The 288358-nt window shown below is 43.9% G+C and overlaps 3 protein-coding genes and 1 long non-coding RNA gene across 9 annotated transcripts; 2 read left to right on the top strand and 2 right to left on the bottom strand.

Annotated features, from left to right (window-relative positions):
• Nucleotides 1-74938: 74938 nt before the first annotated feature.
• Nucleotides 74939-128329, top strand: ADRA1A (adrenoceptor alpha 1A). 2 transcript variants are annotated; one of them, XM_081891035.1, is made up of 3 exons: nt 74939-75095; nt 79784-81498; nt 125691-128329. In XM_081891035.1, the coding sequence occupies exons 2-3, from the start codon at nt 80610-80612 to the stop codon at nt 126212-126214; spliced, it is 1413 nt and encodes a 470-aa protein (XP_081747161.1). In that variant the 5' UTR covers nt 74939-75095; nt 79784-80609; the 3' UTR covers nt 126215-128329. The 2 variants fall into 2 exon arrangements, with proteins under 2 accessions (XP_081747161.1, XP_081747160.1); XM_081891034.1 differs by lacking the exon at nt 74939-75095 and having other exon boundaries at nt 79777-81498.
• A 17748-nt stretch (nt 128330-146077) lies between these two features.
• LOC309358295 lies at nt 146078-164039 on the bottom strand. Its single transcript, XR_014163423.1, has 3 exons — nt 163955-164039; nt 156365-156434; nt 146078-146573 (listed from the first exon to the last, which is right to left on the bottom strand). It is a non-coding gene; the product is annotated as an uncharacterized lncRNA (long non-coding RNA).
• Nucleotides 164040-164138: 99 nt separating this feature from the next.
• On the top strand, nt 164139-264930 carry LOC309358198 (claudin-34-like). 2 transcript variants are annotated; one of them, XM_081891133.1, is made up of 4 exons: nt 164139-164253; nt 174193-174378; nt 186669-186724; nt 188468-189782. In XM_081891133.1, exons 2-4 carry the CDS (start codon nt 174373-174375, stop codon nt 189399-189401), a joined length of 996 nt encoding a protein of 331 aa, XP_081747259.1. In that variant the 5' UTR covers nt 164139-164253; nt 174193-174372; the 3' UTR covers nt 189402-189782. The 2 variants fall into 2 exon arrangements, with proteins under 2 accessions (XP_081747259.1, XP_081747260.1); XM_081891134.1 differs by lacking the exons at nt 164139-164253; nt 188468-189782 and adding exons at nt 263943-264031; nt 264597-264930 and having other exon boundaries at nt 174206-174378.
• DPYSL2 (dihydropyrimidinase like 2) lies at nt 200380-286154 on the bottom strand. 4 transcript variants are annotated; one of them, XM_081890949.1, is made up of 14 exons: nt 285486-286154; nt 247326-247414; nt 244121-244305; nt 223110-223274; nt 222004-222065; nt 221109-221189; nt 220621-220689; nt 217344-217464; nt 214717-214873; nt 210574-210715; nt 209126-209296; nt 208543-208722; nt 206322-206499; nt 200380-205174 (listed from the first exon to the last, which is right to left on the bottom strand). In XM_081890949.1, exons 1-14 carry the CDS (start codon nt 285855-285857, stop codon nt 205083-205085), a joined length of 2064 nt encoding a protein of 687 aa, XP_081747075.1. In that variant the 5' UTR covers nt 285858-286154; the 3' UTR covers nt 200380-205082. The 4 variants fall into 4 exon arrangements, with proteins under 4 accessions (XP_081747075.1, XP_081747076.1, XP_081747078.1 ...); XM_081890950.1 differs by having other exon boundaries at nt 206334-206499; nt 285486-286153; XM_081890952.1 differs by lacking the exon at nt 285486-286154 and adding an exon at nt 257648-258078.
• Between the last annotated feature and the right edge of the window lie 2204 nt (nt 286155-288358).

Raw genomic sequence — 288358 nt, 5'->3', positions numbered from 1 at the left:
AAGTTGTTTTTCCATGTGTACAAAATTTGGCTTTGTTCAGTAAGAACCCCAGTAGGCCAGGAGCCAGTTCATAAGGTTTTCCAAGAAGTAGATAATTCTATGAGGATTTGAAACATAAATATAGTTTGTAACTTCCTTAAAAAGTAAGAGGCGTCTTCCTGGGTTGGAGTCTGGGCAACATTATGCAGATTTTTTTGTACACAGCAGGGAAATAAATAATCAGCAGCCAGTAGAGTTTCATTTTGATTGCAATTTACCAAGGTAGGGAGGCCACTGCTGCCCCCTGGAGCCTCCACTTCCAGCTTCTCCTCCTCTTTGCTCCAATATCTCTACCTGCTGTCTCTGAGCAAGGAAGCAATAGCAAGAGTTAGGAGATGGAGCAGTAACCTTATGATCTTCCCCAGATGGTTGATTGCTGATCCTAGAGGGAGCAAGTGAGGTGTGTGCAGTGGTTAGGAGTGGAAAGGAGACAGTGGGTGAACTCAGAAAGGGAAGAACTCTGTAGGTATCTTGCCCCAAGCAAACAAAACATGGAGCCAGCACTGCTCTCTATGCAGGTACCGATCTCCCAACTTGCAATTTCATGATTATTATTTCTGTCTGAAAGTTAGGAACGTAGGAAGCTGCCTTATTCCAAGTCCATAGCCTCCAACATCTTGGTGTAACATCAGTTCCTTTACTGACACTACATGCAGCTCCACAGCTTAGCAGTTACATACAGTTGTAGTTTAGAGTCATTCCAGCAACATAGTCTGTTTGCAGCGTTCCGACACAGATTAGGCTCTAGCCAAGGGCGGAGATTCCAGGTATCAGATATGGGGCCTTCTACGTGCAAAGCATGTGCTCTACCACTGAGCTATAGCCTCCCCCCCCCCAAAAGTTTTGTGGGTTCATTTTTCAACAAATAGGAGGTATTTGAAATAAAATTTCAACAAAAGTGTTGAACTGGCAACAGCTGACTGGCAACACAACTGCTCCAGCAAGGGAAGCAATATAATCCCAGAGGCAATGGTCCCCAGATCGTCCTTTGACAGGAAATACATAAAACAGTGGAAATATCTGCTTGAAATGCTACAAGAATAGTAATCCTTCCCACACAATTCCTTCACAAAGGGAGCCGTTGCCAAGGCATAAATTTCTGAAATGAATGCTGTCAGGTTTCAAGCCTGATTACCTTCAGTTGGAGAGTCTTCCCTATAATTCTGTATTTTTATGATCCTCTTGTGATTATCCAGTGATGGCAGGAAGAGCATTCTGCACATGCTCTTTGGCAAAGCAAGCTAAGGACAATGATGCTTTCATCAAGACACAGTATTTAAAGCAAGGCATTTTTCATAAAAGAAGTTCCTAGGACATTTTCTTTGAACACTTTCTTTTTCATGCTTTCCCTGAAATGTAAGAGGATTTCAGTCCACTCCCTTCAAGTGTATAATTGGCAAAATATTCCCCCCCACTCACAAATAGGGTAGAGTATTTAAAGGACAACTATGGATCTTGTTTTAATTATGCATGGAAAAGAAAGTTTTTTCAGTGTGCATCGTAAAGCAAACTGCATTATTCACACTTCCCAGACTAATACATGGATTAGAAAACAGTTGTTCAGGTTGTGTAATTCTCTGTGTTGTGCACTGTTCTCTTGGCTGAAAGAATAAATAGAAAAATATTTATTTTAGGAGGAAAGGGAATATTATTATTTTGTGGGAAATATGTTCCTGTTATTTCTCCTTGATCTCTCAGTGGCTTTCAGTATCATCAAACATGGTATCCTTCTGGAGTAGCTCTCTGAGTCAGCCACTTTGCGGTGGTTCTGGTCCTATGTGAATGGTTGTTTCAAGAGGGTAATGTTTGGGAAGTGCTCATTGGCCCCATGGAGCCTTCTTAAAAAAAAAAAATTATTTTGACAAAGTAATTATCATAAATAAATAGGAATAAAAATGTGCACCCCACCACCCAGACCATTCCTATCCAACCTCCCAAAATTTCAACCATGGAGCTTTCAATGTCGGGGTTCAGCAAGGTTTAATTTTGTCCCTTGTGCTGTTTAACACCTACAGTACATGATACTGCCAAGTGGAGTTATCCAGAGGTTTGGAGTACGTTATCAGCAATATGCTGATGACACACAGGTCTACTTTTCATTTGCACCTGCAGGTGAGGCCGTGGATATGCTGGACCAGTGTCTTGCCTCAGTTATGGACTGGATGAGAGCCAACAGACTGAAGCTCAATCCAGATAAGAAATATTGCTAGAAGCATGCCTCTACATCAGCTGTCCTGGAGCACAGGAATGATCTTATTTCAAAGGTGTGTAATCCTCCCCCTACTGGATTTTAGAAAGGGCTGCAAGGCATAGACCCCCCATCTCTTGACCTCCATCCAGCAGTTTGTCTTGCTGGCTAGTAAGTTTTTTCCCCTCTGGAGGACGCTATGTTATCTTTCTCTTCTTTTACATTTTTTTAAGGTTTATTTTCTGATGTTGCCCTGAGTCTTGAAAATCTGCCAGATAAATGTTTTAATTTTAAATAAATGCAGGTGGAGACATATTTTAGTGGCCTCAATAGCTTTACACAAGATGGAGGGAATTTGTTTGCCTACTTTGCAGACCAATCTGCAGATTAAAATATTTTAGGGAAATTCATAGTTAGAAATGTGTCTTTCCTTTGCAAAGAAGGGTTATGTTCCTCAGCAAGAACTCTGGAGTCAGCATTGTACAGATTATATCTAAGATCGCTAATAGCATTCTTCAAATAGATAAGTGCCAATACCTTTCAAAGGCTTTCAAAAAGGATTTGGTAACAAACATCAGTAGAAAGCAGTATTCTGAACAACACTGACATTGTAATTGCTCAGTTTTAAGGGTTCAATGAAAATAGGCAATACACTTTTCCTGATAGAGATGGTTTGGCATCAGTCTTGTTGGGCCAGCTGCTTCAAGGCTTATCCACACCTTGTTTCATGCCTAGGGTCCAAGAGTTCTCCTGTGCTTTATAGGCATGGCTCCAAATGGTTTTCCATTTGCCCTGTCATTTTCCCACTGATTTGGAGTAAATATTAATCTGTGGGAAATCCAATTGACATCTGCTCTGATTCAGTGGTAAAGAGCATGTTTCCTCAGGGGAAAGCAGCAGGACAAGCAGAAGTGTGCATGAACCTTGAGTTGTGTTTTGCTTCTAGCAGGAGCATGTATATTGTTGCAGATCTTGGGTAACAGAGTTTGGGGGTGCAAGGGCATCCACAACTTCTAGAGTTAGTGAATGTTAGAAATTAAAAAATGGTAGAATTTAGATAATATTTGGAGCATTGAAGGAAAGATGACTGGCCAGTGGAAAAATACAGGCTACGCTCCCTTTCCAGGGATAGAAGCCATGAAGCAGGACAAAAGGTGTTGACGGCCCATCACAGGGAAATCCTTGGGTCTGTGCCAACAAAGACTGCCAAGGTGACATTGAGCAATGATGTAGGTTACAGGGAAATTACCACCTTTTTAAACTAGGCTTGGGATAACAGAGAAGTGGGGCGAGCAGACAGAAGGGGAACAGTTGCTTGGCAAGAGGTTTTTTGGAAAGGAGAAGCAGGAAGAGGGGAGAATGCCACGGAGAGTTCCCTAACTTTTGCAATTCAGAATTAAAAACTGGCAGTGATCCACCCCTGGGGGGTTCAGCTCAAAGTTGTTGAGCTTTTTTTAGTAAGAAGAAAAGCCCCAGTTTTTTAGGGAGGGGCAGAGGGGCAAAGTCACTCACAAAAAGATCACTATGGATCAAAACAGCAGTACAGAGAAAACTCTGTCTTCCCTTCCAGAGATCGTACAACAATGGAGGGTGGGGCGAGGGGGCAGGGCAGGAGTAAGTTTTAGCAACGCTAAAGAAAGGGAGCCAGAGAGAGACACACCGTGATCTACCAAAACCTCATGGGGATCTACCAGTAGATCAGAATCGACCTGTTGGACATCCCTGCAATAGGCCTTACATGAGGCTGCCTACTGGGAGTGGGTGGCGCTGTGCTCTAAACCACTGCTCTGTTGCTCTGCCCCGCTCCTGCCAATCTAGCAGTTCGAAAGCATACCAATGTGAGTAGATAGATAGGTATCACTGCGGTGGGAAAGTAAATGGCATTTCCATGCACTCTGGCACTCATCACATTGTCTCATTGCACCAGAAGTGGTTTAGTCATGCTGGCCACATGACCTGGAAAGCTGTGGACAAACGCTGGCTCCCTCAGCCTGAAATGAGTGCCACACCCCACAGTCAAGTTTGACTGGAGTTAACAATCCAAGGGTCCTTTCCCTTTCCCTTACATGACCCTGCCTAGACCTCTGTGTGTGGAGTTCAGAAGAGCTCTAGGTTTGTTTGGTTGTTGTCAAAGCAAAGCAATGTAAGATTATTATTTTTAAAAACACCTAAATGAAGGTTTCAACTAAAAAAAACCAAACTTTGTTGCTGTGCTTTAACAAAATAAAAATTTTAGAGCTCCTCAGTGTTTTGCAGAGTGAACAACTTGTTGCAACAAAGGTTTAGAGCAGGTCTTTTAAAGCCTACTCCCCCAACTATGTCTCCCACGCTCTGTCCCCTTGTCGATAACTTCAGTTCTTAAAGGGCCAACTATCTGCTCTGAAGATAGGCACTGTTCCTCTGTTTCATGGCTTCCCACCTGATGCACTTCCTTTGAGAGATTTATGTTTCCTCAGGCTCAAGGGAAGACAATCCTGAGGGTCCCTACAGGCCCTTGTGGTATGGGAGGTTCTTCTTGAGGCTATTCTCTGCCAGACTCAGGCTCAGACTCTGCCAGACTCAGACCACTGTCTCCCAAATCCCAGAAGCAGGTTCAGAGCCTTCAGCCTGGACCGACTTCTTGTCTGACTCCTTAGCTGGAGACTGCAGCCCCCAATAGCTCTTGGACTCCAGGGAGGGGTCATGTTACCTCCAGTCCACTCTCAGCTTTACATGAGCTGAATTTGAGGTGAGGGGGAGGGCTAAGACCATTCTCAGCCTCTAAGCAAAATGGCAGAGGTCACCTGGTGCCAGGCAAGATCCCTACATTTGAACTTACACTCTGTGCAGAAAGAGCAGCAGCACATAGGATCAGGCTGCTAAGAGGGGTGTGTATTCCCCCCCCCCTTTAGAAGTGTCATCATTGGTGCTTTTCATCTGTGAACAGCTGAAGAGGCTATTGGATGTCACAACCGCCTGAAAAGTGAGATGCGTAAGTGCCTGAGTTACCCTTTGAAGTATTCAGCCAACACATCACAGATAGAAAAAAAACAGCACCAGTCTTGAGGAGGGAGCCTTTTGCCCACTGTGCTAACAGACAGCAAGGGATTAAAAGGCAGGAGGGATAAAGTTACACTCCTCATATGTGCTCCTTGCTTAACTGATAAATTGTTCATCAGTAAGCTCCTTTTAGGATGGACGGATGAGCCTTGGCAACACCTTTGCATTCCTTTTACATGAACTCTGCTTGTTTACACTGTTGCTCTGCCATGCATTGCCTAATGAATCAAAGCCAGTGTGTGTTTAATTTTAGCTCTACTCACTTGTTATGATTAACGATCTTTTTCTTTCTTTTTTATCATCCCCTCTCAAAGCCAAAATTCTGGGAGGATAACCTCAAATTAAGTGCATTTCTAATTGAACCTCCTCCTCCTTCCAAATTAGAGCACACACCAAACAACAAATCATATATCTATGCAATATGACCCACATCTTCAGCTGTGGTTGAGGCACAGGCTTTGCATGCAGAAGGGTCCAAGGTTCAGTCCTTGGCAACCTCAGGTTGGACTGGGAGAAGCCCCTGCCTAAAACCTACTGCCCCAGAATGACTTGACTTCAAGGTTATTTGGAGCAAATCCAGTGAAGTGGCCAGAGGTTCCCTGGTGCCAGAGAACCAGATTTATTTATTTTTTTAATCTTAAAAATGGGACCCAAGGTACATAGCTGTTAACTTTTCCCTTTTCTTGCAAGGAATCCTATTTGGAATAAGGGAATTTCCCTTAAAAAAGGGAAACGTCGACAGCTATGCCAAGCCAGCATAGGAGCCAACTCCAGACCCAACCATGTCATTTTCACCAGGAAATCCCAGATCACAGTAGCAAAAGCCAGGCTCTTGTTTTGACCTCAGAATGTCCCATTTTGGGGGGTTTGGTGCTCTTTCAAGAACACCCATAGGCCTTAGAAGAGCTATGAAAGCATTAGCAGTATATTGCAAGGAGGGCAAATTAGAATTTAACCATCAGAAAACTAACACCATGGCATTTTCCAAAAGGCCCAAACCCCTCCTATGGCACACTGGTGGCCACAAGACTGAGCAGGTTACTTGCTTTCAATATCTGGGGGTAGTCCCATAGCTGTCAACATTTCCCTTTTCTTGTGAGGAATCCTATTTGGAATAAGGGAATTTCCCTTAATAAAAGGGAAACGTTGACAGCTATGGGTAGTCCTTTTGGAAGGGAAAAAAGCCCATGGGGACTGTGCTGCTGAGAATGCACAGAGAAGTGCTGCTGCCATACTTAAATATATTAGAACCAAAGCTGGACATTATGTACCCATAACCTTTAAACTGTTTGAACAGGGGTCCTTTATCTTTACTCAGGGGTGTAGCTGGCAGCTCCAGCACCCAGAGCAATGGGGACGGGGCGAGCCACCCATGGGGGCGGCACAGCGATCCTTGCACAGGGGCGGGGTGGCGAGCTGCTGATGGAGTCCACCAGGCGGATGCAAGCCCCACGCTGCCAAGAGAGACGCATGGCTCGGGCATGCTGCAGGCCAGGCCCCATGGTACGTGCTGCCCCTCGTGGTGTGCCATTTTGTCACCCCCCTCAAGGATGACATCTAGGGTGGACCGCACTGCCGCACCCCATTCCTACGCCCCTGCCTTTACTACCTCACCCCCCCCCAAAAAAACCTAGTCTTGAAATACCAAAACAGAAATACCCCTCAGCCATCCAGGAAGGTCATTTCAGAAAGACACCTTATGAGGAGAGAAAATGCCCTTGCGGCTCTAGACACATGGAAACAATCGAACACATTCTCTTCCATTGCCAGTATTACACAAACATATGTGTTATGTTTATTCTGCCAATAGCACACAAATTTCCAGGACACGCAGGGCAGTTCTATATCTCCCTACTGCTCCAATTCTGTTATAACATATTCAGTTGCCAAGTATTGTGCTGCCATGATTGGCATACGCCAGAGGATGGTATGTGCCACACAGCAGGTCTAAAATCGAAGGATTGATTTACCTGTTTTACGTGTTTTTATCTTAAGTTTTCAACACTTTTCTACTCTTGCTCTGGTCTGGTGGAACGCTCTGCCTCATGAGACCAGGGCCCTGAGGGATCTGATTTCTTTCCGCAGGGCCTGTAAGACAGAGTTGTTCCGCCTGGCCTTTGGCTTGGAATCAACTTGACTCCCTCCCCCTCTTTCCTTTTTCCTTTCTCCTTCTGTGATGGAACCCCTATTTGGGGACTTCCCTGGCTTTTCTGGCCCACGTAGGACCAGTCTGGATAGTTGGCCTTGGTGAAGATTTGCCGTTTTCTCCCCCCAAACAGTTTTTGATCTGGGCTTCCACTGAAATGAGGCTGCATTTTAAGTAGTATTTTAATTTTTAAGTTGCTTTTTAATCATTTTTTTTAAATAGATGCCCTGAGCCCGGTCTTGGGCGGGGAGGGCGGGGTATAAATAAAATTAAATAAATAAATAATGTTGGTCTACTGCATCTGAGAGTACGAGTAGACATACCCTCTACTTCTGCAGTTACCTTGCTGCCTGTCTAGTATGTTTTATTTATGATTGGAGGTGCTTTTATCTTATGCTGGTCTATGACTGTAATAAAGATATGGATTGGTTTGGTGCTCTGCCGCAAGCGCTGGACCAAAAGACGCTCACTCTGGTGATCGCGCAGGTGGCAAATGTGGGGAGGGCAAGGGTGAGCAGCTGGAGTGGGCAGGGGGTAGCAAGGGGGGTGTCCAAAATTTAATTAGGAAAAAGTTAGAGCATATGCAGCTCCTAGGATCCAAGGTCCCTCCACCCCCCCAATAAAATATTTGAGGGGGCCTGCCCCCCCAAGTTGATATGCCTTGCCATTCAAATGGTGTGAATGTGCTGCATCTTGTGATTGATTATGCAGCGTAGGGCTTACCCCTGCAAGGGAAATAATAATAATAATAATAATAAGAAGAAGAAGAAGAAGAAGAAGAAGAAGAATTTATACCCCGCCCATCTGGCTGGGTTTCCCCAGCCACTCTGGGTGACTTCCAAAAAAACACTAAAATACAATAACCTATTAAATATTAAAAGCTTCCTTAAACATGTTCTGTCAGGGCACCTGAGCCCGTCAGTTCCCTGAGTGTGATTTGTGCAATCACAATACCCGAACTGAGTCTTTAAAAGGTATGTCAAAAATTCACTTATTCCTTCTATTTATGCCACCAAGGTCCCAGAGAGTTTTCACAGCAGAACAAAAAAGTATTCAGCATTAACAGCCATTATATGGTAATGCTAGATGAAGGGCATCGAATGACTTTTTAGCTTCCTAATATGTCGATGCAGCCAGCTTCACAAGCTCATGAAAATGTGAATTCCAGAAACACAATTAGGTACAGATGAATATTGTTGACTATCATCATCAGCCCACCATTATTTTCAATTCTTGGTTTGCAAAGGCTGAGTCATTATAATTGTTATAGCTGGGAAGGTTTATTCATGGAATTCATTGTACAGTTCAAAAAGTCCCTCATTTTCAACAAAAAACACTGTACTCTTCTGGAATATTTATTGAAGTAATCATGGAGAAGATGGAGTGATGTGCAAGGAGAGTACAATTGGATATGGTGACATTGTTCATTTGCTGTTTTGTATATGACTATTTTATTCTACTTTACCGCTTATGTATATCATTTAGAGAAATTTGTTGCTTAATTGTGTTATTTAAAATGTGAAATTATTATTTTTTTGCAGTTATATCAAAGTTTGTGTCTCTGTGTGTGATCCTCCTGGAGACTGCAGCTAAGGGTGGAAGGTTAAACTATCATTACTGCAGGAAGATCATTCCCTTTTAGCAATTAGACTTGAAAATCACTAAGGATCAGAAGAAGAAAAACTTCAAGCATAATTGCTGGGGTCAAGGCATGCATGTGATGCTTCCTGTGTGTGAATATGTGCAGGGATGGCCACACCTACTTTTGTCTATGCCACTCCCACTATTGGCATGTGGCCCTCAAAGGGCTGATTAAGAGAGAATGCAGCCCCCCCCCAACCTCAGTATGCAAAACACCCCCCTCTCCCTGTTATATGGGATTGAATAACTGAGGTTACCCGCTTGGTGATTTGATAGAAACCAGGTCTCTGAGAAGTGGAACTAATGGGATAGTGATTCATAACTGACCCTTTAATTAATTTATCTCTAAGCATCTATCTGTAACAGCTGCCACTGACATTGTTCTTAATCACTTCCAACCATTCACAGGCATTACGGTAAATGGAGAGAAGTTTCTGTGCTGTTATTTTTAAATTGTTTATTCTCAGTGAAACAACTGCCAAAGATGATTTGTACATATCTCTTAGACTGGATGGAATGGCTTATGGCACCATAATGTGGTACAAAAGGGGGAGGAGAGGTTAATTTGCCCCACCAGAAAAACATTTCTGGCTGTTTAACTAAGACCTATTTGAGGAAGCCCAAATGCTTAGGGATGCCTTGGTTTCTGCAGCATCTTGCGGGGTTCACACACAGACACAGACACACACACACACACACACACACCAGGTGTTGAAAGAACATAGGAGGGAAATTGCACAACCATGAGGGCTAGTTCCACTCTTTGGGATGGACAAATCTGTTCATTTCCAACCCATTCCTCTCATTTTCTTGTTCCAATACTGTATTGAAATCAGCTCTCCACAGTTTTATTTGTTTATTTATGTTAAAGTCGACATAAAAAATAATCCGCATCTTAGTGCAATAATAAATACATCATTGAATGCAATTTTGTGTGAGAGACAATTTTTTGCAAGAAATGTACTGTAACATTTATATGTTATTTTCATTAATATATATGTTGTTATATGTGGTTTTACACAACAGGCACATTTTAGTACAAATTGTTTTGTTGGAGGACAGCATCACCAAATTCAAAGAAGAACAGATTTTCACGCATAGCACTTTTGTGTGTGTGTGTTCATGTATTGTTTTGGGAAGTGCATTAAAAACCAAACTGAACCAAATATCTCCCCCATCCCTATCCACTGCTGCTACTGAAGCATGCAGTAGTCAAGCACACAGTTGCTGGCCGCACAGTCACCATCCCATCACCACTAATACCGACTCTGCAGTTGACCCATGTATGCAGGAGCTAATGGGCGCACACAGAGTTCCTCTAAGCAAGAGGGGTTTGGACCAGGGAGGAAAAAACAGAAGCTTATATTGAGGCATAAATTGGCATACTATATAAGACTTTGGGTTGATAGAATTAACTTAGGTTGTGTACCACAGAGAACAAGGGGTCCACTTTACTTTACTGGAACCACATGAAACTGTCTGACAGTGTTGATATGATTTTATAATATATTTTGATTTATTTTATATTGCATTTTGGTCTATACCAAATGCCACAGTTTGCATCAGGATCCCCCCACTTGGTACTCTCCAGATGTTTTGGACTTCATCAGCTCCATCAGCTTGACAAGGCCAGTTGTCTGGGATGATGGGACCTAGAGCCCAACAACATCTGGAGGCCCCAGGTTGGAGAAGGCTGGTTTTGGATGATATATTGTTATGTTTGCTGTGTGTGTGTATATTTCTTCCTTTTTCAAATAAAATATATTTAAAAATTAAAGAAGAGAACTGGGCTCCAAGTTCCTCTGTTTCAAGACCTGAATGTAAAACATAGAATCATAGAGTTAGAAGGGACCTCAAGGGTCATCTAGTCCAACCCCCTGCAATGCAGGAATCTCAGCTAAAGCATCCATGATAGATGGCCATCCAACCTCTGCTTGAAAACTTCCAAGGAAGGAGAGTTCACCACCTCCAGAAGGAGGCTGTTTAAAACATGAAATACTTTAAAGTATATACTTTAAAGTATATGTCTGTGTATCTGAAGAAGTGTGCATGCACACGAAAGCTCATACCAAGAACTAACTTAGTTGGTCTTTAAGGTGCTACTAAGGTGCTACTGGAAGGAATTTTTTTTGCTTTGACTATGGCAGACCAACACGGCTACCTATCTGTTACTTTAAAGTAGTGCTTAAGTGCATATAGAAACTAGCCTACTGTATAAAAATAAATTTCACATTTATTGTTCTGACCTCTTTGCCTCTGCTCCTGCTCACTGTTGTCATGTGGCCATGGAATGTGTCCAACATGGGAGCTGGAATTCAACATCAACTGGAGGGTCCCAGCTTGTAAGGTGATATAATGATGGGAATCACTTGTTGATATTTGCTTATTTTTCTGCTATTGAAAGGGAAATGAATCTGTTGGTGGGGGCCTGGCCTCCCTCTCATACAGGGGATTCTCAACTGCAACTGGTAAGATGCATGCCTACCTCTTCAGGAAAGCTATCGGGTCCTTTAAGTTCAACATCTAATTGAAAATCCAAGGGCATCTGAATGGCAGCTCAAGGTGTTATTTGCCTCCTGCCGTTAGTCACAAAATCAGTGCTCATGAATAATGCATCAAGGGGGCGGCTGACAACCTGGCTTCCTTTACTGCATAAATGATAAATGCCTTGACTTTACAAAGTGGTGGTACTTAGTGCAAAATTAAGTCAGTGGGAGCCATTGTAATGCAAATGACTGAAGTGATTCTGATTTGCATAGGCTCTGAGATGCAACATGCCTAATATGTCTGTCCCCCCCCCCCCACCACCACATTGATTAAATCGTATTAGTCTTAAGTGGAGGGACATTTTTATGACTACTTGGAGTTTTGCATCCCCCCCTTTTATTTTTTCACCACAGCATAATCCAGATGTTAAGCACATTTCAGACCAGTTGGAATGAATGAGACGGAGACAAGAGACCCTAGACATTACACAATTGCACTGTGCTCATGCCCTCTTTTCTTTAGCCCCTTATAAAAACTCAGGTCTAGCTTCCCACCCTTTAGAATTCCCTTCCATTAAATATTAGACAGGCGCCATCTCTGTCATCTTTTTGACACATACTGGAGACTTTCCTCTTTCGTTTATGTAGAGATCTTTGTCCCAGCCCATATCTGCATTGGGATTGTGTTTCAGATGTTCTAATTGTTTTAGGCAGGCCTGATCAGGCCCATGGGTCAACAGTTTCCCATTCCTGCCCTACATAAATAAACAGCAAATTGATTAAACATGTTAACAATAAAAATAGATGACATTCAAACATTGCCACAAAACCTGAGATTCACTCCCAGTGTCTCATTCTATCCATCTTATTCAAAATGTCTTCATGTACAGTAAATCTAATCTTACATGTCAATATTTTTGTGTCTCGCACAAAAAAGACACACACCAAAATACCATGAAAAAAGATAGTGATGGGTAAATTTATATAATTTGTAATCTGCTAACCAAATTATGAATCCAATAGAATCAACACAGATGAAAGTTAGCCCTTGTCATGAGATCTTGCAGTATCTTTGATTTTTTGCAAATGTGTGTCAGCTCAGCAAAATGCATTTTTAGAAACTAGTGTGTATAATGTGGTGTTCTTTATCACAGTTCTCTGACTGGGTGTTATTACATGAATTTTGTCTGTTGTTGCATGAATCTTGCTTACAATAATAGCCTGAGCTGGAGTGGGAGACACAGGCAAAGGCATTTGCTATGAATGCAGACCAAACACCAGCAATGAAATTGCTTATCACTGGACTCATTATGTTGCTGGTGCTGTCAAGGTGAAGACTGAAGAGTTAAACAAAATTCATTTTGTGCCTATATGCACAGAGTTAGAGCGGCAGTCCCCAACCTGGTGTCCTCCAGGTATTTTGGACTACTGTACAACTCCCATCAGCCTCAGCTAGCATGATCAGGGAAGACAGGAACAGAAATGTGCAAATCTGTAAATTTTAGTTTTTCCATATTTAAGTTCACTTCTCCATATTCCTACATCAGTCTGCATTTCAGTGAAGATTTATTCTGTAATACTAATAATGTCTTATTTATACCCCATCCATCTGATTGGGTTGCTCCAGCCACTCTGGGTGACATCCAACATAATAAAAACACAGCAAAATATCACTGCAGGGCTGCCTTCAGATGTCTTTGGAAAGTTGTGCAGTTGTTTATCTGTTTGATATCTGATGGGAGGGTGTTCCACAGGGCGGGCACCACTGCCAAGAAGGCCCTGTAACTTCACTTCTTGCAGTGGGGGAACTGTCAGAAGGCCCTTGGAAAGGTATGCCCTGTCTCACCAGTCAGAGAGAGAGAGAGAGAGAGAGAGAGAGAGAGAGGTAATTCAGTCAGCGTTTTGTACTTAGACTTTCAAAAACCTTCTGCAAAAGTATTTTGCCATAGACTCCAAAGTAAGCTTAGCTTTCATAACATAAAAGAAGATATCCTCTTATGGATCCATAAATGACCAATGAGCAGGAAACAGTATGAATAAATGTTCCGCTATCCCACTGGAGGGACATAGAAAGTAGAGCCCCCCCCCAATATTGTTATTGGAACCTGTATTTTTAAACTTTTACATCATATGAAAATTTCTCCCAATATACAGTTCTGTAATTTTTCAATATGTATGCTTTGCTGCTGGGCAAGTTCAAGGTGTTACTATTAGTATATAAAGCCCTTAAGAATTTGGGACCAATTTACCTACAAAATAGCTTTACCCCCGCTTGACTGCTTCAATCGGTGAAATTGGCACAACTTCAGGTGCCACATAATACCTGCTCCACACTTGTAAGAAGTCATAATGGAAACCCCATCTGGAAGCAATTAAGCTAATATCTGGCCGTTCTACTGAGCAGCTATATAGGTTCGTCCATTCAAAGGGTGGGGAGTTAATCAACCCAGCTATTAAGATCTTTGTCTCTAAAACCATTGCCCAAATGCTCTACAGGGCTGAGATTTGGGGAATTGGTGTCAAATCTGAAATAGAGGTCCTACAAAATAAATTTATGAGTCAGATTTTGGGGCTTCCCAGTGGGACACCAGCAGCCTACCTCAGAGCTGAGTCGGGCCTCCCCTTGCTAGCAGCCAGAATTGATGCCTGTCTGAGATGCTGGCACAGGCTAAATGCCTTCGAGGATCATACCGTTACTAGGCTCAGCTGATTAGAGCAACTAAGTGCAGGGGGCTGGGCACAATATAAGTTTAGGGTTTATACTATTCAAATGGAGAACTACTTAGCCCTTAGGCCACATGACCTTAGAAATGGGATTTTTGATCAGGATGCCATCCAAGACAGAGTATCCATCATTGTTGCCCGTTACTCTACTTGGTACCCCCAAATTAAGACCAATCACTCAAGGTCCCATTACCTTGAGCCTCTGACCTTCCCACAACTATGCAGGGTCTTTGCAGAACCAAGATTCCAACGGATGCCCTCAGCATATTTAGAGGGGAGATATCCGGGAATTCCTCATATGGATAGCAAATGTATATATGGATGCAATCACACTCTCTCTCTGCTGATTTGCCCCCTGCAGACAACACCCAAAGGAAAATTTATATTGCCAATTCTTAATTGGCTTCCAGGTCGATCTGCACAAGAAGTGACAGTTGAAGTCCTAGCAGATAAACATCCCATGGATGTTCCCCAGCCTCCCACCACTCCTCTACATCCAGCCAATCCATGACTTCCAGGTTGGTGAAGGTTGAGTTACAGCAACAAAAAAGTGGCTGCTACATAGCTTATTTTATTTTAATTATGATCCATTAATTATTATTTTAATTATGATCCATTACAAAAGTATTAAAGCTCTTGATTCAAAGTCAGGACGTGTAACACATTTGAGAATTGCATACCTACAGGATTCAACTTCCAATCAATTCAGCCACAGTTTCATCAACATCACTGCAGAAAACTACCGGTATTTCATAATTCACAAAGAACAACAGAGTAATTCTGTTTACTCAGAAGTAAGTCCTGCTGGGATGTATGGGGTGTTAGAGAAGGGGAGCACTTCTGGTGGGGGACACATTGTGCTCCTGCTGGGGAAGTTTGTCCACCTTTGGTCTCCATCCTGCACTTAACTCTTGCCTGTCAGCATGTGACAGCAGCCACTACCCAGGAAGAGCTTTGACTGGATGGCTAAACCAGGTGAGGGTAGTCAATAGGTCTAAAACCCTTGGTGAGTTAGGGACTTCCCCTGCATGTTCCAGCAGGTTCCAGCAGATTGAGTAGATGGGACCAATAGCAGGTCTAATGGTCAAGAAGGTGGTTTCTGCTGTAGAGGGAAATGAGGGGTAGATGGGACTCATCAACATGGGAAGGGAGCCCATCTAGGAGCAGGAAAACACTTATCCCAAACCTTTGCTGCTTTGTGGGATATCTTCAGGAGACGAAAAAGCTAAGGAGCAAACCGTACACAAATCTGGAATGGAGATGGTTTGATAGTGCCGGCAACTCCTGTAGCCAACCTGGTGCCAAACATATCTCAAGACACATGGATGGCAACAAGTCCTGCTGTGTCTAATGGAGCTTACTCCCAGAGAAGTATGCACAGAACTGCAGCCTTAAGGAGGTAGGATTTATAGTTGCTAAAGGGAAGAAAGCTTTGAGAAAAATGGCAGCATTTGATTTCATGCTACAGTATATATTTTCCCCAGAAGGAAGTTTTTTTACATATAATAATAAAACTTACAAAAGCTGATATCAACTAGCTGCAATAAAAATGCCCCACTTTGGCATTTAGGAGATGGCTGTCAAAGCTTTTAGCGACACCTTTGAGGTAAAATTGAGGTGCTTCAGTTGGAGAAATATGCAAAAGGATTAACTCTGAACATCAACACACAAGCAAAGAAACATATCAAAATCAAGATTAGATCAAATATTTGCATAGTGGTGTTGGGCCTGTTGGTTAATATTTACTCCAACTTTGCAAATGTCACCTAGACACGCTGTGTGTACAAAGATGTGTCAGGTTATGTGTGAGAGAAAGCGAGAGATTTCCCATAAAGTTTAATTATTCATTTTGATTATAAAACTTTTGTTGTCTTGTATAGATGATTCATGATCCAGCACAACTCCTTCTGAATACTTGGGTTTCCATGTGTCCTTATCTACACATGCAAACGCTTGCACACATCCATTGTGTACTGAGCTTAATATGCATATGCTTGGGTCTTCAGTTCAGAGTCAAGGCATGCCACAGGGAAAAAGAAAACAATCAGAAGTAAGAAGAGTCCCACTGGAACAGGTCAAAGGCCCATCTAGTCCAGCATCCTCTTCTCACAGTGGCCAACTAGATGCCTATGGGAAGCCTGCAAGCAGGACGTGAGCACAACAGCACTCTCCCCTCTTGTAGTTTCCAGCAAGTGGCATTCAGAAGCATCACCGCCTCTGACAGTAGAGGCAGAAAATAAACTTCCAAGATTAGTAGCCACTGAAAGCCTTTAATCCTCCATGAATCTTCCATTGCACTGCCACCAGTAGTGTGGGAGCCTTCAGTTCTGAAAATGACATATTTTTGCAACCCAAATTATTTTAAATGCCTCTCTCCATTATTCACCTTTTAACCACTATCTCAATGTAATTTATGTGTAATATCATTAAAAGCAGTTAGAAACACAAAGGCAAGTGTTGGATTTGTGTATTGTCTAAGCCGTCACTAACATATTTTTGAAACTTCTCTGACTTTTTGTTGTTGTTGTTTCTTTTTCATTCCATTGTTTAAATTGTATTTTTAATATCTATTGTTAGCCAGTCGGAGAGCTTCTGGGCTGAACAGCAGGGTAGAAATTTTCAAAATAAAATAAATACAATCTGCCTGTTTCTCATGCAAGATAACAATCTTTCCTGTTCACTGTTGGAGACAGTAAGCAAGAACAACGATGGGCTGTTTCCAGTGTGACTTTTGGTGCACTATGTAATAATAATAATAATAATAATAATAATAATAATAATAATAATAATAATAATAATACCAACTGACCAAGAGGTAGGCAAGATACAAATGTGTAAGGGAGCTTGATTTTGGGATTTGATGGGGCAGGAACTCAGTTCTGGCACCTCTCAGGTGGGTGCCATTGCCATTCTCAGAGAATGAGCGAGGTGTTCATGGTGAGTTCTGACACCTCTTTTTCTAGCAAAATAGAACTGGGCATACTCATGAGTAAGGAACTTTATTACTAGCAGTTGGGGTTAGGGGGTGGGCAAAGAGACTTGAGTATGAGAGCTTGGTCTAGAATCTAGGACTTCCTCCTTGCTGAACTGCCTGGGATACTAACCTTCGATTGTCTCCTGACCTGGATCGGATCAAATCTGCTTCTGGATCAGTTTTGGGACCTAAACTGATTCTCTGAACTAGGCTTGTTGAGACTATGTCGCATCTTGAAACTGCCTCTCTTGGTTAAGTGTTTTGATAATTGGTTTTATCTCTTGAGACCTAATCCCTGGAGCATGGCAGTGGAGTTACAGTGAAATGATAGTCACCAAGAGGAAACTTCTGACTGTAGTATTGCCATTTGTTGCTGAAGCAATCTAAATGGAGGAGGAAGAGGGAAAATCCACTAACAAGTAGTCTACAACCCCAGAATATAACACAGAATCCACCACCAGCCAAAAATGGCAATGAATTATTGGGGCACCTTTCATCAATAGGCTGAATGCTCTCCCAGCTCTGTTTCCATGCTTTATGTTCCTGAAGTTGATCTCTTTTTCCCTCCTGGTTTTTCTTTTCTTTTTTTCAGGCAGATAGCTATTTGTAATGAAGGAGATTAATGATTTGCCCTTTAGGCAAGAAAATAAGGGGAAAACAACAGGGCACCTGACTTGCATTTATTTATTAAATATATATATACAACAGAGTAGTGGGAGGGAGGGAGCAGAGAGCACTAGTTGCCTGCAATTGTTTGCCTGGCAGGGAAAAAAGAGAACTTGACAGCTGATACCCTTTGTGTTTTCACATTTGCAGACAGACATAAAGGGAAACACGTGCTCTGGATTTCTAATCCACAACAATCTCTAAAATCACAGCTTCTTTTATTCTGACATGGTGTGTCAACACAGAGCAAGTACACGATTATATGCAAACATTTGGAAACATTTGCTCTAGGTAATTTTGCTTTTGTTCTTGTTTGCTAGTTTTGATGGACCATTTTGTTTTCCGCCTTCCACTCTCCCCCATCGTGATTTTCTTTTCTTTTTTATAGAAAAGATGAAACACTTTGCCAAAGGAAGTAGAATGTGTGTCTACTTAATCAAAGTTTATGCATTTTTCAAAAGCGCCATAAGCAAGCTCATTGAAGGATGAATTTTAGAGACCAGGATTTATTTACAACACTTAGAAAGGAGTAGTATTTTATGTCCAATATTGATTTTATCTGTTTGGGTTGTAATCTTATGCACACTGACTTTGCAGAAAGCCTAGCTAGAGTCAGGGGGATTTATTTCCAAGTAAACATGAGTACGAACAGGCTTGTAATCTATCCATGGAAGGGGCAAACCATCCGCTTTGTATGCAGAAGGTGCCAGATTCAGCCCCTGGTTTATCCAGTGTTGACAAAAAAGAGCCCACCCCCACCTTGTGCTGAGTTTAACAACGAACAATTTCCCAAAATATATAGCAGGTATTATATATTATATAGTAGATATAATTGTTTGGTTCATCTTTGTTTGCTTTGCTTTTCTTCTACATCTCTTTGGTCTGCTTGCATTTCCCTTTCTTCTTCTCCTCTTCATTTGGACAAAACTTCAGTTTTCAGAAGGAAGCCTTCTTGTAATAATTTCCTTCATTCTGCTCATTAGTTATGATGGCATCCTCTTCGGTCTGGTGGTACCTTTCCTCATCTGTGGTATACATTATAAAGTGGATGCTCAGGTTGCGAACATGATCCGTGCGGGATGCACGTTCGCAACCCACAGCGTTTGCAACCCACAGCACGTGCAAATTGCGATTTGGCACTTCTGTGCATGTGCAAAGCACGATTTAGCATTTCTGTGCATGCGCAACCACCAAAACCCGGAAGTAACCTGTCCTGGTACTTCCGGGTTTCGGTGGTCCATAACCTGAAAAAACGCAACCTGAAGCGTCTGTAACCCAAGGTATGACTGTATTACTATGGGTTTTTTTAACAACTGACAAGCATTCTGGCACCTGGTTGGTCACACGATTCTGGACCAGATTGGCTTTGGTCTGATGTAACTGGGCTTCTCCTATGTGATTCCAGGTTGTTTTCCCATTTCAAAAGAAATCAGGCCCAAGAATCGTGGAATGCTTATGACATGTAATTTGGCCTTTAGCTTCATTCTAAACAAAATTGTCCTTGATCACTTGAATAAATACTCTAGGAGAAGCACTGAATTTTTTAATGCATCACATTTGTGATCATCCCAGAGATAAGCACCGTTAGAAATTGATTGCTAGATGTAATGCCTCAACTTTTCTCACAACAAAAATATAGGTTGAACAAGAAAAGCAATCACATGTGGGAATAATCTGTAATGTTTGTTTGTACATTGAAAATAGATTTAGTAGACATGACCTGATTTTAACTCGCTAGGAAGATTTGTTCAGGCTTTATTAAACTCTTGAGTTTGTTCATTTATTTATTTATTATACTTCTAGCCCAGTCTTCCTTTTAGAAAGCTCACAGCGGATTATACAAAGCTCCTACTGGTCTCTCTACCTTAGTACCAGTCCACCCTAGAAATGAGTTAACTCCATTCAGATTGGTTCCGGATAAGCTTAATATTTTTCTGGAAATACTTCTGAAAAGAAGTCATGGTGCCTCAACAGAAATGCTAACACATTTGCAAAGCTAAGCAGAGTCTGGTCTGCTTTTAAATTGGATGGGGGACTGCAGGCTGATATCCCTGCATTGCAAGGGGTTGGAATAGATGACCCTTTGGGTCCCTTCCAACTCTACAATTCTTTGTCCCCATCTCAAAAAAATGTCCTTTTCCTACTCATAATGTTAGTACATATGCCACCATGATATTGCATGTTTATTATATTCCAATGAATAGTAGCATTCTACAGAAGTGTACATTGAAGGTAGACCAGTGAAAGGCTGGGGGGGGGGCTTGGCATAACGCCAGTGATGGACCTCCACCACACACCCCCCCAACCAGCACTGTGGGCAAGAGGAATTTAGATGGGAAAATAACCTAGCACCACAGCCCTGATCTGAAGTGATTCCAGGCAGTGGCAGAGCATCCCCTGCCTGCGTCCGGGGTGAGCAGGGCATGCACACGAGCAACCCTTGGCCACTGCTGCAAAGTGGGTGTGAGCACAACGTCATTTTGCAAGACTCACAAAAATGACATGGGATGCCCTGAGCAGGCATTGCCCTGGCCCTGCAAGCCCAGCGCTGCTTTTGTGAGCTTGCAGGGAGGGTGCTATGAGAAGGACACAACAGTGCCGTAGGGCCAGGCTCACAGAGGCCAGGGCGCACACCTGCTGTGTCCTTCTCAGTTGTCCTCCAGCTGGAGGTCGCAACTGCTCATGACAGGGCAGGGCATCATGAGTGGTGGGGAGTTGGCTAATTGGTCTATAGCCAGTTAGAATAAAGAGCAGTGCTATTTTTCTTGAAAAAGATACTGGAACTCACCATGAACCCCTTATACCTCGGTTACATACGCTTCAGGTTACAGACTCCACTAACCCAGAAATAGTGCTTCAGGTTAAGAACTTTGCTTCAGGATAAGAACAGAAATCGTGCTCCGGCGGCGCGGCGGCAGTGGGAGGCCCCATTAGCTAAAGTGGTGCTTCAGGTTAAGAACAGTTTCAGGTTAAATACGGAACTCCAGTACTTAACCCGAGGTACCACTGTAATGGCAATGGCGCCTATCTGAGAGGTGCTGGGACTGAGTTCCGGTGAGTTCCAATTACAATACATATTATGTGTGATTGAGGTTTGTGGTGCATGCAGGCTCCCTTGGCCAATAAAGTGAGATGAGTGCCACAACCCCAGAGTCGGTCACGACTGGACCTAATGGTCAGGGGTCCCTTTACCTTTACCTTGGACTGTGTACAAAGTACCAATATCCATAAGACTTACACCCACACCACTAGTGCTAAAGAGTTAAAGAATGACAGGCACAGAAAATATGTTTTCTTAAAAATCCACAACAAGCTAGACTGGAAGGGACCTTTCCCTGAACATGGATACCAGAGCTTGAAGAATTCAGTCAAAACATTTTGGAGAGTGAGGGGGCAAGTCTTGAGCTATATTCACTGGGTGATGGAGGTTGTGAAATCCTGAAGGAAGTGAGGCCAAAATAGCTCCCATGATTAGCTTCCATCAATGCTTTGCAAGTACTTTTGCATAAACATGGACAACCCAAAAAAAAAAAAAAAGTAAAAATATGCTTTTTAAAAAGAACGAGGGAGGGGGAAGGAATCCTCCCACTTCATGTTTTGCAGTTGAAAAAGTCTGGAAACATCTAGTCTGTCTATGTCTGAAGCCAAATGGTCCAAGTTTCAAGTAGGTTGCATTCTCGGCACCCATTGTAATATATCGTAACTGAAGAAAAATGCAGTTCAAGATCCCAAAGCTTGAGAAATGTAAAAAGGGCTCTAAAAAGGACTGCTTTATCCCTTGTTTCATTTTCTGATTAATTTCCTGGGATTATTCACTTGTAGTTATTGGTTACCTTCTTTGGCAATCACTCGTAGCCAAGTGAGATTGTCTTCTATGAACACAGTCTTAACAGTGAGTCCGTAAATGACTTGTGGAGACCAATTCTGGATTCACACATCCTTCCACAGTGGGGAAATAGGTTTCCAGGTGGGAACCGATCATGGTGAGGGTTTGCCAAATGTACCTTCCTCTTAGCTCATTCGTCCTGAGTTCAAGTGTCTTCAAAGTCCATGACACCTTTGGTAAAGGCTGTTCTCCAGTTGGAGTGCTTGGAGGCCAGTGCTTCCCAGTTGTTGGTGTTTATACTACTGTACATTTTTTTGATTTGCCTTGAGGGAGTCTTTAGACCTCTTTTGTTGACCACCAGCTTTACGCTTTCCATTTTTAAGTTCGGAATAGAGTAATTGCTTTGGAAGACAATAATCAGGTATCTGAACAATATGACCAGTTCAACAAAGTTGATGTTGTAGAATCATTTCTTTGACACTGGTGATCTTTGCTTCTTCCAATACACTGGCATTAGTTCGCCTGTCTTCCCAAGTGATGTGTAACATTTTTCAGAGACACCGTTGATGGAATCATACTGATTGCACAACTTTTAGCAAAAGTAATATTCTTGGCAGTGTGTATCAATAGCCAACACACACACAAGAGCTACTTCAGTCTTAGTGTCTTCCCCTTTTTTTCTTTCTTCGCTACCTTCCTGCTTTCCTTTCCCCGCTTTCTATCTTCTCTTCAAAACCTACAATCCTAGATTGACTCTGACTTACTTGGCAATGAGTCCCACTGAAGTGAGTGGGATATACTGTACATACTTCTGAGTAGAGATAGTGAGAATTGCAGTGTCCCGTCATAAGCTTCCACCCCTTCCCATCCATGCCACCCCACGTTTTGCCTCAAGACTTGGCAGAGCTCTCTCCCATTTTTTAGTTACAGATGTTTCAGTGTATCTGAAGAAGTGTGCATGCACACGAAAGCTCATACCAAGAACTAACTTAGTTGGTCTTTAAGGTGCTACTGGAAAGAATTTTTTTTTGTTTTTTCCCATTTTTTAGGCAACGCTAACTTTTGAATGTGTTTAGTTTTCTGCCCAGGAAGCTACTTTAAAGTGGAAGCGAAGGAATTTGGAAGTGTCCTTGCAGTGCAGAAAAGCTGTTTTGCTGTCTTGAAAAGTCTGGAGGAGGAGAGAAAGCTGGGGGTGGAGTTGGAAGTGGAGTCTGAGAATATGACTGTGGGACTCAACTCAAGTAGCCTCAACTTAAGAGAACATAAGGCTTCCCCCCTCCATTTACCCCTATTGTGACACAGAAGATACCCCCCCCAAGCCCCACCCCACCAATCTCTCCCTTTTTATCAAAGGAAAGGGGAGGTAATCAAGCAGAGCTAGCCTCCTTTAATTTTCTAAAGGTTCTTTTTAATTTTGTTACAAGGTTCGTTTTTTATATGGAGGGAACAGGAAAGCTGTTTAGGGGAAACCAACATAAACACCTAGACACTTAGACACAAACCTAGACAGCATCTTAAAAAACAGAGGTATCGCCTTGCCAACAAAGGTTCATATAGTTAAAGCCATGGTTTTCCCAGTAGTGATGTATGGAAGTGAGAGCTGGACCATAAAGAAGGCTGATCGCCGAAGAATGGATGCTTTTGAATTATGGTGTTGGAGGAGACTCTTGAGAGTCCCATGGACTGCAAGAAGATCCAACCTCTCCATTCTGAAGGAAATCAGCCCGGAGTGCTCACTGGAAGGACAGATCCTGGAGCTGAGGCTCCAATACTTTGGCCACCTCATGAGAAGAGAAGACTCCCTGGAAAAGACCCTGATGTTGGGAGATGGAGGGCACAAGGAGAAGGGGACGACAGAGGATGAGATGGTTGGATAGTGTTCTTGAAGCTACCAGCATGAGTTTGACTAAACTGCGGGAGGCAGTGGAAGACAGGAGTGCCTGGTGTGCTCTGGTCCATGGGGTCGCGAAGAGTCGGACACGACTAAACGACTAAACAACAACATAAACACACACACACCCCAAATAAACATAAAACATTCCTCCCCTTTTCTCTTTTGCTAGTGGGGGGTGGATGCAAGGGAAGAAAAATGAGGAAGCAGCACAAACTGTACATGAAGCACATAAAGATGTCTAGGGTTGGGGAAACAAATGTGTGAAAAGACAAAAGGAGAATTGGGAAGCGTTTATGGGAAAGGAGGAAAAAATGGAGAGACAGACAATAACGCACACAGAAAGGAAGGAAGTCCAGTGTAGCTCACAAACACGCAGAATGGAGCAAAAGAGGTTTTAAAGCCAAGACAATTTCCCCCACCACCGCCCTTAACTTTTAAGCAACAGCCTCTGTCTGGGAGAGCGAAGGGAAGGCTCAAGGCAGCATCCTGCTTTCTGCCGGCTGGGTAGCTCAGCTCACAAGCAGGCAGAATGCAGCAAAGGGGGCTTTAAAGGCATGAAAAAGTGCTCCTTCCTCCTCTGGAGCAAGCAGGAGAGACAGGGGGGCTTGCAGAGCTGTCGTGCAGAGGGTCTCCTTCCTTGCACCTCAGCTCTGCCGGTCCAAAGAGCAGCCCTGCCTCTCCGGCTCAAGCAAACAAGCAGGAGGCACAGGGCTCTTTGAAGAGCTGACGCAGAGGGAGGTTTCTTTTCACGCGTCAGCTGTTAGGCGGGAGAGTTGCAGCAAAGAGGAGACCCTCTCTGGAGCGGATGACTGCTTCTGGCTCTGGGGAGGGTCTCCTTGTGAGCCAGAGGTGCAGAGGGGTTTTGCTGAGGCTGCTCAGGTCTCTCCCCTGCTTCCCGGCCCCTTGAGAAGTTCTGGGGCGTTCAGGCTAAAAAAAAAGAAGAATCATGCACTGTGGGTGAAGCCATGCACTTTAACTGTATGGATATGACCCTCCAGCTTCTGTCTGAAGTGGTGCAGCCTGGACAGAGTTTTGCCAGCCCCTGATTTTCATCAATAACTATCTGTCACATGGGCGACAGACAATTCTTGTGTTTACAGAGAATGAGAGTATGCGGTTATTATTCTGCTGCTTTTGCAAGCCTTGGTACAGCGGAAGTGAAAAATAGATCTGGAGTAATTAACAGAAGAATCACAGGGTGCCTAGATTCAAAGCACGGGGCTTTGCACACTCTCCAGTGGAAGAGAGCCCCCAGCAGTGTTAAAAACGCTATCAGAGTCCACTAGCAGCATTGCATTGTTAACCCTTTTTGCATATCATGTTTACGCTGCCTTAAAGCTCTTGTCCCTTCTCTATCCCTTTTGCAATAAGCAGACCACACAGTGCTAAGTAAGTCTGAAAGGTCTGGATCATGCATTATTCCATGCAGCAGCAGGGAGAACATAGGTAGATAACCCTTGGGTGCAAAATACACAATATAGTTTAAAACATGTGGTCTGCACTTGCATCAAGAGAAGCGGTGCAGGCCTGGCACACCTTCTGGAAGGCTGGGGCAGCATTTTGCAGGCTGCAGGCAGCCTCCGCCGCCTCGGGGGAAGTTTGTTGCGGCTTACCGGAAGGCTGTCCCGGCCTGCACTGCATCTCTTGAGGCGGCATAGACCTGAGCAGCCTGGGGAAGGTTGCACTGGCCAGTGCTGGATCTCCTGAGGTAGCACAGAGTGGACCTCCCTCCTCCGGCACCACAGACAAACTTCTGGAAGAGGAGGTCAAGGTAAGTTTTTTTCCCATTTCTTAGACCTGCTTCTGGACTCATGCCACAGCAGAACAAAAAAACACTTGTCTTTTGCTCCCTTGCTCTGGCGTGACTGCACAGAGGAGCAAAATTGGGGCACTGGGGATTGGGAGGAGAAGCAGGGGCATCTTCTGTCAATTTGGGATGTCTCGAATAGTTTGGGACACTTGAGGGTTCTATGAGTTGCATTGGCAGAAGATTGTATGCAGCTTTTGTGGATTTTACTTCAGCTTTTGATTTAACAGATGCAGACTTCATTTGTGGAGAAAATTATCTCATGCTAAGTGCCTGCTGCCTCTGATTCCATACTGTTACTCACAAAGGACAGAAGAAGTGTTAGGCAAGGTTGCTTATTGACATTTTTAATGTTCAACTTTTATATAGCCTGGAATGTCTGCCACTTTCCCTCTCTTTCCATCCTAAGGCAGACACCAGATGCAGACTCGGTCAGAAAACACACACATTCGTTACTCTGTTTACCATGTAGCCTGATGATGAGTTCTGACACTTGCACCATAATGTAAGAGCGAGCCAGTGCTCCCTTTTTCCTAAGCTTCTCCTACATGAAAAAGAAAGTGTCAGCTATTTTGCATGCGCGCGCACACACACACACACACATCTATAGTCTTATCAGATGCTGCAGGCAATTCTATTAGGTGGCTTAATTAGTTTAGGAAAGCAAAATGAGCCTGGAATGAACGAAGTTCCCAGCAGCCAAAACTTGGTATGGATGATACAAGGTAGTCCAGAGGAGTTGATTAATGTTGGCTGTTATTGAGTGATCACTTTCAAGAGTGTTGTGTTTCTGCTACTGAGAGGCCATTTTGTGCTAGATCCAAGACAAGACTCAATCTGAAAAGGAATAAGAACAATATTAAAGCCTAGTTTTTTAATAGAATATATATGTGAGTATATAACTGACACTGAAATGTGAACGGAAGTTGAAATATGAGAAATTGAGAGAAACTGAAATTGACAGATTAGCCCTTCCCTAGTGCTAACAACATATGACTCCTGCATTGTGCTATCTGTATAAACCCAAATGTTACATCTTCACAGAGCTTGTGGAATTCTTTCCTCTGGAACTTTTTGCCATTTAAACTTTGTACAGTTTTTATGAAGCAAGGCAGATTTTTTTTAAAAAAACTGATTGATAAATCTTAGTTGCCCCCAGCAGGGGCGGAGGAAGGGGTGTGTGATGAGGCGGTTCGCCCTGGGTGTCACCACTGGGGGGGTGACAAAATGCCAAGCAGCACTCACTGCGGGGCCTGCAGCGCGCCCAAGCCACGCGTCTCTCCTGGGAGTGATGCTGTGGCTGGGGGGCCCGCAGGCTCCGCACTGCCCCAAATGGTCTGCCCGCCGCCTCCCCCTCAGCTGTAGGGTGGCTGAGTGGGAGGAGGCAGGCAGACTCCTCAGAGGCCCCACAGAGTAACCTGTCCCAGCTTGCCCCGCCCCGCGGGCAGGTGGCCCTGGCTCCACCCCTTTGGGTGGCTGGCCCCGCCCCTGGGCGCAGGGCACATGCACCGCCCCAGGCGCCCGATCAGTCTGAGTGATCCTGGCTATTAAAAGGCTAAACAAGAACAAAAATCCCTTACACCTCTTTGGATTAAGCGCTACTCGCTTCACTTCACTGGATCATCATTGCAACCGTCCTCCTTGTTTTAGCATACACCTTTATTTTATTGCTACATTACTCCTTTTAATATATTCCTAATGGTTTCAGGAGAGGATTTACACATGACAGGTCAAATTTGTTTTATTGAAATATTTATCTTTGCCTTTCCAAAGAAGATGACATTCAGAACTTTCTGAACAGTTAACCTTTTTTTGAACTTGATTAAGCACAGAGTGGATGATATAAGTAGACTGAGATTTAAATGTTGACATTGCTGGCTGAAGAGTGAAACAGGAGCCGAGGTAGAGCAAATGTCAAGCTGTATCCCTGGTAGCCCCAAGTTGCTCTGCTTGCGTAAATATTTATTTACTTGTGATCTTTCTTTATCAAAGACATGGAGAGACATTCCATAACCTACAATCAGCAGTTATGAATATGTGTATATATAAATTTAGGGTAAAGAATGTTCAGAAATGTTTTCCTTAGTGCTGTTACTATACAGCAGTACTTCGGGTTAAGTACTTAATTCGTTCCGGAGGTCCGTTCTTAACCTGAAACTGTTCTTAACCTGAAGCACCACTTTAGCTAATGGGGCCTCCCACTAGTGCCACTGTGCAATTTCTGTTCTCATCCTGAAGCAAAGTTCTTAACCCGAGGTACTATTTCTGGGTTAGCGGGGTCTGTAACCTGAAGAGTCTGTAACCTGAAGCGTATGTAACCTGAGGTAGCACTGTACTATGATTATAATCCAAATGTAATCTCAGACTAGGTATAAACGCTGGGACCCTCCAGATGACGTCTTTACTGACCTTTCATCCTGATTTCCTTGCACAAATCATGCATGGAGGTTAGACTATCACTGCCTTTAAGGAGCACTCACACTGATTTGCTAGGTAAAGGTAAAGGTACCCCTGCCCGTACGGGCCAGTCTTGCCAGACTCTGGGGTTGTGTGCCCATCTCACTTAAGAGGCCAGGGGCCAACGCTGTCCGGAGACACTTCCGGGTCACATGGCCAGTGTGACATCGCTGCTCTGGCGAGCCAGAGCCGCACACGGAAACGCCGTTTACCTTCCCGCTGGTAAGCGGTCCCTATTTATCTACTTGCACCCGGAGGTGCTTTCGAACTGCTAGGTTGGCAGGCGCTGGGACCGAACAGCGGGAGCGCACCCCGCAGCAGGGATTCGAACCGCCGACCTTTCGATCGGCAAGCCCTAGGCACTGAGGCTTTAACCCACAGCGCCACCTGCGTCCCACTGATTTGCTAGCATGGTGTTTATACATCTTCCAGTTAACCATTTGTTCACCCTTAGTGCATTTCCCCTTCACTTTTCTAATCACAAAAGATGTGTCATTTTTTTAAAAAAAGTGAATTTGTTGTGCTGGGGTGACAGACCTCTTTAATTCCCATTAATTGTGTACACCTACAGTTTTCATGATAGTTTGAGGGCAGTCTTTGCTTCCCCTGCAGTATCCCTTCATTTTGATAATTCCTTAAAAAAATTCCTCCTGTTTATTAAGAATTCATATGGGCAAAACCTCCCACATGGTAGTTTATATGTTTCAGTTCACATGTGCCGAAGCCCATCACTATCAAACATTTATTTAAGCAGAAGGGCATAGGAAGGAAGGTGTGTTATACAGCAGTTTCCTAGGGATTCAGTCCGAGAAAGGTCATTCCCACCACTGGCTCCCTGATCCTTTCAGCTGCAGATGTGTGTGACTTCTGCATGTGAAGCCTGTGCTGTAGTACATGTCTACCTTGACCGAGACACAATGGAACTTCTTAAAGCGCAATGCCTCCATTTTCAGGATCCCCCCCCCCCCTTTCAATGAATATGGTTATCTATAATGAATAAATATTGGCCCAGTTATCTATGTTGCAAAAAATATATATGCATTTCCAGAGTAACAGCTTAAATGTTCATGCACCATTTCCACAGTGCGTCATAAATTAATAAGGGACACTGTTCTTTTTTTCTTTTTGTTCATGGTTGCACTGAAACTTTAATACAAAAGTGCTCTAGCTCCAGCTAACTTTGATACTAATAGATTCAGCACAGATAAGACTGTGCTTGCAGCAGCTCAATTCTCACAGAAAAGATAATTGCCTGAGCCCCCTCCCAACGTTGAGCACTTGGTGCACTTGCCAGCAAATGTACTCAGTCATTCTGTAACACACTGTCCTGCAGTAGTTTCTGAAGTAGGTGCTACAAAGCAGTTTCTTTCCTTTCCGATAGATAGATAGATGATAGATAGATGATAGATAGATAGATAGATAGATAGATAGATAGATGATAGATAGATAGATAGATAGATAGATAGATAGATAGATAGATAGATAGATAGACAGACAGACAGATAAGTAGATGAGACCACCTGGGAGCATAACACTTTAAAAATGCAAAACAAATTGAATCTGGACTTAGTACAGAATAGCTGCAATTCAAACGCATTCCACAACATCTCAATAGGCAGTTCCAGTGTGTAGGGTGGGCTGGGAGACAAGGGAAGCCAGTGTGCTCCATAGTGCACATATTCCTAGTGGTAAGCACTGTTTGGCAGTGGAAAAGAGTGCCTCAGAAGGAGGTGGCCGTACCTTCATTGGAGGCATTTAGGTAAAAACCATCCTTCATAAAGGTTTATGGAGGAAAATGTATTCACTTTTCCTCCATAAACCCTCATGTGAATACATTTTCCTTCCTCCACAAAAATCCCCTAGACCCGTTTGTCTGCAATTTAGCAGGCTTAATCCGTTCTGTTAGAGCCCAGTAGGCCTGTAAATTTCATCCACTTTAGCCAAAAGGGGGAAAGGTTATATCTGTTTATAGATTTCCTCATGGTAGTGAATGGAGACCAAAGAGTTTTATACAGAGAACCTGAAATACAGATTGAGATGGAGAGATCACACAGCAACTCAGTCTGCATATACACTGAATGGTTTGTTTTCAAGTGTATATACTAGGGGGATAATGTGGAATCAATCTCAAATGAACTTTTATTTTAGGAATAAAACCAGTTTGCCAAGAAGCACTTTTCAGAAGCAAAAAGTGTGCTAGAGGTCTAAGAGTGGTGCCTATCAATGAGTTCTGATAACTGGCAAAGTACCTCCCTGGCTACATGACAAAACTCTTTGTACTTGCCCTTGGTAAAAATGCATGACGATATAACATGCCTTGCTTGTTAAAAATGGGTAGAATCCCCTTGCATGCTTTTATTGGGCTAGGTTTATCATCATTTCCGTGAAAGTCCTCTTGCTTGAGTGCATAGTCTTAATTTTAGACTAATAAAACTGACACTGCACACCAATAAAATCTACCGTGAAGAAGACACAGAAGGGGAGGCATCAAGCAAATACATCAAGACCTTGTTCAAATTAATTCCTGAAGCTGAAAAGCTCTTTAAAAAGATGTCCTGAGCAGTCCCTGAATTGATATCTTCCATTAATGAAAGAGGGGACACTTTTTTCACCCAATGCCCATTCTCCCTGCATCTCCCTCAGTGCCATCCACCATGCTGTCTAGAGGGTCCCTCAACCCTCAAAACTCATTTTTAGGGTACTAAGGGCTGCAGGGGCAGCAGCAATCAGTTCCACCTGAACAGCAGTTTGGAAAAACTCCAGAGAACCTAAGAAGAACCCTAATAGATCAGAGCAAAGTCCCATCTAGACCAGCATCCTGATCTCACAGTGGCTGATGGGATGCCTATGGACTGTCATGAGCAGGACCTGAGTGCGAAAGCAACCTCCCCTCTTTAGATTCCCAACAACTGGTATTCAGAGGCATGGTGCCTCCAGCACAGGAGGTAGAACATAGTCTTCATGACTTATAGCCATTGATAGCTGTATCATCCATGAATTTATCTTTGAAAGCCATCCAACCTGGTGGTCATCACCACCTGCCTTCTACAAACTGGAGGGAAGATAGTATCTCGGCTTGCCACCAGGGAACAGCTGCTTCCATCTCTTTGCCCCATGCTTCAGTCATAAGGGAACTCATGCAAGAACAACTGGAAGTGGGTCTTTGGGCCTAGGTATGAAAGTTGGAGGGTATTGCTAGGCACTATTGCCATGGGCTTTGGAGTGACACTGGGATGTGGAAGTCTTGGAGATGTCAGTCATACAGTATGTTTTTTAAAAACAAAAACATACCAAAAACTGTTGATTGTTGAACAGTTAATGTTGTGGAGATGTTGGGTTGTACCCAGTGCTTTTTTTTCTAGAAAAAGAGGTGCAGGAACTCTCACCTTTTTTTTTGACAGACAACCCTAAGTTGAGCTTCTTTTAGGAGGACGCCGAAGTGAAAATGAAATAATGGAGTCTGTTAAAATCAATGGATGTCTATACTCTTGCTTATGTAATTTGACCACCAGTGTGTAATTCTCTGCACATGCATAATCTTGAAAAGAATGAAGGAAAGCAACACGTTTTCCGATTGCTGCCTTGGCTTTAATCCACAGTCAGTTCCCAGGCACACAGATGCCTCTGGGAACATTGATGGAGGTGCACTGAATTCAGAGCTGAGAAACTGATTTATGCTGTCATCACATACAAGCTTTCTGGATATCGTTTCCAAAGTGAAAACCTGCATGGGGTGAGGGTGCACATGGAGGAACAAACAGCAAGGAATTAAAAGTGCAAAGCAGATTAACCCATCACCACCTCTGCATTTTCTCAATTACAGAGATAGAGAGGTGTGACAAGGGTGAGGGAGCGGATGACTCAAAGCAACAGTTCTCTGCTTAAATGCTTCTCCCCCTCTCCCCTTGGGGCATCATAGAATAGCACAGGCAGAGAAATCGCTGCAGAGAAATGTCATTCATTTTGCATTCAGATACAATACCTTCTCTCTCACAGCAATAGCACCATATTCATATGTGTCAGTTTCCTATTAGGACATCATCCTAATTTGCAAAAGACCACTTCCATCATCCAATTGATCCAAATTTCTTATAACTGTTGGAAGCTTCCCACTTTCAACTAAAATGGCAAGATTCTTTGCCATTGTAATGAAACCTTTATATGTCAGAATAATTAAACACTCATATGAATGTTTCTGGCATAACAAACACACACAAAAATGGTGCCACTACAGGGTCAGTCATAGCATCAAACAATTCATGTTTCCTCTTCATTGACATTATTTTGTAATTTGCTGCCTTTCTCAGAAGCAGGCACCAGCAATCTCTACTTTCCACAATGATGGTGTTTCAGTCTGATGATATGCTCAGCTTTTGTTCCATACACCACTTTCCTGAAAACAAAGAGACATTGTAGTATTAGAAATGTTAGAAATCTTGCATATTACAAGTAAAAATTAGAAAATTAGGTTGTGGCCTAACAGAGTCTCAGATCATTGCTTAAAGGTGGGGATGAAGGTTTTATGGTCATATTTGCAGGGGATGCAGAGTCCACATGCAAGATCAAGTCCAGTCCTAAGGTCAGGAATATCTCAGTTCATGTAGTCAGACGATCTGGGGGTTAAGAAAGCCAAAAGTCCAAGGTCGCAAGAAGCAGCAAGGTCTGGCCAGGAACAACAAATGTTGTTTCCAGCAGCTGGCTGAGTCTGGAAACCCTGCTTAAGAAAGCTGGAGCCAGCTGGTTCACATCAGGAGCAAGAAGGCTGATCAGCAACAGGTGGAGACACTCTGGCTTCTGCTCATTCAGGCTGCTGCTCAGCAGGTGAAGCTGATTCCTAGTCCATGACAGTCCAAGCAGCTTGCCCACACCCTTGGAGGTAACAGATTAGAATTGATCCCATGAAACTTGACAGATCTCTAGCACTCTCCTCTGGCCCTGCTACCACAGCGGAGTCTACCTCTTTCCAAATCTGAGCGACTCTATCTGTGAAAAACTTTCCAAAATCATTGCAGGAGATCTTGGGGGCCTCACCAGACCTCGATGGCAAAGGTGGTTCCGTTAGATTGTGAGCCACCTGAAAGAGTCTCCTGCTGCTGTTTTCTGCAGATGCAACAGAGGCGACGAAGAAGGTCCTCTTTGCCGTCACCATTGCCACTTGGTAGGCTCAACAGTGAGCTCTAACCCGTGTTCGGTCCAATTCAGAATGAGTTATCTTCCACCGGTGCTCTAGCCATCTCAGCAATTGTTTCATTGCCCTCAGCTCTGGGGAAAGCCACAGGGCCGTCCGGCTCCTTGCAATTGGAGAGGGCACTTTGGAGCCAGTCAATAGCCCTGGTTAATTTCGCATTCCAGTAGGCCACCAGGGAATCAGCTGAAAGGCCATCAGCATGGGATAACGTGCTTTGAGCCTTCAGAATCCTAGTTTTTGTTTTTCCTGAATCATAGACTCATAGAGTGGGAAGGGACCCCTGGATCATCTAGTCATCTAGTCCAATCACTTGCAATGCAGGAATCGCAGCTAAAGCCTCCATGACAGATGACCATCCAACCTCTGCTTAGGAACGAGTCTGTTCCACTGCTGAACAGCTCTTACTGTCAGAAAGTTCTTCCTGATGTTTAGTCAGAATCTCCTTTCTTGCAACTTGAAGCCATTGGTTCAAGTCCTACCCTCCAGAGCAGGAGAAAACGAGCTTGCTTCCTCTTCCATGTGACAGCCCTTAAGATATTTGAAGATGGTTATATTTCCTCTCAGTCTCCTCTTTTCCAGGCTAAACACACCCAGCTCCTTCAAGCGTTCCTGTAAGGTTAGTTTCCAGACCCTAGATCATCTTGGTTGCCCTCCTCTGCACACCTTCCAGCTTGTCAACATCCTTCTTAAATTGTGGTGCCCAGAATTGGACACAGGATTCCAGGTGTGGTCTGACTAAGGCAGAATAGAGTGGAACTATTAAATCCCTTCATCTGAACACTACAGGTGCAGTCTAGACTCGCATTAGCTTTTTTTACTGCTGCATCACCTTAGTGTTACTGCTCCAATAATTTAAAATTAAATAATGTAATTTAAAAAACAACGTATCATAAGAAAATATTCTCATTGGGGAACTTGTGTTTGTTTACATGTAGTTCCACCCACTAAATGCCACCACTCTTTCAGCTCCTTTAGGGATATCTCTCTCTTTTATGAAAAGTTCAAAGTCTTGATAACTGTGGCATGATTGCACAGCCTATATGAAGTATTATCAATGCAAGAGGAAAAGTGTGCTCAATGTAATATGCAATGCTACCCTATTCCACCACCCCCCTCCCAGACTATTGCTAAATCCTTAGGCTGGCTTTGTCTCCCACAGCCCTCCATTGAACAGACTTTCTGCAATAATTAACAAAGGTTCCTGGCAACCTAAAGTCCTATGTCAAAGAGGTACACATTGTAATTAGAGTAATTATAACTATTTAGGAACACTTATTCTAACTTTGAATCACAAAGCGCAAACAAGATCAGGAGGCATCAAGCAGTAATTATGGCCTTTGGATTGCCGTGCTGTGGGTGAGTGGAGGTGGAGAATAGCAAAGGATGGAAACCAAGTATTACTCTGTATGTGAAAAATAACCCTACAAAAATGGTAAGAAATCAGAATGCACAAGGATCCTGCGGTGGGACAGAAGAAGTATCCCTTACGCACAATAGTTTTGTTACCTACAACTCTTCCAACTCTACAGTTCTATGATTCTATAACTCAATCTACATAAACACATCCCTTGAGTGGGTGGGACATTTGTATTTATCCTGATGCAGCTGCTTTCATTGGTCCTTTATCCATTCTTGAATCACTTATCAGTCTGAAGCCACATGATAATAAAAAAAAAACCTTTCAAATTATCCAGGACTAATTACAGCATAAGCTTTCATAGACTAGACCAGGCATAGGCAAACCGTTTAGGCATGCTGACCACATGACCTTACCTTTACCTTTACCATAGTTCTTTTTATCTTTTTCTATTTTTGACTGCAAGCCACTTTGGATAGGCATTTGCCCAGAAAAGCAGCCTAAAAAAACCTTAAATAAATAAGTAAGTAGATAGGGTTGCAGCCTTCATATTAGTAGGAAAACACACCCCAAACATTTGGAAATGGATCTTCCTTCCTTCCTTCCTTCCTTCCTTCCTTCCTTCCTTCCTTCCTTCCTTCCTACCTACCTACCTACATACTTCTTGTCCTGTTTCTGCTTAGGGGGGAAAGAATTCAAACCAGAAATTCAGGCCTCCTTAGTTCCTCCCACACACCCTGAAAATAAAATTAAGGCTGCAAAGCTAACCCCATTTACATGGTAGCAAGCCCTACTGAAATCAATAGGACTTAATTCTGCTTAGACATGGTTAGGTTTACACTGTAAGCCAGAATCAAACATCTTGTTTCAGACCTTATAATTGCTTCCCTGGATCATGTAACCTTCTTGACTCTCATAATAATTTTGTTTTCTGGGATGATTGTTTCTGAGATCCTGATTTGTTCCAGATGCCTTTTTTCAGTCTCAGAAAGGAGAATGGCAGCCCAGGAAACCTGCAAAGGATACCAGGAAACAAGTTTGTGAGTGGCAGCTGACAGATGAGGATGGAACTGCCACAGAGTAAATTATCTGAAAGGATTTTTTCCCTCCGCTTGTGCATTTGCTGTACTGGGATGAGGTCATCATTCACAGAATGGGACGCATATTCTTGAGCTAAGATGCTCTTTACAATTGGAACAACATAGAACAAGTTAGGAAATGAAAGGCAATGAAAGCAGAAATTCAAAACAGATGTATATTCCCAGAACTCCCTGGGAACTCAAAGGAAACTGATCTATGTCAAGGAAGCAAAAAGAAGTTGAAAAACAAATTTTCTGTATGTGTGTGGAGGGAGAGGTAAGATGAATATGCTACATTTAAAAAGAATTTTCAGTGGAGCATGAAAGCATTAGCATTCTTATTTTCTAAAAGAAACACACAAAAGACTAATATCACTATAATAACCAGCACACTATCAAGGGACGAATTCACTTCTTGGTTGATCTGATTTTCAATTATTCACAGACTTTTTTTTAACTTACTCATTTTCCACTCAAGGAATTCTTCGCTTACAGCATCTTTCCTAATAGATTTATTCATGCCCTCTGTTTGGAGGGAAGAAACCAGAACCCTAATCTAAGATGAGTTTAATCTCGCCAATAGAAAGGAAAACAAAATCTGCAGGATCAGGCCAAAGTTCCAAAATTGCATCAAACCTAACTTTCTTCCTGTCATGGTGGCCAACAGAGAGGCTTCTGGGAAGTTCATAGAAGTAGCCCTCTCCCTCTGTTTCTTCCCAGCAACAGCTGTGGACTGGTATTCTTGTTTCTGAAGAGGGACATTCAGTAGCACTAGCATGGCTTACAGCAATGCATAGGCCAATCCACCATGAATTTATCAAATTATTTATCTGTTTAGTTAATGGGCTTCTAGGCTGCTTTTTCAGACACAAAGGCTATATACCAGGGTATAATAAAATTATGTTATACATATCAATAAAAATATAGTTTATTTATGGTCCAACGACCAAAAATAAAATGTTGCAGAATTTAAAATATGTAACGCCACAAACACACACACCAAAAACTATCAGAAAGCAAACATTAATCATCTAAGGGAAATTGCAACATTTACAAGTGCGTTTGATGCTAGTCAGAGTATCTACTTCAAGAAGGACTAGTAGTAGATATCACCCTTAGAAGCTTTGCAACTTGCTTAGTAACTAAATAATTAGAGCCATTCAATAAAAAGATCAATAAAAGCGATCAGGAGGCTTCAAAGAGACTCTGAAGAACTGTTTAATAGGATACATGATTGTTTCTCTAGCCCCCTGATGAAAACTTCATTTTAAAAGAGTACATGATGCTGACTTCACCTCTTGGTTATTACAAGGGCAGCATCTGTTGTTGATAGGAGCATTCTCATATATGTCCTCTAAAAGTTTGGAGGATAAAGCAATGTTTTGAAAGAAACTGAAGAGGCGAAACTGAGGTATGACTGTGCTTACTCCTCACTGGGCAGTTTGGAAGGTATCACTCACCTTTAAGATCCCCCTACCTTTTTGAGTGTGTACTGTTTTAACTTGGGGGAAGAGACTCCAAATACTTTCCTCTTATGCATGGGCAATGCTTTTTGGCTTAATAAGCAGCAGCACCCACATTTTGAATGTTATATATAAATTGAATTATTTCACCTGGTTTTTGTGCCATTGTTGGTTTATGGTTTTAGTTTTAGTTTCATTCTTTTGATATTTTTAAATAGCAGTTTATGTAAAGCAATTTGTGCTGAAGAAATGTCATGAACATGGTTCAAATACAGGGATGCCAACTTAGACATCCATATTTCCTCATTTATCAGTAGCATGGGATGGAGGGGAGACTGTTCTTATCTCAGTTCATTAAGCATCTTGTTCCTGGAATCTCCTTTAATTTAAGGTTACCAAAATAAATTCAGTGAATCCGGGGACACTGTATGGGGACTGATTTGTAAATCCAGGCACTGTCCCCAGGAAACGAGAACGTCTGGTAACCTTACTTAAGCTTGCCATGGGTTAGCTGAAGAGGTGCAATGCTGCATCATGCACATTGCTAAACAATACAGTGAAAATACAATTTCTGGTGTGCTATATGCTCCTAGTTACCCGTTTCAATCTGGAAAAAAACTGAATGTTATTCAGTGATTGTCCATAGATGTTCACTACACAATGGAGAGAAGGGGGAAACATAAGGTAAAGAAAGAGAAGTGTCGCATTTAGAATAAATAATGCAAAGTCTGCACATCTTTATAAAAGTCACATCATTTGGTCTGACTCTGGGCTGGTTTGCACACTTACTGCTACTGATTATGCAAATCACTTACCTTTCCCAGGAATATGTGTGAAAAAGCATCCAAACAGCCATGTACCCTACGCAATTATTTTTATAGGTGCAGCATCTCATAAATTCTGCTGCGATTGCTCCAATTCAGTTACCTTCAGCTTACACTATGGGGGAGGGATTTAATTCACTTCACATTTAAAAGTGAATTTATCAAATATGAGAACCAAAATGCAGTTATCCTTCAAAATTTGCACTTATCCAAATTTTGCATTGCAATGCTCTGTCCAAGCTATGTGTAGTAAAATGCAGGTATTAGGGAATAGTGTACATTAAAAAAGGATATATTCATGAAAATAACACGCAATAGTTTGTTTGCAAGTGGTTGCAAAAAAAAAAAAAAAGGACATTAGTGAGAACTGCATACAGAAATGTTCTTAAATGGGAGAAATTAAAAACAACCACCACAAATTGCTGCAGAAATGCAGAGAACTTAATTTAAGCTTGGGAAAAAGAGAAATCGAGAGAACCAAAATTGACTTAGCCTTTCATTCGTAGTTTACACAGCACTCCCCCCCACCAGCCCTCTGTCCCATAGAACAGTGTTTTTCAACCACTGTTCCGCGGCACACTAGTGTGCCACGAGATGTTGCCTGGTGTGCTGTGGGAAAAATTGAAAAATTCGAAAGATTTAAAAATAAAGTATTTTATAATTTTTCATATTTCTATTTACTTACTATTTCATAATAAAGTAATTATAAAATACTTTGTGTTTATTTGATTCCTATTCAAGAGAATTACTTTATATATAGTCAATATAGGCACAGAGTTAAATTTTTTAACATTTTCTAATGGTGGTGTGCCTCGTGATTTTTTCATGAAACAAGTGTGCCTTTGCCCAAAAAAGGTTGAAAAACACTGCCATAGAAAATGGCTCTTGCTCTTGCGAAGCAGTAGGAGGGACAGAAGGGAGCCCTTACAAGGAGCCCCTTCTGTCCCACATCCCGCTTCGCTGAGAAGCCAGCAGAGCAAGAGCGACAGACGGGAGCCATGGCTCTGGCTGCAGAGGCATCCCTCTGCTCACGGCTGCAGCGGTAACCGAGGGATCCCTCTGCCGCCTAGTGCATTTGCTCCATAAGACGCACAGACCTTTCCCCTTACTTTTTAGGAGGAAAAAAGTGTGTCTTATGGAGCAAAAAATACGGTATGTGCTGAAAGCTACCGTCTTCCCCAACTATCCCTTTTCTGCCCCATGAATCAAAGTGTCACACATCTGCTTCTTAGGTCCCTAGGATTCTCAGAGCCCCATCTGCCATGTTTATATGCAGGCAAATGGTGAACTCAGATGTGTTGTCTGCATGCTGAAAAACTCCACTAGAGACAGAACCAATCACTACTTTGGGGTTGTGGCATAGAGCTCTTGGGGGTGGGATTAAAAATTCAAAACTGTCATGAAGGCAGGAAGGCTGCCTTCTCCCTGCTTGTCTCTGAACTGAAGACTGGGGGGAAAGAAACTGAGAAAACCCGAAATTGACAGATTCTCCTACCTCTATCTCTGGCTGAGCTTTGTCCAAACAAATCAGGATGAATGCACATTAAACAGGTCATCTGGAAGTGCCCTTTGTCTGAATGGATGCACACTCGTGCTGAACTTGTGCATTTGTTAACATATGTTTACCCAGTGGGTGCTACCCTACCCATTCGATCATTGCCTATGACGCAGTGATCAGTGTTTAGCTGAAGCAGAGCTTCTAAACCAGGGAGCATAAAGGGTATGTGCCAAGTGTGAGTACTTTGGATTGCCTGCTTTTGATTTGATTTTTTTATTTGTAAAGAGATTGAGAGAGGATATTTTCCAATATGTCTGAATTTGTTAACTGCATGAAGCATGGAGGAGCTGGCAGAAACAGAGGGAGCAGGAAAGTAGGAGCATCTGCTTGGAATTAGCTTACAAATCTCTGAAGTCCACCAGATAGCACTTGGCTATTGGAAAAGCTGATTAGGGCAGACGGAAAATGAGACTGTGAGAATTGGCTCCCGAAAATATGATCATCTTAGCCAGAGGCATGACTAGGCTTTGTATTAACAAAAATTCTGCACCTAAGCAATCCAAATTCGAAGCCAATGAAAATAGCACACAAGGCAGCCATTGAGAAAATGTGCCAAGTTTCCCGCATCAGTGGCACATTTGACACCTCAATTGTCCAGATGATTCCAAGCCGACCTTTGAGCCAAACTAGTTGCCATGTTGATTATCTGGGTGTAATTGTGCACATTTTTGTAATGTAAACAGCAGCCTCAGAACCAGGAATGACTGTTTAAGGTCAGAAGAAAAGAAAACTGAGGCTCCTTGAGGAAACCTAAACAGTCAGCTATATCAAATTATAAATCCCTCTGAGATTAAGACAAATACTTGAACTACATCTTCAAGGTGCAAATGTAAAAATCTGTCTCATGGAGCCAGCTTCAAGTAAAGCAAGCCATCCAAAGCAGCGGTTGGAACAACCCGTAGATAGATGCATTTGTGAAAGATCTGGAATGGTTCCACAATATTTCCATGGTGCAGAACGTGTTTTGTGTGATTTTCTGCATTTAGAGATATGGTGACTTGTGACTATTTATTCAAACAATTGTCTCTAATGGTGTTCAAGAAATGCAATACAGAGAAGTAAAAAAATGAATGAAACTATAAAATCAGACTTCAATTAAAATGCTTGCTAGAATTTTAAAAAAAGGCTTCAGTAGGCACTGGGAATTCAAGAGGCTTGTCTAACCACCACTGGAAGGCCATTCCATAACATTGGGCCCACAGTACTGAACACGCAGTTCCTGATGAATAAGAGCTGTGCATGTGAGTCATGCGGTACCACAAACAGTGGGCTTATTATCCAAACTTACCTTTTACCCTGCACTTTCTAGGTGTAGGTCTGCGCTTTCCCGGTCCATGTCTGAGCAGTATGGGTGTTTATTTATTGCCTCACTGCTGAATTACAGCAAACAGCAATTTAGGTTTCCCACGGATTGCTGTTTGCTCTGATTCAGCAGTAAAGAGTAGGTTTTTCAGGGAAAGAGGCAGGACTAAAAGAAGAAGAAGAAGAAGCTCTCAGACATGGAAACCCCAGATCTATGCCTAAAGATGCAAAACAAAGGTCAGTGTGGACGAACCCTGTGACTCCTCCAAAGACTTTAGTGGTCAGGAACAAATATAAGGGATTAGGTGATCTTTGAGGTATATTACACCCAAGTTTTTAAGGGCCTTGTAAGTGTATGGGCCAGCAGTGTTAACTTTTGAGCTTTTCTGCAACGTTTAGTGTTGCTTTCACACTTTTATTGCATGATCTTTGAGGCAAGTTGCTGAGTTCGTGGCTGACAACCCATGTATTCTCATGAGCAATGACTTTTGCAGTCACTCATACTGAATACATACATACATACAAAACAAATGCCAGTGACATGACTTATGCATATGGGTTCTGGGGGTCATTATTATTTATTATTATTTTTTGCATTCAGTAACATTGATGTCAACGGAAAAGCCTTTATTTAGGAAAGGGGAGAGAGTTATATGCACAAATCATTGGACCAGAGACAGACAGAATAGTTGGAGACACAGAAAAATATAACATAGTGATGGAACGATATTTGTGCCAGGGGCCACCTGTGCAGCCTGGATTATGTGGTGGCAGGTAAGGGCAAGATGTCTACTTACCTTGACTAGTCAGGTAGTGTTGTGGTGTGGCCACAGCCACACCTGTGATCCAGCAGCCAGATAAGGAGCACTGCAGCCTGTCTGGGAACTGGCCAATTGCAGGCAGGCTTTGGTGCAAGAATTTCCTCAGGGGTGGGCCTAACCAGTCAATGGGCATCGCTTTGGTCCATTCCTGGAACAAATTGAGCCCCGCACAGCTTTCCTCCCCAGCTCATTGCTAGAACTCCCACCCTCCCTCTCTTTTTCATCTTTTACTTCCATACCTTGCTGTGACCCGTGCTGGCCACCATATTTGGGGCCGGACAGGAATTTTCCCACTTGGAACTCCAAGTGAACTCCACCAATTGCAGTTATATGGTGGACCCAAAGAGTTCTGAATTTGTGTTCAGCTTGAAATGAGGTTTGCCCCTCACAAATTAGTCTTTTCTGTCATTTCCAGAGCCTAAGGTCCAAATTAACCGCTTTTCTCTAACAATGAACCAAATGCAGTGAATGTATGGGGGGAAAGAGTTTGTTTTGAAATGCATGGAATAGTCCTAAAGGTTCTTAGACTAGATGTAATTGTTCTTAATGCTGTCAGTTCCAGGAAGAAGCTGGTTCAGTGTCTTTTTCTCTCCCTTTTAGTGCTCAAGTCTCTTTAAGTTTGGTTTCATAAGGCAGAACAGGCTAGGAAAGTCAAATTAGGCCATAGCTATTGGCTTGCTTGTCAGAAAATAAATTATTACAAAACTCTTCTCATTAAATTGTGATTCTTCCCCCTCCTTATAGTTAAAATGAGTTATTTCCCCCCTTTTAATATGACACATGGTGGGAGGGTAGGGGCGGAGGAATTAATAGACATTCCAATAAAATTCATTAAGAGAACAACAGTTTTTTAAGAGAACAAACAGCATTTGTTTTTCTCTCTGAGAAACTTATGGTAAGTACATGGGAAGAAAAAAACATTTTCATTTTCTCTCTCTCTCTCTCTCTCTCTCTCTCTCTCTCTCTCTCTCTCTCTCTCTCCCTCCCTCCCTCCCTCTCCCTCTCCCTCTCCCTCTCCCTCTCCCTCTCCCTCCCTCTCCCCAATCAGGCTGGAAGAAATATGAGCTCCTCAGTTACTGCAAATTTATAATCTTTGGGTTCCCCACCCCCCTCCATTTAAGGAATGTCTGCACTGTCAGAAGAAGGACAGCAGGGATTATTTAACTTGTAATTTAAGGGTTAATTCTGTGACTGTTAAACTCAACAATCAACAGGTGGATGAGTAGAGGTGTTGCTTAGCAACCAAGCAGAGCAGCATGTTCTTCACTGAGGTAGCACTTGCTATGATTGGCTGTGTAGTTGAGGGAGCTTTTCCTGCGTATGTATGTTTGATTGAATTTCTCCCTGTTATGTACAAGGCCTGAACTAAGAAAGACAATACCTCTCTGTTTCTTTTTCCTCAGATTTTACACTGCTTTATTCCTCAATAAAGCACCATCAATACTTTCCTCTTTCTGGACTCCATCTATGTTATTTAAGTGACTTTGCTAACATGCACTCTACATTCATAACTGTCACCAGCCAACATGTAGCAAGGCATTTTAAACAAAGAACACTACACGCTCTTGTTAACACCACAGTTCCCTGAGCAAGTTGTCTGTCTTCTTATAACCAATCACTGCAGTCTGCAGGAGACAGCCTTCTGTTGACACTGCTGTTTGTTCTGATTTGGCACTAAAGAGCAGGTTTTCTGGAGGAAAGTGGTGAGGCAAAGGAAGTGTTATGTACATGCAGAGTGTTATGTACTGAAGTTCTCACCCTGGGCCAGCAGGGGGATACTGTAGATAGTTTTCACTCAGGTCCACATATGCAAATAGGGGATTGAAAGTGACGTTCAGTGATTGGATAGTTACAGAAAATGGTTACAGTTGTGTTGTAGTGGAGCTCTATATAAGCAGGCTGTCTGAACCCTTCAGTTCAGTTCTGTTCTGGCCTGTGAATAAACAAGAGCTGTTTGAAGAATCGCTGTGTCGTCTGATATGTTCGCCCACAACTTAACACAGAGGAAGGCCATGGAAGTGGCCTCAGGCCTGGTTTATCCATGCAGAAGCAACGGTATACTGTTCTCTATCCCACTTTAACATTGCAACAAGGTCATTGTGAGGTCATTCAGGCTGAAAGAAAATGCGCCAAGTTGACCCAATAAACTAGAGTCTGACAGCACAATTCACTGTGCAGTGGTACCTCGGGTTACAGGCGCTTCAGGTTACAGATGCTTCACGTTACAGACTCCGCTAACCCAGAAATAGTATTGCAGGATGAGAATTTTGCTTCAGGATGAGAACAGAAATTGTGCGGTGGTGGCGCAGTGGTAGCGGGAGGCCCCATTAGCTAAAGTGGTGCCTCAGGTTATGAACAGTTTCAGGTTAAGAACGGACCTCCAGAATGAATTAAGTTCTTAATCCAAGGTACCACTGTAAATAAATCAACCACTTTCCTGACTGACAGAATAAGTGAATCCACACAGCTTTGTAAAGGCACTTTCTTTGACGCAAAACTGTCTGAAGTGATGAATAGCCGTTCCCAGTGCTTTTTTTCGGGGGGGGGATGCAGGGGTATGCATACCCCTAAACATTTTGTGAATCTTTGTACTTTTGTCCATTTACTGTATTTATTTTTCCCAATTTGAACTATAAAATGGTGATTTTCTTGAGTCAAAATGAAAGTACCCCTAAACATTTTTTTTAGAAAAAAGCACTTGCCCTTCTCCTTTTATGATATTCTCCAACAGTCATAAACAGCCGGTCACTTCAGCAGAGACATCACATGTTTTCTAAATTAAACTGCTGAATAATCTGTAGGACATGGAAGTTGTTGAGAGTCAGTTTTACTGCCCTGCATAGACTTCAGTTACCATGCAAGAAAATATGTTTCACTACATACCTTCCCCGAAATGTTGACTTGGGAGTCAAACAAAACGTTAGAAAGGTTTTGTTTTTAAATTTAAAATATCCTAAATATTTTATTTTTTCAATTCATCAGTCTTTTTGTTGTGGTCAGGGCACAGAGCGTCCACTCATATTGTCCTTTTGTAAGATTCCATGTGCTGGGCATATACGTCAAAAGGATATTTTGCTCTGTAAATGGAAGGTTTTTTGGTACAGTTCTGTTGATAGTTTCAGTAACCTTCTGCCAAAAACCTTTCAATATAGGACAACGAAAAATCATGTTTTAGAGAAGCATTATCCCTATTGTATCTCCAACAGTTAGATACCTTAGATAGTAGCCCTTTTCAAAACAAACATAATGGGGTCCAGTATATTTTAAATATCATTTTTTTGTTGTATGAGGCTCAATTTAAGATCCAGAGACACCCTTGTTATAGCACTTAAAAGTTTCCCACTGTGTGGTCGAAATTGAGCTCTCTAATTCTTTATTCCATTCCTCCCTCAATACCTGTATATCAAATTGGTTTGCTAGTAACAAAGATTTATATATGCTGATAGCCTTTTTTTTTTTTTGGTAGCGTAAGAATTAATCAACTGCTTCAATAGCTCTGGGGTCTCTGAGGCTGTGCAAGCTGCTGGTCCATAGATGGTGGTTAGCAAGTGTTTTATCTGGAGATATTGCCATTGAGCATTTGTCAGTAATCTGTATTTGTCTCTTAAAACAGAGTATGTATAAAATTCATCCCCTTTGTTTATCAGCTGATCTAATGTTAAAATACCCAAATTCATCCTCCTCTTCCATACAACCATTTCTTTCCTGATTTTTAAAAATAGATTTCCCCACAAAGGCATTTTGTTGTGGGAGAAAAGGTCAAATTTATATTTTTTGGCTATGTGGCGCCATATCGTTCGAACTAATGTTATTGTTTCAATAGCATCCTGAGTATTAATTTATTTAGACCCAGGTGCTGCCCATCTTTCTAAAGGTGCTACATAGGAATATTCCAAAGCAGTCCAATTTGGACAGTTGTTTTCTTTAATGGGTCTCCAGAATCGTGTACCTGACAAGAAATATGCTTGGTGATACAATTCTAAGTCTGGGATGGCTTTTGTAATTCTGGTACTGTTCCTGGAAAATCGGGACATTTGGAGGGTATCCTTTCTCTGCAGCCTTCTGAGGGCTGCAGGTGTAGTGAACAGGATCAGAGGCAAAAGTGGGCAGAGAGCAAGGAATGCAAAATTTCCCTTTGTACAGGAGGCTACACACACCCCTCTCTGTCATCCACCCTGGCAAGTAAGAGTCATCATCTCATTCCAGGCAGACAACAAATGAAGTGGGGCTGGTGAGGGCTGGGGCCTGGGGAGAGGGTGTGTGGCTGGGTTGGAAGGGGAGATCCCTGAGGGCCAGATAGAGAGGCCTGCCCCAAGAATGGGGAACCTGTTGTCCTCCAGGTGTTGTTAGACTCCAATTCCCATTAGCCCCAGCCAGCATGGCCAAAAGTGATGGATGATAGAAGTCAAAAACGTCTGGTGGGCCACAAGTTTCCTATCTCTGGTCTACACTGTTTCCCAACAGGTTTCACACTGGAGCTTTCCCAGCCCTGCCTGCCAATTCCAGGGGTTGAAGCTGGCACCTCTACTACCACTGAGTCTTCCCCAAGGAAGGATGTTTGATCCAAACCAAGATACTGTATTGTACTTCAAATCAGGTCCACTTAACAAACTTCCGGTGTACTGAAAGGTGTTTGTATTCATTGAAGTGTTTTATGTTGCTAAAAATATCTGTCACGAATGAATTTGGAACACAGCCCTGATCTGGCAGTTTTATAGCTAGTAACTGATTGCAGACCTCTTCTGGAAAATGTTCATTGCATTCTAAATCAAATTTGAAAAATGGATGACGGTTCTAGGAAGTGCATTGGTACTCCTTAGTCCTTGATAAGAGCAATAATACATAGTTGAATCAAATATTGTCTAAGAGACTACCCCTGATTGCCTAACTGCATTTCATTTGCTCTTGAAACTCTTTAACTCACTTTTACAAGGTTAATTCACATTGTTGTGCTGTTTTCTTCTCCTGCTATTCATAGATTCCGGTACTCATGTTGAATGTCAGTAAAATCATTTGGCATGAGTGTGAGTCACAATTCTACTCACAGTCATTAAATAATAACTTGGAAAGTTTGCAGTAGCAAGTAGGATGCAGCTACATGTATGGATGCATGAACAACCTAGACTGAATTTCTCCAAGAAGTCCACTTCCCTACCTCAGCTAGGAAATTTTGGTTTCTCTCAGTTTCTCCTTTTTTAAATTCTTAAGTTCAGTTCTCCACATTTCCACATCAGTTTGCTTTCTTTTTCTAAAGACCTTAAAAAAATTCAGCATTTTTGTGTGAATTTCTCCTAAAATGCACATTTTTTTTATCCAATTTCATCTAACATATATGTTTTTGCAAGCAATTTCACTTAATGTAATGCATTTTGGTATTTATTTTCACAATAGATGCATTTCTATGCACACCTTACCCTGGTACATGGGTTTTTTTTACACATTACTTGGCTGGAGGACTTCACTGCAGAATTTGGAGAAGTGCAAATTTAAAAGACTTTGTTTCACTTTGCATACATTTGCAAGAAGTGAAAAGTAGGTAGGTTCCCCTTTAAATGTGGACTGAACTGAATTTCTCCTCATTCTCTAACAACAGCACAATAGATTATTGCGTGTTGAGTCCCACAATGCCACCCCCCAAAAATTCACACTTTACACATCAATTTTTGTTTAAGGTTTTTGGCATAATTTTGGCCACAACTTTATTCAAAATACAAAAAATGTGAGTGGTTGCTTAGGCATTGGTTATGACTATCTTCCTTGCCCTCAGGGACAGAGCTGGCCTTCCGGACACCAACAGAAGCCAGCGTGGGAAACAAGTATTGGGTGAGAAAATGAAGCTGGGCAACAGTCCCTCACTTCTCACCCTCACGTTCCTGTGGGGCTTGCACGGCCCAAGTCCGACTCCGGGGACAAGGACGAAAAGAATGGCAAGCCCCTGGATTCCTTTAACGGAATTCCCTTTCCGCATCATTTGGAGGGATAGGCACTTACCCCTCCAAGCACCAATTTAACCAATGCCTAACCGCCATGGAGCCCTCAGCTCACCACCAAACCACTCACAGACCCAACCAAGCCCTCAGCTTGGCCACCACTGCACCCAGCCAAGCCTCATTCCCTGAGGCAGAAAGATGCACGCCATCAGCTCTGAAAAAGGATGCAGCCTGAAAAAGAGTCTCAGGATGGGAAATCACAGCTCAAAAATCTTTATAGACACAGCAGAATTGATGCGCTTCCTGGCCCTTTCAGTGGCAGCTTGGCAACGACTACCCTTCCAAACACGTCGTTGCAAAAGCTTTGACCAAAATATTTTTGCTGTTGGCACCACTGCCCGCAGCTCCTCCAGGTCACCCAAAATTGCAGCACATAGTGAAAAAACAGTCCATGGAAACCAGGTCGTTCTCACCCAGCTGCACCCCAACAGCAGTGGGCGGCCCTTCCAGCAGCACCTGCCTCCAAATCAGCGGCAGGAATTCTGTCCCCGTCTGGACAGCCAAGGCAACTGCACATGTGGAGGAAGGCCGAGACCCGGTCCCAATCCGGACTGCTGTGCACTGATGCCAGCCCAATGCATGATGCTGTGTCCCACCATCCAGATGTGGACAGCTGCTAAACCTAAGATAAAACAAGCAAAAATTGTAAGACACCAATAATGTTAATGAACATAACCTTTGAATGCATTCGATTTCCAACAACCTGTATTTATTTCCACTGCCTTATTAACACGCTTTCCAGCCTTCTCGGTGGTAGTTTGTCTAGGCATTGGTTCCCGACTAGCTGCACCTGACCTCAGCAGGGCAGCACTGACGACTGGGCCCCACCATATCGTCAGTACCAGCAAACATTGTGGGGGAGCAAAGAATCCCAAGGCAATCTCATCCCGCCAGGTGTCGTTCCCCTTAGGGGAAAGATGCACCCCATCTGCCCTGAAGAGGGCAACAGCCTTGAAGAAAATAGCAGGGTGCAATATTACAGAACCACCTAAAGCAAGGACCTATTTTATTTTATTTGTTATTTTATTTACTTTATTTATTTTATTCTATTGTCCACCGCCTTATTAACATGCTTTCTGGCCTGCTCAGTGGTAGTTTGTCTAGGCATTGGTTCCCGACTAGATGCACCTGACCTTAGCAGGGCAGCACTGACGACTGGGCCCCACCATATCGTCAGTACAAATAAACAGCGTGGGGGAGCAATGAAACAGGATCAGACTCAAGCTCACCCCCAAATGCTCCCAGGGACTCTTGCGTGGCCCTACCCCTCAAAAGGGGTCGACAAAAGCATAGCGAATCCTTGGATTCCCTTAATTGAATATCTTTGCGCATTGGAGGGGACAGGTGCTCCAACACCCCCCCCCTCCAGACCACCTTGAACCAATGCCTTAAATTATTTTGAGTCCAGGGAGAGCTGCCATCAACTCAATCCAAGTCCTCTTGCATGCAGGAATGCAAACGTATGCTGGAGGAAGACAGCAAACATTCTCGCTCAGCTGTACCACCAGCACTGCGGGAGGACCTGCACAGGTCACACTCGACCACACCAAAGGAAGGATCTCCTCCCAAAGCATTCCCCATCTGGACATCCAGTAAATGTTCACATGGGCAGGAAGACTGCGATGGCGCCCCAGTCCAAACTCGTCAACATGCTTGCCAGCCTAGTGTACGATGCTGTGACCCAAATGTGCACAGCTGCTCCTATGAAAAAAGGAAATAACAGACAAGCATCAGCACAGACATCATTTGACACTTCTTGATATAACCCTTGTCAGCGTCAGACTTCCAATGACCCATATTCACAATCCTGTCTACTGACAAGGCCCCCAGTGTGCAGCCTTTGCAGCAGTCCTATTCGGAAGGAATGATGCGTGTTCAGCGGTAAGCAAGCCGCAGGCCATAATAACTGGTGCACGATGTAAGCACATTGATGCCTGGCTAACGGGAACCCATTTTCATGCACTAGGAGCGGGCCAGCCCCCAGGGAATGAAAAGCCAAATATTCCGTTATCCATAACCGGGCAAGGGCCCTCCTCACCTGTGGCGGGAACCCCGATTGTGGCACTCCTGCCCACTAAGTCTGTTTTTGAGTTCCCGACTCTAATGACAAGCTCCAAAGGATAAGGAAAAGTCCTGAAGCAATAAGTCTTCAGACTCTCATCCCCGTGCTGGCACCAACAACCATTTTTCAAACCCTCAGTGCGAAAATGCAATGGGCTACTGAAAGGAATCTCGCCTTGATCTTTAACCAGCAGACAAGTTTTAACTTGTTGCAGATACTGCATAGGTAAAATTGACCAACTTCCTGCCCACTGTCCTATGAGGTTGGAGCCTATTCCAACCTTCCAAGGCCCTGTGCACTACAAACTTTATACAAGGGTCTCTGAAAATTAAAGCTTCAGTGTAACAGACATTGCAGCGGACTGAATTCTGATAGTTATAACAGCACGCCCAATCTGCAGCAGGTGGACCAAATACTGCAGGATCTGCTCAGAGGATGGGGGCCAATTCATCTGAATGGCCGAGGACTGCCAGCTTAAGGCTAAGAAATCCATCCAGGCCATCCCATAAGAGCTAAAAGCAGAAGAGGAAATGGAAGCTGCTGCTCTCTATAAATACTAATTGTTGTCACAATGCCACAGGTGGTCTGGAAAAGTCTGGCAACAGCTGAGTCTGGAGCCCAGGATCTGAAGCGCTTCATCTGAAAATGGGATAGTGTCTCAGCAACATCATTAGAGGATCCCATAATTTGGAGAGTAGAAAGCACAATATTAAACGGCGCAGCTCGAAAGCGTGAGCGGAGGGGCGGAGAATCTGCTGGAGCATGAGGACTGTTTTGCCAAGACGCTCACCACTACCGGGTTATCAGACCAAAAGCAGATCCGATGGTCACTGAACTCCTCGGGCCACATGTGAACTGCTACTACAATGGGGAAAAACTCAAGAAAAGTTATGTCACATGATTGCCTCACCACACCGGGCTTGAGGACATAGCTTTGCACACCAGCGGCCCTAGAAATAAAACCAAAGGGCAAAGATCCAGCAGCACCAGCATGAACCTGAAAATCCTTGTGCGGGTTCAAGGTATCCTGCCATGGCGAACTACTATTGCATACATTCAGGAATTGCTACCATCGCCTGATATCTGCCTTCACCACACTTGGTAGGCATACACAAAGGTAAGGGGACCTCAGGCCGCAGGCAGCCTGGCCTAGTGGGAAGATTAATTAAGTGACCCAGCAAGATCGGATCTGATGAAGCATCACTTGCTACAGAGGAAGTATTACAAAATAACTTCCTTCAAGGCAGACAGCTTCTCCATAGGCAAGTGGTTTGTTTGAGCAACGATATCCAACTGGATCCCTAAATAAAATGGGAATATGAACAAAAGGTATTGAGCTATTGCTTGCCAGCTTCCAGCCCCCGCTTAGGCAGGGGGCATCTTGTGCTGCCATCATGATATGTAAATTTACAGGGCCGATGCTGGCCAGAACCCCTAAAGAAGTCCTGACAAAGTTGCCGCCGAGCCAGCTTCCTTTTCCGACACACACTCTGTGCAATGCAACTACACACTCCGTGCAATGCAAAAAACACGCTCTGTGCAATGCAACTACACACTCCGTGCAATGCACACACAAACCCTCTGTGCAATGCAACTACATACTCCGTTCAATGCAACTACACACTCCCTGCAATGCAAAAAACACGCTCTGTGCAATGCAAATGCATACTCCGTGCAATGCACACACAAACCCTCCGTGCAATGCAACTACGCACTCCATGCAATGCAACTACACACTCTGTGCAATGCAACTACACACTCCGTGCAATGCACACACACTCCTTGCAATGCAAAAAACAGACCCTGTGCAATGCAACTACACCCTCCATGCAATGCACACACTCCGTGCAATGCAACTACACACTCCGTGCAATGCACACGCACACACACTCCGTGCAATGCAACCGCACCTTCCGTACAATGCAACAACACACTCCATGCAATGCAACAACACACTCCGTGCAATGCAAACACACCCTCCGTGCAATGCAACTGCAAATCTCTCATGCAATGCAATGCAATTGCAGCCCGTGCAGCGCCGTGTCCTGCAACGCACAGAGCAAACTGCAATGCGGGCACGCAAAGGTGCTTTCTCCCACTTGCATATTGCAAATGTGGCGCCCATTACATCCCTCGCAGTGAGGTAACCACCAAAAGGACCTAAGTGTCCAGGTAGACCAGTATGGGAGCATGCAGCTGTCCCATACAGGGACCAATCCTGCAACCTAGGCATTACCGGCACTATGCGCTGACCCAGTGAAACCAATGCTTATAGACCACATGGGGACACTATTCAGGCCGGAAACACTTCCAGGCCATTGAATTCTAGGGCAGTGTTTCCCAACCTTTTTTGGGCAAAGGCACACTTGTTTCATGAAAAAAATCTTGAGGCACACCACCATTAGAAAATGTTTAAAAAATGAACTGTGTGCCTATATTGACTATATATAAAGTAACTCTCTTTAAAAGGCATCAAATAAACACAAAGAAAGTATTTTATAATTACTTTATTATGAAATAGGACGCACCTACTTTTTTTGGGGGGGGAAATAAAGGAAAAATTTTTTTCCTTTATTTCCCCCCCCCCCAAACCAGGTCGGGGAACAGTGGGATGGTGGTGCTGCGCCTCCCCGCTGTCCCCCGAGCTTGTGGGGCTGGCCCATGTCTGCCTGGCGCGAGGGGCGCTCTGCTTCAGGGCGCCCCGCGCGTCGGGCGGCAGGCTACAGTCCGCAGCATGGGGAACCCTCTGTTTCAGGGTGCCCCACGCGCCCCCCGGGTGCGCAAGGCTTGCCAACACGAGTGCGGAGCACGGGGCGTCCTCCGAAGGGCGCCCCGTGCTCCGCGCTGCCAGCTGCCGCCCGCAAGCCTTGCGCTCTCGGGGGAGATCCCCCGGGTGCGCAAGGCTGGCCAACAGCAGCGCGGAGCACGGGGCGTCCTCCAAAGGGCGCCCCGTGCTCCCGTCCGCAAGCCTTGCGCTCTCGGGGGGAGATCCCCCGGGTGCGCAAGGCTTGCCGACACCAGCGCGGAGCACGGGGCATCCTCCGAAGGGCGCGCCGTGCTCCGCGCTGCCGGCTGCCGTCCGCAAGCCTTGCTCCCGCCGCCCGACTCGCCCGCCTCCCTCCCACGGCACACCAGGCAACATCTCGCGGCACACTAGTGTGCCGCGGAACACCGGTTGGGAAACACTGTTCTAGGGCAAAGCCCTAGGATCACCTCCTAGGCCAGGCATAAATGTTTCCAGTGAAATAGGAGAGCTGAGGTAGCCCACAGCTTGTCCAGGTACCCCTGCTTGCCCTTTTAGAGGGAAGCACCCCTTCAAGAAACCCAAAGTTCTTTTATCACAAAATGGGCAGAACTACCCAGCAACAGAATAGCCTAAAAGGAGCAGTTAGTTTTGTTTTGTTATAACAATGGCTAAGAGGGGGATATGAACCCTGTCTCCCAGGTCCTAGTCTTACACTTTAGCCACTAAGCCACAATGGCTCGTCTCTAAAATGGCAGTTGCTACTATCAGGGCAAAACAAAGTTAAAGAAAATAAACTTGTTCAGAAATGGCATAGTTCAAGAGCATATACAGAGTGCTCATAGTCCTTGGAGGCACAGAGAGCCTCTGGGGCCGTCTGCCTCAGATATACATTAGGAACAACTGGGCCTGCAAGCAGATACATTCCTATAGTGAGAATGAGTCTCGTGTCAGAGACTTAACAATTAACTGCTACTTGTAGCAGATTTAGGCTTGGAAGTTAATGTGCAGGCCGAATAGGCCTCCCTGTTTCTGCTCTTGAGAATCTTAGTCTCATAGCAATATTAAAGGAAGCCAAATTAGTGCTCCCACCCAAGGCTAGCTTAAAATTTGGCCAACAGCGCTGCACACACTCAAATTAGAGCCAACCTTCGGGGATACTATAAACGAAAGTGATTCCAGCTAAGCTGGGAACAGCCCTGACTAGCCCCACAATTTCAACGAGAGAAATGGGGGAAACCTTTTGCAAAAGAAAGCCCCTAACGGGGGCTCTTTCCCTATTGGGAAAGGCAAGCCACGGATACAGGGAGAATCTTCCCACAGGGCAGGGTAAGGGGTGGGGTGGGAAATCGAACAGGAAAAAGGGGAGGAATTAGATTATTTAAGGGACTAGAGAGGATTAAAAAGAAAGGGGAAATAAAGAAATAAAGAAATGTAACCAGACAATGAGAAGATTGTCCAAGTGCTCCATGTGATCCGGTGCAAAATGGCCAAGAGGACGTCCAACGTCTGGCCCCTGTATTTAAAGACTCTGACCCCTCCTCCAAATTGGCAACAATCAAAACTCCCCAGCAACCCAATGTTAACCACTTAAAGGCTTGGGTTCCTTACCAAATTTGCCTAGTCACTGCAGGGTGGCTTGTTCCCCCAACCGCAACACGTGCTCTCTGTTAGGGAGAACACGCTCTACCAAAACTCTAAGCATACTGAATTGCAACTGGTCTTAATAGCACTCTTACACTGAATTGTGTTGGACTTACTCTCAGGTGAGTGATCTTAGAGATTGTAGCACTGGGGGGGGAGTTTCACAAGTAGCTGAAGTCAAGTTGAGCAAGTACCATAATTGCCTCTTTACACTCCTACAGATCAGGGCCATTGCCTAAAATCTACAATTATTTGTGTGATGTAATAGAAATATTTTCACTTTATAAGTCTCTTGAGGAAAATTATCTGAAATGCAACTGGAAAAACACTTTACAATGTTAACACCAAAGCTCTTTACATATCAAAATATGTTGCCTTTGTGAATTTAATGAGCATTTCCTCTCCATGCTGGTATTTTAAGAGTAGCATTCAAATGCCGCTCAGTTGGAACACCATGTTTTGTTTTTTGTTTGTCATGAAATAATCATGTGTAATTATTAAAGTGTTCTCTTCATACAAGGTTTGGCACAGAGAAGGAAAAGGATAAGTCTGGGCAAGATTAGAAGAAGCAAGGAGCCAGATTTTCTCAAGCTTTATTGCGGCAAAAGCCAGTGACACTAAACACCACAAGATCAAACAAAAAGAAATCAACAACAGCATCAGGACAAAAAAAAGATTACACAAGGGAACTTCGTAGTGTGCCATTCAACAGAAGAAATTTACGCTTCCTGATTACTAAAGTGCAAAATTTGGCCACCGCATATGATATTGAGCTTGAGGAGTCTTCCAGAAGGTATTTTCGTAGAATTTCGGGGGAGGATTCCAAATAATGTTGCAGGGGTATAAATTTTGATAAAAGCGGCAAAATAAGTTGAACTCGTTCTTCACTATAAAATTCGCAAAATAGAAGGATGTGTGTGACAGATTCTACCTTATTAGACATACAGGGGCAGAGACACGCATGCATTGGTACCCGCGTGAATTTGTCGTACAGCACTGCTGAGGGCATTGCCTCAAAGCGGGCTCTAGAGAAAGCCCATCTATAAGCTTCGTTAGTGATGTTAGTTAAGTAAGGGGCAGCTGCAAAATTAGGCCAAGCTTTTAAACATCTATACGTCTCCGGGAGTAGGGCATCTTCTTGTTGTAATTCGACATCGTAAAGTCTCTGAGTGATAATTGCTTTTGCCTTATTCAGAGTTCCAATAAGAAGATTTTCAGGGTTTAGGCCAACTTGTTTGATCTTGTTAGTTATTTGCATAAGCCAAGGAGGATAGGGAACTGTGGCCAGGAAGCAAGGTAACAGTCCCTTAGGATTGTAATGGATTTTCAGCCAGAGGGATATTGCTTGCTCCCAGACTTTTAATTCCACTCTGGGCAGTCCTGCCTCTTGCCTTAGGACTGCATTAGGTGTACAGTTTGGGGTAGCAAATAATGATCTTAAGAATTTTGATTGTACTATTTCAAGGGTCTTAAGGTTGGCAGAGGGGCTAATTTGAGAGCCATACAGGAGTTGGGCTAAAGATTTTGCCTGGAAAACTTTTAGGGCCATCGGGAGGAAGCCAGCTTCTTTCCTTCTGAATAATCTAAGGATGGCATTTGCACTTCTTCCTGCTGATATAGCTGATGTGGTCAGGTGTGTTGACAATTTGGCATTATAAGAGAAAGTAATGCCTAAGTATTGGAAGGTCTTAGTCTGCTCAATGGTGTTTCCCTTTATGCTCCAATTATCTTTCCTGAAGGAGCGGTTAAAATGTACAATTTTGGTTTTGGCAAAGTTAATTGTTAACAGTTCAGTGTTATATTGGTCACTAAACTTTCCTAAGGCACGATTCAGACCCACTTTGGTTTGGGAGAGAAGAACAGCGTCATCCGCATACATTAAAACTGGTACTTTTCTGCCATTAGAGAACACGGGGGGGGGGGGTTCGATTTCATGGCAGCATGTGACCAGGGAGTTAACATAGATGTTAAATAAAAATGGGGCTAATAGGCATCCTTGTCTAACTCCTCTTTGGACTGGGATTTCTCTAGAGAGTCTGCCGTCCTGTGCGAGTCTTATCTGGAGGGTATTGTTCTCATGAAACTTAATCATCAGAAGTAATAACCTTCTGTTAATACCCATATTGGCCAATTTGGCCCAGAGCCTACCCCTGGATACAGAATCAAATGCTGCCTTTAGGTCCACAAAGGCCGCATACAATGACTTTTTCCAATGTTTCACATACTTATAGACAAAAGAATCTAACACCCAGATGTAAACCCTGCTTGTTCAATTTCTAGCAAATCATTATGATCTAACCATTCACATAATTTTAGGCATAGGTGTTTTGTATAAAGTTTGCAGATCACATTCAGAAGACTAATTGGTCTATAATTAGATGGATCAGAGGGGTTGCCCTTTTTAAATATAGGAACAATTATAGCCAGTCCCCAATCTTTAGGGATTTCGGTTGTCTTATCTATATATGAGAATAGATTTGCAAGAACTGGGGCTCACCAGTTTATTTGCGCTTTCAGAAGTTCAGCGACAATGAAATCACTTCCTGGGGCTTTGCCAGATTTCATTTGTAGAATTAACGAAGTGATTTCAGTTTCAGATGTTGGGGGCCATGATGTATCATTATCTAAGGGGATGTTAAGCAGCGCAGAAGGTCGATGTTCCCTAAACAGCACTTTATAGTGCTCTTCCCATGAGTTTGCAGGGATTATTGTGCCCTCGTTAGGAGCTTTGGTTTGACTGGAGATAATTTTCCAGAAGTTGGTATTGTCTTTTTCTATTGACGCTTTTATGAGGGCCTGCCAGATGAGAGAGTCTGCAGTTCTTTTTTTGGTTTTTAGTAACTCTTTGTAGTTCTTTTTTTTAAGTTGTAACTCTAATTTAGTGATAGGGTTAGGATTTTGCTGGAAGGCCTTAAAGCATTCCCTGAGTGTAAGTTTTGCCTGGATGCATTCGCGGTCAAACCATTTTTTGTTGGTAGGGGACTCATTGTGGCTAGATCTCCCGAGTCTTGACAATAACAGTTGGAGTTTTCGGATTAATGTGTTATAATGGTCAATTGGGGAGGTCTCTTCAGTATCGTTGGAGGTCAGATCAGCCCAGAGGAGTTGACCTTCTATTGATTGTGTCCAAATGCTAAAATTGTTATTAACACAAGGGGACCATTTAATTCTGGATCTGCCTATTTGTTGTAGAACATTAGGATCAGGTGTCTGTGGGGCGAGCCCACATCTAGAGGGTTCCCAGAATACAGTCCTTTTAAGATTTAGGGGTAGATGGTCACTTTCGGTTCTTATATCTACAGTAAATTAAATATGTTATTGGGAGACAAGGATGTAGTCAATAACAGAATGCCTTAAGCCTGACCAATAAGTAAATTGGCCAGGGCAGTCTCCCGAGGAGAGGCCGTTTAAAATAACAAGGTTTAATCTAAGTGCCATCAGAAGGAGACATGTACCAGCGAAATTGGTAACTGGGTCAAGTGAATGACGCCTGAATAGGGGCCAATGTTCATCATTACCATTTAGGGGACCCATTCCACTTTCGTTGATTAGCTGTTCGTCTGAATGGCCTAACCTTGCATTAAAGTCCCCACCAATAATTAAGGAGGCAGAGGGGAACTTATTTGAGACAAGGAGGATGCAGTCTTCCAGTTCGTTCCAGATGTTTTTAAGGTCAGTTTGTTTCATGAGTGGGTGAATATAAACATTGATGCATATGATCTTAAAGTGGGTAGAGAATATTTTAACAGCCAAAATCCATTTTTTATCGATTTTCAATTGGGTAGGGAAGGTTCCTAGATCTGTCGATACAAAGGTGCTCAGACCTCCCGCCGGTCTTCCGCCTTTTGGGCTGATTGAGGCACAGGAATGGAAAGCAAAATAATTGTGTAGTTCAAAAGGATTTTGCATCCAGGTTTCTTGGAGCAGGGTGATCTTGAACTGTGATACGTAGGTTAGAACGTCTTTGTCCATTGTTTTCGATTGCCATCCAGCAACGTTCCAGGATAGTAATAGGGGTGAGAGTCATTTTGGCTCTTCAATAGCATCTAGGGCTTTCCTGGGGTCGTGGAAGATGCATCCATTGGATGGTGAAGTCTCCGGTAATGTGATTAGGGGCGCCACAGAGATTTCGGCGTGGATTTCAGTTGGGCAGAGTAGGGGTGTGTGTTCTGACGTGACCTGAGGAGATTCATATCCCATTTTTCGCTCCAAGTTAGGTGGAGTATTTGCCTCTTTCGTGGGCGCTAGGTCTTCAGAGTTGCGGAGATAGAGTAATAACTCATCTAGTCTGTCCGTTATCTCTGTTTGTTCGGCTTTTGGGAGATGGGAGAAGGAAACAAGTAACTCCTGCTCCATCGAATTCTCTAGATGAGTAGCCTTTGATAGGAGGGGCATGGGGGTCTCTGTCCAACTAATTAAGTCTCAGGGCGGAGAGGTAGAGCTCGTAGTAGGTGGGGTGCCCTCATTTTTAATTGCTTTCCTTTTAGCTGGAGAGTAGGGTATAAGAGGGCAAATCTTAGTGTTGATAAAAACTCTTGTAATAAAAATTCCATAATTAGTCAGGGAGCTTCGTAGGGACATCATATAAGTTGGAAACTTTTTAGATTCGAAAGTGAGCAGGATCCTCTGCATGTGTGGCTTGCTGTAAATGTGGGCAGTGGATTTCAGATCGATGGAAAGGGGATTTACGCCCAAAAGCTCAGCTAGATGCCTTCTTGCGACATGTATAGACGACCAGTTAACAACCTGACCTTTGAAGGGGAGGATAATTAAACAAAGTCTAGTGGCTTGTAGTGGGAGATTGTAGGAAGATATGGTGTATAGATCTTCCATAGTTTGTTCATTTTCAGATTTGCAGCCAGTCTGTGAAGTTGAGCGCAGTAGGACAGGTACTCTGGGTGTTGGTTCGGCCCTATCCTCCGGTGAAACGTCTACGGGGCTGACATTAGCTTTTGGGGATACAAAGGATATAATCTTCTCTAAGGAACCTTTGATGTCTCTTATGTATTTAAAGATATAGTCCACGGTTTTAGCCACTAGGTCTAACGTGGTAGAATGTTCAAGTAGTAATTCAGAGAGATGGTTTTCTTGTTCTCTGATGCAGTCTTCCGCCTGGATGGGCATAGTTGGAACCTTCTTGGGACCTTTTGGTTTCGTGATGGTGTTGTTTTAAGGGGTTAGTGGGTTGTTTAGCGGATAGTTCCTTCGGTGTAGTTTCCTTATCTATTATCTCTGCTAATGGAGAGAAGCTATTCGAGGTCGGAATATTAAAAGTATCCTTTGTTTTTCCATAAAAGAATTCGCTGATTTTGGTTTGCTTGGTGAGGGGCAAACATGCCATTTCCTCTAAGTCCTCAGATTCTCTGCAGCGTTTTCCAACCCCCCTCCTCGCATCAGCAGGGCTGTCGAATTGCTGAGTCATCACTCCCTTTACCTCACTCTTCTATCTTCCCTAGGTTTTTCAAAGAGTCGAGGGAGTATTTTCCTTGAAAGTATCCTATTCAAGGGGGAGTAGTGTGCCAAAGGCTATTGGCATAACACTAAATTATGCTCCGTCTGTGCCTCCATGAATCTTCCTGTAAACTCTTCGCAATGTGATAAGATAGTCAATTCGGCTTTAAACTTCCAAGAAGAGTCAGGAATACAAAGCGTGGGATAGAATGCGGTGAGGTGCTTAAAATTATCTGAGCTCAATGTTCATTAAAATAGTCTTTAAAAGGAGTAAGGAGTAAAATAGTCTTTAAAAGGAGTAAGAGAGAATAAAAAGATAAAAACAACAGGCTCACATTAGTAGAGTGCTGGTCGCCATCATACCGGAATTCTTGAGTTCAGTTCTCCACATTTCCACATCAGTATGCTTTCTTTTTCTAAAGACCTTAAAAAAAAATTCAGCATTTTTGTGTGAATTTCTCCTAAAATGCACATTTTTTGTATGCAATTTCATCTAACATATATGTTTTTGCAAGCAATTTCACTTAATGTAATGCATTTTGGTATTTATTTTCACAATAGATGCATTTCTATGCACACCTTACCCTGGTACATGGTTTTTTTTTTACACATTACTTGGCTGGAGGACTTCACTGCAGAATTTGGAGAAGTGCAAATTTAAAAGACTTTGTTTCACTTTGCATACATTTGCAAGAAGTGAAAAGTAGGTAGGTTCCCCTTTAAATGTGGACTGAACTGAATTTCTCCTCATTCTCTAACAACAGCACAATAGATTACTACCAAAACTCTAAGCATACTGAATTGCAACTGGTCTTAATAGCACTCTTACACTGAATTGTGTTGGACTTACTCTCAGGTGAGTGATCTTAGAGATTGCAGCACTGGGGGGGAGTTTCACAAGTAGCTGAAGTCAAGTTGAGCAAGTACCATAATTGCCTCTTTACACTCCTACAGATCAGGGCCATTGCCTAAAATCTACAATTATTTGTGTGATGTAATAGAAATATTTTCACTTTGTAAGTCTCTTGAGGAAAATTATCTGAAATGCAACTGGAAAAACACTTTACAATGTTAACACCAAAGCTCTTTACATATCAAAATATGTTGCCTTTGTGAATTTAATGAGCATTTCCTCTCCATGCTGGTATTTTAAGAGCAGCATTCAAATGCCGCTCAGTTGGAATACCATGTTTTGTTTTGTTTTTGTCATGAAATAATCATGTGTAATTATTAAAGTGTTCTCTTCATACAAGGTTTGGCACAGAGAAGGAAAAGGATAAGTCTTGGCAAGATTAGAAGAAGCAAGGAGCCAGATTTTAAAATAAACAAAATGCAAAATGTAAGAGGAGCACGGTGAGAAAAATAAGAGAAATGGGTCACTAAAAATCCTGTAACATGAAGTGGAGGTTGCAATGATTTGCTTTTAAGGTTTAGCTAAAATTCATATCTGAGCCCCTGTAGTTTCAAAGTCTTCCATTCAGATATGAATAGAGTTCTCTTTCTATGCAAAGCAATTACAGAAAATCAGTGGAAGAGATTTGTTTTTTAAAATTTAAACAGAATTGAGTTGGGAGGGCAGCCTACAACTCTGAGAGTTTGGAATATGTTTTGTGTGGAATATGCAATATTGTGACCTGTGCTTTGAATTTGATCTAGAACAGCAAGGAACAAAGGCACAGTGCAGCCAAGATTACCAATGTTTAAGGGTACAGTCCTAAAGATGCTAAATTTGCAGCTCAGTGGAAGTAAGCCTCACTAAAATAATTGGGACTTAACTTCTGTGTACATGTGCTCAGAATTGTGTTGTGCTTCTCACTGATGCCCATAGGAGAGAATTAAGACTGGCTAGGCAGCAGCAAGTGCTTGTGGAAAAACAACTGGGATGGAGGAGAGGCTGGCTCAAGGTGGGCTGTGGGCTTCACCCAAATTGTGCTCACAGCAATCAAAAGAGCTGCTTGCTAATGCAAGCATACCTACTAAACTTCTCACAGCCCTGAAATCCCTCATTATCCAGTCTGAACTTTGTTTACAAGAGAAAGGTCATCCATAGAGCTCTGTTTGTAGACTGAACTGTGGATCCAGTGGTGCAGATAATGCTAGACCTTAAGGTTGAGCATTAATGTATAAGAGCTGCCCCGCAGTCCACTGGGCAGATCTTTTATATTGCAGAAAGCTCTGCTCTTCCATATGCTGTTTAAAACTCAGTAACATGTTTATGTTTTTTGTTGGTGCGGTGGGTTAAACCACAGAGCCTAGGACTTGCTGATCAGAAGGTCAGCGGTTCTAATCCCCGCGACGGGGTGAGCTCCCGTTGCTCGGTCCCTGCTCCTGCCAACCTAGCAGTTCAAAAGCACGTCAAAGTGCAAGTAGATAAATAGGTACCGCTCCAGCGGGAAGGTAAACGCCGTTTCCGTGTGCTGCTCTGGTTCGCCAAAAGCGGCTTAGTTCTGCTGGCCACATGACCTGGAAGCTGTACGCCGGCTCCCTTGGCCAATAAAGTGAAATGAGCGCCGCAACCCCAGAGTCGGCCACAACTGAACCTAGTGATCAGGGGTCCCTTTACCTTTACCTTTAACATGTTTTTTCTTTGGGATAAAGATATTCTTAAGCGGGGGGGGGGGGGGAACAGTACGATTATCAACCATTCAAAGCAGACCTCAGCTACTGTGTTCATGTGCATGCTTTGGCACTGGAGACAACAAATCCAATTTCAACTGAGAGATTTAACTTCTAGAAACACTGAGAAGGGAGTTGAAACTTTAGGACTGATAAGTCTAGTAAGTCACACACACAATTTAATATATATAATTGATTTTCCAATATAGGTGCAATAATAAGCTCATTATAACAATACCTTTTTATCCAATTAATCCAACTATTAATGCCAGTTATTCAAATGTCAAATTATTTAATTAAACTGGCCCCCTCGCATGCTAGACTTGTTGAGTTCATTCTTCTACATTTTTTCTGCATTCCAAAATTTTAATAATTTCCATTCTATTCCATTCAGATTTAATAATCCCTTATATAACAGCTACAATCTTGTGATTTCAATTTGTGTTGGTATAACAGGTAATATATAAAGTTTCAAGTGAGGAACTTTAGCTATAATCCTTATACTTTCCTGCGTGTGACCATTTTTTCCATGATGTTTTTCAGTCCATATATATATAGCGTTGTATCCTTTATTCCTGCAACTGTTGTTGGTTCCTGTCATGTCTTGGGAGAAACTGTTATCTCACAGTTTCCAAAAGCCACTGAATTGCTTTGTTTTGGGAATTGTGGTGGAAACTGTGCTACAGATTCCTACCCCCCTCACCATGCTACAGTTCCCAGGAGTTCATGGGTAAAGGGAACCCATAGGGCACCGGTGCCAAACACAAGGCCCGTGGGCCGAATCCGGCCCGCCAGACCTCGTCATGTGGCCCGTGTAGCCGTCGCCGGCCGCCAGTCTTCACCTTTTATTCTCGCTTTTTTTTTTTTACACAAGAAAGCCGCCTCTTCAGCGCATGCGTGGCAGCCTACAAGCCTGAGAACGTCTGCCCTTTAGCGGCGCCGGCCGTTCTACACAGGAAACCTCCACTTTACATGCATTCAGGAAACCTCCACTTGTTTTTATATTGAGCGCATGCCATCCTGTGATGTGACAGATCCAAGCTCAGATAACGCATCACTGATGATAACCTCCATGCTGTTTTGCAGATTGCTACAGCACAAGACCTAATGCCAGACATTGATGGACTGACCTCAGGAAAGTGATGTCAGCCATCTAGTCAGAAAAGTTTTAAAAAAGTTAATGCCTTGTGTTTGCCATATGTGTAATAAACAGTGTTTGGCAATATTTGTATGTTTTTTAAAAAAATACTGTCTGTTACCAAAAATCATTTTTCAATAAATTGTACAATAATTGTACATTTGAATATCTACTTGCCATTATTCTGACTATGTTTCTGCTTTCAGAGCTAGTTATTACTTAACATTTTTACAAAAAACAGTAATAATTGAATGCAGTGACAATAATTTATGATAATAAAGAGTGGACACATAGTCCTACAGATACAACCGGCCCTTTGAGGGTGACCAAACTGCTGATGCGGCCCCCGATGAATTTGAGTTTGACACCCCTGCCATAGGGCATATTGGTTCGCACTGAAGACAATTTTATTCCACCAGCCCCTCCCAGAAGGATAATCCTGGCCTGTTAATTTTGGAGCAGTATAATGCTATTTTAGCAGGATTTTATCTAATTATCAATATACCATATTGTATTGATTTCTGTTTTGTACATTAATTTGAGGTTCTTTTGAATACAAAGCAATTAAGAAATTTTCTAAATAAACATTATCAAGCCTGTTTAAGTCTGCAGTATCTACAGCAGCCGCAGTTGACATGGAGCCCAGCAGATCTGGTTGATTCCTGTCATCCTGGTCCATTAGTCATGCCAGCTGAGCCTGATAGGAGTTGTAGTCTAACATCTGGAAGACATCATGTTGGCTGTTGCTGATCTGCAGGCCAATGAATCCTGGCAGCCTTACAGAAACCAAAGGGAAAGGAAGTAGAATTTTGCACAATAGTTGATTTCATTGAATATCCCACAGTTAAGACAACTTGGTGGTGTTTGTTAAAATTCTGACAGTCAAACATTTCTTCCATTTCTGTTCCCTACTGTCATTCCAAATGCTGTCATTAAATCAAAAGGGGTTTTGCAAAGGATTATTTGTGGAAAGAGGCAATGAGTCATCCAGCCCCGAAAGGATTAATCAAATACCACATTAAACACACACACACACACACACACACACACAGAGAGAGAGAGAATTATACATAGCTGAAATGTCATAATGTCCTCCATTGCACCAATATCTTTAACTAAGGACTTCTTATATTAGAATGATAGATTAAATAGAGGTCAAAACTTAACTCACACACGGTTTGGCTTTTTAAAAAATTGTGACATTTGATTCTTCCGTTTGGGACCAGATTAATCATTGTCTCTTTCCAGAAAGTGTTTAAAGCACTTTGTATCAGCAATCCTTCCAGCAACCATTTCAAACATATGAAGGTGTCTTATACTGACTCTGACCATTGGTTTATCTAGCTCAGTATTGTTTGCATAGTCTTGTGTTAGCTCCCCCAGGTTTCAGATGGAGGACATTCCCAGTTATACCTGGAGATGAAAGGGCTTGGAACTGCAACCTTCTGCATACAAAGCTTATGCTTGACCACTGAGCTATGACCATTCATCTAAATAGGCCAATATTATTATTATTATTATCATCCTGATATTGAAGATGGAGAAACTAGTGAGCTTATGGTTCAAGTAAAATTTGAATCAGGGAGTCTGTTGCTATCAAATCCAGCTTGCAGGACGTGGCATTGGGAGAGAGCTATTGTGTTCGGTTCCCTCTTGTGGGTTTCCTAATGAGGCATCTGGTTGGCCACTGTGAGAACACAGTGTTGGCCTACATGGGCCACTGGTCTGGTCTAGCAGGTTCCTCTTTTGTTCTTATGCTTCTTGAGGTCCACAGGCAAGGTTCTTGGACATGTATAATCTACTTACTATAGGCTCAATTTTCTGGCCTATAGTATTAGCTGCCTTTGAAGGAGAGAGCTGTGTGACCAGTGCTGAACACACACTCTTCAGATCCAGATAATTTTAGGAAATTTCAATTGGTCACTAAGACTTCTTTCTTGGGCAAAAGAGTGGTTTGATTCAAGGGACTCTTGGGAGAGACTGATTATCTGGGTCTAATTCAATCAAGCTTCAGGCTTGGGTTTGTTTGTTTATTTATTTATAGTTTATTAGGGCTTTCGCCTTTCTTAGAATAAAATGATTCTGCCTCTTCTGACCCCTTTCCTCTCCCCACCCCACACATTCCCTTGTACAGTTCCCTCCCCCTTTCACAAGGATATTTTCATTTATGCCATGCAATCATTTGGCATGTTGTAGTGCTCAGATTGGCATATTCAAGTGAGGATAGGCAACAGCCAATTCTGTGTCCAGCGTCCAGCTTAGCAGATGGCTGGGTTGAGGGTGAACAGAAACACCTTTGGAGGATGGCTTGAAGTAAAATAAAGAGGGGAAATGCAGCAACTTGAAAGTTTCTCATTTTCCCAACACAATATATACTTCTCCACATTTCTGTATAGATTTGTGATTTCATAAAAAATCCCATTGAAAATTAACCAGTATTTTAGTGTGAATTTCTCTTACCAAACACAAATTTGTATGCAATTTTTCCTAATATACACCATGTTTGCAAAGCAGTTTTCACTACTTTATTGCATCTCTGTATGTTATTTTCATCTATATATACACTTTTATGGACACATTACCCAACCACGTGCATTTTTGTACACGTTACTTGACTGAAGAACAGCACTGAAAAACTTGGAGCAGTGCAAATTTCAATAGATGGCTTTGCTTTGGTTCTTGTTGTGGAAAGTGTGAATGAGGTAGGTTTACCTTTAAATGTGAACTGAATTTAATTTCTCTCACATCTGTATAAGAGCCACCTCATGCCTTTAAAGAAGCTGCTGTCAGAAGTACGACAATGGTAATTTTTCTTTTGATAAAGGTCAACCCTGAAACAGCCTTTCAAATTCTTTAGGGCACAGACCCAAAGTGCAAGCAGAAACTGTGCACCAAAGCTGGTTAGCAATTGGGCTTCTTATTGAAAAGTAGTGGCTCACACAGCTATTTCTTTGGGACTTTTCTGCTTTAAAGGAGTTTAAACAAGATATATAGTCAGCAACTAATGGGAAACCATATTTCTTGACAAACTTCGATAAATTGGCCATGCTGCACAACATTTCATGTCTCCTTTTTAAATACTATATAGCATAATGTTGCTGACACAGAGCTGTTCCCCTAAAGGTAGTGTTGGCAAAATTGAGTTTTGAGCTTGCATTTTTTTAAAAAAAGAATTTAAATGGTCAGTGCACCTCTTTGGATGAAAAGTGATCTGTCAATTTATTGACGTGCCTTCAACAGTTTAGAAAAATAGGCAGCCCAAAGTTGCTATTTAGACACAAGAGGGAGATGGAAGCTTTAAAGGGAAGACAAGACAATAGCTGTATATTGTCTGGTGATAGAAATATTGGGTGGAGCAAAGCTACAAAATTCTAGAATGATGAACCTTGAGGCCACAAGGATGGCAAAAGGTAAGTATTAACCTCAAATTGAAAGAATAGCCTTTTGCAAGAATGATCTGCAGCTTAAGTCAGGAGAAATCTTTCCCAGAAAAAGAAAGCTCTCCTCATGCATCTTCAATGCAATTTAACAAACTGGCTGTGTTGTTTCCATTGGGTTTTTTTTGGGGGGGGGTTAATTTAATTTTGAATTTTGCTTTACATATTGCATTACAATATTCTATGAAATTACAATTCATGAAACAGGCACAAAAATCATTATGAGGTCTACTAAGACCCTCAGAAATTTTCAAGTGGTCTGTAGCAAGTAACGTTTGAGAACCACTGGTCTAGGTGATGGAAAGAACATTGTTGCCATAGGTCTGAACCAATGTGTTGTTTCCATTGTGAGGACATAGCTTTAACACTCTGCTCTATCTTCTCTGACTGCCATCTTGCAACCTGACCTCTGCTTCCCACTCCGCCATTATGTGTTTGCCTCTGTGATCTCAGGGTCAACACACAAGCAAGTTTGCTACATGCTGATATAGCTACACATCCCTTCAGGGCCTAGTTGAGCTGAGTTGTCTGTGATTACTCAGCATAATTTTTACTGGAGGGATTGCACTAGTAATGCATTTTTTCCACTAAGGATAGCTGGATATGTTTGCTATTGTGAGCAGCAGAAAATCTGCCAACAACTCTTCAAATTAGGGATACTTCCAAAAATTGCAATGCTGAAGGCTCAGCTCTGCTGTAAGGTATATTTGTCTTTCTGTGGCCACTTCTCTACCAGTTTAAAATCAAGGAGGATCTTTGCTGTTCTGTGGTTTAAAGAAAAATCAGTGAGTTATCAATAGGTCAAAATAACAATTGAAATCACAGGCTATGTGGTGCTTTACATACCCTCATGTTCCTCCAGCCAATAAATGTTGCAATTATGAGCACGCACAACTATGAGCATGGGCAGAGCCCTTTCACACTGTTCTTTCTTTTGGGGATTTTTTAATATTTTTGTCTGCAGCTAATTATTGCTGTCATGGGCAGGACTGAGACTCAGTACCATCATTTCCATCTTCCATATCTCTCATCTGAACTAAGTTCACAAACTGACAGCTAGCACAAGTCAGACGGAAGTGGCACAAAACAGATGTCTCACAAACCATCCCCACGCAGAAACTGGGTTGATGTTTGTACACATCCCACACAATGAAAATATTGAGAATTCATTCTTATCTTTCATTAAAGTTATTATTTTTGCAGTGGAATAAAAAATGGGGTCCCTTAGTACATTATTCTGAAATATTAGCTAAATAATGATGTCATGGTGTAGTAGCATGCCAAGAAATCTGTGGTGGGAGAGAACAACAATTATACCACAATAAATGGAAAGTGTGTGAGGGGGGAAACCCCAGCTGCGATTGTAAATCAAGACAGAGAAGTATTTATGTCCAACCTCCAGAGACTAGAGAAAAGGTGTATAGAAAGTGGCCTGCTGTACAATGGCTAATATTTGTATTCATTGCTCTGCCCAGAGTTGCCTATGGTACCACCAACCATGAACATGTAGCTTCCAAAAAGGTACCGAGAAGTGAATGTGGCCCTCAGGCTAATAAAGGTTCCCTGCCCCTACTCTGCATTCTTTTGCTTTAATCTTGCTGTCCATAATTTATGTGAAGGCTTATCGCCGAAGAATTGATGCTTTTGAATTATGGTGCTGGAGGAGATTCTTGAGAGTCCCATGGACTGCAAGAAGATCAAACCTCTCCATTCTGAAGGAAATCAGCCCTGAGTGCTCACTGGAAGGACAGATCGTGAAGCTGAGGCTCCAATACTTTGGCCACCTCATGAGAAGAGAAGACTCCCTGGAAAAGACCCTGATGTTGGGAAAGATTGAGGGCACAAGGAGAAGGGGACGACAGAGGACGAGATGGTTGGATAGTGTTCTTGAAGCTACCAGCATGAGTTTCACCAAACTGCGGGAGGCAGTGGAAGACAGAAGTGCCTGGCGTGCTCTGGTCCATGGGGTCACGAAGAGGCGGACACAACTAAACGACGAAACAACAACACAAATCATGGCTGTGTAACTTCCTCCTGTTCCAAGCTCATTCAGGCACAGGGCTACTCCCAGCTGAACTAGCCCAAGCCAGACAAAGAGGAAACAAACCTTTAAAACAGCTTTACACCTGTTCAGGCTTCATCTGAGCTGGCTAATCACTGACTCAGCCAGGATGCAGGAGTTACATCAGTGTTCCTTCGACTGAGCCAGCACTTCAGCCGCTATTCCAAACCTCTATTCCAAACTCACTCCTCCTGGTGGATCTTGCATTTGGATCAAGCTGTTTACTGGACAGCACTCAATTCCCATACATCTGCATCAGAGAGAACAAAAAAGCCTTTCAATTCTTGCCTGCGTATGAGAACACGGATGCTTTGGCAACGCTGCCACACTCACGTCTCCAAAGCACAATTCCACCTCCCCATTCCTCCCTTTTGATAATTGCTATCTTCCCTGGAGCTGCCTTCCCCTACCTGTGTTTGTCAGTGAAACATTGCAAGTGTCATTAATCTCTATGAAATGAAGTAATTACTTAACTGAGAGCACTCAGCAGTTCCTTTGAGCCTAATGATGCTGAAAAAGAAAAAGAAAGAAGAAAGAAGATCTCAGCAATACCATGTAAGGACAAAGGAGCCAGGAATGACTCTTAGCCTCCCCTTCGACTTCCCACACTCCCCCATGCAACCTGCAGTGCAGGCGGACACTGGTGGCCCCCTCCCATGGAGTTCCCTCTGTAGGGGGTCCCCTTTCCTTTCTCCTGGACCCAGCTGCATGCAGGATAAGGATGACATTGGGGGAGGATGCCTGCCTGCACATTAATTAAGTTCTCAAAAAAGAGATGATGGGGCAAGTGTACCTGCCAGGAAACCACGTGCTCTTGGCCTGTCAGGAACTTTGCCCAGTAATCACAGGGGCTGAAAGACTAGCTGTGGTTACTCACTGATTAAACAAATGTACTCTGCACCTAAAGGATCACTCCTCTATTAGAAAACTTCAGGGCTGGGTCTATGGTAGTTCCTGAGGCTCAGATGAAGTCTTGCAGTCACACTCTTGCAGCAGTGTCCAGTCAGTGTGGTGTAGTGGTTATAGTGTCAGACTGGGACCTGTGTGAGGCAGCAAAGGGATGGGCCCCTTTTAGGTAAAGGTAAAGGGACCCCTGACCATTAGGTCCAGTCGTGACCGACTCTGGGGTTGCGGCGCTCATCTCGCTTTATTGGCCGAGGGAACAGCTTCCAGGTCATGTGGCCTGCATGACCAAGCCACTTCTGGCGAACCAGAGCAGTGCACAGAAACGCCATTTACCTTCCCGCCGGAGCGGTACCTATTTATCTACTTGCACTTCATGCTTTCGAACTGCTAGGTTGGTAGGAGCAGGGATCAAGCAACAGGAGCTCACCCCGTCGCGGGGATTTGAACCGCTGACCTTCTGATCGGCAAGTCCTAGGCTCTGTGGTTTAACCCACAGCACCACCTGCAATTAGAGTGAGGAGTAGGTGACGGACAAATAGAAGAGCTGGAGGCAAGGCCTTTGGGAGAAGCAACACTCTCTTGGAGTGCTAATGCTGTGAACCCCTCCAAAATAGTCTCAGGTTGTATATATATTTAAATAAACCACATATCATACAGGCACCACAGTCTCCTCTGTGCCTCATTTCCAAAAGGAAACACAGGGTAAGCATGCCTGGAATCCTTGGAATCTGACACCACTGTGGAGACTGGGTGTAAGATTGGTGGCAGGCAACAATATATATATGAAGTTGGCATGAGACCAACAGTGCATGACATCAGGAAGATTTAGTGACTTCGGTTTCCCCTGCCTTCCCAACTTAGAATAGCATCCCAAGGATATAAGAACCTAAGAAGAGTCTACTGGATCAGGCCAGTCTAATCGTCCACACAGCTTAGATTTTTAAAATACTAAATTGTACAGTATATAAATGCTTAAAATAAATTCCAGCATCTTGTTCTCATGGTGGCCAACCAGATGCCTATGGGATTCCCACAAACGGAACACAGAGCACAACAGCACTTGTGATTCCTGCAACTGCCACTGATAGCGAATGCAGAACACAGCCTTGGTGGCTAGGAGCCATTGATACCTTTACTGAATATTCCTTAAATATGACTTTTCAACCAAAGTGGTTATTTTTGAGAGAAAACACGTATAGAAATGCATCTTTTGAGAGAAAATTCATTTAGAAATATTTGTATGTGCATTTTAATGTGCTTTCTTTAAAAAATAAATTACAGAATAACACAGAGATTACTCGTTGGAGCACATATGTGAAAGTACATCTCTACAATTGAGTCATGGTCTGTAATGGCAGTCACTCAAGAAACCAAGCAAACTTCCACAGTGACATGTGACGGCCTAGTTTACGCCTGGAGGTTGGCAGAAATATTTCCATCAACTATTATAGATGATTGTATCAAGTGCTTGTCTTGCTTTCTATCCACTCAAATGTAACATTTGCTACAAACTGCATACTATGGACATGAACCCCAGAGATTCTCCCAATCCACGCAATCTGGGACATCATCACTTGCTACATTTCAAAGCAATTGAGCAAAAACACCGGCTAGGCTTTTGACCCTTATAGGAAATTTTTGTGCAGAAGGTTTGCAGACAAAAGAAAAACCTTCCTTCAACTAGTCCTTATTTGTCTGGATTTTGTTATATAGCGTGCTCAGTATTCAGGACAAGGTCTCAAATATCTTTCAGAGAGAGAGAGAGAGAAGAAGAAGAAAAGATCTTAGATTTGTGTGGTTTGCTAAAAAAAAAAAAAATCAAAGCTGCGACAGTGCTGGAGGCTCATTTTTTTTCTTGAGCTCCTTTGTAACTAACACTTCCTCCAAATGACTCAGGGCATAACTACATATTACTCTGCAGCTGCATATAAAAATGTCTCTCTTGCAAAACGCCCTCATAAGAAGAAGCCACTTCTACATTCACACCCTCCCCCAGTGGGCTTATCTGCAGGTGACAGAAAGCAATATAAGGTAGCCTCCCCACAACATCCCCATTGCCAGCAACCCCACCCCAGACCCTTATCCACTGAGTGGGAAGCTCCGAAGAGGGAATCCTCAAACACCCAGCCAAACACACCTCGAATCCTCTGGATCACTGGGAATCTCAATTGTGCAGGTTCCCAACTACTTGGAAAACTCCAGGCTCCGGCCAGTGGGGACAGGGGCACAGGGGTGAGAGCACTTCCTCCACATGTTCTGAGAAAGCTGCTGATTGCCTTCTCTCCCTTTTTTCATAATTTACTACTCAACATCATTTGACAGTGTTAATACATAGGTGATAACAGAACAAGAAATTGATAATTGATATGAAATTGCTTATTGTGCCAGGAGAAAGCCACTACACCTAATCAGTCTAGGACTATTTCCCAAAGCACATTTAAAATTAGTAAAGGTGTGCAGTGTGTGTACTGCAATGCTTACTGCTTACTACCAAATTAGCCATGAATACATTGCGAACTCAAAACATATGTGTGGTAATAAATGGCATCTTTTACTGTAATCAACACGCCTTCAACTTTACAAATAATAATAATAATCAAATGCCCTGCCTCTCTCTTCCTTCTTGATATTTTAAGAAATTTGTATGCTTGGTACTAGCAAAATCCTATATTTTATCCATCCATTCTTTGATTTGGGGTGTTGCATATAATGTCAACCAGTTTGCAAATGTATACAGAACTCCCAAAAGGTTGGTGATCCTACACCTATGCATTTCAGTCCTTGGCTACTGAATCACAGAGTTATGGACCTGAATAGGACTTTGCAGGTCATCTATTCCAGCCCCACCAATGCAACTCACCTTACAGGGGAAGTGCCATAGCTCAATGGTTACATGCAGAAGATCTCAGGTTCAATTCCTGGCATCGTGGGAGAGACCTCTATCAGAAATCCTGGAGAACCCTGCTAGTCAGTGCTGAACTAATTGGACATTATGTTTCGGTGGTCGTTGAGTCTCTGCTTTAAAACCTCCAATGAAGGAAAATACACCACCCACTCCGTTGTCATACAGCCTATATCACTTTCATTTTTTCTCTAGTGTTTGGTAGAAATCCCCTTGTCATTTGAGCCCATTCATTTGAGTCCCACTCCCTGGAAAAACAGAAAACAAATTTGTTCCATGTGATAGCCCTTTAAATATTGCCTCTTACCTGTTTCTTATCCAGGCTATTGTTTCTTACCTAATTCCTTCTTAGCAGCTCCTTCAATCATTTCTCCAGGCCCCTCACAATCTCTGTCACCCTGCTGTAAATACACTCCAGTTTATATAAAAATAAAAAAAATGTCCAGTAGCACCTTATAGACCAACTAAGTTTGTTCTGGTATAAGCTTTCGTGTGCATGCACACTTCTTGCACATGAAAGCTTATACCAGAACAAACTTAGTTGGTCTATAAGGTGCTACTGGACAACTGTTAATATTTTTTTTAACTTCGACTATGTCAGACCAACACAGCTACCTACCTGACTCCAGTTTATAGATATTCTTCTATGGTGCTGAGAAAGCAGTACTGATGCAATCAAAAAAACCAAAAACAGAGAACATTAATCCTATGGGCCATTCTGTGTAGTGGATTTATAAATTAAATCCAGTTCAGATCTGTTCCTCAGGATCTATGTGTGCGGATCACTTGATAAGCCTTCTTTCATCCAAACCAAACTCTGCCTCAAAACCACCGGATTCATGCATTAAGAACAGGAAATATAATGCCTACTTTCCCCTGCTTGAACCACATTACTGGCAGTATACAAACTGATTCCCATAAGCAAATTCATCATTTGATGACTGCAACATCAAGTGATATCTAAGAACTAGAGGGTGTCCTCAGCTTCCTTTGCCTCCTGGATTCTGGTTTAGCGTTAGGAATTGGAGCTTGCCTGCCTTTCAGTTCCTTCAGTTAATTTGTATTATTTTTATTTTATTTTTATTTGTACCCTGCCCTTCTGATTGGGTTGCCCCAGCAAGCTCCCAGCATTAGCAAGATGCACCAGTGTGCATCAATATTCTTTTTAATGCAGTGCTTTCCTGTGCAAATAGGAAATAACTTAGGACTGATCTTAGAGCTGAGCCATGTGCTCACTTCTGGCACTGGTGGTGGCTGTGTGCCCCAGCTGGTGCCATGTGCCAAACCCTCTATGTAGTGGCTCTGACACATTCTGTTGGCCAGCTTTTCACATGTCATTGTCATTTCAGGATTTCGAAGCCCTCACTTTGAGTGCACAGAAATCCATTCCCCAGTGGGACTCCAGTGGAGTTTTTCAGCCTCCCTTGCTAGGTGGAGCTGCCTTATTTCCAGGTGCATGTTCAAAGAAAGAAAAAGGCAAGGCGGTGCTTGTGCGAGTTTAGAAGCTGAAGGGGAATCGATCAATAAGGGTTTTCATTACTGTGAAAAAGTAGAGCACATGGGGTGCTCAGAATAAGCAGAATCAGATGGATGGTCTTCAGAGCACTCGCATGGGGGGGGGTGGAATAGCTGCCCCGATTTTTCTTTTCTTTTCTTTTTTCTTTTCAACTAGTAGTTTTCCTACTCAGAGAAGAAGCTTTTATTCTTTAAATGAATTATTTTCAAGCTTATTATCTTCAATCAATCAAGTTCTTTGCTGGGGTAAATCAGGTGTGGGGGGGCTGGCCCCAATTTGCATGTGTGGTTGACAGCCGCTTGAAGACATTTTGCCAGCGAATGTGCACCGCAGTGCTGATAGTAGGCGAGGTCACATTCATCTCGGTTTGTTTTTTAATTAATGGCACTTCCAAGCTGCTGATATTTTGAGGACCGCTCAATCACATGCCAGCAAATCCAGGCTGCTCCATTATAGCTGACAGGGAAGCCTTGCACAATAAACCCGCTTCCCTGAAAGATGGGACTTTTTGCGATAAGGAAAATGCGCCGAGAAGTGTGCGGTGGCACTTGGTGGATACAATATTATCAGACCTTCCTGCAAAGAAGTCAAGGGAAATGCTGGATAAACAGGTCTCCAAAGCAAGAAAGATCGTGAGAGTTTCCTCTGCGTAAAAAACACCAAGCTTTTTACAATAGTTCTAACATCACCCCTCCGTTCTTCTTTTCCTTTTCTGTATTTCCCTTTTCTTCTTTGTATCACACGAGCCCGGTGTGAATGCACAGCTCACAAACAGTTCCCAAATATTGCTGCTGTAATATTATTTTACGTGCTTACGAGATGCAGCTAACGAACCAAATTCTATCATTGCTTTTGTATCTAATAGGTGGAGGAAAGGGGAAGAGAGGGAGGGAGAGTCAGCAAAGAGAGACGTGGACAACTGTCAAACGTGCTCTTTACTATGCTGCAATACGGTAAGAGGCGGGAGATTACGGTAAACTCGAAGGGGATCCTATCCAGCCAGCTGCATCAGCTCAGCAGCCGCGAAGTTGCTGCTTCTCCTGGACAGTGCAAAGCGGAGTATTATTCAGCTGGGAGGAGGGGAGGGGGGGTCACGGAGCTGGCCTCCATCCCCGGCCAGCCATTGGGACAGAGGGAATAAGTGTAAATGTGAGTCATCAAAATACATGGGGGGGGGGTGGAGAGTGCTTGCATGGTTTGGTTTTGCTTCCGAGCAGAATGTCCCGCGATGCGCTGGCGATGTCTGCCTGTCATCCTCCTGCCTGGCGCGCTCTGCAACAGGAGGTCTGCAGCCCTTCAGCTTGAAGGAGAAGCGCAGACAGCAGCTTAGAGACGGTGGTCGCATCTAGAGACCCGCGTTCCCGTTTGCATCTGGCAGCTGCTTTTCTCCTAGGTAATGCTGATTTGTTTGTCCGTCTGGGGTTTGCCCACCTTACAGCCATTCGCAATTTCCCCATTTTAATTTCCTAGTCCCCCAATAGGCACTGTTGTTGTTTATTTAGACTTGCTTAAACTGGTTTAGACCTCTGCTGGGACTTGGTGCATTTTCTCCTCCCAATTTTTGTATATGTGTGTGTGTGTGGGGGGGGGAATACACTTAACACTCCAGTTTTCCCCACTTGTTATGAAATATCTATACCATTTGAATGAAACTGTGTTCATTATTTGTCATCATTTTCCCCTCAATAATTTTCACCTCATAACTTGTTCATCTTAGAACATACCATTTCTATACGCTTTTTCTTTTCTTTTCTTTCTTTCTTTCTTTCTTTCTTTCTTTCTTTCTTTCTTTCTTTCTTTCTTTCTTTCTGACAAGGAAACAACTTCAGAACAGTCCAAGAGGCTACTTTGTGTTCATATGCTGACATTTTAAAACTAAAACTGTGAAACTACTTGTGGAGGGAAAATTCAGCAGTATTTGTCTCTCTGGGTAACTTGCATGTGTGAAGAAGAGGGAAATGACTTTTTCCTGATTGTAAATTGTTTTAACTGTTTTTAATACTGAATTGTAAATTGTTGTAACCTACTCTGGGACCCAATGGCACCAAGTGATGATGGTAGTAACTTTCATTGTTGTGGTTGTTGTTGTTGGTAACAGAGAGACTTGTAGCGCTCTAAAAACTAACAGATTTATTGTGTCTAGAACCTGTTTCATCAGTTGTTCAAATTGTTTCCTCAGGTAGCCAAAATATGTGTGCCTGAGTACACATGTGAACATCCATGTACAGCGGGGGGGGGGGGGGAGAGAGAGAGAGAGAGAGAGAGAGAGAGAGAGAGAGAGAGAGAGAGAGAGAGAGAGAGAGAGAGAGATGTGAATGTTGGGTCCAAAAGGTCAGGAATTATATAAGTCTAGTCGATCTGTAGCAATTTTATGCAAAGCTTAAATGTATACATTGCCTAGATGCGACCACCAAAAACTATCTGTAATAGGACTTACCAAGCTTGTCTGTGTTAATTTCATCCCTACTGCGGCTAAAAAATCTCAGGTCTCACTTAAGTCCTAAAATGAAGTAGAATCTGTGAGGTTTAATATATTGTTTCCCAAAATACTAGCAAGTGTTGCATACTGGGAAATTGGACAATTACCAGTTACAAGAGGCATTGTTACCCGGTTGATACCTGATTTTTGTGTTCCCAACCGTATAAATCCTACAAAGATTGGGTCCAGCTCTTCTGTGATTTATTTTATCTGCATTAGTCTTAGTAGAAGCCTTTTGGGAAAGTCACAGATCAGTGACAGAGGACACATTTTGCAATGCAGAAGGTCCTAAGTCCGGTCCCTGGAATAGCTAAGTAGGGCTGGAAAGATGTCTGTAAACTTAGGCAGTCAGAACAGTCAGTACAATATTGTGTGTCTATTGGTCTCAGTTTGTACTCTGACATCTCCATGTAATGAAGAGAGAACTTGGGGAGCAAGACTAGGAAAGATTCTGTGATTCTGGGGAGGTGCTGCCATCTTTAATGGGCAATTTGGGACTAAAGAGATGGATGAGTTGCCTGGTCTGGCTCAGGAGAGACTTTGGAATCTCTTAGCAAGTGAGGGAAGAAAGCCTGTTGTACTCTGCTCCTCTGTTTATTTGTTTGGAACATTCAAGTGTTGTTGTTACCCTGCCCATCTGGAGAATATGTCCTCTTTCCTTACTTGGAGAGGTGCACATGCTGTTTTAATACCTGGAGTGTACACAACTCTCATATAGAGTGAAAATCACTGTTTTCAAACTTCTAAAAATGCTTTTGCTGTAAACTATTTGTTATACCATTGCTTTAGTTTCTTAAAAGAGGGCCATTGGGGTTCACATGTACCCCAAAGTTATTCATTAGACGTATGAATGCCCAACACCCTAATCAAGGGTGCTTGGAAAAGTAATTCATTGGGGAATAAACTACAGTTCCCAGACTCTTTGGTGGAAGCTATGGGCTTTAATTCAAATGTCTGGGATTGTATCCAAAGTAGCACTATGGAAACAGTCCAACAGTGCAAGGATTTCTGCTTGCACAATGGAATGTTCTCCCTCCATACTCCCACTGCACCCCCTAAATTTGTTCTATGGGTTCCCACAACCCTCCAGGGCAGATTTGGGGAAGGCATGGGGTGTACATGTAGGGAGAAGTGAGGGTTCATTGCACAAGCATAAATCCTTGTGCAAATGCAGGAATGGGGACCCTCCAGCCCACAGGCCAGTCCCGACCCAGGCTTCCCCATTTGGCCTGCAAGGCCACCTACCCACCCTACACCCAACACTGTGCAAGTAAGGACAGGGGCTCACCAAAAGGGTGGGTGGCGTTGACAAAGTCTGCTTAATTTGCTTCCAATTTGCTCAAAAACAAGGCTTTGAAGCACTGCACAGAGCAGGAGGCCAGGCCTATGCAGGATCACACACACCCCAACACACATACACATCAACTGATGCCAACAGCAAATGATCCTGCTTGATCTGTGTATATGGGAGAGCACCCAAACCCAACACCAAGCAACCTCCCCCTGTCCTTCAGCTGATGTGAAAGGAGGACAACCTCTCCTTGCTCTGGGTGTATTTTCTGCCTTTATTTCAGCAGTTCATTCACTGCGAAGGGAGTTTCAGTGAAACAGCTGCTGAAACAAAGGGGGGCTGCCTGCTGGTGCTTTTTGAAGCCCCAACTTCGGGACCTCAGAGCACCAAATCCCCTGATGCCATTTGTGACATCAGAAAATTGATAGATGGGTGGCCCCACTCACATGTCGAATTTGGCCCATGCAGACAAAACACTAAAGGAACGAATGAATTAGATACTGCCCATAGTCTGACTAATTTACCCATTCAGCCCATTATTCTGCTTTGACTGGCAGTGGTCTCAATCAGAGTGGAGTCTTTATCATTAATGTGCTACCAGATCATTTTAAGTGGGGATGCCAGTGATTGAAGCAGGGGTCTTCTGATTTTGCTGTGTCACTGAACCATGCTGCCCTTCTCTTATGCACAAGGGCTGGTGGTGGTTACTCTTTACTCAGTGCTGAAGGTATTCTACATATGGCGCAGAGCTATGTCTAAGTATTCAGTAGTGGGGTCATCCCTAGCATGGATCAGGCCTTCTTGCCTGGGCAAACCATTGGCTGTAAAAAGAAAATGCAGGCTGGAAAAATCCCTACAGAGTAGCCATGGCATATTCGTATCTAAGAGCTGAATCAGTGTAAAATCTATCTCGCCCACTATTTATGCATATGTGGGACCATTGCTAATGTGGAAGAGAAAGCGGGAGATCATTGTAATTCCAGCTGCTAGTCTGCGTTACAAATCACTTTGAGCCTGTAGTGTGAAAATGTCCATAGATTTCTTCTCACTGTGTAGCCACAAGCTTTTCTGTCTTCATCACATGAAATAGGAAAACACACAGAGATTTCTTTTGAAATATGTGGCATTGTCCCTATATTGAGACTGCAGGGTTGTGATTGACAAAACCACCAGGCAGCAATAGCGTTCTTGCACTGAGAGTCAGAAAGGATGGCGTAATGGGGGGTTGAGGGGGCCGTTGCTCCTGGTGCCGTTTAGCGCCCTGCCCCATTGTGAGCACTTGCGTCCTTCTCAGTGCCCTCCAGCTAGAGGGCAGCTGAGAATGATGGAATAGGTGTGCCCCCTGGCCCCTGTGAGCCCAGCACTGCTTTTTCTAGTGGTGCTGCTTGCCAGGAGGGTGCAATGAGCTGTTGCATCCTTCACACGGAGCCCTCCAGCTGGGGGGCAGCTGAGAAGGAGGCAAGAGGCATGCACCCTGGCTCCTGCAAGCAGTGCCATAGTGCTGCATTCACGGGGACCAGGGCACAGGCCTGTTGAGTCCTTCTAAGCCACAATGCAACTGGAGGATGCCATGAGAAGTGCACAAAAGCTCACGGCACCCTCCCTGCGAGCCCAGCACCGCTTGAAAAAGCAGCACTGGGTTTGCAAGACTGAGTTGCATGCCTGCTCACACCACCCCACAAGCCCATTTTTGTGAGTCCTGCAAAGCAACACTGGGCTTCCAGGTCACCGTGAACTCATCCCATTTTGCAGCAGTGGGCAGGGGTCCCTCCGGTGGTGCGCCCTGCCCCTGCCCCCACAGCGTGCCCTGCATGCGCCCTGGTGTGCACCTGCTCCGGACACTGGTGGGGGATGCTCCACCATTGGTCAAAAGCAATGGGGTTGAGCAACAGCATCTACTGAGCAAGCAATATACTAGTAAACAGAAGTTAGTGCTGCAGATGATAAGGAAAAATCAGTCAAGTTGATTCCCAGGTCACAGAAAACCTTTGCAGTCTGGACATTACAGCAGCATTACAGGAGCCATGGCTTTTGAAATAAGCTTCCTTTTCTTTTTTTCTTATTTAGGAGTTAGCATATCTATCCTGCAAGGAGCACAAGAAGAAGAAGTCCCTGTTTGGAGCTATGACCAACATTTGTTAATAAGCTTACATCCTGGAGGCAGTTGGCACAACGCTGAGAATCTTACGGCTTCAGCAAACTTTGTTCCACATCTCAAGACTCTGATGCACATCTCTGATGATAACAAAAGCAAAGCTTAATTGGAAACATCCTTGTGGTCTTCCACTATTCCAACTTTAAACATATTTGAAAATCAAGTATGATAAAGACCCAAATAAATGGGAGAAAAGAGCATGTTCCTGCCATTTGTGTCTAATGAGACAGATTTAAATGGACGCACTTCAGATGTTGATGGCCTTTCCACGAACTCAGACATTTTCCTTTGCTACAAACCCAAACATATTTTCCTTGCTTAGTAGCAGAAAGCATTCTGTAACCTGATGGCTCTTTTTTTAACAGCCCAACAGAAACTTGGAAAGAGATCTTTGACCCCTTCTGCAATACTGTGTCATCAAGCACCCCACAAGGTCCAGAGAACATCAAGGAGAGTCTCCTAAAGAGAGTCTTCCAAATTGCAGCAGTATTTTTATTTGGCCTAACTGGAACAGATGCCACGGAATAAATGTGGATTTTCAAATAAGTTTCCCAGTCTGGGGTGTCCTTCCAGGTTCTGCATTTATAAAGCAAGAACCACATTTCCAGTTAGTTTTTATCAACAATGTGGAAATAAAGCTTCTTGCAACACTACCAAATATTTGTTCTTCGCTCTTTCAAAGAAAGGGCAGAGTGAATCACAAACAACACTGGATGAACATTAACCAGTATTGATATAATGGCTTTGAACTCCGAGAACATCTCTGCCTCTGACTGCTTCAACTGCACCCAGCCTGTGGAGGAAGTAAACATTTCAAAAGCCATATTATTAGGTGTTATCTTGGGGGGGCTGATTGTTTTTGGAGTCCTGGGTAACATTTTGGTTATCCTGTCAGTAGCCTGCCACAAGCACCTGCAAAGCGTAACTCACTATTACATTATCAACTTGGCTGTGGCCGACCTCCTGTTGACTTCTACCGTCCTCCCTTTCTCTGCTATTTTTGAGATTTTGGGGTATTGGGTTTTTGGGAGGATCTTCTGCAACATCTGGGCAGCTGTGGACGTTCTATGCTGCACAGCTTCCATCATGAGCCTTTGTGTCATCTCTATAGACCGATACATTGGGGTGAGCTACCCGCTAAGATATCCAGCCATAGTGACTGAAAAGAGGGGCCTGCTAGCCCTTCTGTGTGTCTGGGCACTGTCCCTTGTGATATCAGTAGGGCCCCTCTTTGGCTGGAAACAGCCAGCTCCAGAAGATGAAACCATCTGTCAGATCAATACTGACCCTGGTTACGTCTTATTCTCTGCCCTGGGCTCCTTCTACCTCCCCTTGATCATCATACTGGCAATGTACTGCCAGGTGTATGTGGTGGCAAAAAGGGAAAGCAAAGGACTGTCTTGTGGCCTCAAAACAGAGAAGTCCCATTCAGAGGAAGTGACTCTTCGCATCCACCGCAAAACCACCACAGAAACCACTGGATCAACGCCCAGCACCAAGCACAAATCCAATTTTTCCGTGAGGCTCCTCAAGTTCTCCAGGGAAAAGAAAGCAGCTAAAAGTCTGGGGATTGTTGTGGGGTGCTTCATACTCTGCTGGCTCCCCTTCTTTATCATCATGCCCATTGGTAAGTCAAGCAAATGCATTTGGTCACGAAGAGGGTGGGGCTGCGCAACTTTTGTGGTGAATTGCATTAACGTCCACAATTCTGCATCAGATCCCCTGATGATTGTAAATGAGATATTTGGTGCTCATGTAACTCTGGAACAGTTAGGGAACAAATTCATTGAGGATAAGGCCAGTGCTTTATTTTTAGGGGGAAAGGTGCCAGTATTCTCCATGAAGTTGTTACTATAAGTGCCACACTTTTAACATTTGGGGGGGAAATGGTGCTGGTGCTGAGTACCCTTGAGTAGCCCCAGGAAAAAAAGGCACTGAATAAGGCTATCTGTGGCTGCAGGCCATCATGGCTAAGTTCCTTGAAGGCAGTATGCTGCTGAAGACCAAGCAGGGTGAGTTTTGTCACACTCAAATCCTGCCTTGAGGCTTCCCATAGGGCAATATGGTTGGCCAATACAAGAACAGGAAGCTGAACTGAATGGATTTTGGTTTGATCCAGTAGGGCTTTTCTTAGACTCAAACTAGACATGGCAGCCACTGCGGCATTTTAGCTGCGTGTCCTTCTCATTCACATCTAAATTGTGGGATATGAGTTCTGTTTAGGAGTGCACAGAAGAGGGCAGGAGTACTGTGGGTGCCTGGCCCCTTCATGGGGAATTTTGTGGGTGCTCAGGCACCCAGGGCCCCAGGGAGTTGGCACCTATGGCAGAGGGAAACCGAGCTCTCCCTTTCCTTTCCTGTGGTCCATTATCCCATGCTCTTTTCTTTCCCAGCTTCCAGTCCTCAAACTGGAGAAAAAATAGGAAGGTGCAACTTTGCACAACTAACAATGGGGAAATGAGACAAGGAAAGGGGCTGGTTCTCCTCCACTCATGCTTGGCCCCCTTTTGATGTCAGACTAAGATCTCACAGTCTATTGATATGTCAACAGCATGGGCATATGGCTGAACTGCTTTCATTGTGCTGAGTTTGACCCAAAGAACGAAGGATGTGATTCTGTGCATGCCTATATAGGAATAAACTCCACAGAATGCTCTTGCTTTTAGTAAAGAGACCTAGGACCAGGTTGCAAAGTATCAAGTCTAGGGTAGATCTGTGTATTTTAAAACTAACCTGATAGAACTAACTGGCTGGAAGCTATCCACTTTGTGGTTTTCAAAAGTCCATCATTGCCAGTGAAATACCAAATCTGAGTTGGTACCTTATTCTAATGCCTGTGGAGGACTGGATTTTCTTGATTATTTCAGAAGAAATATTTCCTTGATAATCAATGAGTTTGGGATCAGACATCTGTTCAATGTACAATCTGTATATGTCAAACACTCAAATCATAAATCTGGATGCAAGCTGGTTGAGGGCTCACTCCCAAATGCATTTGCATGGTCCTATTTTATCTATCTATCTATCTATCTATCTATCTATCTATCTATCTATCTATCATCTATCTATCTATCTATCATCTATCTATCTATCTATCTTTCTATCTATCTATTTAATAAATTTATACACTGCTTAATTGCAAAAAATCTCAAAGCATTTACAAAAATACTTGCTTTCTGAACACTTGATGCTTATAGCTCATTGAACTGGAGAGAAAGTGATTTTGGATCTCTGAAAGCCAATTCACTCAGTGCTGCAAGCAAAAAACATACACGTGTGAACCAATTTGGCTTTATTTAATGGCCCCAATCCAGACATATGTGAAAGCAGCAGTTGTTGCAAATCCATTACCTTCCTGAAGAGATAATTGGCAAGGTTGTGAGCAGAGTGTACCTGCTCTGAGTTCAACTCCTGTCCCAACACATTAATTTTTCTACCATTATTTGTTGGGGGCTAGAGCTATGTGTACAATCGGGGCCACTGGATATGAGGAATCTCTCTTCTCCTCTGCCTTGGCCACTTGGATACAGAACCGTGTTTCTGTATGTAAATCACAATTTACTGCTATCAAAATGCACAGGTTTTTAAAATGGGAAGTTATATATAGTTACCTGAAGGTGTAATACACAATGACTGAATTATCTGAATATGCAGTACTTGTTGGAAATGTCACATTCCTGGTGATCATCTTCAGAAAAGGGAGTCTCTTGAATTCTGAAACTTGGAGACCTAAATATATTTTCACATATCTAGCGCATAGAAAGCTAGATCATCTGTGGAGTTATGTTTCTGATAAACATCAGACTTCTTCACATTATGGGTGGAAGGTGCTATATACAAGCAAACCAGTGGCATGCACCCATAATTGAGATATATGATCCTAACTGTGCTTATTTTAGATCATGGGAAAATAGAAGGTATGTTGAGTAAGTTGTCTCAGTCTATTCTCATTAGTATAATCATTACAATTTTAGAAAATTTGGGAAGTGAGCACAATGGAGATTTTCTCTCTGTTATTTTTTTTTTTTTTAAGTATGCCAACAGAAGAAAATACAGATTTCCACAAAACTAATTGCTGGCCAAGAACTATATGCAGATTTTTCTCCTATTTAGGGAATAGTCTGAATGAAGAATTGCTTACTAATCCTGGATATTAGATTAGTTCTAGTTTAAACTTGTTAGAGCACTAGAATTGCCAGCAGGCTAAATCCTTAGGTGTGGCCAAGCGAACTGCCATTCTTTTGCAGGGGGGTGAGTGGGAATTAAACAGCTTTGAAATGCTGTAATGTAATTCTGTACAGTGCTAGTGCCAAGTCTGATTTAACAAGGCTGCTCACAAGGGGTCAGACTCAATTAATTTTAAAGAAACGTTAATCTACTCTCTTCCACTCCGCACTTCTTATTTGTTCATTGGTTTTATGAATTTTGTGGCTTGGAGATCCTAGGGCTGGGTGCTTGGGAGGGTGGAAGGACACTTAAAGGAAGACTCTTAATCTCAGGAATGTGGTTTTGAGCCCCACATTGGGCACACGATTCCTGCATTGCATGATCCTTGCAGCCCCTTCCAATGCTACAATTCTGTGATACAGTTTTATGAGGAAGGGTTAGGTGGGGTGGGAATGATTAAAATTAAATTAAAATTTTGGGCCAAATCTTTTAGATATTTTTACTGAATTGTTACATTCAAATAACAAACTGTATAAAAAGAAAGCGTTTTTGGAAAAAGTGCCACACCATAATGCGCCCTGTGCTAGTTATGATTTGGTTAACTTTTATCAGCTTTAACTGTCCTGAATAAAGTCAGACAGAAATTATTTAGGTACAGTTCCTTGGTGAGTAATTGAGTTCATTATTTTCAGCTGAGAGTATACATAAGCGTTTTTTGAATTATTTATTGATTTTAATTAATATTCAGTTGTTTGGCATCCCTGGGGTATTCACTCTGTGACTCTTTGTTCATTTATCGCCTCCTCGCCTATCTATTACAGAAACACCCCTGAAAAAAAACATGTAACATGAATAAATGTAACTGTTGACCTTTCTCCCCCCCTCCACAGAAAAGTATAATTAAGCTAATATTTGAAAAAATATTTTATGCAGCCCCATAGTTTTGCAACATCTTAATCACAAAGCAGAATCATATGCGCCTCCAACAAGATGAAATAGGGAATTTTTTGTACTTTTTGTAATACAGGAAGACCAGTTCTTATCTGGATAAGCTTGTCTGTTGGTTGATAATTATCAGCTAAATTTATTAAAGTGATAATTTCCTTATAATTCAAGGTAAAGAAAAAAATACAAGTTATTGAGAAATATTATGCTAATCAACCTGCCAGCCTGAGAAAGTTATTAACACATAAGCATTAATGTAACTTATCAAAACCCACTTACACTGCAATCCTCTGTTTGTCTACTCAGAAGTAACTACCACGGTGTTCTATGAGGCTCAATCCCATCTCTACCAAGTACATTTAGGACTGCACAAAAACATTTACTTCTAATAAGTCTAATTTGAGCATATTTATTTCTTCATTTCACAGACGCTCACTTTTATAGGCTTTACTAACAAACAATTGATATCTATTGACATTTACAAATGAATTGGCACAATCCTTGTGTGTCTGTTCATGTGTAAGCCCCATGGAAGTGGGCGGGAAATACAGAAGGGCAGGGAAAAAAGGAAAGCTGCTTTATACCATTGGTTCATCTAGTTTGGGATTGTCTACACTGCCTGGGAATGACTCTCCAGGAGTTCCAAAACATCTCTATAGATGTTATCAAAATTGCAAGGTAGCACCCATTCAATATCCAATTGCAAATAATTCATAGTTGGCTTCATATAAAGTTAAATGATATCTAACATTTTTTGTTTTTATATCAATTCCAACATCTCTGATATTTATATATTGAATTTTTTTTATTTCAATGCTGCATATATATTTTGCCAACACTGAAAAGAGTCTCTACATTTAGATAGCGCCGTCCCAGACATTCTTATAATATGATACCTTATTGATAAACTGAATTGATGATTGACAATCATGGTTTATAACCATAAGGATGTCCAGTGATGTCTGTAAGTTTTTGTTTTTCAAGAAAGACAACTGCCTTTCAATTACATGTTTTCATTTAAACAAGGAAGCTTAGAAAGTGAACAATTCAGCTATTGAATTCAAAAAGCTGTAATCACATTTCACATTTCATTCTTTAGAACAATCATTGGGCTCTGACTAACGGCTTGTGGACAAGGTTTGCTCGGCTCTGCAGAAGGTAAAGTCCTGAACAGACTAGCTTTCAATGCCCAGGCTGTAATGATGTTGGAATGCTGGTTGCCAAACAGCCACAAACATACCCAAAAAGGATTAGAAAGAGAAGGAGAGACATAACATTCCCCCTTCTATCTGCTTACATGGAGCCTGCAATCAAGCTGTTGCCATAGAGTCCTTGGGTTGAGCTTTAAGAAATCTTCCTCAATTTGAAACTGACCTCACATATTTGATCCCTTATAAGGGCAGTTGCCCATGGTTTGTGTCCATCTCTTTCCACAACTCCTGTGTTATTTTAGAATCACATCGTTAGTCTTTTCGGAGTCTTTTTTGCCCTTTTTGTAATGCAGAAAATTGAACACAACAGCCAGGCTAACATGATGAAAGCTGCCCCATTAGAAACGGCAAATGTTGATCCAACCAACAAGCACAGAGTTCCATAACTCACGTGTGCAGGCTTCTCATTAAGAGAGACATCAACCAAGTGCAGCTGTATTCTTAAAAATCATTCATTTTGGAATGATCCTATTGATCCTTAAAAACTTCATACTACAGTGTAGCCCATTTGCTCCCTCTCCCCATTAAAAGACCCTTCCTGCATGTAGCTACCCTGAGGCAAAGCTTACTCCATCTTTGCCTCAAGAACACTGAACAGGCATTGCAAAGGAAGGCCTTTTCAATGGTGGGATCCAGATTCTGGAATGTGTTGGCTTGGGACAGAAACCTAGGTTGTTCCTTTTACCACATGTGGTGGACACATAGTATAATTAAAAACTACTGGGCAATGATCTATAATGAAGTAAAAAAAAATGTTTTAGAAATCCTTCTCTAACAACCCAGAAGTATTGTTGCTGGAGTGAATAACAGAAGTGACTAAAAAAGAGAGAAACTTGTTCCTCTACGCAACAACAGCTGCACCTGTATTACTAGCCCCAAAATGGAAAACAGATAAGGCACCAAAAAAGGAAGAAGAATGGAGTATCAAATGGTTAGAATACGTGGCGTTAGCAGGGATGACCACTATGATAAGAAATCAAAATGATGAAAGCTATAAGGACTGAATATTTTTTATTGAATATGTGGAAAAATATAATAAACAAACAATTAACTGAGCAAGATGGTAAGATTTTCAGCAGTGTAAGAGAAAACTCATGTGTATTTAAGTAGTTACGATAGGTGGGGTGAACCAAGAAAACATGAGAAACAGAGGAGACAAAAGGAACCCTGGAAGGAGAGGATGAGAAGTCAGTGGAGGAATGCTTTCTGGTGTTCTGCCTATTTTTTGATTTCCTAAAATTGTTCTTTCTTTTCTATTCCAGAGTTTTCTTTTTTTTTCCAAATACATTTTTATTAAGGTTATGCACGTAACAAACATACATCCAAATACAAAAGAAAAATTTGTGACAAAAAAAAAAGAGTCAAGATATACAAGCCAACTTTTTCCTCTCTCTAACTATACAAAGATAGATTAATCTGGCTATTTCGCAAAACAGTAAAAGATAAAACAAAAACAAAACACCCACCCACACACACAAAAACCACCTCCTGGACTTCCTTCCATCCTTTTGGTAAGTATCGAATATCTGCTTCCATTACGTATTTGATTTTTAATCTATAGACCTAAATTCACACGCTGGTAGTATTTGTTCTGACCCCGCCAATCACATTAAGCATTTATTCCAATATAGTTCCAGTATTTACTCCAATTTTTCAGAGATTTCTGTTCATCGTGGTCTCTTAATTTACCTGTTAATTTATCAAGCTCAGCATATTTTATCATTTTAATTTGCCAATCATTTATATTGGGGATAGTTTCCACTTTCCAATATTGTGCCAATAAAATTCTCGCTGCTGTGGTGGCATAGAGGAATATCGTTCTATCTTCTTTCTTAATATCTTTACCCGTCATTCCCAGCAAAAAGGCTTCGGGTCTTTTGGGAAAGGTGTATTTAAATATTCTTTTAAGCTCATTGTAAACCGATTCCCAAAAGCCTTTCACCTTTTTGCATGTCCACCATAGATGATATAGGCCACCCTCCACCTCCCCACATTTCCAGCATTTCTTATCTTTTAGTCTATACATTTTAGCCAACTTCACAGGGGTGTGGTACCACCTATATAGCATCTTCCAAACATTTTCTCTCAGAGACATACATGCTGTAAACTTTATGTTACAATTCCACACTTCCAGCCACCTTTCAAAATCGATGTTATAACCAAAGTCAATTGCCCATTTAATCATTGCCTCCTTCACCTCCTCGTCCTTTGTATACCACTCTAAAAGTATGTCATAGATTCTAGATAGGGTTTTGTTTTTACCTTCTATTACTTCTACATTGAATTTTGATTTTTTGTCATCAAAACCCAACTTCTTCTTGTCCTCTTTTAGCAAATCATTCACCTGGTGGTATTGCAACCACCCAGTGAATAGATTTTTTATCTCTTCATAAGGTCTAAGTCTTGGCCCTTGGTCTGTTTTTCTTAACATTTCTTCATAGGTGGCGTTTTTTTCCTCCATGTTTGTTTTCTTCACCGTTAAAGCCTCAATTGGTGAGATCCACCATGGGGTCTTTTTTCAAGGAGATTTTTATTCCTTTCCCATGATTTGTATAAAGGTCCTCTAAAAATATGATTTAGAAAGCTCTTGTGGACCTTCACTTTGCCATACCAAAGGTACGAATGCCATCCATACCAATTATTAAAGCCTTCTAAATCCAGTAGATCTCTATTCTCCAATTTTATCCAATCTTTTAACCAAAGTATGCAGGCTGCTTCATAGTATAGACTTAGATCCGGGAGAGAAAAGCCCCCTCTTTCTTTTTTATCTATCAAAATTTTCATTTTTATCCGTGGCCTTTTCCCCTGCCAGATATACTTTGCCAAGACTCTCTGCCACTCTTTGCATTGTTTTAGATCTTTAAGTATGGGGATGGTCTGGAATAGAAATAGCATTCTAGGCAGAATATTCATTTTGACAACAGCTATCCTCCCCAAAAAGGAGAGTTTCATCCTCCCCCAAAATTCCATATCTTTCTTTATACTCCTCCAGGTGACATCATAATTATCCTTATATAAATTTATGTTCTTAGCTGTGACCCATATCCCAAGATACTTCACTTTCTTAGCTACTGCAATTTCCGTCCTTCTCTCTAAATCTATTATTTCTTCCTTTGTTAAATTTTTAACCAACATTTTGGTTTTGTTTTTATTTATCTTAAGTCCTGCCACGGCTCCAAATTCGTCAATCTTTAGCAAAGCTTCTTTTACACTCTTTTTTGGGTCTTCTAAAGTTAGTACGATGTCATCTGCAAAGGCCTTGATTTTATATTCCCTCTTTCCTACCTGCACTCCTTTTATTTCTGTTGCCCCCCTCAGTCTCTCATTCAGTATTTCTAGTACCGTTATAAACAGTAAAGGAGACAGGGGGCAACCCTGTCTAGTTCCTTTATATATACCAAAATATTCTGTTGTGGTGTTGTTTATTACCAATTTTGCCTTCTGTTCCTTATATATTGCTTCTATCCCTCTTCTAAATTTCTCTCCCATTCCCATCGTTTCCAGACTTTTCTTCAAGAACTCCCATGAGATGTTATCAAACGCCTTTTCAGCATCTATAAATACCAAGGCCGCTTGTCTGTCTATACTCATATCCAAATACTCAATAATATCTATCAGATTCCTTACATTTTCCCTTAATTGCCTCCCTGGAAGGAAACCCGTTTGATCTTTATGTATTTTGTTGTTCAAAACCTTTTTTAGTCTTTCTGCCATTATGTCTGTGAATAGTTTATAATCATTATTTAATAATGAAATTGGCCTATAGTTTTTCACTTCCAGGGTATCTGCATCTTTTTTAGGAATCAAGGTAATATATGCTTCCTTCCAGGTGTTCGGGATCCTTCCTTCCTTTAATATATTATTCATCACTTCTCCTAGCACTGGGGATATTTGGTTACTTAGTGTTTTATAGTATTTGGCCGAAAGGCCATCTGGCCCTGGGACTTTCCCACTTTTCATCCTTTTAATAGCCTTTTTTATCTCCTCTTGAGTAATTGTCTGGTCTAATATCTCATTTTCTTCTTTTGAAATTCGTTTTAGGTGATGCATTTGCAAAAAGTGGTCTATTTCTTGCTTTGTTTCCTTTCCTCTTTTATATAAATCCTTGTAATATTTTTGAAATATCTTTCTTATCTCTTTTGGCTCTTCCACAATCCTTTCTCCTTCCCTTATCCTACTAATCGTATTTTGTTTTCTTCTTTCTCTTATTTGCCACGCCAGGTATTTTCCTATCTTATTTGCTGACTCAAACGTTCTCTGATTCATCATTTTAATTTTCCATTCTACCTCTTGGTCAATTATTGTAGAAAATTTAGCTTGTAATATCTTTATATTCTGTTTTGCGATCTCCTCATTGGGGTTGATAGTCAACTTTCTTTCATTTTCCATAATCTGTGTTAGGATCTGTTCCTTCTTTGTCTCTTTTTCTTTTCTTACTTGACTATTTTTCTGTATTAAGAAGCCCCTCATAACTGCCTTTCCTGCATCCCACACAGTCTCTATAGCAGTTTCCCCATTTAGGTTCCATTTAAAATAGTCTTCTATTGTCTCTATTGCCTTATTTACGATCTTCTGATCATTAAATAAAAATTCATTCATTCTCCATCTAACCATTCGGATATCCCTACCTTTTAGCTCAATGGAGACCGCATTATGATCAGATATAGTTCTTGGGAGAATTTCCGATTTAGTTAGATTTTGAGTTAGTTCCTTCGAAATCCAAATGCTGTCTATTCTCCCCCAACTCTGATTTGGGTTTGAGAAGAAGGTATATTGTTTTGTAGTGGGGTTTTTAAGTCTCCACGCATCAATCAGTCCCAGATTGTTTACCATATCAAAGAAGGATCTCGGTAATTTACCTTCCTTCTTCTCATGTTTTTTTGTTGACTTATCTAGGTTTGGGGACACCACCCCGTTAAAGTCACCCATCAATATCATTTTTTGGTCCGTCCATTCCATCAATTTGTCTCCTAATTCCAAATAAAAGGCTGATTTTTTATCATTTGGAGCATATATTCCCACAACAATTATTTTTTCTCCCTGAAACACCATTTGAACAATGACTACTCTCCCTTGGTCATCTTTGTATAATAATTGTGGATCATATTTTTCCTTTATGTATATTACCACCCCTCTTTTCTTCACTCTATCTGATGTCACAAAATCTATTCCCAATCTCTTATTGCTTAGTAATCTCTTATGCTTATTTATTATGTGCGTCTCTTGGAGACATATTAAGTCACAGTTCTTTTTCAGTAATATGTGTGTAATCTGATTCCTTTTATTTTTATTGTTCAATCCATTCACATTCCAGTTTAGTATTTTTAATGCCATCTGTTGTATACTATTTAATTAACTTATTAAACCTATATACGATTTAGTGTTCTTTGTCTCCTTCCTCTAGTTCTTCTCTTTCTCCTATTGAGCTCTCCTCTCTTTCTTCTTCTTCACTCCCTCCCTTTTCTTCTCCTTGCTGGTTCTCTACCTCCTCCTCCCCCTCATTTTCCCCAGGTCCTTCTCGTATCTCCTTGCAAATTTTTGAAGTTCTGAAATAGTGGACAGTTTAAATTTTTTTTCTTTGAAATAGAATGAAATACCTTCCGGAAACTCCCATCTATACAAGATCCCATTTTTCTTCAGTTGATTTGTTAATTTTCTATATGGGTATCTCCTTCGAAGAAATCTCGAAGGAATCTCTTTGTAAATAATAATTGGGTTTTCTTCAATATATAACCTTTTGACATAGTTCTGTTTCAAAATTTCGTTTCTTATCTCCAATGAGTTAAACATGGCTATTACATCTCCTGGCAATTTTTTCCCTCTGGCCTTGGCCGATTTTGTTCTTATTCGAAATATGTTTACCAAGCAGTGGTTTATCTCTTCTTCTTTTCTATCTAGCCATATTGCCAGCCCTTTCACCACTTTAGCTCTAATATTCTCATTTAAATCCTCTGGTATTCCTCTAAGTTTTAGGTTAGATTGATTTTGTCGCAACTGCGTCATAGCCATGTTGTCCAACAGCTCTTCCTGTGTTGCTCCTATTTCTTTAACTTCTAATCTAATCCTGTCCATCTCTTTCCTACTGTCTTTCGTGTCCTTTTGAACCCTTTTCACAGAATCCTCCAAAACCTTAGCTTTTACCGAGAGATCCTTAACTTTCCCTTTCAGTTCCCCTACCACTTCCTCCAATTTTTTGTCTAGAGTATCTTGTACCTCCATCAATTTTCTCTCAATATACTGTTCATTATTTTTAAATTCCTTTCTTATTTCGGCCATCAAGCTATCATAATCTCTAATTTCTCTTGCCTCCTTCCCCTCTTCTGGTCTTGAAGGCCTCCTTTCCGCTGGTGTTGCCACCCCCTTCTTAGAACCGTTCGGCATTTGTATATTTAAGTTTAGTTCTTCCTAGTATACTGTATAATGTAATATACTATGTGGGTAAGATATAGAGGTAACAAGGTTAACAAGGTTAACGTCTCTCAGATATTACAACAGGATTCCAAAATTGACTAAATTGGTACAGCACGAAAATTGACCCTTAATTAAAATCAGATATTAATAATAGTTTTAACTGTACCTAAATTCAGACACGTATTTGAATCCTCAGAATCTTATGATTAAATGTAGTAAACACCTGAACCTCCAGAAACACTTCCAGATTCAGGGGGTTCTCAAGCTCATGAGCAAGGTCTTGCGAAAACGTATTCTTTAACTATTCCAGAGTTTTCTTTTTTTGTGTCCTTTGCATCATTTCCATTCATTTCTTTGATATGCAATTGTATCAGAAACACAAATAAAACTAAATATTAAAAAAGAAAGAAACCTAGATCATTCATTGCATATTATTAGGTACCAGGTCACAATGCTGCTGTTTATTTGACCTAGACAAGTGGCACAATTAATCTTGTGCAGCTACTGCATTTATTTTTTGCCTTCACTTGCATATCTTCACTTTGTGATACCATCTGTAGTTAAGTTTCAGAGTGAGCTCTCTCTTTCTCGCTAATGTGGATTTAAATGATGGTTTAGACCACATTTTTGAACACTAGGTAGAGTTTATTTTGTATCCTATGTTGTGTTCCAATGTGTAGAGGGTATTTGTGGTGTCTTGGAGTAATATTTTATATATTGTAGATATAGGAGCATCATATGTCTGGTTTTCCTGGTTTTTTCAGGGTTAAAATTTCTGCCCAGGTTTTTTTTAAAAAAATTGGCAAAATGTCCAGGGTTTTTTGTTTTTTAGTAAAATGAAAAAAGATCCTTGAGTGAGTTGAATTGCAATTCATTCAGAATTTGGCTGTGCAGCAGCTGCTGCTTGTGCGAATAACTGGGTGTCTTTCTTCTGTTTCAATCAGCAGGAGAGAGGAGGCTGGCTCTCCTGACTTGCCTGCTCTGTAGCTGCTTTTGCTGGCTTCTAATCGCGACTTGCAGACATGGCCACTCTTTGAACATGCTCTGTGGGTGCTGTTTAATTTCTTCCTTCCTCTCATCCTGAATCACTATACCCGGTTGCCAGGTGGTGGTGTGGTTGATCGAGAGCAAACAGGCAAGACTCCGACCTGTCTTCTCCAGCTTTATTCTTAGTGCAAACTATTTACAGTGAAGAGCGTCGCAAGTCCATGTCTGGCTCAGTCGCTAGCAGAATCTGGGAGTGGTGAGTCCTTGTACCTCCCCCAGCATAACAGCATCCAGTCCATTACTGAGGCAAAATACTGGCCAAGGACTTCCAGCGCCTCACTCGCAGATGCAAAGGAGAAATAGAGCTGGGTGTCATCAACATACTGGATTTGAACTGAACCACCCTTTAAGTAAAAGGTTCCTTCTTTCCGGTGGTGTAGCTAACTGCTCCGGCACCTGGAGTGGTGGGGGCGGGGCAAGCCGGCCATGAGGGTGCCGCAGCAATCCGTGCACAGGGGAGCCGCATGGGGGTGCTGATGGCGACCTGCCCATGGAGTTCACCTGGCAGACACAAGCCCCACGCTGCTGTTTCAGGCAACGCGGGGCCCCGAGCCACCGTGTCACTGCCAGGAGAGATGCATGGCCCGGGCACACTGTAGGCCAGGCCCACCAGTAAGTGCCAATCACCACGGTTCAGAATAGAGTAGTTGCTTTGGAAGACGATAATCAGGCATCCACACATGACCATTCCAACAAAGTTGATGTTGAAGAATCATTCTTCAACACTGGTGATCTTTGCTTCTTCCAGTACACTGATATTAGTTCACCTGTCTTCCCAAGTGATGTGTAAAAATTTTTGGAGACACCGTTGATGGAATCTTTCGAAGAGTTGGAGATGGCGTTTATAAGTGGTCCATGTTTCACAAGCATATAGTAAGTTTGGTAGTACAATAGCTTTGTAAACAAGCATTTTGGTTTCCCTGCAAATGTCCCAGTCCTCAAGCACTCTGCACTTCAGTCGGGAGAAAGCTGTACTTGCAGAGCTCAGATAATGCTGGATCTTGGCATCAATGATCTTTCACACTGAAAGAGAAGTGAAACGTGTCCAGTTTTTATTCACCATGTACAGATTCTCTCACTTAACTGGGATTTGTAGTTATTTAGCACTTGTTCCAACAAGGCAGGGAAATTAGTTAAGAATACATGAAGTTAAATGATTCAGACAAGAGTCATCTCCTGACTTTGTGTAAGTTAAAACTGCATGTAACAAAATCTTAGAAGAGCCTGATAAAACTTCAATTGTAATTGCTCCAGATATGTTGTTTATTACTCAGATTCTGAGCAGACACCAGAATGAGTATGTCACTGCCAGACATGGCTGATAATTTGCGAATAGTCTGGCTAGAGATTGTGTGTGAGGCTCGCCTGACTACAGTACTGGACTGTGGGACATTTGTCCAGTCTCAGTAATACATTTATTTCTTAGGAGGTCAGCTGTAATCAACAACTCCTTTGCATGACACTGGCTGCATCCAGACAGCACTTTATTCCATTTTCCTGACATTTCCTTACCTGATATTTCTGCATAAATTGCTTCTGGGTGGGGGGAATCTGTTTGCAACCCCCGATAACCAGGGAAATTGTGGGAGTTTAGCATTATAATTTTCCAGTGGTTTTCATGATCACACAATGTGATGAAATTTGGAATGGTATTCTGGCATACAGTTCTTTCCCACCATTTTCATGTGTGAATCACGGGAGAACAAGTACCTAGAGTGTGGTGGCATGTCCACTGATGTGTCACACCATGGCCCCTAGTGTGAATGAATTTTAGTGTGACATGGGGGTAAATCAATCAAAAAGCCATAATTCCATAATGCAAAATGTAAAAGGAGGACCAGGAAACGGAAAAGTTCTAGCAGTAGAACCAGGAAAACTAATGCAATAATCTCCACTTCTGAATCAATCATCAATGAGGCTGTCTTCTGAGTAGACATAGAATTGTAGAGTTGGAAGGTACCCCAAGGGTCATCTAGTCCAACCCCCTGCAATGCAGGAATCTCAACTAAAACATAAGTTGCAAAAGGCTATCCACCCTCTGCTTAGAAACCTTCAAGGAATGAGGCAAACTATTCTATTGCTGAACAGTTCTTATTGTCAGAAAGTCCTTCCTGGTGTTTCATTGGAATCTCATTTCTTGTACTCTTAATCCATTGGTTCAGGTCCTACCCTCCAGAGCAGGAGAAAACAAGCTTGCTCCATCCTCCATGTGACAGCCTTTTAGATACAGCATTTGAAAATGGCTTTCATATCTCCTCTCAGTCTCACCTTTTCCAGGCTAAGCATACCCTCAGCTCTTCCTTATAAGGCTTGGTTTGCAGACCACCCTTGGTCATCTTGGTTGATCTCCTCTGCAAGCGTTATAGCTTGTCAATATCCTTTTTAAATTGTGGTGCCCAGAACTGGACACATGACTCCAGGTGTGGCCTGAAATAGGCAGAACAGAAGAGAACTATTAACAGAGCAGAACATGTAATATATTGAATACATAATATGTCTTATGGTGCTTAAAGCACTGTAGCATTTTGAATATCATTACAATTCTCTGCTAAAGAGACCTGGGCCTAAAATCCCAAGATTCCATGGGAGGAATCCATGACAAAGAGACATTGCTATGCTACCAAGTCACGCTTCTATAAATGCAGTTTCTGAAATCCTCCACATCTGCCTACGTGCTTGGCTGCATCTAGATTCTAATCATTCTTCCATGGGTTCCATGAAGATTTATGATAATGTCCATTTGCAAAAATAAATAAATAAAAATAACTACAGGAGCCGCACCACACACAAAAAATAAAATGCCTTTTTTAGGGAACAAGCTCCATCTATCTTCCCTATGGCCAAAAATATATAAGCAATGCCAGAAATCTGAAAGTGATTGTCACGTTGTTGCCTTACAGTGTTTTAAGTTTGGTTTTTCAAAAGTCTGGGGATACTGCTTGCATCCTCCGAATCCTTTTAGCCCATAGGGATTTTGCAAATAGCTCTGCAGACCTTGCTGAAAAGTCCTTGCACCATATTTGATGCACTCTACTTGGGAGAATGTCGTGCATCTGGCACAATACTTCTCCAGGCTCTTAACAGACGTATCAGTCATTTCATTGAATTTTTGCTTGTGGGAAGAGGTTTTCCAGCTCCTTCCTGCCAAATCTGAGTATGCCAGAAATATACAGGCCAGAACATTCTTCTCCATTGCCTTATAGCTGGAGCGTAAAGGGGCAAGGGACAGGAAGGGAGGAATGGGGCAGGGGCCAGAAGAGAGTCGGCTGCTGGGCAGGGGCCGGGGGGGCAAAGAGTGAAGTGGTTCCTAGATCAGAATAAGCCCAACTTGTGGGGGAGGGGTGGAGCTATCCAGGCACAAGCTGGGTCAGCTGCAGCTTAAGGCTTCACATTTATGAGGGACCTCTAAATGCCCAAAATTAATGGATTCCAAGTTTTACATTATTGGTTAAGAAATAATGGAAATAGAAAAAACCCTCTAAAACATACACCTTTGACGTGACAAATATATATTTAATGGTTGCACCATCATTTGCCATATTGTATTTATAAATCTGTTCAGAAAAGCTGTAATACTAGTACACTGGTATCTCCAGTTGCGAATGGGATCCGTTCCAGAGGTCTGGCTGCGTCCCGAGGAATTCACAACCGGAGGACCATATCTGCATATTCGCGTGCGGCGAAACCTGGAAAAATACTTCCAGGTTTGCCGCATTTGCATGCCAAAGTTTACGTATCCAGAGGGATATGTAAGCAGAGGTACGACTGTACAGTACTCATGCTGTATATGCTAAGTACGAAATCAGAAGGTATTTTCATTTAAAGGTATTTCATATGCAAATAGTCTTATTGCAATATATGCTTTAGTTAGATTGCTGGTTTTCCATTGCATCCTCACCTTAGTATATATCCAAATATAAAAGTACAATAACAGAATCCCCCATCTTTCCCATTGGTCTAACATAAGATTCAGACACTTGGTAAAGGTAAAGGAACCCTTGATCATTAGGTCCAGTCGCGGACGACTCTGGGGTTGCAGTGCTCATCTCGCTTTATTGGCCGAGGGAGCCGGCGTACAGCTTCCAGGTCATGTGACCAGCATGACTAAGCCGCTCCTGGAGAACCAGAGCAGCGCACGGAAATGCCATTTACCTTCCCGCCGGAGCGGTACCTATTTATCTACTTGCACTTGACGTGCTTTCAAACTGCTAGGTTGGCAGGAGCAGGGACTGAGCAACGGGAGCTCAACCCGTCGTGGGGATTCGAACCGCCAACCTTCTGATCAGCAAGTCCTAGGCTCTGTGGTTAAACCTACAGCGCCACCCGCATCCCCAGACACTTGGTACCTGGATGTAAAGAGAGCTAGACATCAACTCCCCTTCTCCGCTCTAAAGCCTACATTGGTTGGGGGCACAAGCAAACTCCACCCTGCCGCCCCCCCCCCCCCGCTCTCAGCTATGCACGCAAGGTCAGCCTTCTCATCCTTGATTCGATCATGCTTAAGGGATATCTTATTGTGAACCAACCTGGCACTTATAAGCAGCCCCCAGAGACCCACGGGCAGCCTGGCACAGCCACCAACAAACCTTCAGCTGGAAAAAGTGTCAGAACAGAACACAGGCTGCAGCACCCTGTGTCCAGGCTAGGTGAGTTCCCCTCAACTTGACGCACCCTTGACCCAACTCCATAGCTACCCCTCATCCAAGGCCACTGAAAATGGACTCCCATCTACTGCCCCCATGTGGCCCAAGGTACGTTTTCCTAGGCACATGATTGATTTGATAAATAATTCGTGGCTCCCTTAGAAAATAATACACACACTGACCAGCAGATAAATCTAAAACACAGATACCCAGCCCTTAGCTCAGAAGTCAGCTCAGCAATGTAGCTCTTCCCCCCTCAAGTCTGGCAGCTGCAAATTGGGTTGGTGGGTGCGGGTGTCCTCCAGGGATGAGGGAACATCTCTCTCTCCCTGAAGAGAAAAGCAGCAGCTAAAGCAGAGCAGGGACAGGTGGCGAAAATTTGCCTTTCCTGTAGTTGTTCTGGATGCTGCTCCTCTCCTGCAGCTCCTGGAGGTCCATTTGCACTGTCCTTTCTGTGAGAACAATGCACTTGGCAGTGGAGTAGGGCCGGATCAAGACCTTTAGAGACCCGAAGCACCTAAAAGATTTTGGTGTGCCAAACATCTAATTCAAAACATCAACAATAATAAGCCATAAAATAAAATTGCATTCTTTGAAATGAAATGAAACCTACATTAAGATGGAAAATAATGTTTATTTTTGTATACTTCCACTTTATGTGTATTTGGGGGGAAATCTCCTACTTTTACTAATTGCAAAGTGTTTGATTAGATACTCAGAAATAATCTTACGTAACACATCTGCTTCTGTAGAGGTGAGGCATCCAGCCTTGCCTTGTTGCATGGTTGTTGGGATTTTTTAATATACTTCAACTGAGAAAATGACTGCTCAGCTGAGCAATTTGTGTGGGAAATTTCTGCCGTGCCCACTTTCCCTTGACGCCCTAAGTAAGCACGTGCTTATTTTGCTTAATGGTTAATCCAGCCCTGCTATGGGGCCTTTTCAGTTTGACATAGGGCCTTAGTATGCTTTAATCCAATCCTGATCCTGACTCTGCACCCTCCATGAGTGTCTTACCTGGCTGGAATGTGTCATTGAACTCTGATAACTTTGAACTCCCCTTTGGCCTGGGGAGTCAGATGTCACAAAGGTTGCCAGGGATAACTGTATGTTTGAGGGGTCAGGAAAAGGGAGGCTTGAAGCAAGGGTTTCTGGCAGGAGGAGGAGGAAGGAAGGCAGTGATCCATCTTTGAGGGAAGCAGCCTGAAGGGTACTTGTGCTTGCTGTAGGAGCTGGGCATCCCCCATGCAGACTGAAGGTGTAAATAGGCGAGTAAATCCTGTTTCTTAAAGCACCGCAGTCTTTGCCATGTCTCTGCTCTCCAAAGGGGCACAGACCCTGTGTGTCTGCCCATGCACTCTTGCCATTGCTTGCCAGAGAGAGGGAGGGGCAGACACCAGGTTTTGTAACAATATATACTCAGGGGTGTAGGAAAGGGGTGTGGGGTGCCCCAGGTGCCATCATGGAGGGGGTGACAAATTATCAAGGAACAATTACTGCACTATTAGGGCGGTTCATAACCCCCCCTTTTTTTAAATGCCTGTCCCAAAGGTCTTATCTTACTACAAGAGGAATTATAGCTATATATGAAATTTCATGCTTATCAGTTAATATCTTGACCCTCCTCCATGAAAAGAGCTGTTTACTTGGCTGTTTTCCTATGTCATGAAGGCTGAAATTTCCATTCAGGGAAGCAGAGTCAAGACTGGCCAGCTGGGTTGGGGGCGAAGGCAAGGCCAGGCCCAATCTCCTCAGCCTAGTCTCCTTTTCTTCACCTAGGCGACTTTTGATATCTATGCTACTGATTACTTCTGCCGTTTTAATTTTAGAGAAAGTGTTTAATTTAAAGATGTTCTGTACTATAGAAGAACAGTGGTAACAATACATTGAAGACAAGTAAATATTTTGGGGAGGGTGGTCCCAGAGCCCTAGTGCCCCCATCCCAAAGAGGATCAAATGGGCAGACTTGGGCACTCTTTTCCCCTCCCCTTCCCCAAGGTCTTTCTCTCTATCTGAGCTGGCTCCCTGCCTGTTACGTTACATGCAGGGAAACCCGTGTGGAGTTCCTCTCTGTGTAAAGTCTTCAAGCTGCTCCTGCGCACGCCTGACAAACCTGCCCCATTGTCAAAATTTACCTTTCCCCCCACCTCCAGTCTCCGTTGTTGGGTGTCCTGGCTGAGGGGGAAAACAGAAGACAGATGGCCATCGGTCAGGGATGGTCTAGTTGAGATTCCAGCATTGCCCCAGGGGGTGGGCTAGATGATCCTCAGGGGTCCCTTCCAATTCTACAATTCTCTGGTGCAGGCCTGTGCAGAGTTTTAGGTACAAGTTGGATGTGAGGGGTGCATAGGATTGCAGTCCATCTTATGCACTGTCAGTTCGGGAATAAGTCCCACTGATCATGATGGGACTAGATTGCTGCTGTGCAGTCCTGTTTTTTAAAGAAATGTTTTCCTTTTCAGATAATACAGAGCATGGTGAAATCACAATAAATAAAATCTCCCCTTCAGTAGTAGAGATCACATTCACCCGGTGCTATACCAGCTGCACTGGCTCCCGGTCGAGTACAGGATCAGGTTTAAGGTGCTGGTTTTGACCTTCAAAGCCCTATGCAGCCTAGGACCCTTGTACCTACGGGACCGCCTCTCCTGGTATGTCCCACAGAGAAACTTCAAATAAAAACATCTTGAAGGTCCCAGGCCACAGAGAGGTTAGGCTGGCCTCAACTAGAGCCAGGGCTTTTTCGGCTGTGGCTCCAAGCTGGCGGAGCACTTTGTCACAAGAGACTAGGGCCCTGCGGGACTTGACATCTTTCCGCAGGGACTGCAAGACGGAGCTGTTCTGCCAGGCCTTTGGTCGGGGTTCAGTCTGACTCCCTCTCCCCTTTCATAAGAACTTGCATGAAAGTGGCCTCCCAATTTTTCTCACAGGCCCATACAAGTTCAGCACAAACAGTTGAGCCTGGTGAGCATTTAAGGTCCCCAACCCTAATCTGCGGGTTGCCGATTGGATTTTATTCTGATCCTGATCTGATTTGAGGGTGTATTTTAATTGATTGTCTGATTTTATGTTAATGTGTTATACATTTGATGTTAGCCGCTCTGAGACCGGCTTCAGCTGGGGAGGGCAGGATATAAATAAAATTTATTATTATTATTATTTGGAACTCCCCGCCTATTGCAACAAAGCACGTGCCTTTGCTAGACTCTTTTCGGGCACCTGCTAAAAGCATTCTTCTTTAAGCAGACTTACCTAGATGCTTAGGAAGTTGTAGTAATTTTAATCTTAATATTTTAGCTTTTGTATGTTTTAAAGTAGAATTGTTAATTTTTCTTTATTTTACTGCTGTGGGTTTTTTGTTTTTTGTTTTGGTAAACCACTTTTTGGTAAACCAGGTTTTTAAAAATAAATAAACAATAAATATGAATAAAATATCACAAGCCAAAACACAATCCATCCTGTAGATTTAAGTATCTGTCCATAGTCGCCTACTTGTTCTCAGAGGCCCAGAATCCACATTCCTTTGTAAGAAAATATGAAATAAAGTAAAACCATTTTTGCAGTCAAAACTAAAAATAAATAAATAAATGGGGGGGGGGTGAGAAGAAATTTCCGCACCAGGCACCACCTGACCTTCCACTGTCATGTTTGGTGTTCAGCAGCAGGAGTTTTTGAAGGAAACCTGTAAGCAGAGCCAGTTGGGGGGAGGGGTTGCAGGGGGGCATTTGGCCTGGGGCAAAACCTCAAAGGGGGCCTCAGATTTAGTCACTTCTTAATATTTTTGGTATTTGAGTCTTCTCTTAACTTGTTTCTACCTGCAGCAGACCAACATGTGACACCCACTCTCAGCTTAGAGCTGCAAACTTAAGCAAATGAGAGATGCTATTTGGTAAAAGACATGGTTCCTTTTGTTCGCAGATATTTCATCATATTTAATTACATCTCACTTCTTTGGTGTGTGGTGCTATTTTGTTTTGTGTTCCATCATTTTAAATTTTTTATTCTGCCTAAAGCTGGAAGTGGCCTAGGTCTCTCTGGACCCCTGAAACCGCATTCTTACGGTTCAGGAAAGAATCCTTTCTGGCTTTAATCCTCATTCTCTCTCTCTCTCTCTCTCTCTCTCTCTCTCTCTCTCTCTCTCTCTCTCACACACACACACACACACACACACACACACATTGTGAAAAGCCTCTGTGAAAAGCCACAAAGTTTGTACCTTAGGCCTGGGCTTAGTGCCCCGTTTGCCATTCTTGTTCTTCTTGATGTACCAATCAATCCTTTTTGAGCTGAATCTCAGTCTTGGGTCATGCATGAACCCACCCGCACTTCATGTACTATTCTAAAGACCTTCCCACGAAGGAAGCAAAGGACTAATAAACCTGGTTCTTTTGTCAGTATAAAAGTTTCACAGTAGTAACACACGTAGAACAACTTCTAACTCGTCACTACCACACAGACCTACACAGTTTGCATACGATGGAGGAAAACACTGCTGTGCAAGCTTTTGAAAGGCAGAGACGCAAGAGGGCATCAGAAGAGGGAGGGAAAGAAAGAGGTTTAGATGCCAGTGTTGCCCACGGCACCCCTGACCATCATTCAAGGCACCCCAGGGTGCCACGGCACACTAGTTGAAAACCACTGAAGATACACAATTGGAAGTTTATTTCTTTATTGGTAAAGCACTTGACTACACCAGTTCCTAAGGTGCAAGAATTACATGCTCTGCTCCTGTAGGCATCTTCTTTTTCTGACTTGTGCTCTGACCCAGACAGTTGGACCAACACCTCCATCAGCACATCTAAACCCTCTCTTCTTGCATACTGTGCACAGGAAACTGGCAAGTTCTCCTGTGCAGCTCCCATCACATTAAACCCCTCCTCATCTATGAGACAGTGGGGTAGGGGGTGGAGGAGATTCTAATGGCCAGACTCTGTCTGGGATCATCTCCTCCCCCTCTGCACCTTCGTGCAACTCTACCCCTGCCTCCCCTTCTCCTATCTCTGACTGCCCAATCTCTTCCTCTTCCTTCTGCCTCATGGGTGGCAACAAACCCCACAATTCACTGGCCCCTTCCCCTGGACCATCATCCCACCCCTGTGTCCACTGCCCACCCTTCAGACCCCTGCCTGTCCCTGATACTACAGCACAACGGGGGTGGGGGGAAGAGAGACTCTTTCGTCTTCACCTTTTCATAGCCAGAATTCACCTTAAGCCATTGGTTTTCAGCCAGTGTTCCATGGCACCCTGGGGTGACTTGAGGAATGTTCAGGGGAGCCCAGGGTAGGGGCTCCTTTCATTAACTTGCAGCCAGTGGTGTAGCGTGGGGGGTGCAGGGGGGCTGGCCGCACCGGGCGCAACATCTGGGGGTTAGGGGGCGCAAATCCACGGGTTAGGGGGTGCAAATTACTTGCCTTGCCCCAGGTGCTGACAACCCACGCTACGCCACTGCTTGCAGTCCATATCTTCCGACATCATCTCTATCTCCTTCCCTCTGATGAACATTCAGGCAAACTGGTAGCTTTAACTTGGAGCCCATTATCTTCCTGAAATAAAACAGTGGCCAAAAAAAGTAGGGAAACACTTTTGCATGACAGTTTATCTTCTTAAATTCTTTCTCACACACAAACAAAAATCTCCCCCAGCTTCAGTAACTACCAGTGTCCTTTAGACACAGGGCATGAGAAATGCAAGAATGGTGTGTGTGCCTGGGTGTATGTGTACTCTGTAAGGAGGGGTTTAAAAATAACCCTGAAAGTGAGGAGTGTCTCCTGTGTTTCTCTCTCCTTCTACCCTCAACATCCCTCCTCACTCTTCTCCTTTACCTCTCCCTTCAGGCAACCCCCCTCCTCCTTAACAGTCACTCAGCTTTATGGGGACAGGGTGAATGCTGCAGGAAAGGACCATGTCCACAGACCAGGTGTGGCCAAGTGATGCCTACCTAATGGGCATGTAGTTGCATTAATTGGAACGCTGCAGTGTTTCTCCCTCCTCATTCCATTGCCTTGCCATTTTAACTCATCTCTGCATGAGGCGAGGCCTGATTGTTGAACAAGCCGTAATCACAGCTTCTGTGTAATGTATTTGCGGAGGAATGAAGGGATGCCACCAAATTGGCACTTTATCGTCAGGAGGCACATGGAAATGTTACAGCTGTCAGCTCAGAGCAGTAAACACACCCACACACCCCTTAGCTGCAGAATAAAATGAAAAAACACCACCAAAATCTTCCACTTTTATGGAAAGAGGGCAACTCCCAGGAAATGAAGTAAATTAGAAAGCAGATGTACCAAAAGAAAAGGGGGGGCTGCTTTAGTTTTTAATAAGGGCCTGTTGAAGCATGTTGAAGACTCTTAATGAGCCTTTTAGCTCTGTTGTTGGGATCCAAAGCACAACTTTGCTGAAGTGGCCACATCTACTTTACGGAGGGCAGTCCTCTGTTTGAAGGAGTCCTCAGCTGGAAAATCTATTTAAAGAGAACTAATGGAAAGTGCCCAGCCTTGCTTCAGAATGCAGAATGCTAAGAAAACCCACAAAAAACAGCGCAGTTTTGAAAGGTTCGGTCTGCCACCTTGAGTGAAAATGGGATCCAATTGTATTGAAATGTAGACAACTATCATCAAACAAAATTTGGTTATGCTTTTGACGAAATAGTTAAATATGCTATGATCCACTGGGCTAGGGATATAGTACATAACATAGAATTATAATCATGGGGAAAGTTGTAGAAATCCAGGTTGAAATTCACAGCATGTTATACCCTGAGGGAGAATTTTATAAAAATGATATATAGATGGTTCCTAACACCTAGTAAAATAACCCAAATGTATAAATCAACATCAAAGTAGTAGTAAAGTAGTAGAAGGCTCTACTACTAGTAAAGTAGTAGAAGGCTCATTTTATCATATATAGTGGGTGTGCAAAGTAGCTAAGGACTTTTGGGAGATAAAAAGGATATTTCACTTTCCCAAAAGGACCAGAAGCGTTTTTAGTAGGGATAAATGGAGGAGATATTCCAAAAAACAGGTAAACCTATTTCTTTACATAACAACGGAAGCACAAATATCACACACACAAAAATGGCATAATGAGGTGGTACCTACTAAAGAATAGTGGCAGCTGATATTGATACAATATGTAGAATTGGCAAGCTTGACATGTAAAACTTGAGATCAGAAAGAGACTGATTTTAAAGAAGATTGGGAAATACAGATTACTTTAAAACCCAGTGTAAAGTTGTTAAAACGCAAATAGGATGTGAGTAATAACAGTGAGGGCAAACATTGTTTTTACATTGTTTTATTGTGAGAAAAGGTAAAGGTATACTATAGAGCAGGCACGTTCAACAGGTAGATCATGACCTACTGGTAGATCACTGGACATCTGTGGTAGATCATTGGAAGTCCACTGTCTCCCTCCAAAGAAGCTCAACAAATTTGGCTCCCCTAATAAAAGCTCATCATTTTTGCCCGGCACCCCTAAAAATGTTGCTTTCCCCCACCCTAAAAAAAGTTCTACAATGTTGACCTAAACCCCTAAAAAATGGGCCTTCCTCTTCCCTAAAAAAAGCTCCAAAAAAGCCCCCCTAGTCCAAAAAAGGGGGTAGATCAGTGCCAGTTTTTAACTCTGTGAGTAGATTGCAATCTCTTGGGAGTTGGCCACCCCTGGTATAGAGTAGTTACAATATGCAGCACAAATTGAAATTTTGAGGGAACCATGGAGGGAGGGAGGAGAAGTTGTAGGTGGAATGATTGATTGCTAAATTTGAAACATTGAATTGTTTAATTGCTTGTCGAGGTCCCCAAGCCACCCCCCAAATAACTCACAACGCACACTTAATTTTTGTTTAAGGTTTTTGGCATAATTTTGGCCACAACTTTATTTAAATACAAAACCGTGAGTGGTTGTTTAGGCATTGGTTAAGACTATCTGTCCCCCCCGCCTGGGGACAGAACTGACTTCCGGGCACCACCGAAAGACAGTGCGGAGGAAAGCAAGTCGGGGAGAAATGGAGCTGAGTCATAGACCCTCAATTCTCATCCGCATGCTCCCCGAAGGCTTGCCGGCCCTAGTACCATTCCAGGGATTAGATGAAAAGATGGCAAGCCCCAGGATTCCTTTAACGGAATTCCCTTTCCGCAGTAACCATGGAGGGGCAGGCCCAGCCTATCCTGAACCCCTCCTCCACCAATTTATAACCAATGCCTAACCGCAACCTTACAAGTTGTGACGATTTGCTAGTCAGTAGGCAAAAACCAACTGGCCCAGCCAATCAGCCAGATGGACAAAATTCCTACCAAGCCCCTGCCCCAACGGCAGACGACTCCATGACAGGTATAGCAAGGTCAATGCAACAACCTCTTACTCAAGGGTGGGTGGGCGGGTGATCCGTTGCACACAGCAAAGAGAAAGCTCCAGGCTGCATGCAGAGTATTTAAACATTTTACCCCTCCCACCAAAATTTCAACATAACTTTTACCCCAGCAACCCAGTGAACCAATCACTGCCCCAGGCCATCTTTAGAGACCCTGCCTGGTAACAGAGGGGTGGCTCAGCAGACCCCACCGCAACACGTGCTCTCCATGAAGGAGAACACACTTTGTTGAAAAATTATAAATAAAATTGTTTTTTAATTGGTTATGGTATCTCACTGAGGCGTAGCTAGGAGGTGGAGTGGGGTGCATTGGGCGCTACACTGTGGGGGTGGCCCATCACCTCCCCCTCAGCTGTAGGGTGGCTGAGGGGGAGGCAGCGGGTGGGCTCCAAAGAGACTCTGTGCAGCGCCCCTGCCCAGGTTTGCCCCTCCCTGTGGGTGGCTTGAGCCGTCCCCATGGGCAGTCGCCCCCCCCCCGTCACCCAAGCGGCTAGCTACGCTGCTGGTATCACAAGAGCTGTCAAAATGCATAGTGTCCAAACTTTTTTCAAAGAGGGCCAGATTTAATGAAGTGAAGGGCCGTGAGGGCCGACCAAAGTTGTTGAAGTTTTCTTAGGATTTTACCCCAGGAAATAAATTGCCACAGGGGCCGGATTAAACCAACCAGCAGGCCTAATTAGGCCCCGGAAGTGGACTTTGGACATGCCTGGCATAGAGAATAAGCACAGAGACAAACAGCTTTCCTAAGTCTATAACAGAGATGAAGAATCAGAAAGGAGAGCAGGGATCCTGAAGACAGCCATTAGCAGTTGGCAACTGGCAGCAGATGAGCAGGCGCACGACTCACCTGGCCACAGTTTTTACCACTATGGGGAGAGAGATTATATTTCAATTTAAATTATAACAATTATTTCTAAATTTGGCACCTACTGTATACACATAAATTTGCTTATGCAAATCAGTCTCCTGTTCTGTCTTCTTTATTAATAACTAGTAGACAGTACCCAGCACTTTCCAGGAATTCTAAGAAACAAGAAAAATACTAAGATTTATATATTTACAATTTAATTTTGTCTAGCTTCTTAAAGACAAAATGTATTTTCATTATATATTCATATAATGACCCCCAAAATGTATTTTCATTAGAGCTGTGCACAGTCCCTACCATCTGACCTGGGAAATATCACCCCATCCAGCCCTGTCTCTGGTCCTGAATAAGTTCATGGAGCAGGACTAATGTGTAATTAAGGTTTTAAAACCCAGATAAAACCTAGAGACATTAGAGAACAAGACTGGGGTGCTCCCCCACCCCAAGAATTGCCCCTTCTGATCAATGTAATTAAGGCCCAGAACAGGCATCCCCAAACTTGGCCCTCCAGCTGTTTCAGGACTACAATTCCTATCATCCCTGACCACAGGTCCTGCTAGGTAGGGATGATGGGAGTTGTAGTCCCAAAACAGCTGGAGGGCCGAGTTTGGGGGTGCCTGGCCTAGAATCTCACACCAGCTTAACATAAAGAGGACAGACAGAGAAAGGTTTCCAGATGCGTCTCCACCCCCATCGTTCAGCCCGGACACTGAGGTCCAGCTCCGAGGGTCTTCTGGCGGTTCCCTCATTGCGAGAAGTGAGGTTACAGGGAACCAGACAGAGGGCCTTCTTGGTAGTGGCGCCCACCCTGTGGAACACCCTCCCTTCAGATGTGAAGGAAATAAGTAGCTATCCTATCTTTAAAAGACATCTGAAGGCAGCCCTGTTCAGGGAAGTTTTTAATATTTAACGCTGTATTGTTTTTAATACTTGATTGGGAGCTGCCCAGAGTGGCTGGGGAAACTCAGCCAGATGGGCGGGGTATAAATAATAAATTATTATTATTATTATTATTATTATTATTATTATTATTATTATTATTATATTATTATATTATATTATATTATATTATATTAGCTTTATTTTTCATGTTACAAGCATAGAGTGCTTCAGTACGCATCATATACAATATAATCACATTGGCTAAATATTGAACCCTGTTTGTGTGTGTGTGTGTGCCAGTGTCAGAGAAAGAGAGAGAGACTAGAATGAAGATGGTGACAGCAGGCATTTCCTCCCAGACACACGTTTGAATTTTTGCACAGGGCTGCAATCTAGCCTTCCTTTTTTCCAAAGTGAAGACAATTCATCTGGAGCACTGATGAGTCCCAGAAAATTGAACCTCCTTTTGCTGCAATTCCGGTTCTCATCTCTCCAAAGCATTTGGTTCAGCAGAGTTACATCACCTTCGAGCATCTATTTATAAAGTTCACTTTCTTCTCCTTCTTTTCCAGACTTTGCATCTGTCTGGCATTGTGTGGTACTCTGCGAAGCATTCATGTGTGTTTAAGTAGTAGCAAACCCCCTTAGCAGTGAAACCAGTAATTAACTTGGCGGCAAACATATGGATGTGGAAGAATCCTCGCACAGAGAATAATTTAATGTTGTCCCTTGTCACTCCTTGGGAATTAATTGCTAAGAGTAGCTTCTGCTGATGTGCTTGAAGACCATGGGTAGAAATGACCCGTGATTAAGAAACAAACTGCACAGGCATAATTGGGCTGGGGGTAAGTGAGGATATTGTCCATCAAAATAGGAAATATCTCTATCCTTGACATCAGTTAGAACTGAGCCATCATAGTCATCAAGTAAGAGAGATAAGTTAAATGTGAGCAGATTTATATGGTAAAGAGCAATCCTTCAATCCTTCTGGACCTGTCAGCAGCCTTCGACATGGTCGATCATGAACTCCTGGACCACCGCCTTGCCGACGTGGGAATCCAGGGCACAGTCCTTCAATGGCTGCGCTCGTTCCTCTCTGGTCGGGGACAGAGGGTGGCACTTGGGGGGGAATTGTCATCGCGCCACTCCTTGGTGTGTGGAGTGCCTCAGGGTGCGATTCTCTCCCCGATGCTTTTTAACATCTTTATGCGCCCCCTCGCCCAGCTTGTCCGGAGTTTTGGGCTGGGTTGCCATCAGTATGCCGATGACACCCAACTCTATCTGTTGATGGACGGCCATCCTGACTCGGCCCCAGATACACTGACCAGATGTCTGGAAGCTGTGGCTGGATGGTTACGTGGGAGCCGGTTGAAGTTAAATCCTTCTAAGACAGAGGTCCTCTGGCTGGGACGGAGCGATATGGGACTGAGGGGGCAACTCCCATCTCTTGCGGGGGTGCAATTAGTGCCAACATCGTCCGTTAAGAGTTTGGGTGTAATCTTCGATAACTCCCTCTCTATGGAGGCGCAGATTACAGCTATAACAAAGGCGGCATTTTTCCATCTCCGCCAAGCTAAGCAGTTGGCTCCTTATCTCTCTCGCCCTGACCTAGCCACTGTGATCCACGCGACGGTCACCTCCAGACTGGATTATTGTAACTCGCTCTACGTGGGGCTGCCCTTGAGACTGACCCAGAAACTCCAGCGGGTGCAGAATGCCGCGGCGAGACTCCTTACGGGGTCTTCGCTGCGAGATCATATCCATCCGGTATTATACCAGCTGCACTGGCTCCCGGTGGAGTACAGGATCAGGTTTAAGGTGCTGGTTCTCACCTTTAAAGCCCTATACGGCCTAGGACCCTCGTACCTACGGGACCGCCTCTCCTGGTATGTCCCACAGAGAAATTTACGGTCTGCAAATAAAAACATCCTAAAGATCCCAGGCCACAGAGAGGTTAGGCTGGCCTCAACTAGAGCCAGGGCTTTCTCGGCCGCGGCTCCAATCTGGTGGAACGCTCTGTCACAAGAGACTAGGGCCCTGCGGGACCTGACATCTTTCCGCAGGGCCTGCAAGACAGAGCTGTTCCACCAGGCCTTCGGTCAGAGCGCAGCCTGACCCCCCCTCCTCTGGCAATCGGCAATCTACACAGAATTTGCTTGATGGTTGCCATTAATTTGATTTAATTTGATTTACTTAATTTTTATAATGAATGTTTTTAGAATGTCGGATTATTTTGATTGTTAGCCGCCCTGAGCCCAGCTCCGGCTGGGGAGGGCGGGATATAAATAAAATTTATTATTATTATTATTATTATTATTCAAATATTATGGTTCCAGGCCATTTAAAGGCTCTGAAGGTTGAAACCCTTTTAACTGGGTCTAGAGTGAAAGTGGCAGCCAACAAAGCTGAGGTAATATCACTGTTGTGTGTCCCCCATGGCAGCTTCCAGTTGGATTTTCAAGACATTTGAATGGAAGACATTTGTTTGAGAGGTTTAATTCTCCCCCTGGCCTGGGAGGAGTCATCCTGTCAAATGAACGTCCTCCAATCTACTCCGAAAACATATATTCACGGTAAGAACCAATTTCTGTATTTCTTGTCATTACAGTTTGTACCAGCAGGGCTGGCCCCATTAGGCAGAGAGAGTTGGCTGCTTCAAGGGGCGGGTGCTGGGAAGTGGACAGAGCTCTGTGAGCCATGCCTCAGATGATTCCTTGTTGAAGGAAGCATCAACAGCTGGTTTGGTAGCCTTTGTCGCATGGAATGGGGCAGGCATCGTGTTGCCCTTGCCTCAGTAGCGATGGACAAATCTATCAATTTCAGTTTCTCATTTTTCTTATTGTGGTTCTCCACATTTCCACTTCAGTTTACTTTTTTAAAAAAAGTCCTCATGAAACTTCATCAGTATTAGATGCTAACTGTTGAGGGGCGAATTCAAGGGCCCCCTTGCTCTCCTTCTGATGGCTCTTGATTTTTACTTGTCCTCAGACAGTATTCAAAGAGAGGACTCTGTTGTGCAAAGTAGGACATGTGGCTACATTATACTTACTGAGACAGTAAACCCGTTTCTGGGCTGTCCCACTTCAGACTGCAGGTAGAGTCTCACAGGATGTAATGTCCCTTACTACAAAAATACAAATAAAAGATTCTGCACACAGAAAATCAGTGTTGTGGCCTTCCCTGGGGATTCTCATCAGGATGGTGAATGGGAGCAACTGGCCCTGGATCAGAGCCCTTCCCCTCAAGCCTCTGGGCCTTCCCATTGAGACTCTCCCTCTAGAAGTCTCACAGCCGCCCCCCTTCCTTGGCTCAGGGGTAGAAGCTGGGTCCATCCAATGCCAAGGAGACCCCTGCTAGGCTATGAAGGAGGGGGAGTTCCTCAGCATGGACTGAGCTTCCAGGGAAGGCGCAAAGCCATTTTCTCCAAGGCAGCAGAAATGCCTAAGAGGCAGGAGCAGAACCAGCCTGCAAGAAGTGGTGCCCATCTTCAGGTCAGGAGCTCTTGGTGAGTCAGGCATTTCCCAGCCTCTGTTTAAAACCATGTGAGACAAACGGGGCTGATTGTTGAAACAACTTCCTGCTCCTGTGCAGCTTCAGATCAAAGCTCCTGGTCCTGGAATTCTGCCTCCTGCCTTTAGAGTCCCCTGGGGCTCTTCTCCTGAGGTGGTTTGATCATTGTCATTGCTGGTGCCTCATGGCACCTGAATTACTTCCTGCTCTTCTCCTTCCAATTATACACTCTCAGTCCACTAGAATAAATCTTGGCTTTTTTGCTTACAAGAAAGTACACCTGTGGCTGTTCTTGGGCGGGAGCCTGGAGAACTAGCACATCATGGAAAATATTTAGTTGGAACTGATGGCTGGTTTCCTGGGTGGATGAATTTTTATTTTAATAGACAACTTTAGCCCCACTTACAGTCTGAAATAGTAGAGTCTAAACATAGGTTTACTTCTTCAGTGAGTGTTCAATGAGGGGTGGCTCATTAACATATACAAGTCAGTGAGTAATAAGTATCCTTGTGAGGATTATAAGAACATAAGAAGAGCCTGGTGGATCTAGTCCATCATCCTGTTCCCACAGTGGCCAACTAGATGCCTCTGGGAAACACACAAACGAGCACAAGAGCACTCTCCCCTCCGGAAAACCAGTTGCTGGGAACCACAGAAGCATCACTGCCTCCAACTGTGGAGGCAGAACATAGCCACCATGGCCAGTAAGACCTCAAGTCATAGCTTTTTCCAGAAACATTTCCCAGAATCAGGATTCAGTTACAAGCGAGATAATTCAACTTTATCAGTCAGATTTTGCACTTTTAGCTAATGGTGGCATTTGCACTAAGCAAAGGCTCTTTTGCCAATGGAATGAGGAGGGATGTGTTTTTGTTGATTCCCCCTACTCCTGCAGGCCCTTCACACAACCTTCTCCCCTGCTGTTCCAAAGGTGACCCCAACTCTTCCAAGCAGATTTTGGGGCAGGGTGAACTGCAGGGGAGATGGGGACTCAGCAAAAATGCTACTTGTTCGGTTGATGGTAGCCTGTGCAGGATCAGAGAGCCTTTTAGCATCTCAAGGGTCATCACTGATGGGAATCCTTGGGCGACACTTTTGTTTCACTGGAGGCTGTTGCATTTAGGCGAATGGGGCACTGCCCCACCAACTTGACTTCAGCCAGTCTCCAGGCCACCTGCCCTGCTTTCTTACTTACAAAGTCCAGGAGGTAGCACCAGCCAGTCAGCTTCCTCCACCTTAGTCTTAGTGTTACCCCTTGTACAGCTTAGCAGGGAGAAGGATGGGGCAAAGTTAGAATTAGCTGGATGCCTGTAATTGGCTCGGTTGGCCGGCCTGCCCCCAACCCCACCTACCCCAATGGGCATCAGTTACCACTTCTTTTGCTACCTTGCTGCTCTTAGCCTTTGAGATGGGCAAGTTAAAATGAAAGGAAGGGAAGAGAAGAAATGTACTACCATCCTCACTGCTCCATACGTGTTACCATTTAGTATATTTGTTTTATCATGTGATAAACTTACCAAATCATAAAAGAGAAAGTTGGACACATTAAAAAATGAAGAAGTTAAAGAAAATGTGTGGTGGCACAATTTGTATGTTCTTACCATAATTTGTGTGTGTTTTCATTGAGCGCATGCTTCTTCAAAACAGGACATTTCAACACTGAGGATAGGCCAATAAGTTTGTATCTTGCTCACTCCCCTGCACCCAAAAGAATGGGAGATCTGTCATCACTATTTTTAACAGACTTTGGCAGCAGATCAGGATTCCACTTAAAGTTTGCCAGAAGTCACAGCAAAGTTGAATGACTGGGTGGTGGGTTTTTTCTCCTTCACGAACAGCTATGAGACTCTTAATAGATTGTTCCTTGCAAAACATCTGAGCAAAACTAAACTTGAAACAAAGGAGAAGTAGTGAAGTTAACACTGGGGTGCAGTCTTTTTAATCTCCCTACAATTCCAATTTCCTGTCTCTCCCCCCCTTACTTTTTCTCATGAAAATTCAAACCCACATTGGTAATGAGACACACACCTGCAAAACAGATGTTTTGTTTTATTTATTTACAATTTGGGGCAATTGAGATATTCTCAAGGCTTAGAAACCTCATGAAGCTTACTCAGAGCTGTACATAAGCCTGCTGCATCCTGATATATGATCTCAGCTTGACTGACACTTCTGTCCTTTAAATTGACATTTGGGCTAATTTAAACCATGAGCTAGAGTCTTCTTGACCAGAGTTTGCTTCCATTGTACCCCACAGCTACAAGGGTGATCAGTTTCACCACAAACAGAGATTCATGCCAAAAACTGACCTAACACCATGCATGCAGTAGAATCCCCATTTTCACAGTTAACCTGCAATTCATGATTAGTGACTAGAATGATGGTGGCGGGAAGGGGATGGAGAGACAAAGCTTGCATGATTATTCCTGCTGACCCTTACAATAGGGAGTTTATTCTACAAAAAGGTGGTTGATTGAGACCCTCCAGATGTTGTTGAACTCCAACTGCCATCAGCCCCAGCCAGCCTGGCCAATAGCCAGGGGTAATGGAAACTACACCCAACAATATCAGCAGGGCTAGATTGGTCATCAGATTCAGCTGCCAACACCTGTAGTGCTGACAGCCTTCTGAACAAAATAAGTGGGCAGAAATGGCATACTTGAAACATTATGTATAATTTACTGTACTTTACTACTGCAGGGTGTTAACACTAACTTGTAAAAGGAGCTTGTTTGTTTTAATAAAGTGCTGTCACAGTCTTACTGTGCAAATATTGTGCAAATGTGGGTATCAGATAGGGTTGCCATATTTGGAAGAGCAAGTCTCCTCCCCCCCCCCCCCACTTCTACTTTTAACTACAGATTGGACTTTTAATCCAACAAATGGCAACCCTAGTGTATGTCTGTATTTGTGTGTATCTATGCACTCATATAAGAGAGGAGGATAAAGGGAGGGGTGTGGTGCAGAGGAAAGAATAGAATGAGAGGATAGATGAAGATTAAAATGAAAAGAAAAGAAAAGGAAGGGAAATGGTGTAGGGGAGAGGGAAGGGGAAGATTAAATTATTGAATGAGGGTAAAGAGTGCAAGTGTGAGAGTAGGAGTAAGGGTTTGGAGGTAAAAGTCAGAGTTCAAGACTGAGAATCAAGTTAAAAATGGCAGGTTAAGTTAAAAAATTAAAATGTAAGCATCCCCCCTCTTTCTTTGAGGATAAAAATGCAAAATCAAAATGGAGATTCAAATTAAGGTTTGAAGGAATAAACCAAAAATTGAAAGTTGAAAGGTTAATTTTTTGGAGGTAGTTTTTAACAAGCTAGTGTGAGGTTCTCTCTAGTTCTGGGTCCTGGTATACTCAGCTGAAAGTTAACGCAGCTCTCTCCCGCCTCCTCAAATTGGCGGAGAGGGTGAGAGGCAAAGGGGGGGGGGCGAGTATTTAGCTAAAATGAAATTATAACAAAACAAAAATAAAACGGGGAGTAGTAATAATCTTTAAAAATTAGAGGGGGGAATCCCTTTTTAAAAAGAGAAAAAGGGAGGCAAGATGGCAGTTGCCATGGCCTTGCAGAGCTGTGAGGGGCCACCAACACCAGCTGCATGGTTTGGCTGGTCCCCATGCCACCGACACCAGTGCTGCAACCGCCACGGCCACAACAAACAGGGGAGAGCCGAATGCGAGAACCGAAGAGGCTGCTTGGACCACCCCCCTCCCCAACAATCTCAGCCCCAGATCACACCAGCGTGTAACTATAGTGTAACTATGAGCTCTGTGAGGAACTTCTTCCTTTTGTCTGTCCTGAATCTTCTACCACTCAACTTCAGCTTTCTACCTGGCTCACCATCCTATTTGCTGTTGGGGCCATGGGGAAAATCAGGGATTTCTAAAAGCTAGCCAGGAACACAGGCAGCTGGTGTGGGGACTTCCAACCTTGGGATAAGAATGTCCTGGTGCAACGTTTCTTCAGAGCTATTAGTGGTGCAGAAATCTGCTAGAGGACCCCACCTGCTTTGTTCCTCGTGTGATTTTGAGATCTGGGCAGGGGTCAGACTCAAGGACTGTAGCTACTATTCCCAGAGTTCTCCTTGATGGACAATTGATTAATAAACCACTCAAGAAATTGTGAGTGGGATTGGGTTGTGTGTCTCCTAACCACTCTCAGCATCCTTAACAAACTGAAGCTCCCAATACTCTTTGGAGAAAGCCATGACTGTTTAAATTAGTGTCACAGTGCTTTAATTGTATGGTGTGGCTGTGGCCTAATTTAGGTCCATTAATTTCAGTGAGCTTACTCTAAGCAGGATTTAGCTGAATGCAACCCATAGTGTGCTCTGGAACACTGGACTCATGGAGATGTAACACTCCCAATCTTTTAACCTTGCTGGCACAACTCAGTTGAGCAGATTGTTGAAAGCAGGCAGGAAGGCAAAATTAAGCCTGGTGCATAGTGTGTGCAATGATAACAACCCTGGGATATCAAGCCTAAGAGAACACATCTAAATCTTTGGAGCCTCAGCATTCAAATTTTGTGAGCCAACAGATGGACCCTTGTGCAATATGGGAAAATGACATGTGTATATATAATTATATTGAGATAATCAGACTCAAACATCCTCAGTGTTAAACAATAAATTCTCAGCAAGAGGTCGGAGGGGTGGTCCTCGCTGAGCTTTTTATAGACCAAACAGCTGCCCCCAGGAGCCAATGAGATATTAAAATATTTGGACATGATTCAGATCCATCTCTCTCTTTGTGACCCACAGCATGGAATGAAACCAAGAAATGGCTGTTTACTGTTGAATCTCTGCTGTTGCATAAACAAAGCAGCCAAAATATTGCTTCCCTTAGGATTTCATGTTTAAGTCAGCATAGTGGATAGATCTCAGTGATGACAGCAAAACAAATTTTTCATCCGAATCAGTGGAAATTGCTGCAACCGGGTTATATTTGGAACAACACAGGCACATGATGAAAGGTGTAAATCTTTTGAAAACTTTTTAAAATATGCTGGGGGATGTTGGGTTATAGCCTGGAGTGCTGGATGATGGTTGGGAACCGATGGCTCTCCAGATGGCGTTGTGCTCTGCGCCCCCTTCAGCCCCTGCCAGGGATGTTGAGAGTCATAGTCTAAGAACATCTGAGGAGTCACAGGTTCCCCTTCCCTGCTCTAGATGAACATTACTCTTCCAAAATGAAGACTTTGAGGCAAAATAACAGCAGTAACCTCATCATAACTGAACTATGTTCCTTCCCGTGTATCAGGAAGTAATAGCTTCCAAATTAATGCTCCTAAATTTGGAGTTGTGGCAGGCTCTACCATAAAGCACAGGGAGGCAACTGCCTCAAGTGGCAGATACTGGAAAGCAGCTGCAACAGCCCTCTGGCTGTCACTCCTAAACCTCCCAGTTATTTCCCTCTGTTGGATGACAGCCTGTGTATGGTATGTACGCTTGCCTACTCCCTACCCCAAAAAAACCTACCTTAATGTTGTAGGTACTGTTCTGTTACCAGTATTGGAGTAAGATTCAGTGGCCAGTCAGTTTCTATACATGGAATGGCGTGTGTTCCATCTAATCTTTCACCTTTGGGTTGGCTCTGTTTGAGATCAGTCAACAGTGAAGCAATAAGGCACCATTCTCCATTCTGCCCTATAGTCACTACTTGCAGCGCTGTTTCTGTTCCACTGCAGTCCATCTTCTGCCAAAAACTACAATATTTTTATCATTGTTCACTATGGCAAAATTCTATAACTTTTGTAAATTAATTTACGTAACTAATTTATGTACTGTAAATTACATTCAGGGCCACCGAGAAAGAGTTCAGGCCCCAGGGTGGGGAATAATTCCGGGGGGCCCACCAAGGGTAGAACAGCTAGAAATCGTTACATGGGATATAAAATACATATGTGCTCTCATTTGTATGTTGATAATAAATATGATAATATTCATCCCTGTAGAGAATATTAAGATCCTAATGACTAATATAAATAATATAAGCACCCACATGATTATTGCTGAACTAGCCATACATTTTAAACATTAAACTTGCATGTGTAACGTAACACAATATATATCACACAACAACTTTGTTGTGTTTGCAGGGTGTTCAGTTATGAAAACATACAAATGTGACCGTGTGTAATTAAGATGAGACTGCATTGTACTGGCTAGGCGCAGAAGCAAATGTACATGTAGAGTCGGAAATACTTGGAAATGCTGAATTCATGGCACACGTTTGCAAGCCATATTTCAGAACTGTACATGCATTGAACATGAAACATATATTTCATTAAGAATTATATAAAACATATGCAAGATAGCTAGGGGCCCTTCTAGACCACTGGGCCTCCCCCCACCCTTGTCGACATTGATTAAATTGTCATTACAGTGGTACCTCGGTTTAAGTAATTAATTCATTCCGGAGGTCTGTTCTTAACCTGAAACTGTTCTTAACCTGAAGCACCACTTTAGCTAATGGGGCCTCCTGCTGCTGCCGCGCCACTGGAGCACGATTTCTGTTCTCATCCTGAAGCAAAGTTCTTAACCCGAGATAATATTTCTGGGTTAGTGGAGTATGTAACCTGAAGTGCCTGTAACCTGAGGTACCACTGTACATTACATTATTCCACCCCATTCATTTCAATGCAAAGGAGGTGCAATGCAAAAGGGTGCCACACATCATTTGTGGACTGCACACAACTGTAATGATGAATACCTATTGTATTCACTAGACTGAGTTCTCTTCCAGAGATGGGACAAATAAGTGAACACTGGCAATTTCAGCTGCCATTTCCATTTTCTTCTCCAACATTCTCCAACATTCCTATCAGTCAGTGATTCCCCACTGTCAAGCACAGCTCTTTGAAGAGGAGCATCACTTTCCAGTCGGCCTCTGACCACTAAGGCAGGATTTCTGATACGTTACTGGAAATCCACCACTAAGGAAGATGGGAACTTCTCCAAGTCTCAGGCTGGATTCCTCTGACTCACTGAAATCTGATTAGGACCCATATCAAATTAGTCTTGCTCATGCTCTAGAATTTCCCAGTCGGACTTGCAGTTCAAACATTACTCACAGTCAGGCCACAGGGCTGACCTTAACTTCACAGGAGTTGGTCAACTCTGCATAAGAGAACAGCCTTTTCATTCCCCTTTGGATTCACAAAGCGCCCAGATGTCAAGGCCAGATTGTACCATGAAAAGAATTAAGTGACAAATGTTTTCCAGAAATCTGCTGCTCTAGGCTGCAGATTAGTGCATAGGTGTAAGCGTGCTCAAATGTCCATATAAAAATAGCACATCATAAAAAACACTTTTGCCTGACATGCTAGCTGTCAATGTACAAGCAGCTATTTGCTGTTTTTATGAAGGGACATCCAAATCTCATGTGCAGCCTGAAATGGTACAGTCCAGGGAAAGCTTTACCACTTTGTCCTGCCAGCTTTGGCAGAATACCAAAGAGAACATATGATTTCATGCATAGAATTCAGCTAAAGTATTTCAAGCACTGATGGATTTGGGCCCTATCTTTTGGGAATGTTTTGGGAAGGAGGGGAGTTATAATTTCAAAAGTATTCTCCTGTTACTGTAACAATAGCTTCGATTCTGAATTGACATTATTTCACAGAATCATATAATTGTAGATGTGGAAGGGGCCCCATGAGGGTCATCTAGTCCAACTCCCTGCAATCTTTTTGCCCAACATGGAGCTCAACCTCACGATCCTGAGATTAAGAGTCTCACACTCTACCAACTGAGCTATCCTATTTCTCCTAATGTACACCACAATTTTGCCTATGTGAAGCTAACATGTAGTCAAATCTGATGCGTTAAGTAGCATTGTGTTATCATTCTCATCCAGGTGTCAGTTGCTAAGTTTGCCCATAGTGACGTCTCATGTAGCCAAATGTGATTGGTTATGCAATTTCTCTAACTGGGCATCTAACAAAACCCATATGTTGCTCCCAGGGTGGACGGAGCCTTTAACTGGTATATAAACATCGGCACACAGTATTTTAAACCCATTTCACTGGACAGCTGGACCACTTGGAACTCTGGGGAGAGAGATACTCTTTCCTCTGCCCTCACATTTAGACTTGTCAAGACACTCGGAGTCAATCAACCCCTTCTTCTTCCCTTGCTATTAACTCTAATAGCTGGCTGGGAGTAGATAGCATATCCTTGCATTGTCATCTCTTCCACCTGAGTCTCCTGCAGGCAAATTACATGAAACTGCTTAAGATATTCTACAAAGCCACTATCCATCACTTTGTATGAGTCATAAACCCTTTGCTTTTCTTATTGTCCCATCTTGCCAAATTCCCTGTGGGGATATTACAATCTTTCTGGTGTCTGCTAAGTCAATACTGGGAGCTCTCTGGTGCTCTCCCCATAGTGCCAGCATCACTACGCCTGTCCATGTCACCAGCTTTACATCTTGAGAATACCAAGTTTTTAGCTGTGAATCTATTATGGCACCAGGCAAGTGTCAGTTCCCCTTCCCTAGATGAAAACCTCCTGGGCTCTGTGGGTTTCTTAGGTTGTGTCTGAGTGTTATTTGAGAAGGTGACAAGCGCTGGGATGGATCTCAGCTGTCCATTGCCCCCTCCCTTTGCTGCTTTGAGCTCCATTTCTGGGCCTGGGTCTCAGGCCCCAACTTCCATTTGATATTGGGGGCCTTCTGTTCCTCTGTCTGTTCCCAAGCTCTGTTTGATGCCCTTTCGGCTCAGAAAGAAGATCTCTGTTTGCCAACAAATATATTAGGGACCAGAATCTTGAGACTCAAAATCATGAAAAATCAACTCAGTGCTGCCTCACTGCTTGTATACAGTAAAGGTAAAGGTAAAGAGACCCCTGACCATTAGGTCTAGTCGTGGCCAACTCTGGGGTTGTGGTGCTCATCTCTCTTTACTGGCCGAGGGAGCCGGCGTACAGCTTCCGGGTCATGTGGCCAGCAGGACTAAGCAGCTTCTGGCAAACCAGAGCAGCGCACAGAAATGCCATTTACCTTCCCGCCGGAGAGGTACCTATTTATCTACTTGCACCTTGACATGTTTTTGAACTGCTAGGTTGGCAGGAGCAGGGACCGAGCAATGGGAGCTCACCCCGTTGCGGGGAGTCGAACCGCCGACCTTCTGATCAGCAAGTCCTAGGCTCTCTGGTTTAACCCACAGCGCCACCCACATCTCCTTGTATACAGTACATCCACCCAATTACAACACAGGTCATTATATAATTTCAGATGTGTCCCCAGAATATCTTGAATGTCCTGAATTATTTCAGTCTCAGACCTCAGTGCTCCTCTAGAGTTTTGAGCTGACCAATTGTGTATGATGACTTTTGGCCTCAAATTCTGGGCAGCATCATGGTGTTCTGGGTGGGCCCCCTTGAGATTTCTTCACTGCTCGGACTGGGGTCTATTCTCATCTCTGCTTTTGGGGAGCCAGGAATGAGGAGCAGGGGAAAAGGAGGTTCTGGCTATGTTAGTGCAAGCTCCCTCCATCCTGTTGCTCCCACAGCCTCTGCCTCACCTGCCTTTCTGGCTGCAGAGAGCCAGTGTGGTGTAGTGGTTAAGAACAGTAGACTTGTAATCTGGTGAACCGGGTTTGCATCTCTGCTCCTCCACATGCAGCTGCTGGGTGACCTTGGGCCAGTCACACTTCTCTGAAGTCTCTCAGCCTCACTCACCTCACAGAGTGTTTGTTGTGGTGGAGGAAGGGAAAGGAGAATGTTAGCCGCTTTGAGACTCCTTAAAGGGAGTGAAAGGCAGGATATCAAATCCAAACTACTACTACTACTACTACTACTACTACTCTTCTTCTTCTTCTTCTTCTTCTTCTTCTTCTTCTTCTTCTTCTTCTTCTTCTTCTTCTTCTTCTTCTTCTTCTTCTTTTTCCTGGCTGCAAAAGTTGCCAGAGTTCCTCCACCCCAACAAGCAGTTTACAGATGTTTCAGAGCCGGAACTTGCAGGTCCCTGTCCTTTCCACCACCCCAGCTGCTGAGGTCTCTGTGCCATCCCATTCATGGCAAGGTGGAGGAGGCCAGGAGACAGCATAAGTGCTGCAGTTCTGAAGAGTGGGGCAGTTTGCATCCCCATATCCTCTCGAGATCTACACCCCAAGAGAAGATGGAAGCTGCCACAACAACCTGCCCAGGGTGCCACAAACGTTTAAATGCAGTCTTGATAGCTATATGTTGGCTATGACTGGTTGGCTATGGCTTGCCATATACCCAAACTATATTGTAGCAACATGATATCTTCCTGATTACTGCTTGCACCCAAATTGGCCAGTATCAGCCAAGCAAATAATCTTGGAAGGTGAAAACACTATGTGAGGAATAAAAATTGTAGCAGATCAGAAAACAATGGCAACAAACAACCTTGCATTCGTTGCCTAAATATTTAAATAGGAGAACATTTGGTACAGCTCAGTTCTGCATCTGTTTTAACCCAAAGGTGTATTCTTTGCTGAAAGATGCACAGTGTTCAAAATGCTTTTCAACCTCTGCAAAGGCACAATAAAAAAGAATGGGGTTGTGTCCCATGCTAATCCTACTCCGAGTAGGCCAACTGAAATTAATTGACATGACTGGTTTATGTTCATTAATTTTAATGGGTCTACTCTGAGTAGACTGTGGCACTGTGCATGCATACATTCCCATTCATTTGCTGGCTATATGCTGGTTGAACTCTAAGTTATTAAGGGTGGAAGAAGCTGCTTGCTCATTCTTGCATTGTGAGCACTCTGAACAAACATTTCTCACTGAAGTTATTTTGCTTCTAACTATGACTCGTCTGTGCCTGACTTTAGCTGCAGAAATCGGAAGTCTGTTTTGGCTTTGAGCCACTTTGCTCTTCCCGTTTTAATTACTTTGGTGGGAGAAAAGCTCGCAATTCAATCACAGCTGAAATTACAAACTGCCTTGGAGCGCTAACAGCAGAGTCAGGCAGAGACAATGGCAATGTGGAAAGAGGGGGGCATAGCTCAGTGGGATGCAGCATGCTTTGCACAGAGAAGGTCCTATGTTTGATCCCTGTGATTTCCACCTCAAAGGCTTCCAGGCAGCAGAGCTTGAAAAGATTTCTGCTTCCTATCTTGGAATGGGTGACTAGTACAAAGTAAACAAAATATACAAGGTGGACAGATATGCAGCTCAACACAGATGAGCTAGTGGGGAAAGAAACAGATTGAGGGGTCTGGTGGTGGTGGTACCTTCCCCCCTGCTAGGGTGCGGGGTTTTGACAGGTGCCCAGCCATGCCCATCTCTGACGCCAGCCCTGAGCACTTTCTTTTTCAGCCTGAGGGCAGCATCCCCTCATGGGGAACCTTCTGGGAGCCCCATGTCAGTGGTTGGCAGGGCTAGAGCAATGGCAGGCAGATCAATGGATGTGACTCTCACTTTTCTACAGTTGCATGACGTTCCATGCAAAAAGGCACAGGTTTCGGCACACAGCTCCTTCCACCTTCCATTCAGGCAAGCATGAGGCATTATCACAGTCGAAGGATACAACTGGGCCCCCAATAATTATTTTTGTGCCCTCCAAATTTGCCGTTTTTAAGGGGGGAGTTTGTTTTAATAGACTGCTCCTATGGATCCTCTGCTATAATGCCATTATGCCAAAAGTTGTGTGTGAGAGAGTGCCAGCCAACCAAACCCCAGATGACATTTTCTTTTTTTGAAAAAGGTCATACCCATTATTACTATTTGGCCACACCCACTTTTATACTTGCCCCATGCCCAGTTTGACATGCAAAGCCTGGCAGGTTGACCAGGAATTAATGTAGCCCTTTGCCTGAAAAGGATTAGCCCCACCTGCTTTAAAGCACCTCTTTCAGATAAAGGGTTCTCCGTGTGGCCATCCTAAATGGCAGACAAATGAATGGGAGATGCTTTGGGCACCCCCTATACTGAGTTCACTCCCTTGACCCTGTAGTGTACCATTTGAGGACATAATTATGCCATGTGCTTTCCTGCCCCCACCAATGGCAGCCAGAGATGAGGAAACCCATGGTGTGTTGAGTGCAGGCATTGTGAGAGCTGGGGAAGAAGGCATGAAGCTGGGATGTCCTATGTCTGCTGCATTCCCTCCTGGAAAGAGATGAGTTTTGCCACAGTTATACATGCTCTGGCACCATCACTTTTGTTTTTTCCAGGTGCATGAGAAAGAAGGAAACTGCCTTATCAGTTTCAGATTATGGGTCCATCTATCTCAGTATTGTGTACACTGACTGAAATCGGCTCTCTAGGATTTCAAACAGGGGACTCTGCCACTCCTGCAACTGAGCTATTGTGTGTCCTGTTCTTTGGAGCCTTTGATGGGTTGTTTACGATAGTCAATTTGTTTAAATTATCTGATTTTAATAGCTTTTTTATTTGCATTAGTTGTCTTTTTCAGCTGCCAGGTTACTGAATATGTATGTGACTTCCACTGTTTGTTCATTAGTGCATTTATATTTCATTCTAGTTTTAATCATTTTATTGTAAGCCACCTTAAGGCTGTTTTTATTTATTTCTGTGGATAGTTCTATCCCACAAGGCATGAGAGGGAAGGCAAGAAGTAATTGAAGAAATGAGTAGCTAAGTAAATAATGCATGGACCTGCCTTATAAAACTTTGACTGATCCAGAATACATCAGCTAGGTTAAACACTCAGACTCACCAGAAATTTATTTGGGGAAGACAAGAACTGTAACTCAGTGGAAAAGAATTTGCTTTCCACGCAGAAGGTCTCAGGTTCAGTTCCCCAGCCTCTGCAGGTAGCCCAGAAATGTCCTCTGTCTGAACCTTTGGGAGCAGGTGCCAATCAGCTGCCTGGTTTGCATGTCACAGTAAGTCAAAACATGTTTTAGTGTGGATGTGCAAGTGTGCAGCCTCCTAGGAAGGAGATCACAGCTGCTTCACTGCTCCTTAGCTATTCTGCTACTGCACCATGCTGAGCTAAGCCATAGCTGGATTTGAACATCATATGAACATTGGCTCATGGTTTACCTTTTTCCAGACTTAACCACCAGTGTAACCAAGATTTGTGGATTTAGTCTCTGTGAAATGTGTGTGCCTAGTACCAGCAATGTCACACTCTCCAACATTTCTCATTCCCTCCATTTCATCTGAGTAATGTTGGATGCTATGCTGCCCCTTTGCCATATGTGTTTCTGCCCCCCCAGTTCTTAATCCCCCCCCAGCTGACCTTCATTGTCCCCCACTTGTTTGATGTCCCTCAGCCACCACACAGAACATTTCCCACCAGAGGAAGGGTAAGTGCCAGCACCACATCAACGGGTTGCAGCACACTCATTACCTGAACAGGTACTTCTGGGAGTGGGTCGCCTTCCACCCACCCACTCATCCCTTCACAATATGGGATTATGTGATGAGTGGGTGGGTATCTGTGTCTGAGTGTGTGTCCATCTCTCTTCTGCCCGGCAGCTGCCCCTGTGTTTCTGTGTTTGTGTTTCTGCTGCCTCACCTATGCATTCTCTCTCCCCCTCCCCAACAGACCCTCCTTGACCCGCCATTTTTGTTCCCCACCCTGCAGAGCATTTTAGTGAGTTATGCATGTGCTTCAGTCTCCCACAGTGAAATAAACAGGACTTAGAAGCTGAGCTTTAGCCATCTTGTTCTCCAGAGAGGTATGGTAATTGAATAATGTGGTGCTGGTGGGCACAATCAAAAACTTTATCCCCTGCCCTCACTTCTTTCTTAACTAGTTGATAATCAGGAATTGTGCTTCTATTATTTCCAGTAATGGTTCATATCTTTTCAATTCCAGGTTCTTTCTTTCCCGAGAGCAAGCCCTCAGAGACAATTTTTAAAATCGCATTTTGGCTGGGATACCTGAACAGCTGCATCAACCCCATCATCTACCCTTGTTCAAGTCAAGAGTTTAAAAAGGCATTCCAGAATGTTCTAAGGGCCCAGTGCCTCCCACCACGGAGGTACTCAGCCAACAAATATTCCCTTAGCTTCAACCTCAATCATGCTAGCAACCACGTCGCCGAAGCTCCAAAAGACGTTGTCCGCATCCCTGTCGGCTCCGGAGAAACCTTCTATAAGATTTCCAAATCGGATGGTGTCTGCGAGTGGAAGCTCTTCTCGGCCATGCAGAGTGTGTCCACCAAGAGCACAGCCTCCAGGGATAAGGCCAGCTGTGTGACAGCCAAAGTCAAGAGCAAGGGTTTCCTGCAGGTGTGCTGCTGTGCAAGAACATCAGGGGAAAGCATGGCAAAGGACCAGAAAGTGCCCACCATTAAAATACACACTGTCTCTGTCAGCGATAATGGAGAGGATATTTAAAGGCATCCATCATTCCGGTGGGACCAGAAGAGGTTTACATGCAGTACTTCAATATGGGCAACCTAAGGAGGGGGCAGCTTTTAATGGGATAATACAGACGGGAGAATGCCAGCAAGGGAATGATGCTAATGTGGAACAAAGCACGTGAGCTTCGACTGAATCCAAGTTATTGAGGGAATCTCAGGCAAGGTGATTTAAATCCCATTGAAATCTGTGGGATTCAGAAATGGGACCACTTGAGGCTGGACTTCTTCAAGCGATTCTGCTATTATTTCCTTGCTATTTTCAAGGCTCTGAGGTTCAGTTAGTTTTATTTACAACTGTTTAGCCATTGCGCTCTTAACTTTGGGGGTGGGGTGGAGGAAAGTGTTGTGGCATGTCCTACAATAGAAATCTATGAATATCTGTTATTGGTTTCAACAGAGGAACTTCTTTCTGGCTCTCAGTTTTTATGTCGTGGTGTAACTTCATACACCTAAAGGGGGAATTTGACAAGCCAGAACCATGAGTTAATTGGAGAAATGTGATGGTCTTTTAACTTGACTCCTTTCATTTTGTTGATTCCAGTCCTGTGAAACTTTGGACCATGTAGCTTAAAAGACACCAAAAGGGTAAGGGGTGGGGGACTTCAGTCCCAGGAGCAGAATGCAATCCCCTAGGCCTCTCCAACCAGCCTTTGAGGCTCTTCCTGTGGTACATCCCTTCACCTGGCCTCTAGTTGGCCCTGCTCCATACATCCCTTAATTGTTTTTGCCAGGCTGGAATATGTCATTGAACTGTGATAATGCCTTTTGCTTGCCTGGATGGAGAGGTCTGGGGACAGGGGACCTCTGGCATTTGTATGGCTGGAATATACTGCACAAAGACAAGGCACAGCCATTGCTCCCTCCACTCTGGCCCTGCCCACTACTGGCATGTGGCCACTGGAAGGTTGTCCATGGAGAAATACAACCCCTGAGGATGGGGAGGGGAGAGCTTTCCCACCTTTGCAATAGGGAGTACACAGCTCAGAACTGGCCCTGATTCTGCACTTGGCAACAACAGTTCAGAAGCTTGTGTACCCTTCATATGGACGGCAGACTTGCTGAGAACGGCTCCTTCATCCCATGTGGTCAAAATGTGGGAGGGGAAACACTACAGTCACAAGGAAATCATATGGGGGTCTATGATAACAAACCAGTACGCTCCCTCCTTCTGGGGTGCTAATCAAGTGGACTAATCCATATGATTAGTTCTGGGCATGTAGTTATAATATTCACTCATGGGACATCATCAAAGAGAAGCAGCTCCCACAATTTGTGGTGCAGATGTGAAATGGGTCTTATTCCCTCTCCCTCTCACAGGGACCATTTCCTTATTCCGAAAACATTTGCAAAAATCTCTGTGTATCATTTTGAAGCTTCACCTTCTCTGTGTTCCTCTTTGTTGCCTGCCTTGTAGTACATTCATTATTGAAGTGCAGCATGTAATGGTGGAAAATATTCTGTAGCAAAAGAATGTACCTTTGTCATAATAATGATGCCAAGAAACTGCCCTCTGAGTTTGTGGGGCAATTCCCAGCCCCTCCATCAACAACCAGTTGCCTTTCCTTTGTACTTGTTTGACTCCATCCCATCCCACATGGGCCACACCTGTTCCTTCAATAGCCTACCTCTACAGACTTCAGGTCATTCAATCCCTTTTTGCTTCCTTTTGGGATTTCCAACCATTATTGTTGTCATACCTACTCACTTAGGGTACACGTGCAATGTGAAATAATTGGAAACTGTGGAGATTCATATTACAAGGTTGCAGTGCAACACTGGTCCATGAGGGCAATTGGGGCACTGCCCTCAGCCAGCCCATACCTGCCCGACTTCTTACACACAGCCACCCCAAGGGGAGGCCTGAGCTGTTAGGTCCCTCCTCTTTAGTGCCTGCAGAAGTCAGCAGGGAGGAAGATGGAGACAAAACCGGAATTAGTTGGCTGTGCCTTTCATTGTTCTGGCTCCGTGTACCATTGGCCTCCCTGCCTTCCACCCTACCAGTCCAAATGGGCACTAGCCAGCACTGCACTGCAAGGCAGCCTTTTGTAATTATCATTTGCAGAATTGTGGGGCAGCAGGATTTACTAAGGCACCAGAATTGTGGGGCAGCAGGATTTACTAAGGCACCAATGAAAGAGAGGTTCAGATCCGTGTGATGTGGGTTATTCATTATGGGGATACTTGTTGAAGCATTGATAAGACTAGGGTTTAAGGCAGCCTTTGCCACAAGTCAACATCAAAGATTCAGTCTGTTTAAATCATGTGCTGGAGATTGGGGAACATGGTTATTTGGAGCCCTCTCAAGGAAACAGAAGTGAAAGTGCATGAAACAGTGATTCAGTAAGATTCAGAGTTTGTCCACATTTCCGCTTGTCCTGTGCCTAAAAAGCATGAGTCCAAGAGGCCTTCCACTTGTCTCGTGTTTCTAGGCATGGGTCTGAGCAGTTTTCTGTTTGTCTCACTGCATTCCCTGCGAAAACCCACTCTTTACTGCTGAATTGAAGCAAACTCTAATCTACAGTAAACTTGATTGACATTCAGGTTTGATGGTGTCACAAAGAAGCCTCTATCCACCCCCCCCCCATGCATCTTTACAACAGGGTCAATTTAATTTATGTTTTCCTGCAAAAAAATTCTGTTCAAAATTGTTTCTTAGATCCTTTCTTGGTCCTGGATTTCATAGAGTACCCCAGGGAAAGGGAATTGAATTTAAACAAGTTCAGGTATGCTGTATAACTGTGCCCATGGAGACTTATTTCAATTGACTTTGGCTAAATTAAATTGCTTTTTGTGGGATTACCAAAATATAAATCAATCTTCTGCAACAAGGATGAAGCAATTTATCCTTCAACTGTTGACGTCAATGAGAGTATTTTACATTAATATATTAAAAAACAAAAAAACATGTTCCCTCATTAAACCAGATTACCTGAATTTGGATGATCAGAGACCTAAACAAACAGGAATGAATAGCAGTTGCACAATACCTAATTCTGAATAACTTTGAATTTGTCCATTGAGCTCTGTATAAGCAAGAGATTCCTACACTAGGGCCAGCACTGGGAAACGTGTCCCATGCTCATTGGAACTGTGTGTGGAACATTTCTTAAACACGGAGGTTAATGGGGACTCCTTTGCTGCTAGTGGACTCTAAGCTGATGCACATATGCAGGGTTTATTGCTTGATGACCAAGTGGGTGAAGGGGCCATTTCAGATCAAATGTCACACCAGAACTTCTAAACCATTTAAAATGCATTGGAAACGATCCAGATTCAAGCACTAGACATGTGTCTAAAGGTAAAGGTAAAGGTACCCCTGCCCGTACGGGCCAGTCTTGACAGACTCTGGGGTTGTGCGCCCATCTCACTTAAGAGGCCAGGGGCCAGCGCTGTCGGGAGACACTTCCGGGTCACGTGGCCAGCGTGACATCGCTGCTCTGGCGAGCCAGAGCCGAACACGGAAACGCCGTTTACCTTCCCGCTGGTAAGCGGTCCCTATTTATCTACTTGCACCCGGAGGTGCTTTCGAACTGCTAGGTTGGCAGGCGCTGGGACCGAGCAGCGGGAGCGCACCCCGCCGCAGGGATTCAAACCGCCGACCTTTCGATCGGCAAGTCCTAGGCGCTGAGGCTTTAACCCACAGCGCCACCTGTGTCCCAGAGACATGTGTCTACTCCCATGTAAAAAGCTTGCATGTAGCAACAGTAATGGGGCCATACTTACAGCCCCACTCCTGATACTGCATTCCCATCACATGTGTTGATAGTAGCCCTTTTAAAATCAGTAGGACAAGTTGCTCATCATGACGGCCTTAAGTCCAATTGGTTCTGATAGAAGTAAAGCAAAGCTAACTTAATATAGATTTAAGTCAATACTTTTAAGTGAAGTCATCTCACATTTTCAGCTGCCAGTCATCATGTTGGACAAATAAAACAGTGAAAAGGCATGTCTGCATTATCTAGGGCTGCCATACATCTGGAATTTCCTGGACATAGCCAGGATTTGTCTCTCAAAAATGGCATCCAGGTGGAATTTTTGAAAAGCAGCAAAAATGTTCAGGGAAACCCAGGCGTATGGCAGCCCATATCAGAAGTGTAGGTTTTTTGGCAATTTTCCTTAAAAAATAGGTTTAAAAAATCATTTATTTATTTACTGAGATTTTGCAAAAAAAAGGGGGGGAATAAAAGCTGAACAACTTTTGTATCCGGACATTCACTTTTTGAAATATGGCAACCGTAGCACAACTTCAGTTTATATATTGGACCAGGAATATTATGGTGTTTTTTTAAAAAAAAAAATCTACAGATTTCGGGTTGCCAAAGTTTGCTTTCTCTCTGGAGTGCCTAACATGAAAAGCTTTTCAGATAACCTCTCTTCATACCATGCCAGTGTCATTCAAAGATTCACAAGACCAAACATATTTATAAGAGCTTTTCCCATTTTGTTAGGGATATCAAGAGGCCTGACAGTATGGCTGTCATTTCCCTCCCTATTGCTATAGCCTCATAGGGATTATATAGAACGTGTTTTAGACATTGAAGGACCAAAAGCAGTTCACAGCAAATGTGAGGTTTGCAATGTAGTAATTGACCTTTAAGGAAGCTTGAAAGTAATTTGATTTGGGTGTTTTTCCTTAGTTTCAGCCTGTCAGGAGATTTCTGCACCCTCTGTAGAAAAGAGGTAAAGTACACATTTGGAATGAATAGTTCTCAGCTCTGTACACCACACGCTATCTATAGAAATAATCTGGCAATTAGCTTTGTAATGTAGGCAGAAAATGCATCTATAGCATCAGAAGAAAATGGGATTCAATGCAGTAAGCGAACTCTAAGAACTGAATTGAACTGCATGCTAATCCTTAAATCTTCACAATTTTCCAGTATCCAATAGATAGGAAGCTGCTTTTTCTATTCATCCAGCTAGCTTATTATTGTTCTTCAATGACTGCTAGTGGCTTTTGAGGATTTCAGGCAGAGATCTCTCCCAACCCCACCAGGAAGTGCTGGGGCTTAAACCTGGGACTACCTGCATGCAACGCAGATCCTTTGCTACTGAGCTACAGTGCTTCTTGCTTTAAGTTACAGGGAGGCAGATTTTGGTTGAGCATTAGGAGACACGTATTGATGGTATGGGCAATATGACAGTTACCTAGAGGGATGGTGTGCTCTCCTTTGCTGGAGGTCTCTAAGCAGAAGCTGGGCAGCCATCTGTGAAGGGAGCTCTAGCTCTGGATTACCTCGGGTTATTCGTTCTGGAGGTCCGGTCTTAACCTGAAACTGTTCTTAACCTGAAACACCACTTTGGCTAATGGGGCCTCCTGCTGCCGCTGCGCCACTGGAGCACGATTTCTGTTCTCATCTTGAAGCAAAGTTCTTAACCCGAGGTACTATTTCTGGGTTAGCGGAGTCTGTAACCTGAAGCGTACGTAACCCGAGGGACCACTATATTGAGGTTGAATTAGATGGCTGAGCGTGACAGCAGCATATTCTGTGGCCCTTAAAAGCAGAACTGGGCCCTGCCCTGGCTTGGGAGGGTGTATGGCATAGGCGCCAACTCCTTAGGGCTGAAGACACCTCAGCCCCCTAGATATTGTTTAGTAGGGGGCTCAGCACCCGCCCTCCAATATTGAGAGGGTGGAGGAGGCTGAGCTCTGGGATAGGCCCAGTTTCTCCAGCTTCTGGCATGGGATGGAGCTGCTCCTTCTTCCCCATGAGACAAGGCGAGCCAGGGGCACCGCCGGCACTGCTGCTTGCACCGCCACTGCCTCCCCCTCTTCCTCCTCCCACCACCATGAACATGAGACTTTTGGCAGTAGCAGCTGCAGTGACCACAGCCTGGGCGAGTCTGGAACCCTACCATGGTTGGGGAGCCCTGCTGCAGTGCTTTGTTTCTGCTGCCCTCAGGGAGTGTAGCCCTCAGGCTGCAAGAGGTTCCCAAGCCCTAGCGTAGGACAATGCTGACTATAAATAGAAGCTGACAGTAGTATACATTTGAAGGGGGGCATTTTTGAGATGCATTGTGGAAACAGCAGGAAAGAAAGAAAAGAAAAGAAAAGAAAAGAAAAGAAAAGAAAAGAAAAGAAAAGAAAAGAAAAGAAAACTTCAGCAGAGGATAATAAAGCATATGATTTGCATGCAGAATCAACCCTTTCTCCTGAGGGACTGCGGATTTTAATGAGCATTAAAATTGCTCATTACCTCAGAAAGGATAGTGTAGAGTTGGAAATGGTTCAGAAAAGGGCAACCCAAGTGATTAAGAGGGTGGAGCAACTCCCCTAAGAGGAACAGTTACAGCATTTGGGACTTTAAAAAAAAAAAAGCGACTAAGAGGCGATATGACAGAAGATTATAAAATTATGCATAGCATGAAGAAAGTGGATAGGGAAAAGTTTTTCTCCCTCTGCCGTAACACCAGAACTCGCATCCCCACCCCCCACCCCGCATCTGAAGTCCCATTCTTCCCATTTCTGCACAAGCTTGTGATTTATTTATTTATTGAGGGGGGCAGGAATCATCATGAAAATGTATTTATGTGAATTTCTCCCAAAATGCACATTTTTTCTATGCATTTTCTCCGAATTTTTGCAAGCAATTTCTACCAATTTCTGCATTTTACTTTTCCCTGTAATAACATTGTTTGGTTGGTGAACTGTACCACAAAATTCAGAAATGTGCAAATTTCACAGGAGCACAATTTCAATTTGTGTTTTGTTTCAGAAATTGCAAAACAGGGTATTTCCAATGCATTTCAAACTAATTTCTTGCTCATTGCTATTCCACATCACCTGCATTCTGAGCATTCATTTTGATCTGTTTGCAGGCAGGTTAGACATTATCACATCAAGCATTATTCACACCACCCAGTTCATTTTCCTGTCCTTGGAAAAAGTCTGATCTTTTGGGAAAATCAGGATTGCTTTCCCCACTTCCTGCTACCTCCTCCCCTCAAGATGTGGCCTCTAATATCTCCTCCGCTTTCCATGACTCCCACTGAGCCTTTTACAAGTTTCTCAGAGCCAGATGCATCTCACTGTTTGATCTGATTGCAACTCACGAGTAAACTGCTAGTTTGGTGACTTCTTCCTCCCATTCCCCATATCAATGTATTTTTATTAAGAGTTTGTTAAGATTGGTGTGTTTGGGAGAATTACAGCCTGCACAGATTGTTATGGTGTTCCAGACATGGCTGCTGAATGGCTAGTTGGATTGTTTGCATTTCTCATACCCATTCTATTTTTGGCAGGATTTTACTTGCTATAATAGCCCCCCACCACAAACCCCAAATTGTAGATCTATAGCAGGGGAGTTTTTGCTGAGCTGTACCAAGGTTTGGTCACGCTGTACAGTCCATCAGACATTAATCCTAAACTAAACACTCTGCTCCTGAACTGAAATGTTATCGGGAAGGTGTCAGTGTGTTTGGACAAGCTAAAATTAGAAAAGTGACACTCCTGCTGGCATCATTCCATGAGGTGTGAAAGTCAAGGTTGGGTTGACACAGAGCCCTGGCCTTGGAGGGTAGAGGCTTGCCAAATAAACCCCGTGAAGGAACCCTGCAACCAATGACAGTTTGTGAGTTGGAAGTAATTTGCTAAAACATTTAATCCCAGGATTGTGGTATTCTGTCTAACAGTTCTGTTATAGGCTTCCTAGACAAAATTTGCTATTCTCAAGGTGGTTTAACAGTCAATCCGTCTTCCCAGGGAATTCTGGGAATTGTAGTTCTGTGCGGGGGGGCCGGAGACTCCTAACAACTCTCAACATGTTTAACAAACCACGGTTCCCAGGATTCCTTGGAGGGAAGTCATGACTGCTTAAAGTGTATGAGTGCTTTAAATGTTTGCTATAGATATAGCCATAGTGCTGGCTGGTGAAAAACAGGGAGGCCAGCAGTAGGTGGTGCCAGAGTCAATGTCAGGTGGAACCAACTAATTTTAGCTTTGTGCCTGCTGAGTTCTACATGGAGAACCACTGGGACTAAGGAGAAGGAAGCTGACAGCCAGGGCCATCCCCTGTATTGGTTGGAAGAAAGAAGGGTCTGAGCTTGGTGGTGCAGTGTCCCATTCATCCCAATGGACCAGCCTCCACTGCCTTTGCTCCTTAACCTGCTGCTGCTCCACAGCCAAAGCATCATACACTGTCAAGGAAACACCTTCTAGCCGACTGCTATATCTAAAAAGGCTGTCTCTTGTGCACCGATAATGATTACTGGGGGGAAAGAAAGAAAAAACAATGGACTTCTCTGCTCCCTAAGTTAACAGCATCTCTGGAATAATGAGTTGTCCTCAAAACCGGTGTCAGGGACTGGAGTCTTTGGAAAGCTACCAAGACACCAATACACTCCAGAAGGGCCAGTTTCAATCCTTGACCTGTCACAGCTGCCATTGCCTGCTCACTTGCTCAGCTAAGAGCTCTCTAAGTGAGCAGCTGACAAGCGAGGTGGAGGAGACATCTCCTAAGGAGAGGCCATCCCACAAGGGCATCATGCCAAGGGCCACTGCCCAAACCTGCAGTCAGCCATCTCCTTGTTTGAGGAGACCCTGGACAATATGTCCTCCTATGGACCTCTTCTGCCCCTCTCAATGGTGCCTGATTAGATTACTTGGCTGCAGCGGCAGCTGTACAAGTACCAATGGATGGCTGTGTCTAGCCACTCTATAAATTTCCCACACTGCCCCAGGCCAACAGTAGACTGGACCTGACATGGCTTGCCTTTCAGGGTCAGAAAAATAAATAAGGGGGTAGGGCAGACATTGTCGGTGAGTCCTGTGAAGGAACTGGGGCCCTTGAAATTGCCCAAGGACAGGAGGTGCTGACACCATCCCTGACTGTTCTTACTTTTTGAAGTGACTTTGTAGAGCATACAGATAGAGCAAAAGTGCTCCATCATCCTTGGGTTAAAAAGATCCTGAGTATATTGAATTACTTTGCAGAGTTAGCACACAGCATGAAGCTGACTGTGCAATGGATCCTTTGCTGAGAGATGGCAGGCTTACCTTGGCTGCAATCACGCAGAGATACACTTGCTCTGGAATCATGAAAAAGGCTTAGCTTGTTTTTATAGGAAATGCATACTTGGGTAGAAAAGGTTCCTAACTCTTACTAACTAAGGTGGAGGTGCAAAGGACTCTTGCACTCCACAGAGATACATCCAAAGAGGTCCTGTCTCCAAAGGAGCTCAAACGAGAGGAAGGGGGAGGCACAAAAGGAAAAGCTGCAAGCTGAGAATGTCAGTAACATCAAAGGAAAGGTCATCAGGAAGATCAGGGAGACCCTTTAGGAATGTGAAGCTTCCCTTCTCTATAATATAACCCCATGCAAACCCCTTAGCAAGCTGAGCTGCATCTCAACACTTCCAGTAGATATTGCAGAACTGCTGGCAGTCAGAGGAGATGGTACCAGATCTGACCGATCAATGATTTGACATGGCAGAAGGCAGCTTCATTTGCAGGGAGGTGCAGCTATGCTTCACTTTTGTGCTCCCAGAACAATCCAAAGTTGCAGCCAAACCCTCACACCCTAAGAGGTAGGCTGCCACCCTGATTGCAACTCAGGAGTAGTGCATATAGAACAGCCTTATAGAACTTGGCGCCTTCCACAAGTTTTGGACTACAGTTTCCATCAGCTTCAGCCAGCATGGCCATGCTGGGTGGGGGTGGTGGGAGTTGTCGTTCAAAAGCTCTAGAGGGCACTAGGCTGCTGAAGGTCCCAGGTTCAGCCAGGTAGTGGGAAAGATTGTGCTGCTAAACCAGAGCTCAGTTGTGGCTTTGCATCCTTCAGGCTCCAGGATCAGTTCCTGGCTTCTCTCGACAGAGCTAGAAATGTCCAGTACCTGAAATCCTGGAGAGCCTCTGCCACTCAGTGTAGAGTAGCCAGTACTGACCTAGATGGACCAGTGGTCTGATTCAGTATAAAGCAGCTTCCTAGTTCCTATAGGTGAAACAGACAAATCCTCACCTGGCATGAGGCAGACTTCTGTGTTCCTAACTACTGGACGAAGGTGAAATGTTTTCTCTTTTCAGAATAATAATAATCTCACAGTTGTGGGCAATCAAAGAGGCTCCCTGCTCATTAAAATGTTCATTAAATTGATGGACATCTGGATCAGTGATTACAAAAGCTACGTATTTCAAGAACCGTGTTTAGTGAAGGGGGGGGGGAGTCCTTACAGTGACTGTCAAATTCAGAGAATCAGCTGGATGACAAACATACCAAGCTTACCCAAGTTTATTTGTTAAAATATTAGAAGCCACACTGTGGGGTAGTTGGGTGGGTGTGTTTAAGCCAAAATGGAGGAAGGGAGAAAAGAGAGGGAGATTCTAGGGAAATTGCTTCCAAAAATGTGCATATTAGGCAAATTTGTGTTCAAAAATATATTTATTAGATTTTTATCCTACCTTGCCTCCAAATAGCTGAAGGTGGCAGCATACCTGTTTTTCCATCCCCTTTTGATCCTCACAACAGCCCTATGAGGTAGGTTAGGCTAAGAAGCAGTGACTGGCTCAAACCCAATGAGCTTCATGACTATGTAGGACTTTGAACCCTGGTCTCCCATGTCCTGGCCGAGCCCTAAAACTCCTGCACCACGCAATGCTGATGAATTTTCATGCAGACTTTTAAAAGGAATATTTGCAAACTGAAGTTGGGCACAGTGAAGTGAAGGTCAGAAATGTGAGACACAGAAAAGGACAGTTGTAGTGGTTAGAATTGTAGAGTTTAGAGTTTAAACATAACACATAACTTTAATTCGTATCCTAAAACAAATTTACGTGTGTGTGTGTGTGTGAGAGAGAGAGAGAGAGAGAGAGAGAGAGAGAGAGAGAGAGAGAGAGAGAGAGAGAGAGAGAGAGAGAGACTGGCAGACTTGTGACGTATTCTGAGACACATAGCAGCATAAAACAAACTCCTGCTGCACTCACTCTCTAACACTCTACGGGTGATAAGAGACCTTACTGAAAAACTGCTTACTGTGGTGACATCATAGGATTCTGTACTATATTAACTCTTTCCGAAGCCTTTTGGCTGCACTCCCACAAGAATGTCAGACTAGAACTGTGGTGACCCTGGTTCAATCCCTACCTGGCCATGCAGCTCCGTGGTTAGTCACTGTCTCTCAGCCTAAAGTACAAGGAGGGGGAGACTGTAATGTTTGCTGTTCTGAACTCCTTGCAGGAAGAGCATGATAAATATGGTGACACTCCAAGAGCAGGTTCTGTTTTCCCGCCCCCAGCCCTTGAAACTCCTCCACCGCATCTGGGAGCAGCAAGCTAGTTTAAAGAAGAAGAAGGAGGAGGAGGAGGCAGCCATGTGGCACACACAGTTGTATTCTTCAAGTGGAACAGCAAATTGATTCATCAGGAAAGGCTGGGAGGCTCCCACCACTTCTCCCCAACTTCTCTCGCCTGAGACAGTTCCCTCATGGTAGGAACTATCCTGATATCTGCCACTGCTATCAAAAGTGTCCCAAAGGCCTCTCATTTTGTTGGCCTGTGTGTGCATGTTTTTGCTTAACATTAATGAAAATGGACTTCTCATATGTAAGGAAACAGCGAAAATGCCAGCATTAATGTACTGAAGGCTATAAATTTTCATCAACCCTTAATAGTCTTTTAGCCCTCTCATTTGGGTGCACAAATATTTGAAGAACTTTTTAAAATATGGGATCACATACCATTCCTCCAAGAAGCTATGTAAAGAATCTTCATTTCGAAGTTTTGTACTGCGGCCAAAGTAGAATATAATTCATTCCATTTTCTGACCAATGTTTTAATTGGAACAGACAAGAGGTTTGCAGAGCTGTGAGACTGAGCTTCCATTTCTGATTTCTGATAACCTTCTCTGACAAAATAAATGGTTTCAGCAAATGAATTCAGGCAGGGCAGTGACCTTTTCACACTCCTCAGTGTGATCAAATTCATTTATTTGAATCTAGTCATCAGACCGTTACAAAGTTTAAACAGTAAGAATATGAGGCTAGGCAACTTTTCAGCCTTTTGGCCAAGATCAATACCTCAATTCTGTGACCTGGGGTTCTGCAGAATAGACTACATTCCAAGTCAATTTGACTTAGTGGGGTCTCACTAATAGAGTTTTTCTCTGTTTCTGTTTCTGTATACTATAGAATCATTAGCAGGAGTTCCAAGGGCGTTTCCACACAAGGTTTAGGGGGGGCAGTTCTACTTTGTCCTCACACAAAAGCTCTATTCAAACATTCATTTCTAAATACATGGGACTAGGCATGAGTGGGACTGTCCCCAGTCCCTTGATGCTATCACACACACTAGCAATGTCCCACAACACACAATTCATCATCCAGCTTCCATATAAGCCAAGGTTTCTACCAGTCAAGGTTCTTGTCCCACCTCTGCCAAGAGGAAATATTACATTCATTGAAGCAGCTCCCTGGAGAACTGAGCTGATTGTGCTTTGGATGGGGAATGTTGCTGGTGCGCATGTTAAGTTGTTTTAAATTGTTTTTAATATTGTGTTTTAATATTGAAACCCACCCTGGGATGTTAGGATGAAGGCCAAGAAACAAATACATCATCATCATTAAAGGGCTAGTCCGGCCTTTTTTCACTCGTTCCTTGTTGTATCTGGAAGTGAATGTGACTATTGCTTCTAAGACATGGAAGCCACACAGTGCCTATGTGCAATGTGACCCCATTTCCCATCCGTCAACATACTGATAGTAGACAAAGTGAATCCTGGCAACATACATGTCTGGACTGATGCTATAAGAATGATTTCAGGCTTCAATGTTCTCTCTGTCCTGCTCTTTTCTCCTTGTCATTTCACAAGTCCCAGCAAAGTGCAATCTGTGTCTCTTATGTGAAAAAGACTGATAGCCGGAATCAACCATGTTTCCCAATCTTTCTTTGCAGGAGAAGTGTTGAGCCTGTTTTGAGAAATGAAAACTAGTGTGGTGTCTTTTCATGTGTTGTCCCAATGCAGAAAATGTGTTCTGATTTCTTGGACTGAGAACCAAGGCACACATTCCGAATTGACAGCACAACATTATGGACATGCATGTGGCATGTCCTGTTAGGAACTTCTGCTGCTCTGCTGGAAATAGGGGAGACTGGAACTAGATACAGCATAGAAGCCATGGGATCCCGAAACCTGTATTTTTCACTGACCATGGATGTGGGCACAGGGACATTTGGAGAGAAGAAGCAGTGGGCTGGAAGAGAGTTCTTAATCCTTCAGCTTCCTTGAGCAGCTCCCCTTCTTTGTTGAATTTTAGCTGGGCTTAGCTCGACTTGGGGTGGTGCCTCTGGGGAGGGATTGAAAAGGGAAAGTGGTGGGTGGGGGAAGGGTCATGGCAACTTCCCTTCATTCAATTGCTTCTTTTCCATGTTCCCTCCATTCCACATTCACCAGTAAATCTGGGTTGGGAATCCTGGGTAACGCCTGGGTTTCTGCTTCAGAATTCTACAAAAAAAAATCTGTTGTGCAATTTAGATTCATGCAGATGGAATTTAGGGGAGGAAACTCCAAGCGCATTTTGGATGTTGTTTTCAGCGTTAATGAATTTTCTCTATCATGCCATTTTTAAAGATATTTGTATCTCATTCAACATGGTGCAATTAGTGCTTATCGTTACCTTGAACACAATTCATTGTATTTGGAATGTTAACAGGTTGACAAATAAATTATTGCAGGAATGCATATTTTGCGAGTAATTATTTGTCTGTAATTATTTTGGTGGATTGTGATATTATATGGTGATTAATATAAGAGCAATGGAGCATCATTTATCTTTTGGGCCCTGGTCTTCTGGTGTCACCATCAATCCTGTTTTTATTGCATAAACATTAATATTAACTGTCTCGATTCAAAATGGGTTTGCACTTTCCAATAACTTTAGAGTTGTCTGAGAGCCCTCTGAAAGATCAGAAAGAACCCACCTATTAAAAATCAAGAGGAAGGAAATCAATGCCAAGGAAGACATCAGTCAGGGGTTAGGCAGGATGACCCTCGGGTCCTGTCCAACTATGATTCTATGATTGCTCTGGTTTCACCACACTGTTGTTGTTGTTGTTGTTGTTGTTGTTCCGATTTATTCCTCATTTACAGCAGTGAAAAGCACTCATCCCCAGGCCCAGGAATCTGTGTAACCTCAAGATAATAAAAACAACTGAAGTAGAGGAACTAGACATATACAACAGATTTGAGAGAGGGATATCAGCGCTAATGCAACAGTAGTAGCATACACAACATTACTCATGGAGAAGTTCAGGAACATGATTTTGGGGGAAATTAAGATTCCATCCCACGCTTGAGCAAGTTTATGGAGCTGTTTCAAAGACTGGAACAATGCCTTTCAGCTCTGTAATTTCTGTTTTGATCTCTGCTTTAAAAGACTTGGCTGCTCTGTTCCTGCCACCTGCAGAAAGCAACCTGCAAGGCTGTGATGATAACAAAAGCAAGAACAGAACGGCGAATCAGAAAGCTCCATGAAATGCAAACCTGTAGGAAATGTGTCACCACCAGATTTAACCCTAACCCTCCACACCACCCCTGAGGCTGCCTTTCAAAAGCATTCCTGCTTCTTGTTGGCCAACTGCAGCCTGTCAGTTTTTGGGAGAGGGATTCAATTGCACACAGGAAAGTCAGCTTCGTGCAACTGAAATGGATTAAAGTGCTTTGCCACTCTAGCACAAGAAGTCCACTTTGCAGGGGAAAGTGGACTTTTGCAGTTAGGAAAAGAGTGGAGAAACGCACTGAAAAGTGTGGGATAAATTAATGTTCGACAGGAAGACATGTAACCTTCTCACAAACAAATCAGAGCATAAGCGATGTTTCCAGAATGCCAGCAAGGCCCTCATCTCCTTCCAGCCTTCCTTCCCTTCCATATGATCTGTTTATTGAGCATTCATCCTAATTTACTTGAACAAGGCTTACATGGAGGTCACACTAACTAAAAGTCACCGAGGGTTCAGCTGCTCCACAAGATTTGGAGGGTGAGGATTGCATCCACAAGCATTAGTTGTTGGATTATTATTATTATTAAAATATTTGAGGGGGCCGGGTCCCCCCACAAGAGTGATGGGTATTGCCATTCAAATGGTGTGTGTGCACCGCATCATGTGACCAATTATGCAGGTGGGGCTTACTTGCCTCCCCCCATATTTTATTCAAGTTGGCACCCCTGACGCCACACTCTTTTTTGTTGATTGTTAGGCACATTTATTGCCTATTTTGATACAGAAGAATGGGGTGTAGATATTCTAAACAATTAACATTAGGTATTTCTATCAACTGAGCCTCACCTGCAATTTGAAGTGTAACAGCCCAGACCATTTACCAATTCAGTGACAACCAGGCCTAAATCAATCTACTTTAGTGTTTATCAGCGACTCAGATGATAGTATCACTGTTCCGTGTTTATTGGCTGGGTGCCTCCTAAGCCAAATGTTCCAAAGGCTGTCATCTTTCATGATTTATTCCTTGAGAAAGATACTAGGGAATCCAGAATGTTACTCCAGCATCAGGAATGCTCAGAGTTTCCCTAGAGAATCATAAAATGTTAGAGTCAATGCTACTTTTTGGAGGTCTGAAACAGGACATAGGTTAAACAACCCAAGTTTCTAGTTGTGTTTGTATGTGCACACAGAGAGAGACATCTATAGTTTCCCTGAGCAAAGCCCCTTTGAGATATTTAATTATGTTCATAGCTCTCCCACTGAAACCAGTGGGACTGAAAAGCCATTAATTCTGCTTCATAGCTGCAGACTGGGCACATGACTGCGCATTTGACATTTCTAGCACAATTTTCAAAATCATAAAGAATTTGTCTGCTTCTGAACAGAAGGCATTTACTCATTATTTCTGTAGCACTTTTCAGCATGTGCATGCTTGAACATTCCCATGTCATCGATTTGAAATATCTTTCACATGTATCACTTGTGCAAGGCATTGGGATTGGTTATTCTCTTTTGAAATGACAAAACGATGCAAAACACCCACACCCTCCAAAAAAGAATATTGAACACATAGGATTGTATCCAATATAGTGCTGCTAAGCAGCAATGGAACACATCTCCATGCTGCCTGGGCTGGTGTGCATGTGTGTGCGCGCACCGGGGTGGGGTGGGGCAAGGGGCGGAAGACTGTGACCCCCCCCCAGCCCCTGTGGCTGAATGTGTGACACCAGCCCAAAGCAGCATGGCTTTGCACCCTTCTTGCACCAGCCTCCCTGGATCGAAACCTTGAAAGCGTCTTGAGGAGGATGGTGGGGGAGGCAGCAACCATCTGCCCTTTGCTTCCAGCCTCACGTGAGAAGGGTGCAGCAGCCACAACACTTGGGGCTGGTGTTGTCCCAATGGCAGCAGGGGCTGGGCAGCTGTGGTGGGCTCCATTTGTCCTCCACCACTCACTCCACCCCCACACAAGGCTGGGGTTGAAGGGCACAGGGCTGTCGGGTCCCCACTCCGCTGCCCCCCAGCAGCCCGTGCAGGGGGGAGCCTTGGTTCCTCTGACACCAGGAGAGGAGCACTAGGCCACAATCTACAAAGTCCACGTCCCACTTCCTTCTCTTTCCCTCCCCAATATTTAAAGTTACTTGCAGTTTGGCATGCTTGCCGGAAGATATTTATACAGTCTAAAAGTTATGCATCCAGTACTTGGGCAAATTACAGTTTTAACTCAGTTCATAAACTGGAATGCTTATTAAAAAAAAATCATTAGCAGATGTTTATTTTTTCGTTCTTATTTCAGTCCCTGCAGATTTTCTCCTTGCAGTTCAATACAGTAGCACCTCGGCCTACGTGACCCTCGGGTAACATAAACTTCAGGTTGCAAAAGTGGCAAACCCAGAAGTGTTTCGCTGCACGCGCATGTGCAAAAGCACTCTACCACACTGCACGCATGCGCAGAATCAGTCCCTCCGGTTGCGGAAACCTCGGGATCTGGCCAGAGCTCTGGAATGGATCCCGTCTGCAACCAGAGGTACCACTGTACTGGCATCCAGTGGGGAACCTCCTCTTTACCACTCTGGTGTGGATCCAATTAGTTTATTCTTCTTAATATTATCTTTTGACCTCATCTAACTGGTCTGAATTCCTCTTATTTTTGGAGAGGCTGCTGCTTCAATGGTGAGCAGTTTGCTGTGGGTCTTGATTGCGCCATGTGTCTGCGCTCAATCTCAGAGCTCCCTTGGCTCCCTCCAGAACTTTGGGAGTTCCTAGAGAGTGTCCTTCGACACCGCTGGACCTTTCAGAACCCAAACGTTTCCTTTTGGGCTTTTTAGAGAAAGTGCTTTGCCTGAGCTCCGTTCCTGCCCCTTCACAGCAATTGGGCCACTCAGAGCGGGCGGTCTCCAATGCCCACAGCCAACCCGGAGGTTGCCTCCATACTTATTCAAGTCTATACCATAAATTTAGGTTTGTTCAATTAAAAGGGATTAAAGCACATCAACAAAATAAACTTTTTGGCAATTAGGAAAGTGATAGGGAAATGATCTGAAAAGTGTGAGATGAATGAATACTAATAATATTCAAACAGCCCACAATCAAATTAGGCTGAATGCTCATTGTTGTATAACCTTCCCACAAACCAAATGCTCAAAAGAGACTGGACATAGTCTAACCTCTATGTAAACTTTGTGCAAGTAAATCAGGATGAACGATATGGGGGGCGGGGTCACCTGGAAAAGTCTGTAACACTTGTCAATTTGTCTGAGCCCTACCTAAAACTTTAAAATGTGGTACATGTTGGCTTAAACCAAGAACTACCTTCACTGTCGGTGGTTCGAATCCAGCGACGGGGTGAGCTCCCGCTGCTCGGTCCCAGCTCCTGCCAACCTAGCAGTTCGAAAGCACATCAAAGTGCAAGTAGATAAATAGGTACCGCTCAGGCGGGAAGGTAAACGGCGTTTCCGTGCTCTGCTCTGGTTCGCCAGAAGCGGCTTAGTCATGCTGGCCACATGACCCAGAAGCTGTACACCGGCTCCCTCGGCCAATAAAGTGAGATGAGCGCTGCAACCCCAGCGTCGGTCACGACTGGACCTAATGGTCAGGGGTCCCTTTACCTTCACCTTCACTGTACAAACCAACAGCAAAGGGTTTGCCTCTGTCCCTTTTGGCCCTATGTTGTAACTGAATGAGGAAGGGGATGTAGGAGAAATTTGCAATGTGCGCTAGCACAGCTGCTCCCTCTTAAAAAAAATTATTAGGAGGATAGCTGAGAATCAGTATATGACTGAGTACTGGGAAGCAGCAAGAACAGTTACTTAAGAGCTCATAAACTGTATAGGAAGATTATGAAAAACCCAAATGTGTCAACTAATGAAAAAGGGGAAAAAGAATACATATTACATGAATCCAGATGCCTCAATGGCCTTTGCCAGGAACCAGTATTTCAGGAGTTTATTGTACTGCTATCTTTACAGACTTCTATAATTTGCATTAGCTTTTTACTGCCTGATCGTATTCTGCAGAATATTTGCATGACAGCTATCTCAAAATATGTGCAGCTAAATGGAAGGATAAGGCTTCTGCGCCAACCGTTTCATTTATAGCATGTCGGGAGTATCTTCAGGCATCATCAGGGGAATACTTGCCTATAAATCTCCATGAAAACTGTAGTTATATATGGGCGAGGGAACGTTTACTGGGGTTCCAGATAACTCATAAAAGTCACATTGTAAATCCTGATGCTTCTCAGCAAGAGACCTGTGTGTTAAGTACACTATGTATGGTATGTATAGCACCCAGGCTGTATTTTGCTAAGCCCTTGTTTTTCAAGGATTAGCCCAAGGGCACCATCCGTCCCTCTAAGCTTCTTCCACTTCATTTCCCTTCATTCATATATATATATATATAGAGAGAGAGAGCGCACTCCTGGAAGGAAGCATTCTTGCAGCAGCATGAGAGTTAACAGTATGCAGGGCAGATATGAAAGGTGTGAAAGTAGGATGTTAAACATATAAATTGAAGGCATTTGCAGATGACGTTGTTCTTACATTAGAGGAACCAGGGAGTAGCATACACAAAGTGATTGAAGAAATGAATAATTTAACAGCAGGATTTAAGATAAATAAATTGAAAACCAAGATGTTGGTTAAAAACATGGATGTGTAGATGAAAAAGGATTTAGAATTATTGAGTGGATGGAAGGTGGATAAAAAGATGAAGTATTTAGGATTGCGGCTGACAACTAAGAACCCCAATATATTTCAAGATAACTATGGAAAGAAGTTTAAAAATGACTTAGAAATATGGGAGAGAATGACATCAGGGTTGAAATTAACAGCCTGTTACAATCTGAAAAAAATTACATGAAAATGATCTATAGATGTTACCTGACACCAAGTAAATTAGCAACAATGTATAAGTCAGACTCAAGTAAATGTTGAAAATGTAAAGAGGGAACTTTTTATCCTATGTGGTGGACCTGTAGAGTAGTTAAGGAATATTGGGAAAAGATTTATAATGAAAAATATATTTAAAACAGGTATTCCTAAGAAGCCCAAGGTTTTTCTTTTGGGTATAACAGGTCCAGATGTAGCCATTAAAGAAATGAATCTATTCTTGTATGAGACCACCACTGCAAGAATGTTATACGTCCAAAGATGGTGTGAAAATGCTGTACCTGCAAAGGAAGAAGAGCACATGAAATTGATGGAGTATGCAGAATTAGCAAATCTAACAAATAAAATTAGAGAAGAAGAAGAGACCATATTTAAAGAGGATTGGAAACCATTTGTAGATTATTTGAAAAACTATTGTAAAAGTGTTAAGACACTAGTCAGTTTGGAACAAGCTCAGCACTTTAAAATTGTATGGAAGTAAATACAGAGACAAGCAGGATTGTGTTAAAATAGAACATGTAGCAGTAACTGTTAATTTAAGGAAACCCTGGAAGGATGGGTGGAAAGTCAATTATCTGTATTTTTTCTTTTTCTTTCTTTTTTATATCTGTTATGTTTGTATTTTGAAAAATTTATAAATAAAAAAGATTTTTAAAAGTATGCAGGGCAAGTAATTGCATCATACTTTGTCTTGGAAGGTTTGAAGGGCCCTCCGGTGAGCCACAGAGAGATTGCCTCACAGCACTGGTGGGCAGCAGCAATGCTCCGATCAGTCTTCAGAGCTACCGTTTTAAATTCCCACAGTGCCCCAGATGTTGCTGCATCAGGGGCATTGCAGGAAAATTTATATAATGGCTGCCAGACCCAGCTGATAGCATTGGAGGAAAATTAAAGAGCTGGGCTAGAATAGGTGTATCTTGTTGCAGTCATCTAAACTGTGTTCTTTAATCCTCTGTTTGAGAGATGATTCACCTCTAACATCCCGCTGGATTATCTTCACAGAAGTCCATAGCCTTTACCTTGACAGTGAAAGAAATAGGAGAAAATTGTTGAGATGAATGACCTGCCTCTTGTAAGTAGCAGGAACAAAGAGTAAGCACTCCATGATACAGCACTTTCAGAATATGTGTATGTATTTGAGCTGATACGTAATTATGAGGGGAGGGGGGAACCCTCAAGCAATTTTATTTACTTCAATCTGCTGGGTTTACTGACATGTATGGACCATTATTGCCTTATTTGTCAGGCCTTTGATCATATCATAAAAAGATGCTGCTGAATCCATCCAGTGGCCCATCTATTCCCACAATTGTCTCTTGAAAGTCCTAAAAGCAGGATTTGAGTTCAACAGCACTCTCCCTTCTGTGGTTTCCAGCAGCTCGCATACAGAAGCATCGCTGCCTCCAGCAGTGGACTTCGAACATATCCCTCAAGGCTAACAACCACGTAGCTCCTGGTCCAGCTCCCTCAGTAATGTCAGTCTTGTCTGGCCTTGGCTGCACGTAGTATCAGGTGGGGTATCTCCCAGCCTGACCTGGAAAGGCCAGGAATTGAACCTGAGACCTTCTGCATGAAAAGCAGGTGCTCTACACCTGATCCACACCCTTTCTTCATCAGATATGTATCCCAACAGATAGTCATCACAATTGCTAAATATGTAGTATGTACAGACCTTCGAATACCAGTAGCTGGTGGACAACTGAGGAAAAGTATAGCTTGTGAGCCTCCCAGAGGCAACTGGCTGGGAGCCCTTGGAGACAGGCTGCTACACCCAACAAGGCAAAGTCATTCCAGGGAGGGGGAAGGGTAAATGTTGGGCAGGAGGTTTGCACTTCTATACTGCTGCCCAGGTGTGCCAACTCCAGGGGGCCAAAGGTACCTAAGACCCCCTCAATATTTGTTTTAAGGGGGGTGAGCTCCCTCAATCTTGGGGTGTGCACATTGCACATTGCAGGTCCAGTGGCCAGCTCCTCCAGAGCACTCGGCCTCCTTTGGAACACGTATGTCATCACACATGCATGATGCAAGATGCATGTGATGTCATACTAACATGACACGCATGACGCACACCAGCTGCCACCCCCAGTCTTGGGGGCAACTTGACACCTCTGCTGCTGTTCCCCCACCCCACCTCCCAGAAGCACTGCCATCTGCACTGTGCTGAGTGAGACCATAAGTCCTATCATCCCTGACCCCTACTGGGCAACAACAGAAATGGTCACTTTGCTCTATAAATTTATTTCTTTTCCCCCCAGCATATGATTGCATCTAACTATAAGGCTACACTGCTCTCCTGGGCTCTCTCTTGGGGACGAATTGTTCTTGATTGTTCCTCCTGCAGTTTCAGTGAAGAAGAGTGGGCGGCGGGTGATGCTGCATTGTCAAGATGATGAAGGTGGTGATCATGGTGATTAGAATTAGAATTTTTTTTGCCTGCCCTTTACTATAAGGTAACTTAGAACAATTTAAAAATACAATGTTGAAACAATTTATAGAAACACTCAGGATTTTGTTGTTTATAAGTAAGGTCTTAATTGTCTGTTTTTATGACTAGTCCCTGGGGAGTTTAAAATTGAACAGTGTGCCATAAATATTGCAAACACACCTACAACAGTAGGTAACAGTACATTCTGGATAATATTGTTCTATCTGCTGTAGTTTGGGGCACTTTATGATTAGTAATCCCACATCAAAATTCCCAGGGCTTTGGCTGTAGTTGCCAAACACTATTTTCCAAGTTGGCTGTCATGTCTTAAATAATGGAGGATCATATTCAATGTTCTTCTGGCCACTGAAATTAATGCATCATTACTTTTATCCCTAGGGTTCTGAATACCTTCCTTTACAGCTAACAACCGGCCAACCTAAATTTAGATGAAAGCTCTCCTTAGCAAATGGCAAGGTCAGAGCCAACAGAATGCATATACAGTACATTCAATGTGAATCATAACATAAGAAGAATAGTTAAACTTTCCCCGGAGTACAACCTCTTCCTAGTATTAAAACTAATCGGTTACTCTGTTAAAAAACAGTGTAGTATTAAAACAGTCGGTTACTCTGTTAAAAAAAATGTGAACAATTGTCATTTGCATGCCAAGGCCTCCATGCTCCAAAGTTCCCAGGAGAAGAATAAACACCCAGACACAAAGTATTTTGGTTTATGGGTTCAAATAGGCCACAACCTTATTGGTTACAGATGTGAGCTGTTTGGCTTAGGCATTGGGGTGAGACCAAGCTATATCTTGACTCCTGTCCATCTGCAGAGAGTCTATCTAAGGGTAAACAACTGATAGGGAGCACCCTATGACTTACATCAATTAGGGGCACCCAAGGGGTCCCCGCATAGGCTGTGACATGGTCCTAGCCCACGTCCAGGCATCGGACAGGATTCACACCCCAGATCCCTTTAACAGTATACCCTTCCTGAGGAGGGGCAGGTGAAGTCTGCAACCTTCCCTCCATCCAAACAAAGGCTTACCCAATGCCTAACCTCACACAAAGTTGTGACGATTGCTACCAGGTAGGTGAAAACCAAATGGCCGGTGCCAATTTGCCAAGTGGAAAAATTCCTACCTGGCCACAACAATATAGTGACCCACAATTGTCCATAGCAAGGTCATATCTGAGCAAAGCATGAAAAGAGGGTGGGTGGGTGGGGTGATCTGGCGTTAGGGCGAGTGAGAGGGTGCTGCCAGTCGTGCCGTAGTTAAATCTCCTGCAACCACACCCCCTCTTGGTGCTGACTGGCTTGGGGCTGCCCCACAAGGCACAGTTCCCCCAGCAACAATGACGCCAGCAGCGTGATGTGGAAGAGAGGTGGCAACTCTCTGCCCCTAAGAGATTTATTCACTTTTAGAGATTCTGAAGAATGACAGATCTAACCACTCACATTTCTTAAAAAATAATAATAACAGCCACAAGGCATTCTATGGACAAAATAAGCCATAGAGCTAAGGGCATTTTCCCTTTGCATTATTCCTTTTGGGAGGAGTGAGGAGCCCACTCTCTTTGTTGTATTAGTATTTTGTACAGTACTGTGATGGAGTGAGTTCCTGTTCCTGTTATTGTTAAAATGATTGTACTTGGAATGCTTATTATATTTGCTTGACATTAACCGGTACATTTTAATAACAGCTTACTTTATAATCATTTAAAATGTTAAAATGTTTATGTTATAAAAAGGAATTATTTGGATTGTCATATAAAGTTTTGAAATGATCTAGCATTGGGCTGTTATTGTAATGCTATATTGATTTGCATTTAGTGTGTTGCGTTGTGGCTTTGGGCAAATATTTACACAGAAAAGTGTCATACAAGTGGAAAGTAATTTACCAGAGGCAGGTACCAGAAATCAGGGACAGTTGGAGCATCTGGTATGGAGTTAGGATGGGCAAAAAATCAGAATAAGTTCACTATTAAAGATGAAGCTAGCAAATGCACTTTCTCTGGAACTCTGTGTGAAGTGATAACTTGTCATTCTTCACTATTTGCACCTCTCCACATTTTTCAATGCAGTTCTCCAGCCAAGTAATGTGTACAAATATGCACATATTAGAGTGTACATGACAATGCATAGGTTAGTTTTTGTTTTGTTTTTTAAAAAGTACAATAGTATTTCCTGCTTTACAAAAATATGTAACGTAAGCAAAATTCCAGTTACAGATAGGTAGCCATGTTGGTCTGCCATAGTCAAAACAAAAAAAATTCCTTCCAGTAGCACCTTAAAGACCAACTAAGTTAGTTCTTGGTATGAGCTTTCGTGTGCATGCACACTGTGTATCTGAAGAAGTGTGCATGCACACGAAAGCTCATACCAAGAACTAACTTAGTTGGTCTTTAAGGTGCTACTGGAAGGAATTTTTTTGTAAGCAAAATTGCATATAAAGATGCACAAGTTGCCTAAAAAATGCACAAGTTGCCCAAAAAATATGAATGGAATTTAAGAGTGGAAAAATGAGAATCTGAGAGAACCAAAATTGAAAGTGTCACCCATTCTGAGTATAGAAATAGAAAGTCAAAAGCTGCCTTGTAGCTCATCACCAATGTATTTGCCCATGTAGCTCCAAGGCATCCCCAGGATCAGGAGTGTAGGGAAGGGCAAACAGGATGACATGGGGTGGGGCTGAGAGTGGGGGAAGAGAGTCTGGAGGAAGCGGGTCTTTCCCTCTCCAAGGGTAGAGCTGCCCCGGCTGGGGAAGCAGGACTCCCATCTCCCCTCTTCCCTCTTGGGGAAAAGAGCAATTCTGGGAGGGTGAAATATACTTGGAATCGAGTGTGGATTTCATGCTCTTTATTCAGCTCACAGTAGTGAGGAATGAAAGTTCCCCCAAAATATCTTCGTTATATACATTATTTACACAATAGGCTACACGTGATTGGCTAATTCTGGGGTTTCCCTGTAGGCCAATCAGGTTGTGGCTTCACTTCCACCTGGAGCTGGATTGGGTGGCTCCTGTAGACCAATCATACTGCTGCATTGTTCTAGGACCAATCAGACTGCTGCATTCTGGACCCTATTGTTCTAGGACCAATCAGACTTCTGCATTCTGAATCCTATTGTTCTAGGACCAATCAGACTGCTGCCTTTTGGATCCTATTCAACTCAGTACATAACAGAGGAAATCAGCCAAACTCTAGGGGTGGAACCAGAGTCAGAAGGGGACCCAGGACCAGCGACATATCTAGAAACACACAAATCCTTCCTGATGCAGTGCATGTCTGCGTGATCAACAGTCTTGCATTGCATAAGAGTCTCATGAGTGAGCTCACCTTGTCCATCTTTATAGCCAGGGCCAGCCCATCCATGAGGCAGACGGAGATAGGCACCTCAGGTGGTGGAATTCAAGAGCCTCCTGCACAGGCAGCAGCAGCACCAAAAAAGTGAAGAGAAGTAGCTGCAGTGGCTTTCAGATTCTGACAAAATCTTGCAAGAAAGAACCCTGGGAGATTGTGCAAGAGCCCCACAAGATGGCGCAGAGGCCTCCGCCTGATCTCTCAGGGCTCTTGCATGGTTTCATTGGAACATGGAAGCTGCAGTCATACAACCCCAGTAAGCAAGGCTTCAAAGGAGGGGACAAGGGGCGTAGGCACAGGTTAGCATCTTGCTATTTTGCTTCAGGTAGCAAAACAGGATGGGCTGCCCCTGTTTATAATCTGTAATGTGGAGGTGGAGGTGCCCACCCTTTGAGACAACTCCATTGCTTCCATGCAGTTCTAAACTACTTGTCCTGATGTTGGACTACTTAAACTAGGACCACAGCTTCTAGTCTGGCTGGCCTCACCTTTTCTGTCAGCTTGCCTGAGTGTAGCAGCTGCTGGGACTCATTACCTGCTGCTGAGCCTGTATTTCTTTTCAGCCTCAATAAATATTCACAGGATCCTTGTGTGCATACTCTTGTTTTGACACCAGCCTATCTGAGATGAATGCCTGAAAAAGCTTTTGCACAATCTAGGTGAGTCTTAGGGTACCTGATTTGAGTTTTCTATCTCTGTTAAATAGGGGTGAGGGAACTGGATCTGACTGGCAGGCCAGATCCTCATCTCCCTGCAGCTGCTGAGGGTCGTCAAGACAGGTGGGTGGGGTTGCCCACTTATCAGCTGCATGACACTATACAAGCCCCAAGGATCAGCTGATCATCAAGGCTTGCATAGCATGATACATGGGATGTGGGTGGTGCTGTGATCTAAACTGATGATGCCAGTTTGGAAGTTTGGCAGTTTGAATCTGCATGACGGGGTGAGCTCCTGTTGCTCTGTCCCAGCTTCTGCCAACCTAGCACTTTGAAAGCATACCAGTGTGAGTAGATAAACAGGTACCATTGCAGCGGGAAGGTAAACAGTGTTTCCGTGCATTCTGGCACTCATCATGGTCCTCCGTGTTACAGTAATGGTTTAGTCATGCTGCCCACCTGACTTGGAAAGCTGTCTGTGGACAAACACTGGCTCCCTCGATCTGAAAAGTGACTCTACCTAATTCACATTTTCTGAAACAATATGTGAACTGAAATGCAGTGATTGTTCAAAATTCATACTTCTCTAAATTTTGCAATGCAGTTCTCCAGCCAAGTAATATGTACAGAAATGTGTACACTAAGATAAAAATGAGTATAAAAAGGCATATATTGGTGAAAATAACACACACAAATGCATTTAAAGAGGGAAAATACTTTGCAAAAATGTGTATGTTAGGAGAAAACCACACTAAAATGCTGGTGAATTTTAGGAGAAATTTTGGGGGGAGGAAATGCAACCTGATCTGGAAATGAAAAGAACTGGATTTAAGACTGAGAAACTGAGAAACTGAGAAATTCAGATTTGCCCATCCCTGCTCCTTCAGGACTTACGTATCTGGCTTGGGAATGAGCTTTCATAGGCAAGAGAAGACAGGCAAAGTATCATATGAATAAATTCCAGCCCAGGAAGTGCAGAGATATACTGCTGTGGCATCTGGACTTTTCCTTATTTCTAAATCAAACCCACAGACCAGGCATGAGGCCAAACTACTGTTCTCAAAATAGGAGTTCTCATTCCTTAACACTGGGCATCAGACTTCACTTCCAAACTCGGAGAAGTGCTAATATTATCTTGAGATGTTCCTCTCCTTAATTCAAGGGGTTGTTTTGTATTTTGACCTATTTTTAGAGCCAGTGGACCAAGCCAAGTGGAATGAACAAAACGGACCGGAAGACTGCAGACATCATCCCAAGAAAGAACAGCACAACTGAAAGGGGTGTGCATTTGTTTTTGTACCCAATGAAAAATTGGACCAAACAATGGCCCAATAATTTGCCCAAAATTTTCATTTGTTGCAAAATGAATATGTGTAACAGGATGATGGCGATGACTGTGAAGAAACTAGCTCACTGTACAGAAGTAGGAGTCATATCAGTTGCTCCTCCTACTTTTGCATCTGTCCCCACCACCACTCACATATAGTCCAGAAGGTCAGAAAAGGTCCCCGATCCCTTCCCAGACTGGTACCTACCAAGTCAAACTGCAACTCAGAATTCATTTACTGCAGCCTTCCAACTTCTTGACAATCATTCTGGAGGGTTATCATCAAAACGATAATAGGTTGCCAAACACAGCTACTGGGATGCATTGAGATTTGTGCATCAAAGGCCATGGGCAAATGAATGTGTTGTCACACACTTTCTGTTTGAAATCTGGATGGGTTGTTGCACAGAAATGCATGGAAACTCTCCATATGGTCAGAAGCCTCCGGGTGACTGTTGCAGCAAAGGGTTCCAACAGCTGCTACAGCAGCATGTGGCGAGGCCACCACTAGACGGCTCCCAGCACTGCCAGTTGCTCACTCATTTCCTCATCCTCCAGCAGTGCTATGCTCTTCTTTTCTTTTTCTTTTCTTTTTTCAGAAAAGAACGAGGAAGAAGGATGTTACTGTGACCTCCCTCTTGCTGTGACTTCTTTGTAGGTTATAAATTATATTAAAGACATAATCACAACAGGCAAAGCCTTATTTGATTTGCAATCAGCACTGTATAAAACACTCTTGCTAGATACTGAAATTTGTAGCTCTGTGAGGGGTTATTTGGGGAGAACCATGAGTGTTTAAAGTGGTATCATAGTGCTTTAAAAATATAGTGTAGATGAAGCCATAGTCACACTGAGCAGAGGTAGAACTTAACTTCCTAGTTACCTTGCACTGTACATGCATTCACTGTTGTGTTCAGATTAGAAATGTTGCTTTCAACATGAGTTTGGCTGTATCAGACAACAAGGTGAGAAGTAGTGGATTTACAGGACAGCTAATCTGTTCCTGTGTGCTTTGCCTCCAATTGTTTATCCTGCCTACAATAGCTCTGAAAGAGTTGATTTTTTAAAAAAAAAGTTATGATACAGAACAGCTGATCCTTTTTCTTATTCATAGAAATTAAAATATAAGCTTTCCAAAGTTTATCTGGAGACAAGTCATAAAGAAGCAAAAATATAGACTTTTTCCAACTGTGGAACCCTTCTTTCATTAGAAGTTTTAAAATGGCTTTAGAAAAGAAGGGAATCTACTGCTACTGCTACTATTCACATAAAGGGCTTTACAATGTCTAAGGGCAATTCGTACATTAGAGATAAAATCAACTCTAAGACAGTTCCTCTCCACAGACTCATAATCTAATGGACACAAGACAAAGTGGGAAAGAACAGGCAGGAAGAAAAAAGCCAGCGCTGACTGATGACCTAAAGACTGGAAAAATGAGAAACTGAGAGAAGATGGCCAGGATGAATATGCCAATATTATTTTTATTAGGAAAGCTTTTCCAAATATCCTATACAATTTTCCTATCCATTTCCCCACCTCAGCTGTTTGAATTGTTTACTAAGAGAAACTGTTGCCTTAGGGCTGAGGGAGCCCATGTGGTTGATGTTGCTGACTCCCATCTTTTGAAGGTGTGATGGGGTGGGGCAAATTAAGACCAGAAAGGGTCCCCCAGTCCTGTGCTAACAGATACCCCTTATGATAAGGTCCCTTGCCTGGTAAGTTAAATCCTCCTTCCTGTATAGACAACTGCATTTGGTAGATAAATGAGATGAAGAATTACCCGACACAAATTTTCGAAATATATCACACTGATCTTTTGAGAACACAGCTGGAGAATACATAGACAAATACCATGTAGCATAAATATTGTTTGTGGCAGAAATTTTATCTGAAGCATATTGCTGTTCTTGTTTAGTCGTCTTAGTCGTGTTTGACTCTCCGTGACCCCATGTACCAGAGCATGCCTTGGAAACTCTCACTTTCTTCTCAAAGCTTCCCCTTTTTTTATGTCCATGGAGTTTTCTTGGCAAAATACTGGAGTGGTTTGCCAGTTCCTTCTCCAGGTGGATCACATTTAGTCTAAACTCTCGGCTATGACCTGTCCGTTTTGGGTGGCCCTGCACGGCAAAGCACATAGCTATTCAAGCGCCTTCGCCACGACAAGGCAGTGATCCGTGAAGGGGTAAGCATATTGACCTTACCCCAAATAGTAAGTTTGAGTGATGCCCATCTTTCCAATTCCCTGGAGATTTCCATGATCAACCTGTTTAAATTTATTTTGCTGTATTTCACTGCATAATAGTCGCACCTCTTTTTTCAGTCCCTAAAATCGGTCCCAAAGTATTCACTGCATAATAGTCACATGGCATTCTCATCACACATTCTCAGTGCCGGCCAAAGGCTCAAGGGGAGCTGGTGGGCAGGCCAAGCTGCCATGAATGAGGCACAAGAGACTTGGATCTCACAAGCAAAGCATGTGAGACTTGTATCTTCCTGCAATAGCTAAACTGCACCCTGACACATTAACGTGTGAAGCATTTCTTTCTCATTCTTACAGAACCAGCATTCTGATTCTGATTCCGCTTTCTTTGTGATTATGGGTAAATATAAAAAGTACTCTGTGTGCTTCAAGCTGGAAGTGATCAGTTTTGCTGAACAGCATGGAAACAGAGCTGCATGAAGGCAGTTTTCAGTGAGTGAAATGTTGGTGTGAGACTGGCAGGAAGTGAAAGACAAGCTAAAAAACATAAACCTTTCTAGACATGTGTTTAGAGGTTCTAAAACTGGCAGGTTTCCACAAATCAATGAAACTGTTTGGGTATGTGAATGAAATGTGAAACAACGGCTGCAGTGTATCGTATGAGATGTTGCAAACGAAGGCGCAGGAGGCAGCATGCACACACAACGTTCCCACAACTCAGTTTAATGCAAGGAGAACCACAATATGCCAAAAGTTGCCCCCTGATTTCCCTGACAAGCTTGAAAGCTTTCATAGATTTGTTTTGCGCATGTGACAGGAAACTTCATACTCACTTTCTCAAATCTGTAATGCTGATCAGACTCCAGTGTTATTTGATACTGACCAGCCCCCTGGTTTCAATCTCTGTAGAAAAATATGGGAACATATCCTAAATGGGGAATACATCAATCAATTCACTCTCATGCTCCCATCCGCTGCCCGTAGCTCTAAGTCAGCACCTAATGAGCAGCGCAGAAAGGACAAGAAAAAAGTCACAACTTGGGTGCATTTTTTCTAAATATATGGAGGCATTTTCAGTTTATGCTGGTGTGGTCTCAGCAGTTTGCCCCAACCAGGGCTGGCATTTGTTCAACTACCAGCAGATTATCTTAAACACTAAATCAATGGCTGGTGAAGTTGTGGCCCTAGAATACGACGAAGCATTTAGAGAAAGGGCAGCAAAGGACTCCACTGCCAGGTGGGATGTTAAAAACCCCGTCTTTGAGCACCTTATTAACTCTAAGTTACAGGACAGGCTTGCTTCTTTTTTTAACATAATAGCTTAACATAGTAACTTATAGATGCTTTCTAAGGCAAACTGATGAACCTAAATCCATATATCAACCCATCTAAATTAAATTTCATATGACCCATCATGCATGCTTGCCTCCAACACAGTATGCCCTTAGCACAGGGCCAGGATTCATTAAGCCAAGGCAATTAGGCCATAAGAATAGAGTAGTTACCCTTCCTGATTCCTGCACGTGGTCAGAAAAAGGGGTGGTGGCCACATGGCCAGAAGAAGAAGAAGAGTTTGGATTTGATATCCCGCCTTTCACTCCCCTTAAGGAGTCTCAAAGCGGCTAACATTCTCCTTTCCCTTCCTCCCACACAACAAACACTCTGTGAGGTGAGTGGGGCTGAGAGACTTCAGAGAAGTGTGACTGGCCCAAGGTCACCCAGCAGCTGCATGTGGAGGAGCGGGGAAGCGAACCCAGTTCACCAGATTACGAGTCCACCGCTCTTAACCACTACACCAAACTGGCTCACCAGAAGGTGTTGTTACTTGCCCCTCTGCTGAGAGTTAGGGAGCAGTAGAACCCTTAAGCAGTGGTCCTCCAGTTAAAACCCCCAGCAGCCGCAGCCGCACCACTGGCCTTGGGGAGTAGGCGGAGGATAATTGGTGGATCAGAGGGTACCCCTCATGCAGCACATGACTCCCAGGTGTTTGTGAAGAACCCTCCCCCACAGATGCGCCTCTGTGAGGCCTAATCCCGGAGGAGAGTTTCAAGTCTACTATTAAATCATCTGCATACAGAGCTAATGTATTGTCAATGTGAGCTGATTTGTCTTTGCCCACCCTCTTTGTGTGTTTTCCCTCATTCTTTTTTCTTTAATGATTTGCAATTAAAAAATAATAAACAATAATCCCAAGTCCAGGTGTTGCCATGCAGGATTTAACAGAGCAACAGGAACACTGCTGCATCTTCAGCCCTGCTAAGCACACACATTAGCGGGGGAAGCGTGGGGGAGGCAGAATGGGCCCAGTGCCGCCATGGGATGGCCATGGGGCTGGCTCAGGATGCAACAGAATCAGGACCCTTTCCTTCCCCACCCTCAGAACACCTCATCCCCCTTGAATTCACACTCACATCTGGCAGACAAAAGGGGGGGCGCCACATCCTGGCAGAGTGATTGGCATTACTTTGCACATGGAGGCCAGCAGCGCTGGGCAGAGGGACAACTCCAGAGGGACAGACCACCCCTCCCCAGCTTAGTGCAAAGCTCTGCCATCCCCTTCCTTGAACAAAAGATGGGTACAGGTTCCGAAAATCACAGAATTGTAGAGCTGGGACCACAAGGGTCATCTAGTCCAACCCCCTGCATTGCAGGAATTCCAGCTAAAGCATCCATGACAGGCGGCCATTCAACCTCTGCTGAAAAACCTAGGAAGGGGAGTCCACAACCTCCCAAGAGAGACCGTTCCATTGTTGAACAGCTATTCCTGTCAGAAAGGTTTTCCGAATGTTTAGTCAGAATCTCCTTCCTTAGAATTTGAAGCCATTGGTTCAAGTCATTGGTCCAGAGTAGGAGAAACAGGTTTGCTCCATTTTGCATGTGACAGCCCTTGTGATATTTGAAGATGGCTATCATATCTCCTCTAGGTCTTCTCTTTTCCAGGCTAAACATAAACATCTCCTTCAACCGTTCCTCATAAGGCTTGGTACCCAGACCCTTGATCACCTTGGCTGCTCTCCTCTGCACACATTCCAGCTTGTGAAGATCCTTCTTCTAGCCATATGGCTTAAACCAGATCAGAAACTATTGTAGGACCCTGGATTCATACCACTAATATCTATGGCTTGATCATAGCTGAATTCAGGACATTTCATTCTTAATTCTTAATGCATCTTTTGAAAAAACAAAAATGATATGACTGACTGAAGTTAAGCTATCCTTGGGTGCACTTCAGGCCCTTTTGTGTGTGCGTGCGTGTGTATGTGTGTGTGTGTGGTTTCTAAATTTACACAAGGCAAGGCAGTGGGCTTTTTACAGGAAGGAACTTTAAATAAGCTGACCCCAAACTTTCTGGAGTCAACACAAGTCCTTCATGTAAAAAATGTTTATGGAGTCATGGTCAATATGAATTGAAGGGCTATGCCCTCTGGTGGTTGGCTACCACTACTGCAAGTTAACAACATTTGCTATGAAGCAGGGGAGATGAACAAGAGTAACTAGTAACTACTGTATTTGTGTTTCTTTTATTTGCTTGAGGGCATCACATTTGAAAGTGGAAGTCACACATTAATTCAATGCGATGCAGACATATGGAGGCTTCAGACAATATTGCTGCCCTGTCAGGCTACAAGTGAAATGATGCCTGTTGTGGCATCAGCCCAGCCTAGGTGTCAGCCTAGAATGGTCCAGCTTGGAAAGAAACCAATTTTCCCAGGACATTGAACTAGAAGAATGAGGCACTATTGGATGCATGAAAACATTAGAGTACTAACTGGAACTGACCATTGGGGTAATGCCTTGCTGGTGTTGAAAGAACTTTGTTGGACCCCAACCCATTCCCCAACTCAGTTCAGTGTGGTGCTTAGCTATTAAGAACCATGTGCCTTGGGGGTCCAGGTACCTGGAGGCACATCTGCTCCTGTATCCATCTGCCCCTGCATTGCCACCATCTACCAATGTGCTCCCCTGAGCCACCCCACTGCCGCCCAAGGTAAGGTCAATGGCAACCAGTGGTAACCAGTGTGATGTTGTGGTTAGTGTCAGACTGATACTGCCTGGAGTTTTTTGTACAGTATTTAAAATACATTTTATTTTATTCCATGTTTATTACTGGGTGGTTTATTTCATATTTATGACTGGGCTGTTGTTTAAACTTCACAATAAAGTTTTGAAAAGTTTAAAACAACAACATCTCCACTTATGCCACAAAGTTCACTGAGTAACCTTGGGCCTGTCACTGTTTCTCAGATTACTTTGCAGAGCTGTTATGAGGATGTTTTGGGGATGAGACCAATCATGTTCAGCATCTTGAGCCCCTCGGAGGAGAGGCAGGATAAAAATGAAATGATGAAAAATAACTAAAATAATAAACCAGGGAATGAGAGGGGCATTTTGCTTCTGATACTCAGCCTTTGACAGTTCACCTCCACCCCATGTAGGCTTGCATGGAGCTGACCTATACTCTGCTTTCTTTTAGTACCAAACAAAGGCCATTTTATGCCCCAATGCATTTAAATTCTTTTTTAAGGTCTGTTTTTCTGCTGCTTTTAACCACTTTTTGTTGCCTTTGACTTTATATTTATTTACCAACTATTGTCATGCATTATTCTATTTGTAAACCACCCTGGAAATTGAAGAGCCATCTAGGAATTCATCAGTATCATAATCAAATTATTATTAGATTTCAAACCCAGCAGCCCAAAGAAATTATTTTAATATGAATATGCTTGGAAAAATAACTCTGGAAAAGAAGATCCTTGCCACCTTATAGACCATCTTCCAACATGGCCACCCGTATCTGTGTCTGAAATCAATAGATTTGTAGCCCAACTAAAACCTGGGAAGGCCTTAGGGAGGACTTAGAATCATAGAATCATAGAGTTGGAAGAGACCACAAGGGCCATTGAGTCCAAGCCCCTGCCAAGCAGGAAACACCATCAGAGCACTCCTGACATATGGTTGTCAAGCCTCTGCTTAAAGCCCTCCAAAGAAGGAGACTCCACCACACTCCTTGGCAGCAAATTCCACTGTCTTACTGTCAGCAAATTCCACAGCTCTTACTGTCAGGAAGTTCTTCCTAATGTTTAGGTGGAATCTTCTTTCTTGTAGTTTGGGTCCATTGCTCTGTGTCCGCTTCTCTGGAGCAGCAGAAAACAACCTTCCTCCCTCCTCTATGTGACATCCTTTTATATATTTGAACATGGCTATCATATCACCCCTTAACCTCCTCTTCTCCAGGCTAAACATGCCCAGCTCCCTTAGCCGTTCCTCATAAGGCATCGTTTCCAGGCCTTTGACCATTTTGGTTGCCCTCCTCTGGACACTTGATCCCACCAGAAGTTATTAAAACCAATCTGGACTTCTGGGCTCCTATACCAGCCTCTCTCTTTACTTGCATTGATTTCCATGGATGAGCCCCCATTAAATTGGGGGCTGGCAGTCATTGCTTCCATTTTTTAAAAAAGGGTCAAATGATGATCCGGCTAATTATAGACCAATCAGTCTACTTAATACCATCAGCAAGCTCTATACAAGACATTTACAAAGGAAATTCTTGGAGTGGTTGGAGTAAGAGAAAATTCTAGCAGATGAACAACCTGGTTTTAGGGAAAGGCGATCCACTATCGATCAATGCTTCATCTTACCTCATTTGATTAGGAAATATTTCTCTTGTAAAACACCTTCCCCATATGCCGCCTTCATAGACTTTAGAGCCACATTTGATTCCATACCCCGACCCAATTTGTGGAAAAAAAATTGGAGGCATCTTTGATTGATAGATGATTTATCTAGGTACCTAATTTGAATGCTGCATGAAGGGACTTCTCTTAAAAGTAAGATAACATACTCCTCAGGGTCATCTTACTAGAGCAATCAAAACTGCAAATGGAGTTAAACAAGGCTGCATACTGGCTCCACTTCTGTTCAATTTCTGTATCAATTCTATGGTGGATTTTCTTCGCAACAATAATTTCCACCCCCAAAAACTAGCTGGAAGAGACATCACTGTCCTGTCCCATTGGCCTTAAAAGAGTGCTGAGAGCTTTATCTCTTTTCTGCAAAGAAGACCATCTAAGTGCTCAGTCACCAGAAAACTAAAATTATGGCATCTGCTTTAAAAAACAACGACCCAGGGGACACTGCTGGACTATAGATGGACATAAAGTAGAACAGGTCTCCTGCTCCAAATACCTGGGTATAGTCTTTCATGCTTCAGGAAGCAAGAAAGCACATGGAGACTATGCTACTAGCAGTGCTCAGAGGAGCTCAATGGATATACAAAAATTCTTCAGATCTAAAGGAGACCATTATATACCAGTAGCATTGAGATTATTTGAAGTAAAGTCTGTTGCCCAACTCTTATATGGTGCCCAGCTAGGTCCCTTTCCAAATTTCTAAGATCAATCTTTCAGGTCCCTAAATGTGTCACCAATGTCATCTTGAGGCTGGAGGCAGGTCTCTTGAGCAAAGAGGCCAGAATATGGATGACTATACTCAACTATTGGCTAAGATTCTCATTTTTTCCTACTGGGCTTGCTCCCGTTGTTCTCAGGGAAGAATCTGCATGCTATCAGGCAGTTATGACCTAAATTCTAGCTCTGGGCTTTTCTCTTGAAGAATTGCTCAGAATGGGGTTTGAGCAGCCTAAGTCAGCCATCAAACAGTGTATCACAGACACAGAACGCCAAATGGATCTGGATAGGTCCCCATCTTTTATTGTCAATGATTGCAGCAGGTATCTCTCAACGCTTATGGAGTATCTAAGCAATCTGGATGTGCCTAAATATCGAAGGGCTGGGTAGGCAACCTAAGGCCCCCGAGCCACCCCCGAACCGAGCCACCCACTCGACGAGCCCCCGCGAGCTGTGCTAAACCGGCAATGCGTGGCGCATGAACTCACTTCCATGGCACTGGAAATCGTTTCTGCGCAGATGCCAGAAATCGCGTCTGCGCGGATGCCAGAAATTGCAGGAGCATGCGTTCCTGTGTGAGCACAATCCGACCCACGGAGAGATCTCTGCTGGAGTGAACCGGCCCAGGCAAGGTAAACCATGCTGACCCCAGTCGTAGGGCATTCACCTTGGCTCAATGCTGCTCTCCCCTCTGCTCTTCCATTTTGTCTCACATTCTACAAATGCTAGAAACGTCTGCTTTTTAAAAATGAAATCTGTGATCCTGAGAATTATGGTTCATTTAGAGGAGCAACTATCCCCTTGACTTCCCATGGACCTCTGCCAGATTAAACGCTGTGGAGGCCCCTAGGCAGCTTGCAAATTGTCTCCTACTAGGCTTTTGTAATTTTGTTTCAAGATCAAATCAATATTATTTTGATCCATTGTCGCGAGTCCCCTAAAAGGCCCTTTAGTTGATGCCAACTCTGCCTATTTGGTAATCCAGTAGGGTACCTGCATGGTACCCTATTGATGAAACATTCAGTGGTTCAGGGAGAGGTGTAGGATAACACATCTATTCCATCTCCGTTCCCCCATTCACATGACAGCCACTACAGTACCAAACTACCTCTTCAAAGAAGCCCACATCCTTAGAATTCTAATCAGCTACTTCCTATTGATGTGTCATTTGAAATTCTGAGAGTGCCGTTGCCAGACTTAAAGGTATAGCGACCATTATTTGGAACGAATGCTGAATATTCATCATGTCTGTGAATAACATGCCCCTGCTGAGAGATCTAGAAGGAGGTGATGCTCTTGGGAATGCATAGAGTATAAACAGCTCTGAACTTTAAACAGCATTGTGGAGTCTTGGATCACCTCAAAGTTATTATTGCACGGGGAGGTTAGGAAAATGATATGAAGCAGGAATGCCTTCCAGATGGGGACAGGAGAGAAATTTGATTTGGTTCTCATTTAAAGGTGAACCTACCTAATTCACACTTCAAAAAAAAATATGCAAACCAAAACACAAATATGATTTAAAATACACATTTCTCTAAATCTTCCAGTGCAGTCATCTGTACCAAAAAAATGTATATACTAGTGTAACATGTGCATGTAAAAGCTTGTACAGCGGTACTTCAGGTTAAGTACTTAATTCATTCTGGAGGTCCGTACTTAACCTGAAACTGTTCTTAACCTGAAGCTCCACTTTAGCTAATGGGGCATCCAGCTGCTGCCGTGCCGCCAGAGCCTGATTTTTGTTCTCATCCTGAAGCAAAGTTCATACTTGAAGCACTATTTCTGGGTTAGCGGAGTCTGTAACCTGAAGCGTATTTAACCTGAAGCGTATGTAACCTGAGGTACCACTATATTAGAAAAAATAACATGCAAAAAACATTGCATTTTGGGAAATTGCTTGCCAAAATTAGCATATTAGTCAAAATTGCATACAAAAATATTTATCATGAGGGCCATATTATCTAGATTAGAGAAAAGGTGGGCAGCCATTTTCTGTTTATAGGGAATTACCTTTGTGCAGTAGGCTACATTCCAGCCATGCCAAGCCAGTGGTTCCTGTACCTATGTCTCTCTGTTCCAGATCCCCAATGAAGCAATGAAGGCAATCAAGAGGCATTATGACAATTCAGTGACATATTTCAACCAAGGCAAAGGCATTTGAAGAGGGCATGGGATAATGTCAGGGTGGGGTGTGGCCTACAAAGGGGCAAGGTCTACAGAAAACCCCAAGGCCTAGACAGAGAGTCCTGGAGGGGCACATTAAGACCCCAGGCTTGAAGTTCCCAACCAGTGATCTAGAGTCAAAAATGGTATGGGTTTCAATTTATTTGACAAACTGACTGCCTTACTGCAATGTGCTCTATGGGGCTGCCCTTTCCCTTGAAGATAATTTGGAAACTTGTGGCTGATTTGGACTCTGGGCTTTTTTTCAGCCAGAACTCATTGGAGCTCAGTTCTGGCTCCTCTCAGGTGGATGCCATTGCTATTATAAGAGAAGAAGGGAGGGATTCATGGTGAATTCTGGCATCTCTTTTCTAGAAAAATAGCGCTGGTTGGATAGTGTGCATTCGGATGGAATCTGAAGTTTTCTGACCAAATGGCCTACCCTTTGACCAAGGCAGCTCTTAAGGGACAAGTGGCCTTCCAAAGCCATCAGGAGCACAATGGAATCTGCGGAAGCGAACGTCTTGCCCATTAAATGTTTGTGGGCCACCGCAGAAAGCAGGATGGGCAAGAATCCAGCAGCCACACAACTCGAAAACACTGAGTGTCTAATTGCTCCAGAGAGAAATTAAAGAAGAGCCAAACAATGATGGCTGAAAACAAAAGGCCTATAATGAGAGATAATTGACTGTGTGGTAAGCTGCTGAACAGATAATTCAATATTTAAACAAGTGCTCTGATTGCTGCTAAAGAAGAGTGTTGCACCAGCAGTGCCAGTAAGTTGGCAGCCATATTTCCACATATCCAACACCTGACCTCTCAGCAGCTTACATAAAATATAAAATATACCTTAAGTCTGCCATTAAAATTTCAAACTATAAATAATATACAGCAGGGATGTTGTTTTTAAATAAAGTACACCCACATACTAAAATATACATCAAATTTACATGTCTGGATAGGCTTGCTTATATTCATTGGGTTATTTCACACCAGTTGTGAGGCAGGTGGGGGTGGTTTGGGGGAAATGGTGTCTTGGCCCAAACTGAGATTCATGCTAGTAACTCAGCCAGTTTCTCAATTAAAAGCCATACAGTCAAAATGAGGATGTTATTTATTTTGTTTGTATGTTTCAACAGTTTGTATACTGCTTAATCAAGGCCATCTCCCAGTGGGCTGCAGCAGGGCTACTCAAAGTGGTGGTCCATGGGCTGGTGGCAGTCCACAAGCCATTGGCCACTGGTCCCCAATGGCTCTACCAGTTCTTGGCACATTAGAGGGGGGGTTGGCAGCATACCACATCAGATAGCTTATGAAGCACTGGTGTACAGGAAACCCAACACAATAAGGGTAAAAATGAATTTAAAATGTAAAATCAGAACTCAATATTTTAAACCTTCTGGGGTTTTTTTTTATTAAAAAAACAGTACTCAATAAGTGCTGGAAGTTCAACAGAGAGAGGGCCTATTTGATCCCAACTGAAAGGGAGTTACACAAAATTCGGCCTTCAATACTGAATGAACGGCTAGCTCCTGGTGGGTCAGAGTCATCCACCCGAGCCCCAGGGGACCACTAACAGTGGCTCCCTGGAAGACCTTCGTGATCAAGGAGGGATATTGTAGCCTTTCTTGGCCCTTTAAAATGGATAGGAAAACGTTGCACCCGAGCAGGGATGAAAGGAGCCAAACGACACCAAGGGGTTACATCCAGAGAAAGAGCTTTTATTCTGCCATGGGGGGGGGGGCAGAGGAGCAAGTGTGATAGAGTCACAAAATAAGCACAAACTTCACAGCCATTGCACAGAGTATATATCCCTTTCCAGTTCCCTCCCCCTTTGTCCTCCTTCTTCAAGAGTCCTGCCCATGAGTTGCTCTGAGCATGAACAGAAAGCTCCTGTCTTGGGACCTCTTCCAGGAAAGGGGCTGAGAAACCAAGGGGGTTTCAGAGTGTTCCAGTGATGTTTCATTCTCGTGCTTTGGCATGGCTCCGCGGGGGCAGAAAGGAAGTTGCAATCTGGTTTTTAAGCAAGGCCAAAGGCTCTGAGAAAACAATGGACTCTGTTCCCTACCTTTGTTGCAGTCTTTTAGTTACAGCAAGAGGAATACTTAGCTAATGCTTTTTGTCTGAGAGGAAATGCAGTTTTAAAAATGCTTGAGGCAAGGCTTTGAGGCCTGGCTGGGGGGGGGGGGAATTCACAAAACAGTTTTTAGGGTTTTGGGGGTAATCCTAACTGACTGACTTTCTTTAATATAAGATATCAGGTGTTCCCTGAGATATCCTGGACCCAAGTTGTTAAGGGCCTTGCAAATTAATTATATATATATATAATTAGCATATGGACAACCACTGAAGGCTTTTGAGCACTGGAATTATGAGCTGGCAATTGTCTCCATCAACAGTCTGACGCGCAGCATAAATTAATAATGCAGAATTTTAAAGAATAAGCGCTTTACTGAGTTAAAATAAACTTCTTCATAAACAACATGGTTCCAAACAGTTTGACTGAGATTACATCCTGCTCACAACTGAGGCAGACTGACTCTGACTGAAATCTTACAGAGAGAAAATGAATGCTAAGTCTCATGTCAGAGTGACTCCACAGTTAGCAGTTAGGCCTGAATAACTTTAGTAGGCCCTCTGCAACCGTTTAAGCTTTTTGATCAGCCATTTTAAAGATCATTTTGTAGAGACTTCCGGAGGCGGCGCAAAACGGCAATGGCGGTCCTCTTTACTCAGTGAAGAGGGGCTCCGCGAAAAAGGGTCCTCCGCTACGGCGAAGCGGAGACCCATCCAGATAAACCGCAGGCAGAGCGAGCCTGTGGCCGTGGGACTCGGCGGGTGCCAGAAGCCCCCCCAGAAGCGAGGAAGGGACCTCGTAAGAGGCTCCGGATCGTGAACGGGGGAGCGGCGCTGTGAGTTCATCGCTCTTTTCGCGGAAGTGAAGCCGCGCTGCTGTTGCTGATGAGCGCCGACCTTTCTTCTTGAAAAACATCGAGATTGGCTGCAATCTACCCGTGAGTAAGGGGTACCAAAGAACTGATTAAGGATTAACTTAAATTTGTCTATTTCGGCTGAAAACGGGAGGCGAGTAACAGGAAGTCCGCCTTCCGGTCCTGCTAATCGGAGCAAAGCAAAGAACCCGATGCGGGCTGAAGCGTTAAAAAGAGATTTTGAAAGAAGTAAGAAGGGGCATTAATAGACTGTGTGTTTCTAGAAATCGAAAAAGAGTGAAGAAATAAATGTTTTGGTTCAGTGTGCTAGAGAATCTTCCTCCTATTGTGAAGAGATGTGGAATTGAAGGGGATAACCGAGTTATTGGACTGCCAGTGTTGCAAATGAGTACTGTCAGGCTGCTGAAACTTTTCTCTTAACATAAACTGTTGCATTGATGGATACACTATCGCTTTAATACTGTCATCGAAACCTCTCCGTTACCTTGTGGCACTAATTTGAAACAGAACTTTCTGAAATCCTCCTTTCTGAACTTGGGGATTTCAGTTGAAATAGGAGCTTTGATGGTGGAAAAGAAACTTTCTTTCCTTTGAAAACCCCCCCTAGTGGATTTGCGGAGGCATAGTGGTCTGGGAACTGTATCTTATTGGGATTTTTTGTGGTTTAATTGTTTATACTCTGGACTTGCCTTTCTCATGGATTGAAAGACTATTTGACCTTGAACAGCAGCTGGGGAATGAGTGGCCCAGCAAAAACAAGAGCAGCTAAAGCTAAGGAAGCTTTAGCTGAGGAAGCTAAAGAAAAGAAAAAAGACAAGAGAGCTGGGCAGCTTGTCCAAACAACCTTGATTCATCATCGTAGATCCTCGGTGCCAACTGTGTTGACGGCGCAGGAGGAGGAAGTTGAAACGCCTGCTACAGAAGAAATGGCAGCTGGAGGAACTGATCCAGTCTTGAAACAAATTTTGGAACAATTGGCACTTTTGAATAAGAAGGTGGACGATCAGTCATCTAAAATTGATAGAGCTACATCTACTATCAGCAAGTTAACAGATCAGGTTTCGCAGCACACTCAGGCTATTGAGAAACTGCAAGGAGCTACGGCGGAGAACTACAAATTAGCTGCGGAAGCCAATCAAAAAGCTGAGCAAGCGTGCAAGAAGGTGGAAGAGATCAAAGGGGAAGTAAGACCTCTGAAAAGACAGGTAGGAGAACAGCAAGCCTACCTGTCAATGGTGGAACTGAAAAGTAAGGAATGTAATCTTAGGCTGAGGGCTGTCCCAGAGTTGGAACAGGGCAACCTAGAGAAATTCTTGACGGAGCTGTTTTCTAAATTTTGGGGGGTTGAAGAAGATAAAGATTTCAAGATTGTGACGGCCTTCAGACTGGGAAGATCGGTTAAGAAAGATAAGTCCAGAGACTGTTTGGTTTGTTTGAGAACAAGAGAGGAAAGAGACAAGATATTAGGCCAACACTTTAAAAAATCCCTGGAAGTCGAAGGCAAAAGGGCAGAAATTTATAGAGACATTCCTAAATATTTGCTGGACCTTAGAGCCACATACACAGACTTGGCCAAATTGTTAAGATACAACGCAATCCCTTATAGGTGGGAATTTCCTCAAGGTTTGTCATTCACCTATAAAGGAAAGAAGGTAAGAATTAAAACACCAGAAGACCACCAGAAGTTCCTACACGACAACGAGGAGGACCTCCAAAAGAGAGCCGTAGATTCTTGGCCTCCACCACCGGGATTACCACCAGGATCCATACCATCTGGAGGCGGCCCGGCACCACAGCTTCCGGAAAAGGACGACAAATTAGATACCCAACTGTGATACCCAAGAAGTAAACCGGGATGTCTCTACAGCTTCTTAGTTGGAATATAAATGGCGGGAATTCTCCAGAAAAACGCAGAAAAGTATTTCATATTTTGAAAAAAGAACAACTGGACATTATTTGCCTGCAAGAAACACATGTGACAAGACTCCATAGAAAAGTGCTAATCAATAAAAGGTTAGGCCAAGAATTTATTTCATCGGATAAAGTTAAGAAAAGAGGAGTGGTGATTTATGCAAAGGAGAACTTGTCCCCAAAATTTGTATTTAAAGACGAACAGGGCAGAATTTTGGCAATTGAAATCCAGACACAAGGAGAAAAGTTTTTAATTCTAGGAATCTACGCCCCAAATGATGGAAAATCGGAATTTTTTAAGAAGCTGCATGAGATTATGCTGGACTATTTGGACTATAACAACATTATCATGTTGGGAGATATGAACGGTGTCGCCTCAGTGAATATGGATAAGTCACAAAGTGCTAATATAACGAAAGATGGCAGACTTCCAAAAACCTTTTTTGAAATGACTGACAATTTGGATTTGATCGACATATGGAGGATCAAGAACCCTCTAGGGAAAGAAGGATCTTTCTTTTCTGAGGCCCATATGACATGGACGCGAATCGACCAAATATGGATAACTAGAGGGCTGGCACCTAAGACCAGAAAAGTGGAAATCTGCCCAAAAACCTGCTCCGACCACAACGCCTTGAGAATGGAATTGAGACTAAATACAACCGGATCGTTCAGATGGAGAATGAATGACGCCTTGTTAAGAGATCAGGAGATTGTTAAGAAGGCCCAAAAAGTTTTAAAGGACTATTTCGAAATAAATTTAAAGACAAATGTGGAAAAAAGAATAATCTGGGACGCAAGCAAAGCAGTGATAAGAGGGTTTCTAATACAACAGAACACGATTAAAAAAAGACTCTGGAATGAAAAGAAGGAGAAGATCTTGGAGAAAATAAGAGAAGGAGAGAGAAAACTGAGATCCAGGCCTAAATCAAAGGAAGTATTGAGAGAAGTGAAGTTTTTCCAGGCACAATATTCGAAACTGATAAATCAAGAGGTGGAATGGAAAATTAAACAAATGAAACAAAGATCCTTTGAATCTGCAAACAAATGTGGAAAATTGTTAGCCTGGCAGCTGAAAAAGAGACAAAAACTTAACACAGTTACAAATCTAGAGATTGAAGGGAGAATGGTTCAGAAACCCGATGAAATTAGAAGGTCCTTTCAGAGATATTTCAAAGAACTCTATTCTCAAAGGCCACAAAAAAGCTCAGAGGTGGACCAATTTGTTATAACTAATGGATTACAAAAAATACCCCAGGAAATGAGAGCAACCCTGAACTGTAATATTACAACCCAAGAAATTGAATGCGCCATTCAGAACCTCCAACTGGGCAAATCTCCGGGACCTGATGGGCTTACTTCCAAATACTATAAGGTACTGAAGGACTCATTGACACAACCATTGCTGGAAGTTTGTAACCAGATTATGGAGGGGAGGAAGGCACCGGAAACGTGGAAAGAAGCCTTCATCACGTTGATCCCAAAACTAGAATCTGAAAAAACTCAACTTAAAAACTACCGTCCTATCTCACTCCTAAATGTGGATTACAAAATTTTTGCAGACATTTTGGCAAGTAGGTTTAAGAAAGTCTTAAATGAAGTGATTCATAAGGACCAAGCAGGCTTTCTCCCTGGTAGGCATTTATTTGACAATACAAGAAACATCATTGACATTTTGGAGTTTTTACAGATTAATTCAAACACAAGAGCGGTGTTGATTTTTATTGATGCGGAGAAGGCCTTTGACAACATTTCTTGGCTGTTTATGAAGAAAAATTTGGAAAGGATGGGAGTAGGGCGGGGGTTTGAAAATGGAATAGAAGCAATTTATTCAGAACAAAAAGCCAAATTGATAGTAAACAACGTGGTGACAGAGGAGTTTAAAATTGAAAAAGGGACACGACAGGGGTGCCCTCTATCTCCTCTGTTGTTTATTTCAGTCCTGGAGGTGCTACTGAACATGATTAGAAATGACCGGTTGACACAGGGAATTGTGGTCGGAGAGAAACAATATAAACTGAAAGCTTTTGCAGACGACTTGGTATTAACATTACAGGAGCCAGCCTCTAGTACTAAAAGAGCGTTAGAATTAATTTCTGATTTTGGTCGGGTGGCGGGATTCAAGCTGAATAAACAAAAAACTAAAGTTTTAGCAAAAAACTTGACAACTACTGAAATAGAGGAGTTCAGAAAAGAAACAGAACTAAATGTGGTTAAAAAAGTAAAGTACCTAGGGGTGCACTTGACCTCCAAAAATTTGAATTTATTTAAGGACAACTATGAGAAATGTTGGTCAGAGATAAAAAGAGATCTGGAAACATGGTCAAGATTAAAACTTTCCTTGCTGGGCAGAATAGCTGCTATAAAGATGAATGTATTGCCGAAAATGCTATTTTTGTTTCAGTCCCTCCAGATCGTGGATAAGGTGGAATGTTTTGGAAAATGGCAGAGGGATTTATCTAAATTTGTCTGGCAGGGCAAAAAGCCCCGAATAAAGTTTAAAATACTAACAGATGCGAAAGAAAGAGGGGGGTTTGCCCTGCCGGACTTGAGGTTATATTACGAAGCTGCAGCCCTCTGCTGGTTGAAGGATTGGATCCTATTGGAGAACACCGACGTCCTTGACCTGGAGGGATTTGATAATGCTTTTGGGTGGCATGCATATTTGTGGTATGACAAGGTTAAAGTTCATAAATTGTTCAAAAACCATATTGTCAGAAGGGCAATTTTCATGGTCTGGTCAAAATATAAAGACTTATTGGAGAGTAAAACTCCGAGGTGGCTCTCACCGATGGAGGCCAAAGCACGTAAAAGACTCAATATGGAGGCCCACTGGCCTAAATATTGGGAAATAATTGAAAAAATTGGAGATAAATGGAGGTTACAGAGTATGGAAAAGTTAAAAAACAAGGTGCGAGATTGGTTGCATTATGCTCAAATCAAGGAAGTTTTTAAAGCAGACAAAAAAGTGGGTTTCCAGGAGGAAAAATCGAAACTAGAAACAGAGTTGCTTGAGCCAAAATCTAAGCTAATTTCGAGAATGTATAACTTGCTGCTTAAATGGAACACACAGGATGAGATTGTCAAATCCTCTATGATAAAGTGGGCACAGGACTTGGGGCATAACATTATGTTTGAAGACTGGGAAAGGTTATGGAACACCGGAATGAAATTCACGGCATGTACTGCCTTGAAGGAAAACATTATGAAAATGATATACCGGTGGTACATGACCCCAGTCAAGCTTGCAAAGATATATCACCTGTCCGATAATAAATGTTGGAAATGTAAGGAAGAGGAAGGGACATTTTTACACCTCTGGTGGACCTGCCCGAAAGTGAAGGCCTTCTGGGAAATGATACATAATGAACTAAAAAAGGTGCTGAGATTCACCTTACCTAAGAAACCGGAGGCCTTCCTTCTGGGCATGGTAGACCAGAGGATGGTCAAGAAAGATAGAACTTTCTTTATGTACGCTACTACAGCAGCGAGGATTCTGTTGGCAAAGCACTGGAAGACACAAAATCTACCCACATTGGAAGAATGGCAGACGCAGCTGATGGACTATATGGAGTTGGCTGAAATGACTGGCAGAATTCGAGACTCGGGAGAAGAAGAAACGGAGGAAGTTTGGAAAAATTTTAAGGACTATTTGAAAAAGCATTATAAGTTGTATGAATGTTAAAAAATGCTCCTTCCTAGGAAGGTATAGCTTCAGTATCGGCAAATTTCTGAATTGATAAATAAGACACTATAAGACAGAAGTGAGGTAACGAAATATTTTTATTGTGTGGAAATTAAAAATTAATGCAATTGTATTGAAATGTTTACATCAGATAACACGATAAAATGGAAGATATATTGTTATGTATAAAACAAGTTAACAAATTGCTGAGGTTTTGGTTACACAGGGAATGCAGTGCCCGGGAGATGGGGGGAGTCCATTGGATTCATGGAAGTATGTATTTGAAAGTGGAAATTTGTTTATTAAAAACCTAATAAAATATTTATAAAAAAAAATAAATAAAGATCATTTTGTACCATTCTCATGGTGCTTTACGTTTTATTGTATATACTGCTGTATATATTCTTATTATATTGAAAGAGTTGGCAGTGTATAAATCTTTATTGTTAATGATAGCCAGCCCACAATGGATTCAGGGCTAGGTGGACATGAGTGTACAATCATGAGCACCAGGATGTTCCTATTACGAAGTTCTGTAACCGCCCCCTTCCCTTATGGTATAACAGAAGCCTTGCTATGCTTGCATTAATTTGCAGATAGCTCCAGTAATAGAGATAAGAATCTACCAGCTTAGCAAAATACTGTAAATGTGACCTTTAGGGTCTGGAAAGTACTTAGGTAATGTAAACTATAAGGCATAACAGGAAGCTAGAGGGCTTGCCAAAATCATATATGAAACTGCAAATGCAAGGAAGGAAAAAACACAAGAATCCCCACAAAATGGGGAGAAGGCCAATGAGAGCTTAGCATGTTTTGTCCATGCAGGACTCTAGCCAATTAGGGAAGCTTATAGGGATCGGGCACAAGGTCAGATATTTTTGCAATGTGTAGAAGTATCTGCTTCCCCCAACACTTGGCACACAGGCTTTGTGAAAATGACCCTGTGTCTTGATGGATGCATCTCTCCATAAACTGAATACCTTTCATCTCCTCAACTGGCTTTAATGGGAGAAGTGGTGCCAGAGACCCTTTGGGGGGGGCAGTTTACATTATTATTGTTGTTTATTAAATTTGTATACCTCCCTATACCCACAGGGCACTTCACAGGATAAAATCACAACATAAAAACATGAAATGCACAATCAAAACAAAAACAAAAACAACCCAATACCCCATTCCACTTTCATAAGTAAATATAAACACATGAAATAATTACACAAATATGTAAAACTAACATTCACTACAACACATGGAAGCTGCCCTCCTGAATCAGACCACTCACTAAGTGTGAGACATACATATTTTAGGACCCACTCTAGCTGACCTGGCACTGTATGTGTGCAAAGCATGAGCTCGTCTGCCAAGCTGCGGCCCTTGGTCCTCCTCATTTCCCCTTCCCCACCACTTCAGAATTCTCCACCTGCGAATGGCAGCCGCAGCATTTCCTCCTTGCAGGAGGCTGAAGAAATATTGCAGTCTGCATCTTCAGCGACATGTCTGTTCATCAGCTGTGTTTACCCCCATGGTTCTATTTCCAGTGCTCAACTATGAAAGGGAACGAATGGAGGAGCAGAAGGTGCCATTTCCATAGCTACCAACAAAGCACTGACAGCATGAAGTAATGAAGAGGCCCCCTTTTTACCAAGGCACAGCTGTCATTAGCATTCAGTGTGGCAAGTCAAGAGACTCACTCACGAGGACAGGTGTGCACAAAGAGGATGCACGTAAGTTCCCAGCAGAAGGTAGAGCACCACTTTATCATAAAGGGAGCAAGGCATTGCTAGGCTGAGTCAGAGTGCAAATTTGTTATGTCTACAGAGGTTTAATGAGAGACAGCAGGGGGTGTTAAAAACTGTGCAGTCAAAATGCTCATCATCTCCTTGGTGACTCACACAACACCCAGGACCATGTGTACGCTGCTGCACAATGCAGAATCTAATCACCGTAGAAGTTCAACTGTCTTTTCTTTAAAAGACAAAGAAAGCATCTAGTCCTCAAGGGTCTTGAGGGGAAAATGGAAACATGCAGGGAGCAGCAATGCAGAAAGCTCAAAAGTAGATGGAGGAGTCAATTCAGGGTTGTGTGGTTCTCAGCTTTTTAGGATCTATATCATTATAGCAGTCCATATCACTGTAGCCATACTAAAGCCAGAAGCCCACCTTCTCTTCTTGCCCTTCACCAATCCACTCCTTGGAAACATTCTAAGTTCTATGAAAACCCAAGTACTCCCCAAGAATCAGCCACAAGATGGCCTTAGCTCAGTGGTACCACAACTATTTGCATGCAGAATGTCCCAGGTTCAGTCCTCAGCATCCCCGGGGAGGGCCAGGAATGTCCCACATCTCAGCCTTGGAGATCTGCTTCCAGTCAGGGTGGGCTATGCTAAGCTGGACCTACCAGTGGTCTCACTTGATATAAGGCCACCACTTCATCCATCAGCAATAGATAAGACTGGGAGAGAAATAATGCAGGGCTGGTTACTGACCAAACTTTTTAGCACCAGGAGTGTGTTGTGGGGAGTGCAGCCAGGGAGATTCCTTCTTTCTCTACAGGCACCGCAGGGTTTTGTCTTCATCCTGGGCGCCTGGGTTGTGGGGGCTGCAGCAGTGGCATCTGGGAAGATGTGAGGGTTCCTTCTCAAAGCCTAGGACCCTGCAGAGCCCTCCTGCCCAAAGCCAGGCAAGCCCCTCCTCTCTCACTCATATAAATATTTATTAAAATTTTTAAAGAAAAAAAAAGTACATTAATAATAAACAGTATTATTTTGCTTTAACAAAGTTTCCTGTCATCTTTGAACTTCCTCACGCCTCCCGCTCCCATTTACGTCATTAATAAATTTTTGTCAAGCAAATTATCATCTTATTTCCAACTTGTATACCAATAAAATACATTAAAATGATTGTCCTTCAACTTTGTTTCTCTTAATCTCTCTTGTCATCATTTCCTGATCTATTTTAGTGATGGCCAATTGTTTATAACCAAGCATCTTTCTTAACATTCCATTAAATCACAATATTTTTGTAAATAAATCTTAAATTTCTTCCAGTCCTCTTCCATCCTTTCTTCTCCCAGGTCTCGGATTCTGCCGGTCATCTCCGCCAGCTGCATATAGTCCATCAGTTGCATCTGCCATTCTTCCAGTGTGGGTAGATCTTGAGTTTTCCAGTTCTTGGCGAGTAATATCCTTGCTGCTGTTGTCGCATACATGAAAAATGTTCTATCTTTCTTTAACACCTTCTGGTCGACAATGCCCAGGAGGAAGGCCTCTGGTTTCTTAGTGAAGGTATACTTAAATACCTTTTTCAGCTCATTATATATCATTTCCCAGAAGGCCTTCACCTTAGGGCAGGTCCACCAGAGGTGGTAAAATGTTCCTTCATTTTCCTTACATTTCCAGCATTTGTTATCTGACGAATGGTATATTTTGGCAAGTTTAACTGGGGTCATGTACCATCTGTATATCATTTTCATTACATTTTCTTTCAAAGCATTACATGCAGTAAAATTCAACCCAGTGGTCCACAACCTTTCCCAGTCCTCAAACATAATGTTATGCCCAATGTCCTGTGCCCATTTTATCATAGCCGACTTAACCATTTCGTCTTGTGTATTCCATTTCAACAGCAAGTTATACATTCTTGAAAGTACCTTAGTCTTAGGTTCTAGCAGCTCTGTTTCCAACTTCGATTTCTCCACCTGGAATCCTAACTTTTTGTCACTTTTAAAAACTTCCTTAATCTGAGCGTAATGTAACCAGTCTCGCACTTTATCCTTCATTTTCTCCATACTCTGCAATTTCCAATTGTCTCCGTCTTTTTCTAGCAATTCCCAATATTTTGGCCAATAGGCTTCCATATTGGTTCCTTTTCGGGCCTTAGCTTCCAAAGGTGAAAGCCACCTTGGTGTTTTATTTTCCAATAAGTCTTTATATTTTGTCCAGACATTAAACACTGCTTTCCTGACAATATGGTTCTTAAAGGCCTTGTTGATCTTAACTTTATCATACCATAAATATGCATGCCAACCAAACGCATTGTTATAACCTTCCAGGTCTAAAACATCAGTGTCCTCAAGAAGTAGCCAATCTTTTAGCCAGCAGAAAGCTGCGGCTTCATAGTACAACCTTAAGTCTGGCAGGGCAAAGCCCCCTCTTTCCTTTGCATCTGTTAATATCTTAAACTTGATTCTGGGCTTTTTGCCCTGCCAGACAAATTTGGAAATATCTCTCTGCCACTTCCGGAAACACTCCGTTTTGTCCACAATTTGCAATGTTTGAAACAAAAACAACATCTTTGGCAGCACATTCATCTTAATTGCAGCAATTCGGCCTAGCAAGGAAAGCTTCAGCTTTGCCCAGCTTTCCAAGTCTCTCTTAATTTCAGACCAACATTTTTCATAATTATCTTTGAATAGACTCAGATTTTTGGTTGTTATATTAACCCCTAGGTATTTTACCCTTTTCACCAGTGATAATTCTGTTTCTCTCTGAAACCGTTCTGACTCTATTTCTGTCATATTTTTTCCTAACACCTTCGTTTTTTGTTTATTTAGCTTAAATCCTGCAACCTGACCAAAGTCATGTATCAGTTGTAAAACTCTTTTCGTGCTAGATTCTGGCTCCTGCAATGTCAAAACTAGGTCATCTGCGAAAGCTTTCAGTTTATATTGTTTCGCTCCGACCTGAATCCCCTTCACCATCCGGTCACCACTAATCATATTCAAGAGCACCTCCAGAACTGAGATAAATAAAAGAGGGGAAATCGGGCAGCCTTGTCGTGTTCCTTTTTCAATTTTGAATTCTTCCGTTACCACATTATTAACTATCAATTTAGCTTTTTGTTCTGAATATATCGCATCAATCCCATTTTCAAAACCCCGCCCCACTCCCATTTCTTTTAAGTTTCCCTTCATGAATTTCCAAGAGATGTTGTCAAAGGCCTTCTCCGCGTCTATGAATATCAGCACTGCTCTAGTGTTTATGTCTGTTTGCAAAAGTTCCAAAATGTCAATAATGTTCCTTGTGTTTGCAAACATATGTCTACCTGGGAGAAAGCCAGCCTGGTCCTTGTGAATTACTTCATTCAAAACTTTTTTAAGTCTTCCTGCCAAAACATCAGCAAATATTTTATAATCCACATTTAAAAGGGAGATGGGGCGATAGTTCTTAAGTTGCGTCTTTTCAGTTTCTGATTTTGGTATCAGCGTGATAAGAGCTTCCTTCCACGATTCCGGCGCCTTCTTTCCCTCCAAAATTTCGTTGCAGACCTCCATTAAAGGTTGAATCAAATAGTCACTCATTATCTTATAATACTTGGAGGTAAGACCATCTGGTCCTGGAGATTTGCCCAGCTTCGTATTCTGAATGGCATGTTCAATTTCTTGTCGTGTTATTTGACTGTTCAGGAGTAATCTTTTTTCTTGTGTGAGTTTTTTAAGGCTGTTTTTTTCCAAAAATTGTTCAATCTCAACCTCATTTTGCGGCCCTTGAGTATATAGTTTCTTGAAATATTTCTGAAAGGATTTCCTGATTTCCACAGGGTTCTGGATGTTTTTTCCTTCAATTTCCAGATTTGTAACTGTGTTCAGCTTTTGTCTCTTCTTCAACTGCCAGGCCAGCAGTTTCCCACATTTATTAGCCGATTCAAACGTTTTTTGTTTCATTGACTTAATCTTCCATTCTATTTCCTGATTGATCAGTCTAGCATATTGTGCCTGGTGGAGTTTAATTTCTCTCAGAGTCGGCTGCGACTTCGGGTTTCCTCTTAGCTTCTTTTCTAGCTCTTTTATTTTTTCCAAGATCTTATTTTTCTTTTCATTTTGTTTCCTTTTCTTAATAGCATTCTGTTGTATTAAGAACCCTCTCATCACGGCTTTACTTGCGTCCCAAATTGTTCTTTTTTCCACCGTTGTGTTCAAATTTATTTCAAAATAGTCCTTCAAAACTTTTTGGGCCTTCTTAATAATCTCCTGATCTCTAAATAGATTGTCATTCATCTTCCATCGAAAGGAGCCGGATGGCATTAGTGTCAAGTCCATTCTCAAAGCGTTATGGTCGGAGCAGGTCTTTGGGCAGATTTCCACTTTTCTGACCTTAGGTGCCAGACATCTAGTAATCCATATTTGGTCAATTCTTGTCCAGGTCAGATGGGCTTCAGAGAAGAATGTTCCTTCCTTTTCCAAGGGGTTCCTCGTTCTCCAAATGTCAATCCAGTCCATATTGTCTGTCATTTCAAAAAAGGTCTTTGGTAGTCTGCCATCTTTGGTAACTTTTTGACTTTGCGACTTATCCATGTTGGTTGATACAATTCCGTTCATATCTCCCATCATAATGATGTTGTCAAAGTCCAGATATTCCAGCATGCTCTCATGCAACTTCTTATAAAATTCCGATTTCCCTTCATTTGGTGCATAAATTCCTAATAACAAAATTTTTTCTCCTTGGTGCTGTATTTCAACTGCCAAGATTCTGCCTTGTTCATCTTTAAATAATAATTTAGGTGACAGGCTCTCCTTTGCATATATCACTACTCCTCTCTTCTTTACTCTGTCCGAAGATATAAATTCCTGGCCAAGTCTTTTATTTACAAGTATTTTTCTATGGAGCCTAGTCACATGTGTTTCTTGCAAGCAAATAATGTCCAATTGTTCCTTTTTTAATATGTGGAAAATTTTCTTCCTTTTCTCGGGAATGTTGCAGCCATTTATATTCCAGCTCAGAAGTTGCAGAGACATCCTGTATAAATCTGGTTATTTTTCCGGGGGTGGTACTTTGTCATCCAAGGGTGCCGGTTCCTTTGGTGCTCCGGGCTCCGGCAGTGATCCAAGTCCTTTGTGAAGGTCTTCTCCGTATTGGCTCAAAAATTTATCTCTGTCTTCCAATGTTCTGATTTTAATCTTCCTTCCTCTAAAAGTAAATGATAGTCCTTGAGGAAAGTCCCACCTAAAGATGATTGAGTTGCTCCTCAGTAGTTTTGCTAGTTCCGAGTATTCAGATCTCAAATCCAACAGCTGTCTAGGAATATCCTTATAAATTTCAATTCTTTTACCCAGAATGTCCAGTGGATTTTTGTAATGTAGGCCCAGGATCTTGTCCCTCTCCTCCTTTGATCTCAGTGTTATCAAGCAGTCTCTGGGTTTGTCTTTTCTTATCAATCTTCCCAGCCTGAAAGCTGATATAATTTTAAAGTCTTTTTCCTCAAGTTTCCACTGCACCGATATTATTTTGGTCAGGAACTCAGCCAGTTTGTCTTCCTCTACTTCAGATACAGATCTTATCCTTAAATTAGTCTCCCTATTCTTCAATTCAATCATCGAAAGATAGGTCTGATGTTCACCCACTTGTTTGTTGAATGGTCTTACTTCTTTTTCCAACTGTCCAAGTCTTTGGCTCGTGTCTTCAACCAATTTCCTATTTTCCCCTGAAGCCTCCTCTAGTTTTGCAATCAATTGAGTGTTCTGTGCCACCTGCCCAGTTATTCTATTTAGGCATTCTGTGTTCTGATCTATTTTCGCAGTTTGCTCGTCGGCCTTCTTGTCCAAGGATTCCACTCTCTTGTCCAAAGATTCCAATTTTTCATAGATTTTTTCTAAAATAGAAGAAGCTGATCCTGAGGCCATATCCTCCAATTGCAAATCCTCTGTCTCTCCTCCCCCTGCCTGTGGCAAGGAGGCAGCTTCTTCTTCAGAGAGTAAAATAGGCACAGATGATCTACGTTGCTGTAAAGTTGAGGCTAAAGTTGTTTGTCTCGTTCTTGGTCTTTGTTCTTTTTCCTTAGTCTCCTTAATCTCCTTTTTCTTTGCGCCACTCATTCCAAACTTATCTAATAGTCAAGGTCAAACTGACTGTTCCCATGAGAAAGAGACAAGCCAGGTGCAGCACTCAGCCAGCAGGCCAAGAAATAGAAAGTAAAATAAAGTCACTGCCGTTCAGTCCAAAAACCTCTAGGGGGAGCCTAAAATGTCTTCTCGGAAGGATTACTCAAAAGTAAAAATTAAAGTCCAAAAACCTTCCAAATTTAGTTTTTAGCAGAGTTGGTAATATATAAACACAATGTCTCAAAGCAGTGCTTGCTGGTATTTCAGTTAATGTTATAAAGTAACAAAGTCCATACCTCTCAGATTTTCCAAGTTTATGTATCAAGCTGCTTGGGTCTGCAAACTGATTGCTACTGTTGCCAGGCAGTTCCAGCCCTGGTTTCTTTCTTTAAATTGTAGCTTCAGCAGAAAGAGATTTCAAAGTCCATGCTAACACATAAATCCAGTGCTTAAGCTCCTTTTCTGTCTTTAAATACAGCTCAGTAAATGCTCAGATCCAGTCAATAAAAAAACAAGGTTACTCACAGCCTCCACTCCTCCGGCTCTTTGCGTTCAAGTTCAATGGCGGCGGAAGACGGACTTCCTTTTTCTTTTTCGTCCTCCGCTTTCAGCCAAATTCAATTGCTTTAGTCTCAAATTGGTCTCCAATTGATTGAAGGTCTCTATTACTCACGGGTTGCTGTATTTTGAAAGCCAAATCCAGGAAGAAAGGTCGGCGCTCACCGGCAACGGCTTCGCGGCTTCTCTCCGCCGATTGCGGAACGACCCTCAGCGCCGCTGCCTCCTCCGCGATCCGGAGCCCCTTACGGGGTTCCTTCAGCGTTTCGGGGGCAGCTTCTGGCGCCCGCCGGGTCCCAAGGCTGCAGGCTTCTGCCGCCTGCAGTTTTCCGATGTGGGTCTCCGCTTCGCCGTAGCGGACGACCCGATCTCGCACGGAGTTCCCTTCCCGGTTAGGAAAGGGCAGCCATTACCCTTCGCGCCGCCTCCGGAAGTCCAAGCCCCTCCTCTCTCAGCTTACACTTCTGTAGAAAGATCCTCCGGCTCTGTGCTATTCCTTCCCTTCCTGGCTTAAAAGGCACCCTCACCAGGAAACCTTCAAGAAGCATCATCATCAGTGACTTCAACTTCAACTGTGCCACTGCTACTTCTTTTTTCTCTTTGATTCCGCCAGGAATTCTTGCTATGCCTCCTCTATCACCACCACAGTTCCCAAGGGTGCTTGTTTGCGCAAGCACACACTTAAACAAATTGATGTTTTTATTTTGTTTTTATTTCTCATCCACCACCATTTATTTGGTTGTTAACGCCCATCCCCAATCACATATGCAGATTTACATTGAAGTAACTCACTCTGGAGTTAAGGTTTTGCTCACAGGCAAATGTACAGGGCTGGGCTTGATGGCTGCATTCCAAATCTTTTGCATGCTTACTTCAGAATAAACCATTGAACTCAACAAGTCTTTGCAGTATAAGCATACAGGATTGGACTGTTTATATTTTTGGCCCTTTCTGTTTATATTTTTGGCTCTTTCTGCTCCCCCTTTTAGTTTTTGTGCAAAGGTAACTTTGAGCCCCCTACTCTCTTTCAGCCTGAGTCTGTTAAATATATGGAGAATATTTGCATTGGGAAACAAAGATGCAAATGATGCTGGCGCCTGGGCTGCTTTCACTACAAATTATATTTTAATTGCTGGTTTTAGATATATTGTGATGTATTTAAAGTATTGTTTTTAAGTAGTTTGTTTTTGTTATTTATTATTTTATAACTGATGCTTTTAAATGTTGTAAGCCACCTTGAATCCTAACTTGGCAGGAAGGGGAGATTGGCAACTGACTGGTAGTAACTTAGATTTTCTGAATCCAGTGAATTATTTATTCATTTGCATCTCTTTCTTTTTAAACTGCAGATGCAAGAATCTGTGCCCTCTTACTTAATGATGCATCTTCCCTCTTTTGGTGATGCATAAGTGGCCACCAGGCTCCCACTACCTCCAGTATTTTAATTATCTCCACAGAATAATATTGCTGTGTATATGTAGATGGAATCTGAATATGCAAAAAGGGAGAATAATTGATTTGTCCCTCTAGTTTGGGAGGGAGTTTCCCATCTTTCTTTGAGATGCAATTGATTTACTGTGATGAGAGGTTTTAATCAAAGTGCTGTGTGCTGAAGACATAAGTTACAGTGAACAGGTGCTTGGGGACCATTTCTTGAAGGACTTGCTGACATCCTTAACTTTCAATGTCATCAATCAAGAGTGTTTCCCTTCTCCCCAGACTGCTAAATTGCCCAATAATATCTAGAACCAAGGAACAATACAAACCATGTATAGATCTCTATAAATAATATGTCCATAAAAATGTCAGAGGAATTACCCAGAATGCCAACCAACAACCTTTTCGACATTAAACAATCCATCTTTCATAAAATTCATCTCAAATGGTGAGAGAATAATAGCCACCACAATATTCCATTTACATTAGCCCTGTTTGGCTGCTCTGAAACTGTGGCCTCATCAATGCCATAGATTGAAAGCACTCTGTCCCCCTTACCAGTCATGGCTTCCCTCAAAGAATTTTGGAAACTGTTGTTTGTCAATGGTGCTGAGAATTGTAGCTCTGTAAAGAGTCAGCTACAGTTCTCAAGATTCTTTGTGGGAATTCACGTGCTTTAAAGGAGACACATATTCCCCTTGCAATTTCCAGAATGGTTTAATTGTCAATCCCTGGTGACTGGGAGTCGCCGCCGAGACCATATAACACCTGTCCTGAAAAACCTACATTGGCTCCCAGTATGTTTCTGAGCACAATTCAAAGTGTTGGTGCTGACCTTGAAAGCCCTAAATGGCCTCAGCTCAGTATACCTGAAGGAGCGTCTCCACCCCCATCGCTCAGCCCGGACACTGATTTCCAGCGCCGAGGACCTGCTGGTGGTTCCCTCACTACGAGAAGTGAGGTTACAGGGAACCAGGCAGAGGGTTTTCTTGGTAGTGGCACCCGCCCCGTGTTTTTAATATTCTGTTGGGAGCTGTGCAGAGTGGCTGGGGAAACCCAGCCAGATGGGCGGAGTATTCTTATTATTACCTTCAAAGGTAGCCCCACGTAGAGCACATTGCAGTAGTCCAAGCGGGAGATAACTAGAATGTGCACCGCTCTGGCGAGACAGTCTGCAGGTAGGTAGGGTCTCAGCCTACGTACCAGATGGAGCTGGTAAACAGCTGCCCTGATCACAGAATTGACCTGCACCTCCATGGACAGCTGTGAGTCCAGAATGACTCCCAGGCTGCGCACCTGGACTTTCAGGGGCACAGTTCCCTGTTCAGAACCCCACACCTACCCACACCCTTTCCCCCAAGAACAGTACTTCTATCTTGTTTGGATTCAACCTCAATCCATTAACTGCCATCCATCATCCAACTGGCTCCATTATTATTATTATTATTATTATTATTATTATTATTATTATTATTATTAATCATTTATACCCCACCCATTCGCCGCCTTCCCTGGTTCCGATTTAAATGAGAAGTAGAGCTGGATATCATCCGCATACTGGTGAACACCCAGCACAAAGCTCCTGATGATCTCTCCCATAAGCTTCATATAGATATTAAAAACCATGGGGGAGAGGCCAGAACCTTGAGACACCCCAGAAGCGAGCGTCCCAGAGTCCAAACACTCATCTTCCAACACCACTTTCTGGACACGACCCAAGAGGAAGGAGTGGAACTACTACGTAACAGTGCCCCCAGCTCCCCACTCCTGTATTCAAATATAATAGGATGTTTTAAGGAATCTAGCTGGGTGGTGAGCAGGGAAGCAGCTGCCACATCAGGAAAAAATGGCTGTCCCCAACAGTTACTCTGATCAAATTCACAGTTGCTTTTAGACAGATGAGTATGCGTGGTGTGTGAATGTTTTGCTGCTGCTTATCTAGCTTGGCCCTGAATTCTTCTTAGCCAGTTGAAGCAAGAGGTTTACAATTTATGTCTCCAACTTCCAATAAAGCACAAAGTGTTCATTAAACAATGTGTCTCTGGAGCCCTCTTGTGTGGAAACTCTATAGCTCACCCTTGATATAATATTGGTCTAAATTTCCAATAGGTTATATAAACTTCTATTTGTTTGTTCAACACAGGCACCTAGAGAGCACTTTTTTGCAGGGGGATTGGGAATGGTGGGCACTACCCCACGTACAGTCGGATGTGTGCTGTTTTTCAGTCTGCTGTGGTCCCTGCTTCTAGGGAGAAGTACAGAACCAGAATGGAATACAGATCAAAGCGCTGGCTCTCGCAGGAGCATCCTGTGGGGAAGCAGGTCTACTGTGGTGTTGAAAACAGACAAGCAAAATTTTCTTTTTCTTTATTTTATTTTAAAGAGAATTTTCTTATATGCGACCACCACAGCTAGGATAGTAATAGCATCTAAATGGAAAGCTAAAGAACTACCTACCAAGGAGGAATGGATTCTCAAATTAAATGAATATTTAAAATTGGCTAAATTAACAGCATCCATACGACAGCAGTCAAATCAAAAAGTAAAATGGCAATGCTTTGATGATTATAAGCTCGAAAAAAGACATACCAACCGGCAATGTGGAATTCATAGGAGCCAGTTGGTGGGCATTGCCATTCAAATGTTGCACGTGCACTGCGTCATGTGACTGATTATGCGGATTGCGGTTTACCTCTCCCCCCCCCCCCAATACTTTATACAAGTTGGCACCCTGGTAGAATTCATATCATTCAAAGGAAAGGAATTGGGGAGGGGGGGGGGAGAGAGATTTGTTATCCAATCCAATCCAATACTTTCAAACATTCCAAAAGAGAATGATGAGCTCTTAGGGTTAATTCAGACATTATTCATGTTTCTCATGTGACAACTCATGAGAAAAAGTCATTAAACTTTCCCAGGCTTAAGGAAATGCCACCTCCCATTTTTGCCAGCCCAAAGTTATTCCCTTCTATTATCTGGTGAGCAATGGCAGGAGTGGGCACACAGAGAGGGGAAACATGTATTCTTGCATCTCTAACTCCCAGGTTAGCAGTGAGTTGAGGTACAAAAAGTGCTCCCCCCCCCCAATGTCAGGAAGATGGAAGAGGAGGTGGAAGGAGACAAACCTTCCCTCTTCTGCTTATGTGTCAGCTAGCATGTAATAACTCCAGAGCCTGAATTTAGCAGAGGGAGCTTGGGTGGGTAAGGGAAACTGGGCATTTGTCTCCAGTTTCAATTTTGATTAGAGCCAGAAAAGTTTACTTCTTGCATGAGGGTGGTTTTTCTACAAGTCCACAAATTTTACACCCAAAACTGACTCAGGAGAAGGTCAGCAATAGCTCTCATTTCCAACAACAAAACACCAGGAAAGTGTATCTTCTCTTGCAGAATCTTACGAAATTATAAGAATCTAAAAACTGCCAGGCTGGATTACACCAGCAATTGTGGAGGGAGTTTAATGTTAAGTGATAGCAAGACAAGAGCAGGATGAAATGAAAGTGCCTGTGTGGCTCAAGATTGGAAAGCTGATAATAATGGGAATGAATGTGCTGGGAGTGGGCTAAAGAATCCGTTGAGTCCCTCCAAAACGCAGAATGGGAATAGGATCAATTGAGAAGGATAATAATTTTGGAGAAGAACTAAATGAACTGTTTGCATCAATCTTCACTGAAGAGGTCCTTAGAGAGACAGCCCCTTATCTGATTTGTCCTCTGAGGTGATAAATCTGACCAACTGATTCAACCTGAAGAGTCTATGCTGGCAGCTTTAGCAGAAACTAATAAATTAAGAAGGTGCTGCATCAAGACTGCATCTGTCCCAAAATTCCTGAGAAATGTGAAGTTTCTGCTCTAGCTAGTGACTCTGGAGTGCAACATATCCTCAAAATCGTTTAAGTAGCAGTTTTCATTGTACTAGATACTTTAGAAGTCTTTCATCTTATTCATTATCAATAGCCCCATTTTAAAGATGAGGAACAGGCTGGGATAACTACATGGATGTCAGAAGCTGCTTGGGTGGCCATCCTCTTAGATGTCTTTGAAAGGGGATGAAACACATTCATGTGGCATAAGACTAAGGCTTGGGTAAGTCCCCCAAAAGAGGTGCTCTGGGAAAGTGAAGATGGAAATGGGGAGGGGGGAACTTGCCCCTATTCCAAACTCTGCTCACAAAATGAGTGGTGTAATAGTTGTTTTCTCTCCGTCAGGCTCAAGTTGGCCCGGCCAGCAGTAGCCCCATTCCTCAATGGAGTTTGAAAAAGAGGTAAGTTACAGCAGCAGCATTTACCCCGTCATATATTACAGCAGCTTCCTATAGTTTGGATTGCTCTTATCCATTATGTTCCCCACGCAAGCACACATTTGGTTTTGCTAGACTGACTATTGATCCATCTACCTATAAGATGTCTTGCCCAGTCTTCATTATAAGGTCCCACCATAAGTGTTACAGCAATAAAACACGTAATTATGAAAAAAGACAAAACCATTAAAACTGCATCACAAGCAAAACCCTTCCAAATGGAGCATGGTAATATCAATTCAATAGAAAAAGTGGGTCCAACAAAACAAAAACCCTGTCAACTCTCCAACTGATAATATGATTACCATCTTTGAATGCCTGAAGGGATTCAATATGACCTTAACCAGGGGTAGGCAACCTAAGGCCCGGGATCCAGATGCGGCCCAATAGCCTTCTCAATCCAGACTGCGGACGGTCCGGGAATCAGTGTGTTTTTACATGAGTAGAATGTGTCCTTTTATTTAAAATGCATCTCTGGGTTATTTGTGGGGCCTGCCTGGTGTTTTTACATGAGTAGAATGTGTGCTTTTATGTAAAATGTATCTCTGGGTTATTTCTGGGGCATAGGAATTCGTTAATTTTCTTTTCTTTTCAAAATATAGTCCGGCCCACCACATGGTCTGAGTGATGGTGGACCAGCCGATGGCTAAAAAAGGTTGCTGACCCCGATTTATTTCAAATCTTGCTTGCTCATTCCTTTGGAACTGGCAGCGGGGGTGTTTATTTCCACATTTTGCACCCAATCTTTGCATAAGCTTACATCTAACAAAAAAGTGTCTTTTAAAAGTTGCAGAATCACACTGGTATTCAAATGTAAACTGCCTCCAAGCATTTGCCAAATGTTCCAAACCAGGACCCTGGAGTTATGATTTGTGTTCTTCTGAGCGTTCAAAGCAAGCTGCATTCTAACTGCCTCAGAACTCCAAGGAGCAGTTGCTATGGTGCTCCGACCAGCTTCACTCTTTCCAGGTCCTCTCCTAGATCAGACGCTGGAAGAGAAAGACCTGGAAAAAAACCCTCGCTCTGGAAAAAGACTGGTTGAATAACTGATTCACTCAGGTGCAGATATGCAGCGCTCCTCAGTTCCCCACCAACATAGCAGTGTCTTCTCAGATAAGAACAAATTGACTTTTATTTCCTTTTGTTCTGTCTGAGAGCCACTTGGTAGGCTTTTCACAATGTGTGTGTGTGTGTGTGTGTGAGAGAGAGAGAGAGAGAGAGAGAGAGAGAGAGAGAGAGAGAGAGAGAGAATGAATGAGGACTAAAGCCAGAAAGGATTCTTTCCTGAACAGGAGCTGTATTGGTCTGTTGCACCAACTTTCTTTCAAGGGTAGAATGCATAACTTTGGTGGGATCATGCCTGACATTTTACCAATGGAGAGGGAAGGGAGGGGAGCATAGGAATGCAGAGGAGGAGTGGACTAGACAAGAGCCCAATTATCTGCATGGAGGGGGTCCCTAGAACAAGAGGGGTTGTGCGGTTGTGCAATTTCTTCACCCCTGGGGAAGTCTGATTCCTGGCACTTATGATTGCAGGTGCAGCAGACTTTTCCATTCCTACGTCTCAAGGTGGGAAATGCAGAATTTGCCCTAGAAGGATGGCATTGTTTTAGCTGCACATCTCTATTTGCTCAAACTTTAGGAGATGTCCATATGATACTGGGCCTAAGTATCTAACGGTGATCTTTTGTCTGTCTTTTTCTCCAGCATGCCTTCTATCGCCAGCCTTCCCAGCACTAAAGCTGAACTTCCACCCCAGGCGCATGATGGGTCCTTCCCAGTCCGCCTCTTGTGCAGGATGTCCCGCGTGCAACTCGCTGCCTTTCTCCTGGCTGTCCTGGGCTGCCTAATGAGCATCTGCTCCACATCTGCCAACCTTGACTGGAGAGTGTGGCAAGTGGACAAAATCATGCGCAGCAACCAGCAGGGCATTTTGGGCATTGGCATCTGGGGTGCCTGTTCTGTCAGAAGAGTTACTGTGAAGAAAACCAACATGATATGCATACCATTCAATGATGAGGAGTCCCTGCCAGCTGAAATCATTGTGGCCCAGGACTTGATGCCAATGGCCTCAGTGGCCACTGTGGTGACCGTTCTTTGGATAGCCTTTGCTCTATGCAACATCTTTGAGCCGGGAAAAGACGAGAATTTCATCAATACCTTCTTTTCAACTGGAGGAAGGATAGAGTTGGCAGCGGGTACTTGTGTACTGATTTCCATTGCATGGAATCTTCACTCTGTATTAACAAATGAAGGAATTCCGCTTCCGGAGGTTTTGGGAGTGCCTCCGATTCCCACAGAACAACGTGCTGGAATGGCCATCTATATTGGGTTTCTTGCTGCAGCTTCGCAGCTTTTAAGCGGAACTCTGGTTCTGGGTGAAAAATATTTTTGGAAAATGAGTGAAGTAAACACTTCTAAGCCAAAATTTGTAAATGACCCAGAAAGTGTTACAGACACCGAAAACCCAAAGCTAAGCATGAAATACAGACAGTACTTCTCTTCTGTGACACTTGAATGTGAAGAAGAAAAACCGACTATTTGGTGGAGATATCAAAGTCATATTAAAACGGAAACCATGCCAGGCTCACTAGCAATATGGCTAATGAATGGTTCCACTCCTGTGACTGGCTTTTTTTAAATGGAAGCAGGGGACGTTGTGTATATTTATTTTCTTATGCATATTCTGTTGTGTTTTTTTTTAACTGAATGCTTCTGGGATGCTTACAACATAGGGTTAACTATAAATAGGGGGAATAAATGAAAAGTATAAAACTGTTATATTTTCCTGTAGATATTTATGCTATATCTCTTTTAGCAATGAAAAGAATGTTATTGCAAACTTATGCTGGAGTGCTTATTTCGCTGCAGACTCGACTGTCTATGGTGCTTTTCAAATTGCCTGGTTCTAAGCACTGCTGAGTTTATACCTGAACTGCCCCATCTGGCCATCCACAGGGGAGCAACTAAAACTCAGCATTCTTCTATAGAGAAAATTGCCAGATTCCCCAACTTGAGATGTCTGAGATCAGATGCAAGGAAACAACACTGTCCAGGAGAGCTGCTTGCTATCTTCTTCCTGAAGCTTCTCTGGCAACTTATTGAATGGCTGCCAATTGAGGTTACACTGTAGCCTCCCAAGTTTCTCTAATTTCTTACTCTACAGAAAGCAATTTATGAGAGCTTACAGCACTTTCTGCAAGAAAAATAAACACCCTTTTAACAATGACCTGACCACTAGATTCCGCCCCCCCCCCCAGAGAGAACAATAGCTACTGATTTTTCTTTTATTGGTAAAGAAAGCTCAGTGTGTGCAGGTGAGTGTGCATATTGGGCCCCATTTATCTTGGCAGGTCTGCAGTTTTGAAATATTAATCATCTTAATGCAGAAAAATATGAATCTCTTCAAGTTTTGACTTCACATATTTGGCAGCACTAAATCCGCATTCAGGATGGGCTGCCTGCTGGAGCTATTGGAAGTCCCAATGGAAAAAGAAGGGGGGAAAGAAATCCATTATAAAGTCCCAATTAATCTCAACAATCTCAAGTATTGATCTTCCTTTGCCTTTTATCAATTTGAACTCCTTGTTTGAGAATAACTCATTGCAGGTAATAGACTGAAATAACGAAGTCCTACAAGGTCCTACATTGACATTATTTCCTAAAAGGCGTTCATCAGAAGTTATTGGTCTAAAAATGATTTCCCAGATACCATAGATAATCTGATAGTGTTCAACATGGCCCATAAGGGGGCAGGAGAGGAAGCCAGATATCAGGGGCTAAGATACTGAGCTTTGAATAAGAAGATGCACAGTTCAAAACTCATTGCTGCCATTAAATCATTAGCTGGCCTTAGGCAAGATCCCTGCCTCTCTCCAACTTAGCTTTCCTCCAACAATGCCAACATGTTACTGAGATTTCTTCTTTGTTTAAATCAGGCACAGTTAATACCCTGGACACTGCCTTCTTAAACCAGGGCTTTTTGTTTAACTGAAGGGCCACATTCCCTTCTGGGCAACCTTCCAAGGGCCACAAGCCAGTGGTGGACAGGGCTACAGGCAAAAGTGGGTGTAGAAACTAATGTGCACAGCCCCACCTCTCAATTCACACTGTGGCCTCAGTCTGAGCCCCCTAGTTTCGATGGACCCCCCCCCCTGAGCCTACCTGGGCACCATTCACCCTGCCCCAGATCAATGTGAGGGCAGGGCTAGCGTACTCTCTTTTCATGGTTTTACCTTTTTCCTGCCCAGCAGGCCAGCCGGTTAGGTCCCAGGGCTGTGGGTGCCCAGGGGCTGTGCATGTGCTGTGTGTGTGTGATGTCAGCACGCCTGGGCACATTTTTGAGACAGGGCACGACCAGGCGCGCCCCCCCCCCCCAGCTCCCTCATTGGAGCCTGGCTACTGGCTCCAAGTGGTAGCTCCGCTTTCGGGTCAGGTCTGACCCAGGGCCAGAGTGGAGGAGAGGCAGCAGCGGCAGCAACTTTCCCACCCCTCTCCTGCACTGGCCTTCAGCTCTGCTCTGGTGGAGAGTCGCGGGAGCAGCATTGCTGTGGTGGCACCCCTCTCCTCTGCAGTGGGCAGAGAGGAGAAGCAGTGGCAGCTGTGTCATCATGCCATCGCCTCTCTCCTGCACAGGGTGGCACATGCAGAAGCTGCCAGCTCCCCTGAGCCCAGCCGCAGCTCCACTCCTGGGTCAGGTCTGACCTGGGAGGCAGAGAGAAGGAAGAGAGTTGTGGCAGCATTGCTGCCCTTCTCCTCAGCTGGAGAGGTTGCTGCCAAGAGGGCATTCTCACACCCGGCCGGACTGCACACAGCAGGCTTCTTCCACGCCCTGCCCCCCCTTGTATGTGCAGCCCCAGTGCATAAAATTGTGGGTACCTGGCCCCTTCATGGGAAATCTTGTGGGGCTGGAGCACCCAGGCCCCCCTGCATCTGGCACCTCTGCTGCCCAGGGCCTGCCTTTCCTTCCTACTTGACACCTCACCCCCGGACAGGTCACTCTGGGGCCCCCAGCCTGTGGCGATCCAGGGCTGTCTCAACCCAGCTTCCTTGAATTGGCCCAGATCCCCTTGAATTGTCCTAATTCAGTTCAGGCCTCAACTGAATCCTGTGCACCACACTAGTTTCTGCACACAATCACACACCCTTCCTCCCTATCTAGGCAGACACGAGACATTATCATAGTTCAAGGACGCATTGCGGTCAGGCAAATATTCTTGAAGGTCAAAAACTGGACGCAAGAGGGATGTGGCCTGAGGAGAGGGGATGTGTTCAGGGAGGCTTGCAAGGGCCAGACAGGAGGCTTCAAGGCTAGAGGTTCCCAGCCTCTGACTTAAGCAGTAGCAGCCAGTGTGGTCAGGTGTGTCATCACTGTTTTGTCTGGATTATGGTTGTGGGGCAGTGAGGTTTCAGGTGTAAGGATGCAATGGCAGAGACATTCTGACACTCCCACAGATGTCTCAATGCAGTCCTGACATCCCCACTGCCCTGCCCCAGCTAAGCACATGGACATGGAGCAGCCCTGCTGTAGTGCTTGGGGTCATGTATAGGAGCCATATATTACTCTGTTAGTAAACTTGCTACATTATGACACCAGTGTGATGTCTGAATGAGAAGTCACAGTTCAACAGACAACCCATTTTTCAGGTATGTGCATTAACTGTTCACTATCCATTTAAGAATAGCCATTAGTTGTAGGTGTGTGCTTAGAGTCCTTCCAGGGAGTTGTAGATAACCCTGTTGCAAGGGTTGAGAGTGTGAGATGCTGGCCAAACTCATCCCAGATTCCTCTAAAGAAACCTCCTCCAAGACTGCACTAATAGCACCATCAAGTCTGAAGTGAAGTTGAGTGCATTTATGCTCCTAACAAACTTGTCACAGCAGGCTTCAGAGAATTCTGGTTTATTGACTGTGATACAATGTTCACCAGTACCCTAAGCACTCAGAGGCGTCATGCTGGTTGGTTATTAGAGAATGCAACAGTGGTGGTGAAGTGTTGTTGTTGTTGTTGTTACCATCATTGCTACATGGAAGACACACAAAAATGGCCTCTAACCTGTGCTTCAAGATTTAGACCTCTTTTGCTCTAACTGTCACCCAACCAACTTCATCATCTGGATCTCACTGGGACACCAAGCTTCATTCTAGGCCCCTCAATATCAGAGAGGATACTTAGGAGTGAGAATGTCAATGGCCCTTACCATCTTGACGTTCCACTGCAAAGCTTGAGGAGCATCAGTATGTTGAACATCCTTACCAGGTTCATGGGACACACTGTGCATGGGGTCCGCAATCAAGGGTCAAAGTCAAGATTATGTATCCAGAGCCAGATCATGCTTTTAAAATATTTCTTATTAAAGTTTTTAATAATATGGTAACAGCTACAAAAACTACAAACAGAATAAGAACAATATTGAGTCATCTCCTGGAAGTGATTCTCAGCCCCCACCACCTACAGAGGGTAGCAGTCTCCCAGCTCTTACATGGGAGCCCTCCTTTTCCCACCCAGCCTCTCACCCTGGGAGACCATCACTTCCCTCTTTTCCATCCAGAGTCCTCCACCAGCCACCCCACCCCCATGAATACTTAATCCCTGGACCTTAACAAAGGCCCCAAACATAAAACTCTGGAAGATAAAAAGAAATGAAGAAAAAAGGGAAGAGAGAGAGAGAACAAGAAAAGAAAAGAAAAGAGAACAAAATATGAAAGAAGAAACATTAGAGACAGAGAAAAGGGGCTACTGATTTTCAATCTGCCAGTTACATAAATAAAGATTATTTAAGACTGCCAGTCCATGTTAATATCCATATTATCTACTTTCTAACAATAATTCTTTTAAGTCAAAGTGTCTCAGAATCATTCATTTATTTTCGCCAGGAAAAGTGCAAGAGGGATTCTCAAATTTTTATTATTATTGGTAATTAACTTTACCTCCATTAATTCCCACCACCATTCCTCCATATAGGGTAATAATACATTCTTCCATCCAAGTCCATGTTAAAATAAGAGCCAGATCATTGAAGGCAAATAAAGCTTACGTAGAGTGAACTCAAACCTTCCTGGACTAGTCATATGATGCTAGCAAATCAGGAATGTGAGGGCAAATGAAGCCTATTCAGAGAAGCACCTCCTGAAAAAGTAAACTTCTTACAAGCATTCTGGTTGGCCATTGTAAGAACAGAATGCTGAACTAGATGGGCCTTTGGTCTAATTCAGGCATGTCCCACAGGTAGATCACTGGATGTCTGTGGTAGATCACTGGTAGATCATTGGCTCCCCCCAAAGAAGCTGAACAGCTGTGGCTCCCCTAAAAAAAGCTCAACATTTTACCTCCTCCCTGAAAAAAATTCAACAACTTTGACCCGAACCCCCAAAAAGGGAAATCATGATAGCAGCTAGATTATAGCAACAGCTGGAAGGCTTTATACTAATAGTACTGTATATTAGATGTTTCCCTGACCCTGCTATTCCTTGCAAAGTACCTCCCTTCTTCTTTTCTCTGGCCTTTTCATTTCCGTTTTTATGTCTATTCTCCATTATCATGCTCTCTCTTCCCTTTTGTGTTCTTTTAATTTAAAAAGTTTCCAGGGCTGGAGTGGGGCAGATCATACTCATAGACTGGGAGAGGTGTTGGGAGAGGAGTTAAGCTAGAATAGTGGGGGAGATGGAAGCTTGGAATAAACCTTGATTTGCAGTCAGAAGAAGAGTCCAGTTGGCTCAAGCCAAGCCTTACGGCCAAGCCTTATGAGGAACAGATGAGGGAGCTGGGGATGTTTAGCCTGGAGAAGAAAAAACTGAGCGGTGATATGATATCCACCTTCCAGTATCGGAAGAGCTGTCACATAGAAGATGGAGCAAGCTTGGTTTCTGCTGCTCCGGAGAATAGGACCCAAACCAATGACTTCAAATTATAAGGAGATTCCAACTAAACATTAGGAAGAACTTACTGACAATAAGAGCTGTTCGACAGTGGAAGGGATTCCATCAGAAGGGGGCGAACTTCACTAGAGCATTTTAGACAGAGGTTAGATGACATCTGTCAGGGATTCTTTAGCTTTAATTTCTGCATTGCAGGAAGTTGGACTAGACACCCCCTTGGGAACTCCTCCAACTCTACAATTTTGTGATTCTAAGTCCAGCAGATTCACAGAGACCAACCAGATGCCCCTAGGGGAAATCTTCAAGGAAAGTCTGAGTGCAACAGCAGCCTCTCCACCTGTGATTCACTGGTATCTGACAGTGAAGGGAGGTTTTGTTCATCACAGCTCATAGTGCTGATAGCCTCATCATCATCCGTGTATTTGTCTTAACCAGTTTGAAAGCCGTCCATGCCGTCACTACCTCTTTGTGAATTCCAGAATTTGATTATGTGATGCATGAAACAATCCACTGAAAATGTTCAGATAATTACTCTTCCAAAGAACAACCTGGGCCGCTTTCTTTTTCATACCTTGGGATGGGCTGTATTTGAACAATACCTAGCCCTTCGTTGGTGCTTTAACATTTACTCTGCCAAGTCTGACAGTCCAAGAGAGCTGCTGGTGAATTATTAGCTTGGAAGCCTGTCAGACCCCAGCTTTGTGCCTTCTCGCCGTCTCAGTTGGGACTCAGCTCATCCATCACTCCTGGCATTCACATAATTCAACAAGAGGAATGGTGGGTTGTCAGTCAAGACAAGAGTTCCTCCCTGGACCACCTCAGCTCATGACACTCATAAATATTCTATGCAATTTTGGTTCAAACACCAATTCACTCAGCTCTCCTGTTCCAATCAATAATGTTCATTGGCTGTCAGAACCTAAATGGCCAGTGGGGTACACAGGAAGTTGCCTTATACTGAGCCAATCTCTCAGTAGTGTGGACACTATCAGCAGCTCTCCAGGGTTTCAGGCAGCGGTCTATCCTGGCCATGCCTGGAGATGGCAGGGACTGAACCTGAAACCTTCTGGATGTCGCCTTGGTAGTGGAAGAGACCACCCTTATAACATCCTGCTATATTCATTGAAATACCTGGGATTGCTCAGCCAGCAGAGCATGAGACTCTTAATCTCAGGGGCGTGAGTGGGTTCATGTGTGAAAGATCCCTGCATTGCAGGGGGCTGGACTAGGTGCTCCTCATGGTTGCTTATAACACTATGGTTGAACAATAGAACTCCCTTCTATGTTTCTATGGTTCCACAGGTGCACTGAAACAGTGCAATCTTTTGTGTTGTTGTTTAGTCGTTTAGTCGTGTCCGACTCTTCGTGACCCCATGGACCAGAGCACGCCAGGCACCTCTGTCCTCCACTACCTCCCGCAGTTTGGTCAAACTCATGCTGGTAACCTCGAAAACACTATTCAACCATCTCGTCCTGTGTCGCCCCCTTCTCCTTGTGCCCTCCATCTTTCCCAACATCAGGGTCTTCTCCAGGGAGTCTTCTCTTCTCATGAGGTGGCCAAAGTACTGGAGCCTCAGCTTCACAATCTGTCCTTCCAGTGAGCACTCAGGGCTGATTTCCTTAAGAATGGATGCGTTTGATCTTCTTGCAGTCCATGGGACTCTCAAGAGTCTTCTCCAGCACCAAATCTTTTGTATGTGTACTCAAAAATAAGGCCTCACTCTGCTTCAATGGTGCTTACTCCTCAACAAGTGTTCTTAAGGTTGCAGCCAAAGTCACTGCATTTAACATGCCTTGGTTTAATTCTTCTAAATCAGGGATAGTCAATGTGATGCTCTCCAGAGCTTGCTTGGCTCCCAGCACCCTTCAGCCCCATACGGCATGATCAGTGGCCAGGGATGATGCTTTGGCCTCTGCCAAATAATTGTTTTTCCCTGTTCTGGATAACAGCTTGGGAGTGAAGATCAGGACCATGGTGAATAGGCCTTATGCTATAATACGGATGAAAATAATTTAAGGGAACAATAGTTCCTTGGGAAATTGTTCATCTGGAAGGGAGTAAAGGTAAAGGTAAAGGTACCCCTGACCATTAGGTCCAGTCACAGACGACACTGGGGTTGCGGCGCTCATCTTGCTTTATTGGCCGAGGGAGCCGGCATTTGTCTGCAGACAGCTTCTGGGTCATGTGGCCAGCATGACTAAGCCGCTTCTGGCGAACCAGAACAGCGCACGGAAACGCCGTTTACCTTCCCACCGGAGCGATACCTATTCATCTACTTGAACTTGACATGCTTTTGAACTGCTAGGTTGGCAGGAGCAGGGACCAAACAACGGGAGCTCACCCCGTCACAGGGATTCGAACCGCCGACCTTCTGATCAGCAAGTCCTAGGCTCTGTGGTTTAGACCACAGCACCACCCGCGTCCCACGGAAGGGAGTAGCCCCAAGCAAAAAGACCCAGTGTCAAATACCTGTCAACCTAATTCATCTTACAGGCAGGTCTAGAAGCAGCTGTGTGGCCACATTTCTACTTTACTGGGGACAGCAGTCTATTTGAAGGACCATCTGGTTTTAAAAACCTTAAACAGGGAAAGTGAGGGCCTTGAAGCTGCCCGGAATAGTAAGCTGAGGTCAGCTGGCCAGTCCTCCCCACAGCAGTGGAGTATATTGCATTTCTGTTTAAATGATAAAAAGGTAAAGGACACCTGACAGTTAAGTCGAGTCGCAAACGACTCTGGGGTTGCGGTGCTCATCTCACTTTACTGGCCAAGGGAGCCAGTGTTTGTCCACAGACAGTTTTTCTGGGTCATGTGGCCAGCATGACTAAGCCTCTTCTGGCGAAAAAAGAGCAGTGCATGGAAATGCTGTTTACCTTCCCCGCCAGAGTTAACCTAGTTATCTGCTTGCACTTTGACGTGCTTTTTCAAACTGCTAAGTTGGCAGGAGCTGGGACTGAACAACTGGAGCTCATCCCATTGCAGGGATTCGAACCACCGACCTTCCGATCAGCAAGCCCAAGGCTCAGTGGTTTACACCACAGAGCCACCCGGGTCTGTGATAGTTATTTCTAAAGCAATGCATGTATGCGTATAAAGTAGCATATGCAGATTTATGCAGATCTGTATCTTCTCTTGGTGATGCATTCCATCTCTTCCTTTTGGAAACAGCCACCTTAATCTAAACATCTGTATGAATATGTACTCTCTTGTTCTTCTTCTAATATTCAGTGTCTTTAGATGCCCCCAGATTCTAGAACTATGAGTTATATTTCCATTAATTGAATGGCAAAGCCCTTATTTTGCCAAGCGTTTAACTCTCAACCTGTTGGCTACTGAGTCAGTGAGGTTATGCACTTTAGAAATCTATATAGAGAAATAAATCCCTCTGTGACTCTTGTTTATTATTAGTATTAAGCCACGTTAGGAGCTATTTTTGAAAGCCGGAAAGTATTTAATACTTATAAAAATGTAGCAAAGATGATTCTAGCTTTTCTGTTCTGTGTCTTGCTACCACCTAGTGTTCTCAAATGTTGAAGCTGAGTTTTCTCCACTGTTTACTAGATTTGAACTGTCACTTTGAAAAGGGGAACTGTCTCAGGTTAATCCACATAATATTGAATGTACAGGACTTCCCAAAAATAATCCAAGGAACTGTAGTTCATCCCTCACTGAACTACAATTCGCAGCACCCTTGCCAACCTTCCATTCCCATGATTCTTTGAAGAAGTCACATGCTTTAAATGTTTATTGCAGATGTGACATTAGTTAAAACTGATCACATGCAAAGAACAAGGGGGGGGGGACGGATGGAAACAAAACATAGAATTGTAGAGTTGGAAGGGATCATGAGGTTCATAGCCATCCTGGCTTTGGAGTGACAAAGAGAGACTTCTCAGAGAGCTTGAGCACCACCATCTGAGCAAGCCCATTATGACATGTTCACACACCATTGTATCCAGATATGTTCTCTCCTCTGTAGAGCAACAGAGGTATTTCATGAAATTTATTTACAGCTTGATTGTATAAAAAGAAACCCTCGGAGAAGGGCCACCTGGAATAGCCACACCCCCATGTTCACACATGCACTGAAAACACCTTCAGGGAGGGGGGCTTTGCTCATACAGCAGTATCACGGAAGGCACCCCCAAGACCTGCTTGGGCAGGGTTCCAAGTCATGGGGAGCCCTTTGAACAGAGGCTGCTCTTCCTGCAAGTCTTTTGCTATGGGTGGGGCTGTGGTCTAAACCACAGAGCCTAGGGCTTGCCGATCAGAAGGCTGGTGGTTCGAATCCCCGCGACGGGGTGATCTTCCATTGCTCGGTCCCTGCTCCTGCCAGCCTACAATTTCGAAAGCAGGTGAAAGTGCAAGCAGATAAATAGGTCCCGCTCTGGCGGGAAGGTAAAGTGTTTCCGTGCACTGCCCTGATTTCGCCAGAAGCAGCTTAGTCATGTTGGCCACGACCTGGAAAAACTGTCTGCGGACAAACACCTGCTCTTGGCCAGTAAAGCAAGATGAGCGCCGCAACCCCAGAATCATCTGTGACTGGACCTAACAGTCAGGTCCCTTTACCTTTTAGGGCTGCCATACATCCAGATTTTCCTGGACATCACCGGGATTTCAACTGATGTTTCGGGGTGTCCTGGCTTTTACTTTTTGGAATGTGGCAACCCTAGCTATCTGTGGGCACCAGGGTGTGGCTGGCCAGGACATGACATCCGGGGTATGGCTACTCAGTATCACTCAACTTTCATGTTCATTCTGCAGAAGAGCTACACTTGCAATAGGTTTCCCAATCCACACCCATGGGGATATTTATATGAACATGTGAGGTCAAAAATGTGTTTGCCTTTAAGATGTTACCAGGCATTTTGTGTGTGTTGCACTCATTAAAATGTATATTCTGAAAGATGTACGCCCCAAATGCAATGTTTATGCATGTTTAGTAAGCAACATACAGTAATTTAAAACTAGTATTTTGTGGCATGTTGCCCTAAACACTGGAGGAGAAATGCTGTGTTATACTCCATGAATTTAGGACAGTAGAGACACAGGAAGCTTAACTGTAGTCACACCAGCTGGAACTCAACGGAACTTAATTCCAGCACCTCCCAGATGGGTTCCAACACCTCTCAGGTGGGCGCCATTGCCATTCTAAGAGAACAAGAGAGTTCATTGTGATTTACGGCAATTTTTTTCTAGTAAAATTGCAGTACCGTATTTTTTGCTCTATAAGACTCACTTTTTCCCTCCTAAAAAGTAAGGGGAAATGTGTGTGCGTCTTATGGAGCGAATGCAGGCTGCGCAGCTATCCCAGAAGCCAGAACAGCAAGAGGGATCGCTGTGATCCCTCTTGCTGTTCTGGCTTCTGGGATTCGGAATTTTTTTCCCCTTGTTTTCCTCCTCCAAAAACTAGGTGCGTCTTGTGGTCTGGTGTGTCTTATAGAGCGAAAAATACGGTAAATCACACCATTGATCCTTCTGGCTCATTGTTGTCTATAGAGACTTAAAGCGGCTCTCCCGTGCTCCAGAAAGCAGTCTCTCCTGGTCCTACTTGGACATGCTAGGGATAGAACCCAGGACCTTCTGTGTGTAAAGCAGCTGCTCTTACTGCCTGAACTACAGTCCATGTGCTTTAAAGCCATCCAAGTTGTCCTATGAATCAACATGGACCTCACTAGATTGCAACTTGGACAAACACAGAAGAACCAAACGGAAGACCACCAAGACACAAGGAGACGCCGACTGAAACAACAACGTTTTGTCTTTATTAGGAGTTCCCATGGTAATATAACACAGAGTTCGTAAGGAAGAAAAAACACAAGACTCATTTTATGCCATTGAGAAAATGGTCAAATTTTATCAGTACTCCTTTTGTCTACACACATGATCAGCTTATTCACTTACAGCTCCTTCACTCATGTTCACAAGCACAAATCCAAGGGTTAAAATCCATCTAGTAGTAAATTCTACATGGTTTAATTTTTTTAAAATTATTATCATTATTTTCCTTTTTCTTTAGAGCATCAAGTCACTGCGGCAAATTAATTCCAAGTTCAATGTCATTTCCTTTAAGCATTTACATATGACATTCATGAAACAGACACACAAAGCGAGCAAGCTCCCACAGGAAAAAAACATGCTTACATAGCCTGCAAAGTTTCATTTTTCAACAAATCCTTTATTCCCTCCCCCCTTAAAAAAAACACACAATGGTCCAAGAACAAAATAATGAACACGAGGGGGAAAAGGAAGACTCGAGTGAATCACAAAGAGCTGCACATGTTTCGTATAACAGAAACATGGGGTTGCATCCAACTAACCTCTACTCAAGGCACACTCATTGAACCTTATGGAACTAAGTTAGCCATGTCTATTAATTTCAATGAGTCTACTCTGATCAGGACTAACATTGGATACAACCCATGGTCACTTCCCCCCTCCCCCTTCCCGAAACAGAACTTTGCTTAAATTCATCAAAGCATAAGTGGCGAGGAGAGAGAGAAAAATTAAAAAGCTGCAAATATATATATATTACCCTTAACTAAATATTTTTTAATTATTTAATAAAAAGTGCAATCTCTAAAGCAAACAAAACAGAACCAAAACACAAATGAAACTGTCTGGAATGATGAACAGCCATCAGTTATGGGTGAAAGGGTGAGAAAGGGGGAATTCAGTTCAAGCCTCGACTGCCTTTCAGCATCTGACTGGCAGGTTTTTACTACTCTTGGCTGAGCTGCACAGTGCACAGCCTGGAATATAGAAAGTGTCCCACACTAAAGTCCAGTTGAGCTATTACCTTAGGCTTGTTCACACATTACACTAAACACAGGTACAAGCTGTGTGCAGGTGGGTGCATCTGTTGCTGACTGACTGTGCAAACTACACTCTTGTTGACTACACACCTTTGAAAATCTACAGAAGAGCACAGCTCCACTAGAAAGGGGTGTTGGTGCACTCATTGAATATAATGTGTGGTCTCCATATACAAATAGTTGAGCTGTGCACTCATTATTCACAAGTAGCATTCAACGCACAATCAAGCATACATTCATTCAAGCAAACACTTGCATAACACTTTGCAACTGTCTTCAGGGTAATGTATTTTGCGAACACCCCTCGCATGTAAGCTCAACATGTGAAGGAGGGCGGAATGTGAATGTGCCCATTGTCCCCAGCAATAATGCCTCTTGTCTTCAGAGCTGTATATATCCTGGCAAATATACAGGGGAGGAGGCGTAAGATGTCACGCATAGGCCCAGCAGGCCCACCCACTGCTTGGGAACCAATGCACAGGACTCAAGGCTCATCCCCACTCCCCCATGCCCAGTGCAGCAGGGTACACTAGGCAGCACTAGAGATCCACACACACACCCCCTGTAATGGGTGTGTGGCTCCAGAAAGGATCAGAGAGGGGCAAATGCATTATGCAGGTGTTAACTACAATGGTGGGAGATGAGTGAGTTCAGTCTGTAGGGATGGCCGCCTCTGTAATCTCCTAGCCCCCTCCCAGATTCCAAGGAGGCTGCTGCTCCCCTTTCTCACATCACTCAAAGAAATTGGCTTTAGTGTGGCAGATGTGTTTTGAGGAATGGGCTGTGGAGCCACTTTTGTAGATCACAACTCCATCACTTGTTGGACTTTAAAAGACAAAACACATTGACCTGGCTATATTCTACCTTTCCTTTCAAAGAATCAGCAAATATACAATGTTAGGATTTTTTAAAAGTAGTTTGTGTTGTTGTTTTTAAAAAAGAGGGGAAATGTGTGGCAAAGTATCAATTTATAATCAACTGAAATGAGTGAACGAAGAAAATGAGGTTATGCTGCCTTCACAATTAAGAATTTGTGGAAGGTTCTATGAAGTATTTCCGTATGTTCTTTACTAGGGCTGATTGTGTGGCACCTCCACATGGACACTCAGGAACAAGAATCTGGACTGTACTTGGGAAAACCTTTTCTAATAAGGGGGTGGGGGGAAACATGCTATTGGCCCCACAATGTGTAATCTGCTTCCATGTACACACACACTCTATGCAGCTCAATCCACATTTAAAAGGGTGTCAGGCTTACTTCAGATTCCCCATAGGTCTAATGAAATGCCTCTACACAGAAGTGCACCAAAAAAAGGAGGAATGATTTAAGTACAGCTTAGCACATTATCAACTTCGTAGAATGCAGTGACCTAAATTGGCACAAGCGATTTAAGGGTCAGTACACAGACACCTGCCCATTAGATTCAGCTCCAGGCTAACCCAGTCCTGCTGCAAGCACAAAGGAAGGGAGGTTGCCATATGGTATAACACAGGCTCTCGTGTGCAGGGGCAATGTTCCAAGGCAGCCCAAGGAACCAGGAGTCTTATGTGCAGTCTATGTACCTGCTCAGTCTCTCATCTACTCAAGCAACCCCACCCATAAGACTGCAAGCCTTGACTGTGGAGAGGCAAGGGTGGATAGAGGCATGGGAGGTGGGCATGGGCCAAAGGGGGTTGATGGGCAAGGGGAGAAGGGTGGTGGAAGAGACTGGCACAGTATTTGCACGAGGAGGTGAGGAATCCAGGCACAGTTATGCCTCTGGTGGTGCATCCATGGTAAGACCAGACCAGTGGTTTTCAAAGGGTGTGGCACGCCACAGGTGTGACAGGAGGGGATGGCAAGCGTGGCAGGAAGATTCAAGGACAATCAAAGAACCATTTCAGTGTAGCAGGGATATACAACCAGAAACTGTATCCATGCCTCTCTTCAAGAGCACTGGCTATTCTTCTACAGTTCTCCACATGTTGTGAGCAAGGATTTTCAACTCTGACATATATGGAAGGTCAGAAAAGAGAAAGGCTTCTTTATGTTGATGAGAAGATGAGTTTGTCTCAAATTAGACCTAATATAAATGAGACTACCAGGCAAAAGTAAGCTCACACCACTCACTGATGTGTAAGCATACATATTTAAGATACATATGTATGAGGCTTATTTATCATTCAATTTTAGGGATGGTTCATGTTCTTATGTAGCTGCATTGTTTTATTCTTTCTGGGTGTTCCATGATCATATTATAAAGTAGTTGTGTTCTACGTTATGAATCAAGCGCTGTTAGGACTTGTTTCTTTTTGTTGGCCAATGCATTTCTTATTAATAAAGAAATTGGTGTGGCACAAGCAAATTTTTATTCTGAAAGTGTGTCCCAGAGAAAGAAGTTTGGAAACCACTGGACTAGACTGTTTTTAAAGAGATTCCCATTTCCCTCCAAGTTCTACTGAAGGAGATGCTGGTTTTTGCTTTTTAATGGAATGGATCATTTGGCAGCACGGTTCCCAGCTAGATCTCCTGATTTTAGTTCTGAACCCAACTGATAAAGAGCTGGTGTTTAGAAAGTTCTCCAACGGATGGACATGCAATGGCGCCAATAAAAGGTGACTTACTCTATGCAGAATCTGACACCCTTACCAAAAGGAGAATGGAAAACCAGTTAACGATACTGCTTGGACACCCAGCAAAATCAAGGTGGAGCTGGCCCAAGAATCAAGTGAATTATCTGACATACAGATACCTGTGGCAGGATGACCATAAGCTGTTAGAAGGACCTTGGACCTCATGAGGCTCAGAAAGACAAGGATGAGCTTAATTTCAAAATAAGGCATCTCAAAGCATAACAATGTAACACACAGAAGCAAGCACACATGTCCCCCCCCCCTCTCTCTCTCTCTCTCTCTCACACACACACACACACACACACAAACATCTATTAAAACAAGGAAATGGATGAACAAATGATCCTTCAATTCCGAGATGGGATTAGCACATTAAAACCCAAGAACAACATCCTCCCAGCACCATAATACCTGAAACCTTAGCAGCACAACTTCTACCTTCCTCTAATTGGAAAGTGGGGTGGATACAGATTTGGTCCTAGGGAAATCACGACTCCCACATTTTTTAAGATGCAGGGCTGCAAGTCCAGTTTCTGAAACATCCAGTTTAAAACCTCATTTTTTTCCTATTCCTCTTTCCAATAGTTAAACGTGAACCTTCATTTATATAAAAAGTAAAATATAAAGCAGCTTCTGGGAAATTCACTTTTTCCTTCCTTTTTTAAAAGAAAAACAAAAAGATAAAATGGTGTTAATGGTGATATAAGTCACTAGTTCTACTCTTCAATGATTTACTCCTTTTTTCTGCATCCCCCACGTGTCAAAATGGGGGAGGGGGAGTTTCCCAAATGTTTAAGGAGGGGGAGGAACGAATAAGTTCTGTGAAGATGGGGGAGGGGGGGGGAGATTGACAACAAAGGGGCTGGGGAACTGCAGCCTTAACTAGGCCTTACCCATTGGTTGCCCGCAGTAACCATCACAGGCTCTAAAATAATCAAAAAAAGGGTCTTCAAGTGCCCCACCCTCGCCCATGATCCGCTAAGCGGTCATGTTTTCCCCCCCTTTCATTGCTCTTTTTTTAACCCAAGCTGGTGATATTGGCACGGCCACCAGGAGGCGCCACTATGCGCTGCGTAGTGCGGCGTGGAATATTATCGTCAATCTGTGCACCTAGAAGGAAAGGGACAGAGAAGGAGAGGTGCATAAGCATAGTGAAAAACTGAGAATATATACATAAATACATAGATTTATTGTGACTTAAGTTAATGGTGACTTCAATGTCTGGCTCTGGCTGGCGCAAAATGATGCAGAGAGACACTGGATGGGGACAGACTGCCATCAGCACAGCACACAGTGCTTAAAAGCTTGTACTGGCTGCCCATAGGTTACCAGGCCCATTGGCAAAGCTGCATGCTACGCTACCAGGGGCGGAGAGCAGATGGGGTGTGGTGCGTGCCCCGAGGGGGCGTGGCGTGCACCCCAGGGGCATGGCACGTCCCCATGAGGGCGTGGCCTGCGTTCTAGGGACATGGCGCCGGGGGGTGCTCAGCGTGTGTCCGGGAGGCACCATACCAGAATAGTGGTGCCGGGGGAGGTCCGCTCCCTCCGCACCCCCGTTCCTCCACCAGTGACCAGGCCAGGTTCAAGGTCCTTGTGTTAATTTGCAATGCCCTTTTGGGTTCAGGATATCTTAAGGTCCACCTGATTCCATATATCTGTACCGGATCATGGAAAGCTTTTTTGGAAGTCTCTGATGGTGCCCCCACCCCATGGCTTGTAACTTCTAGAAATTGTGTGCTCAGTGTTGTGGGCCCAGGCTTGTAGAACTGACTCCCAGGTGCCCACCTTCCTTGCTGAATTTCAGGTGCATAAAATTGTCTTATTCCAGCAGCCACTTTAAGGTAGTGTGTGTCTGGTTTAATTCTCTGCAGGGTCTATTTTAATGCACACCACTTAGAAATGCTAATACCTGAACAGCATATAAATGCCTTAAGTAACTTAAATGAACAATAAAATGTGCTCCCAAGTCCACAATGCTCTCAATCCGGCACACTCTCAGGACTTCTCTTTACAACAAACATGAAAGCACCTTCCGTATCAACTCATCTCCCCCTGCAATACTACTAATTTGTTCATCAGGTCCTGCTCAAAGTTCCGTTCATTGGGGAGTTTTGGTTGCCGCTGACAAGAATCAGGGCCTTTTTGATAATGGCCCCTCTGGAGTGGAATTCCTGTTTTGTGCATGGGAAGGAAGAGGACCCAGGGCCTTCAAGAAATAAAACAGAAATAAGATTTCACCATAATAATTTAGCCTCACATAGGTATGTACCAGACAAGCTAAATCCAGACTGGTGCAGGTTCCTGACAGGCGGGGCCTGCTGCTTCGCTGGAGACGTCTTGGCTGAGGACGCCGGTGTGACAGTTTTGGGTGTCACTGATACTTCACAGACTGGGCCGTCATACAGGCCGCGAGGAACACCCCTCAGCTCAGCCAGCTAGGGGAAAGAAGGGGAAATGCAGGAGAAAAAAGCACTGAGAAGCAGCCCTGGTTATGGACACATTCAGCTTTAACTATCAATGTTCCAGCTCTCAACATGCAGGAATGAGAAATCTGTGGCCCTCTAGCTGCCATTGGACTCCAACCACCATCAGCCCCAGACAGCATGGTCAATGGTGAAGGATGATGGGAGTTGTAGTCTAAAGTCTGAAGGGACTTTGGCCTTCCAGATGTTGTTGAACTACAACTCCCATTGCTCCTGGCCATGCTTGCTGGGGCTGATGGGAGTTGTAGTTCAGAAACATCTGCAGAGCCAAACCTATACATGCTTATTCAGAAGGCCCCACTTCTGTTCAGTCAGTGGGGCTTGCTCCCCTGTCAGTGTGTTTAGAACTGAAGCCCACATGTTTCAAGTTGACAAAGAGTTAGCCCTGTGGATCAAATGTTCTTAATGGAGGAGTCTTCCTGCCCAAGCCAACTCTTTTCCACTGCTTAAACTCAAACCAAACAGAATGCTTTCATCCGGCAGAGGGCAGTATTTGAAAGAGATTCATTTTACTTATAACAAACTTCACCAACCTGGGTGCCATCTGGATGTTTTCAACTACAACTCCCACCACCCCCAGACAACTCAGCCGTAATCCAAAACATCCAGAAGTCACCAGGATGGCAAAGACAGGCTTCTCTTCCTAGATCTCTTGAAGAGAGCTAGATAACAATTACAATCAGGCCAGTGAGCTAGGCTTAACTCCAGTGTAGCTATGACGATTTACAACTGAATTTGGTTCCAAAAGAAGAAAATCAAGGCACGTTTTAAACTTTTGGTCTCTTGCTAATAGCTTTTGTTTCTGGTGCAAACCATTGACTTCCTAAATCACACCTTAAAACAAGGGTCAGCAAACTTTTTCAGGAGGGGGTCAGTCCACTGTCCCTCAGACCTTGTGGGGGGCCAGACCCACCCTCTCCCAAAAGCACCCCCTCCCCCAAAAGGACCCCACCGCCACTCACGCCGCCACCGTCTTGCCTTCGGCAGCATCGTCCTCTACCTCGGCCAGGGGTCCATGGGGTGCAGAGCCCATGGCGCTGACCTGGGCGGCAGAGGTAGCCTCCCTGCCACCACCACTTCTTCCCGCTCGGCTCTTGATCATATGTGGCCGCCTCAGTGGGAAGGGGTGTCGCCCAGAGGCGTCTGTGGCTTCGGATTGGCTGCAGGAGCTTCTTGCAGCCAATCCGAAGCCAAGCCAGCGTCATGCAAGTCAGTCCCTGTGCGGCGAATCCTCCACGCCACACCAGTTTAGCACGGGGACTGACTGAGCGGGTGGCCCCTGGGCCTTAGTTTGCCATAGTCATTCTGCTACAAAATTGTTTGGTGTTTTTTAAAAAAATTGAGAGGTGGGTGGAAAAGGGGAATAAAGACAACCAGAATGTTTTATTTCTGCATTAAAGCATTCCCAACAATGCTCTCAGTTGGGAGAAAATTAAGGATGGGTCTTTGACCTAGGATGGCGTGTGTGTCGTTCAGAAGGTAAGCATTCGGACCAGGCTCTCAGCAGCACCACATACACAAGGCAGTGTGTGATACACACTTTTATTAGGGGCTGCAACCCATTCACTCTGCTCGCCGACTGCACCTACCCCTTTGCACTTCTGCTACACCTCACCCATCCCCTCGCTTATTCCCTCAGCTTGCCCCACCCCTCCCCCATGGCTTCCCCCAAGCCCCACCCGCTTTCAAAGGGGGAGGGAGGCTTGCTAACCCCCCTACCTCTGTTAAACTGCTCACCTGGTCCTGCCTGCCGTTCCCCCTGCTGCGTTTGGCACAGTCTACTAGGGACCACACAAACTGCAGAGTATGATGACACTTTACTTTCAAGGCATGCCGATGGAGGCTGGTTAAGTGCAGACTGAGGTTGGTAGGGCAATGGCTACCTCAATGGAATTCAACATCTAACTGTTGCAACTAGGTGAACCTGAATGATTAAAATCCTGCTATCCAATTTACTGAGCTTTCAAAGGACACATGTTCATCCAGCATACTCACCCTGCTCCTGGCCTTGATGCGCTTGTAAACAAAGTCAGGGAAGGGCTTCCTGGCAACGTATCGCCCAGAGCCCTCAGTCACATGGAGGTTGCTGTCCTCCAGCACGATCTTCCCCTGGCTGATGACCACCAGTGGTGACCCACGGCACTCCATACCCTCAAAGATATTATACTCCACAGCCTAGGAGGGAATTGAAGAATCTTATTTGAAGCTTCTCTTATTTAATGTTCTCATAGCACACTGTTAACTCCCTGATGACAGTTCCCACCCACGCCCTACAGTTAGGCATATTAAAAAGGCTCCCTCTGGTGCCAAGTGATATTTTCGGGTGCCAGAGTGATGTGTGCTTCCAGTTTCAAATTCAGAAAGCAAGTTTAATTCAGAAAGCAATTTTGCCTAAGCCATCAGAAGTTTGGGGAAAACTCTTCAGTCCAGATGTGCAATGGACTGAAAGATGGGCTCTCTGAAACTCAGAGCTTGCATGTTCTTGCGTAATCCTTCTGTATTTCTGTCACTCACACAAACAATGCAGTGGAGGTTTGTGCTTGGACAGGGAGTGGGGGAAAGCGCAGAAACCACTTACTATGTTGTGAGTCTTGGCTGAGATTGTCTTGACGCTGTCTGGGTCCCAGATCACCAGGTCAGCATCAGAGCCCACAGCTATACGTCCCTTCCTGGGATAGAGGTTGAAGATCTTGGCTGCGTTGGTGCTGGTCACAGCTACAAACTGGTTCTCATCCATCTTACCAGTAACCTAACCATAAAAAGGTAGCATCCCCATCAGAAGAACAGAGGCAATAATAAAGAAATCCTTAAAAGCAAACACAGTAACTCAAAATTCATACAGTGCTGAAATAGGGGGCAATCCTGCTAATCTAAATACTAGTTGAAACTTCTGTCCACTTTGATGAAACTGACCAATGGTTGGAATCCTTTCCCAAATTTATATATTTTTTATCAGGTTCCTTTTTCAAATCACGATAAGCATGTCACCTATATAGAAAATCTTTACTTGCTGTTCCATCTTATATATGGATAGGTACAGTTTGAACCTGATTCATTTTCACTAACCATAGTTTAATCAAAACTTGGTTACCCGAGTTTGGGCATAATGAAGAACTATGGTTAGAAACAAAATTAGAAACAAAAGCTTCTGATCTCCTTTGCTGTGCAAAAGAGGAGAAATGGGGAGAAGCAAGTGTACCTGGTTGTTCATGTAGCAGAAAAACATGATTTTTTTTGACATCCATACTGGGACATAAATTTGCCTTCTGTTTCCTGTACTTGAGACCACTGGAGTCAGCTGTGATACTTTGAATATATTAGGTTACCTGTTTATCATGTTTGGGGTATACTCCACCAACTTAGAGCCACACTCATCACAAAATATTTAACCCGAGCATTTTGAATATATTTAGCTCTTTTGCTAAATGTTCAAAATATTTATTCCTTCCCCCAACACTTCTAAAAGTGAAGTGCAAACAGTCTAGGCCAGCTCAAATGAGCAGCTAACCAGCAGCAAACCATTGTCCACTGCTATCACAGTTCCCTACCAGAAGTATTCAAAATAATCATAGGAGAGGGAAGGGACAAGATGGAATGGTGTGGCTCAGTGGTAGACCACATGCTTTGAATGCAGGAAGTCCCAGGTTCAATCCCCTGTATCTCCAGGTTGGAGGTGGGAGCATCCTGTTACAAACCCTGGAGAGTTTAGATAATGCTGAGTTACATTGACCCAGAGTCTGACTTGGTAAAGAGGAGCTTTCTATGATCCCATGGATAGGCTAAGATGCAGCTTGAGCTCAGGGGATTCTGTCCATGCAAGGAAGGGAACTCCTCGCCCTCGCCCAATGTTTCAATACCAAAACTTGAAGACTGATATGAGAGTCTTCCAACATTGCGGATTCATTGTGCTCTGTCCATTGCAACAATGCTCAAAAGGCCCCAGAACTGGCCTAGGATCTCAAGTAACATCAGCAAGAGATTGCCTGCGTGAACCAAGACCTCTCCTGCCCCATCAAAGCAACACACCACAGCTTTATCCCAGATGATGGACATCCTTTCCTCAGTTCCATTGGTTCCTTCAGGGATCAGAGTAAAGTTGTCCTTCCCAACAGCTTTCTGGGCAGTGTTGAAGGTACAGTGGCCACTGCCAGTGACTTGGAGGTCTCCACTGAAACCAAAGACAAGAGGTGTGTCATCAACAGGAGTTACATCCAGAGCAAGAAGCTACCATTGCAAAGATCAAAACAGTCTTCAGGGGTCAGGGCTGAATGGAAAACAATGGAACCCATTTCATCTAGACAAAAGACGTAGCTTCCTAATGGTCTGCCTTGGAAGGTGATGGTCTCTCCTCTGCTGGGGAGAGGCTGGATGGCCATTAAGGGATGGAGTAGTTCAGAAGTAGACAATCTGAGAACCTCCAGAGGATCTTGGACACTAATTCCCATCAGCTCCAGCTAGTATGACCAGGGGAGATGGAAGTTGAAGTCCAACAACTTCTGCAGGGTACCATGCTGCCTAGCCCTGCGGCAGTTGCACCGTGTGTTGTAGTTCTGGCAGCGATCGGGTGATTTGGACTAGAAGACCTCTAGTGTCCTTCCCATCTCTTAATATCCAAGAAATCTTTCTATTTACCCATGGCTTGCTAGCATTCACCTAAATAACCAAGGAAGAGAGTTTTCTGGCACAACCTTGCTAACTTACTCAAATGAGACCGCTTTTTAAACATTTGTTTTATTTATTACAATTCTGCTTTAGCAGAATACATATTTAACTTTTTTATAAAAAAGGAGGGGGAATTAGACATTTTCAATTAAAAAAAATGGCAGTTACATCAGCCCTTCTGCAACATTGTGTCCTCTTTGAAAATGCTTAAATCTGCTATTTTCATTCTTTTTTCCCTCCCACAAGAATGCCAATTATGTTCCTGGGAAGGTTTGGGGGAGTGGGGGAAGGAGAGAATATTTTCTCTGGGGAGAAGAGTCAAAGATTTTTTATGTTACTATTTTTATTTTTTGAAAGTTACTAAGGTTTGGAAAAACCACCAATTCTGTTTGAGTCTGCACTCAGACATATACTTCTGGTGAAGGACAACACTGATCTCTAGGGGAACAGATATCAAGTTTAGGGCAGGACACAGCTGGGGAGATTTGAATCTCACTTCTCATTTGGCTTTCATGTTGACTCAATTGCCAGCCATGAAAAGGACGACCACAACAGCCCACTTCAGACATCATACTAAACCAAGCTTCTTGAAACTGAGGCCCTCCATATGTTTGAGATACCAAATCCCATCAGCTGCACCCAGCTGTGTTGGAAGGGAGGGGAGGGAAGGATGTGGAGTCAGTGGAATCAACACTACTATCACCACGGACATGAAGCTAAACCCTGTAAGCACTGTGGAAGGTCTTAGTGGTAGAACATGGGTGTTGCATGCAGAAGCTCGCTAGTTCAGTTCCTGGCATCTCCAAGGAAGGCAGGGGATGCCCCCTAGATCTTCAGCCTTGAATCTCCAGATGTGGTTAGACTGCAGCTCCCATCATCTTTGACCAGCCTAGTCAACCTAGTCAGGGATGTTGTGAGTTGCAGCCCAACAGCAACTAGAGAAGAAGAAGAAGAGTTTGGATATGATATCCCACATTATCACTAACCTAAGGAGTCTCAAAGCGGCAACATTCTCCTTTCCCTTCCTCCCCCACAACAAACACTCTGTGAGGTGAGTGGGGCTGAGAGACTTCAGAGAAGTGTGACTGGCCCAAGGTCACCCAGCAGCTGCATGTGGAGGAGCAGAGACGCGAACCCGGTTCCCCAGATTACGAGACTCCCGCTCTTAACCACTATACCACACTGGCCACATTATCCTTAAAGCACTTTTATCTTTAACCTCCCCTCACAGCTGCTCTTTTACTTTAAGCGCGCGCGCACACACACACTCGCTTTTACTTGCCAGGCTTATGGCCTGAATATTACCTCTCCTTTTCTCACTCCCTTGGAAACACTGAGCTTCACCAATGCCAGCTGCCTCTCATCCTTACCTTCCAATCTCCTTTCACAGGCCCAGAAAGCGGGGGGTGGGGGATGAATGCCCATACTGTATTCAAAATCACCCCTCCCTCAATTTGCCCTCCCTTATTCTGTGTACTTATTCTGTATTATAAGAACCTAATTCAAAACCTCTGGAGGTCACCAGGTTGGAAAAGTCTGGTTAGTGTGGTTAGTGTAGGGGGGCAAACAGGAGCCACAGCAAGTCTTGGACTCATCCTCAACGTCCCCTCAAAACAAAGAAAATTTTACAATGGGAAATTGGGGGCAGTTGGTACAGAATGAAAAAAAATATCTGGGGGGAATTGTTAACCATTATCAGCTTCCTTCATAGCAGCAACTGGATCGCTGTTTTCAGCCAAGACACACTGTTCTCATGTTTTTATGCTACTCATTACTTCTAAAGTACTTTCCAGTCCACACTGTGCAAGGAAGAAGATCAAAGGCAGGCCCTGCCCATAGGCTAACACTGTAATGGTCTTATCTGCCTTCACATCATGCTTTCTCTACCAATGCTTGATGCTCCAGAAAAGGAAGACATCAAAAACCAGGAGAAAGGGGGAGGGGAACCACCCAGAGGTAATGAGTGAGCAATCCCTGTGTGAACGCGGACGGTTAAAAGATGGAAAAAATGGCCACAGGTTGCCTAATGGGGTGGAGCTGATGATAATTGTATAACCTGTTTGAACAGAAGTTTAATTAAATCCTGGAAGGGAAAACACTCTACAGTAGCCTCCCCCAACCTTGGATTCCAAATGTTGTTGGACTAATTATTATTATTATTATTTATTTATTTATTTATTTATTTATTTATTTATTTATACCCCGCCCATCTGGCTGAGTTTCCCCAGCCACTCTGGGCAGCTCCCAATCGAGTGTAAAAAACAATACAGCATTAAATATTAAAAACTTCCCTAAACAGGGCTGCCTTCAGATGTCTTTTAAAGAGAAGATAGCTGCTTATTTCCTTCACATCTGAAGGGAGGGCGTTCCGCAGGGTGGGCACCACTACCGAGAAGGCCCTCTGCCTGCTTCCCTGTAACCTCGCTTCTCGCAATGAGGGAACTGCCAGAAGGCCCTTGGCGCTGGACCTCAGTGTCCGGGTAGAATGATGGGGGTGGAGACGCTCCTTCAGGTATACAGGACCAGGGCCATTTAGGGCTTTCAAGGTCAGCACCAACACTTTGAATTGTGCTTTGAAACGTACTGGGAGCCAATGCAGATCTCTCAGGACCGGTGTTATGTGGTCCTGGCGGCCGCTCCCAGTCACCAGTCTAGCTGCCGCATTCTGGATTAATTGCAGTTTCCGAGTCACCTTCAAAGGTAGCCTCACATAGAGCGCATTGCAGTAGTCCAAGCGGGAGATAACCAAAGCATGCACCAATCTGGCGAGACAGCCTGCTGGCAGGTAGGGTCTCAGCCTGCGTACCAGATGGAGCTGGTAGACAGCTGCCCTGGACACAGAACTGACCTGCACCTCCATGGACAGCTGCGAGTCCAGAATGACTCCGAGGCCGTGCACCTGGTCCTTCAGGGGCACAGTTACCCCATTCAGGACCAGGGAGTCCCTCTACAACAATCATCAACATCATGCTGGCTCCCATGAAGACATAATGCAAAAATATAGGAACTTTTGAATAATTTGTAGGGCTCTGCAAGATATTAGCGGGTAAACCTTTTCTGCACAAAAAGGGAGGTGAGGAGGGATCGCAAAACTGTCTGAATGACAATCAAAATCTTGTGTGTTTTTGCACTTTTTTGCTTCCTCTTGGGCAGTGCCTTCTTCTCTGTTTAGAAACAGTATTATTCTTCCTCTTGTGTGAACTAGCCTGTCAGGAATCATGCAGCCTGTGTGAGAGCATCACAGTGGCAAGTTAGCCAACCAAATCTGGCTGTATAATAATGTTGTAAAGACAAACCCAAATGAGAGCAATGCTTTCTGCCTTCACAAAGAACGGGCAAATGTTTCTACTTTCCTTGAATTATTGTCAAAAGGGGAAGGTTGTGGTGAGAGTTTTAGTAGAACACAAAGTTTTGGTTCAGTCCTAATTTATACAGGTCACAGAATTCAGATAGCACAGAATTTCTCTTTTTAAATACACCCATCTCAGGAACTTTCCCTCTACTTACCAAGACAGCAGAGAATTGAGAAAGTCTGGAGTAGTTGGGTCAGGGCTCAGTGGTGGAGAGGTGACAAAAGCAGCTGCTTTGGCCCAGTTTTTACTCCAGTAGTGTGATCCATCAGTGCCCAAACTTGCTGTTATGGGCTCACCATAGACCACAGTGCCTGCAGAGCAGGGTGACAGAAACAGGATAGATGTAACCGTTGCAGAACATACAATACTATGCATATTTTCTGCAGATGTTCTAAGGAAGAAATGTCTGGAAGTTTGGGAACATACGATGCAGTCACACCGAGCCATACCATTGCTCCATCTAGCCTGGTATTGTCTACTCTGGCTGGCAGCAGATTTTCAGGCTTTTTTCACATTACCATATCCTGTGGCAGTGAGTCCCACAGATCAAGAGTGAGGCCCTTGTGGACTACAACTCCCATCTTCCCTGACTATAGCCCAAGCTGGAGGGCCACAGGCTCCTCTCCTCTCATAAAGTAATCATGCTATGAGAAAAATGGGTTTTCTTTCCTCCATGTTGAATCTGCTGCCCGTGAGGCACCTTACGCTTAACACAGTATTATACCATCAAGGTTTTCTCCAAAGAAACCTGGGAACTGTTAAAAACACTCTGCGAACAACTCTCCCGTGTTTCAAGAACTGTAACCCCAGGGAATCTAAGCTAAAGAAAAGCTCCTTGCTTCAAAGCAACAGCTGCACCTTTCGACACCTGGAGGTCAAAGGTGAGGTCCCCCCAGCTCTGATCTCCCTCACAGCTTTCATTCTCCCTCTCTGCTTCTCTTCAATGCCTTCCTTTGTACAGGTCACTGCTCTTGTTAACACTGTTTAACGTGGTTTGAAAATAATCTGTTTCTGAATATACCTAAAAGGCCTCGTCCTCTCATATCTATCTGGACCAACTCCACAGGGTTGTTGTGAGGGGAAAACAGGGAACGGAGAGGACATGATGCATGCTGATTTGAGCTCCGTGGGTGCAAAAGGCAAGCTATTAGTTTAGTTATTCGTTTTATTCATTTGAACATCCCTTTCTAACCATTTCCCGATGGCTAGTAAAGGCATTTGTTTCTTCTTTTGGTCAGGGCCGTAACTAGGGGGTGGTGAGGAAGGACCCTGCCAGGGTGCAGGCGGGTGGGGAGCCCAAAATCCCCGCAGCCTTTGGCAAGACCTGGCAGCCAGGGATGGGTGATGATGATGATGAGGAGGACTCTGAATCGGAATCTGGTGGGCAAAACAGGATCCTCGCTCGATCTGGAGACGAGCCGCTGCTTGAAATAGAACTTTCAAGCGCAGGAATATCCAGGCAGGGATTGTGATGGGCTAGTAGCTCGCACTCAGGGAGGTTTGCCCAGGTTTCTAGTCCGCATGAAAGCAGGTCTTTCAAAAGGGAACAGGCATTTCCCTCTCCCCCACCCATTTTTTTAAAAAACAAAACCCACAGCAACAGAGATTAGTCTTCCAACCTGTTTATAGTGGAATTCAGCTTAGAATTGGGAGCATTTGGAGTAACAAAAGAATGCATTTAAGCATGCACAGAGTGCAAGCGCCATGCAACTGGTTTTTGAAGAAAGCTGTTGTCTGGGGGGGGTGTAAGGGGGTGTCCTTCTGGCAGTGTAACCTGACTTACATTTGAGCTTTAGCAATCGAGCTCCGCTGAGATGTGAATAAACATTATCAGGCTTACAAAGAAAGGCGGGTATCTTTAAAAAAAAACCCACATCTCAAATGCTTTAAATAGAAACTAATAAGGCTTTAGCAATAAAAGAGAGGGGGGAGAGGGGAAATGGGAGCTATTGACACCATTTGAACAGCAATTCCCTGAAGGCTAGAATGCAGAGAAAGAATGTGAAGTTAAAAGAATGCTCTGTTGATGTCTAACAAGATGCCTCCGTTGGCCCACACAGTCCCAATGAACAGGACAACTAGCAGAAGCCAAGGCCAGCCTCAAGGCTGATTTGCACATTGCGCTTGTTTAAAGTGTATGCCTAAAAACAGCAGGCAATTACAGTGGCACCTCGGGTTAAGTACTTAATTCGTTCCGGAGGTCTGTTCTTAACCTGAAACTGTTCTTAACCTGAAGCACCACTTTAGCTAATGGGGCCTCCTGCTGCTGCTGTGCCGCTGCTGCACGATTTCTGTTCTCATCCTGAAGCAAAGTTCTTAACCCAAGGTACTATTTCTGGGTTAGCGGACTCTGTAGGCTGAGAGAGAGTGACTTGCTCTAAGCCAAACAGAGAGCTTCATAGTTGTGTGGGGATTTGAACCCTGGTCTCCCAGGTCCTACTCCAACACTCGAACCACTAATCCACACTGGCTCTTGTCAAAAGAGCTGATGGTCAAAGGTCTAGAACATGGTTAAAGAGATCATGCTTTTCATACTTGCAAAACTTGCGTTACCAAGGCAACTATGCAAGTGGTGGAACAAAACAAAAGGAGGAAAGTTGGATTAGAAAGCCCCAGTCCCAAACAAACTATTTGGCCTGTAGAACAAGCTCATCAGAAAATGGCTAAATGCTCAGGAAGTTAAAATCCAGATTGGACAGAGAATGCAAATGTATCCATACAGCACTGCCAAGAAAACAAAAGAGTGGAAGAATCAACAGGAATTTTCCATCCAGCACTTACCCTTTTTCCTGGCCTGGGCGATAACTTCAGCTGCACTTTTGCTCATCACCTTGCTGACATATAAGGGGCAGTTGGTTTGGTTAGCAATGGTTATAGCCCGGTTCACAGCTTCAGCCTCCACCTACGGAGGGGAGGAGAAGACACACAGATCTTTCTTAGTAATAAGCCACCCCCTGCCAAGGCTTCCATTATTATTTCCCTTTGGAAAATGAAACCCTAAAAAGAAGAAATTAATGACACAAAACAAGTGGCATATGGAGACTACAAACAAATTGGATTAAATGTTGTGGTGTTTCCAAAGAACCCTGGGAATTGTAGTTGTTAAGACTGTTGTCTCAATGCATGTTGGGCTACAACGCCCATAATCCATGCTGGCTGCGGCTGATGAGAGTTGGGAGTCTCCCAGGTTCCCTCTGGCCTCCCCCACGCCTCTAGTCGATGGCTATTGCCACAACTCCTAGAAGCAAATTCCATAATTTAATGATGTGCTGTGAATAATGACTTCCTTCTGCTTGTCCAAATCTCCTACTATTCAGCTTTGCCGGATGATATTGGTCTAATATTATGCAGCGCGGGGGGGGGGGGGGCCTTTTCTGTATCCACTTTCTCCTAACCATGCATAATTTTACAAAGCCCCCCTTCGTTTGCCTTTACCTCCGCCCCTCCCAAAATTTTAGAAAGCCTCTCAGGCAGCTGCAAGTATTTCTGACTCACTGCTGGAGGCAAACAAACCATTACTAAAAGCTACATTAAAACCTCACTGTGGCCTTTTCCGTGTGGGTGGGGAGGCCACGGCTGCAAAATGTCACCTTTCAAATCCCTGGGCAATGCAAGTTGTGCTTTCCGGCTGGATGAATATAGTCACACAGATCACTGCCAAACATCTTAACCCACTTTGCACTTTTGTGTTCCTTGCTGACTATTCTGCTGTCCTTTTCCTCCAGCTCTTTCCAAGCAAAGCTATGAAGCTGGAATGGGGAAACTGCAGTCCACAGGTGGTTGCTAAACGACAACTCCCATGAACCCTGACCGCTGGCCATGGTGTTAATTCAGCCTGGGCCCAAAGTACCTTTAGGACTGTCCAATTCCTTATGCTCCACCTCAACCAGTGAAGTCTTCTGCTGGGGCACTTTCAGTGGTCCCATGTGCCCCTGAAGTTTGGATGGACCTTTTACCAGATGCTGAGCCTTTGGTGTGGACCTCTTTGCCAACAGAGGTTTGGCAGGAATCAGCCCAGCTCGTTTTCAGACTTCTTCTAAAAACTGTCTCATTCAGACAGGAATTTCAAACCTGAGTTCTTTTGCCAACCAGCTTTTACCCATATGCCTGCATGCATGCATGTATATTTGTTTGTTTGTTTGCAAGGAGAAGTTCTAACTCTGCCCAGGCTTGCATCCCAGAGAGACCACTTCAGGCAGCAATACAAGTTGCCAGTCTCTGCAGCAGGCACAGTGATTCTCCAGTGGTCTGACTTCATTCCCAGAGGCGCACTCCATCGTCCCTCAAGACCAGCGGATGCCAATTATTATTGTTTTTACTGTGTTTTTCAAGTTGTATACTGCTCTAAGATATTTTATATTAAAGTGCAGTTTAGAAATTAGATAGGTAGACAGACAGATAGCATCTGATGTGGACAAAGCTTTGCAAATGCATTGAGCATTCCACCAGGGGTGAAGAACCCGAGGAGCCTCCAGGCCTGTCCCCAGGCAACACCCCTAACTGTCCTACTTCATATCCTCGCCTTGGATGCTTTTCACCTGCATGGAATGGGTCCGTGAGCCTTGATCACGCCTCTCGCTTGCCTGGATGGAGGATGGCAGGGGGTGTGAGTAGAAACTAGCCTACTAAGGTAAAATTTGCTTTCATTTCCCACACATTTTGACCCCTGGTCCCACCCAGTACTAGCATGTGGCCCCCTCCCCACCCACACCCCAAAAAAGAAGATTGCCCAGATGGGAATGTGGCTTTTAAGCTGAAGAACCTTCCCTGTGCCTGGACCATTCTGTTCAACAGCACAGTCCAAGTTCCTCATTTCCTGTGATGCAGATATAAAACTCCACCTGTCCCATGAAGCGGATTTGGAAAGCATGTAGGAAAGAAAGGGGAATCCTGCAATCATTCGGGGGGGGGGGGAGTGGACCTGATCTTCCCTTACCTCACCACTGCACGCTGCCTCCCCAACCTTCCCATCCCGTGTTCCACTGCTCCTCGGACGAAATCAGCAACGCTCCTGCAGCTTTCAGCTCCCTACCCTTGCAGAAACGTGGCTTCCCTTCTGCCCATCACTGACATTGTTGCTGCCTTCTCCTTTAGAGGTTTCTTCACCTCCCCCTCCCCCCACTCAAAATGGGTCCAAGTAGCACAGACTGGAAATCTGAGCCAAAATTCTGCTGGTGCCCCTCTGCACCCCCCCCCTCACATCTGATCCTCCGTTTCCTGATGAGATCTTGATGCTTGGTTTTCCTTCGCCAGCAACTTGCTTTTGTGACACCGCTGACCCAGATGCCTAGCTAACCACCTCCTACAACAGGCTTGGGAACCGTGTTTTGCCTGAAAGCTGCATTCCCTTCTGGGTGCCTCGTGCCAGGAGTGGGCAGGGCGACCGGCAAAAGCAGGTGGAGCTACAAACATAAATGTTTCCTCTGTACAGTGGACTAGTTTCTAAACAGACACACGCACATCTCTTTGTCCCTTCATCCAGGCTAACAAGATCTACAACTGCCTTTCAGTTGAAAAGATGGATAGTTCAGTTGGTTAGAGAGTGGTGCTGATAACGCCATGGTTGCAGGTTCAATTCCCATAAGGGACAGCTGCATATTCCTGTACAGTGGTACCTCGGGTTAAGTACTTAATTCGTTCCGGAGGTCCGTTCTTAACCTGAAACTGTTCTTAACCTGAAGCACCAGTTTAGCTAATGGGGCCTCCTGCTGCCGCCGCGCCGCCAGAGCACAATTTCATCCTGAAGCAAAGTTCTTAACCTGAGGTACTATTTCTGGGTTAACGGAGTCTGTAACCTGAAGCATATGTAACCCGAGGTACCACTGTATTGCAGGGGGTTGGACTAGATGATCCTCAGGGTCCCTTCCAACTCTATGACTCTGTGAACTAACCCCTACCCCATTGGGGCCTCTGTGCCATCTGACCACCTCTGCCGTACATGTGGCTACCATGTGTAGAATGCAAACTCCTCAATGTGGGATGCAGCATTCTGTGTTATTGCTACTGGCGTCATGAAAGGCAATTCAGGAAAAAGGAGTAGGCCAAAACTATCCATCACCTCTTCAGGCCTGCTCAAAACGTGCCCCTCGGGGCCGGTGATGCCTAGTTCGAGGATCCTCTGCTGTTCCTAAAGCAAAATGGAAAGGAGAAAAGATTAAATGTCTTTTACTAACATGTGTCAAGGACTTCTTCCAAAGTGCTGAAGCTAATTCGCTTGTCTCCAGGGTCTCTCCCCTGACCTGCCATCTTGCCCATTGACAGTGGAACCTGGTCCATTTGAGAAGATGGGATACAGCCCCATCCCCATCTTACCAGTCTAGGGGGTACCAGTCTCTGCCATCTTCCTCCTCCTTAGTCTCAGTCTTGCCCTTATAGAATTCAGTGGGGAGGAGGATGGGGACAAAACTAGAATTAAGTTGGCTCCACTCGTCGTTGTCTCTGGCCCCAGTCCCAATGGGAAAAAGCCATCACTATTGCTGAGCAAACTCCCTTTCAGAACGCCTGAAGAGAGTTCATTACTTCTCGTGATCGGGAAACTCTGCTTACCTCAGCAATGATGTCTCCATTTTCAGCATGAACTTGGGCTATGGCCCCAATGTCACGGATCACACTCAGGACCTCGTATATCTAGGGAGACAAGAGAGAAAGGGTCTGGCTTTCCTAAATTACGTTTCCAACTTCTCTAAAACTCACCCTCCCATTCCAGGACTCAGGGAATGAGTTTTCCAGCTACCTCAACCCATCCATGGAATTCTGAGAAGTTAACACAAAAAGATTCCGCACAGCCATAACAACTGAGCAGCTATCTATCTCGTTTCTACATCTCCCTCCAGCATAGATGAGGATTATGTCAGTTTATCCTCATCTGACAACACTTCAGGGTGGGTTAAGCCACCCCAAGGCTGCCCAGAAAGAGCAACAGATGAGCAAGATTTGAACCTTGGCCTCCAACCATATTGGCTGGGCTGGGACAGCTGCTCTCCACAAAGTAAACTAAGAGCATAATGAGCTTCACAAAGTGACCAAATAATATGCCTCTGGGAAACCTACAGGCAGGGCCTGAAGCCAAGAGGCCACCCCTGCTGGTGTACAGAGTTTGAAAATCTAGAAGAGATTTAAATGTATGTATGTTTCCAGTTTACAGTCACTGTCACCCACTGGCGTGCTAGCTGGGGCCGATGGGAGTTGGAACTCCCAACATCTGGAGAGTCACAAGTTCCCCACTCCTGGTTTTTGAAAACAGAGGGGCGGGGACACCCTCAGCCACCTTGTATTAAGGTAAGAACCTCCCACCAAAAGGTCTTAGCCCCCACCCTACCACAAATCCATATTTCCTTGGAAAAACTGTAAGGGTATTTTTGCCCTGCACCCAAGGAATGTCCAAAAAATCTGGGCCAAATATTTTGGATCAGCTATAATGCAAACCAAGAAGGTACCATACCTGAGAATCTGAGAGTTGGAAGTGATCCTTGAAAGCCATATACACCAAGAAAGAATTCACTCCTATCAGAAGCAAGAGAGGGAAGGAAATTTAAGATCCATCAGAATTCCATTTAGTTGTAAACATATGGACAACCACATTGGGTCATACCTATGTGAAGCCCCAATGTACCATACAGTCCGATAGAGAAGGGCAAAAACTTCTCAAACCCAAACACCACATGACAAGCCAGTTATGTAACCCTGGCTTTAAGACCTGGTGCTAAAAGTTGGCTTTTTTTTTCTTTTTTTCTTTTTTTTTTTTTGCTTCCCCCTCCTTCCTTTATTCTTTGTTGTGTTTTTTGGTGGAAAATCCATTTGGAGGGGCTGTCTTTCCTTTACTTTTCCTTTTTAATTTATCTGTAAGCTACTGTGGAAACCCTATTGCTTGAAGAGCCACGGGGAAAGTTTTTAAACACACAAACAATCAAAGGCAGATCAGATTTGCCTATTTGCACGTTCTCATTACTTATGATTGAAGGAACACGATCCCATGTGCACCACGAGAGCAGTTATAACATAGGGTATGAGAATGGTGTCACTGTGGTGAGGCCAGGAGCTACAATTCCCTCTCTGGACAGAATGGAAAGCCCATTCAAAATGGAAGGGCCACAGCATGGACAAGCACCAAGGGTCAAGGCTGGGGAAAGCTCCTGCCTTCCACCCTGGAGAGCCACTGCCAGTCACTGTTGACCATACTGAGCTAGGTGTGCCACAGGTCTGCTTTGGCACAAATCAGCTTCCTGATTCATTCTGGATGACATTTGGCTGCTGACTCGATTGGAGTTTTTACAAAATTAATTGTGTAGTATGTTGACAGGCTGTTGCTATTGCTCTCATTGATGCGCCTTACGCTTGGGATATTTACATAAGCCACACTGAGCATGGGGAAATGACAGATACATTATTTAAATAAATCCTCTCTACGTACAGCAAGACCAGCTATGACTTCTGAGTGGAAAGCAGAAGTCAAAGTTGCAGCTAGGATGCAGATGTTTTTGTGCCTTTGTGTTTGCCTCAGAAACTAAAGAACTGAGCAAGCACTAAATAAAGACTCCTCAGGCTTACCATGATCCTTCACCAAGGCTTCCATCTCCTCCTGAACTCCTTTATGCCACTCCGTGATGTCCACATGCAAAGAGTAGTCGCAGCAGGACTTGCTGTCTGCCCACTCTCGCCACTGGTCAAATGCAGAGAGCAAACTGGTGCCTGGCTCAGGAACAACGTGATCAACTGAAGAAATAAAATTAAAAATACAAACATTGGCAAAAACGAATGCATGCTCATGGGTGTGTTTTTTCATTCTTTCATTACTAACGCTCAAAGCAGCTTAAAACATTTTATAAGTTTGTCAACAACAACAATCCAGAAACAAATGCTTAACAGCAAAAGATTCCCTCGCCAGTGGCAAGCTGGAAAGGGCATTTGTGAACCCTTGATTATGAATTGCCTTGGAAAGGAACCAGACCTTCCCCTGCACACTGCAAGGGGTGCAGAGATGGGAGAGATGCGGACAGTACAGGAAAATCCACTTCACACATTCAGGTTTGAAAATCCTTCTGTGATATAACCAAAATCTTGAAAAATACAGTGGTACCTCGGGTTACAGACGCTTCAGGTTACAGACTCCGCTAACCCAGAAATAGTACCTCGTGTTAAGAACTTTACCTCAGGATGAGAACAGAAATCATGCAGCGGCAGCGGCAGGCCTCATTAGCTAAAGTGGTGTTTTAGGTTAAGAACAATTTCAGGTTAAGAATGGACCTCTGGAACGAATTAAGTTCTTAACCTGAGGTACCACTGTATATTGTCATTTGTGTCTGGAGTCGCATCACTATAAAGTGGAGTTTAATTTTTTTAACTTAATCTATTTTTCATTTCATTTTAATTGGATGTTCTGGTATATTTGACATGCTGTTGGGGTGGGGAGAGAGAAGAAACCCTAAAAGGTGCACTGCAAATTATTTTGCTGACCTCTCCAACACATTGCAAGGCTTGCAGCAACATTACTTTGAGAAAGTATAGGAGGCTGTTTTAAGTGCCTTCCAGACCTTCACCACATGCAATGCATAAAACACGGCCTTGAACATAATATTGCCACACTCTGTGTACAGTGCCACAGATCAGAAATGGGGGGTTGTTTTTCAGACATCTGGTTTGACATGCAAAAGTTGAGAGCAGGGTCAGTGGAGCAGACAGTGTTTGTGACAATTTGACAAGTACAGTGGTACCTCAGGTTAAGTACTTAATTCGTTCGGATGTCCGTTCTTAACATGAAACTGTTCTTAACCTGAAGCACCACTTTAGCTAATGGGGCCTCCCACTGCCGCCGCATGGCCGTGCAATTTCTGTTCTCATCCTGAAGCAAAGTTCTTAACCTGAAGCACTATTTCTGGGTTAGCAGAGTGTGTAACCTGAAGCATATGTAACCCGAGGTACCACTGTAGTAGGTGCGGTCCTGCTCCCACCACCACACTGTTTGGAGAAGGATCTGAAAGGGGCTCCAGACATACTTTGAATCAGAATGGGACCCTCCAGATGTTGCTAGACTTCAGCTCGCATCTGGACCAGTCATCAAGACCAATGCTGAGGGGTGATGGGAATTGTAGTCCAACAACTTCTAGAATGCCAAAGGATTCCTCAGTTCTGCTTCGACTATATTAAAAGAGTTACCCCTGAAGATAGCCACAAAACTTGAAATGAATTGGGCCAAATTGCAAGTATCACATTCCTGGAAACTCATTGCAATCAAAATGGTTCCTTCCCAAATTTCAAGTCCAAAACTAAAGCAAAAACAAAAGACACATTCTCCGCAATCACTTGTGAAAGCAGCTAGGGTTCACTTGCTCCAAATGCCCACCAATGCATCACAGCAGGCTTAAGAAAGCAGAAGTGGTTTTGGTACAAATGGAAAAGGAAGTCTGCTTCAGGATTAGGAACATGGCACATGAAAGCAACACTGTCACCCCATTTTCTGCAATTCCCTTTCAGCACTTTGACAGTTCAAGGCTGCACTAAGCCAAGACTGGCACCACTTATTAATTCTCATCTGTAAGCTGGCAGCTGTTCGTGATAAATAATACACTATTTGCAAAACAGCTCAGGGTATTATGCAAATCAAACACTACAGTACTGGAAACAGCAGCTACCAAGGCCCACCAAGTATTTCACATATAAAAAAGCAGCCAAATGATAGCAAATTGGCATTCAGAACCTCTAAATGAAGTGCTATTTTTCTAGAAAGAGGTGCCAGAACTCACTATGAACACCTCTCCCTCGTTCTCTCAGAATGGCAATGGCACCCACCTGAGAGGTGATTTCTTGCGAGTTCCAGCTGAAAAAAGCCCCGTCTAAATGGATCCAGCAAATATTGTCAGTAGGTCCCAGAACCAACTGTTGTGGATGGCCCTGATCCATGGTGGTCATGCCTCTGCTCTTTGCAGGCCCCACTCTTCTCCTACCTTGTATCCTGAACTCAGGAATAGGGCTGGGCAATATATCAATATATCATCCAAAACGGTTTGAAATCCATATTGTGATATGGGTTTAATAACTTTTGACCTGACAATATATTGCAAATCATGGGGTGGGTGGGTGGGTGGGTGCATGTGCTATGCAAAAATCACAATGTGGGGGAAACCATGAAGCCAGCCAATGCCTCTACATAGCTCCATCCTTATTTCAGACATTGTGATATATCAGTATAAAGCTCATCTTGCTTTATTGGCCAAGGGAGCCGGCGTACAGCTTCTGGGTCATGTGGTCAGCATGAATAAGCTGCTTCAGAGCAGTGCACGGAAACACCATTTACCTTCCCGCCTATTTAACTACTTGCACTTTGACGTGCTTTCGAACTGCTAGGTTGGCAGGAGCTGGGACCGAGCAACAGGAGCTCACCCTGTTACGGGGATTCAAACCGCCGACCTTCTGATCAGCAAGTCCTAGGCTCTGTGGTTTAACCCACAGCGCCACCCGCGTCCCTATACTATATAAGTATAGTATTGTGATATTTGGCTGGTGATACATCACAATGCCAAAAACCAGATACCATCCAGCCCTACTCAGGAGACAACTGGGTCTCCACTGAGTCCGGCCCACACCCATGTCACTTCAGAACAGAATCCTGAGTTACTTTAAGACTTCACACAGTGGAGGCAGACTATACATGCTTCACAAGCAAAATATCCTCAGCATCTCCCAAGTTGGGATGGCTAGAGAACTGCTACCAGCCAGTGTGGACTGTACTGAGCCCATGTATAAAGCAGCTTGTTGTTGTTGAATTATTAATTCAATACATTTATTAAATTATTTATTAAATTTGTATACTGCCCTATACCTGCAGATCTCAGATATACATGACTATCTAAGGTGTTATTCCATTCATGTGTGGTCAGCTCCAGACACGAATGCATCCAATGACCTCTGGCCATCTCACAGCAGAATGTGGATTCCCTTAACCATTTTCATTCCTCCGCCCCCCCACATGTAACTTTCAACCCCAAAGCAAACCTCCAATTACAATCTCCCGCATTCTTCCTCCCAACCCTGGCTTGTTTCTTGATTGCTGCCTTTGTCTCTACTGTTCCCCTTTCCCATCGCCCTCCTCCCCCGAACAAATTAATCAGCTCAAAATAAAAACAAACAGACAATAAGCCAAAGCTAGACAACAAGGCTAACCACTGTTTGCTTATCAGTGAGGTTTTATGCACCAAGCCACACTGAAAACATTATGTGCCTTCTTTTTTAAAAAAAATAAATAAACTGGTTGGGGGAGATAAGCACCATTAATGTATCCGACAGGGAACTGCAAAAGACACTGCACTATCAGATTTATTTCAGCCCCTCCCCTCTAAAAACTCCCAAATACCAAACAAAAATAGCAGAGTTGAAAGAAATATTTCATAAGGCAGTAGCCATTCATAAAGGGGACAAGCGAAATCCAAGAATATGATTCTACCAAGAGTATTTAAAAAATAATGGGAATTTCACCAAACTGGTAAACATGGGTACATTTGAAAGGAAAGACCAACTTTTCCTCAAAACATTTATGTTCTTTTAATTTTTATTATTTAAACCAGTGGTTTTCAACCAATGTGTCATGGTACCCTGGGATGCTGTGGGAATCACTAGCCTCTGTCCCTCTTTCATTCCCTCCTTGGATGCCCTCATGCATCTCTGCCTCTCTGTTGCATCAGCCCTGGTGAATGGTGCCTCTGGAGCTGGCCAATTGATGCTTCCCTGGCCCCTGTGGGGCGACGTGAGGAAGCACCTCTCTTTGAGGCGGGGGGGGGGGCAACTCATAGGACTCCTAAGGTGAGGGGAGAGGAGAGGAAGCTGAGGGAACACTCCACAATGGAGGGTGTTCTAAAAAGGGTGAGGGGTTGCCACCTCTGCAGGCAAGAGGTGATATAACTGGGTTCCTGAGCTCCACAGGGGTGCCACAGAAAGAATGTAGTTGGTTAAGGGAGCTGTGGACTCAAAAAGGTTGAAAACCTCTGATTTTAACCTAACTACAATCCCAGAATTGTAGAGTTGGAAGGCTCCCCGTGGTCATCTAGTCCAAGCCCCTGAAATACAGATCTCTGCTAGCCAACCAACCTCCAATGACACCTTCCACTGTCAAACAGCTCTTACCCTCTGAAAGTTCTTCCTAATATTTAGCTGGAATCTCCTCTCTTATAATTTGAATCCAGTGGTTTAGTTACTACCCACTGGAGCAGCATAAAACAAGCCTGCCCCATCTTCCACGTGACAGCTGTTGCCGGCTAAAAATCCCAGAATTCCCTGTGAGGCAGGACACTCTTGGAATTGTAGCTCTCTGAGCAGAAAAGGGGATGTTTTAACTACTCTCAGCACTGTTAACTAACTAGAGTTCTCAGGATTTTTGCAGGAAGTCATGGCTGTTTAAAGCAGTATGATACAGCTATAAATGTATAGGGCAGGTAGGGCCTTACAGAGCAAAAGAACAAGATGTCTCTTAGGCATAGGGCACACAAGAAGAACATACAGATCTCCTGCATCACACATGTTTTCAGCCAAAATCGGGGTTATAGCCGCTGGTATTTCTGAGGTGCAAAATTGTGAATACTCTGACAGCCAACTCTGACAGCTCCAATTTAACTGATGGACCATGTTCTGCAGGAGCCAATCAAAAGCGAAGGGTGCCCCAGTATCAAGCCACTCATTGAAAGAAAATGTTTAGCAGTCCCTAAATCAAGACAAACAACTCTAGTGTATTTGCAACACCAACTGGCTAGAATTGGCTCAATCTGCTCCTGGCACAGAGGGAATCAAGCTGACCTGGATGAAGCTAAGCTTAGTTGCCTGGTGGGTCCCAGGACAATGACACTCTATTGGAGTTATTTTATTTGAATGGGGCTCCATCAGGATTGTGTAACAGGAAAGTCACCCATAGAGAGATAGATAATTATAATTACTACTATCTGTAGTCTAGGGGTTTACCTACGATATTGCCTCAGGTAACATATGCCCACTTGACCACTTCGATCTGCACAACTGGCACTGTTACAGATGCCATATAATGCCCATTCTGCACTCATAAGAAATTTATCTTTTTAGTGTGGCAGCACCTGTACCTTTGAACTTGCTGCCTGTTGACATCAGGCAAACACCTTGGTTGTACTCTTTTCGGACCCTGTTAAACATTTTTTGCTAGACAAGCCTACACAGTCATGCAGAATACTGACTGGTATCTTAATTTTTTTTAAGTGTATCACCCTTTTTTTTAAGTTTCAAATCGTTGTTTTGAACTGTTTTTACTAACAATTTTATTTTTCATTCCTCTTGTACACTGCTTTGAGCTTTGTTTTAACAATCAAGCAGTGTATAAATTATATGTAAATAAAATTATAAGTAAATAAATAAAGAGTATGAGAACATCCTATGCAGCAAAAACCTCCCCTTTGATAGTAAAAGCCCTGCATGCATAAAAAAGTGAAATCAATGTGGACAGATGGGGAGCGGGGAATAGGCAAGGAAGAAGAATTTTATCGTTTCCTGCTATTATACTTCACTGCCATCTTTGTGCACATGTGTGTGTAAAAAAACATCCTGGCTGTGCAAATGAACAGTGTGTGCTTTATTCGGCCACTTTTTCCTGGCATAACTATTAATAGACACTATAACAATTATCTGCACATAGGGAACGCTCTCTCTTCCCTGCTCCCCTAAACTTTATGCTCACACACACAAAGGTCTGGCTAATCATTAAAAGCATATAGGAAATTTCCTTCATTATTTGAGTCAGGGAACAACACTTAACAGCAGGAAAACAGCAGTTTCATGTCAACAGGTGTTAGTTTTAACTAGAAACTTTGCTTAAGGGTTGCATCAAACTTTCTGCACACTATAAAAACGCTTACTGTTTTATGCACACAAAATCAAATGAGCAAGAGCTGATGATAAGTCAAAAGTCATTTATAACACAGAAATCCTTAAAAAGGGGGATACACAAAAGACTCTTAGTGGACATCTTTGCCTCCCAAGTGAAATATTAAATAACATTTGTATGTTCTAACACATCTGGGTAATGTGGCTTAATCTCAACAGCATTAGGTCTGCCTGCATGTGATGAAATGGTGGGAACTCTACCAAGTGAATTTCCTCTTGCAAGCCATTTCATTTAAGAATGTAATTAGAGTTAGCAGTGGGAGCTGGCCAGCTTCCTCCCTACACATGAATTTGGAGTTGCTGTTACAGAATATGCATACTCAGTGCTCAGCAAACTTTGTGGGATGGGACTTTTATTAAAACCACATCTCACACTTGACACCACTGATTTAGGAAGTTTCCAGTGAGGGACAAGAGAAGAGTATAAGCTGCTTCTTCTACTATATGGAAGTTAACAACAGGACAACAAAAATGGATTTTATGCACTCTAATGGTAGCCAAGAGACCGATATTGATGAACTGGAAGAATAAAGACATTATCTCCTTTAATCAGTGGATTGATAATATGATAACACTTGCAACTGCTTGGATAAATATGACAATTTTGGAATGAATTATGCAAAATGTAGTAGGATATTAATATTTACATTAGTATTAGTATAATAATATCAAATTTATAAAAGAATGTATGGGTTAGGGTGTTTTTGTTAATATTCCTATGTTTTTCCCCTTTACACAGTTTTGTTTTCTTTACACAGTTTTTTTTTTCTTTTTGTATCACTTTATTGTTTTATAATTTATTTATTTTCAATAAAGTATCAATTTAAAAAGTTTACCTCCACATAAAAACCCAAAGATAACCCAGGGTGGTTATATAATGTATACGTAGGTGGGATCTGCCACATTTTGTAACCAGAGCAGGGGGATCTGCAACATTTTGGTGTTAGCAGTGGGATCTGCTATACAGTGGTGCCTCGCAAGACGAAATTAATTCGTTCCGCAAGTCTCTTCGTCTTGCGAGTTTTTCGTCTTGCGATGCACGGTTTTCCATAGGAATGCATTGAAAATCAATTAATGCGTTCCTATGGAAAAAGCCTTCCCCCGACCTCTTCTGGCGGGCGGCATTTTAAAATCGCCCGGGACAGCGGAGGACTTCTCCGCTGTCCGGGGCGATTTAAAAGCCCCTGGGAAGGCAGGCAGGGGGGACAAAGGCTTTCCCGCCCGGCCGCCCGGCTTCGGGACATCGTTCCGATGCCGGGCGGCTGTGGGAGGCGTTCCTGCCCCACCGCCCGGCATCGGGACGATGCCCCGAAGCCGGGCGGCTGGGGGAGGCGTTCCTGCCCCACTGCCCGGCATCGGGACGATGCCCCGAAGCCGGGCGGCTGGGGGAGGCGTTCCTGCCCCACCGCCCGGCATCGGGACGATGCCCCGAAGCCGGGCGGCTGGGGGAGGCGTTCCTGCCCCACCGCCCGGCATCGGGACGATGCCCCGAAGCCGGGCGGCTGGGGGAGGCGTTCCTGCCCCACCGCCCGGCATCGGGATGATGCCCCGAAGCCGGGCGGGGGGGGAGGCTTTCCCGCCCGGCCGCCCGGCTTCGGGACATCGTTCCGATGCCGGGCGGCTGGGGGAGGCGTTCCTGCCCCACCGCCCGGCATCGGGACGATGCCCCGAAGCCGGGCGGCTGGGGGAGGCGTTCCTGCCCCACCGCCCGGCATCGGGATGATGCCCCGAAGCCGGGCGGCGGGGGGAGGCTTTCCCGCCCGGCCGCCCGGCTTCGGGACATCGTTCCGATGCCGGGCGGCTGGGGGAGGCTTTCCTGCCCCACCGCCCGGCATCGGGACGATGCCCCGAAGCCGGGCGGCGGGGGGAGGCTTCAAAAGCCGTCCGGGGGCTTTTAAATCGCCCCGGACAGTCCCGGGGCGATTTAAAAGCCCCCGGTTAGGCAGGCAGGGGGGGCAAAAGTCTTTGCCCCCCCTGCCTGCCTTCAAAAGCCGTCCGGGATAGCGGGAAGCGCTTCCCTGCTATCCCGGACGCTTTTAAAATGCTGGCGGTGGGGAGCAAAGCCTTTCGCCCCCGCCGGCCTTCCTGGACCTCTTCTGAAGTCCGGAGGGGGGGAAAAGGCTTTGCTCCCCACCGCCAGCATTTAAAAAAAGGTCCCCGAGATTTCCCTATGGGCTTTCGTCTTGCGATGCAAGCCCATAGGGAAAATCGTCTAGCGAAGCGTCGCAAAAACCGAAAAACCCTTTCGTCTTGCGGGTTTTTCGTCTTGCGAGGCATTCGTCTAGCGGGGCACCACTGTACCTTACATGGCTCAGGACCTCAATACTATTAAGGACAGCCTCTCCCCATACGGACTGGCCCAAACCCTGCACTTGTCATCTGAGGCCCCTCTTCGTGTGCCTCCCCAATGAGAGGTCCAGAGGATGACAACATGAGAACAGGCCTTCTCTGTAGTGGCTCCCCGTCTGCGGAATGGTCTCTCCAGAGAGGCCCACCTGGCGACATCATTACATGTCTTTAGGCACTAGGGGAACACATTCCTCTTCACCCAGGCCTCTGGCCATTAAACAATCAATGCCCTTTAAATATGGAGGACTGTATTATTACTATTATAATTTTCTGTGATTGTTTTATTGATTTTTTATTATGTTATGTAAATTATGTTTTTAATGTTGTACACCGCCCTGGAATATTCAGATGAAGGGCAGTATATAAATTACAATAATAATAATAAAGCAAAAGTCATGCATTTTTCAAGAGGCGAGGAATCCTTTAGTGAGACATCCCTCCCAATGGGTTCCTTACTGTGGCTTGTTTAACTGTTTTATTAAAATACACTGCTGCTTTTCATAAAATAGAACACACACTTTTTTTGCACCTGGCAAATACTGGAAGGCAAAGTATTGCCCAAGTCCTGGGAAACCTCTTCTCAGTTTCATAGTGACAATACAGATATAACACTGGAATTCTCTTAACAATGGCTATCGGGGCCAGGCTAAGAAATGGAGCACACATGATGGCTGAATTCACAAACAATGATACGCCAGAAATCAGTCTCACAGGTGAGTAGCCACAGCACTATTTATTTATTTATTTATTTATTTATTTGCTCAGTGTTGGTTTCATTTTCTAACTCTTCCTGCCTCTCTTCTCTGTAGCCTGGGTAAGCATGTGGGGATACGGCACCAAAACAAATGAGGATAATGGTGTCATAGGTAACAAGAAACCATTGTTTACTCAAGCAAAGAATCATTTGCCAAATTAAAACATAAACAAACCATAATTAGTTGGCTATACAAAACCAATCAGTTAAGCTACATAAACCAAGGCTTACCACTGATGTGTTAACCAGGCCACTTAGCTTAATCAGGCTAATAGAAGAAAGCACAATCATAAGTTGCTGTGGTTCCTACTAACCAGCTTCCCTCTCAACCAGGGTTTGCTAACCAGCCTCAAGTCCAATTAGCATTAACCATGGCTAGCTTCAGTGATACAACACACAAGGGAATAAGTATGGAGGGAAAGGGGAGAGGAAGGAAATGAGATTGACGATGCCAGAATAAAGTGCTGAGTTGTAAACAGCAATTATACCCAGCTGGGAATCTTCCCTTGATGGTAATCAATGTAATGCTTTACTGTGATTAAGGTTTGCAAAGGGAAATATGTGATGGAGAGGCTTGAAGCAGGAAGCGTGCATGACTTCTATGGTTACAGCAACACTTCTATGGTTAAAAGATCTCCAACGTTATGTCGCCACTGACCCATAGAAGAGAAAAAGTGTGTGCTTAGCCTGGGAATCATTTGCAACTAAAATTCCTTTCCAAGCTAAGAATAAAACAAAAGCTTCCCTTCTGTTTCACAAATCCTTCGCAAATCAAATATTTAAGTAACTGACTTGGAATAGATGCAGATTAGGAAAAGAGCGATATTCCACTCGGAGACAACTGCTAAACCAATTGCAAATGCAACAATGTCTTGTTTACTTCTTGATTCTAAATGAATCCAAGGAGACAAATTATGTTATATGTTGTTTTCTGTCTGCTAGATCCAATGAATAAATCTCTCTTTCCAAAACGAAATGGATGAGCTTAAAGGAAAGTGAGTGGGGAGCCAGATGATGCAGGCTAGTCTAAGAATAGTGATCACTATACTGAGGGATATAAACAACTGCTGTGCACAGAGCCAATGACATTTCATTTGCCACATCAATTCCAAAATAAAAAAATGAATAAAAAGATCTGCGTCCAAAAGCATTAAACAATAGGAGAGTGTACATCCAAAATGAAACCATTAGTTAATCTGTCCAAATGCCCAGAAATGATAAAAATAGCCAGAATACAGAGAAAACACAGATTCATTCTTGCTGCCTACATTGGAAGTATTGGTTGGAAGAGACCCTGCTCTGGAGCCCTAGAGAGCCACAGCTGATCAAGTGTGGACAACCCTGGGTGATGGTCTGGTGTGGTCTAAGGCAGCTTCCTATGTTCCTATGAACTGGCAACTAAACCCTGAATCAAAGTTAAGCCAATTTAATAATGAGTATGCTTGAAGGAAACAGGGAGCAAGAATTGGCTTTCATGCTATGATGCTCAGGCACACAGACACTTCTAAGAGGGTAGTGATTGAGCAGCCCTGAGCAACTCCTAAACACCTATTCTGATGGTTTTGGGGGTGTTTTGTGAATGCCTAGCAACCACAGTATGTGCTCACCAACCACTGCTGTGTTGACCCAAAAGGCACTGGAAAGAACCATTGCCAAGAACCATTGTCTCTAGGCAACAACCATTCATTTTCTGAAGTGCACTCTTTCATTACATTTTTCCAAAGCCCCAGTGTTGCCCCTGGGAAAGCTCAACTTTCTTATTTCCAGAAGTTGTGTTCCATCTGTGTAGATCTTCCAAATTCTGCCATTTTGTTCTTGAACAACGCTTATCCCTCTAGGGAGGGAACATAACACAACAGCAGAGTATACGCTTTGCATGAAGAAGGTCCCAGGTTCAGTCCACAGCACTTCCAATTACCGTATTTTTCGCTCTATAAGACGCACCCAACCATAAGACGCACCTAGTTTTAGAGAAGAACAAGCAAAGTGGGAGGAGAAACAGAAGGGGCTCCTATTCTCCTCCCGCTTCACTGAAGGGGCACTGTGCAGCTCTCCCTCTCTGCGCACCGACCCCTCTCGCTCTCCAGGCTTCAGCGAAAGCAACACGAAGCCATGGAGCCTGCATTCGCTCCATAAGACGCACACACATTTCCCCTTAATTTTTGGAGGGGGGGAGAGAGCATCTTATAGAGCGAAAAATATAGTAGAATGCATGCCAGGATAAATTATTTCCAGGCAACCTTATAACCTCACACTTTTGTTATTACAAACTAAGTACAGAGGTCATCCAGAAAGAGACATAAATGTTGTGAGTTTGAACAGAGCAATACTAACCTAAAGGCAAAAGGGGAAGAGGATGAATCAAGTCCATCAGAATGTTGTTTACCCTCCAGCATGAAAGAAGCTTGCATTGATCTGGGCCATTTTGTGGCATTTTGAGATTAAAATGTGATTGCACAGAGCACTTAACAGTGGTTGCTTCCCTAGAAAAGATGCCAAATCCTTTTTGTCATATTCAGAGTATGTGGGGAGGGGGAGAAGGAAGAGAGAAATATCTAGGTCAGCCATCCACATACGTCTGTTGCAAAGAGGCTGGCAATAATGTCATTTTAGCACTCTTTAGTCTTCAGCAAAGCAAAGAATTCGCCACCCCATAAGGCAATTTCATTCAAGCCTGTTAGCCCCTGTTAATGACCATACAGTAGCTTGAATAATGAGCGTGGCAAAGGCAGTTGCTTATGAAATCAAGTCACACAATTAAATACAATTTTATGGGTGTGCTTTTCTTCTTTAAAATTCAGGTGCCTCATTAGGGACACTGAAAGCTGGCAGTTGCTTTTTAGGCGTTCAGGCAGCGGACATTCCCAGCCACACCTGAGGATGCCAGGAGCTGAACTTGAGACTGTCTGCATCCTAAACACTACCCACTGAGCTATGGCCCGACCCCATGCTTAGCTTTCTGATGCTGCTAGGCTACAACTCCCATCTTCCTTGACCATTAGCTATGTTGGGTGGGGTTAGTAGAAACTATAGTTCAACAACATCTGAAGGGAACCATGTTGCCTATCACTGGTTTAGATCTTGAAATGTTCCTTCTCTCCCTTCCCTATCTGCAAATTCCACTGTTCGAGAAGATTGGGAGAAGGGGACCTACAGGGAAAACAACATTCTCATTCTCTCTTTCACTCTCACACACACACACACACACACACTCTTAAGTGACAGTATGGAAGCCAGTGCAACTAGAATAAAAGGCAACCGTGTTCCCACTTTGCTCCTTTTAATGTACCATGAACCAAGAGAGGGTTCAACCTGTCATACCATCATCAACATCACACTCATCTCTTTTAATGGCCAGAATGAATCTGCACCAAGGCCTCCAGTGTAAGAGAGGCATAGACTGCAAATGTAGATATACATAATTTCAACAGCAAGCCTGCTGTGGAAGGATATTCACAGTGTTTGCGGCAGACATGGTGCACACGTCCTAGTAAGGCTGGATGAATCCGTCAGTTTCAGTGTCTCTCTCATTTTTCCACATCAGTGTTCCACAGTTTGTACAACTGTACTATTTATTCCAGTTTGTACTATTTCTTCAAGAAGGTGCTCATGAAAATTCATTCATTCAACCCTCAATTTAATTTTGAACCAAATCTCAGTGGTGCCACTTCCTGTTGGCCGGAGGGAATATATTTTCCAATGCCCTTCCTATCCTGCATGCCAGCTGTTACTGGATTCAGCAATGGGCTGCAAAATCCATGGGATTCTGCTCCTGCTACAATATCCTGCAAGACAAACAAGCTCAAGATTCTGTTTTGGACCTGTTGAAAGACGACACAGTGCCTTATCTGGCCTGACATGACACCATAATCTTTGTTTATACCCTCCCCCTTTCAAAAAGAGGCTTCCACCCTCAGTAATCTTTCTTTCTGGACAGAAGCAAGAAGGCATAATAAATCCTATCAACATGACCAGATGCAAAAAGCTTGATGCAACGGGAAAGAATAAGCAGCTGTTTCCTTCTGTGCTAATTGGCAAGCCACCCCCCAGGCTCCGCTGAGCAGTACTTTCATCTAGGGGGGGCCCCGGCAAAATCCCGACATTAAAGCAATCCATAAAATTACTTTAGCTAGGAAAATAGCACTGGAAAGGATTTTAAGAGGCATTTCAGCTACAGGAGCACACACACACATCTGCAGACAATGCACAACCAGGCTTCATGTTGGTTGTGTTATCACAATGCACTTAAGAGACATGGAGTAAGAAGGGGACGGGGAAACAGATGGGGGCTACACTCTTCAGCAAGTGGCAGGATTATCTGAGGAGTTATTCAGGATTCAGACAAGGCTATTGGGCATGTAACAGTACACATACAATATTTGCCTTTAACACTACAACACGGATGGGGAACCTGAGGCCCAGGGGCCACCAGGCCTCTCTCGCTCTGGCCCTCAAGAATCCCACTAGACCAGACACCTTTCCCAGCCACACCCATGCCTCCCAAACTACATCCCTCACTGGCCCCACTTTGTACCCTCTTTGAGTATTTTTTGCCTGGCTGGATTGTGACCTTGAACTGCAATGCCTCCTGCTTGCCTGGACACTAGAAAGGGAAAGCAGGTGGAGAAACTAGCCCACTGCGGAAAGAAAAGAATCCACACATTTTTGCTCTGCACACTGTTTCCGTGGAAATGATGAATACCAATAAAACAGGAAAATAATACGTGATGATGTTGTGTGGACAACGCACGAAACCTGCGTGCGTGGGCAGAATCGAGTCCACAATAAACTGCTGTATAACAGCACCCAAAGATCTTTGGGACACCTTAAAAGCAGCAGGTCTCTTACAGCATAAGCCACTTTGACAAATGTATCTCCAATGAATGAACACTACCATGAGCAGGAATGTCAAAGCTAATTTGCATGAGTTAATCCCATAAAAGAAATAATTTCCATTCATTATGATGACAGATGACAGGGTATACAATATATTCTTATTGTGAAGTCAGACAGAACAAACTTGAGTCAGCTCGGTTGTGGGGGGGGGGGCGGAGAAGGGCGTGCACAGCACATGCTGTGCATCTAGAAGGCCCCATGTTTAGTGAGATTAGGAAAGAGCCATGACCAGAGACTGTGGAGAGACTCTGCCAACAGAGTAGGGGGCGCTGCAAAACTGGACCAATACTTTGACTCAGCAGTACATCTGGTAGATTTAGATGAGCAGGAATTCCACGTAGGTGAGTATGCAAAATAACATGCAAGTGAGTGGACTGGCGAAAGAGGGACATTCCTCTTCCAACAGCCCACTGTTTTGTGCTGTTTTCTGAAAGGGATCCTCTTATGATCCTTTAGGGGAGGCAGAGTTGACAAGGTGTATTGGTGCCGCCCCCCTAGCCGCTCTGAACCAGAATGGAGAGGGGTGATTTTTGCACCCTCCTGGGATTGCGCCCTTGGCAGGGGCCTACCTAACCAATCCCTAGGTACACCCCTGAGGGAAGGAGCCAAGCTCAGTAGCAGAGAACCTGCTTTGCATGCAGATGGTATCAGGTTCAATTCCTGGAATCTGCAGATGAAACTGGGAATGTCCCATCTAAAATCTGGAAGGCTGCTACCAGTAAGTGTAGACTGATAAAAGGTAAAGGACCCCTGGACGATTAAGTCCAGTCAAAGGCAATTGTGGGATGTGGCACTCATCTCGCTTCAGGCCGAGGGAGCTGGAGTTTGTCCACAGCTTTCCAGGTCATGTAGCCAGCAGGACTAAACTGCTTCTGAAGCAACGGAACACCGTGACGGAAACCAGAGCAGACGGAAATGCCACAGCAGTACCTATTTATCTACTTGTGCTGGTATGCTTTCGAAAAGCTAGGTTGGCAGGAGCTGGGGCAGAGCAACAGGAGCTCACCCTGCCAGGCAGATTCGAACTGCGAACCTTCTGATTGGCAAGCCCAAGAGGCTCTGTGATCTAAACCACTGAGCCGCCCACTGTGTAGACAAGACCAAACTAGTTGAAGCAATGGTATGACTCGGTATAACACAGATTCCTATGCTCCTTCTTTGTCTTCTACTGAACGGGCTGGTAGAAGATGTATTTTCTTAGCTGAATAGTTAAAAAGAAGAAATCAGGCTAGGAATTTGTGGGCTTATTTACAAGGTTGGCTTAATATGTTCATATGAATAAATTATGTTGGAAGCAGGGTTTAATAAATTATTTTTTGTTCATTTGTAATTGTTTCCAATCCTCTTGACTTGTTAAACTTAAGGGCTTGAGTAACACTTTTTAATGTATGGGAAAGGTAAGAATTCGTGTGAGAGGGTGAGCTCCCATTGTTCAGTCATGGTGCTTCGTTGCGCCAGAAGCGGTTTAGTCATGCTGGCCGCATGACCCAGAAAGCTGTCTTTGGAAAAACACCGGCTCCCTCGGCCTGAAAAGCAAGATGAGTCGAATTTGACTGGACTTAGCCATCCAGGAATCCTTTACCTTTTAATATATAGTTACCAGAAAGCAATACTAAAAAGTGTGGTGCAGGGAGGATATTTCTGCATGCAATCCATGTGCCAGTTTTGTTTTTGTTTTTTATTCCACATAGTTTTGCCAAACAAATGCTTCTGCAAGTTCAGATAAGTAAAAGTGCAATTATTAAAGTGTTTTCATCCCTCAGGCAATAAAAAATAAATGTGGTTATATAACACACTTACAAATGTAAATCAAATTAAGTTAAATAATTAATGTTTTAAAGTGTGTCAGGGCAGACCAAAAAAATACTTTGGTGCCAGAGGTGAAAAGAGTATCCAGTTTCAATTCTTTCCCATTTGAACAACATGCGATTATTATGAATTTTGTAGAAAAGCAACTAACTCAAGACAATGCCCATAGGACACCAAAACATTGACCTAAATCCAAAAAAAAAAAAAAAAAAGACCAGGATCAGCATCAAACTCAGCATTTACCATATTGGCCTGAATACAAGCCACAGGTTTTTTTTTCAAATTTTGAACGTGAAAAGTTAAAGTAAGGCTTATATTCAGGACCATATGCCGCAGCACAGCCCCCCACGGAAGCAGCCCAGGAGCGCAGCCACCGGCTGCTTCAAAGCCTCCCCTGAGCTGTTGGAATGAAGGGAGGAGTCATGCCGCTTTGCCAGCAGCCTCCCCCTTTGTTCCAACGGCCCCCAGAGAGCAGTCTGAGAGCGTGGGGCAAAGGCACACAGCCCGCCTGCTGCCCCAAAGCCTCCCTCGAGCCGCTGGAGATAGAGGGGAAGTGGGGGAAGGCCGCTGGCAAAGTGGAGCGACTCCCTTCCACAGGGGGCAGCCCGGGCACATAGGGCAATGGTGCGCAGCCCACCTGCCGTTCCCAAGCCTCCCCAGAGCTGCCGTAAAGAAGGGGGAAGGTGGGAAGGCCGCTGACAAAGCGGTGCAGCTCCCCCTCCCCAGAGAGCAGCCCGGGAGAGCGGGAAAATAGTGTGCGGCTTATATTTGGGGCTTTCCCCCCCCCTCCAATTTTAAAGGTGCGGCTTCTATTCGGGTGCGGCCTATATTCGGGCCAATATGGTAAATCTAAGCAACCCTGGAATAATGAAAATAGGGGTGCAAACCTTAGTTACAGTTTGTCACTTGTCTGGTGCAAAGCAAACTAAGCCCAGGTTTGAACATAACCCTAAACCAAACCATGGCTTAGCTCCAGGTAGCATGGCAGCGATAAGGAGAGGGAAATAAGTTCTGCAGCCATGGCCTTTACTCCAAAAACCCCCAGTTGCTCAATCCTGCTATGTCAAGGTTTGGCTTAGCACGATGTGTGAACCAGGCCACAGAACGTCAACAGATTATTTTGCTTGAAGCTGATGAAAGGAAGAGTTTGCCAGCTTGAATTTTCAAAGCAACAGAGCTTGAATTCAGATCACCTTACCCCATATGTGCCCAGTCCACTGCTTGTATCTGTATACTGGCACTGTTACAGGTGCCACAGTTGTAAGAAATCAATCTTTTAAATGTGGCAGCACCCACACTTTGGAAGTCCCTGCCTATTGACATCATTGTACTCTTTTCAGCACCTTCTTAAAACATTTCTGTTCAGGCTAGCCTGTGCAGACACATAAAGGTTGACATGTTTTAATCCTTTTTATTAATAATTAAAATTATCTTTAATTTTGATCTTAAATGTTTTTAGTGATAATTGTAATATTCCTTGTAAAACTTTATAGGTCTTATTACAATCAAGCAACATATACATTCTGTTAAATTATTACGTAGTGGGAAGTCAGATTTAAGTTTCTACAGGAAAAATAAAAGATTCTAATTCATGCCTATATATACACACACCCCTCAAATAATGTAAACTATACACATTTTTATTTAACACTGGAATTAAATTAGGATTGTAACAATTTTAAGATTCATTAAAACAGAGCTATATTTTATGTGCCCGTGATGGAGCAAAGTATAAAATAGAAAAGGGAAGGGAAATCTGCAAATCTGCGTATGTTTGCCCAGTATCCCTGATTCATTCCAAATTCTGCAGAAATACATATCCTATGATATTTTGCAAGTAACCAAAGGAAACACAATTGATTTTGTTTCCCCACATTTTTCAAAGGTGGAGTCTTTTGAATCTCTGTGTACCTGGAAGGCATAAGTATCACCATATCACCATGTGCAAAGTGTCAACTTATGGATCACACCTCTGAATCTGCTAGAGAAATTCAACTGTCTACCAGCTTCTGTCTCACATTACATTTTTTCCCTATATAGTGTCCAGAGGCACAGGAGCCTGGAAGCCCATAAATAATAACATATGGCCTAAAAGAAACCTACAGTAAATGGGCAAGTAGCGTTCAAAAGCCAGCAGCCAAAACAGAGGTCTTGCCCTGCAGCGCTTGGACTACAAATCCCATCAGCCCCAGCAAGCATTGTTCAGGGTTGATAGGAGCCATAGTTCAGTGACAGCCAGAAGAAAGCTGGTCATGGTGAGCAAACAGTTGCTCGGTTGTTAGTGTAGCAAATGGTTGATCCCCATTTCAGGTCTGGAGGAAAACCATGAAAATATGAGTAAATAATCATATATATCAGGCTAGGAACCAATACCTAGGAACCTGGAGGGGTCTCTTTATAGGCCAGGGGTATGCAATGTGGACGCGGGTGGCGCTGTGGGTTAAACCACAGAGCCTAGGACTTGCCGATCAGAAGGTCGGCGGTTCAAATCACCGCAACGGGGTGAGCTCCCGCTGCTCGTTCCCTGCTCCTGCCAACCTAGCAGTTCGAAAGCACGTCAAAGTGCAAGCAGATAATAGGTACCACTCCGGTGGGAAGATAAATGGCATTTCCCTGTGCTGCTCTGGTTCGCCAGAAGCGGCTTAGTCATGCTGGCCACATGACCCGGAAGTTGTATGCCAGCTCCCTTGGCCAATAAAGCGAGATGAGCGCCCCAACCCCAGAGTCGGTCATGACTGAACCTAATGGTCAGTGGTCCCTTTATCCTTTACTTTTATGCAATGTGGTGTCGCTGGACTACAACCTCCATCAACCCCAGTAATCATGGTCAATGATCAGGGATGGCGGCAGCTGCAGTTGAGCAACATCTGAAGGGCACCATATTGGCTCTACTTAGTATACACGACGTCTGACTACAGTGAGGCTCACATGACTGAGCCACACACACACGCCAGCTGCCTTTCCCTTCTTGACACAGCAAATGTGTATGGGGTGGGGGGAGTACAAAACCCTTCCCCCAGCAAGTCTACCCAGACATATAATTTAGTTATGTATAGTTATTTTAAATTTTGTGATGATTTTATCTGTGTTACTATTGAGAGTATTTTAGATTGTTTCTGAATTAATAAGTGGGACACATGGGCATCGGGGGGGGGGGTGTACAAGGGTGCCAGACCCCACCGCCAACCCTGAAACTATTATCCCCAGATTTTCATTTCAAATGAATAATGTTCTAGTATTCTGTAGAACCAGAGATACCAAAGAAAATGTATAGGCTCTGCTCGTCTCTAATTGCAAAGGCAAGTGAATGCTGCAAATCAGTACATCTGGGTCAACCCGAGGTCCTGTTTGTGAGGAAGAGGTCATGCGCATACAGCCCTTTCTAATTAATGCTTTCCAATTAACGCTGAATTAGCAGCTGCTAGCGGTGTGGCTAGTGGGTACTTTGATATCTGGGGTCATGAACAGCAGTCTCACTCTTCTCAATGTCTCATCTTCCAGTGTAAATATGCACTGGAACAGCTGCACAGATTGGTACAGTCACTTTCAACTCAAGCTCTTTCCATTCATACCTATGGCAGCAGAGTCGGTGGGTGAGCATTTATTTCCCAGTTACAGATAGGTAGCCGTGTTGGTCTGCCATAGTCAAAACAAAACAAAATTCCTTCCAGTAGCACCTTAAAGACCAACTAAGTTAGTTCTTGGTATGAGCTTTCATGTGCATGCACACTTCTTCAGATCTGAAGAAGTGTGCATGCACACGAAAGTTCATACCAAGAACTAACTTAGTTGGTCTTTAAGGTGCTACTGGAAGGAATTTATTTCCCAGTTAGCTGCATAGTGTCTTGGGTCTGGCACTGACAGCCAGTGACCCCCTTTGAAGTTAGGGAAATAATCTGTGACAAGGTTGGAGGGAGCACAGTGTGACTTCTGCCTCTTCCTGGGCATTCCTTGGAACTTTTTATAGACCTGGAGTTGAGGAGCCATGGAAGGTGGCTTAGGAACAGTGAATAATATCAGTCTGACTTGAAATGTCTGGATATAACATGCATTGGGTTAACCAATAAATTTTTACTTGACTTGAAAGATTTGTAAAGTCTGCCCTAAGTGTGGCTGTTCTCTGCTCAGCAAAATCATAGGTTTCCCATAAGGAAGTTCTGCAAATGACAGAGCTGCCTCTTCTTTAATGGATGGGCTGTAATCTTCCCCCTAAGTAAAAGTGACTGCAAACACAACCTGAATCTGCAAATAAAGTTCTCTGATGCCTTCCCAGTAAAATGTGCAAGAGAAACTGTCACCTGCCAGTTGCTGTAGGACTAAAACTCCTTATCATCATCATCATCATCAGGTCCCAGAGCGGTTACAACATAAAATCACAATATAAATACAATCCCTGACCACTGGCCATGATGGCTATCAAGCTCAATGTGAACTTGAGCAGAGTCTTGGAGTATTTTCTGTTGGTAGCCTTTTTTACACTATAAAATCAATTTCATGCCCAGTTTCCATTGATCACACCCCTTTATTGATATTTGTAGCTTGTTTCAACCAGAGCCTTTTCCTCATTTGTCCTGGAACCAGCTTGCGTTCTCTCTCTTATTACAGTGGTACCTTGGGTTAAGAACTTAATTCGTTCTGGAGGTCTGTTCTTAAGCTGAAACTGTTCTTAACCTGAGGTACCACTTTAGCTAATGGGGCCAAACAATTTCTGTTCTCCTCCTGAAGCAAGGTTCTTAACCCGAGGTACTATTTCTGGGTTAGCGGAGTCTGTAACCTGAAGCGTCTGTAACCCAAGGTACCACTGTACAAGTACTGGTGTTAAGCCTATTACATTTATATTTGATAGAGAGCAAGGTCTTACTGATCATAGTGGTGCCTCCAGCCAGGGCTGCTTTTGTTCCTTGGAAGAAGTCATCAGAAGAGGTCATTCCCTGCTCAGGCATCTGGAAGCGAGTGTGGACATCAATTCCTCCAGGGATCACCATCCGCCCATGAGCTTCAATGGTTTTCACTCCCCCTGGCACAATCAGGTTCTCTCCAATTTGTCTGAGAAGAGACCATTTGTGCAGAGTCATACAAAATGCCATAACCACATGGACAGAGTCAAGCATATGCTGCCTTTAGACCTCCAGGTATAGGGTGCTATATAAATTCAATAAATAATAAACTTTCATCAGGTGTCCCTCCAATCGTATTTCTAGAACTTTCCAGCAATGCAACTTCTGTGCTGTAACATGAACAGAAGCAGGCTTGAGACTGAAAAAAGTGGTATATAATCAGATTCTTTTTTTCCACCTCTGCTTTGCCATCATTCTCATCACCCAACAGGAATGTTTGCATTCGTGGCTACACAAAACCAAAAGAGAGGTTGTGTTTGCTTTTCTATAAACTATAGGAGTTGCAACATGGTATACAGTATTATTGAAGCTCTGTGGGATCTAAATTCTACAAAAACACATCCGTTCCTCAATAGGACAAAAAAAGCAAGACACATGAAGGCCTTGGTAACAAGCGACTAATAAATGTAAGAAATAATCATTGTTGCAGTTAAATAATGTGTTTTGTTTGCTTTGGTTGAGATCAGAGAAATGTGTGTGCGCAGGAGCCGTTCATTTAGCAGACTGTAGTTACTGTACAAATATAACAATCACATTCACTGCCCCGCCCACTTTTTCCTCTGGCCCCACCCACCACTGTCATGTAGTCCCTGAAAGGTTCCCTAGGAGGTAATGTGGCCCCCAGGCCCCCGGATATAGGAGAAACTTAGAACTTTCTGAAAATGACTTGAAACTTTTCAGGTCTTTTCATCCAAGAAGCATATTAAACCTACCTAGGCAGTTGCTACCAAACTTCTGCTGTGAACTAATTTGCTCATATTTTAAAGTTGTTGTTGTTGTGTGTGTGTTTGTGTGTGATAATATAATTACATGTCTGTCACTGACTACTCTTACTTTAAATTCTGAGTAAAAGAACAGATGTGTTGAACACATAGCCAAGATGTGTATCCATGTTCCCTCCTTTCTCCCACGCAAAGAAAATTTTATTCCAAGGAAGTCTGGAACATGTTTTTATTATGTCAGAAAGTATGTGCTGGAAGAAACTCTCTTAAAACCTGGATCCGACATTGTCAGAATCGCCCTGCTGGATCCAATGGATTTGAGGTGGGGCTCCCAGCCCTACTTCAACACTGCCATCCTATGCATGCTTAATCACAAGTAAGTCCCACTGAGCTTAATGTAAGTGTGCACCAGATTGTAGCCTAAAAAGCTTGTTCCGCTGACAACCTATAGCTCAGAAACTAAAGTAGGCAAAGCTACTGTCGATTAGGGGATGAGTTTGCAGATAACACTATAGAACAAAATTATGGACACTGAAGCCAAAAATGCTTAGGAGAAAGGGAAACACCCCAAAGCACACTCAGAGCAGTAGGAAGGGATCAGAGTGGCACAGCAAATGCTTTCCACACAAAGACTTTCAGATTCAGTTGCTAGCATCTCCAGTTAAAGAAACCTTCCTGCAACTTGGTGCCTCCACATATGTTGAGAACAACAATTCCCATCAGCCCCAGTCAGAACAACCACACTCTCTGGCACCAGGTTGGAGAAGGACAAATTAAAGGAGTTCTGGGAACAAGTGATGGGAAACAGTCTGCCCAAGATCCTAAAGAAAACTTCTCCAACCCCTGGTCCCCAGACTCCAGTGAACTGCAGACTCCACTACCCCCAACCTTTGCACATGCTGGCTGAGGACAATGGGGTTGTATCCCAACAACTCAAGGTTGAATGAAGGCTACTCTAGAGCTTCAGCTGATGGATCGGGACCTACCACCAGGCTACAGCTTAATCCAAGGTGGGTCACATTCAAGAATATGGTAAAAAAATTAAAAAAAGTAAGAAATGAGTCCTCAAATGAGAGAGAAATGTTGGGAGAGATGCCACCTCAGCTAGAACACCAAGAGTCAGATACTGGACAGCTCACCAAGGTGTTATGCCCTTTCTCTCTCTCCACTTCCCTAAAGGCAAGGTGGTTCTTAGGTAGCTTCTTAGGAGAATGGAACCCTATTGTCACGGCCACCCAGGACGGGTCCCAGCTCACCAGAGACCTCACTCCGTTGCAGTTTATTTACAGGAAAAGTTTATTGAAGATTTCTGCTTCTCGTACAGTTCAGCATTGTGGCCGTACGTCTGTCACGTTAGACCGCTGAAGTCCCCTCTGACTCCTCCCCTCTTCCACACCAACTTAATAGCCTGGCTCTAGACCACCTCTTCCTCTCCTTTCTTTTCCGCAGGGTCTTCCTGCCCCCCTGGGTTCCCTCTCTCCGTGACTCGCCTGAGGCTGAATCCTCTGCCGCCTCTTCCCCCCTCCTTCTGGCTTTAGGGCCGGGCTCCTCCCCTGAGCTCTCTCCACTTCCGCGCGCCTCTACGTTTGAACTTGGCGCGCGTACGTTGCTGCTGACCTTTCTTTCGACCGCTACACCACCCCTTGTTCTGCTCTCCACCCTTTCCGGCTGAACACCTTGCTCCAACCCCCTTTCTCTGTTCTCTCCTAATCCTGCTCCCTCCGAGAGGCTGACGACTCCACCCCCTTTTCTCCGTTCCGGCTGAGACGCCTCTTGCTGCGTCTGTCTTCCACTGGGCTCCTCTCCGCTTCTCCCTTCTCCTCCCTTTTGCTTGATTAAGGTAACCCCCTTTTGAGAATCCTCTGACTCGCTGCTCAGACTCGTGGATTCCCTCAGAATTCCGTCATCTTCTTCCTCATCCTTCTGCCCCTCCTCCCACTCGCTCTCCGTCTCCTCTGTCATCTCCTCCTCTCTCCCAGAAACCCTGACACCTATGCCCAGTTTTTAGACAACCCCAGAAAGCTGCCAGCTTTATATGGTTCAGAACCCAATTATCTAACGAATTACTCTCCCAACATAAACCTACCCAGACCCTACGATCACCAGCTAAGGTTTTAAAAACAAAAACACAAAAGCCTTGCTGAGTTGTCCTCTGCGATTTCTTTTATGAGATTTTACATTTCTGATAATGCAACCCCACTCCAAAAAAATATTACTAGGTACTTACTTTATCAAGCCATCTTCCATGTAAATGTCTGCATAGAAAGACTGGTCATCGTTAACAATTTTACCACCCTTGATCAAAAGACGATCACTCTGAAACAAAGAGACATCAAACAATATTTAATTATGGGAAGACAAGGGTACAGTGCCAGATTAAAAAGCTGCGGCAGGATCTCTCTTTGAATTATTCAAAGGCTGTTTCATATAAACAAGTCAGCTACAACACTTTCAACTGGAAAGATGAAATGATGCTTCAGAACCACAGAACCTTTCGTCAATGTGACAACTGAAAAACAGTAAAAATTAGGTTACACAGACAGAGTTTGTATATCTGTTTATTAAGCAGCATCCACCACCAATTAAAGTCTTTCCAAGATTTGGCTACAGCAGAGCAACATGCTTATTTTTAATTTAGCTGCAAGCTTAGCTGCCTAAAGACACCATAGAGGTTACTTCACTTGGGTTTGTACTGAGTCAACGGCAAGTAAGGAAACTGACCAAAAGTCTGTTGCCATGGGATTTCCAACACAAACAAGTCCTTTCAGCTCAGTGCTAGAAAGGTTTCAATTCAGGAGATATTTTCTCCCCTCTTATGCAGCTACTGTAAAGTCCAACGAAAACACATCTACAGTCACAAGTTAAGCAGGAGAAGGGAGGGGCAGGGAAGCTGAAAGCCAGAGTGACTACATTTCAACCAGATCAAAATGTTTTAATAGTAGAAACAGAAGCATTTATCCTGCACTAGTATTGAAGCCAACACACCCCACACTGAAACCAGTGTGTTTAAGGAAGACATGTTTATTTGCATCCTGTCCACTGTAGATGGCAAGCACGTGACCCTCCAGATCTGTGGCAGTGAACCACTGGTTCACAGGCCTCCCCTTATGTCTTTTGAGGCTGTTTCGCTCAAGCCACGCCCATCTATTTCAAGTGTGAGTAGGAATGGTGGAACCTGTCAGTTTTGATTTTTCTGAGGACTCAGCTAAAGGTAAAGTAAACCCCTGACCATTAGGTCCAGTCATGGCCGACTCTGGGGTTGCGGCGCTCATCTCGCTATATTGGCCGAGGGAGCCAGCGTACAGTTTCATGTGGCCAGCAGGACTAAGCCGCTTCTGGCGAAACCAGAGCAACTCACGGAAACGCCGTTTACCTTCCCGCCGGAGCGGTACCTATTTATCTACTTGCACTTTTATGTGCTTTCGAACTGCTAGGTTGGCAGGAGCAGGGACCAAGCAACGGGAGCTCACCCCGTCGCAGGGATTCGAACCACCGACCTTCTGATCGGCAAGTCCTACGCTCTGTGGTTTAACCCACAGGTGCCATACAGCTGCAAATAAACCGTTTAAAATGTGTTTTAAGTGCAATATGCAATGTGACACTAGATGGCATTGGTGAGCCTTATGGAAAATTCAATGTGTTTTTAAAAACGCTTTTAAAAAGCATTTTCAGAACGGTTTTTATATGTGTTTAGATTCCACCTGAATTTCTCCTTTTTTTCAGTCTTAAGTGCAGTTCACCACATTTCTATGTCAGTTTAGTTTTTTTTTTATAAAAAGAATATCCATGAAAACTCATCAGCATTGTAGTGCTATTTTAGCCAGACAGACACATTTTTATGCAATTTTGCATAATACAGACATTTTTGCAAAGCAATTTCCCATAATAGGATGCACTTTTCTACACACACACAAAAATGCATTTTTATGCACACTTTCCCCCAGTGTATGCATTTTTGTACTCATTCCTGGGCTAGAGAATTGCATTGCAAAATGTGGGGAAATGCCGATTTTGATGGATGACTATGTTTCAGTGTTCGTGTTGTTTCAGAAAGTGCAAATTAGGTAGATTCACCTTTAAATGTGAATGGAATCAAATTTCTCAGGGAAACCCAATCAGGGAAACCAAATAAAAGAGTTTGCAAGGACTGGCAATCACTTGGCCACAATTTCAAACAGTGCATGCAAAAATGAGTCACCTTCCCTGCCCGGTTGTCAGAACTTCCAATTCCTCCACCCTTGCTGGACTCCCAACCCTTATCAGCCCCAGCTAGCATGCCCAATGGCCAGGGACAGTAAAAGCTGCGTATCGCGCGCACACACACACATTGTGATTTGCAATATATCACCATGTCAAATATTATGAAACCATTGTCATGATGTGGACTTCCAAACAATTTTGGACGTTCTATCAATATGTCACCCATCCCTACCAGTCACCACAGCCAACCATCCAGTTCCGCTCTGCCTTAATGGAGGCAGCCCCACAACAGCAGGAGATTGTAGGCAAAGGAAAAGCAAGAATGACTGAGGGTAAATCATCCTTGCACATTCCCTCCAGGGATGGGGGGAACTGGCTTCACTCGCAGTTTATCTTGGCGCCTGGCTCTCGCTCCTGCATCGAATGTGGAGGGCAGGGAGGCGCTGAGTATAAAACCACTTTGCCTGATGAAAACCCTTCAATGCCACTATTAAGAAGCTGAGGTTCTCCTATTAATTAGAGCTTCATTGGAATAAAGTACTGGAAGAGAAGAAATCACAAACTGCGGAACAAACCAACTGCAAGGACTTCAAGGTTTGAATTTGAGATAAGACTTCATTCAGTGCAAAAGACAGTGGGAGGGGAAGGGGAGCCTACGGTTTCTCTATTTTGGGAGGGAAGCTCTATTTTGCAAAAGGTTTGCGATGGAAACTTAGAGCTGACTCTTCCCCATCCTTTATTATCTATGAAGTGAACAGAGTAATGCTAAGAGGACTTGGAATTTAATTTAATTGGAAAGATATATCTTCAGCTGGAAGGAAGGATGAAAAGAGTCTGTGAGCTGCCAAGGAACTGATAAGGTTCTTTATTGAGTCATCTGCAGTCTGATAGACCACTCTTTTTCCCAGACTGAGGGGGGAAATGGTGTCAACAGTTTATTTACTGGGACAGAGCGACTTTGCAGCTGTTGTTAAAGTTCTCAGTGCAAAGCAATGACGAACCAGACAAAGCGATGGAGAAATTTCTGGAATAACAATGAGATGATGGATAATAGCAACAATTGGGGGAAAGAAAGACATAACATCTTACAAGGACAGGACGAAACACCATGGACAGAATAATTGCCACACACAGGAAGAACAAGGATATAGTTTGAGTTCCTCACTTAAAGTTTTATACAGTAAATAATTTAATGTGTCAGCAGGAATGGAAGTTATTAATATTGCAGTTGCTGTATAACGGATTATTATGACTGGAATGTACTTAAAATAAATAAGATTTTGGAATGCAGAAATAAAGAAAATTATGAAATCATCAAATCTAGCACACGGGGGGGCTACTTTAACTAAATTATATAATTTGCTACTTGAATGGTTGGTATTAATAATTGTATTATAAGTTGGTATTGTTATAATGAGGCTGTTATTGGACTGTAATTAAAAACTAATTAAAAAATTATTATTTTAAAAACCCATCAAGGATGATCGCAGCTGCAGTCTAAAACAACTGGTGAGCACCAAGCTGATCCAGTCCCTTTGATTTAGCATCTCTAATAATGGATCCCAAAAATAAAACAGCATACTAATGTGCAACAAACATTGTGGCCATTAATTGCTCCCAGCATCTTAAAAATGAAGAGACTAAACTCAACTGCTTTTAAAGGAAGAAAGAAGCAACCGTGCAGATTAATTGTCTTTGCTGAGAAACTAATAGCTGCACAACAGGCGATCAAGCGAACAGCAACACAAAGCAGGCTGGTTAAAATAAATGCTCATGTGCAAGGTTCAAGCAACTATTACAATCCGAACCTAGGCATGTTTACTGGGAAGTTGTGCTGTCGTTCTAAAGGTTTGCTTTGTTTCTTTTTACAGTAAAGCGGTATATACATTTTGTTGAATAAGTACATAAAATAAAACGTTTTTCCACTTCAGTTTTCAAGGCTTAGGCTCAAGAAGCACGCATGGAATTGCAACTTTGAAAGAATGCAAGGTTTTTGCAGATGTTCTAGCTCCCCTGTTGGAGGCAGCATGCCTCTAATTACCAGTCGCTGGAATCACAAGAGGGGAGTGTGTTGTTGTGCTCACGTCCTGATGGTGGGCTTCCCATGGCCACCTGGCTGGCCACTGTGGGAGCAGGATGCTGGCCTAGATGGGCCTCTGGCTGGATCCAGCAGGCTCTTCTTCAGTTCTTAGACACGCCCCCCCCCCCATGTCCAATCCTTAGTCTTACCAAAGAAACTGTCTATTCCTAACAGAGAAACAGTATAAGCTGCCTCCATGGAAGCTGGCCGCCTTACAATGAGCTATGCTTCCAAGAGATATTAGAAGAGGAGTGTGACAGACAGCTGAGCCAGACCAGAGTCCGGTGATGCAGTGCCTTGCAATTCCACCAGAGGCTGGAGCATCTCTCCGATTGCTACCAAGACAGCTGGTCAGAGGGAAGTGGAGCAGCACTTTGGGAGAGAAAATAAAAAGAGCCGTTTCTGAGGGAGGGTTCAGATAGAGTAGGCTGAAGAGAGAGCAAGTGGAAGAGGAGGAGAGTTGGTTCGGATCTATGCGTGCAACATCCACTCTGAGGAAATTATCTGTAGCCAGAGAAGGAAGCCTCTGACCTTAGATAGAAAAATACTGTCTTGGGAGAGTATTCAGATGGGAGTTAACTGGAGGGCTGAGTTAGAGAAGTAGAAGCTGTGAGGATACCGTCTCCTTGAGTCCCATGTCAGTCAGGAGGAGAGAGATCTTCTAGAATGAAAAGACTCCCAAACCAGTTAAGAGGGGTGTAGTGATCCGCTGAGTCTGTTATACTGCTGGAAGTACCTCAGGAGTGGGATTGAGAAAAGGTTGGAAACTGACAGAAAGTTCCACCTTGTTTAAGAACCAATGTATTAAGCTGTAACAGCTACACAACAACTAAGTTAAAAACTGAAGCAAAATAACTGGAAATAGGCTGAGCATTTACCATCTAGTCTAGAAACCTGTAACATCTAAATGAGGAGTAATAACTGAATTAAGCAACTGTGTGTTTACTACCTTGTTTAGAAGCCAGTAACACCTACTAGGTTTAGTATAATGATTAATAAGTTGACTGTTTCCTGAAAGACCTTTATCAGCTGACACATCCTGTATTTTATCAATTTTGTTCTGTATAATAATTTTATTATTTGCTCAACTTCTGCCTGAGTCTCCAAGGATCTAGGTTTACCCTCACTCGAAAACCAAAAGATAACCCATGGTGGTTATACAGAGCAGTGTTTCCCAACCCTGGGTCTCCAGCGGCTTTTGGACTACAGTTCCCATCATTCCTGACCACTGGTCTTGCTAGCTAGGGATGATGGGAGTTGTAGTGCAAAACCAGCTGGAGACCCAAGGTTGGGAAACACTGATATAGAGAATATTTAGGTGGGATCTGCTGCAATCGGTAGCCAGAGTGGTAGGATCAACTACAAGGAGTAAACCCAGTTCCTTGGCATTGGCCTAATCATACCTCCCAGCCTATGGTTTTAGGCTAGGAACAACATAAAAATTGATACCCCAGAGGCGGTAAAAACCTTACTCTACTTTAAAGCAAGTTTTCACAACTAGTCACAAGAGCAAGAAATCACATGCCTTATTCCAATCAAACTGGGACCTCTTCCTCCGTCCTCTCGGCACAGTGGTGATCTTATGGTCAAGAGTCACATGACTAGCTACTGTCCATCTTATGTATTTATCAAAACAAAATTCTTATCTCTTGATCTTCAATCATCATTCCACAACATCAAAACAATCTGAAGTCATTGTTAAAACCATAAAAATGCCACAGGCAGAACTTTGTGGGTATCATTAACACCATGTGCCAAAGGCCTGGGGGAGGGGCAGAAGCAAGCCTTTAACTGGCCCTTAAAAGACAGTCGTGTTAGAGACACACGCAATATTCACAGGGAGGGAGTTCCACATCTGGGGACCACCACTGTAGATAGTGGGCTGTATTTGCCAAGAACACAGAGCATCATCTGGAGGGACACAGGTTACTCACTCTTGCTGCAGATGGGTTGTCAGTCTATGGAGCAGGTGGAAAATGCAATAGGCATGGCACAAAATGCAAGAAACCGCAGGTCTCTTTTCAGCAGAGATTCAGGCCCCATCTGCATTTAAGGCAGTATCTCACCACTTTAAACTATCATGGTTTCCCCCCAAGAATCCTGAGAACTGTAGTTTATTAAGGGTGTTGAGAGTTGTTAAAGGTAAAGGTACCCCTGCCCGTACGGGCCAGTCTTGCCAGACTCTAGGGTCGTGCGCCCATCTCACTTAAAGAGGCCAGCGCTGTCTGCAGACACTTCCGGGTCACGTGGCCAGAGTGACGAAGCTGCTCTGGCGAGCCAGCGCAGCACATGGAAACGCCGTTTACCTTCCCGCTGATAAGCGGTCCCTTATTTATCTACTTGCACCCGGGGGTGCTTTCAAACTGCTAGGTTGGCAGGCGCTGGGACCGAGCAATGGGAGCGCACCCCGCCGCGGGGATTCGAACTGCCGACCTGACGATCGGCAAGTCCTAGGCGCTGAGGTTTTACCCACAGTGCCACCCGCGTCCCAAGAGAGTTGTTAGGAGAGCCCTATTCCCCACACAGAGCTACAATTCCCAGTTACCTGGGAAGAGGGATTGTTAAACCACTCTCAGAACTGTAGCTTTGTCAGGGGGGTAGGGAACACATATTCAAGCACCACCTCAGCCCCTATTACAGTGCAGATATGGCCTCAGACACACACATTTGAATCCATCTTCAACTTTGCACTGTAACTTGCTCTGAAAGCAGTGTTAGAAACTGGGATAGAAAAGCTAGGAGCCAAATGACTTCTGGGACCTGGGTTGTGGGCACCAAAACAGAATGTCTAGTCACCACGGGGGAGGGGGCTGGCAACACTTTTTATTTATTAATTTGATAAGCATGAATTAATACACATTTCACATAAGTGACACATTGTTAATATCACATTTTTAGCAGAAATTGTTAATTCATGCTTAATTTGGTGTTTACAATAAAATATTGGTACCATATTTCAGTTTTCAAAACACTCTACTCTTCGTTGTTAAACCCCTTAACATATTGTCTATCCTTAACATATACGGTACTTCGTGGTTTCAAAGCACATATATTTTAGTAATTATTGAGTGTCACTCAGGCGCAAAAAATGGCACCCAGACTTTTGGAAGTGCTCACAAATGGAGAATAAGTGCAAAATGCACCTGGCACCCTGTCTGCAAGTCAAAGAAGACATCTGAAATGTTCCGTGGTGGCAACCTCTTATACACTAAACTTGGATTCCCAACACTTTTGTTAAAAAGACCTGTCATCATCACTGCTAAGCAGCATGATACGTTCACTCCCTGGAATAATCTAGATCTGGTTTTCTAAGGTACACTTACCCACAAACAGGTGCCTATGAAACTCACCAAGATTGACTCTTCTTATGTTCTTATGACTGAGAATCGTAGGAATTGGAGGGGGCCTTCTTTGGCATTTGGAGAAGAGGGCCTGGTAGGCCATTAACAGGAAGTCCAAACCTAGAGCAGAGCAAATTGCCCAGTTTCTGCTTGAAGGCCTTCTGGGAGGGACAGTCCGCTCCCCACCCCATAAATGATTTACCTTTCCTCCAAAATGTTAAACTGAAATCTCACATTATATAGGCCCATATTGTTTGTCCTACCTTCTGGGGCAGCGAAGATGCCATTGGCCGCTTGCGTGTGAAAGCCCTTCAGGTGTTTGAGCTAAAACTGCTCTTCTTCAAGATAAATCAAGCAATTATTCCTTCCAGTAGCACCTTAGAGACCAACTAAGTTTGTTATTGGTATGAGCTTTCGTGTGCATGCACACTTCTGAAGAAGTCCTATGATCCCTCTACAGTGTGGAATACGTGAGCTAAGTCACATCCGTACCATACATTTAAAGAACTCTTATACCAGCTTAACGGTGATGGAGAATCCTGGGAACTGTCATTTGTTAAGAGTGCCAGGAATTGTAGCTCTGTGAGGTCTGTAAATGTATACTGTAGATGTGACCCTAGTTTCTAAAGGATTGGGTTAACTGAAACTTGTCTTGTTTCAAGGGGTTGGGTCACTGGCCTTCAACCAGAGAGTTGCAACCGATAACTAAGCCATGACTTTAGATTAAGTAGATTGCACCAAGAGTGCCACAACTACATTTTGTAAAGAGAAGCATAGAAGACCGGAGAAAGAGCAGAGAAAGAATGTGGAAGAACAAGATAAAAATAAATACATAAAATCAGTACCCATATTGCAAGTTAAGAGTTACAAAATGAACCACAGAGTTGGAAGGTTGAAGGACACTAGTCAAAATGAATTTCAAACCCCATCCAGGCCTAATAATTCCACCCTTCTAATAACTGTTGGATGCAGAAGTGTTGCTCCTGGCAAAATCCACTTCTGTGCAGAGTCACGTGGTCAGTGCTTTTCCATTGTTGTCACTCCATTAACCCTGCAGTTATTCTAGGTTTACACACTGAAACAAACTAGATCAGACTCTTTATACATTTCACCCGTTTATCTTAGAGCACTGTTGTCATTGCAGAAAAAAACAAGTGTACCAAACAGCTGAAGGCCTGAATTGCTATCAGCCTCATGCTAGAGTATAACCTTAATGTCGCTCCAATGTATTTTTTTTAAAGGCTTTAGATTTTAAGAGTCGGTGAGAAAATACCAATTCACTGAAAAGATTCTTTGACACGAGCCATGTTACGTAAAGAGAGAGGGAGGGAGAGACTGCTGTCCAACCCAACATTTTGTTCGGATTCTTAAAAATTTCTTCACAACTCTCAGCTTTAATACTCAAAGAAAAAAGGTTTGGCATGATGAGATGTGCCCCAGTCATGTCTAGCTGTCACTTAAGTAACAGGAAAAAGAAGGAAATTAAGCCTCTTGCTTCTTAGAGCACATTATAGTATTAATTTAAGAAGTGAGCTGCATCTCCTACTAATATATATACTGCAATCGCACCCAACTGTGCTGTGTACATGTTTTGTGCCTCTGCATCTCGAAATCCATGCATGGCAATCAGGTCCTGCAATAATGAACACTAGGACTTTATTATGTAACTGTTCTCGTCTGCCCGCCCCCCTTCGGATTCCCTGCAGGAACGAACATGGGGAGATTCTGACTGACAAAGTGGGGAGAAATCCTTCCAGAAGAGAAATGACTCCTATTTCATCTTGGATAAAGATGGGGAAAGGTGGGTGGACAGGAGAGTGGAAGCATGCTGCAGAGGGCGAGGGTCTCCTGTACCAACCATTTATTCACTTCCTTGCCCACTCCCCATTTTTCCTTGCTGGGGAGGGACAGCAAAGATGAACAGCCAAGCGGCCAGCCCCTTTCTGCTCAAATCACCCAAGCCATCACCGCCATTACTTGCTGCAAGGGGTGGGGTGGGAGGAAAAAGACCTGGATTTGTCTTCCAACCTTCCCCCTACCCGCTCCCATTTGCCTCTTTTGTGTGAATAAAGAGGGCGAAATTGGGGGGAGATCAGGAAAGGGAGGGCGGAGAAGAGAAATTTAAGACACCAGCCAAGCCCACCACTCAACCATTCCCTTCACCAGCACCCAAAAAGGCAGCGGGTGGGGCAGACTTGCCAAAGCTCCCAGCATCGCAACCACCTTCTCAATCCTCGCTTCAAATAGTAGAATTAAAAAGACATTATAATTTTTAAAATACACCCACTGGCTCGCCTGCCACAACCACGACCAGAGGCTACACCTTCAGGTCGACCACCCAACTGCCCACCCTGGCTGCCAAGAGGGTCACCCCATCAGATCCCATTTCTCCACCACCATCCAACAAAGCAGAATGAGTGCGCAAAACTGTATTTTAAAGGAAGAACAAAACAGATCTTCAGGACCGCTAAGGGCAGCTATTCATCATGGGCTTATGAAACAACGTACAGTCACAGAACAACACTCTCTCTCTCTCTTGCCCTTTCTGTGTCCAGTTTTATTATTTCAGGCATGTACACTGAAAAATCTGCAATCGGCTTGTGACTATCCGGGGAGGGCAAGATAAAAGCATCTTTCTGGCGGCCACAAATAACAGAGCGCGGGGGGGGGGGGCTCTTCACGTTTGCATCCGCTACGCAACTTCAAGGCAACCATTGTTCCCCCGCTTGCACCAGGCTTCCCCTCCTTCCCTCCCCATCATGTCCATTATTATTATCATTATCTATATCTCGACGGCGGCATCAAAGGCTTTTTTGAGCGCGCTGCCTGCAGAAGCCTCTCTGCCTTCCCCCCTTAATGCACACACAAAGGGCTTGATCCACATCGCCCTCCCACGCGCCACCCTCGTCGCCACAGCCTGCAACTCACCGTGATGCGTGGAATGTTTTTCTTCCCTTGGTAAGACATCTCGGGGAAACAAAGTCCCACGCAACCTTTCTTAAAAGAAAAATAGTAATAAATAAAACCCCTACTTTCTGCAGATTCTGTTCGTGCACCAAAAAAAGCGCTCGTTTGCTTTAAAAATTGCAATAGTGTTATTCGTATTTTTGAAAAGGGCACGTAAACAGTGCTGCGCTTGTCTTCCTTGCAAGAAATAATATTCAAAAGTACAGATGCAGCATATATATATTTGGAAAGCAAACCGTGCAGCGGTGTCGTTTGCGCACCCGCCCACCCCAAAAAAAAAATCGCAAGGATGAGAAAGGAGCCGCGATCCCCCCGTGCGACGCCTTTTCTTCCCTCTGCTCCAAACCCAGCCCAGTCTCGAGGAGGAGGAGGAGGAGGAGAAGGCGGGAGAGAGAGAGAGAGAAGCCTCTCCGGCAGCAATCAAAGCCCCAGCACAAGGAAGGTGCTGCCGCGCCTGCGCGCCGCGCCACGCCCTGTCCTCCATAGACCAGAGGGGCCGGCCGGCTGCGGGGCCCCGATTGGCTGCAGGCGTCGGCCGCATGCAAATACCGCCCCGCCGCCGTGCAATGGGGAGCGAGCAGAGCGGCAACATGCAAAGTGGCGCAGTGGAGGAGCCAACCGGCAGCGGGCTGCAGCCTCGGCGGGCTCGCCGCGACCTGGAAGGCAGGGCGCGCTAGCGAGGGAGCGGGCAGGACGCCGCCGCCGTTGCCGTCCTTTGGGCTGCAGTGCCAATAAGGAAGCGGCGGGGCGGGGCTTCTCTTTATCTCCTTTGCACGGATGCATCCCAATCCCTGTCCTTCGGGTGATGGCTTTTTTAATAAAATAAAAAATGCTGCAAAGGGAGCCAGTTTTATTTCCGGCTGTACCCTTCAAAGGGTTGCTCCAGTGCCGGTTTCAGTTGCATCCTGGTGCAGCAGGAAGGAGAGAGAGAGAGAATATCCGCAGTCTTGCAGATGAGCTGCTGCTGCTGCTGCCCACGCCCTGTTCTCTGCCAGCCAGACATATACAGAGAGAGGGATAATGCGTATACGCTTTTGATCCCTTGCTGTCCTGGGGAGGAGAGAAGCGGCTTCTGCATTCGCTTGGCTGCATTTGCATTGGCAGCTGCTAACTGCTGGATCAGTTAGTTTGAGGGGAGGGTTGCAAAGGTATTGTTTGGCTTTTTCTGTGAAGCAGGAAATGGCATCCACCCATGAAAGACGTTGGCCATGATGGAGGATGTTAAAAGGAGCTATTTCTTCCCCTTGGTTGATACTAGCTTTACTGGTGCATTTAATTTTAACACTTTCTCCCCATCCCTCCAAAACGTACGTTTGTGCCTCTTCCAAAATAGAAATTGCAGGTTATTGTGAAACGACATACAATTATCCATGAGCATGCTTTCAATCTGCTTTCAGTTTCATGCACAGCCGAGGCATTGTTTTAATTGTTTTGGCTAGTACACTGAGTAAACCTAGGAAAATTTACTATCTAGGTAAATGTTTAGGACCCCTGGATGGTTAAGTCCAGTCAAACTTGACCTTATGGTGCGGAGCTCTTCAGGCTGAGGGAGCCGACGTTTTGTCCACAGACATCTTTCCAGGTCATGTGGTCAGCATGACTAAACTGCTATGGTGCAACAGGACACTGATGAGTGCCAGAGCGCATGGAAACACCATTTGCTTTCCCACCGCAGCAGTACCTATTTATCTACCCGTGCTGGTATGCTTTCAAACTGCCAGGTTGGCAGGAGCACGGACTCAGACAGCCAACCTTCTGATCGGCAAGCATAAGAAGCTCAGTGGTTTAGACCACAGTGCCACCCACTCCCTACTAGTGCCAAGAACAGACCTGGTTCTCACAGTGGCCCACCAGATGCCTGTAGGAAGCCTGCAAATTATCATCATCGTCATCATCATAATGATTTTAAAACAGGGCCCTTCATACTAGTGGTTTTGTTTTTGCTTGCAAGATTCTGCAACATAGTGGTACCATTGGCGGAGGAAGAGGAGTGCGGGGGGAGCACACACCCCCCGGCAGCGCGATCCCGGTGGGGTGCCATCATGGCTGCTCCTGTGCCCCCCACCTGCGCTGGGCACCATGCCCCCACAGGTGATGTGCTACGCCCCCGGGATGCACACCAGCCCTGCCCCCACCTGCTCTCTGTCCCCCCCCCCAATGCCAGAACATGAAGCTCTGCCACTGAGTGGTACATTTATTCTGGAGCTTCTGCACATAATTCTGGTTTATTAGTTGTTCTGTGACATTGACTGATACTACATTATTGCCCTCTGGAGGGGCACTCCCACAAAAGCAAGACAAAAAAATTAACCAGAACATTTGTGGTGTAAAAATTGCAGGAGTTCAGCAGGGAACGGTGGGACATACACTGACTGGACACAAAGTAATAGGTTCGTTCTGAAAGTGTTGCAGACACAAAAAGTATTGAAAATGGGATTACATATAGCTACTCCGATATCTTTATGTGTGCACAATTAAAAAAAAAAAAAGCAGTAAGACACACACACAAACCATGGTTACAGCTTATGGTCTCTTTGGAACAAGGCAAACCATTAGTCTGAGTTCAGACACAACTAAGTCAAACTATGGCTTAATCTCGGGTACCACAGCAGCAGCAAAGCAGCTGCGATTTTTGTCTTGCGTACCTGCACACTTGCTTGCTGATTCTATGGCTCAGCATTACAGGCAGAGACATTACATATTCACCACATCACAAACAGAAGTTTCTCATTTATTTATTTGCAAATTTGTTTTTTGACCCTGCCATTAGACACTGTGCCGGGCAGCTCAGTCACAAGATAACTGGGGAAAAATAAAATACCATTAAAACTCAAGATCAGGTTAAAACCGAATTCCTGTGAGTAGCATTATTATTATATATATATTATTATTATATATACAGTGGCGTAGCGTGGGTTGTCAGCACCCGGGGCAAGGCAAGTAATTTGCACCCCCTAACCTGTGGATTTGCGCCCCCTAACCCTAACCCCCAGATGTTGCACCCGGTGCGGCCGGCCCCCCCTGCACCCCCCACACTACCCCACTGTATATATATATTAACCCCCAATGCTTGTTTAACAAAACCCTGAAGACCCATTAAAGACAAGTCCAACCAGGACTTGTAAAGTAGGGGGTTCCACGATCTGGGGCCTCCCACTTAAAGAAGGCCCATTGGGCCTTTGGGGAACTGCTGGAATCCCAGCACTCCAGCAAAGCCCAACAGCTTATACATCGGTCATCACTGTGTCACCACATGGGCGACAGAGTGCCTACCAGTACCTCCCCATAACACCCACAAGTGGTCTCAGTAAATATCACCTCAGAAACACCGGAGACACTGTTTGCTCTCTCTGCTCAGTTCCTGTTTGCTTTGGCTTATGCCAGCAGCAGCACCCCCAGTGCCCTCCAGCTGGGGCGGCCCAGCTGCAAAGCTGCCCAAGATAGCAAGGCGGGGGAAGCATGTGGGGCGTGGCAGTGTGTGCGGTGTCTGTGTGTTTAACTGTGAGGGAGTGTGTGCCTGTGAGGGAGTGTTGTCCAAGGTAGCGAGGAGGGGAAAGAATGTGCAGGGTAGGGGGTGGCAGTGTGTGTGTGTGGTGTCCGGCTCTCTTTCTCTCCTCCACAATTTGCATACATGAATTTTGCTGCACCCTCCAGTGCGCATCCTGCCCACGGCATGCCCTGGGACACACCCTGGCCATAGCTGTCAACTTTTCCCTTTTCTTGTGAGGAATCCTATTCGGACTAAGGGAATTTCCCTTTAAAAAAAGGAAAACGTTGACAGCTATGACCCTGGCACCCACTCCCGCTCCTTCTCCTGCACCCACTCACCCCGCCCCATCAAATGTGTCCTCTTTTTTGCTCTTCGGAATATGGCAACTCTAGGATGGAGGTACCTTTCCCCTGCTGATTTGTGGAGGGGGAAGTGATCCTGGCATTTTTTCTGCTCTTTTAGATGTGGCAGACATTTTGTGTTTTGCCACACCTCCACAGCAGCCATTTTGTGTCATGCCACACACCCATAGCAGACATTTTCTAACTAGCCCTTACAGCCCTTTCTCAAAATTTTAAATGTGCCCACAGGCCCCCAAAGATGGTTGACCCCTGGGCTACTGCCTGCGCTGGGAATTGACAGCTCAGCAGCCGAGTAAAACCCACAGCCAGGCCAGGTTACCAACACAGGATGGGACACAGAAGGCACATTGCCAAGGACCCCCTCCTACCTGGAGCCAACCTGAAGTCCTAGTTTTAGGTTCAATGTCTTGAGACAAGAACTAGTTCGCTAACTACCTCAGAAGCCATTCCACATCCTTCTTGGACTAGGGTCATGGGATAAAAATGTCTCTTTGTCAGGTTTTACCCCATTAGTAGAGATAACATCTCCCCAAAATGTGATCCCCAAAACACAATGTTCTTTATTTAGTTTAATTTCCTGCTGCATCTAAGATCTTCCCAAGTGTTAGATCATGTTCACCTTTGACAGAGTGCTGCACAATATCATCTACTGAAGTGTCAATTCCATCGGTGTGCTCATATATCATGTGTATGGTTCTATAGTACATGCCAGCTGCTGAAGCAACATCAAATAGGTGTCACAGAAAGTAATACCTCTCAAAGGGGTATTGACTGTGAAGTGTTTGGGTTGTCCTCTGTGAGCATTTGCAAATTGTGCCATGATTTTCTCTCTAGTGGGGAGTTTGAAATACTCAATCTTGATGGCCTTAAGGCTTCTGGCATCACCCATTCTGTGGGTTCCTCAATCTTCTTTATGACCTGTAAAAAAACCAATTCTTGAGAACTTCTCTCTGAGTTTGTCACAAAGTGCAAAATGCACTTTTCTGCACGAATGGATCTCTGAGGACATTACCGTATTTTTCTGTGTATAAGATGCCCCCGTCTATAAGACAACCCCAAATTAAGAAATCAATATTTTAAACATCAAACAGAACAACTTTCGTATTTTATTAACTATTCAAAGCACCAGAACCAGCGTAGCAACGGAGTGGGCCCCACCAACACCTGAGATTCACCATCCATGTTTAAGACGACTCCTAATTTTGGACTAAATTTTTAAAGGAAAAAGCATTGTCTTATACACAAAAAAATATGGTAGTTTGTTTATTTATTTGGATAGCATGTTCACCTGGTAAGTAGCCAAGTCCTTCAAATATATTTTGATAACACAAAATCAGTGTGTCATATTCCTGTTTCCCATTGTCTTGCATGGCCAGTACCCATTCAATCATGCTAAGTTTGTCATGCACTGCCAAACCCAGAACTGGAGTCAGCTGTTTAGGAATTATAATAAATGGCAAGCTATATTCGGTGTCTTTGTATCTGGTGCTGCCAATATGGTGTCCCTTTACTGGTAATAGTCCATTAGTTAAATACTTGTTGAAAGTATTTTTCACCTAAATTGGAGTCTTTCATTATCGTCGGACAACATATTAACCTGAGCACCCATGTCTAGCTTAAAGGCTGACATTGTTCCTTGCATTTCCACTATCTGATTCCAGTCCTTCCAGCCATGCTCCCTGCCCAATTCTACTACACCCATATAAAACTATTTCTTATCAACCTGGAGTTTCAGAAATTGTGATCTGCAATAGTGTGCAAGGTGGTTGTGCTTGCCACATTTATATCAGACCAGGGGTGTGCCATGTAGTGGGAAGTGCCCCCCTGTCCTCTGTGACCGCCCACACCAGGGGTAGGCAACCTAAGGCCTGGGGGCCAGATGTGGCCCAATAGCCTTCTCAATCTGACCCATGGATGGTCCGGTAATCAGCGTGTTTTTACATGAGTAGAATGTGTCATTTTATTTAAAATGCATTTCTGGGTTATTTCTGGGGCATAGGAATTCGTTCATATATTTTTTTTCCAAAATATACTCCAGCCCACCACATGGTCTGAGGGACGGTGGACCGGCCCACGGCTAAAAAAGGTTGCTGACCCCTGGTTTATTTCAAATCTTGCTCGCTCATTCCTTTGGAACTGGCAGCGGGGGTGTTTATTGCCACATTCTGTATCCAATCTTTGCATAAGCTTACATCTAACAAAAAAGTGTCTTTTAAAAGTTGCAGAATCACACTGGTATTCAAATGCGAACAGCCTCCAAGCAGTTGCCAACTGTTCCAAACGACCAGGACCCTGGAGTTATGATTTGTGTTCTTCTGAGCGTTCAAAGCAAGCTGCATTCTAACTGCCTCAGAACTCCAAGGAGCAGTTGCTACGGTGCTCAGACCATCTTCACTCTTTTCAGGTCTTGTCCTAGATCAGACGCTGGAAGAGAAAGACCTGGAAAAAGCCCTCGCTCTGGAAAAAGACTGGTTGAAGAACTGATTCACGCAGGTGCAGATATGCAGTGCTCCTCAGTTCCCCACCAACATAGCAGTGTTTTCTCACATAGGAACAAATTGACTTTTATTTCCTTTCGTCCTGTCTGAGAGCCACTTGGTAGGCTTTTCACAATGTGTGTGTGTGTGTCTTTCCTGAACAGTAGCTGTATTGGTCTGTTGCACCAACTTTCTTTCAAGGGCAGAATGCATAACTTTGGTGGGATCATGCCTGCCATTTTACCAATGGAGAGGGAAGGGGGGGGGGAGCATAGGAATGCAGAGGAGGAGGGGACTAGACAAGAGCCCAATTATCTGCATTGAGGGGGTCCCTGGAACAAAAGGGGTTGTGCGGTTGTGCAATTTCTTCACCCCTGGGGAAGTCTGATTCCTGGCACTTATGATTGCAGGTACAGCAGACTTTTCCATTCCTACGTCTCATGGTGGGAAATGCAGAATTTGCCCTAGAAGGATGGCTTTGTTTTAGCTCAACATCACTATTTGCTCAAACTTTAGGAGATGTCCATATGATACTGTGCCTAAGTATCTAACGGTGATCTTTTGTCTGTCTTTTTCTCCAGCATGCCTTCTATCGCCAGCCTTCCCAGCACTAAAGCGGATCTTCCACCCCAGGCGCATGATGGGTCCTTCCCAGTCCGCCTCTTGTGCAGGGTGTCCTGCGTGCAACTCGCTGCCTTTCTCCTGGCTGTCCTGGGCTGCCTAATGAGCATCTGCTCCACATCTGCCAACCTTGACTGGAGAGTGTGGCAAGTGGACAAAATCATGGGCAGCAACCAGCAGGGCATTGTGGGCATTGGCATCTGGGGTGCCTGTTCTGTCAGAAGAGTTACTGTGAAGAAAACCAACATGATATGCATACCATTCAATGATGAGGAGTCCCTGCCAGCTGAAATCATTGTGGCCGAGGACTTGATGCCAATGGCCTCAGTGGCCACTGTGGTGACCGTTCTTTGGATGGCCTTTGCTCTATGCAACATCTTTGAACCAGGAAAAGATGAAAATTTCATTGATAGCTTCTTTTCAACTGGAGGAAGGATAGAGTTGGCAGCGGGTACTTGTGTACTGATTTCCATTGCATGGAATCTTCACTCTGTATTAACAAATGAAGGAATTCCGCTTCCGGAGGTTTTGGGAGTGCCTCCGATTCCCACAGAACAACGTGCTGGAATGGCCATCTATATTGGGTTTCTTGCTGCAGCTTCGCAGCTTTTAAGCGGAACTCTGGTTCTGGGTGAAAAATATTTTTGGAAAAGGAGTGAAATAAACATTTCCAAGCAAAAATTTGTAAACGACCCAGAAAGTGTTACAGACACTGAAAACCCAAAGTTGAGGATGAAATACAGACAGTACTTCTCTTCTGTGACACTGGAATGTGAAGAAGAAAAACCCCCTATCTGGTGGAAATATCGAAGTCATATTAAAACGGAAACCATGCCAGGCTCACTAGCAATATGGCTAAGGAACGGTTCCCGTCCTGTGACTGGCTTTTTTTAACTGGAAGCAGGGGACGTTGTGTATATTTATTTTCTTAGGCATATTCTGTTGTGGTTTTTTTAACTGAATGCTTCTGGGATGCTTACAACATAGCGTTAACTATAAATATGGGGAATAAATTAAAAGTATAAAACTGTTCTATTTGCCTGTAGATATTTATGCTATATCTCTTTTAACAATAAAAACAATGTTATCTCATCGCAAACGTATGCTGGAGTGCTTATTTCACTGTAGACTCAACTGTGTTTGGTGCTTTTTGAATTTTCTTCAGAAACACTGCAAATCGCAAAAGGTTCTGGGGCATGCTTCCTGTGTTTGTGTTTGTGTGTGTGTGTGTGTGTGTGTGTGTCTGTCTGTGTGTGTGTGTGTGTGTGTGTGTGTGTTTGCAATCTGTTTTACAGAGAATACTGGCCAAGCCTTTGAGTGCCAACAATGATCAGGGACACCCGGTTTCAGGGGTCCAGAGAGACCTAGGCCACGTCCAGCTTTAGGCAGAATAAAAAATTGAAAATGATGGAACACAAAACAAAATAGCGCCACACACCAAAGAAGTGAGATGTAATTAAATCTGATGAGATATCTGCGAACAAAAAAAGAACCATGTCTTTTACCAAATCACATCTCTCATTTGCTTAAGTTTGCAGCTCTAATCTGAGAGTGGGAGTCACATTTTGGTCTGCTGCAGGTAGAAACAAGCTGAGAGAAGAATCAAATACCAAAAATATTAAGAAGTGACTAAATCTGAGGCCCCCTTTGAGGTTTTGCCCCAGGCCAAATGCCCCCCTGCAACTCCTCCCCCCAACTGGCCCTGCTTACAGGATTCCTTCAAAAACTCCTGCTGCTGAACACCAAACATGACAGTGGAGCAGGCCCTAAGGAAGGTCAGGTGGTGCCCGGTGCAGAAAATTTATTGTCACCCCCCTCATTTATTTATTTTTAATTTTGCCTGCAAAAATGGTTTTACATTATTTCATATTTTCTTACAAAGAAATGTGGATTCTGGGCCTCTGATAACAAGTAGGCGACTATGGACAGATACTTAAATCTACAGGATGGATTGTGTTTTGGCTTGTGTTGTTTTATTCATATTTATTGTTTATTTATTTTAAAAAACCTGCAAAATGGTTTACCAAACCAAAAACAAAAAAACCCACAGCAGTAAAATCAAGAAAAATTAACAATTCTACTTTAAAACATACAAAAGCTAAAATATTAAGATTAAAATTACTACAACTTCCTAAGCATCTAAGTTTGCTTGCCTAAAGAAATTCTTCTTTCAGCAGGTGCCCGAAAAGAGTCTAGCAAAGGGACGTGCTTTGTTGCAATAGACGTGCAGGTGCTGTCACAGTAAACAATGCAGTACAGATATTATGTGGAACCTGTAGTAGTGCTTGAAACTACAGTGGTACCTCGGGTTACATATGCTTCAGGTTGCATACGCTTCAGGTTACACACTCCGCTAACCCAGAAATACTGTTTCAGGTTAAGAACTTTACTTCAGGATGAGAACAGAAATTGTGCTCTGGCGGCGCAGCAAGGGTGCAGAGCTGGACTGGTGATGGATGTGGACCGGGGAGAGTCAGGATCAGGATTGGATTAAAGCATACTAAGGCCCTATGTCAAACTGAAAAGGCCCCATAGCACGGCTGGATTAACCATTAGCAAAATAAGCACGTGCTTACTTAGGGCATCAAGGGAAAGTGGGCACGGCAGAAATTTCCCACACAAATTGCTCAGCTGAGCATTCATTTTCTCAGTTGAAGTACAGTGGTACCTCTGGATGTGAACGGGATCCGCTCCAGAGCCCCGTTCACATCCTGAAGCGAACACAACCCGCATCTGTGGGTCTCGATTCACCGCTTCTGCACATGCACATGAAGTCATTTTGAGCATCTGCGCATGCACGAGTGGCGAAACCTGGAAGTAACGCGTTCTGTTACTTCCGGGTCACTGCGGAGCGCAACCTGAAAATGCTCACCCTGAAGCAACTTTAACCCGAGGTATGACTGTATATTAAAAATCCCAACCGAACAACTTTGCAACAAGGCAAGGCTGGATGTCTCACCTCTACAGAAGCAGATGTGTTACGTAAGATTATTTCTGAGTATCTAATCAAACACTTTGCAATTAGAAAAAGTAGGCTTCAGAAACCTTGTGACCTCCACTTCTGACACCACATAATAAGTTTGGGTTCAGTAAGCTCCGGAAATTAGCAATGCGGATCAGCCTTGGTTCTAGCTCATCATGCCAAAACTTGGCAGCTTTTTGATTTCATTTTCAAACATTTGGAAAGTGCAGTGAAGCACTTAAGACACCTGTTCCATCCTGTAACATTGATCTAGACAATTATCTTTTAAATTGCAGCTCATACGTCAGGGCCAAAAAGACCTGTAAACTGTGTGTGTTCTCAAACCTGCATCCCTTGAGCACTGTTGCTACCATGCTGTGTTCCCTAGAAAAGGGACAAAGGATCCCATAATTGTTTTATTGCATTTTTTCCTGTTGTCAATGGTTATATTGTATTCTTGGATCTTGTTTTTGTCTTCTTCTTCTTCAACTTTGGTTAATTTAGTTAAATTTGGTCAAAGTTAAATGCATAATACTACTTATTTGTTTTTCAAAAAATACGGTAGATCTTAATTTTTTAAAATTGTGATTCTTCAAATCTTCTGTTTGCATTTGTATTTTTTTCCCCAAAACGAAAAAAAGGAAAAGTTTCCAATATTATACCAGACTTACAATGCAGACCTATACATGCCTACTCAGAAGCAAACTCCATTGTCTACAGGATTGCAGCCATAGCCAATCCAGAGGTTGCATACTATCTGCCAACCCTAGGGGTCTATGTTTCATTCTCTTATTCCTTTCTGGGCCTGGAGGGCATAAACAGGGCCTAGTCTTAAGCCATAATACTCCAGAAACAGGAATTGGTGTTTGTCATTCAAATACATGCCGGGCAGCATCCCGTGATGTGTAACCTAACACATCACAAGACCTCGCCTCCTCAATGTGGGGGGCAGGTTGGCGCCCCTGAGCAGGGGTAGCATTTAACTGTAAAACGTTAGATGCATAGACCTGCTGACAACTTCAACACAGACTGATGCTAATCATATTCCTTGCAGTGATTCCAATGCAGAGGAGGGTAGCTCTCATTAAGATGTGTGAGGTATAAATAGTAAAATTATCATTATGGAATGGGACGTAGGACGCGGGTGGCGCGTCGGACTTGCCAATCAGAAGGTCGGCGGTTTGAATCCCTGTGACGGGGTGAGCTCCCATTGCTCGGTCCCTTCTCCTGCCAACCTAGCAGTTCGAAAGAACGTAAAAGTGCAAGTAGATAAATAGGGAAGGTAAATGGTGTTTCCATGTGCTGCTCTGGTTCACCAGAAGCAGCTTTGTCATGCTGGCCACATGACCCAGAAGCTGTACGCCGGCTCCCTCAGCCAATAAAGCGAGATGAGCACCGCAACCCCAGAGTCGGTCATGACTGGACCTAATGGTCAGGGGTCCCTTTACCTTTATTATCATATGAGAAATGTTGGAGGGTATGGAACCAATGACTGGAAATTTCAGGGAAACAGATTTCAGCAAAATGTTAGGAGCAGCTTTCTCATGGTAAGAGCTGTTGGAGATGGTAAGAATGGACCAGAGTGCCTTCACTGGACGTTAAGCAGAGGCTGGATGGTCCATCTCTCAGGTATGCTGTAGTTGCCTTCTGCGTTGCAATGTAGGTGACCTAACCAAAATGATAGTGGAAAACCTAGACCTACAAGAGAAAGACTTGTGAATATTTCAGGAATCAAAATGAAGGGCAAAAGATTAAATACAGTATCTGAGGATCTGGCTATCAGCCAAGAATCTAAACCTTTTCCAGTATATTTATGCTAAAATCTGCAATGAAATAAAAAAAGACCTAGATAAATGGTCTAGGATAGATCTGTCTTTTTTGGGAAGAGTATCTGCAGTTAAAATGAATGTCCTGCTCAATATGATTTTCCTATTTCAAACACTGCCAGTGATAAATAGCCCAAACTGTTTTAAACAGTGGAAGAAATATGTAACAAACTTCATTTGGTGGGGGTGGGGAACCCCTACATTAAATACAAAAACCTGATAGACACAAGCGAAAGAGGGGACTTTGCCCTACCTGATATTAGATTTTACTATGAGGCAGCCTGCCTCTGCTGCATGAAAGAATGGATGGGGCTAAGAGATACCAATATTTTAGATCTAGAAGGGTTTGACCTACGCTTTGCATGGCACGCCTATTTGCACTATGACAAAGCAAGGATGCACAAAGGATTTCAAAATCACACTATAAGAAGAAGCATAAGAAGAATCACACTATAAGAAGAAGCATTTATGTGTCTGGCAGACACATAAAGATCTATTAGAGAGAAAAACCCCAAGATGGATATCACCATTTGAGGCGGTGTCGGTGAAAAGGTTAAATATGGATACCAGATGGGCTACTTACAAGAATTTTATAGAGTTCAAAGAGGGAAAGGTTCATCTGGAAAAAAAGAGAGGTATTGGATAATACTATAGGTTGGTTTCAGTACTTCCAGGTGAACAAGTTATTTAAAAGACACAAAGAAACGGGATTTGGGGAAACGAGTTCAGAACCTGAAAAAAAATTAATAGGAAAAGATGATAAACTAATTTCTAAGATTTATAAACTGTTATTGGAGTGAGAGACTAAATAGGAAATGGTAAAACTGACAATGATTTGTTATAATATAGAAATGTCTGCATGGGGAGAATTATGGGGGGAACTATGAATTTCTCTTTTTTTCCAAATTATTTTTTGTTAATTTTCCAAATTATTACAAATCAAACCAAATTAATTTAATTTAATACAATTTCTTAAGATCAGGTTTCCCGCTCCTGTTCCAAACATATGATCATCATCATTTCCTCACATAGCTGCATCATTTCTTGTTTAGAGTCCAGTTGACATCCTTCACTTGCCGTTAAACCATTCTTCTAGCTGGCTGCTTTTTTTACCTTACGAACAGCACCTCCGTTACACCTTATAAATAAGTAATCCATTTCATATACATTGTTGTTCCAGACCTGGTGTGCTAGGAGAGTTAATTACTATCTTCTATTGTTCAGTTCTTTGCGGTGTTTATCTGGATGGTACAAGATCACATTCCACACCTTCTGCTGTTTACTGACTATTTATGAGCTGTTTACCAACTAGCGTATGAGCTGCAGTCATCAATAACTCACAGAATGCCTATCCAAACTCTACCATTAAAATTCCCCTCTGGAGTTCTTCCTCGGCAAACAGTTAAAAGCAAGATCTTTTCTGAAATTCAGCCTCTTTGCCACATCTGTTCAGCAGCAGTACATTCCCACCCCCCGCCCAGCAGTCCAGGAATAATTTTAAATAAAGTCCATTCAGCCTCGGTCAAGTGGGGGAGAGCATAGTAAAGCCTTGTAAAATTCCTTCTTGAGCATAAATCAAAAGCCTCCCCGCTCTTTTCCAAAGTAACAAACATAATAACACAACAGCGGCTACACACATCCTTTTCACTATGCAGGGGAGGACAGGAAAAAAAGGAGACTATTCAAAAACCATAATAAAGCACAAATCACCCCCTTCCTTTCCCAGCTGTTGTAAGGATTCTCAAGCTTCAATGAAAACATTCAGATATCATATTGGCCTGAATATAAGCCGCACCCAAATATAAGCCGCAGCTTTAAAATTGGACGGCGTGGAAGAAAAGAAGAAAAAAATCCTTTTGGATTTTACCTGTAGGTTTCCCCCTCTGTGCCAAATAAGTGTTGCTTACTTTTTATAATACATGGAAGATGGAGGATCTGGACTCTCCTTCCTTGGAGCTTTCTAAGTAGAAGTTTGGCATCTGTCATGGATGCTTTAGCTGAGTTTCCTACATTGCACTAGAAATATGACCCTTGGGGTCCCTTCCGGCTCCAAGATTCTATGTTTTTCTGCTTCAACAATATTTCATTATGTTCCTATCATTTTATGTAATTATATTTTGTATAAATTATAAAAAAAATAAAATAAAACATGTTCTATTCACAAACAAAACATTTAAATAGCTACCTTTCTACCAGCAGAATGGGGAGGGACATGGGTGTAGCCAGGATTTGGGGGGGGCAGAACCTCAGATTTGTATTGGTTTTTACTTATTTGGGTGGCAACTGCCCCCCATGGGGGCCCCACAGGAAAGAAGGAAAGTCGGAAGGGGAGGGGGCCATGTTCAGGAAAAGGTTGGGAAACACTGTCTTAAAGGGTAAAATAGTCAATTTAACCTACAAGTAGGAATGTACACATGAACAACAGATAACACTAAATAAAGGAAGATCTGAGATGAAAATGGGTGGAATAATAGAATATGCAGCCAACAAAAGACTACCTAGAATGCCATGGAGAGATGGACTGGGAAGTCTGAGGATAAGAGATAAATGATGATGACTATTGTATGATGTATATATAAGTTGTAAAAATGCATTACATATATATATAGATATGCATATACATATATGTATACGTATACATGTATGTATGTATGTATGTATGTATGTATGTATGTATATAGTAGGTGACCTCTCAGGTCACTTCTAATGCTGTGATTATGTGCTACATAAAGAAATACTTTCTTTTTTCTGTGCTGAATGTACTGTCAGTCAAAGTCCTTCAGCAATCCAGAGTTCTGAGTTACAGAGCAAGGGAAGAGGGATTCATCCATCCCCCACACCTTGGTTGCCATCTGTCTGCCTTGAGAGACAATGGAGTGTTCCTCTAGGGGTGAAGTCAAACAGCCACGTTAGCAGCACTGGGCTGCAAGCCTGGCAGTGTGTGTGGAGGTCCTGGGCTCCCCAGATGGCAAGACCACCCCCCCTCAGCCTCACTGATGTGGTCCAAAGGAAAGCATACGTTTGGCACCAGCTTGGCTGCAGGAGTTGCCGGAAGAAAGCATACTAGGAGCTTTCCAACTGTCTTAAGGACTCCACTCCAGATTTGTGTAGGGTTTACTCCTTAGCCTTCTCTTCTCCTGAAGAAATTCCACAAGGCAGCAGAGTTTTCCTTCTCCTAGATGGGCTACCTTCCCAGGCGGACAAGCCCCATCTGTCCCTAATTTCCTTCAACAGCACATGCAGAAACTGCCTTCTTAACTGTTGGGCCCACTACTGGTCTCGTCTGCTCCATCTGCCAAAGCCATTGTCCACATGCAGGGGACCTCCCTAACTCACATAGAGTTTGAGACCCACTGACTCGCATGCTGACAGCTTCTAGGAGCCATAGGTGAGAACTGAGTAAAGGGTGGGTACCAAAAGTGGACAAACTAACCCAGAAGGAGCACAATGTGTCTGCCACCAGAGGGGCTACCCATCCCTCTTATTTTATATATGCCTATAATGGCCAGGGGTCCCTTTACATTTACCTTTTATCATTTCCCTCTGTAGTCATGAACTTTCCTCCAAACTAAAAAGCCCCAAATGTGTTAACTTTGTTTCCATGCAGAAGTTGCTGCAACCTGTTTGTTTGTTTGTTTGTTTGTTTGTTTGTTTGTTGTTTGTTTGTTATGCCACCCTTCATTGTAAGTTCACAGGGCATTTTACAACACAAAAATACAAAATGAGAGAACAAAGTACATAATAAAAAGAAAAACAAGCCAATAACCCCCTTCTCACAAACATTTAAGAAGCCATCTATGGTTTAATCAGCTAAAGGCCTGGTAATAAAGAAACATTTTCACCTGGTGCCTAAATATATATAATGAAGGCACCTGGTGAACACATTCCACAAACAGGGAGCCACTGCAAAAAAGGCCTTTTCTCATGCTGCTACTCTCCGGACCTCTCATGGAGGAGGCACATGAAGAAGCGCCTCAGATGATGATCTCAGGATCCAGGTGGGTTCATATGGAAAGAGGCAGTCCTTGATGTATTGTGGTTCTGAGCTGTTTAAGGCTCAGAACCAGTACTTTGAACTGGGCCCAGAAAGTAATTGGCAGCCAGTGCAGCTGGGCCTGGATCGGTGTGATATGCTCAAACTGTCTTGCCCTGCATCAGTTGAAGTTTCCAAATTACCGTATTTTTTGCTCCACAAGACTCACTTTTTCCCTCCTAAAAAGTAAGGGGAAATGTGTGTGCGTCTTATGGAGCGAATGCAGGCTGCGCAGCTATCCCAGAAGCCAGAACAGAAAGAGGGATCGCTGCTTTCGCTGCACAGCAATCCCTCTTGTTGTTCTGGCTTCTGAGATTCAGAATATTTTTTTTCTTGTTTTCCTCCTCCAAAAACTAGGTGCGTCTTGTGGTCTGGTGCGTCTTATAGAGCGAAAAATACGGTATCTTCAGAGTCAGCCCCATGTATAACATGTTGCAGTAATCTACCTTAGAGGTTACCAGAGCATGGAGAACAGAAGTTAGCTCCATAGAGATGCAGTTGGACAACCAGCCAAAGCTGATGGAAGGCCAGCGGAAGCTCAAGTGACAACAATGAATGTAGAAGTACCCTCAAGCCACGTACCTGCTCCTTCAGGAGAGCAGGCAACCTCTCATCCATCCAGTCCAGGGAACTGCCCAGTGACAGTGCCTCAGTCTTATCTGAATGGAGCTTCAGTTTGTTGGCCCTCATCCAGTCCATTACCAAGGCAAAACAACAGTCCAGCACATCCACACCTGCAGATAAAAAGAAGTAGTGCTGTGCATCATCAGCATATTGCTGACAATGTACTCCAAAACTCTGGATGACCCCTCCTGGGCTGTTTCATGTAGATGTGAAACAGCACAGGAGATAAAAACCTGAGAAACACAGCATTGAGGGCTCCATTGGGCCAAAGGGCACTCCCCAAGCATCACCCTCCGGGAACGACTATCCGAGTAGGACCAGAACCACCACAAAGCAGTGCCACCCACCTGCAACTTAGACAGCCAGTCCAGAAGGATGATTACCAAGGTTGATAGTATCAAAATCTGCTGAGAGGTCAAGGAGAATTAACAGGACACGTTGCCCCTGTCTCTCTCCTGACAATGGTTATCATACAGGACGACCAAAGCCGTTTCTGTGCCGAAACTTGGCTAAAACCCCAAATGAAATGGATCTAGAAAACCAGTTTCCTCCTAGAGTGCCTGGATTTGGTCTACAATCACCCACTCAAGAACCTTGCCCAAGAACGGGAGATTGGCAACTGACCAGTAGTTAATTAAGATTTTCCAAATCTAGGGTGGGCTTCTTAGCACTGCCTCATTCAAGCAGGTAGGGACCACTCCCTGGCCCAGCCAACTGTTCTCTTCTTGCTAGTTTTTATCAGGGTCACCCTTATTGGACTGATCCAATCAACTTGTCCACATCCTCAAACCTTACCAACTGAAGCTCATCCAACACAACAAGCCTAGACAGCGCTCTGGACACCCCTTCAGATTCTGTAACAACCGAGTCAAAATCCCAGTAGATGCAAGTGATTTTATCCTCAAAATGCTTTGCAAACAAATCATAGGGAGCTACCCCTCGCCAGGTTCTGCAACCTCCTCCTCCTAGACTACTGCTATGTGTTCTGTGTGATTTGGCCTTTGCGGTTGGTTTGGAATCTGCAGTTAGTGCAGAATCCTCTGTCATAAAATTTCAGGGTATACACACACAGTAGACACACACTCCACAGAAACCAGTCTCTCACTCTTACAAATATTAGGAAATATTCCTTGAGAAAATCTCACATTATTTTAGCAAACAGAACAATCCCAAAAAGCCATTTTGACTCTCCCAAAATGACCTCAAATATTCCTCTACAGTAGGAGGAAACAAATGGGGTAACTTTCCAATTGTCATTTGAGTTGCAAATCCTATTAACAAAACTGCCTGGAATCTAGGGAGTTTACTCCTCCCTGCAAATCTAGTCTGGCAAGTTTCTGCTAAGCTGAGGGAACTGTCAATAGGTATAAGTTTGTAAATAATAAATTCAGGGACTAAAGTATTTACCATCTTAATGGAATAGTCAGGCGGCACAGGTAATCAGTGACCGTTATCAGGTATCCTGGTAGACAGGGAAAAAGCAACGCTCAAATATCTGTGGAAGACTATCTCCTTCTGTGATGTATGTACGATGCTTTTTGGATGGTCTTTGGCTAAGGGCTGGGCGATTTCAAAAGTCTTTAAAGGGGTTTGCACACTTTTGTTCCGGGTCTCCCTTACCTCCTTGCAAGGAGGGGGGGGGGACTCTGTTGCAACAGAAAAATAAAGATTTGCCTTGCTTTCACTACATACTGCCTCCATCCAGTCATCTCTGATCAATCACGGACTTAGGGGACTCAGTCCCTTGGGGAATTAGGCAGCAAAAGCCACCCCCTCTATTTTCTATATCACCTCCTAAAGGTAAAGGTAAAGGGACCCCGACCATTAGATCCAGTCACAGACAACTCTGGGGTTGTGGTGTTCATCTTGTTTTATTGGCCGAGGGAGCCAGCGTACAGCTTCCGGGTCATGTGGCCAGCATGACTAAGTCGCTTCTGGCAAACCAGAGCAGAGCACGGAAATGCCATTTACCTTCCCACCGGAGTTGTACCTACCTATTTATCTACTTGCACTTCGTGCTTTCAAACTGCTAGGTTGGCAGGAGCAGGAACCGAGCAACAGGAGCTCACCCCGTCACAGGGATTCAAACCTCCAACCTTCTGATTGGCAAGTCCTAGGCTCTATGGTTTAACCCACAGCACTACCCGTGTTCCTTATATCACCTCCTTCTAGGTTATTAATCAGGACAACTTTGCAAAAACATATTGCACCAGTTTTGAAGGTGTGGCATTGGCTCTCAATTTGCTGAGCCAAGTTAAAGATGCTTGTTGTGATATGCAAAATCCTAGGAAAGGTCTACTTACTTGATGGAATGCCTCTTCCCTTATCCATCTGCCTGGTTGTTATGATGCAGCAGGGCTGCCCTCTTCAGTGCCACATTATTGAATATTTGCCATGTAGCAAATATTCTCGATACAGGCAAAATCACAAGAGCCAAGGAAGCAGTATTTGCAGCCACAGCTGACCAGCAGCAGCTACATCCTCACTTCTTTTGCCCACGCAGTTTGCAGTTGAACCATGTGAGCAAAGGAACATTTTTCTTTTACGGATGGGCTTGAAGACAAGTCTTTCTCACCTTTCAAAGTGACTCACACACCCTCACACTCTTCTCTATTCTCCATCCAAGCAAACAAAAGCAGTTCTCAAACTTCTAAGACACATTTCAAAATGCAGAAACAGTAAAAGGTAAAGGTAAAGGGACCCCTGACCATTAGGTCCAGTCGTGACCGACTCTGGGGTTGCGGCGCTCATCTCACTTTATTGGACGAGGGAGCCGGCATACAGCTTCCAGGTCATGTGGCCAGCATGGCTAAGCCGCTTCTGGTGAACCAGAGCAATGCACAGAAATGCCGTTTACCTTCCTGCCAGAGCGGTACCTATTTATCTACTTGCACTTTGACGTGCTTTCGAACTGCTAGGTTGGCAGGAGCAGGAACCGAGAAACGGGAGCTCACCCCGTTGCAGGGATTCAAACCGCCGACCTTCTGATCGGCAAGTGGTGTGGATGGTCCCATGGCGGAGATAGAGAAACCTGGATGGCTGCATTTGGACCCTGGGCCTGAAAATCTGTTTCATAAAAGGGGGGAAGGGATCCAGAGTGCTTAAATGATATGAAAGCTGCTTTATTTCAGCAATAAACTTCTGAAGTGGACTGTGAAGGTAATCAGAATATGAACAATGGAGGAGAAATGGTTAATGCTCCATCCCGAGACTTCTCTCAGTCTGGATAATATAAACAAAAGTCCACAAAGCTCTCAGACATTTATTTTATTGAAGCTTACAGGGCACACGTAGAGGTATTTACTCACATTCCAGTAGGCTGTTCTTTTGGCTCTGAATGAATGTGGTTAGGGAGCTCTTTATGAAGTTCTCTATAGAGTTCTCTATGGAGTCCTTCGTGGAGTTCTGTAAGAACGAGTGAGCTTATTCCTCTTCCTGGGCTTGCAAGAACTAAACTACCCAGACCCTGAGATCATCTTCCGAGGCCCTTCTTCGTGTGCCTCTTCCTCAAAAAGTCCAGAGGGTGGCAACACAAGAACGGGCCTTCTCTGCAGTGGCTCCCCATTTGTGGAATGCTCTCCCCAGGGAGGTTCACCAGATGCCTTCATTCTACACCTTTAGGCGCCAGGAGAAATTGTTCCTTTTTAAACATCCTATACCCTTCTAAAATTTGACTCTTGGGGAGGGCGGTGTTATTGGGTTACTGTTCTTATTGTGATCTTTTCTGTGAATAACCCTGAGACCTCCGGGTATAGGGTAGTATATAATTTCAATAAAATAAATAAATAAATAAACTGAACTAGGTTGCAAAGGAGAGAGGGAGTTTCCCCTCGCTCTGGGTAGAGCCAACAGAAACTAGAATATTACTGTGCCTTCATTTCCCAGCTTGCCGTGAGGTCTGGAAAAGGGAAATGCACTACCTTTTCTTAAAGGGGAAATATTATTATTCCTTCTACTAATACTAATACACTGATTTGCTATCACTAAATACCTGAACCGTTGCCAGGGTGGGGAGGGGAAGAAGTACTAAATCAGGATTCAATATCTAAGCATTTACAAGAACATTAAACAATTCACATAAAAATGTGTGCACATTAAAACGGAACATAGTGTAGACTCGACTAGATATTTATTGTTTGTTGGTAGTGGTAGTACAACCCCTAATCATTGCTCAATCTCCCACCATTCCACAAGTTGTTAATGAATTCTGAGTTCTTCACCGTCTTATGCAACAAACTCTTTTACATCGACCACCGTGCAACATTATGACTGCAGGCAGAGCATGTTTGATTTTTAATATACTTGAAGCTTTGACCATCCTGATTTCTCCCAGTATAAAATATTACATTTGGAAGTGTAGATCGTGTGCTACAAATGGGCTGAAAATATGAATTTAAATATCTCCTGCTCACAGAAAAAATGTGGAAATGTGTTCTGTTTTTTAAACCACCATATGGCTATCTATGAACTTTAAAGCATGTGTAAATTGCAAGGGGTGCTGGTCCGGGATCCCAGGATTTAAAGGGTGCATATAGATGCATGTATTGGTAAAATAATGTATTAAAATGCATCATGTTAGGGGAAATTGTTTTGCAAAAATGTGTATATTTGAAGAAATTCACACCAAAATGCTTATGAATTTTCATGAGGATCCCCACAACCACAAAAAATTCTCAATCTGATGTGGATATTTAGAGAACTGAATTTGATATTGGAAAAAATGAGAAAGAAAAACTGAAATTGCTGAAGCCTGCATTCAGACAGCACTTTATTCAGTCTTTGCAACTTTTCCTTGCCTGTAAATTTTCACTTTTTTTATTTCACACATGGTGTAAAAGCCACTTCTAGAAATCTAGTGGAATCTAATGGAAATTTAGTGCTCATTTCTGTGTTAAATTGTTTCCAGAAAAAGTCCACACGCAACCCTGTAAACTTGGAAAATCATGGGCATTTTGTGTTGTAATTTCACATGATGAAAATTGGGGTGGTATCCTAGTTCTTTCCCACTGTTTAAAAATTAGCACGACATTGCAGTACATTAGTCAAAACATCATAGTTCCGTAATGCAACAGGTACTCTAGTGTAAAAGGAATTTTAGAAATTGGGGCAGAAGTGCTAGCATTGCAACCGATGAAATTCACACAATAAATCCTACTTCTGAATATTCATACGTCCCCTGTGGCAATAGGGGTCAACGGCTTGGCAATCAAGAGTCTTAGTACATACATTAGCCACAGTGGCAACCTCACTCATTTGAGCGAGAAATGTACAGGCACTTGTCAAGCACTTAAAAGTATGTGCCACATAAGATGCCGCATGCAGAGGCATGTGTGCTTGGTGCTTTGATTTGTGCTTTGTGTTATCTTTCTCCACCAGCAGCACCCAACTGGGAGGAGAGTCCCACTGGCTGCATATCCAAGACTTCATGTGGTGCTCCTGTATCATGGAGGGGAAGCCTTAGGCCCTTCCAGATGTTGCTGGACTGTAACTTCCATAATCCCTGACCATCGTCTAGCAACTTCTGGATTATCACAGCTTCCCCACCCTGTTCTGTGGCATGCACTCATTTAGTTACATGGTGGAGAGGAGGGAGCATAAGTGAGGTTGCCACTGTGAGTAAAATATAACCCAATGCTGAAAGATCAAGGAATGGGGCATGACTGCTAGAGAAGGTCAACTGTCAGGGAGCAAAGAAATTCTCTATGAGCCCAAAGCCAAGTGAATGACACTCAGCTAAAAAGGAGTTATGTCTGGGCTTGGAAGCATTTATCAGAAGCCTTATCACCCTTGGGTGGATACTTGCTCCTGGTGGGCAGGAGGTCATAGACAACAGTGAGCAAAGCAGAGCAGAGCAGAGCATTTTACCTGTAAGATAGTTTTGACACACACTTGCATACACCCTCTATATTTTGCCCGGGCAAGCAAAAAGCACGATCAGAGTCCATGGACACATTCTAGCCAGGCAAATATAATCGAAGAGGGTGCAAACTAGGGCCAATAAAGGGTTTAGCCTGGGGAGAGTCCCAAGGGCTGGATATAAAAGCCTGGAGGGCCACATTTGACCTCCAGGCCTGTCCCCACACTAGAAAAGTGTGCTCAGCCGTAGTGATGAATATTTCTCTGCTGGTGTTTCAGCATTCCAGTTTACTGTTGCACCTGGATGGAGAAGGAGCTAAGTTTATCCGTGCAAAAGTGTCATAGGATTGGAAACAGGCTCCACACAGGTACAAGGCTCCAAGTACAAATGACATACACATTTTGTGGCAGAAAATCTAAGTTAATGGCCAAGTACACAATTGATAGGGACCTGCAGCCAATCCCGGGTCTCTGGTTAATGCAAAATATCCCAAGTTTAATTCCCAACATCTCCAGGGAGGAACGCCCATCATATGAAACCCTGGAGAGTCAATGTCAGTCAGCGTAGACAGTAATGACATAGACGGATCAATGGTCTGACAGGATAGGCAGCTTTCTATGCAGTTTTAAATAAATGTTTGTCTTGGGATAAATTAAATGTGATGCCATTCACACAATTAGCAATAGTGTGAATGGCTCTTTACATGTAAATAACAGTTAGATGAAGCTTGGTCTGTATTAGGACTTTGGTGATGGAGGGGGGGCTGACACTTTGTCCCCCTGCAGATTGGACATTTTAGACTCTGGGCTTAATAGTATTGATGCCCAAAACTTTATGGTCTTATTCGGAGGGCTCTTTAGTTGACAATGGGCATTATTATTCACTTAATTCAAAACGTGCTAAGTCAACCTTACTGTGTTTGGGGGACTTCCTACCTGCCCTGATGGCATTCATACAAATGGGGTTTGGACCACAGTAGGGTAGAGAGGGTTAAAGCTCCTTCCCCCCATGGGCTATCTTTTAAAAAACAAGCAATGACTCATGTCCAGTCTTAGCACTGTGGGTCTACAGCGCTAAGATCAGATATGAACCTGTGCCTGCTACCAGCATAAAATTTGAATCACCATATGAAATCAGGTGATTGACAGGTAGGTGTCCATGCCCACCTTCAAGGAGGGCCTATGGAGGGTGGGCCAGTCCTGGATCTGACCCCTGGTTTTTTAAAAATCATACTACTTGCATGAATGTTGTCACATTTAGTATGGCCCTCATTCACACACAAAATTTTTGGGTGTGTGCTTTAAAAATAGAGTCTGTGAACTTGTCATTTGGTTTCCACAGAGAGGATAGGGGTTTACTCTGAGGTGATAAGCTGAGCTGGTGACTCCTGAAAATTCAAGCACCTAGGGGAGCTGCAATTGTGTAATATCTAACAAAGTGGTGCATCAGCCACATTCCTTAGATGCTACCTAGATAAAGAGATTGTAGCTGCTGTGCAAGCGGAAGTACACAAAAAGCCACTTTCTGCTTTGAAACGGAAAGTCTGTTAGTTGCTGGGTAGACTTAGCTGCTTCTGATCTTCAAAGCTGCAAATGTGAGCTCTTTAATGGCAAAGGAAAATGCAGAGTGTGGCAGTATCCCTTGGCTGACATCCCGGAGAAGCTTGTTTGAAGTTGCCTATATATTGCTCTTAGAAAGCAACTGTTCACAGCCAGCCGGAACTGTGCCTCAAATATGTGTTTGCAAAAAGGAAAGACCTGCTTCTTTTTATAACCGTTGCCATAAAAAGAAAATGAAATGGTACAGAAAAAGGGATAAACATAGTGGTCAACATATGCCTTGGCTGCCTGTACTTCAACAGGCAGCATTTCTGACAGTTGAGTGATTATTAAATAAGGAGTTATTAATTCCCATCCCCTCCCCACCCCATTTTGGTAGCCCCTTAAAAATGGCTTGCTCAAGCCATAACCAGCGACACTTGCCAGATAGGACCAAAGGTCCTTTCTACTTCCCACAGGGGCCAGCCAGATTCTTCAGGGGAGCCTCCAGTTAGGATATGGAGGCTGAGCGCCAGTTGTTGGAAATCACAAAGTGGGACAGTGCTGTTGTGCTCATGTTCTGCTTTCAGGCTCCCCATAGGAATCGGGTTGGCCACTGTGAGAATTGGGATTCTGGACAGGGTAGTTGTTTATTGCCTGAGCTAACAGAGATCTTCTTCCCAGCAACTGTTGGAGATACACTGCCTCTGGTCATTCTACATCACTGTCTTGACTAATAACTGTTGATATAAATATTTTATCTTTAAGTTTGCCTAATACACTTTTAATGTGATCCCAGCAAGTGGTCATCCCCATGTCTTACGGCAATGAATTCCAGAAGTTACTTGTACATTGTGTGAAATGACTCCTCCTTTTTCTCTGTCCCACATCTACTGGATCCCCCTGAGTGTTATTGTAGAGTAGAAATCTTTCTCTCCATTTTCTCCACCTTCTCTTCTTCTCCCCTACCTAGGCAGCGGATGCATTGCTTTCTCATTAGGTGGTGACTGGAGGCAGCCATTCAGGGCTTGGATTGACCAAGAGGTGCTAAGAAACACACATTTTTTGTACAGCATCATATATAATATTTCCCTGGTCTTTATGTATGACACCTTTGAAGATTTGCAAGTGAAGGTGGACAGATTTTTTTCACCTAAGGTACTGAGATGGCTCTACATCTCCTCTCTCATTACTGAGACCATCATTCACATCCCACAACCTATTCTATCAAGCCATGTGCTTGTATAAGATAAGCACCCCAAACCCTATTGCAGAAGGGGGGGTCCTCAGGGCTGGGGGCCGAATGTGACTCTCTGGGCATCTTTATCTGGCCCTCAGGAATCTCCCTGGACCACAACATTTCCCCATGCCACTCCCCTCATTGGTCCTGTTCCACCCACTCTGTAAGTGCTTAACTGTTGGTGGCAAAGACTCTAGCATGCCTGGATGAAGAATTGTGTGTGTGTGGAATGTAGCTTACTGTGCAATGCTAAGCATTTCATCCTTTGCCCCACCCACTTTTGTCTCTGGTCACACCCACCTGAAGCATGTGGCCCCCTGGGGGTTGTCCATGGGGGTATGTGGGCCTCAGACTGAAACTGCTACCCACTCATTCCCTATTGAAATCAATAGAACAATGTCCAATGTCTTTTGCTCTAGGGCCAGCTGCAGGGGAACTGGGTTTTTGTAAGGGAAGGGCTGTCTCTCAGCCTCAGAGGCCTGTTTCGCATAGAGTGAGTTTCATTACTGCATCAATCAGTAATGCAGTCAGGAAATTTTAGGCTCTGGGCCAAATGTTCTGGGAGGCTGGGTGGGGGTTCCTCCTACGGTGAGTACTTCACTCACTTCAAAATGTAGTAAGTCGGCTCTCCTGTGCCCTTAGTCCCTCCTTGGTGTCTCTGTACTTCTGCTCCCCAATTCTACCCTACCTCTCATGTGGGATGACTCAGGTCTCTGTCCTCTCCCCCATGCTTTTTAACATCTATATGAAGCCGCTGGGATAGATCATCAGGGGGTTTGGGCTGGGTGTTCATCAGTATGCAGATGACACCCAACTCTACCTCTCTTTTAAATCAGAACCAGTGAAGACGGTTAAGGTCCTGTGTGAGTGTCTTGAGGCAGCTGGAGGATGGATGGTGACTAAGAGATTGAGGTTGAATCCTGACAAGATAGAAGTACTGTTTGGGGGGGACAGGGGGCGGGTAGATGTGGAGGACTCCCTGGTCCTGAATGGGGTAACTTGTGCCCCTGAAGGACCAGGTGTGAAGCCTGGGAGTCATTCTGGACTCACAGCTGTCCATGAAGGTGCAGGTCAATTCTGTGTCCAGGGCAGCTGTTTACCAGCTCCATCTGGTACACAGGCTGAGACCCTACCTGCCTGCGGACTGCCTTGCCAGAGTGGTGCATGCTCTAGTTATCTCCCGCTTGGACTACTGCAATGCACTCTATGTGGGGCTACCTTTGAAGGTGACTGACCTTTAAAGCCCTAAACGGCCTCAGCCCAGTATACCTGAAGGAGTGTCTCCACCCCCATTGTTCAGCCCAGACACTGAGGTCCAGCTCCAAGGGCCTTCTGGCGGTTCCCTCCCTGTGAGAAGTGAGATTACAGGGAACCAGGCAGAGGCACCCACCCTGTGGAACGCCCTTCCATCAGCTGTCAATGAAATAAACAACTATCTGACTTTTAGAAGACATCTGAAGGCTGCCCTGTTTAGGGAAGTTTTTAATGTTTGCTGTTTTATTGTATTTTTAATATTCTGTTGGGAGCCGCCCAGAGTGGCCAGGGAAACCCAGTCAGATGGGTGGGGTATAAATAATATATTATTATTATTATTATTATTATTATTATTATTATTATTAATCACTAACAGCAACCACACTGGAGTCCATCCCCAGTGTGTCCAAGCTGGGTTGGAAAATACATCTGCTGGAAATCCCGGACAGCTGCTGCCAGTCAGTGTTGACAGTACTGAGCAGGTTGGATGAGGGGTCTGATTCAATATGACAGCTTCCAAAGTACATCTTTCCCTTTGGGACTAGGCCTACAGGTAGTCAGACCAGACAGACCAGCACTGGCCCAGAATTGGAACAGTACTGTAATTTGTGATTTGGAGCAAATATCCCATTTACCTAACAGCTCCAAGTGCACCCAAAGAAAGGTTTTCTCTGGACTAACTCAAGTTCAACTCAAGTTCTTAAAGCAGGGATGGGGGATTTTTTTTCCCAGTCCATGGACCACACTCCCTTCTGGGCAGCCTTCCAGGGCCAGAGGCAAAAATGGGTGGAGCAATTAATTTAATGTTACCTTTGTACAATGCACTAGTTTCAACACACTATTCTCACCCCTCTCCATTCTCCATCAGGGCAAACAAAAGTCATTAGTCAGACTTCTAAGGGACATTCCAAACAAGCAAAAACACCCAAGGAAGGTGTGTAGCATGGCTTGTGAGGGGTGTGGCTTCCAAGGGCCAGACAGAGACCAATTTGGCCCTGAGTCTCCCAATCCCTGTTTAAAGGCAAAGCCTTCAAAATGACCTGAGAGAGTTTCATTGCATCACGGAAATCAGACAGAAGATCCTGGCCCACACAATCTGCAAGTGTAGCTGTTTTCGTTTCGTTTCGCTTTGCTTTGCTTTTGTTTTGCTTTGCTTGCCAGTGAGCATCTTTGTCTGGCAATTGACTCCCCACAGCCTTGGAACCTGCATCAGATGGGTGGGGCTTCCTTATTATACCACTGCTCGGAAAATGCCTAAGGCAGAAGAGGAGGAAAAAGTCTGCCAGCTTGAAAGAAATGGGTGGCGGGGCTGGGGTGGAAGGTTGCTGCAGCCTCACACGTGCCACACTCACACCCTAAAGAGAGGAATACCTCCCTGACGATCTGTCGATGGGGACAGTCTGAGCACGGTTCCCCTCCCCGTTTACTTTGTCTGCCCCCGGTGAAAAAGGGAGCCCAAGATCAAGTGGATCTCAGATCCCTCCCCCGCTCCCCGCACCAAAAAAGACCTCTCACCTTGTCGTTCAGGTTCTGCAAAGCCTCTTTGCCAGTGGCTCTCCGGATCTCCACCTTCCTCCCGAAATCAACAGATGGTTCCCCTCCCTTCCTGCTCTGCCAGGAATAATGGGACTGAGCATCCGGTCCGAGGTGGGCCACGTCCTTCTGCTTGGCCACGATCCTGCCGCCCGAGGAGGAGGAGGAGGAACCGCGTCCTACCGAGAGGGAATCGAAGTCGATGGTTTTGTTCTCCAAGGAGCCTTCCACGGGGCAGAACATGCCACAGAATTTCTGCCGGGGCTTGGGGCTGCCGGAGCCCAGGTTCTTGAAGAAGGCTGGAACTTCCTCCTCCTCCTCGGCGGGCTTGCCCGACTGCCTCTTCTCGGCCATGGCTCCCTCGCTCGCTCCCCGGGTCGGGTCTCGCTGCGAAAGGCAAAGCTCTTCCCGATCGGGGCTCCGGCTCTGGCCCTGGAGGCAGGGGAAGCGGCGGCTGGCGCTAGCGGCTTGCAGAGGCGAGCAAGGGCTGGGCGCCTGGGCGGTGGGGAAGGCGAGCCTTTGTACTGCTGGCCGCCTTCATAGAGAGGAGGGCGGGCTGCTGGTGGGGCGAGGTGGAGGGCAGCAGCTGGAAGGCTGAAGGCGATGCAAAGTTGAGAGGCGATCAGGGGAGGGAAGGAGGCGGGGGGGGGGAGAGAGAGAGACTGTCAGTAGCAGTGCAGCCGGGAGGGGTGGGCTTAAGTTCTCAGCAGCATCCAAATGACGATGAGGATGATGTGAAGGGGGAGGGGACAGGCAAAGCAGAGAGAGGGTTTTTTTTTTAATTTAAAAAAAGCCTCACTCACTCTGCAGCAGAAACTGGGAATTGATCCGGAAGTGATGTGACAAACGAAATTGGCAAATGGACTGGATCAGCTGGTGGGGAAGGGGGAGTGGATCCCTGGGCGCACTGCAGCTTCCACAAGTGGTGGGGAGGAAGCTGGAAGGTGTGTCGGGGGGGGGGCCTGGAGGTGTTCAACGCCCACCACGCCACTTTGGCAAGAGGGGCTGCGTCGGGAGGCTGAGGGCTTGCTCTTCTCTGCCACACCCACCTCGCGTCTCCTGCTAGCACGCTGCCGGCTTCTTCCTCTTCACACACACCCTCCGCTTTCGAGGCTAAGCGTGTATACAGAAGAGGGGGGATTTGGGGAGGGGGTTGATCTGGGCAGCGGGGGGAGGATGCTGAATCAGAGATATGAGGAGCCCCTGCTGTGAGTCGAATTGTTCTTTCTCTCTCCTCACCCTACTCTCCTGGGGCCTGAAAAGAGATGGGAGGGTAGGGGCGAGAGACAGCTGGCATTGGTGAGGCTGGATTTTTCCCCCCAAGGGGAGGGAAAGAAGCAGAGGCAGTATTCAGACCATAAGGGTTTGACCTTGGCAAGGCTGCGGTCCTTGTGGGTATGGCGAAGTGGTGTAAGGGAGGAGGGGCGCTTAAAGCAAAGGGAGAGGGTCATTGAATAATCCAGTCCAGTCTTGCCTGCTCCATAGATAGGGAACCTGTGGCCCTTCAGACGCTGTCGAACTACAACTCCCATTATCCCTGACCATTAGTCATGCTGGTTGAGGTTGATGGAAGTTTGGGTCCAGCCACATGAGGGGCACAGGTTCTCCATCCCTGGCCCGCTCCGACTGGCAGCAGCTCTTCAAGGTCTCCGGTAGCTGAGATCCTTTACCCTGGAGGATGCTGGAGACTGAACCTAGGGTCCCTGCATGGAAAAGTGCGCTTATCATTGAGCTGGAGTTTGCGTTTTCGATGGCTACTTTGGAAAAGTCCTTGCTCCTGATCTCCTGCTCAGGATAACCGGTATTCCTTCTGTTAGTGGGTTGGGAACCAGCCTCAAGCTCTACCTACAAAGTACCAACCTTGGTGAACCACGGGATCCTCTTGTTGAGCGAGATGGTCTCTTGTATTCGCCTCGCGCCGGTGGCGCTGTCCGTTCAGCACCACGCCGCTTTGCTCCTCGTGTGAGGAAACCAGAGCCAGCCCCGAAGCAGGAAAAAGGATTGGGCCTTGGGCAAATAACGTCGACTGGCTTAGATGTACCTTCAGGGTATGATCGGAAGGCACCTCAAACCATTAGCTAGCTGATTGCCCGAAAATATATGTAAGGTGGGTGGGGAGGAGAATTTATTTAAGGAAATTAGAGTTTGACTTGACATTGTTAAATCACGAGAAAGGTTAAGACACTTTAAAACAAGGTTAAAACAAGCTTTAAAAGGATAAGCAGAGCAAACTTCTTGGGTATACAATAGGAATGGTCGGAAAGCACAGGAAACCACCAGCTTGCTGAAGCTAAGCACGTCTGAATCTGGACAGGGCCTGGATGAGTGACTGGCTGGGAACCACGTGTTCCAGAATGGATGAAAGACAGGATATATTGTAAGAAAATAAGTTAATAATATCAATGATAGTAATTTATTAGATTTATTACTAGCATGTTACCAAGGTCTCCAAGCAACTTACATTTCAAAACAGAAATACATTATACCATTAAAAATTCATATGGTTAACATATAAACAATAGTACATTTTATTATTATTATTATTATTATTATTATTATTATTATTATAATACAAAACCTTGAAATTCTCATATGAGCATTTACAATTCATTCTCTCTCTCTCTCTCTCTCTCTCTCACACACACACACACACACACACACCATAACTGCCACAGAAAGCTTGGGGGGCACATCAGAAGAACAGAAAAAGAATTAGATGAAATCATGGATGAAACCATCTTGTCAATGACTATTAGCTATGATAACTTAATAGAACCTCTAGGTTTAGGGACGGTTTATCCCTAAATGACTCTTGCTTGGGAGAAAACCATGGGGGAGGGCTTTTGCATTCATAA

Source organism: Podarcis melisellensis, assembly GCF_964234715.1.
Source record: "Podarcis melisellensis genome assembly, chromosome: 15".
NCBI classification, from domain to species: domain Eukaryota; kingdom Metazoa; phylum Chordata; class Lepidosauria; order Squamata; family Lacertidae; genus Podarcis; species Podarcis melisellensis.
Note: the sequence above shows the minus strand (reverse complement) of the source record. Positions and strands in the feature narration are given on the sequence as shown.

Excerpts from the sequence above, each read along its gene's own strand:
- ADRA1A (XM_081891035.1), top strand. The coding sequence starts at position 80,610 with ATGGCTTTGAACTCCGAGAACATCTCTGCCTCTGACTGCTTCAACTGC. Across the intron at positions 81,499-125,690 it reads CTTTATCATCATGCCCATTG|GTTCTTTCTTTCCCGAGAGC; the intron begins GTAAGTCAAGCA and ends TTTCAATTCCAG.
- LOC309358198 (XM_081891133.1), top strand. Across the intron at positions 186,725-188,467 it reads CAATGGAGTTTGAAAAAGAG|CATGCCTTCTATCGCCAGCC; the intron begins GTAAGTTACAGC and ends CTTTTTCTCCAG.
- DPYSL2 (XM_081890949.1), bottom strand. The coding sequence starts at position 285,857 with ATGGCCGAGAAGAGGCAGTCGGGCAAGCCCGCCGAGGAGGAGGAGGAA. Across the intron at positions 247,415-285,485 it reads TGCAGAACCTGAACGACAAG|AGTGATCGTCTTTTGATCAA; the intron begins GTGAGAGGTCTT and ends TCTTTGTTTCAG. Across the intron at positions 208,723-209,125 it reads CAGCCAAGACTCACAACATA|GCTGTGGAGTATAATATCTT; the intron begins GTAAGTGGTTTC and ends ATTCCCTCCTAG.